The 220,476-nt window shown below is 44.4% G+C and overlaps 5 protein-coding genes and 1 long non-coding RNA gene across 14 annotated transcripts; 2 read left to right on the forward strand and 4 right to left on the reverse strand.

Moving 5' to 3' along the window:
• Positions 1-7,612: 7,612 nt before the first annotated feature.
• On the reverse strand, positions 7,613-29,364 carry BAALC (BAALC binder of MAP3K1 and KLF4). Its single transcript, XM_068397155.1, has 3 exons — positions 29,199-29,364; positions 10,830-10,999; positions 7,613-7,717 (listed from the first exon to the last, which is right to left on the reverse strand). Exons 1-3 carry the CDS (start codon positions 29,362-29,364, stop codon positions 7,613-7,615), a joined length of 441 nt encoding a protein of 146 aa, XP_068253256.1.
• Positions 29,365-51,823: 22,459 nt separating this feature from the next.
• On the reverse strand, positions 51,824-108,563 carry ATP6V1C1 (ATPase H+ transporting V1 subunit C1). 5 transcript variants are annotated; one of them, XM_068395905.1, is made up of 16 exons: positions 108,436-108,563; positions 105,535-105,633; positions 104,485-104,559; positions 103,830-103,919; positions 71,144-71,326; positions 68,548-68,615; positions 67,324-67,409; positions 66,227-66,321; positions 61,131-61,222; positions 59,934-60,032; positions 57,941-58,009; positions 55,719-55,811; positions 55,539-55,632; positions 54,920-55,017; positions 53,622-53,748; positions 51,824-52,428 (listed from the first exon to the last, which is right to left on the reverse strand). In XM_068395905.1, the coding sequence occupies exons 5-16, from the start codon at positions 71,273-71,275 to the stop codon at positions 52,333-52,335; spliced, it is 1,149 nt and encodes a 382-aa protein (XP_068252006.1). In that variant the 5' UTR covers positions 71,276-71,326; positions 103,830-103,919; positions 104,485-104,559; positions 105,535-105,633; positions 108,436-108,563; the 3' UTR covers positions 51,824-52,332. The 5 variants fall into 5 exon arrangements, with proteins under 5 accessions (XP_068252006.1, XP_068252007.1, XP_068252008.1 ...); XM_068395906.1 differs by lacking the exon at positions 104,485-104,559 and adding an exon at positions 105,738-105,820; XM_068395907.1 differs by lacking the exon at positions 104,485-104,559 and adding an exon at positions 106,602-106,713.
• Positions 108,564-108,695: 132 nt separating this feature from the next.
• AZIN1 (antizyme inhibitor 1) lies at positions 108,696-138,385 on the forward strand. Of its 3 annotated transcripts, XM_068396847.1 has the most exons (13): positions 108,696-108,972; positions 114,786-114,923; positions 118,936-118,990; positions 123,630-123,827; positions 125,900-126,073; positions 126,359-126,531; positions 130,192-130,326; positions 132,146-132,227; positions 133,307-133,381; positions 134,495-134,660; positions 135,213-135,331; positions 135,504-135,718; positions 136,348-138,385. In XM_068396847.1, the coding sequence occupies exons 4-13, from the start codon at positions 123,726-123,728 to the stop codon at positions 136,457-136,459; spliced, it is 1,353 nt and encodes a 450-aa protein (XP_068252948.1). In that variant the 5' UTR covers positions 108,696-108,972; positions 114,786-114,923; positions 118,936-118,990; positions 123,630-123,725; the 3' UTR covers positions 136,460-138,385. The 3 variants fall into 3 exon arrangements, with proteins under 3 accessions (XP_068252948.1, XP_068252947.1, XP_068252949.1); XM_068396846.1 differs by lacking the exon at positions 118,936-118,990; XM_068396848.1 differs by lacking the exons at positions 108,696-108,972; positions 114,786-114,923; positions 118,936-118,990 and adding an exon at positions 124,746-124,916 and having other exon boundaries at positions 123,748-123,827.
• On the reverse strand, positions 131,873-160,503 carry LOC137661338 (uncharacterized). Of its 2 annotated transcripts, XR_011047849.1 has the most exons (6): positions 160,428-160,468; positions 153,507-153,655; positions 149,245-149,438; positions 141,324-141,533; positions 138,848-138,978; positions 131,873-136,572 (listed from the first exon to the last, which is right to left on the reverse strand). It is a non-coding gene; the product is annotated as an uncharacterized lncRNA (long non-coding RNA). The 2 variants fall into 2 exon arrangements; XR_011047848.1 differs by lacking the exon at positions 153,507-153,655 and having other exon boundaries at positions 160,428-160,503.
• On the forward strand, positions 160,423-166,215 carry KLF10 (KLF transcription factor 10). Of its 2 annotated transcripts, XM_068396850.1 has the most exons (5): positions 160,423-160,666; positions 161,278-161,303; positions 162,781-163,014; positions 163,118-164,006; positions 164,702-166,215. In XM_068396850.1, exons 1-5 carry the CDS (start codon positions 160,609-160,611, stop codon positions 164,959-164,961), a joined length of 1,467 nt encoding a protein of 488 aa, XP_068252951.1. In that variant the 5' UTR covers positions 160,423-160,608; the 3' UTR covers positions 164,962-166,215. The 2 variants fall into 2 exon arrangements, with proteins under 2 accessions (XP_068252951.1, XP_068252950.1); XM_068396849.1 differs by lacking the exon at positions 161,278-161,303 and having other exon boundaries at positions 160,485-160,705; positions 162,778-163,014.
• A 28,398-nt stretch (positions 166,216-194,613) lies between these two features.
• ODF1 (outer dense fiber of sperm tails 1) lies at positions 194,614-199,645 on the reverse strand. The gene is made up of 3 exons (XM_068397212.1): positions 199,392-199,645; positions 197,235-197,480; positions 194,614-194,986 (listed from the first exon to the last, which is right to left on the reverse strand). Exons 1-3 carry the CDS (start codon positions 199,643-199,645, stop codon positions 194,614-194,616), a joined length of 873 nt encoding a protein of 290 aa, XP_068253313.1.
• Between the last annotated feature and the right edge of the window lie 20,831 nt (positions 199,646-220,476).

Consider the following 220,476-nt stretch of genomic DNA (forward strand, 5'->3'; position numbering starts at 1 on the left):
CTTTCACATCCTTCACTGAAAAGATCTGTAAAGGAGGCACCTGGGAAGGCACTAGTGCTACGGGGGATGCTTGGCCTGAGGGCACTGAAAGTTTAATTTTGAAACATGGCAGTGTATTGAGTTCTTCAAAATATGAGGCCAAATTTGCCTCACTGTGGAGTGAAAAGGTACTGTGGATGCACTGTGTACACAGTGTTGTAGATCACGTAACATCTCCTAAGCTTTCATTTTTGAAATGCCACCTCAGCACGTATTCCCCAGAGGCATGAGAGGAACAAAGTCCATTAAACCCCAGCTTCTTTGGGGGCTTCACTTGCAACAAGCTCTCCCCCTCCATCTCTCCCTGCAGCAACAAGAGCTCTCCTTGCAAGGCACAGTCTGACCCCTGAATTCGAAGCATCCTAGTCGCAGGGTCCCCATGGGCTCTTACATGCCTGACTGCTGGACTACAGCTTTCTTGTGTTCCCAAATCCTTTTGCTTTTTGGCACATCTGAAAGCCGTTCCTTTGTACTGTTCTTCCTTTTCCACAGGAAACAAACCAGTTGCTGTGTCAGGATCTTGGCCAGGAATCAAAGAGAACAAGCTACTTGTCAGACAACACCCGAGGCATAGGCAGTTAGGATGGGGATGATATTTCAGCAAGAGTAACCCTTTCTGTCACTAAGGAAAAATATCTTAAAAATTTAGTGTAACTTTGGGAAAAAAAAAGTGTTATCTGTCAAAGTTATGAGTTTATTTCTGTGGCACAGGTTAAACAACACAGCATCTGCTTTCTCCACCCTGTGCTTTCCGCAGGAGCAAGGGTTTTTTATTATCTATATATTCTAGTTGCCTCATGCATTTACAACACTTGCATTGAATAAACAGGGAGAATAAACCATGTCCCCTTCACTCTCCCTCCCTTGCTGATTCTCCTGCTGAACAGGAACCAGGTTGCCAGCTGTAATCCTTTGCTGCTGGAGTCTTGGAGACCACAGATCTTTTCGACAGGCAGTTAACAGCTTTGCTGCTAGCACAGGCCATGCAACTGGTCTAGCATGAGCTTTGTCCTATTTTTTTCATCATTGTATTTGCTGTTCTTTCCACACTACTGGATATTTTTTTTTAAACTTTGCACAGGTACTGACTAGAATTTGTCATTATTTCATGGATTTTTTTTTTTTAGTGACACAGGAAACTCTAAACACCATAGATACATTGCCTTTAATGCGGACCCAAATGCAGAGCCCTCACTAAGGTCATGCCTATATTGGTATGTCACTGGAGCGTGTATAAAAAAGAGCTTTTTGTACCTGCTTTGTGTAGCAGTGAGGCCCCCAAGCAGGATTCACTTTTTGCTGTCTCTTGTGGTACATTTTAATACTCTCATATTTGTCTACCTTTGTAGCAGTCACTCATTGCACACTCATTTTACCCCATTCCATGAGGGTCTCAAACACACCAGAAATTATTAGTATCTTGTGCAAGAAGAAGAGGATATGGCTATACCAAACATATCTGAAATGCTTAGTATCTTCTGCTTGAAGAGAGGATATAGCTATATCCTGAAGCCTAACTGGGACTGACTCTGTACGTTGTCCCACTTGGTTTTTGACAGTAGCATTTTTGATAATGCCTTTCTGATGAATGTAGCATGTCCTGTAGCCATTCCTATCTGAGCACTGAAGTGTTTCCCATGATTCAGAAGTAAATGTTGTCTTCTTTGCATGTTTGAATATATACCTTCTTTATCTATTGCCATGCCATATGGATTTTCTCTAAGATTTCAAAACATTTCTCACCAGCAGAACACTCCTACACAGCTAACATACACAATCATCCTTCTCCTTAGCCAGCTCTTTTTTTTTTGCAGTTGATCATACTCACTTCCCATGTCTTGTCTCAGAGGACGACACTCTGTGTTTCTTAGGACAAGGACTGTCTCATCCTGTGTTCTTACACAGTAATCACAGTAATGAATCTTCTGGGTGCAACTGGTAAAAATGACAAGAGAGGAAGAAGGACAAATAGGTATCATTACTGTCCAAGGAGAAGTGGGGCTTTCATTACATGGGCATGTCATGCCCAATATGAGCATGTCATCCCTTTTCCCCACGGTCATTATATTTGGATGAGTCCTGAGTAGTACAAGACTAATACTGCATGTCAAATGCCTTTCTTATTCACAGTTTACCTTGGAGAGCAAGAGGTTCCAGAAAATTGAGTAGAACTGAGGTTTCTGTGGGTTGTGACAGAACAACACATGAAATGAAGAATCAATTGTCCCTACACCACATGACAGGTATCTGTCTACTGTGATCTTAATAAACTTCCCTAGACAATCTGTCAAATACTTATGGATCTTCAAAGTTTTTCATTTTCTAGCATTAATCTTTCCAGCTTCCCCTTAAGTCCATTTCTTCTTGTCTTCTTCCCAGTCAATGTAAAGGAAACCACAAGCATGCTTCCTGTCAGTGCTCTCCTGCACTGAGCAGGCGGGCTTCCTTGGGCTCTCCTGGCAGAGTCTGAGGCTGCTGGTTGCTTTTGCTGGTCTCTTCCCAACTTTCTTAAAGTGAGGTGCAAGCAATGACCGAGTGCTTCAGCAGGGACCTTCCCAAGGCTGCGTAATGGGGAAGAATTACCTCAGCGGGTACCGAATTTGCTATTTATAGAGCCAGCTCTGAGTTACAACTCTGAGTTCTTGGTCTCCTCTCCCCCCAGTAACATGACATCTTACTGGAGAAAATGTCTCAGATCCCCAGTCTCTTGTGTTTTTGCCATGACAGCAACCACAAACTCTCCCATTCATAATTATAGAGCTACATTTCCTCTCATTTTTGACCTCATAAGCCTGCTTTGGCAAATAACAGCAATTTCTTACTGGGAATATATGTATTTTAGCTTCTTTCATGTGAAAACACAGTCCAAGAGCCACAGCCTGAGGACATCAGATATAGAAATATTCTGATTCCATGAAGAGAGGAGGTGGGAACCATTCATTATACCTTTGCAGTCTTTGGTCTTGGCTCTTAAAGACAAATCAACAACGAACACAGGAATGTAAAATGCATGGAGTAATAAACAGGCACTTTAAAAATTTTCTTTATTTTCCTTTCCAAGTTCAATCTTCAATAATTTGCAGATAAAATGAGAGTACAAAAATGCTCCCTTTAGCCTAGTTTGAATTTAGATAGATTGTTCATTATTTACAAATAAAACTAAGCCTGCTTTTTCAAACACCATTTCTGTGCACAAATTATATAGCTCATTCTTTTTATAAGGCGTGTAAAACAGATTTCAGTTCAAACATTAAAACATTTTATACTTGGGTGTCAGAATTAAAAACACAACTAAAAGGTTCACAAAAAACCATGCCCCCATGCCTGAACTGCAGAACAGAAGTACACCCTAAAGACATTACAATGTACACACACAAAGACATGCGCATATGAATATATATGTATATGAACATACTAGGAAGATCAAAAATATATGTTTTCTGTTTTGTATGCGATCTTAGTCATTTAGCTAACAAGAATGCATGTTTAACCCAGTAGTCATATATTGCTTACACAACAGTTATACTTTCCTATTTTTTCAGTAAAAGATCCATTCTGTCACACAGTAAAATTGTGTGTCTCCCACTCAATGTCATAGAGTAATGGTGAAACGATGAAATACATTAAGGAAGCAGAAGGGACAAAATGAAGGAATACTGAAAGATAAAACTGCACTGAGTCATTGAGAACATGAATTTGCCTAATGATGTCTATTGGTAACTGTAAATTCTCTCACTTCTTTATCCAATGTCCACTTTATTTTGAGTGATTCAATTTCTCACATATTGGAAGAAAATATATTTTATATGTGTATACACACCAGAGGAAAGTCCTATCTATGTGCTGTGTTGGAATTGTGAAAACATGACAAAGTAAGTTTGTTTCTGTTTAAAACCTGAACTCAGGTAAATCATAAAAACTCACCCGATGTTGGCAAATAATTTCAGCAGGAAGTGTGTTGTTTCAGTGTAGCTTTGGAAATCCTCCTGAGCGGCCAAGGGAGATGGAACAAATTAAATGGCATAATACTTTTTTGGGGAAAATCCCATTTCAAAAATCCCATCATATAAGAAGACAAAGATGTTCACAGGTCCTTTATTTAAAAGTTTATGTCTTCTAACATGGTTATTTTATTTCCTGTATTTGAGCCGTTTATATTTGAAAGATGCTACTCGAAGAACTGACCCTGTAAATAAGACTCTCCACTGCTAAGAAGACCATCTGGAATCAAGATGTCCAGATGATTCTTTGAGTTTGCTTCTTCCACTAAAACCAGCACAGGAATCTATTTCTAGGACTTTAAATTGTCTTAAGCATTATAGACTAGATTCTGTCACCCTTAATTATACAGAGTGGTATATTATTTCATAAACAAATTTGTTGTTTCTGCTGGTGGTTGTCTCTAGTAGAAGGAAAGTAAAGAAAACATAAATATAACCCTGTCTATGTACATAGGCAGGATCCACATCTCCACAACACCCTCTTAGTTTTATTAAGGTCATTGGAAGCTTACGCATCAAGAACTAAGAAGCCACCTAAGACATAATGTAATTTCTTTTCAGTTACCACATAATGAAGAAGAACAGTAATGTTACGTGAGAAGAGTCCCTCTGTACTCGGCACTGGTGAGGCCACATCTTGAGTACTGTGTTCAGTTCTGGGCCCCGCACTTCAAGAAAGATGTTGAGGTGTTGGAGCGAGTCCAGAGGAGGGCGACCAAGCTGGTGAAGGGTCTGGAGGGTCTGACCTACGAGGAATGGCTGAGGGAGCTGGGGTTGTTTAGCCTGGAGAAGAGGAGGCTCCGAGGTGACCTTATTGCAGTCTACAACTACCTGAAGGGAGGTTGTAGTGAAGTGGGAGTTGGCCTCTTCTCCCAGGCAACTAGCGATAGGACAAGAGGGCACAGCCTCAAGTTTCGCCAGGGGAGGTTCAGGTTGGACATCAGGAAGAATTTCTTCTCAGAAAGGGTTATTAGACATTGGAATGGGCTGCCCAGGGAGGTGGTGGAGTCACCATCTCTGGATGTGTTTAAGAAAAGACTGGACATGGCACTTAGTGCCATGGTCTAGTTGACAGGGTGGTGTAGGGGCAACGGTTGGACTCGATGATCCATGAGGTCTCTTCCAACCTGGCTGATTCTGTGATTCTGTGAAGAGCTTATAAAGTTTCTTGTAACTAGACATGGTTTGTACCCCAGAAGTTGGATCCAGTCTTTGAATGCCCTAAAGTTAAGTTTCAGGATATAAACAGGTTTATGGGAACTTGAAGTAGCTCAGGAAAGTTATCATGAGCAGACAGAGTAGTCACCCAGGTCAGTCATCCTTCAGGGCTCCCCAGCTGCCACCCTGATGGGGGATGTGGTCAACATAAGGAAGTTCTGTAGTATTGCCCAGACCATTACGTACCAAGGCCATCTCCTGCTAACCATCCTGTCACATCTCACGCTCTGAATACAAGACTCAAAATCTGCCTCCCTGCTGACTGCTTACCTGCAGCTAGGGCTGTTTCTCATACCAGTGCGCTACACAGCACTGCAGGCTTTCTTCTGTTGCGTGACCCAAACCATCAGAGGCATCTGGTCAGCACATCATTACGAAATAATTTCTTAGCTAGTAAATAATCTCACTGCCAGGACTCCTTTGTCCTTGCATCTACTCACCCTAACGTGGTATCCACCTAAGTATCTGTGGAACAGCTTCTTACACAATGAACCTTCCCCTTTGTCTTCCTTCAAAATCTCCTCTACCCTTTCACACACCAGCATCATTAATCACTTTCTGTAGCTTTCCTGTATCACATGAGTTTATGCTGCACTCTCTCTGCCAGTAAATCCTTTGAAACGGAAGCGGGTTACAAGGCTGACACAGATCTGAGAGGGTTCATCTTCTGCTCTACACAAATAATGCAGAATCCTGAACGCGTGCTTTCTATTAGGTCAGTACACAGCCACCAACAACGGATATCCGTTTCTAAATTAATATTGCTGAGCTGCTACAGCCACTGTTTATTGTTAGAGTGAGTCAAGTCCTTTCCCGTCCTATGATGTTGCCAGCAAGTTGGCAGAGAGCCACAAGTTGGAAGGACATGTGCAGACTGCCGCTGTCTTACCTGTGCAACACTATTTTCAATATTTTTTATTCCTCTATGTAGATGTGCAGCACAAGATCACTTACCACATAACACACTGACCTGCAGAAAGCTTAGCACAAGTTCTTTGCCCCTTTTTAGAACATCTGAAAATAAATATTTCTTATACGTATGGTATTGTATGCAAAAATCTCGCACCGACTCTGGATTTCAGTTTGCCTTTGTGTCAGAATAATTAACAAACAATTCCCTATTGCACAGACTTGTTGTAGTCCAAGGAAAGTATTAAGTACTCACACACCTAGCAGCAAGTTATTAAAATGATCCTAATATGGAATAAATTAGGATTCAGTCCCACAATTCTATTTATACTTATTTGCCTACATGTAAAAAGCACTCCTTGCAGTTCATACATGGATTTTCTTCCCAACACTATCTGTTTGTTATGAACTTTTGAATAGTTATTTTAAATGGCCCTCTAAGGATACTCATATATGTCTGATGGGGGAGGCAAATAAATTTACTTCTTTTATCTTCATAAACGTACAAACTCACAGAGAATATATATTATTACTTCTATATTAAGAAGTAATATGTTGAGTTAATTCCTGGTTCTTTACTACACTGAACATTTGTATTCCTTTTAGCTGTATATTTATGATAAACATGGAGTAACATGATACAGGATGCTTACAATGCAATTAAATAAGTTCTGCAGAGCAAATAAACTATATCTGATCAAGTAAAGTTAATTTTTGGAGCTATCATTGGAATATGGTTTAGAGAATTATGGTTATTTTCATGTAACATTAATGGTCACTTTTTTCCAAGTGAGTCTGGGCCTCAACATAATTAAAGGGGTATGTATAATGTTTTTAAGACCTAAATTCTCTCGATACAGAAAATAAAATAAAACAAAGTAATTAAAAGATTAATATATAAAAGGGCTACTATATGACTTAACTATATATAACTGATACATCTGGTTTAAAAGAGATTTAGTGGAAGCCACCTATGTCTCTCTTTTTGAGTTCTCTGCGTTTGAGTTTTATGAAAGCAGACCCTTTAAATGAACTCTGTGAGTTTGAACGTACACACTTGAAATCCCTTATGACTAAAAATGCAGATTCATTTGTTCATTTCCTGTTTTAAATTAGAGTGAACTGTACCTCTTATCATTCAGCCCCATCCTAACAGCAATGCAGAACAGGACATACACAAGGAGATAATATAGGACTTAGTAAAAATCAAATTACATTAATTTTGGCGTATGTCTGCGCAGTGCCACGGCTTTAGACAAATGAATCTGAACATCCTACAGTGTCTGCAGCTGGTTTCTACAAGACCTGCTTCTGAAGGCACTCAGCAGCGGCTGCCTGCTGGATTCAACATGGAACATCTGGAGATCTTCATATCTTCAGCGACTGATGACATTTAAAGTGCAGCAAAGCATTGTTAGGTCCATCCTCACTTGCGCTTTGCTTCGTTAATTGACACAATTCTTTGTTTTCCTTCTGTCGCTTTGTCTGATGCTTTTTGTAACATTAATAGTGACTTCTTTTGTGGATGTTTTCTGTGTGTCCCATTTACTCTGCGAAAGTTTTAAACAGTACAGTGAGTGCCACGCTGACAGCACAAAGAGTCATTGGCAAGTACCTCCTAATTTATCAAAACATTTCTAGTTAATAAACAGAATGCCTCCAGCATTCTTCCCACAGTACTGTGATGTGGAGCAACTTTCTCATTCGGCATGGATGCAAGCTTTTATAACAGCTATAAAGGCTGTGGACGTCAGTAGACTTTGGATCAACCCTCTTGGCCATCATCACCTCTGCATGTGTGTATTCTAGAAGCGGAGCAAATAAATCCGGTTTCAGTCCAGCAGTGGAAATTAGAGGTTCCTTTTGATGTCACTGGGAGTTGAGTGAGACTAGCCTGAGACAGAATTTTCTCTACTTTAATTTGTGTTTCTTAAGCGAAAATTTAGTTTCAAAATAACACTTCTGCCTACATATAAGACCCAAGTACAATATATACCTGTCAGAGCTTCACTAGATTATTTTCAAATATTCAAAAAAGTCAGTCTGTCTGAGGCATACAAATTTAGATTTATCCTTCTCCATCTCCTAGTCTGCCTGCTTGTTGCCATAAGCAACGCACTATACTGCGTGGTAACCTGGATAGGTCTAGCAAAGGACACTCAGAACCAGGCTGGTAGAGACACAGAGCTGACTTAGGTGGGTTTGATTATTGCATTTCCAGTGTTTCATGGGACAATTTGTAAATGTAAAGAATGCCAGGTAAATTAGGTATCATTTACATGGTAATCATGCCAGGTGAAATAAAGTCTGGTAAACGTCCACTGACATGAGTGGAAGGGACATATTTATCTGAGGGCAAAAACTGGGAATCTCATTTGCTGGGGTGTATTACTTCTCATTTCTGCAGCCTGAGTACACCTGCTCCTTTTCTATCTACCCACCCCGATGCTCCTGTTCACACAAGGACTCTCCAAAGACCACATATATCATGAAAATCTAACCAGGTTATTGTCAGTCAGTGACATAATCTGGATACTACCTTTGCTTTTGGGGTGCTTGACCATTATATTGCCTTCCCTGGTATTAGGACTCCTTTCATCGTCAGCATATTTTACCCTCATGAGAGGATACTAAGATTTCCCAAATGCAACCCGTGTCAAACCTTTTCCCTTTTGACACCACAAATTGTACCCTGTCACGTAACTGATAGTAGAGGCAAGGCAGTAGGATGCTTTAGAGCTTGATGCCTGAGAAAATGAGAAACAGGTAAAGCAATTTACCCCCTGCTACCTCACAGGCTGATGGCAGAACCCAAATTTCCCCAGAGCACCGGGTGTTGCATTGCATTGTATTCTACAGCATGTAGAAGTAAAAGAAAAACTGTAGTCAATGTGACTATTCAGATGAATAAAATAGGCACATTTTGAGTTGGGGCAGGGGGAAATCACATTCTCTGCTCTAGGCATCTAAACTTTAGGTGTCCAAATTGGAAACCTGCTCATCTTACGCTTCCCTAAACAATCAGTGCAGAAACAAGAGATTCAGAATGGCAAACCAGACCTGGACCCTAACTTAGATACTACACTTTCACTGTAGGAAAATACATTTCTTTTTTGACTATAAGAAGTTTAGACAAATTACATTCCTTTCTCAGACACCTGCATTAGATGCGTAGAATAATGTAAATGTCCTACTTATCAGAAACATTCTTTGCACTGGGTTGCAACAGTACAGATATATATTTCTGAATGTGTCTTAGCTAAAAAAAGGTGGGAGGGTATATTCAAAGCCATAGGGCCCCAGGTCAGGAATCCACACTTCACTGAGTAGTCCCTTTACTGTCAACACTCGCGTTATTAATATGTTGTGGGAATTTGCCCATACTTCCTACTAAGTCTAAATACAGAAGTAATTTTTCAATCACTTACAAAATTAGACAAACAATTTTCTCCAACAGTGTGTTTGGTATACACTATAATTCTTGAGAGTGGCCAAGTCTCTTTCAAATTGGATTAATAATTATGTTAGTTCTGTTCAACCATATCCAACCTGACAAATTCTTTTTTCTCTGTGGGCTGATGCTATGACAGGCATTTATGTTTTTCATTTACAGCAAACCCATGGCTCTAGATATCTTGCTGATGTAGAATGTGCCCCTATATGTTTGGAGCTGCAATATCACATGGGAAGATACAGCAGGATCCATGCCACCGGGGAACATTTCTGTACTACAGAAGTGCAGAAGGTAATACAGTGAGGGTATAAAATAAACACACACGTACCAATGTGGTGTTTGCTAGCAAATGCAAGGTGAAGTTCAATCCAAATTCCCTTTTTCATTTGCTGTGGGGTTTTCATAAACACCCTGGGTTTAAATTTGCCTCCCAAGGATGTGATTCCCAACAGGGGACAGCTTTTCATGGGGTGGGTGCAGCGATTCCACCACACACCATGCTGAGAGGTCTTCCCATCTGAGAAACCAGTAAACCAACTGTAGTTTTTGGATTACTTTAATCTGCAGCAGCTCAGCAGCTGCTACACAGACATAGCAGCAGGTGAAAACCTGTGAGAGACAGACAGGTAGGCAGCCAGGAGAGGAGAAGTTTGGGCTTTGGTCTAGCCATAAAGCCTTGGGTTTTCATACATATTGTTACACTGAATGATCTTTCTACAACATAGGTGAGGAGGAGGAGCGGGTAGAGTCTGATCCAAAGTCTAGTGAAGTTAGTGAAAAGACTCCCATTGACTTTTTCAAGGTTCACATCCAGCCTTGAATGAACTAGGGTTCGCTCAGTGCACATCATTTAAGCAAAGCAGCAATTAAGGAAAAAACACATTCCCTTTCAGATAATTAATCTAAACAGTTTGCACAATACATGCCACAGCTGGACTCAACTGGAAAAAACAAGCAGGGGTTTTTTTGCTGTAACAAGTGTGTGCGTTACTCCAATTGCCGAATAAAACATCAATTTTGTGGCCATTCAGGCATGAGATGTCGTCAGAGGTGCTAGGCTCAATCATGCCGTGGCTGTGGTGCCGCCATTTTCTCTTATCCCAAAGCATTAAATACAGTTTGACTGCAGCGAGGAAGATTGTCACAAAAATAAGTTTAACCTGGTTGAAGCTAGTGCTGAGCATCAGGAAATATAATTATACTCTTACCTCTGCTGCTTTGAAGCCGTTCTGTCTCTGCGTTGTAGCTCCCGTCCCATGGACCATGGGGTTCGCGCACTGAGGACCACCGCTGTTCCTCTTCTCAGTGTTCAGAGTTCCAGCCGTGGCTGATGCTGCAGTTACACCTGCCTGAGCTGATTTTCCATCCTCCAGAACACCTAGTAGGGACACATGAAATTGGGCAATTAATACTGAGGAGCAGTTTGTAACTGCAACTCTGGCTTCCCTTTATTTCTCCACTTTTTTGTGATAGCACAAGTGATGGAAGGTGTTGTACGGTACCACAGTGAGAGCAGTCTACCTCCTTTTGTCACCTTTGTCCTCACACTTCCCGTTATTTGGCCTTTCTCCTGTAGTCCACTGCTCTTTGAAACACTGGCTCAGAAAACGTGGAAAACTGGTTGATGTGTGCAGCATATCAGCAGCCTTTTGGTCACCTGCAGTTCTCCATTGGCTTCTCCACACACACAGCTGCTTGCACAACTGAGGGTTTAACTAAGGACCCAGAGAGGCTTCCTTAAATCAGTTTCAGTTCTGGTAAATTAAGGGGTTAGATGCAAGCATGACAGATGAGACTGATATGGATGGAGACATTGCTCTATTTATGGCCTTGAACATTTTTTTTAATCAGAAGTTCAGAAAAGAAATTCAGGAAAAATATATTTCATACTGTTTCAACTATCAGTAATCAAATAAATGATTAATTTGCTTTCTGCTGTAGCTGTGTGGATAAGACGTGTTGTACAATATGATATGTCCCATCACGTGTTGTACAATATGAGGGAATAGAGTGCGCTGTCAGCAAGTTCGCTGATGACACAAAACTGGGAGGAGTGGCTGACGCACTGGAAGGCTGCGCAGCCATTCAGAGAGACCTAGACAGGCTGGAGAGTTGGGCGGGGAGAAACTTAATGAAATATAACAAGGGCAAGTGTAGAGTCCTGCATCTGGGCAAGAACAACCCCATGTACCAGTACAAGTTGGGGGCAGACCTGTTGGAGAGCAGCGTAGGGGAAAGGGACCTGGGGGTCCTAGTGGACAGCAGGATGACCATGAGCCAGCAGTGTGCCCTTGTGGCCAAGGCGGCCAATGGCATCCTGGGGTGTATGAGAAGGGGTGTGGTTAGCAGGTCAAGAGAGGTTCTCCTCCCCCTCTACTCTGCCCTGGTGAGGCCGCATCTGGAATATTGTGTCCAGTTCTGGGCCCCTCACTTCAAGAAGGACAGGGAACTGGTAGAGAGAGTCCAGCGCAGAGCAACGAAGATGATTAAGGGAGTGGAACATCTCCCTTATGAGGAGAGGCTGAGGGAGCTGGGTCTCTTTAGCTTGGAGAAGAGGAGACTGAGGGGTGACCTCATTAATGTTTACAAATATGTAAAGGGCAAGTGTCATGAGGATGGAGCCAGGCTCTTCTCAGTGACATCCATTGACAGGACAAGGGGCAATGGGTGCAAGCTGGAACACAGGAGGTTCCACATAAATATGAGGAAAAACTTCTTTACGGTGAGGGTGACTGAACACTGGAACAGGCTGCCCAGAGAGGCTGTGGAGTCTCCTTCTCTGGAGACATTCAAAACCCACCTGGACGCGTTCCTGTGTGATATGGTCTAGGTAATCCTGCTCCGGCAGGGGGATTGGACTAGATGATCTTTCGAGGTCCCTTCCAATCCCTAACATTCTGTGATTCTGTGATATCAGCCAGCCTAAAAGAATTTTCTTATCTTATTACATTAACAAAAATCAGTTGTCATTTATGGTGATTGCAGAGCACTAAACATCTGTCTGCAACACTGGGTCTCAAATCCAAATACAAAGAGCAAGGGGGATGCATGGCTGTATCTCTCAATTTTATTTTTGGCAAAGCTCATTTATGACAAGCTTTATGTTAAAATAGAAAAAAAACCCCAGATTTACTGACTGGCAATGCAGGTATCAGAACAGGAGGAAGAAGCAAGGAATCACAGATACTAAGGCAAAAATAAATATGAGGAAAATCAATGACAATTCATTGCTACTTGAAGTGTGCATTGTGTCATCAAAACCTTCTGCCATGAATGAGGTGGGAATTCAGGCACAGTATTAAGGGTATTAAAAAGGAAGCAAAGTCCTGAATTCTTTCCCAGAAGTCTGGAAGAAAAGCTGCTTTATGAGTAGAAAGCAACCTTAGTAGTAGCTGGCAAAGGCAATGACTGAAATCAATAAAGCTTCAACCAATATTCAAAGCCTTGATATTGAAAATATCTAAAGCTGTGCAAAACTCAAGAAGTCTAAATACGAACTAGTCACTGCATTTCCCTGAGCAGTCAGAAGATGGTGATAGAGTTTTCCTAAAACAGTTCAACTTGTAGTGGTGGTCACTACGAGTAGTGCTAAATCATCTACTTTGTGATACAAAAACACTTGATTTGGAACTTGAAAATACTACATTATGGTTTATTTTTAAAAACTAAAAAAGAATTCAGTCTTTGGAACCTGCCTTTTCTGCTAGATACAAAAACTAATGTCATTCTCCCATCTAAATCTACAGCAACTTCCCATAAGACAAGAGTAAACCTCACCTCTCCTGCATTTCCCGAAAGTCCATACCTACTTGTGTTATAGGTCTTATCTCTTCCTGCTACTCCACAGTGCAAGATGAGATGCAGAGAAATGACTCGGTGCAGAACAGTAAGTGGCACAGACTGATATCATAGACAAAATCAATTGTCGGGAAGGGAGATGGAGAGGCAATTAGCCATGTGTGAGTCAGGTCACGCCGTAGTCCACTGCTTCACCTTGCAGTGGAGCTGTGAGAACATGCTTGAGCACAGCTTCAAACAGGCAAAATGCTCTAGGCATTACATACTAATTCCATTAATTGCATCTTGGATATTTCAAACATATACAAATTATGAGTTTTTCCTTCTCTGGAGTCATCCTACTAAATTACTTTCCACCATGTGTCCCTTTGGCCATCTGGCCTCTGAGTAAGTTGTCTGGAGAAGTAGCTGTCAGCTGAAAAGCCACTTTGTTCAAGCACAGTTGTTCATGTATCAGATTGTGTTGCATCGTTTGGTCTCTCACAGAACAATTTTTCTTACATCAACCCATTTCTGGAGGATGATGGAAAATCTCAGTCCTGAAAATGGTATATTTGGTTCATTTTTTTGTCTTCTGTTAGTTTGCAGCCTGAGCATCCTTGTTGCATCCTGCATTGCAGGGGTGAGACATTTTTTGCAATGCTTGTCAGAAATGAAGCAGATATAGGCATCTGAGCCTTCCACTGTCACTTACACTATATTTTTATACGGGTGATCTGGTGGTCACCAATACTAGGGTAACCTAGCAGTGCAAAAAGCTTTTTTATTTTATTCTGAAATGTTTGCTATACTGAAGTTAAGAAACTTTTAGATTTCTTTTTCATTGGCAAACAGATGATTTAGAGAATGGGCAACAGTTTAAAGGCTTCAATGACTTGTTCTTTATGCATGAGCACTGAGCAGAAATTACAGTGAGAATGCCTGAGCAGTGGAAGTAAGAGCACAAGATTTGTTGGCAATTTGTAAAGTAACACCTATTTTATAGACTAGACATATGACACAAAATGCTGTTTGTGAAACAGAGATGATGTTAAAGAAAAGATTAGGAACACATTTGCTTTTTAAATAGCAAACATTTTTGCATTGCTGTTTGAGGTTTGCCACAGTAAACAAAAATGGAAAAGTTAACTTTCTTCTTCTGTACAATCTAGAATTTGCAAGCTAGGAGAGTGGTAACGCTCAGGGTCTTGCCTCAGTGTCGTTTAAACCAAACTAACTTTCGAGACATTTATATCATCCTCACAGCATGGGTTTGGTAAATTACCTCCTCGGACTTTCACTGTAGAGCTTCAGTAGAAATTTAAACAAAACGGTTCAATAATGTTGTTTTCATTCTCATGTTCTCTGCCAGGACAAACCCTGCCAAAAGTCTGTGGGCCTCCCGAGGCCAGGGAAAACAGCAGATCCCATCACAATGCTCTGTCAAATCCATGCATTTTATTTTTAAATGAACTGGCAAGCCTAGAATACTCTTATGGCTCCATTCCCAAAAACCTGAGTTCCTGGGTGATCATCAAACCCCACCAATGTGATGGTGACCTTTCCCTCAGGAAGGGTAGTCAGGGCTTGGGGGACTGCCAGGCTGTTCCCATCATGGGGAGGAATGGATGACAAGAGGCAGGTATTTCATTGCCTGTAATCAGGTCTATCTATAAAGAACACACATGAGTTCTCTCTTAATGGATGCACGGAGAATACCCAAGCAGCAGCCCCATTGCTCACAAATCAAAGTCTATCGTTCCAGCAAGAAACGTGCTTAAAAGAATTTGTTCTCCCATGGCAATGCTTACTGTCGTCTTCCTTTTCACTGGCTTGCTAGGCTGCACAGGCAAGCCAACTCTTGCATTTCTTACCAGTCCAACAGAAATCCTTTAGGCTGCAGTTTGACAAATGCTTTTCTCAGTAGCACCAGGAAAAAAAAAGGGGGGGGCGGTGTGTATTCTAAACGGAAATCAATCCCTAGACTTTATTCATCACCCAGTGACGCAAGCAGTGGGACTGGCACAACTTGGGAGGTATCACAGGAATCAAAACAAGCAGCATGAAGCAGCTGAGGTTGGTGCGCTCTCCAGTAAACCAAAACCAAACCAAACCCCACTCATCCAGCTACACTTGTTCTTCTCACTGAGTTGCCTTGCTGAGCTATCTAAATCCTCCAGAGGTATATTCACATTGCTGCCAACTACCCCTGCGTCGGGGGACATGCATTTGTTTCACCCATTTACCTGGGATTCACTAAGGATTCCTGCTGTGTTACAGGAAAAACAGTGTCCCAGGGACTTCTAAAGAAGTTGCTGACCCAGAGTACAATGTGATGTGACTGATTGATTACAAATAACCAATACAAAGAAACTTCATTTCTGAAATCTCTTTCACTAAGGGATCTGATGAATTTGACCAAGTGATGGCAGTCCAAATAATCTTTTGTTTTGTGTGTTTTCAAATTCAAAATTTGAATAGATTTTGAGAAAGCAAATTGGCCCCAATTTTTTCCCCCTAAAATACTGGCATTAAATTACTGCACTTTTTTCAAAATTCCCAAAATACAGAAGTTTTGGAATATTTGTATATGGACAAAAATCAACTGTAGTTATTGAATTTTACAAATCAAAAGTAAAAATCAGTCCCTAGGATATCTGGGTATGTTTTAGCTGTTCCCCAATTTAAAAGAAGGGCATTTAAGAACAGTTTTACAATTATATCAATATGTAATGAACAGAAAGCTAAGATCAGAGGCATCTCAATATAAGTGTGAAGACCAGCAAGACAGGACAAATCTGTCTGAAATACATATCCTATGTGGAGAACAACAGGCATATTAAAGGTAATACCAACTCCTAGAAGAGGACAAGGAGAATAAAACATGACAATTGTCACTACTAACACAAATGTAAAGGCACTGGTATTTTTAAGTAGCTTACATAAACAGTATTGATAAAATTAACTCTCCAAGAACTGCTGCTACTCATAATTAATAGTTTATCCTAACATTGAATATTCAGACTGCCAGTATTTGGACTGGATTGGACTTGGACACCAAGTTTTTCCAGTCTTTCTGGGATAACCTCCTACTCTCTCTGCTGCAAATGTAATGAAACATTCAGTGTGTCCAAGCAAACATCAAAATTAGTTTTCAGAAGGAAGACTGAACACATCAATACTTCTGTTACTTTAATTCTATCCCTGCTTTAAAAGTGTCTTTATTAATCAACCATAATTACTATCATCATGATTCTTTGTGTTTCAGACTATTAAGTTATGTATTAATCACAGGTAGGACACAACTATTTTGCAAAGAACAGAAGTTTTCTTCATAACAGAATTACAAAGGCATATTTCAGTTCCTAAATGCTGCTTGGAAATCTGATGCCAATGCACCCATGCATTCAGAGAAACCCATCCGTGATGCTTGTTCTTCTCTGCTGGCTGTAACATACTCTTGCCCTAAGTTCTCTCTCTCAGCATCTCCCTCTCTGCCTCTCTTATCTTCCTGGCAGGCTGTACATCGCTTCTCTAAGAGCAAGAGTCACCAAGTCCCATCTCCCACCATGTTCTATGAGACTTCTTAATATGTGCTAGCATGTGTTCTTTTGTCTACAATCCTAATAATTTAAAAATTTTGAATAAGTTTTCAGAAATTCCCAGACAGAAGCATCCCTCAGGTATTTTGTGATTTAGGAGATATATACTTAAAATTGTGTTCTGAAAAGTTGCTCACAGATTTGCAAGCTTATGTCCGTTCAAAATAAAGCATGTTTAAATCATATTTTATGACTCCTTAAAAAACATTTAAATGGGGAGGGAGCCATCTAAGAAAGATTTTAAAAGAATCATTTTAGTATAGAATGTTAATCACAGAGAAGTCAAAGAAAATGTAAAACACAGAATGGAAATTTTAGACATGTATTTCTGATTTCTTCTATTACATAATGACAACACTAGTGATAACAAAACCAAGGATAAACAATTTATAGATGCTGCCATACTTCTTCATACAGCCTGGTTGCACCTAAGAATTCAAATGATCCTTTACAAGAGTGTCTCATAAAGATGAGAGGAAATTTTCACTCTTAAGATTTAACTCCTCCTAATCAGATTTTAGTATGGAAATAAAGACGATGTGAAGAGGGAGAAAATGACATAATTAACTCAGATTGTGAAATTAAAACTGGAGTAAAAAGCAAAATAGTGTCACGGATCGACAGCTGGCAGAGAGAGAGGCAGGGGGAAGAGAATTAGGGGTGTCAGTTTTGTGCATGACAAAAGATAAAGATACTACTTCCTCACAGCTGTTTTGCTAGACCTTATCTATTATTAGAAAGCTAATATATATTTGCTGATGATCAAGAATGGGAGAAGACACCAGGTGGTGACATTCAGGAGTAGCCCTTAATTATCAGGACTACAGGAAACTTCTCAAACCACAGGTGGCATGAAGGTAGGTCTGCCTGGATCTCTTTGTACAGACCTCATCGAAAGAGCAATATCTTCATAAGATCCAAAACTGAACTGAAAATTTCTGTGACTAACAAAAATCCGCAATGCTGCAATAGCTAACGCTGGCAAGAAATTCGGGAGGGGTATGAAGCCTCGTAGTACAGGGGCTAAGTTAATCTTAGCCAAAAGGATCAGACCTTTGTGGAGAAAATTATTCCATGTGTGCTTGCCACAATATTCTCCTACTTCATTTTAAAGCAGCAGATAGATAGTGGCCAAAAGAGGAGATGCATTCTGACCCAAATATGCTATAGATCTGACCCAGTGCTGTGGACCCTGTGCCGTCACATGCTCTGCTGTTGAATAACAAGCCTGTATTTGTTTAAAGTGGGTGGTTGTTGATGAGTATGCTAAATTTATATCTTTGGAATTGACTATGAACAAACCAGTAAGGTTCAATTTTCTGGTTCAGCAACACCCTTTTTTATTTATCTTGGCTTTTATCTCATGAATAATGCATAAGATGCTGCTTTAGAAAATGCCTGCGTAATAAGATACCGGATTGTAAAAATGGACTCTGAGAAAACTCACAGTAAAGACAAATGAACAGTGTTACCACAACATGGAATTGCTTCCAGAGGAAATATGTATTTGTTACCATCACTTTCTTGCTTTTAATGTCACAGAGTGATAATAAGTATAGAGAGCACTGAAATACCTGTTTTCTGTACCTGTTTTACTGTTTTGAAACCATTCACCTTTGGGAAAATGATGTATCTGCAGGCCTGAGTGCTGGTATGTGCTTCTGCTGCAGAAATAAAAGACAGCATGGATCCTATCAAAGATGAATGGAGTGGAGGTTGTGACAAAAGTCAAGTTTAAGTCATTTCCTCCAGCGCAGAAGCCTCAGGGATGAGGCCAGATGCTCAGAAAAATGGCAATAGCTTTTTTTCCTAACAAGGAAGAGTTTAGAAACTTTCAGACATAGCAGAGAGTGGGTTTGTAAGGCAGGATGAAAGATCCAGAAGATCTGCAGAGGGAGGATCTGCTGCAGCAGGAAAATGTCATCAGAAAAAATGTTTTGTACTTATTGAATCAAGCAAATGCACCAATGCAATAAATTTACTGCCCAGACATTCAGAGAATCCAGAATTATTTATCTGAACTCTAATTCAATATGAATTTTAGGTAGGGAAGCAAAGTAAAACAAAACAAATGTACTTGCATCTTCTATATGTTCTGTATCAGCCACTGAAATTCTGCAGCCTCTCTTTTTAGAGCTGCCACAGACGTTCTTCCCCCACGGGCTGGGGACAAGGCAGGGGAAGGAGACCTGTTCTCCTTACGTGAAGCCCTCCACGCATGGCAGGTCCCTCCAAAGCTGACTTGAACCAGGCAGGGCTAAGCCATGCCCCGGCGTGCAGCTCGCATACGACAGGCGCAGGGAAGCCGTGGGGAGCTGCGTGCCTTCCTCACAACTTCCAGGGGATGCTCATGTGAACTCAGCTCGCCCTAGAGCACCAACAGCCTCTTCATTCTCCGTTTAGATGGTACCATCTGCTTTACTTTCAGTGCTAAGGGAAGCAGGTGATAAATAAGAAGAAATTCTATGTTTACGCAAGACAACAGGGCTCAGATAATAGCTAACGGCAGAAGGCAAATCAGGCTTAGATCCTGATCCAGCCATGGTTTTGTCACATTCAGGAGTCTTATGGAATTATGTTCTTTTGGAAGATTATGGCATTAAATGTCAAATTCAGTACAAAAAGAACTGGCTCGTGATGAATATATTTAATGCTTTTAAATGACTTTATGCACATTGGAGTCCTGGCAAAACTGGGAGACCAAGCACTACATCTTGTGACAGTTTTGGTGGGCAGGTTTGCGTATTTTCCAATTTCCTGCCACTTCACTTCTGAGCATAAAACAAACAAGCGTCCTACAAATTTCTGTTTTTCAAAACTTCTTTTACCATTGCTGTTTTGAAATGAGGCAAGAGGCTCCTCTTTGTTAGATAAAATGAGTTTCAAAAAGATTTTAAAACTAGAATTCAACACGCACATGCATAAATAAGCATACGATAAATAGCTCTGAAAGTCTGATCAGACATTACTATAATATGAAGATTTCTACTAGGGACTATTCAAGGATTCTGGCAGACAAGTAGAATACAAAAAGGGCAGCATTAAAGCTGCAAACTTTGATATTCCTTACATGCCTAATTTCCCAGGTACAGGCAAATGCTAAATCTTTGCATGTTGGTATATTTTCATTTCAAATTATGATGGCCCACCTGGGAAATACTAGCAGGTTACAAGAGTGACAATTGCAATGTGAGAGGAAACAAGGAGAGGACAATATCCAGATGAAACGTACAGAAACAGAACCATGACCATATGCATTGCTAGGAAACCGAGGAAAAAAATAAAAATCAGTCAATCAGTAGAGGGTTGGCTGATTATTGCGCTCCTCAGTAGCTAGCATCCACCTGAACAGGCTAGCCTGAATCCATGATCTTCCAGGAGGAATGAGAGGCTCAACATTACTTCTTTTTCATCAGCTGCTTAAAATTTAAGGCTCAGTCAAGCAAACAGCAATGCAGAAACAGTCTGGAGGGTCTTGGTGAATTCAGGAAAACCTTAAAATAGAAAACCCTGCCTCGCAGCCTAGAGCTGCCCATGCTAATTGGTAAAACGTCGCTTCCCCATTTGCCTGTTTTACTTTTAATCTGTATTTTTCCTAAGCAGAAGAGAAAAGGCAGTGTGACACTCTAGGGAAGTAATTATGCATGTACTCATCAGATAATAAAATTGGGATAGGAACGCATTATTTATTTGCATACAGTAAAGGACCAAGCTACTTTTTTCATGCAAGGCCACTGACGAAAAATGCACACCATCACACAGCTTTGGAAATATTATCCGCATAATCTAGAAAATCGCTTTATGCGAGTCAAACAAAAAAGCTTCAAATAAACTCATGGCTTCGATCTTTCTGTTTCTGAGTCTTAACTATTACAGTATTTCAGTTCAAGATAAAACTCAACTTTGAATCTCAGATTTTTTTAACTGAAATCAATTTATTTCATTTTTAAACTGCAGGAATACCTGAGAAAAAAAGTGGGATTAGCAATATCAGTTCTGTTTCTATTAAGAAATATATTTCTATACCTGACTACAGGTACAGAAAAAAACAGATTTCTGTCACTTAAATGCTGGATTACTGCAATATGTGCTCAATGTGGAAATTTTGGAAATTTTAATCAACAGGCAATGAGGTAAACTGCACTCTGAACTGTACTTCCCGTGTGAAATACATTACGTCTCTACTTTGGGATTGAGAGGAGTCTCCATTTAAAGCTAATTCCATTTTTAAGTGTTCATTTTGAACTCTGCATTCCTAAACTGGAAAATACAGGATTAGAACTGGCCAGGAAGTGCAAATTCATTCTTGAGGAAAAGAAAAAAAGAATTTTTAAATGTCCTGAATCAGGATATAAAGGGAAAAAAAAAAAAGGATAGCTTTTTCCACAAGAAGAAGGATTTTGCAGAGCACTTTCCTTCTGAGCATCCTGCAGGACCTGTCATTAAACCACCACTCAGGTGTCCTGCTCAAACCCTTTCAGACACTCTCCCTCTCTCACCATCCCTCCTCCTCACCCGCTGCAGAGGCAGAGAGCAACAGCTCTTCCCATGGTTAATGACAGCCCTTTGCCTCTCAGAAGTAAAAAAATTTTTCTCATGAAAGATTTCAATGCTGCAAGAAGGACTTTTTATCCGCTGGAAAATTACCCACAGAGAAGGTTCCAAACCGTCTCTCCTGCAAATCATCTCTACTGATGCTCAACACCCTTTCTCCTTTCTGGTACTGTGACAGCTAGGAAAGCCTTTCATGTAATTCAAGGGTTCACGCACATCGCATTTCTAGCGAATTTACTTTATCTGCGGGTAAATGGCTGTTCTCGGGGAAGCTGTGGGCGATCAAACCTAGGAGGTCTGCTTTAGACTGCAGGAGGGATCTAGCAAGCCTGTTGGCCGTTAGCTAAATGGGAATTAATCAGAGACTAAGACCCTCGTGGAAAAGTTACCATAGCATATTTAATTTTTTCTTCCCCCCTGTGCTTTGAGAGAATCCTAAAAGCAATTAAGAGGCTGCAGAGGAAGGAGCAGGCAGCTGGAGAGCCCTGCCCAGCCCCTGCCCTCCCCTCCTGCCACAGGAGCACAGGGCTGCTGCTCCCACCTGAGACACCAGGACCTTTCAGGAGGCTTCGTGCCGTACCTGAACGACACTAACCACCTGCCATTAAACGAGATCGAAGTTTTTGCAGCAATTGTCTAATACATCTCACAAATTAGCAAGCTGAAGGCTCATAATAGAAGACATTTTCTTATCTATCAATTGCCTCTGATACTTTTAATAAAATTTTGCTTGGTCGGACTCCTCCTTTTTATATGGCAGTTGATATTTATTAATAAAGTACTCATTTAAAAATATTTTTAGAGGTGGTGGAGGGAGGTTGCTTAGTATGTTCTGATGAGCCAAAAAGTATCAGTAACATTTTTTATTGAAACAACAGAACAAAATACATGTAACACCCACAAAACATATAATTGCACAGAATGGCTATAATGGCTATAATGCAAAACAGAAGCAACAGTCCCATCCGAATTACTTACATTCCCTATACGTTATCTCAAACAACATCTGCCTTCGTAACAATCCTACTCTCATAATTTAGCAAAAATTTAAGCACAGGTGATCTCAGTACCAATAGGACATTTTCCATGCTTAAAAATAAGGAGATGTTTAGTTTTGGGGGGTGGGGAGGGGTGGCATGACTCAGGGACATAAAATGAAAATGCCGAAGTTCTCTGGCAGTATGTTGAAATATTTTGTTGTTTCCAATCTGTATTTCAGCTTTTGTTCTTAAATGACATCTGTACCTATGTGAAATTAAGACAGTATTAAACTATCAAATGACAGCAAATATGTATGGATTGGAAGAAATAACAGCAATGGTTGGGCTGAAAAATATGGTTATTACAAAAAGCTGTGTTTATCAGCTGAGTCTAACTTTTCCAAAATCCAAAAAATTTAAATGCTGTCTTGTGGTGGAGTAAATACTGGTCTAAGCCAATATTGGAATCTTTGACTGAATGAAGAATGGCAATGTTGAGTAGTTTCAGGTCAGTGGGTTGGCAACCATTATTTATTACAGAGATTATCCATTTAATTCTATTATTTTCCTCTATTGCTATCTAAGGTTCTTTATCATTCTCTGATCCATAGACTGATGGAAAAACATCATTTTTTACTGGCAAAAATGGTTATTTTTCCATTTCTGAGGGAGGCATACAGCTGGGCAGTGCATTTGTGTTATTCCCCTTCTATCCTGCAGCACTCCCCAGCCCTCTCCTGCCAATGTGCTGTGAAAAGTTTGACTAGAAGTCCCTAAAGCACATGGGAATGGTTAACTCCTCTGAAGCTGCAGGGTGCCTCGGCTTTCCCATTGCTTTGGCTTACCTCCATGTTTGGTACTGAGTACATACTTGCCATACTGACAGCAAGGTTTGCTATTTATTTGGTCTTCCACAGTTACAGAGGGATGACACAAAACTAGGTGCCGTTCAGAAAGAAACACTTTGAAGAATCACCCTACCAAATCATGCTTGTAAGAAATGATTTTCAGAGAGCTTTGAACCCAGTCTTCTTCTTGTGCAGATGGAAGCACCTGCACAAACCCACTCTACAGAGGCACTTTACATATACAAGAAGTCTGTTACCCATCCATATAAATGTTAACACACAAAAAGTTGGTGCACAAAGTTGAGCAGACACATAAGAAGGCTGCTCTCTGAAAGCTAGAAGGTAAAAATTAGATCCAAAAGCTTTCTCTCCCTACTCAGTGAAACATCCCACATGCTATTTTAAATTTTCTTCCCCTTTTTGTGTCATTTAGAAAGGTTTCCTCAGTACCACCTTCCATATTGAGGCTAGTGACAACTGAAACAGCAGAGATCATATAATTAAAATCCAGAAGCAATATTAAAATGGAATCCTTTAGCAAATACCATATCATTATATCCAACATCTGGACTAAGGTGGAATAGGGAGTTACTGTAATACGTCTACAGTCCAGGAAAAGGCTGTGTTTATTCACTTCTACTGTAAAACTGTAATAAGGTTATCTCCTGAAAAGTTCACTTCAGAATCACTGCTATAATTGTTTCTTAAATATACCAGATCTTGAACCAACCTGTTAATAAAAGAACAGTAGTAAACGGGCATAAGAGCACAAAGAGTTACTGATATACCCATATTACGCACTAGCAAAAGTGATCCCTCTTTGGCTCTTAACCTAAAATAGATTTTTTTATTAAATACTGCTCTGCAGTCTGATTTACAAGAAACCATCTGCTGCACAAAATAAGTTCTTTGTTTACAACCTGACGCTTGCTTATTCACTTCTGTTAAGCTTTTAACTTGATGTATACCTGGTAAATGAAAGGGCAGATGACTGCAGCTGTGGTCCAAGCCAGCACCAGTCCCTGCTGTTATGGCAACTGGTGTTCACGCAGCCCTGCTCTTCAGCTGCGGCTGCCTCAAGCCTCTCCTACTGTAAAGGATGGAAAAGCAATTTTCAAAAACTTCTCTATGAAAGGTTACCTCTGAAACCCCGGATTCTGCATGCTGAGTCTCAACCAGAGGCTAACTGCAAAGATGAACTGGGTCTATAAAGCTTCCAACAGTTGTCAGTGATCACAAAACAGCAGAGCAGCAGCATAAGCTGGTCATTTAAGACAAGAATTATTCATGAAGGTACAACTACATTAAAGGCAACTACATAAGGTAAACTGTTAGCTGGCCAGATTGCCAGATACTGATAAAACTTCTCCTGCATTCTTCTGATTTTATTTATTTATTTTACGACTCGATTCTATTCCCATTTCACAGCTATTTTGTGAATGTCTTCCCTAGGGGATGAACTGATCCTAAATTGCAGATTTCATTCCTGGCAGATCACTGACTGCAGGTACGTTTGCTGTTACCATGAGCAATTTTTTCTCCCAGGTGCATCAGGTGAGCCTGTGTGAAATGTGGATAATGTTTTTCTTTAATATGCTTCAGGAGAAAAGACTTTGCTATAGAAATAGTGCCAAATACAAAGAATGAAAAACAATTGTCTTTTTGTTTTTAAAGCCTTAGCTGATACTGTGGGTCGAGTAATGACAAAAAATAAACAAATGTTTTATTAGTTGAGGCACTGAACAAATGAGTCCTTAGGCAACCAACATGCAGCTTTTCAGTTCTGATGCAAGATAATTATTTTTTTACTTGGTTGCTACATCCTTTAAAAAATAATTATTTTTATTTGCATTTCAGTAACAATCTCCAGCCAAGACTGGGGTCTTACTGTGCTGGTCACTGTTGGAAAACAGTAGAACAGATCCTGTCCTAAGGAGTTTGCAGCCCATGAGCTAAATTATGATTGTAAGGTCTCTCTAACCACAAGGCAACATGCTGCTTTACCCACTGAGGCACTTTCAAGTATAATAAAGAAAAAATAATTGAATACAGCACTAACTTAGCCAGTGAAAAATGGAAAGAAATAGAAATAAGATGACTTAAAGACTGCTTTAAAACAAATAAACAAAACAGTTTTTGTTACAGCTGATGTTGAACGGGTTTATAAAGCACTTTTACAGTACTGGTTTCTGGTAGGAAATTGTGCATCTTAAGTTACTAGCCTACACATAGATATACACCAGCAAGTTATCCCAATGTAACACAACAGGCTATGCAAATGTGTTCCAAAAGACTTGACAGTTTTTGTGCAGTTTTTGTTAATTCAACCTTTTCCCTGCTGTTTGCTTGTAACCCACGGTGACTGCCCTGAGGACTCACCTGCTCCTGCAGGTTCTTACTTCCCCAGAAAGTCATTACTTGTGCTAACACTTCCAGTTAGGTGAATCAGACCCTCTGAAGAGAAGGCAATTTGTGCAGAGGGATTGCAAGGATCAAGGAACGGTTACTAAGGAGAAATGCAGTCTATTATTTTCCCTAGCTATAGCCTACACAGTAGCTGAACCCTGTGAAAAGTTCTTCACTTGCATAGCAATGGACGTTCTCAAGAGAAACTGGTCTATCGTACGGGCTCACTGTGAGTCTTTCCTTATTTCCTCCCTCCTGGAAGCCACTCGCCCTATGAACAGTATGTACCCTTATCTTCTAGAAGAGGTCTCTCAATTTCACCACGTGCAGTTCTTCACAAAGTTAGTTATTACTTTTCCACCCCTCTTCAGCTGTATCAATTTACCCTGTTCATCATTGTCAAAGCCTCAGCAGCGTACTGCAACAAGCTGCTACCACCTACATTCATGCCTGTTAGTGACTTGTTGTGAACCTAAGAAAAGTTGGCTGCCTTATTTTAGCTACATTATAACAACTGATATTGTCCTATATGTCTTCCTGTAAAAAATAGGGAGATTGCAAAACACTTTATTAACATGGAGTAAATAATCAAGTAGGGAAGTGAACAAATATTTAAGAAAGGATCAGTTGAAATAGGAAGAAAGGAAAAGCAAAGGGAAAATTAAAAAACCCTCATGACTTCCTTTTTAATTTAATAATATTTTAGCTTTCAAAACACTTTAGTAAAGATACAAACTACATGTAGTTCCAATGAGAGCAGACACAGAAAACTAAATATGCTGGCTGACTAAAACAGAAGGATATAATGAAATTTTGGGGTGGGATGAGATTACTAAGATTAATGTATGGTAGTTACTAACCCTTTCTTCATTGATACACTTGCTGATCCTGTATACCATACGTTCTTTCATCCCTGAGTGATTTACCCCTCTTTCCATTTTGATGTCCAGTGTCTGGTGGTGTTTTTTCCACTTAATTGAAACATGTTGACAATCACAGCCACCTTTTACTGCTTTTGGCTTTTTTCCTGAAATCTTTCCTTCATCCTGCCTCCACTTCTCTCCCTTCACAGAATTTCACCAATTTATTCCAAGCAAAAAAAAGACAAAGAATAACTTCATCCTCTTCTCCCCAGCCGCCTTTGGCTGGTCTCCGTTTCCCTGGCTGCCTCCTCCCTTTCTATGTCCCAGTTACAGAAGTTTCCTACCTCCACTTATGCCAATGTCACATCCCATCTAGTCATCTCCCCCATCCCGCTCTTATCCCTTCCCTTACTCTCCCCTTTTGTCTCTCACTCTTAGGTAGTTTTCAGTTCTCACAATAAAGGCATGTTTTCCTCTTCATGTCTTAAACCTATACTTGATCTCACTTGCCCCTCCAATTGCTGCTTCCTCTCCCTTTCATCTGTAAATTCACTGGATATGCTGTTTCTAGTCCCTCGAGTACCTCTCCTTATTCTTTTCCTTTCCTACCTCAAGCCTTACCCTGCAACAGCTCCCAGCAAAGTACTTAATGACTTTCAAGGCACCAATTGGGACCAGTGTGCGTTCCTCAGGTTCCTTAAGCTGCTGCCACCATGGCTGTGTTGAAGGGTGAATCTCACCCTTCTTGAAGTCCTACTAGTCCTTTCTTTGTTCTTCCTAGTCTGTCCTCTCCTCATTCCCTTCCTCTCTAATCTCTTCTGCAAGGTTTTCTTGTAAAGGGTTTCTCTTACCCTAATCAGTCTCTATTGGACCCGAGTGCTGTCCTCTTCCCCTTATCTCCAGTATTCTCATCTGTGAACACAAATTCAATTATCACATGTTTCTGGGAAGAATACTGACTGATCTACCTCTTTATCCTCCTATTCAATACCAAATCTTGGACTATCTGGCTTCTCTTTATGACATTTAGGCACCACCTCAAAGTAAATATGGCTAATATGGCTAAGGTAATGCTAAGCCATAAGAGGTAACACTTGCTGTGTTTAGCCTTCATTGCTGGAGACAAGACTGTCACCTGTCATTCAAGTTTCCTGGCCAGTATCATCTTGAACCTCTTTAAATTCCTTATATAATCCTGTTTAATACAGCATTTCATATTCCCACTCACCTTCAAATTCTCGTAATTTCACATGTGATTACTCTGAAGTCTTTCTTTAGCCTTCAGGAGTACAACATAGACCCTTTATGACTTCTCCCTCCCTGTCATATTTCAGTCAGCACAGAGTCATCATCTCCCTATTCCAGTTGGCCTGTGGTGCCCACCTTCGTGAATTTTCACTCCTGCACTTCCATGATTCCTTCCTGCTTGCTATAAAAGTCTGTGAAGCTACTTCTTTTCCTCTGAAGCTGCCCATAGGCATTTACTGCTTTATATGCAAATTACAATCTATCTGGAGCAGCGACCATAGAATCAAAGAATCATAGAATGGTTTGGGTTGGAAAGGACCTTAAAGATCATCTAGTTCCAACTCCCCTGCCACGGGCAGGGACATCTTCCACTAGACCAGGTTGCTCAAAGCCCCATCCAACCTGGCCTTGAACACTTCCAGCGAGGGGGCATCCACAGCTTCTCTGGGCAACCTGCTCCAGTGTCTCACCACCCTCACAGGAAAGAATTTCCATGTGTTTGTACAACATCTAGCACAATGAATTTCTGGACCTAAACTGAGATTTCTAGACACTGCTGCAATACATAATAATTCAGAAAACATTTTAAATCCCACATCAGATCAGAGCTCCTCATTCCCTTTCCCATCCCTGTCCCTACTGTAATACCACAAGTGCACAACTAAGAATGTGCCACATGCTGACAAGAACTGGGAAATACAAACTTGTAGGTCAGCTCCTGTGCAGCCCACCATCTCATCAGTTTTCTGTGTATCATCCTAATTTGAGGTAGCGTGGAAGGCTGCTGGCCTATCACTACCTCTTCCTTATTTCAAACCTATTCCCTAACCGACTTGTTTTGCAAAAAAAAAAAAAAAAAAGAAAAAAAAAAGCCACGTATTCCACAGCAAGAGCCTCGAAGACCCAGTTCTCTTCCTTTCGGTGAGGAGGTCTCTGGGTACCGACCCAGCTGGTTTCAAGGCGAGCCCAGCGGGAGGGTGGCCGGTCTCGGGGCGCTGGCCGGGAGCTGCGGGGCCGGAGGGACCGGCAGAAGCTCCGAGGGCGCCGTGCTGCCCTGGCCAACCCGCCGTGGTTTTAAGCGCGGATTTCGGCGTCTGCGTTTCCTGGTTGGGGTAGAAAAAGACGATCTCCGAAAAGCAGGTAAAGCGGACAGACAGGTGGACATACACACCTACATACACTGTGTGTGTATATATATGTATGCATATTAGAGCCGCGCCCCTTCCCCGCCGGCCCGCTGCCGGGCGGCCCCGGTGCCCACCCGCGGCGGGGCCCACCCGCGGCGGGGCCCCCACTCACCGGGGCGCGGGGGGCCCGGCTCCCCGCCGCCGGCCCCGGCGCTGCCGCCCTCCTGCGGCGGGCTCTCGGAGTCGGTGTTGGTCAGCCAGGTGGACTCGGTCTCCCGCGTCCAGCTCTCGTAGTAGCGGGGCTCGATGGCATCGGCCCTGCTGCCCCCGCAGCCCATGGCGGCTCCCCGCTCACTGCCACTGCCGCTGCCGCCTCCCGGGCAGCATCGCAGCGCCGGGCACGGCTCCCCCCCCGGCCCCGCTCACGCCCTCCGCCCCATCCTCGCACTCCCGGCTCGCCCCAGCTTCGCTCGCCCGCCTCCACGGCTTTATAATCTCCACCAGCTTCCCCCTCCCGCCTCTCCTGGCTGTCCCCTCCCCTTCTCCTCCCGTTACCCCCTTCCCTCCCCTCCCGCTTTCCTCCTCTCTCCCATCCCACCGCCTCCCAGCCTGTCCCCGATCTCTCTCCCCATTCCTGGCTCCCGGGAGCCGTTGGCGGAGCCCCCGGGGAGAGTGGCATCCGTGCCCCCGCCGCGGCGCCGGCTCTGCCGTGCGGAGCCCCGCGGGCTGCCCGCAGCGGGAGGGCAGGGAGCAGACACACGCCTGGGGCTGGCAGGCTTTCCCTCTTCCCTGGGTTAGGGATCTATACATAGAAGATTTCTACATATAGGCTGGCAATATTCGCCAGCCTGCAATAGCTAACGTTGTGTAGCAGTCCTGGCCTGGTTTTGCACCCCATTTATGTACCCCGGTTGGGTCTGGCACCCCATTTCATAAAGCCGTCTTCCTTGGTTTAGCCTTCCTTCCACCTTCGGTGCTAGCTGATTTGCTGCTGCGTAACTGGGAACTGAAGATGCAATACTGAGTGCTGAACTGCAGAGAAACTTCCACTCTTTCGTCTTGGATACACATTTTGGGAAGCAACCGAGAACATGAGATTCCTGCCAAACAGACTATAATTTATGCTATTGTGGGTAATGTAAATGACAGACACAGAGATTTTACACCATTTTGAGTCATATGAATGGTGGTTGTAGTTTGTATTGCTATAGCTGCTTCTCAAGGCGCCCGTCAGGGATGGAGCAAGCCCCATGAACACTATGTGGTACGAGATCATATCACGAGAGGGAGACTTCATTGCAAATAAATGTTTCTCTCCTGTAATCATTTTGTGGTATAGTAGCAGGTATGACTCTTTCCCCTAAGACAACTTACAGAGTGATACAGAAATCACATGTCCTGCACTCATGCTGTTACAGAACAGGGCTGTTGGCTAAAAAGGATACATCCAGTGCTATCTGGAGGAACCCAGGCTGTCCTGTGTTATTAGAGCTGCAAGCAGAAGCACAAACTCCTTGGAGCTAAAAGCTCTTGTTCTTAACAGCTGGTAGAAGAATCTTTAAGAGGATTCAACAGGCCTTAGTTTTGCATCTCAGCCAGTAGGTCCCACATTCTGGTTCTGAAGTGGTTCAGGTCGGAGAGTGCTGCCTGGGTTACTGAATCACCCATTACACTTCCCAAAGCAGATGACTATTGAGATGTTTCTAAGCAGCTTCACAGCAGCCAAATACTGACTCACAATGATCTTACTTTCCTCCTGAGATCTGCTGAGATGCCTCACAACATGGCAGTGCTGCTGACATTTATAGCCCACGTAATTGTGCTACCAAGGTCTTCACAGCAGTGGGGCAGTGATCTGAGAAAAAGCAGCTACTTTTTCATCACTGTGGTAATGTTTTTGTGGACTAATAAGACTTTTTACAAAAAGAGGGTTCCAACAGAGATTTTATTTCAATCAGAATGCCCCACCAGCAGAGTCCCCAGAGCGATAGAATATAGAGGTGTCTGAAAGCCATCAAAGAGGTCTAACACACAGCCCACTTCCTGTGAGTTGTGTGTGCCGTAGGTGGGCAGAGGGCACGGCCCAGGAAAAACTGCCAGACATGACTGAGCCTCCAAATGAAAACCTGAGCAACCCAGTCAATGTCTCACACTGTAATTGTGTGAAGCAACTTTCTAGACCGAGAGCATTAAACAATGTACATGCTGGAACAGAACCTCGAGGGAGTCTTTATTTTGTTTCATTTTAACTTAAAAGTTGGAAGTGCTCTGACAGGATGCTGTCTCCTTGCACGTGGACTTTCACATTGCTTAGATTTCAGTTCTAGTCGTACTTGCAGGAACTTCATCTTCCGACACAATTTTTTTCCTAGCGCAGTTTTCAAACCCTTGAAAAGCCACTGGCAAGGGAACTGTGAAAGGCTTCTCTTTCTTTTCTGTTATTACTACCACCACTAGAGAGGAATTAGACCGTAAATGTAAAGTAGGGTCTTAAAGCATTGTATCAAACCACGTTCATTTTCCTCAAGGCCTACAGAGGCGAGTGCTTTGCAGTTGTACCTTGCATCAGCTTTCAAATTTCCGCTTTTGGTGGAACATGGAGCAAATTACTGCAGAAAAGTAATAACTATTACTGCTTTCATATTTAAGTAGTTGATGTCATTTTTGATCAGTTTATTAAATCAGTTGGACAACAGTAAGAGCTGATAATTTTCATTCTCAAATATTAAGCTTTGACGAGGTTCAAATGAGTTTTAAAAATCCTTCAAAATAAAAATGTTTGCATGACTAATACAAACAAAATACACTTGTTAGCTCTAGTAAGTAAATAGTTTAATTTTATTTTCATTAATTCCTAGTGGAACTGAGAACTGATTTTTGAAACTGGAATTTTTTTCCACAGCTAAAAGAACTTTTATTCTTTGGTGTCCTTTAAATTAATTTAAGAGACTAGGAGCAAAACAGGTTTGCATTGTTTTGTTAAAAGAGTCAAATGCAATCAATCGCAGGTACCTTTGTACCAGAATCCATTCTGATTAATTAAGAAACTGACTTCTCACTGGCAAGTGTTCATGTATCTGCACCCTTTTGATCCACTCCTAAGCTAACAAGCAAACTCTGAGGTACGTAGCAGTTGTGGGAGCGGGCCTGTGCTGTAACTATAAAGTACCACTATCTATGGCAATGAAATGTGTGTTGGCTGACATGAGACAGATGGTGGCAGCTTTAATGCAGCAAGGTAACAATACAAGAATATTAATTCAATAATATTAATTTTGCACTGAGAGTCATATCAGGGAAGAAAGTGGACAGAAAAGGAAATCTGCCTTCAGAAACAGAAAATACCCAGAATCAGACGAATCCTTGGCCTGAGTCCATCTGCTCTGGTGGTGTAATCAGATGGGAACTAACCTGCTGGTGAAGCCAGGTGGAGAGCAATTGGTGTAGAGCAGAAGCAGTTGATGGCAAAGTGTGAATGAAGAATTGAAATCTGCAGAAATCTTGGGGGGAGAAACTTTACAACTTGTTTTTCTTCCTTTACTTCAGCACCAGAGGTGATGTAGCCTAGCAGGAATGAGATTACAAATGTAATTTTTTGAGTCTTGTTTAGTCTGTCATACTGTTACCCTCATGCCAGGAGATGATTAAGGCAGTAAAATGTGACCTCTTTCCCTTAATCATTAGCAAAAGGATGGTCTCCCAGAGATCCCATTAGTGGAGCTTGGACTGTATTTTAGATGTTCTGGTTTTGTGCTGCCTGATGCGCACCAGGCAGTGATGCTTTTCCTCCTCACACTGACAGTAATGTCTGCTCTGTATATGCTGGTTTCAAGATATGCTGCTTCAAAAATGAGAGTAGGAAGTAAAGGGACGGGATGGGCAGGGGATGAGCAAGGGAAGGGACTCTCCAGGATTTTACATTTATAATTTTTCTAAAATGGGTTAAAAATAATTAAAATAAACTCTTCCTCATAAAATCCATATGGAATTGTGGTAGGACCCATTATCAGTTTTCCCCTCAAAATGACAGGGTCAAATGAATTCTTTTGTATCCCAATAACCATTAATTAATAGCTGTATGTTAGATTTTATATTTGCTTTCAGTGTTAGGTGCAGAAGCAGCATCAGGAGGTTTATGCAAAAGATATCCTGCCTATCTTCAGATTTTTGGGTGGTATCTCTACTTGTTCTATTAGATAGTGTTTAGCAAGTACACCAGTTAAATCTGGTTTTAGGCCTCAGCTTTTCTCATAAACCTCTCCGCTTCGTGCAGAAAGCAAATAGGAGGTCAGGTTACTCACTTACCTGGGGACCCCTGTGGTTCAAGGGCATCATTGGGGGGAGAGAGGAGTTTGTATTTAAAACTTGTTCTTTCTGGTCAGGTATTTTGTGTATCTGAGGAGAAATGAAAAAAAAATAGCTGTGTTACAGGCATTTGATATCATCACTCCAAGCTTGCAGTATGCCCGTGTCTATGTTTAGCCTGCACCCAGGGCTAAACAATAAATGTTTTTTCTATCATCCAGTGTCCCTGCTTATCTATAGAGCACCAGCAAGTTGCTCCAGGAATCACAACAGATGGAAATTAGAACAGAGGAGAAGAGTCAAGAAGAGCATGAAGAAACCCCCCTCTCTCAAGCAAGCTTTCCCTTTTATAGTGAACTTGATGTTAATGATACAGAATACACCTGTGGGCCAGCCTGGGTCAGCTGCCCTGGATTTAACTGCTAAGGGCCTTGATCACCATGGCTGGCCACAAACTGAAACCAAATCCCAATGAAACCAGGACAGCCTGGAAGCAAGATTACCCCCGAAGCTTTCACACTGTATATTTGAGTCAGCTTTCCTCCTGACAGCAGATATTTACTTCAAGTAAATGATAAAGCATTCATCTTTACCTTTGTGAGTACTTGGAAGATACAATTTTCTTGGCTTGATTGCTCAAATATTTCTCTCAAACAATTTTCAAATGTATATCATATAATTTCCACATTGCTCTGCATTAATTATGCATTTCTTTCAACACGGAGACAATATCATTCATTTATCCTATATGGCCATTCAGACCAAGACATTTTTCAGTTTAGTATTTACAGCTTCCTGAAAATCTATAGGTGATATTCAATATTAGCTACAGCTGAAGGGTTGGTAAGATGTCTCCAAACAGCTCATAAATAGGAAGAAGTTAATTAACTCACTCTTCCACTGCACCTTTTTCATGCTTGAAGATGACTCTGACACAGAACCTCAAATCCCAACATCCACATAGTCAGAGAGGAAGGCTTTGAATTCCCCCATCTGAGCCTGCCAATTTAGTTTTAAATTGGATTAACCCCCCGCGCTCCCAAAAAAGAATAATTTCCCAGACTCCTAGTTGTGAATAATTGTGCCCAGGCAGTGATGGTGTACTATCATGAAAATTTCACGGTCATTTAATCTTCCCAGATTTCTCAGCCTTGCCTTTGAACTCCAGCTGGACTTTAACGATGACCTGACCTTCTCAACAGTCCCATCTCCTTCCCTGAGTCTCAAGCAAATGTTTCCTAGGGAATCCACTGCAAGTTTTGCATAAACAAGAGGTTTAGGATCAGAAGAAGCATATTCGCTTTCCCAGCAAGTAGTAGAAAACTATTACATAGCAGGCATCAAAGTATCCTCACTGCATGGCATCTTACTGATGTTTTGTGACTGAAACTTGAGCCAGATGTACGTTTGCAGTGTGTCCATCATGCTTTTTCAGTGCTCTCTGTGCAAAGAAATCCTCAATATCTGTACGTGGAAAGATAAGATCTTAGGTTTGCCTCCACCTAACTTCTAAAACATTGGGAGTTCAAACATCTTAAAGTTACACCAAACTATTTGCTTCATTTGGGAAGTGAAGGTCAGTACCTTTTGCTGCAGTCAGAATACAGTGTCACCCTGTTTGCAGTCAAGGATGGGAAGTGGATTGCGACCACTCAACAGAGGCAGAGTTGTGGGGTTGGATGATGATGGAAACTGGGTTTTCAGGAAAGTGGGATGCTAGATACAGGGATAGCATGCTTGCTAATGGCTGGATGTATTTGCCCTCAGGGAAAATATCTTCACAAATACTTTCCTGTGAATTCAAATAGTTTGAAGGGATCGAGAGAGGAGGAGAAGGTATAAAAATGGGCGCAATAAAGAAGGTTTGGCCATCTTATTTTGTAACACTGAGAGCTGCTGGTTGTTCTAAATAGCCATTCCCTTCACCAGAGTGTTTAAAGGGCACAAAAACCACCCATGGAAACACATCCTACAAAGTATTGCTAGGCTGTGATAGCCAAGCTGAGATCTCCTCCTCCTTAAAGAAGGTAGAAGGTCTTCCTTCAGTTCCTTTGAGTGTCCCAGACCTGTCCAAATAAACTGGCAGCTAGTGAAATAAAATTATTTTACAGGAAAAAAATTGTCAGCTGTGCGCCAGGCTTTATTTGAGTGCTTAAATATCTATTGGTTAAGGAGGCTGAGTAGAGCAGATCAAGTGTAATATGCAGCAAGGATATTAAGTGTAAGTGCAGGAAGGATAATACAGAGAGAGGCTCAAAATTGTTCACACAGGGAATTTGTGGGTGGCACTCCCCAGAGGAAAGAACTATTGAGTTTATCACTAAAAGGGTGCAAATCAACCGCTGCCGCCTTGCAGACGCTGGCATTGGCACCAACCATAATGTCGCTGGAAACCTCAGACCGCAAAAAGAGTAGTAGCACTGTGTGGTGATGGATTTATTCTCATTTACCCGAATCTCTACAGAGCTCCTCCATATAAAATCTGTTTACCTTATACTCTGTTCCATGACTACACTTTGTCCCTAATTAAGAAGGTAAATCATAAAACCTAGTTATGAAATGAGTATTTCATGTAACTAAGTATGATACTGAGTAAGCATTTATCACTTAAGATGTTCCTGGCAGAGTGAGTCTGAAATTTTATGGTCCTAATATCTAAATCTTAATTAAAATAGCTTTGACTTTTTCGTTCAGTTGCATTCTCTTCTCTGTGAGTATTACAAGATTAAGCAGGTACTACTATGTTTTAGTTGTTTATAGGTAATTCATTTGTTTTGTTACAGACTAGGTGCTCACAGAATCACAGAACGTTACGGATTGGAAGGGACCTCGAAAGATCATCTAGTCCAATACCCCTGCCGGAGCAGGATTACCTAGACCCTATCACACAGGAACGCGTCCAGGCGGGTTTTGAATGTCTCCAGAGAAGGAGACTCCACAACCTCTCTGGGCAGCCTGTTCCAGTGTTCAGTCACCCTCACCGTAAAGAAGTTTTTCCTCATATTTATGTGGAACCTCCTGTGTTCCAGCTTGCACCCATTGCCCCTTGTCCTGTCAATGGATGTCACTGAAAAGAGCCTGGCTCCATCCTTGTGACACTTGCCCTTTACATATTTATAAACATTAATGAGGTCCCCCCTCAGTCTCCTCTTCTCCAAGCTAAAGAGACCCAGCTCCCTCAGCCTCTCCTCATAAGGGAGATGTTCCACTCCCTTAATCATCTTCGTGGCTCTGCGCTGGACTCTCTCTACCAGTTCCCTGTCCTTCTTGAAGTGAGGGGCCCAGAACTGGACACAATATTCCAGATGCGGCCTCACCAGGGCAGAGTAGAGGGGGGAGGAGAACCTCTCTTGACCTACTACCCACACCTCTTCTCATACACCCCGGGATGCCATCGGCCTTCTTGGCCACAAGGGCACACTGCTGGCTCATGGTCATCCTGCTGTCCACTAGACCCCCAGGTCCCTTTCCCCTACGCTGCTCTCCAACAGGTCTGTCCCCAACTTGTACTGGTACATGGGGTTGTTCTTGCCCAGATGCAGGACTCTACACTTGCCCTTGTTATATTTCATTAAATTTCTCCCTGCCCAACTCTCCAGCCTGTCTAGGTCTCTCTGAATGGCAGCACAGCCTTCTGGTGTGTCAGCCACTCCTCCCAGTTTTGTGTCATCAGCGAACTTGCTGACAGTGCACTCTATTCCCTCATCCAAGTCATTAATGACTATACTGAATAGTACTGGTCCCAGTACCGACCCTTGAGGGACTCCACTAGATACAGGCCTCCAACTGGACTCTGTCCCATTGACCACCACTCTCTGGCTTCTTTCCTTCAGCCAGTTCACAATCCACCTCACTACCCGATCATCCAGACTACACTTCCTCAGTTTAGCTGCGAGGATGCTGTGGGAGGCCATGTCAAACGCTATACTGAAATCAAGATAGACCACATCCACAGCTTTACCATCATCTATCCACCGGTTTATGTCCTCATAAAAGGCTATCAGGTTGGTTAAGCATGACTTCCCCTTGGTGAAGCCGTGTTGACTGCCCCTGATGATCCTCTTATCCTTGATGTACCTAGAGATAGCACCAAGGACAAGTTGTTCCATCACCTTTCCGGGGATGGAGGTGAGGCTGACCGGTCTATAGTTACCTGGGTCCTCCTTCTTGCCCTTTTTGAAGACTGGAGTGACATTTGCTTTCCTCCAGTCCTCAAGCACCTCTCCCGTTGCCCCCGACTTAGCAAAGATGATGGAGAGTGGCCTAGCAATGACTTCCGCCAGCTCCCTCAGCACCCGCGGGTGCATCCCATCAGGGCCCATGGATTTATGGATGTCCAGATTGCTTAATTGGTCCCTGACCCAGCCCTCATCAACCAAGACAGACTCCTCCTCTATCCTGACTTCCTCTGTGGCCTTAGGGGTCCGGGGCTCCTCAGGACAGCCTCCAGCAGTATAGACAGAGGCAAAGGCGGCATTCAGTAACTCTGCCTAACAGCTTAAAGCAACAGCGCAGGCAAATCTAAACGTAATTAAAAAGGAAGTAGGCAGACACTCCGTTAGTTGGGTACTGGATTAGGAAATTATTACTGCATTCCTCTGTAAATTGAGGAACTACTAGTTCTATACATACAGGGTCCATTCAGTCAACTATAAACCTGACAAAAGACAATATTTTGCTCTCTCCTCTTCTTAGGTTTTGTTTCCATTCCCTACAGTGTGAAAGGAGTGGAAAATAAGGAGAGGAAAACTGGCAGGGTTTGATTACATTTGTGTTATCTGTGTGTAGGTAAGACTTCGGTTAGGAGCAATCACGCTGAATTTTTAAATCATGTTTTGTCATTTAATAATCAAAATGTTTTAAAACGACAAATAAAGATCATCCCCATTCAATAGGGACTTTTGAATATTTCTAAGCTTCAGCACAACCATTTCCTGATGTATAAGTCTTCCTTTTAGCTCCAGTGCTTCTGCTGAGATTTGTTTTTAAATGAAATTGAAAACTTACCTCAGTACAATTATTCTGAACTCAACCTCATTCTTTACAAATGTTAATTCTGAAAGAGCCTGTCCTCCTGTTCATGTCCTCTTTTATTCTACCTAAACACTGTGGAATCTAGAGCAGCTTCTTCCTAACACTCCTCTGAAGTTTTGACTCCTTGGTATGATGTGGTCAATCCCAGGGGAAACCGAAATAGCGGTACACCACCAGTGCCCTCTCCCAATGCTTTTTTACACAGAGACGTGAAATGAAACTGTAAATATTTTGAGGTTTTAGCCCTTTTCGGTTGGTACACAGCATCTGACTCACCGGCTGCTGCACAGTGCCTGTGTTTGCTGTTATGTGTCAGTGCAAGAGGAGAAAGCAAATGATACCGTTATTATGCAAAATCACTTCCACCCACCCCAGTGACTCACCAGCACGTCACCGAACAGGATTTACATCAGTTTCAAAATATATCTCCATTATCCATTCCCGTCTCAGCAGGTTATTTATTCCTTCCTTCCACTCCTTCTCTGAATGACGACAACATGACTACACATCTTCCTCTCGGAAGCAGAGCAGGGCTGGCAGCTGCGCCTGGCCGCTTCAGCTCCATTTGCCAGAAGCAACAGCCTTTTGCTTACGGACAGAGCAGAAATGCTGTCTTGCAAGGGCTGCATCTTCCCTCTCCACTGAATGACCGAGCCCTTTTCCTATGATGGGGGTTTTCTTATGGGCTAAGATTTTTTTTGCCTCTGTTAAGAGCAGGTCCATTAATTTTTATCTTAAAGAGATGACGCATCTGTGAATTAACGTAAGGTAGCGTTGATCTCCACTTGCCGTTGATATCAGATGCTTTAGTAAAAGTAGGCCTCAAAGTAGGCCCGAAAAGGCCTACTCTGTGTAACCTTTAGACAGAATCACCTTTCCTTTTAGTAATTTTCCTTTTAGCTAAAATAACTGCACTTTCTGAAACTAACTGCATGTTTTGCAGACAGTGTCTGCTTCTGGGACTGATAACGCTTAATTATAGTCGTCACTGATTCTTGCTTGTGCTTCGTCTTAGAGAATCCAAGGTCTTTGTTAAATTCCTCACTAATTACAAAGAAGGGCCAAAGATAAACAAGACTGTGAACAACATCTTTGTAGTGTCTTAACTGACTTGATTCACAGCTCTGATGCCAGGAGAAGAGATAAATCCTGTAAGAACCAGAACAGTATCTTCTCCTCAGAGCCACCTGTACGTGTCAACACAAAGGCACCACCACGCTTGCACGGAAGCGGGGTCATACAGCAGACAGTATAACTATGGGGGGATTACGACCCCCAGAGACCACCAAAGACCCCTTCCCCAATTTAGTACGCATGCGCAAAGACATTACATAATGTATTAACATATACATAAGGTTTATTGGAATGGGTGGGCTTTTCTTGGGAATTATACGAATATTCATTTTTCTATAATGTATATAATGAGTGTGCTTTTGTGCCTCGGTGGACATGTTAGGTGGAGCAATCCCTCATGTCCCTTGGCCGAATAAAGTAATGCCTGCTCATTAATGCAAAAACCGGTGTTAAGGATTTTTACCCGATTTCGGTGACACCGTGATGTGCCAGTCTGTAAGCGAGGACAACTCAAGGGCTGCTTAACTTAAGACAGACTCATTCACCTCAGTTTAAATTTGCTACTGCTTTTAACATCTTGGTCAAACAAACTGCAGTGGGAAGTCAGTCTATTCAGGAGAGGAAAATGAAGATAATATCTTTTAGAATAGCTAGTTATTCTCCAGTGGTAATGCACTATCTCAGTATTGTGGAAGTACTATAACTGATTTTGACCTGTTAATGTTATTAAATAATTAACTGCATTCTTATTTATTTGAGGAATTCTATTAAATTATTAATTTCATGGTTATCTGCTCTGCCATACTTTGTGTCTAAATGTGAGCAGATGACGTTTCAGTGTATATGAGTATTTGGGCTTAAATTAAATTGAGATTGGACGGATTTACAAATCTGAACATGTCTGGAAATTTGGAGATTTAGCTCTGTGCTTCACTTCTCAAACCTGCAAAAAGGGAATATTCCAGCCTTTGGGTTGCTGCCAAAGTAAATATACACACATTGTACAGGATTCCATGCTGGTACACAAACCAGGACATAGTGTATAACAGCAAAAAGGTCTGTCAGGAGGAAGATCGGCCCTGCAAAGGAGCCCGGCTGCTCCCGAGGAGGCATGGGCACATGGAGCCAAGGGAGTGTTGCCCTCCACAGCGTCTGCTGAGCCGGAGCCATCTGTCCCGCTCCAGGGAGCCCAGGGCTCCCTGGCTGTGTTTAAATTTGCCTTCATCGGTTTTCCCTATCACTGATGGAGCTCTCAGGTCTGGCTCAGTCTGAAGGCCCCAACCTAAAGAAAAACCCCCTGGAAGAAGCTTCCCTCACCTGCCCTATAATCTGGGCCATGTGTACTGAAATGTGATAGCTGATAAATACCTGTCTCTTCCAAGATTTTCCACAATTCTTTATTAGACCATCTCCATACATCACTTTCCCTTGCACGTACCTAAGTTCATACCAGTTTTTAACTGCCATAAAGTTTTTCTTTATCTTCTTCAGTAACTTTTCAGGCCTTCAGTTCCACATAAAACAATACCTCTTTTTAAAAATCTCAAGGATTTACCTTTCCCTAGGAATTGTTTGCAGGTGAAAGATAGGTGTTCCTACTCTCACTCCATGCCTTACTTTATTTCCTCTTTAAACAGCTGTTTGCAATTACAACTAACAAAAAAAATAAGACTATGCAAGAGCTTCTCATCAGCTGGAAGGTTGTATCCCAGCCCCAGCTGAATATCTTTGAGCAGACCATTTTCTTCTTGCCTAGTAATCATAGACATTTTGAAAAAAGATCTGGATGCAAATAATAATAACAATAATAATTCAGTTTTATTGTCCTTATTTCAAGAGCTTCATCATTAGGTATTGGTTTGGTTATGAAAACCCATTTCAATATAACTAACTTTATTAATTAGAGTGATGAATTGTCCTGAGTTTGAAAACAAGGATTTACAACTTTCTTGCTGTGGTGTGGTTGAATGATAAGCTGAAGTTTCTGCTTTTTTACATACAGCACCAAAATTTCAACTTAAACAGTTATCAGATTTCACTGTAAGATATTTTTAATAAGAAGTGCTGCTTAGACTGCTGTGATACTGCTGTTCTCCTTCAAAAGAACAAAGCAGAGGAGCTATACACTGAATAAAAATCTGGGGTTTTTTTAAACTGTATGCTTTTCCTTTTAGGTTTTCTTCCTCTCTGCCTACTTTTTGGCATTTTAACCTGGAAAATCCCATCTGATATCAACATAGGAAGAAGTCAGTTCATCAGGATACAGCTGATCTCAAATGGCTGAAAACTCGTGCTAACAAGGAAGAGTCAAAAGTGAGACAAACTTTTATTTTCATTTTTAAACAGAGAGGATGGCACTGCAATCATTTAAGTATAACTATGGTTTACTGAGGTGTTAATCTATTTAGCTGTTTAAGACTACATGTTTTACCAGCAAATAAGCACTAGCTCAGCAAGCCATTTTGAGCCAGCTACGGAAGTTACTTGTTGAAATTCTGTGAGTTTTGCTACACATAACTGTCCTGTTGGGCTTAAACTCTCCAGTATTCACCAGAAGAAATTTATAGTCATGATTGACTACAACATAAATGTTACATAAAAGCTTGACAGCTTTGAAAATCACCTTCTCCTAAGAATTATCCCTATCTTCTGTTGCTACTCGGTTTTAAAAGGGAAGCAGTTTGTATTATCTATGTACAAAACCATCAGAGAGCTGCCTGGGAAGAAATTGTCCCACCACGTCTCAAGCGTTTCATTAGCTGTCTTCCACTTTGGGTCTCCTGCTAGTCATCTCTCTGGGTTCCTGAGATGAGCTCACCACACTAGAGCTCTTCCCTCAAGAGGTCATCAAGGACTGTAGACCAAGATAAAATAATGATGATCTTCTTTCTGATCTTCTTTGATGCTAGCCTAGTGTGTGAGGAGAAACGAAAGACATTTGTAGAGTCTGATCAGACCCAGATCTCAAGGCGAGGGAGAAGGGAAATTAAGCTCTGGTGATTTTGGGCAGTGAAAATCCTCATGCAAAAACATGAGAAGTCCTGCTCAAAATAAATCAATACAGCTGTAAGGGAAGGTTAGTAAAGTCAATTCTGTCCCTGCTAAAGGAACATTTTTCTTTTCCCATCTTTCAGGAAGAGAAGAGTCAGAGGTTTGTGCAAGTTTGCACGCTGATATCACTGTGTGCCAATAGCATTCGCCTGTAAGAAATGATCCAGGAAAGGGAGGGAGAATTCATGCATGGCCACAGTGTTAGTCACAACTGTTAAGGCTTTGAGGCCTATTTTTAAACACGATGGTATGAGCACTTCGTGTTGGTCAGCCATACAGCCTTCTGTAACTGCAGCCTGGCTACAACCCTGTTATCACTACTGCCATTGCAGATCAGAGAATGGGAGAAGCCTAATTTCAGATAAAATCAGTATGGTTCTTCATCTGCCTCGAGGAAGGAGAAAGATGGGGATAAAGAAGAGAGGCCAGAGAACAAGAGCTGTCATCCCAGTACACTTACAGAAAATGTATCTATCTATCTCAGCCATAATCGTGAGGTTACTCTGAATACAGCGAGGAAACAGAGATTAAACAGTTCTTTTCAGTGAAAAATCAGCCTTCTACAGATGTCACCTGACGCAGGCAAAGTCCACTCATTCATGCCAAGAACATTGCCTGAATTTTGGATTTACCCAGCTGCTGTTTTCAGAAGGAGTGGTGCTACAGACCGAACCACTGCTGGAGGACATTGCCTCGCTTGGCCATTAAGTCTATCCATCACAGCACTTCAGCGCACAGATTATTTATCCGCAGTTTCACTCTGCACCTGGGAGCCCTTATGTGTACCGTAGGTTTATTGCTCTGCAAGCAGAGCAGCCTGAGTCAGCTGGCCTCGGAGGATGGTAGACCGATAGCTAAGGGGGCATCGGTTGTTTGCTCTTTGCATTCAATGGTTGAGACAAAGTCATGAGCCCAAATCTGCTGTCACTGACCACAGCTGTATCACTGACATGATATCAGTGTGTTCAACGTTCAGCTGGGTTCACACACAACAGGACGGTAGCACCTTTGTTTCATGCTCTGTGTGTGATTCATCATAAGGATAGGGAGAAAAACTACTAATTTAAATAGCTTCAAGAACAGTTAAAAAGCAACAAGAAAAGGAAGCTTGAAGCAGCCTGGCATAACACCGCAAAACAGTGATTTGCAGAGAGCTCTGTGTAAGAACTGAAGCTTGAGATGGGAGGTTGGGGACATTGTAGTATGGAAAAGAAGCCCTTGGGATTCAGTTAGAGACAAATACATCTAACCCTATCTATGGCCTATTACAGTCTGTGGGAATCTAAGGAACAGCTTGGAGAACAGTTCAGCTGCCCAGCCAGAGGAGGATCAAGTCAGGTAGATAAGCAAAGCACTTAGTGATCCAGGTAGGATCCAGAAGGATGAGCCTCCTGTTGGCCCCATGTCTTACCTGCCAGTCCTACGGTTGGACTCGACAATCTCAAAGGTCTTTTCCAACACAAACAATTCTATGATTCTACCAGGATATCTCAGTTGCCTTATGGTTTGTGAAATGTCACTGGACACCTCTGTTTACACAGCTGTAACAAACTACACCTCAGGTTGTCTATGGTGAGAGCTTAGACATCCAGCTTACATGCAGACAACATGATGTTGCTGTCTAGAGCTGCATCTCACACCTCGTCTTGCTTGGTTAAGCTGCCTTCTGTGTACTAACTCTGCTCCTTCCATTCTTTCACAAGAGACGCTTGCGCATCCTGATTCCTTTGCTGTATTATGCAAAAAGGTTGGATACTTCAAAATTTGTTGCTTTGAGATATTATCATTTGCAAAGATTTACTTAAGATATGGCAAGGTGTTAGTAATTACATGAAAAAAATGAATATAATTAGTACTGTAAAGTAGCTGATGCGCTTCTAAAGGTTGCTGTGAAATTCAAAATTATCTTCTTCTAAAACTCAAATTTCACAGTTGTGGGGGTTTTCTTGTTGTGTGGTTTGTGTTTTGGGGTTTTTTTTGATTAGGAAATAGTTCAAGAAGAACAACATTCCCATATAGTTATTTTAAACATAAATGGATTTTGGATTATTGTTCAGGTTTGACTATTAAATTCCTTGGGGTTGGTTGCGTGAGAGCCAACGAGAGATACAAAGGCCTGAATGAGGAACCTGAATTGTCTTCCAGCAAAGCAGAGCAACAGGAAAATTATAGGTTTGATTCAGCATTTTGAGTGTAATCCTAGCCTGATGGAAACAAGTGGCAAGACCATCATTACCTGAAATGGGGACAGTATTTTACCCACTCATTTTAGCTTTTCCAGTTTTGAAGATGTAAGGCTTGAAGTGCTTGTATATTTATATGAGAAAAGTACTTTCATTATTACAACAGCTTTTTTCACCTAAACACAAGAGAATGCTTACCTACCTGTCTTAAGTAATCTTTTCATAAGGTCAGCTGAAGTATTTAATGAATCTAAAGATGTTTTTTTAAGAATTTAAAGCTTTTTTTAAGAATTTAAAGTTATTTTTATCTAAATAATTATCTTAATATATTTTTCCATTAGAAAAAATTATAAAATTATTTGAAACTGCTACTTTACAGTACTAACCACATTAATTATTAGAGAAATGCCAAGATGCATGTACCCCAATCCATTCCAGTATCAGCTGGGCTAGATCTTCCTAAATAGTTTAATTATCAATTTTCCACAGACTTCGGTCCCACTAGAAAACACTCGGAGTAATGAGTTTGAAATTGTTGTTTGTATTAATAGTGATGACTACAGAAGTCATACTGTTGAACACAATGGCAGTAACTGTCTACTCGGCATCTACAAAAACATGCCCAAGCAGGCTATCTGTGTAGGTGTTTCAGGATGGCTTTAGTGCCGTTGTCTCAGAGACACGACTCTGAAAGGTTTGCTGCTTCTTTCATTCATCTGAAAAAATAAGGCATCATTTATATTGCCTTTGGACCACCTCATATCTTCAGAGGAGGAATTGTTGATGTATCCACTTTGCAAAAAAGGTCAGTCGGAGCTTTCTCTACCAAAACTGAGGAAAGAAGTTTTTCTGAGCTGCAGCATTTCCACAAGCTGAGAAGCCCAGGTCAAGACCAGAGTGAAAATTAGATGAAAAGAACCTTCACCTGGTAACGAAGAAGCTCATAGGTACGCACTTACAAGCACTTTTCTAAATTCTCATGAAAAGTTTGCCTTTGGTTGCATTTGCTGTATATTTCCTATTGCATCAGCTAAGCTCATGCTGCTTGTTTTAATTTTCTTTTCTGGCACCTATTTACTGAACCCTAACCTTGAACTGAGCTGTGAAAACACTGATACAGGTAATTCTGATCCCCAGTTTTGCAAGGGGCAACTGGGATTTTGGGGACAGTTTGGTTTCAGTAGCTGGTGAAAACTTTTGTCTTTTGATTTTGCCTCTTCAAACCTTTGCTGTACTATTGGTAACTGAAAAATCCATATATAATTTAATTTTTCAGATCCTTAATCAATGGAGCATAATGAGTAGATTGATCAAACCATTGGTCAGCGTACCCTGTCTTGCGATGCTTTGGAGTGTTGATGATTGCTGAAGCATGACAGGCCTCAAGTCACGTGCTCTGGTGCCTGGTCCAGGTTGGAGAAGCCCTTACCAGCAGATTACAAATCTCTTGTAAAAACACAGTCAACAAGTACATTGTGAAATATAATGAATTCCAGAACAGTACTGTCCTAGAAATAGTTTTACTAATGTCTACAAGCTTTCACATGCATGAATTTGACAAGTTAGGTCGTTGTTTAGCTATGGGGGATAAAGACACGGATGCAACTGAATTTAGGGCAACCAAGTGGGGATTGCAGATACTGAATACTTCTAAGAAAACCAGGCTGCTGAGAAGAGAGGAAGAATATCGCTCAGCAACGTGAAAACATTCAAGACTGCAGCCTCTAGTAGAGTGACAGTTTATAAAACCAAGAGGAAAAATGGCAGGGAGCAGTGGAAGAGTGTAAAAGAGTGAGAGGAAGGGGAAGACAGGAAAGGCAGAGTAGCAGGACAAAAAACTAAGAGATTCAATAAGGAGTATGCAATGACCTACGACAGAGTGATGCAACCAAGGTGGTATGACAGAGCAGAACAAGACTGGGGAGCAAGCAGGGCTAAGCCATTGCCCTTGGCTACTTCGGTGTGCAAAGTGGGTCCTTACCGAGTGAGATTGTTCCACGTATCCCAGATCGACGTTTGTTCTTACTGTTGCTTTCTCCATCGTGTTTACAGGTGACATTAAGTTAAAACAGTCTTTCTGTTTTCTGTTAGCCGAAGCAGGTAATTGGTACATGGGAAACCAGGTGGGTTTCAACTAGACCAGTTGGTAGATCTGCCTTGAACTGACACTGACATGAGGCAGAGAACGGCGAAACAGACATATGCAAGAATAAAGTAACCCTGTAATGACGTCCACAGTGCCTCTGTCCCCAGAGACCATGAATTTACCCTGAAGAGTCTGAAAAGAAAAGGCAAGCCTCCGCCAGGCTCTATTAGAAGTTACCAAAACCATACGTTTGTAGTATTTAACTTAAAATCCAAGTTTGTTGTGGAAGGAAAACTTCATAGCTGAGGAACTACAGGAATATTTTCACACATCAAAAAATTCAGAAATATATTTAAAAAAAAGATTAAAAGGCCTGTAGCAATGTTTTACAGCCTTCAGCTGCAGGATCACTCTATCTTTTCCCTGTGTTGCTGTGGGTGTGAAGCACAGTTGTATATTGCAAAAGGAGATGGTACAGAAGATTGAAAGTTGAAGACTTCTGCTTTGATGGAAAAAGCACGTGGTCCCTAATAATCCCTTCATTTAACATTTAGTAAAATCATAGAAACAGTAAGCAGTGTACGCAAAAAATCCACTTTTAAAATATTGAAATCCCATAATGTACCTGAAATTCGACACATACCATTTTAAGTAGTAATTCTGAGTCCACCAGAATTCTGTTCCACTGTCAGGACACATCAATCTTTGCTCTTCAGGCTCTTCAGTCAGAGGCTGAATATGTGTGCAGCACCATATGAATCTCTAGGTGGTATGGGGAAGTAAAGCATAATAATTACGGAAAATATTTAAAATTTCCTTGGTATTATGAGACCATGAGATGAAATCCTTAAAAAAATCATATGCTTTAGTTCAAATCCAAATCATTCAGGAAAGGCTTCGTGAGAGTTTCACCCTGGCAGCTTTTTGAAAGTAGCTCGAGACCACTCTCTAGAGGTGAAAAATGAAGATTTCATTTCTGAAGACAATTCAATCAAGACAATTCGTTGGAGAGCACACACAGACAGACATATTGTAAGACAGAAGAGGTTCTTAATGAGCCTACATAGGACAAAAGCTAAAACCACCACATTTTTTAGAAGAGTGATACTGGGGCCAATAAATAGCGAACAGCCCTATGACATTGTGCACGCTCACGCTTCTTTTTGTAACTCTACCATAAAAGTGCAGTTGTCTATTCAAAGCTGGCTCTCCAGCATCTACTTGTGCTTAACCCAGCTTCCCCTGCAGCTTTCCCATTGGCTCTGTCCAATGCAGGGCTCGCCAGAAGTGTCCACACAGCCGCAGCTTCTCGGGTCCCACCAGCACCACCACCTAGCCCCAAAGTCTCAGGTAAATACAGCGTTGCAATAATCTGCTTATGGACTCAAATGAACCTCAAGAAAAATCACATTCAATTCAATGAAGTTGCAGGAATTCAAATATTAGACTTGTATTTCCCCTGACCCTACAAAATGTGAGCTTCTTGGTGATACACAAAACCCAGACCTTTGCAAGACGAAGTATTCATGGTTTGTTCTATCCATGATTCTTGCAGTTAATGGCATAGTACAGAAAGTGTTGGAGAACATTTGTTTATACTGAAGCAACATTAAAAGATCCCAGGCACAGATCCCATCCCCACGAAGTGAAGAGTGATGCCATTTGCTTATGACTCATCTCACGTATTGTGCTCTTAAAAATATTTAAGTCAGTATAAGATAAACTATACACTGTCTGCCTGGAGACAAATACTAAGCTGCTGGCAAATGTTAGAGACTTTCACTCTAAGAATCCAGGCCCAGTTGGGTGGAAAATAAACACTGTATTTGTTGACATAAGCAATGGAGCAGAATTTAAACATCCCCTCTACAGTGGGAATTCTGCCAAAACCCCCAAATTCACGTACAAATGTATCTGGGAAGAAGTTACCTTCTAAACACTTCTGCTCAGACATCTAATAGTTCAGCAGAAGATAGATGCATTTATCTTCCAGAAAGCTTTCAAAATCATTAATATCTTTATGAAAATAAAACTAATACAGAGGTTTAAAAGCTGAGCATTTCAAAATGCTATTGTATTTTAAAAAAGAAGAAACAAACCAAAGGTCTCACATTCGCTGGTCACTGTGGATTGCCATGTTTAACAGCTGTAGTCCTTAAAACAAAAGCAGCCCCAGAAGTGTGTGCTTGAGTATGGCAGGTATTGCTTTCTCACACAATCTCACTACTAAGTTTTGTCAGTTTTCAAATGGTATCCATCAGCATTTCAAGATCTATGTTAAATTTACTAAAATATTACTACATGGCTATTTTAGACACTTCTGCTGTGCAGCAGCTGTCTCCCCTTCTCAGATTTTGACTACACACATGTCAATTGTGACAATTCAGTTATGCCTGCTTTTCCTATTAGGACGTAAATCACCTGTTGTTACTTATTATAATAAAAATAAAATTCCCATACTCCTCACATTCCAGAGTAGACTACATTCTTCATTTCTTCCACAAATTATTTTCTGTCTTAATCACCTGGCATGCTTCTCAGAAACAGAATGAAAATTTTCCATTTCTACACAGTTCAAACCCTGTTCCTTTGCCAGAATCTTTTAAGAACCATAGAAATATAACAAACTGTAAGAAGAAAAGGTTTGGTTCTAGCCTTTCCCTATAAATCAAATCTAACACAGACTAACTCCCACCCTCTATGCTGCTGGGCGGAAGGAAGGAGGTTGGGAATAAAGGAGTGAACTTGAGCCTCAGTGGAAAAAGATATTTTTTGTCCTCTTCCCACCATCCAAATCTATTTTGTCAGGAAACTAAATCTCCCCCAAATCAAGTCTGTTTTACCTGTGACAGTAACTGGTAAGCAATCTCCCTGTCTTATCTCAACCCATGAGCTTTTTCACTTTGTTTCTTCCCTTGTCCCATTGAATGGGAGTAGTGAGAGAGCAGCTGGGTGGGTATCTGGCAGCCAGTCAAGGTCAACCCACCACTTCTAATGAGAATTTCCCATATTCAAACTTGCGTTCTCTGCCTCTCATCTTACTACACTGTATCTCTGAAAAGTGCTGAGGCACATCAGATGGCTCCTCATTCTCTGTATCCTCTGCTCGGGCTGTTGTAAATATCAGTAACATGTCTTTTGCTTTCTCTCCGTCTCTTCCCCAGTATGAAGAGACACAATTCTCCCAGTATGTCATGTTGTCACATGCTCCAACCCCCCTGACAAGCTTGGGTAGCCTCCACTGGACTTCCTCCCTTGTGGTACTCCATTTCTTGTACTACAGAGCCCAGACGTGACCTCGGAAGTGCCAAACATTGGGGAAGGATGGCTATCCTCTTACTAACAACACCCCAGGAGATGGTTGGCCTTTGCCACAAGGGCAACATGTTTTCCACAAGCAGTCCCAGGTCCTTTTCTGCAGAGCTGCTTCCTGGCTAGTAAGCCCCCAGTCTGTACTGCTGCATACGGGTTATTCCTCCTCAAGTGCTGGACTTCACAATTCTCTTTGCTGAAGTTCATGCAGTGCCTGTCAGCCTGTTTCTCCAGCATATCCACATCCCTCTGAGCAGCAAACCTGTCTTTCAACATACTGACTGCTTCCCTCACCTTGGGTGGTGTCATTCTATTGTCCAGCCTCCTCTTGCTTCCATTCGAGAAGAATCTAGTGCTGATTTAGCAGGCACTAGGTACCTTCAATAGGGAAAAGTATACAGCAAAGCAGTTTGTACAGTACTTACTGGACTCCTAAGCCTTTATACTGCACTTGTTTGTAGGAAGGCTTTGAAAACAAAACCAAGAGAGAACTAAGATGAACAGAGACAACAGTTTAGCCTGATTCCTTCTGTGATCAGGGAAGCAGGATTAAATGCTTCCAGTGGACCAAAAAAACAAACAACCCTCTTTACCCCTAAGTAGTTTATCTCAGTTACAGTGGGCTCAGAACCAAGACGACTATCTTTGTACGTAGTAATAACAAAAGCCAGTGGAAGCGGCAGAGCTGGGGGAAAACCCCTTCCACTTACTCACACACTTTACAACCTGGTCAACACAGTAAGCAGCTGTTATCTTCTGTAAGGAAGCCAGAGAGAGCATAGGAGTGTGAGCACAAGTGAACACTTGATTTCACTCTTTCCCCTTTTACCTATGAAAATAGTAAGAAAAGCAAGTATAATTTTACGCAGTAAATATTTTTTTTATAGACTTCAAACCCCACTTCATTATCAGGAGCTAGATGCAACTCTTGCCCTCAAAAGCTAGCCTCTCTTTTAATAATTAAAGATCTCAATGTTGGCTTATCAAAGATAACAAATTCCTCAAAAGTGCTTCTGGTTCACTACTACAGATTCTATAGCTGAAAGCCCTATACTGCTTAGATTCACAGTACTGGTATTTTCAGTTAGGGACCAAATTAGAAAAAAATCCAGTGGTTACAGTACTACAAATACTAATTTTGACAAATCAGTGCTCCGCCAGTCTCAGTCTTAACTGAAGTCAGTTTTAAAAGGTACTGCAGTTTTTACCCCCTATTTAGCAACTGAAATATGTGGAATACTTGTAACAGTTATGATAACTGCTACTGAAATAAACAACCCCTCTCTATACACATTAAAAGGAAGCTGTCATATTCCCTGTATGGCAGAAAGGATGCTGCCAAAAAAAAAAAAAAAAAGCAAGCATCTAATAGTACAGTATCCAAAGCCATAAAGTAGTCCCAAGCTTCAACTGATTGAAAAGAACAAGGAATTATCAAAAAATCCTAGACCAGGCTAGCTTGTTAGCATCCCAGGTTACTCCCACCTTCCCAATAATGGTCTCATGTCTCTTCTTTATAGAGTCACAAAGATATAAACACGAAAAACATTTATACATAGGTTTGGTGACCAAACAACACACTTGACCATTACTGCACAAAGCAAAAGAAATACCTGCATCTCTTAAAAGTATCTGTGCTGAAGTCATTGCATTTCTGTACCACTGCATGCAGGATGCAGCATTGGTTTTAATACACTGCTTCAGTTTAGACACAGGTATCTACGGTTATATGCGGTACAAGGAAGTGACACATTTGCACAGGTATGTTTATTTTTTCCTGTGTTTACAGTGCTTCAATTGTAATTTTAAACCATTCAGAAAGCACAGTTTCATACCAATTTTACATACTTTACATCACAGTTCAACATTAACACAATTGTATCTACTAAATCAAATGAACAAAATGGCCATGAACATTTACACTATTGTTCTGTAAACAAGTTTTTTTTTATAAACAATGGTAAATGGAATTAACACAGACCACCATATGAAAGAGAAGTGGGCTTTTCCTTAAATAAATCACTCTGTTTATAAATACTTCAATTCTCTCAATATACATTTACAGACATAATTGATTAAAAGCAGACTACCTACACTGTTCTTTAAAAAGAAAATGTCTAGAGATGGACCACTGTGTGTTAAATTCACCTAACATAGGAAGCAAGCATATGATTAGTAGAGTGTTAAAAGTATTACTGTACTTCAACCTCACTTCTGTTTGTTTACACCAACACTGAGAAGATTGTCATGTTAGGGAACTTTTACTTGAATTCCAGCAAATTACAATCAATCTTGTAGTACACATACGGGTAGTACTCCTGCTGACTGAGGTTTAAGCCTGGAATATCCATAGTTGCCTGCAAATAAAGTTTTGAAACCAGTTATACTCTTACAATTCAGACTCCTGTTCAGAAGTAGACAAAATATTCATATGTTTTAGGAGCAAATAGGCCAGGAAAGACTTCAAGCTTAAATTTTCACATTCAAGTGACTGTTTAAGCAACTAAGTTAGAACTTTGACAAATGAGTAACAGTATTTTTCAAAATGAAATACAAGTGTTCTTTCAAAATTTAAGTAGTTTTGTATCAATAATTCACATCTGTTGCTACAGTAAACACACCACCACTAAATGGAAGGAAAAGTACTGCAATTATGTTTTACTACTTCTAAACACAGTTAGTTTTTGAAAAGAATGTTACAGCGTGCTGAATGATCCAGGAAGTCACGTGAAGTTCAGCATCTTTAATTTTCACCTTAATTGTTTCACATCCCCTTTCCCCAAAAAGGCCTGGAAATACTTTGAAAAAACATTACTTTAAATATTCTATGAGAGATTATTTTTCATCTTTTTAAATTCAGCTAAACTTATTGTGTGGTGTATCTTTAGTTACTCTTTAACTACAGAAAGCACTGCTTTTCAATACAAAACAAATTAGTAGAATAAGCTTCCCAGCAATCCAGTTTTAAACATGAAAATGAGACCTCTACAGATGAAAAGGATGACTCCATCTTGACATTAATTCAGCCTCCTTCAGCAGAGAAGGACAACTATGGTAACTTAAAAACAAAGACAGCAATGTAACAAAAAAAAAAGTTGTTTCAGTATTAAGGCCACTGTTGCCATTGACTGTGGACAATTAATGTATTACTTCTGGGCTCAAAAAAGATATGAAATGTGTTCAAGTTCCTTACGCCTTATTTCAGATCAAAGTTGACTTTGTTTGAATTCTTTGAGGATATGCATATGTATGCAGCCTGTAAGATATCTTTCCATCAGTAGTAGGAAAGAATGCAGTAAGAAGAAATTACATGAGACTGTTATACCAGACAGCTCATCAAATGCATTGATTGTAACTTTTACATTTTTGCAAAGCAGATGATATTTAAACAGAAGTAGCACTTTTACAAGGAGACATAATTTTTTGTACTGTGAGAGAATGATGGAGAATATAGATAGGTGTAGCTTTTTAGTAAAGCCAATAGACTTTTTTTTGTTTAAAGAGACTAAACCTAATATTGAAGGGGAATAGCAGTTACAAAAATACTTACATCAATGATAGCGGCTGCACTGCTGTCAAGGTGTTTGTATAAATCATACAAAACCTCCCTCAGTTTCTTCATTGTTTTCTTATTAGGCTGAAGCAGCATTGCCTGGAAGTTAACTGGCAAACCATACCTGAGGAAATCAAGCAGAAAACTATGAAAATGCTGAAATAAGCCTCCTTTCATCCTTTCAAAGCAGAATTTTATTTTGAGAAAGAATCCTATTGCTGAAGAGGAAATTATTTTCATTTCTGCAAGACCATTATGTTTCTACAATTCAAAAGGCATCAATAAAGTAGAACTTCTTTATTCAAGTTTAAAATAACAAAAGAGGAAGTCTAAATGCTTTTAAAATAATTTTAAATCCTTGAGTACCTGGCACAATTCTCAAAGTTACCTGAAGCCTCAGACCAAGTTTTGAACATTCCAACTAATTTACTTGCAAGACTTTGTTTACGCCACTAGGTGGAGAATCTAGTCTCTACTCAGTCCTCGTTTCTAGGTGTGTGGAAACATTTGCCAATACCCAAATCAAGTTCAGCTTTCTTCCTTACTCAAGTTTGTCTTCAAAATAAGCCCGTAGCAGCTATGAAAGACTAGAATGCAAGTTAATATGATGTTTTCTCCTCTGGTTGTCACCTTTATGATAACTTACCAAAAAGGCTAAAAAAACCTTTCTGGTTTCTGACTGACAAAGGCAGAAGTCCTTTCAACTCTAAAAAAAAAATCTAGGTCTTTCCTTCTGCAGAAGAACTACAGCTGTTCTTAAGCCAACTTTGTAACTCTACTTCTAGATAGGCATGAAAAAAAATGCCGAGAAATTTTATAGTTAGAATACTGAATGGTTTAAATCTGAAAAATTTAGATTACAAAATTCTTAGAAAGGCATGTTTTAAAGAAAAAGCATACATTTCAAGATGTGAAGCTATATTACTAAATCCTGAATACTTTTTATTCTGAACTATTCACATTTCCCACTTAAATAGAAGATATAATAAGCTCTTTCTACAAGCAGCTCATAAAGCAAGCTAAGAATCAGAAACAATACCTTGCTGCAACTTACCTGTAATTCCTAAAGCACTAGTGGAAAGACTATCCAAGGGGCAAGATACCCAATTATCTACCTCAAATACTCCACAACTGGCAACAAGAGCTGTTGCCATCGGCTATTCTTACTGCCCTACTTCTTGTTTCCTCCTTCCCAGGAGACTGGCATTCACACACCTCAGTTTGGCAAACCCAAGCTACATGTAAATTCTTAGAAAGCCTACGAAGAAAAGCACTATTCAGGTCTGCCTCATTACCTTAAAACAGATTCAACAAAAACCCGTAGTGCTTTTACATGAATCCATGCAATGAAAGCTTCACTGAAATTAACTTTGAGCCACCGAACCAGAGGCCCCTGTGAAAGGAAAGAAAAAAAAAAAATTCTTATTCAAACTTCAGAAAAAGATCCAGCCCATTAAGCATGTTTAAGCAGATACTCAATATCTGTACCATGATAATAAAGACAACTTAAAAGGCAGAGTTCACTGTGGACATAACGGCTCAAGGGTATTTCGATACTAAGTAAAGAGAAATTTAATGAGACTTCCATTGTCTCTTCAGTACACCATCTCAGCTGCCGTGGGCTAACTATGTTAAAGACCTTTTTACTAATATCTGATTATTTCATTCAAATATGCGTCCAGTTTCAAACTTAATATATTATCAGGTGCAACATCAGCACTTGGTTCAACACAGTGAGAGGCATTTGTGCTACAGGAAACTCAATTACCCCTGAGCAGATTAGCTGGGTGGCAGGCTACCTCATGTCATCCTTGCAATGCTTTCTCAGAATCACAAGTTCATGAAATTGTTATGTAGCAATAACAAGTCTTAGATGTCTCATGCTTCTATAATGACTAGTTTATACAGACTTACAAACTGTTTCTTCTTGTCAGTTGACAGTCTATTCATTTCTTCTTTATCCGCTTTCATCTCTTCTTCATTATACTGGAAGTCACGGACCATAAATCTGCATTTGGAAGTGAATGAAATCAAAAGTGGCTATCTAGAGATCCTTCAAAGCATGAAAGACAGAACACACAAAATAAGCCTTACTTATATTCTCTGGCTTTATGCTTGAAGTCATCCACTGCCTTCCTGAACAAGGTAACGTTACAAAGGTAACTGTCTTGATCCTCAAAGAGTACACTACACAGGAAAAAAAGTGTCAGAATTAAAAAGGTTCAAGTCACCACAGATCTGACATACAGTAGCTTAAGCTGTACTTTATAACTACTGGGCAAGAACATAAATGTCGATAATCACACAGGATTAGTTCCTAAATTAAACATCTTATACAGAAAGTAACTGAAACTGTAGCAACTGCTCTTAATTACTCCCTTCATAAAGGATAGCAGTTTCCATTTCACATTCAGAGATATCACCACTCAGGAACACTTCATACATGTCTGGATATCTGTTCAAGTTAAAATTATTTTACAGAAAAAGGAACTAAAGCTGGTTTAATACTGAAAAATCTGGACTACAGAACTCTTTAGAAATGTGTGCTTTAAAGAAAAAGGAAATGGATTTAAAATAGAAAAGGACATAAATTAAAAAGACACAGGTTGTAAGAAAAAGTGTTTCTTAGGCTGTAAAGATGACGCCCAGATTTACTATTTTATAGTTGAAGACTATACTGCTTATCCTGAGACTTCACATCTCATGTGAGTCGGGGCAATCCCAAGCACAAATACAGGCTGGGCGGAGAATGGATCAAGAGCAGCCCTGAGGAGAAGGATTTGGGGGTGATGGCTGACGAGAAGCTCAACATGAGCTGGCAGTGAGTGCTTGCAGCCCAGAAGGCCAACCGTATCCTGGGCTGCATCAAAAGCAGCATGGCCAGCAGGTTGAAGGAGGTGATTCCGCCCCTTTACTCCGCTCTCATGAGACCCCACCTGGAGTACTGCATTCAGCTCTGGGGCCCCCAACATAAGAAGGACATGGAGCTGTTGGAGCAAGTCCAGAGGAGGGCCACGAAGACGATCAGAGGGCTGGAGCACCTCTGCTGTGAAGAAAGGCTGAGAGAGCTGGGGCTCTTCAGCCTAGAGAAGAGAAGACTCCAGGGAGACCTCATAGCAGCCTTCCAGTACCTGCAGGGGGGCCTACAGGAAAGCTGGAGAGGGACTTTTTTCAAGGGCAAGTAGTGATAGGATGAGGGGGAACAGTTTTAAACTGAAAGAGAGTAGATTTAGATGAGATAACAGGAAGAAATTCTTTACTGTGAGGGTAGTGAGACACTGGAACAGGTTGCCCAGAGAACCTGTGGCTGTCCCCTCCCTGGCAGTGTTTAAGGCCACGTTGAATGAGGCTTTGAGCAACCTGGTCTAGAGGAAAGGTGTCCCTGCCTGTGGCAGGGGGGTTGGAACTAGATGATCTTTAAGGTCCCTTCCAACCAAAACCATTCTATGATTCACCTTAGGAAAAAAGCTTGAAGAGATCTAGACGATTCCTCAGTGTCATACTGTCTTCAATACAAGCATTATCCAACATACCAAAGTCACCTCTTCTTAAGCTATCCCTGCATCATGGTTTCCCAGCAATTAAATAAGAATCATTAGCAGATCTCCCACTAGGTTTAAGTCGATCCAACTCACATGTTAGTTAGCCAGAGCAAGTTCAGATTTTATAACTGGCGTAGAACTGGTAATGTCAGATCTGCCTGGTCAAAACCTCACTCTAGCAGTTAAAATTAACAACACAGCAATGCTTTGTGCTACATGTTGACTTTATTTTCAATGTGGTTACAAGATTGCTGAAGTGGCTTAACAGTATTATCAAATCCTGGCTTCAGCCTTGCCCACCACAAACACCAAGCACCAGCCTGGTATGGAGGACCTTTGTTAGCCCGAAAGAGAGAAGTTACTTTTCTCTGCACACAAGAAAACCATCTACACTTCCAGTTCATTCTTCAGCAGCTTTCAAAGAGTATATGTAACTTGTTTCAAGTCCTCTGAATACATGCATAAAGCTTACAGGTTAGCAGCTACTATTTGTTGCTAAACCCCACCATGCACTTGAAGCTGAATGTGCCTGATCTGAACTAGATTAACTTCTCAATTCTTTTACTCTTCCCACATAAGTTAGTTTGATAACTCTGTTAACCCTAGAGTTAGTTCCTTTGAATTTTTCCTCAACTACAACATAATCAAGATAAAGCTATAAAGATAGACGTTTTGACAAGTTTTTGACCAATCTTTAAAATTCAAAGTCACTATAGATAAAGAACACGTAAAATATGCACATGCAAGTATGAGATTTAGCATTTAACAACTTACTTGCTGGAACGTGGTACAACCATCTCTGCTAGCGTTTCATATTGCTTAACCCAGTCATTATAATTTAACCTAGAAAATACACAGGTTATAGACGACTTTTAGTACTGTAGTAAGAAATCTTAGATTAACAGATCAAGTTTTTCCAAAAAAAGTTAAAAACATTTAATCCATCACATCTTCCAGCCCAGGTGTAGGTTGTCAGAAATATACAAGACATCAGGGACAGTCCTCCTCATGCTTTTTTTAAGATTATTGTTAAATAAACTATAATGATAAAATATGTTACTTTTGCTATCTTCAGTCTTCATATAAGTTTACAAGTGTAAAATTTTTTTAAATCAAAGAACTATGAAATTAAATTAGTCATCATTAAGTACAGACCTCAGGGGACCAACTGGACTTAACTGTCAAGATTTATTAGAAATTCCTTATGTAACTCTGCTCTTCTGAGTTACTAATAGCAATACTTTTTCCACAATTACAAATGGGTTCCCCAGAGTCCCTGCACTTGCCTGAAGGAGTGAGCATTTTGGAAGCCCTGCCTTTCTGTAGTTGTGGTGAACAGGTTCCACCCTTTCAACACCAAAACAAGTCAAAGGTAAAAGAAAAATAACAGCCAAGTGTCACGGTTTAAAGCTGGGCTGGCTATTAAACCTGTGGCAGATGCTCTCTGTTAACCCTTCCCCCCCCCACACCCGAAGGGAAAGGGAAAAGGGAGAGAGACTTACGGGTTGGAAAGTTAAAACAGTTTTAATAAACTATAATAATGAAAAAGAGTATAATAAGAATAATAGAAATAATCAAATATATACAAAACCAAGATCAAGAGCTTGGAAATCCTCCTCAGGCAGAGTTGCTCCCCTCAGCACGGGCAGAGGGGAAAATGCAGTAGCTCCCCTGCCATCACACCTGCAGGCTTTTAACTGGAGAATTGGCAAAGCTGATACCAATCAGTGGGAGAAAGGAGGGCCCCTCCCTCCTGGGCCCCACCTCCAGGAGGCAGTGGGTTAGTGATAAATAGGAAAGTGAGAATGACGTGTATAGGATGGAATACCTCGTTGGTCAATCTTGGGTCACCTGCCCTGTCTGCTCCTCCCTGCAGGTGCAACCCCCCTTCGGCTCTTCACTCATAAGCAGTGAGGAATTTAGCAGTGACCTTGGTTTCTCTAAGACTAATTGGCCTGGTTTGGGCCAAACCAGGACACCAAGATATGCTAACCATCTGTTTTCTGCTACAGGCACTGCAAAACTGTTTTGCTTTCACCAGAGTTTTACATGTGAGAGACTACTGCTTCATGTGACAATCAGCCTACTGGCTATCTTTAAAGTTAGAAGCTCTCTTTGTTCCCAGCTCCAGAAAGACAGTCTAGTGCCATTTCCTCATTTTACAAGAGTCTTAAGGACATCTGTGGGGTGAGTTTTTTGTTGTTTAAACATTTCAGATAAGGAACAACCTGTTCCCAGCAAACCTCTGTCATGACATAAGCAGTGTGCCATTGGTAGAGACTTAGATCAGTAAAAAAGCAGCATTCTGGCAATCTGAAAAAGCACAGAGCAAAGAAGTAGAGAGTTCACGTTGCTCACAAAGTAGTGAAAGCCAGCATAGTCCTAACCAGGATAATTCAATCATTTAAGCCTTCTAATGTAAAACAAGTCATGTTTTTACTCAGTACTTATTATTTTCATAAGGATACCTTCTGCAACATGACTAGCCATGGCTAATATTAGGTAAGAGACATAAGTCTAATCTCCAGTTTCTTAAATAAATTCATGACCACTCAGCATTCGTTATGATGAGTTCTCGTGAACAATGGAATATAGGTATACAGGCTCATTTGCCTCTACTAAGCATCCAAAAGTTTGCGTTAACTCATCCAAGAAAACCCCAAATAAATTCAGATGTCCCTTCTTACAGTATTATAGGGGTGTGGGATCTATTATTTGATTTATATTTCTTGTTTTATTGTGCTCTTAGTACAAATAATAAACTTACTTCGGTACAATTACTAATAACGTGACCAAATATTCTGAATCGAGTACGAAGTCCTCTTTCTTTACAATATCAGCAAGACTTCTGGTTAACAAGCTTCCCCTGCAGAGAAACAAAGACAGCCAGACTAAATACATGTTTAAGAATGGAATTCGTCTGGACAACAGGTTCTAGTGCTTGATAGGATAACATTTTCAAAAATATATTTTACTTAAGCATTCGCTATTAGCAGAGCAAACAAAAGGTCCTTATACGCATTTTATATCTTACTGCCTAAAGTCACGGAAAGTTTTTATCAGTAGCTCTACTGCTGTGCGTCATTTCCATATTCCAAACACCTCACACACTTAAGAAGCCAAGTTCTCTTTTTAAAAGTGATTTAAAAACACAAGAACCATTAAAACCATTAATTGTGAAGTCTAGTATATGGACCCTCAGAGTTACAACTAACCTAGTACAGACCTACATACAGAACCTCCATAACAATTTAAAGCAGCATATTGCCTCATATTCACAAAAGACTAAGAACATACCCAGATTTAATGGGGCTTAGCTGACAAATTACCATGGCTTAAGGCGGAACTTAAGGCTCACTCATAAAATGGCTATCATTAGTATGACCCATGGTTCTGAATCAGTCAGCAGGCTTGTACCATTAACTGTAATGGTTAGGTTGGGTCAAATTAATCAACTGTATTTGCACAGAACTACTGTACCTCAACTGTATTTCAGATTAATCATCACATGTACATGACAAGACAGCATGCAGTCCTTGTTTAATTTGTTATCTGCATGTATCAAACAGCTGTCTCTCTGCTGGTTAATTTTGAGGGAAGAAAACCAGTAACATTGATATGCTTAAAGCATAAATTGGACTGAAGGGAAAAACTTCCTTGTTTAGACAGACACCTAAGTAGCAGTGTTACACACCACTTTAACAGCAAGCTTCTCTCAAAAGCTCCAGCAATTAATACTATTTGTGCATGCTTCTGTGTATTTCATAATTGCTTATCAATCACAAGTGAGCTATTACCAGCAAGTCAGTAGTAATAAATGTTCTTTTATGACAGCTGCTATTCAAGATTGATAAACACCTCAAAAATACATTAAGCTTAGAGCCAGTACCTCTTCAGATGTTACTAAGTTTCATGGTTACATAACTTTCCTGTGCTACATTGGCAAAAAAACAATGTGACTTACGCATTCTTTCTTTCCAAATTCTGAAGGTTCCCTTTCAGATTATTGTACGCTGAGGCTCTTGCTTTCAGATCATTGTCAATCTGGTTTACTCCCTTAAAGATAAAAAGAAAAGGAACAGTGTCTAAAGAACTAGAATAGTTTTTAAATTATTTCTCAATTTCGAAGCTTAGATCTGCCAACAAGAACTTAATGAAAAATACACAAGCTAAAATGCTTATTTCTCTAGCATTTGACAAACTTCATTCAAACCTCAGAAAACTCTAAGATAGAATTCCTTTAAACGAAAATCAGCCAATAATAAAAGTTACACATTCTCTTCTGGTATCACCTGGACATGCTACTGCACCCAGCTGATCACTACTCCATTACCTTGAGGCTACCACCCTCCATCTCAGCTCACAGGAGAGGTCATTTGAAGTTTACCTTCCTACTGTGATACAAGTACACTTGTGAACTCTGGGTATCATTTCCTCCAGCTGTTACCTCACTTCTCATTTTACTTTTCCCTCATCAGATTTTCAGTGACAAAAATGATGGTACGGTTTTATGAGTAGCAAATCAAGAATTAAGCAACCCAAAGTATTAATGATTTGCACCATCTACAACTTAACAGGAGACTCTGCTGCACTGCATTTGCCTACTGCAATTTGCACCTTTCCTTGAGATGAACAGCCTTGGTCATTCAGAGACAGAATATCAACTAAATGCACCATCTGCTTGATTCCAAATGGCTGTTACTATTTACAGTTCTAAATATTATGACAATTATTTTATGTCTTTTTTTTTTTTCCCCCAGAGCTATTTCCCATTCTGTATGTTTGCAGAGGAAAATACAATAAATGATATCACCATCTCCCTTCACAAAGTCATGTTTTATGCTGATGTTTTACACTGGCAGTGGCTTACAACTATAAAGAAAAATCTGTTTTATAGAGACTTTCTTCATAAGTTAGTAAAAACTTATGTATTTTGGAATGTCTGAAGTTGCACAGGGCCAGTTCCAGGGTAGACAGATAAACAGTATTTCAGACTTGAATACAATTTATTTCAGACAATAAATATATCTGTCAAATCAACAAGTAGAGGCAGCATTCTACGTTTACACTGGCAGCTTTCAATCATCTTTCAAACTTTCATATCCAAGTTCCAACTATTTTACTGTTTAGACTCAGACTCTCACATTCGGCTTGCCATTGCTGCTCAAGTAAGCCATCTTTCTCAAGTTCGCCCTCCAGGATTAATCAGAATGACTACCAAAAATGATAAATTCCCAGCTAGGTAAGTTGGCAGCAAGTGGAAGAACAGAAAACAAATGAAGCAATTAGCAGGTCTTAAACATCCAATGATACTCCTATCAGTGTGTACCCTATACAAGGAAGTATTTTTAAATCAGCATACATAGTACCAGTTGGATAACTAAAAGAACATAGTACAGTACTGGTCTAGCACCATAACGCTCCCTACTCCCTCCTTCACTGCTTCCTCACTATGGTATGTGGGTACAAGCATATAAAAATTCCCAGGGACAAGTATCTGAACACAGCCAAGGGACTCTCCCTTTATTTGGACTTAGGTGTTGACAAAACATTTTGTTTGCATGCAACACTTCAGCTTGAGGATTCAGATATGATTTTATTTCCACAAAATAAAGCTCTCTTAAAAGCAACATCACTTAGTTATACAGTGACCTTGTTTATAGTAACACATAAGTTCACTTGTCTGTAGCAGGAAGAAGTCATTAAAAGCCTCAACATTTTGATAGTTTCATTTGGCAACATGTGAATGGCTTGCACCTTTACAGATACAGCAATGCTTTAGACAAACAGGTGAGTATTTAAGGTTATTTAAATTCTTTGGCTGATGTAACCTTTAGCAAAGCATGTGAAACGTTTCAGCAGGCATCACAAAGCACACATCTTCACGAAAACTTTTTTATACTACAAGAAATGGCACTAACGTCATTTTTTTTTTGTACAGCTAGAATACAGCATTAGGGGAAAAATTAATCAGAAGCTATGAAGCTAATACCTTTGTGCATTTGGACTTTTTCCCAGACCAACAACCTTCCCCCTCCACCTTTTCCAAGGATCAAAACTTTCAACAACAGTCTAACTATGCACTGTTTAATGACAAAAAGCAAAACCCATTGATATCAAACACCGCCTTTATGAACCAATTCCATTCATTGTTTCCTAATTGTAATACTTTAATTGCTCTCATTTGTAAAGTCAGTAGCCTTTTAAAAGATGACTGTTTAGACAAAAGCCTGTTACTGCTGCACTGACTGGAGTTTACTGTAAACAAGAATCAGCTTTGCTTCCTACTAAAACAGAATGCAGAACCACAGACCTCAATGTCACAGCAGAGCTCTTGAAAATGTATTTGTGTAAAACTGCCAAATGAAGCAACAATACAAACTTCCTTCTGGAAGTAGAATTGGTGGGTAACTCACAAATGCCATTGCAAAATGACGCAGACCCATGATATTGCTGAAGAAAGCATCAATCCAACACAGTGGGCCTATTTCTACACATAGCAAAACCCAGATATTTAAACCACTTACACAGTCATTGGCAATACACGAGTGTCTTCTCTATAACTGAGCTGCTATACTCCATTAGATACCTGGGCTGCTGAAAACATTAGACTAGGGCACTAAAGCTACCGAAGTTGTCTCCTTGAATAACAGTCTTAGGACTGTAATTTCAAATACAAAGAATGACTAGATTAAGTGACAGCTCTCACATGGCACAGATACCATCTTCGAAGTCTTCACTACTGACACTGGGGTTCACAATACTTCTGAAAGTTAAAGGCTGAAAAAACTTGATGGATAGTTTCAGCAGATTTCCTTTTATTTTAAATGTTTCCAATGCTGCTATAATTTTGCCTCAACTGACAAACTCTCCACTGCAGTTGCCTTTACTCTCTCATTTTGGCAGACATCAGAATCTGCTGCCATAGTCAGTGAGGAGGATATAAAACCATACAGGAAAAGCAGTATCTGGTGATTTGACAAGCTTTTCAAGTTATTTTAACACCAACATGTCAAGAGGCTTCACAGATTTTAATTAATGTAGCTCTATAACTTTTCCTATATCTTCATGTTAATCACATGCCAAAGTGAAGATTTTAACTATGTTTTGGACAAAACTGCTTCAAGTCCTGTGACATTATCTCCCAGGTGTCGCTTCTACAAGAACATAAGGCAATTTCAGTCATCTTCCTTCTCTTTTCCACTTTATGGACACACATCTGTAGCTCACAATTGAAAACATTTTTAAATTATTTGAAATTAGATTTAACACATAGGTGTCCTTGAAGCTGTCCTTACAGAAGATAGGTACAGCTAAACATGCAGAGTAATGGAACCCCTCAACAGGATGATTCACGCTGAACTCGAGCAGACCTGTTTCTCTGTGTTTAGTATCCAGTCTAATAACTCAATGAGGTCTCTAAGCTAGTTATTTAATTTGAAGTTCAGGTTCTGGAGTACAACTTTGCTGCAAGCAGATAATTTTTCTAGCAAACTCCAGGACACAGGATAACATGCACTGAATCCTTGGTAATATTTCCATAAAGGGCATATCCCTTCATGTTCTTTGTTGCTTTTTCAACAAACTTAATAGCTACAAAACCAAGTTCTATACTATGGCAACAGGTAAGTTCCAAAAATGAGACAAAACACGTTGAAGACTTTTTTTTTCCTTTTTTAATTCAGTAACTTCCATGCCTGTCCTAAGGCCAAACCAAAGGAAAGGAACTTTTTCAAGAACCACTTCCTTGATAAGACTTGTAGAAACCACTTCACCCTGCCTTCTTATGTTCTCTCTATCCCTCTTTCCCCACCAAGTTCCTCTACTCTCAACTTAAACTTCATGTCTATACCTGCCAAGTAGCTGCTGTAAACAGCTGAATGCTTCATTCTGATACGTTCTAAAGAAGCAAAAACTTATGTACTTAAGTAGTGTCAGATATTAAGATTATTATTTTATATCTGTGGGATATTTTTAATGTGCAAATCTTAAGAGTCGTGAGACAATCAGTCTTCCTCCAACAAAACTCCACACTGCAGTGTCTTCCAGGAATAGTTACTGAGTGTAATTTATGGAGTAAATACAAGATGCAGTGATAGCCCCAAAGAAAATACCAAATGAAAGTGTTAGTTACATTCTCAGTCAGCTATGTACCATATGTTAAGATTTTGTAATATCTGAAAAAAATTTAAAATAATAGTGTCATGAAAGCAACTAACTCTAGAGAAGATGCAGTTATAGCAAAGCATGAGTCTGCCTGCACTTACCCCCATCCTCACCCCAATTATAGTTCCCACACACCCATCACCAAAGACTATCTCTACAGGTATCCACAGCAGCTGCTTCTTTTTTCCGGGTTATGTATTTTATTGACACAGATAATTCCAAGAGTCAGTTTGCAGATTACAGAAAACATAAAAGAAAAAAAAATGGAAAAGCTGGGAAGATATTAAAGCAAGGGTAGTTTACAGAGAACTCTTTCACTGAATACAGTAAGTCACTGCTGAGGACCCTACATATGCTCACAGCAAGTACAAACCAAATGAAATCCCTAAAGTGTGAAAAACTTTAACAAGGTAAAGACGGGGCAAAAACCCATGACAACACTCAAATGAGCTTTCCTCACATGTAATGTTGAAGGCTTATTTTTCCCCTCACAACTGAGTGACATAGCTTTCAGAAGGTAAATAAGTTCTCTGGTTCACTGCTAATAACCCACAAAGTTTGAGAACATCAGACAAATGGCATGATGTCAGTACAGCAAAATTTAAACGTAAGTGGCATCATTTGCTAGCTATTTATTTGTTAATTCAGTGATCTTAGGAAACAAAAATCAGCAAAGACAGCATGATGGCCTTCAGGGAGCACTCTGCAAATCCTATTCCCATCCTAATATACTTCTTTGATTATTAAAACACAGACACTGCTACCAGGTTCACTACTATTGTTATCAAAGTTAGATGAAGCTAACAAAAACAGACAAATACCTTTGAGTACCAAGTTTTGTGCATAGATATCTCAAGTTCAAGTAGGAAAGTTTTATAGAACAAATTACCTTACCTTTGCAATAATTTCTGAAATATTCTTCAAGGACTGCTTGATTGGATATTTGGCCATATCCCACTGGAACCTTGTTATATAGGTGACCAAGTCAACTAAAATTTTAAAGAATGACTTTGTTAAGATAGACAATAAAAAGACTGATGTATTATATTCCATGTAGGATTGCTGTAACAGAAGAGTACTGTAACAGAATGTGGACCTTCACATGTGTGGACCCTGTTGCTTAAGAAATTTGAAAATAAACAATCAAGTTGTAAGTTACCTGTGACCTATGCCTTCAGATATTGGTTTCTCCGCCTGTGTAGACCCTAAATGATATTTACTACTGAGTCAACGATGGCTAGAGAAGCACAGACAAAACCCACAAGTTTTTGCTTTATGTGGAGAATGCGTGGGAGAAGGGAGGGTTACGATGGGAAAAAAGGCAGCAAAGATTATGTGGCTCACCTGAAGCAACAGTTCTGTAAAGCTATCTATGAGAGAGACTACTTCAAGCCCCTATATAAGAGTAACTGTGTTAACACTAAGACAAGTGCAGAGGTCCTAATTAAGTCACTCATATTAGCCTCTCCTGCATCAATACAAGCTATGCTAAATTTTATGACATGGCTAATGAAAACAAAATATTGATTTAGAGATCAGTGCAACTCTTTACTATGATAAAATAGGCAAATATTTCCATGAGGCAACTAGTTTTATAAAGACAGTTGTTTTATCACAGTTCGGGAACAAATGAGTATTCCAGCATAGCTTACATAAAATCATACCTATTCAGATGACAGACTAATACAAAGAATGTTTACAGTGATCAGTAACAGTGATTTTTATGTTCCACCAGAGACCAGTGATGTCAAAATACAGCCCTAAAGGATCAAAAGTCTTCTGTAAGTGAGTACTTAACACATAAGTCTAATCTCTTGCCATTCTGGACCCTATAACTTGTTTCAGGGCAAGTGACTCATGGAAAAAAGTACTTCCATGTCCAGACTAGGCTTTCAGAATGTCATACAGAGAAGCCGCATTCAACATGTTTCAGGATCATTGCCTTCCCTCCTATCACTTTTAGGATGCACGTATCATGGTTAACACTTTACCTCCATTAGCCAGAAGATTCTCCTGAACTTTATCTTTACTGTCTTCTAGAACATCAGCCATATACTGGGCCACTTTCTTTACAACACTGAAAAATGAAAGATAAAGATATTAAAAAAAGAATGAAAAACTGCCATTTTGAGAAATATCATTCATGAAACTGATCTGAAATTGCCTGGGAAAAGAATTAAGAGATTGGATCAAAAAGGAAGAGTTGATTGCTTTACATATAAGCTTTCCAAGAACAGAAACTGGGCTCAGTATCTGAAGGAGATCAACTTCTTCGACACATGCTAGAACTTTATTTAAATCCTTCTCTAGTGTTGCTACTCATCAGTTCTCAACAAGGTGAGGCTACTTCCCTCACCTCCAGGTAACAAGGGTTGACTTCAGGTGTAATCTCACTATACTCCAATCTTTTTTTGAAGTCTGTGGTACTTTCAAAATCCTAACTCCTTTCTAAAAATAGATCCTGAGGTAGAAATCATCAATAATGATGTCACAAGGCAATCGTGACAATGAAACACCAAAGATAACTGAAGAGCTATGGAGAGCCCTAAACCCTCATGAGATCTGACACATAGCACATGACTTCCTCACTAGAAAAGCTATGTTTAATATTACTCACATGTGCCAGGCCAAATAGTTTCCTTTTCTGTTTAAAAACAACTACATAACACTTCTCTCCTTGAAACAGAAGATAGCTCCACAAGTTCTGGTTATGTGACATTTTGTTACATTTGTTCAAAATCACTTTCAAAGGACAATTGGTTCTTCAAAATGAACAGCTTTTGCATTTTAATTTAATGCTGTTTCATCATCTCTGTGGATTAGCAAAGAATGTGGTTACCTTCTCAAAGTCTGTAAGTAGTACTCTAACTTGCTAAAGGAACAATTTTTACTCCATTTCATCATCACTTCCTGCAGCTGTCAGGCTCAATTCTTAACAGTTCTCCAGCACCCGGCAGCACACAGCACTACTATAGGGAGAAATATCCTTCATCAACGCATAATGTTCCACTATTCCACAAGAAGTTCAGATCATCTTTTTTTTTCCAAGTACAGATACTAGGAAATACAGCAGCTTAGCTTACTGAAATCCGACTGCCTACAGAGGATCACTATGAAACAAAAAAAGTTGAAAATAATCCATGTATTGTTAGGACTCGGCAAACCATCACATTATTATTCTAATATTTTGCACGCTAGTAAAAATAAACTGTTACCCCTCCACAAATGCATCCAGTTTAGCCAGCTCATCTGACAGACCAACCAAAACATCCAGTGTGCCAACCTAGAAGGAAAGATCAAAATGCATTAGCAATTGTGTATAAACATAGAACAAGAAAAACAAATTACAATAAAAGTTACATCTCCTGAACAGGTAGCTTTACAGAACTACAAAAATACTGTACTCCAACATTTCAGACTTGTTGCTTTAACAAAGTCACACTGTGTTTCATTTGCTCAAGATACCCCTAAAGCACCACTGTATCAGATCTAGCACACTCTAGTTTGGTGCACAGTTTCAGTCCTGCATTCCAGCCATCCAAAACATGTTAAAACAACTTTTACATTATGAATTGGCTGCACTTCCCACAAGTCACTTGCTTCAGCATTTGATTTACTGCTTTAGATCAAATCTGAAATTTCTGTAATCAGATATCTCAGTCCTGGAAGCAACCAGAACACTGAAAACTTTGAACATACAAGAATACTGCAAGAGTCAGACCAACAGGAGTCTGGACTTTTTGCATGTGGAGTAATGAAATATCTAGCTTGTTTACAAGCTTTCACTCTTTCTTCCCCTCTCCTCCACAAAACACTTTCTTCCCTAATTTAATGTAATAATCTAGAGCAATACATATACCTTTCTGGGGCCAGGGATGACACTTACCTTTTTAGAATCTATATAATTCAAACATGAAAATCACAGCACAGTAAAATATTCTGTTTAGCTCTTTCATAAAGAAGTTTCAAATGGGTCTAAGACATCAAAAAGTGTAAAAACAGTATAGCTATGCTCAAGTTCAACAGCCAAAGGGTGATTATTTTTAAACAGGTCATATAACATCAGTGTTTCTTTGGTTTTCTCTCTCTCTCCTGAAAGTAGGAGATACCTCCAAAAAGATGACTCTTCTTTTCTTTAATACTTTAGCTACTAGTTTATATTTCTTGCTGAAATATTATTACGCGTAACTGTATCTGCTGTCTAGTCAAGATACTACTAACATTAATTTTAGTCTAGCATCTTTGTTCTCTATGTTTTGCATTTACATATTCCTGTTACTTTACATGATTCCTGTTCTCTTTAGCTTTGAAGCAGAAACAAGCGCAATTACTTAAGTAACACGACAACCAAATTGCTTTCCATGCCCCACCTTCTTCTGAACTACATGCAGAATAAGGAAGCTAATGTTTTGACTAGTCACTTATAAGCCACAGGACAAGTAAGTCTTTAAGCAATAATGCTGCTGTTCAATGGAGATTAAATCACTGTTTCAATAAGTTTTAACTAAAGGATCTCACTCCTTAAACAGTTTTACCACGTCCACAGAAGCCAGACTGTTTCCCATTGTATATAGTATAGTCAGCTTCTGCCCCTGAAGCAGGGAGCAGAAACAGCACAATAACCCAAATAGGCCACATCAGTTTTCAGTGATAACTTTCTAATTGCTGTAGGCACCCTACAATTCGAAAGGCATCCCAACTCGCGTCCAAAGATCTCCTGGGAGGAGACAGACCTTTGTTGTAGCCCCTTTTCTTACCTCCACTAGTATATCTCTTGAAGTAACTCAGGACAGTCTAAATGTGAATCTAAGTTATGGCAGTTGTAAGATCCTCTTAAAAGACACACTGAAGCACTTTGTGCCCTGGGCCCATTCCTTAGCAGAGACAGGAACAAGGCATCACGCCACCTGAACTTGATCCATTCTGTAGACAGAGACTGATGGCATTTTTTCCTCTTCATTTTGATACACTTTGATGAGCTTTCACTCAATTAACTGAGCTCACAATTCTTCTTGTTCAAGAAACACTCACGTGTCAGGACAGACCTTTTCCCAACAAATACACTGGCTCATAACTTTTCCATACCCTGATAATTGTATTTAACCAAGAGAAACTGATTGTTTCTCTTCACTTCTCACAGTAATAGTTCAAACAGTTTCCTTCCCGTTTTATATGACACACATCAGCAGGTCACACTGGAATGCTCAGCCGGAGACAACCCCTCCTCTAACAGAATAATGTTACTTCTGGACAGACAAAAGGCAGCAGCTGTTTGATCAACCCCTGTATTTTAAATCGAGCCTTTTCACTGCACCCCAGCCAGAAAAGAAGCAGACAACTCAGAAGTAAAAAACAAAACAAAACAAAAAAACCCAAAATAACAACAACAACAACAACAAAAACCCAAACCAACAAAAAACCAAACCACTCCAAACAGAAAACCAAAGGAAACTGTATCATCTGAATACTCAGATCACAGGTCTCCATTTTTCTTCTAATTTTCTTCTCCAGCTAACTGCTAGCAGTATGAATTCAAGACTACTTTCCCTGGAAAAACAGCTGTATTAGCTGAAAGAACACAGACTGCTGAACCTTTAAAACTTACAGAGCGAAGAATTTTTAACTTAGAATTTCAGGAAAAAGATAATTGTCATCTAAAGTATTTTTTAGATACACACACAAACATCAAAAGGAGTCAGCAGTTCTCTCTGAGAAGTCTGCAAGTATTCCCCACCTACAGTTTTAGTCTAAAGAAACAAAGATGACGCAAACCAAACAGACTTCTGAGGATATGACATGGGGCTTACATACCTTCAAGTCTGGAATATTGAACTTTGAATTAGTAGAAAGACTGTTATTTTTTGTTGTTGCTGCATGTAGTTTCTCCCATGTCTGTTGACAGGTTTTTTCCCCAGGAGCAGAAATCAGCCAAAACTCGGTCATTTTTGTGTCTTTATCTTGATGCTTTCTGCTTCTGAAGGTAGAGGCAAGACGCTAGTAGAACGGAAGCGAGGCAGGGGGGGAAAGAAAGAACATCTGCCATTAGTTCAGAATCCAAAGCTTTGCCTGAAGAAAAAAAATCTCGTTTCATGTTACTAAAGTGCAGTTCCAGCCACTGTAAGAGATTTTACCAAGAGTACCACGTGGTTCCAAACTCATTTTTTCCTATCTTCCAAATCACATTTGCACAGTTGGAAAGTCTTTTTAAACTAGCCACCCTGCAAGTTAAAGTGGGCTCAGTGTGCAATATTAGCATCTTTCAACTGCAATTCCACAAAAGATTATAAGCAAACAATCCAACTGAAAAGAAATCCAATAGAACAGGACCCAAATCATATTTTCCCAGCTGTATACGTTTTCCAGCATCTGTACAACAGACAACTTTTTCTGAACAAATAAAAGAAAAAAAAAAAAACACAAACAAATTTCAACTCTGACGTTACAGTTTTTCCAATCACTTTTCAGTGTTTTAAAGTGAGCAAATGCCTAAAAAATACTTAAATCCGATAAACTTTCAAGCAAAGAAGGTTCTCCTGGCAGCTAAAAATGTCAACAAAAAGAAGGACACTTTCTAGTCTTGGTATCTCTGTTGTCATTGCAGACCTTCAATAACGTTACACATACCGGCATTAGTCAAGAGAGTATTGGTACTAAATACAATTTATGTTGAGCTACTTTGCAAACAACCTCAAGAAGTCAAGAGTATATACGTTCTTCTGTCACTAAGAAACAGAACAAGCTGGTTGAGAGTTACTGGATTTTTTTAATAAGGGAGCGAAGAATAAAATCAAAGTGTACCTTGACAGAATCTAAATGTCAACTTTTGATATTTTCAATGTCTTTGTAGCAGCTTTGAAAGAGTAGAGGCTAACCTACATTTCACAATAAGCACAGACTACAGCACTCAATTTTTTTGAGAGAAAGAATCAAATACTGTATTTGTAAGAATTAATACACAGTAGCAAACTTTGCCCAAAACACCACATATAGGTCCTTCATCTATGTAATCATTCTAGGGTCAACAAGTTACCAAGAGTGCTGAAGTTAGAGATGAGCTAAAAAGAGGCCTGTTAGCTGATTCTTTTGTTCAGCTACTCAGGAAGCCTAAAGCTGAGGAAAGTTTACCAACTGTTAAATTAGTATCATGAAGCGCATCTTGTCACTGGTGTAACAGCCATCCTCCTTCAATCAAGGGGCTTTGTTGATAACAAGAGATGATGACACCCAGTTATCAAGGCTCTCAGCACCACACACTCCATGATGTCTGACACTCCATTACCAGGTAGTAGCACAGCAGTGCTATAATCCTAAATACAGACGATGCCAAGGCAGGTACAGGTATTTGTGAAATAAGAATATTTACAAGACCAGACACATGTCCTACTCCACACAAGCTTATCTGGCCTGACTCAGCCCAGTTCTGGGCACTCTCCTGTGCTGCGGCCATGCACCTGCACAGCTGGTTCTATTCAACAGCTGGAAGTCCAGGACCTGGAAGTTAGATCTATGCTCTCCTCACTGGCACTACTCTCTCTTCTCCCCTAAAAAGTTGCCAAAAAGCACGTTGGAAGGAGAAGGGGTAAGGAGTTCTTTGCTCTTGGAAACAGTATGGGTGAGAAAAGGGCTCCTATCTCTGAGAAGGACAGGTGAAAAGACTGGGTCTACTTCCCCCACCATGCTGTGGCCTTGACTGTTGGGGGAATGTCCTCAAGAGCAGAATCAGAGAGGGGGTGAAACCCATGGCAACGGCCCCTCGGGAACCACTGGCCCCCACATGCTCCAAAGCGCGTGCTGTAACAATCCTTGGTCATACCGTACTGATTATTTTGGTATCGGGAGGTATCAAGAAAAATCAAAGCAACATCAGCCATCACCAATATAACATAGCATGTTACAGGGCTTCTTTGTGTAGGAAAGCACTAACCAGATTCTCTCACATAATGGATCTCCATGGGAGGTCTACTAATTATCAACAATTTGGAACGAGACAAAATTTCCTCTTATTCAGACTACTTTGATGCATTATCTTCCTTAACACATGCCAAACTTGGTGAATCCATTGCACATGATGTTTTCCTACACTTCCTGAACCCTGTCCCTGTAAAAGAGATGGCCAAATTTACAGTAAACTTCACCCACGCAGGAAGACACCACTACAGTTGACACACACACACACAAAGTGTTTAAGCTTTAAATTGTTTTTTGTTTGGATTTGACTAGACTAGGACTAGAGGAGTCTTTGGAATAAATGCTAGATAAATAAACCAGTTTAGGTGGTGGCAGCAGCAGCATGCAAATATCCAAGTAAAAGACAGAAGAGCCATAACGTAGAAATCCAGACTTCTATACAGTAAGACAGATGGAACAGTGCATCCTCATGTTTTCCACTAAAACATAAATAGCCCTTAAAGAGTAAGTATAACATTTCCAGAGACTGTATCATCTAAGGAAACAGTAACATGTTTACAATGACACAGTCTCATTCCCTGCATTACAGATGAGGAAAATCAGCTAACCATTAATAAACTAGACATCTTTTCCCAGGGGAAAAAAAAAAAAACAAAACACAGTTTTAACAGACCCATTGCAAAGAATAATTCCTTTCAATAAGTAAAGTTTTCAAATCTTTTAAAGTTAGTTTTCAAAGACTAACTGTTCAGACCTCATATGATGACTGCAAGTCCACCACAAACAAAACTGAAGTTACAAATACCTGACAGACTTGCAGCAAATCTTTTTTCATGCTTAAAAACCAAACTACTAGAACACTTCAGGATTCCTTAATATCAGAGGCAAAAAAGGATTGTTCAACTGAATAACCAAAATCTTTTTCTACTGTTAAAAGTGAAGAGGCAAAGGTGGAACAGTAATCCCAGGAATCATTAAGCTTGTGGATTTCTTTTCCCTTCCTCCCTCAACATTTTTGTCTGTGTGGCTGGTTTTCCTGAAGCTCTGTTCCATTTCTAATAGCCATGGGAAGTAAGATGATTTCCCGTTTCAGCTACCTACTCAATAGAGGTATTTTCAAATACATCGAAGTAAAAAAAACGCTTGTTCTATGGTGGGGTTTTTTATGTAAGGGAATGAATTTGAAATCAGAACTATGCAGAACAATGAACAAGAAGTGGAGAAAGGAGAAGTGCTACAGAATGGTAAGAAAAACAGAAACAGATGCTAGTCAGCCAAAAAATACATACTGACCCACTGTAAAATGAAAGCCATGAAATTTAAAGAGAAGGACCACAGAATAAAGCAGAAAATACCAAGTGTTCAAATCTTCTAAGCACATTGACAGGTATTTTTTACTAAACTATTACTTTATTTCTTTGATCTGCAGATAATGGTATACAGTCTGCTTTGAGATCCACTGCTGTGGTGAGTTTATTTTTACTTTAGGTCAACAGGTATTTGTGAATTGACAAGCCTTGGCATCTCAGCAGCCTGCAAAACCTATCACCAGTTTCCTTTTGGCCTTAACATTAGAATATATTATATGACTACTATCATTTATCAGCTGCACCTTGCCCTGAAAAATCTTACCTGTAGTTTTGACAGTATTTTAAAACCACACTATTGCAAGTATGTGATCAGCCAAAAATTCTAGTCCAATGCAGACAGTAATCTCATCGTACTAAGCCCTGTCTGCATAAGGATACAGCCTGAACTTAAAACATCTGCAGTCTGAAGCATTGTATGTTGAAACTTAAGTTACAGAGGGAAAAACAAACACAACAAAACCAAAGACATTACAAGCAGCATGCTGGCAGAAGCAAGTCTTGTTTAGATTTTAGTCTTGTCATATTCCAAGAAAACCCAAAAAGACACAGTTCAAATTTTTAAGTACTTGGCTAACAACCCAATGATTAAACTTCTTTCCTTTCTCGACTTTGCTTATGACTGCAACTGAAAGCATTAATTAAAGCTGAGAATCTAAAGCAGAAGCAGGGAGGAGAACCCCAACAAAAAGCTGCCTATCAGCTACCATCTCACCTTCCTCACTCCCAAAGACCATTAGCTGCATGGTTCCAGTCAAATTTTCTCAGACTTTCATGCTTTTAGGTTTTTGGACAACAAACCAAGGGAATAACAAAAAAAAGGCTGAAAGTATAAAACCTAGAATGAGCAATAAGAATGGACAAGTGAACTCCATGTTTACACTCATGTACCTCCATGACCAGAACTTTTTTGTCCTGTACTCTTGAGTACAATTTGTCATAGCCTAGTTTCACCTAATCACTGTTAGCTATTCTTGTTATTTCAATTGTTTCTGATGTACACTCATTGAAAGAAATATTAATAAATAGATATCTGCATACATAAATGCAATTGTCTACAACACATAAATCTATCAATTTAAAAACATTCAATACTATAGCACAAGTATAGTTAATCAAGCTAACACTTTCAAGGTGGTGTTTTTTTCCCTAACCGTTGTCCATTCAGTACCCTACCATACAATGATATTAAGAGAGCAGAAACGATGGTCCCAGTTCTGCTGAATATGGGTAAAGCCACCCATTAAGGAGTGAAAGTGCTTCTGAGATGCCACTGTAAGTATTTTCTGGCCAACTTCAGCAAAAAGTGTTTACTATACAACTGAAGGGAAAAAAGGAAAATAAGAATCAAAGTTCATACAATAATCTCTCTATAGACCATGCCGAAGAAAAGTTCAGGACTTCAAGGAACAGGTTCTGGAATTCCAAGATTACATATGGCACTAAGCTAGCTACCTTGATACTTACGATTCCACAGGTCATGGAATTACTATTTTAATACTGATTGACTGAACTGTCAGTACTCACAAAGAATGAAAGTTCTCACTTTTAAGTGCTTAATACTAGAAATTAATTAGACTATGCTTTTCTCTGAGCAATATTATTGAGTTTCTCTTGACACTTTCTCATAAGCCTAGTCACAACATAACTTTGAAGCATAATAGTCTTCCATGCGCTGCTACAAAGAGATTTAAGTAACAAACAGATAGCCAAGATGTTCTGATGGTCAAATGAGCACAACTCATCTATAAAATGCTTGAAATATTTCATCCCTTGAAGCTTTCCTTGAAGCTTACCTGGTTTTGAACCCTACCTACTCTTAATGCCCAAAGTTTGATGTATTATTTAAAATGTATTTTGCATTACAACCTTTAATTTATAGTGCGTAATTTCTATGTTAATAGGAAAGGGGTCAGTAAGAGAAAAATGGATTTCCAAAGAAAAATCTTCCATGCAGTATACTATAATCTAAGCAACACCCACTAAACAGCTGTTTCAATGCTGTACCTGGAAACACATATAGGGATGTCAAAACAAAATCCCAACTAACACACTTTGCACTGCAAGTTTCAAAGAAAACAAGGCTGGGGGAGGAGATGATTGTTTTTTTTTTTTTCCTATCAGGCTTACTCAACTTCCTAACGTGATTTAGAAGTCTCACAATATGCAGCACTAAATCCTTGAGAAGTTATTTCTTCAAGCTCACTCTCAGAAATCACTTCTGAGGCTTTGCGTTTGGCCTTCACCGCCTCCACATTTCATAAATACAAGTGGCCACAACGAGGAAGCCAGAGCCCGGGAAGATTTCACAACGGGGACTTCATACGCCTCGTGCAGAGGCAGCCAGGGGCTGGCACACGGGGCGGGGGCCGCTGGCTTTGCTCTCCCCAGAGCCGCTGATCTGGATCACAGGGATTAGATGACAGTTCCCAGAACCCGGGCAGGCAGCAGCTGCCCCGGCAGCCACCGGCGCAGGCTCCCAGGGCCGCGCCTTCACTTCGCCCGCCTCATGATAAAAACCCCACAGCGGCTACCTCACCCCCGGCGTGGGAGCCCGGCAGAGCGGCGGCAGGGCAGCCCCGACGCCCGGCAGCCCCCGGCGCGGCGCCGAGGCCTGTCAGAGCCCCTGACAGACGCGGCGGCGGCGGGCGGGCCCCCACAGTACCGCCGGGCCCGGCCGGCGCTGCCCTTCACGCCAGGCCCAGCGCGGCCCGCCGCCGGGGGAGGCCGGAGCGCTGCGCCAGCCGCTCGGGGCGCGTCGCGTCGCGTCGCGGCCCGGCCCAGGCCCTCACGCCCGGGCCTCGGCGGCGGCTCCCAGGGCGCTTACCCGTCACTGCTCCATCCCCCGCCGGCAGCCGCCGCCGCGCGCCGCCCGCACACCCGCCAGCGGGTCACGTGAGGCGCCAGGTCAGCTGACGCCGCCGCAGCGTCGGTCACGAGATGGCGGGGCGGGGCGGGGCGGGGGATGAGGAGGAGGAGGAGGAGTGACGCAGCGGCGCAGTGACTGACAGGTCAGCTGGGGCTCACGGGCCGCCGGTTCGAGACCCGGCCCGGACGGGCCCGGCGTGGTCATCGCTTCACTCCTCCCCACCCTACAGCCTGGGCTCGCCCGGGGCCCCGCCGCCTTCACGGACACCGCCAGCCTCCTCCGATCACCGAGCCGAGCTTGCTGCGGCCGCCTCGGGCGCCTCAGGGCCTGTCAGGCTCCAGTGGGCACCAGCTGCCTGAGGGCCTGGTCAGCAATGCCTGCCTCAGGGCCTGGTGGGCTTCAGCCACCGCTGGTAAATCTGGGCTTCATTAGGGAATTTGTGGGAGAAACATATGGATCAGAGCGGCCTCGTCCACCGCAAGGAAGCAGATGGTGTTCAGAAGGCTTCATATGATTTTGCCCATAAGGCAGAGAAGGATACTCAGGTTTGAAAACGTGTGTGTCCTTGCTGCGGTTGGCTAACGTTCCTCAGATCGGCACTTGGAAAACACACAGCCTTGTTGTGTAGTTCAGTGATCAAAACTATCAGTATATGTGTACTTAAACGCTCTTGGATCTGTTGTGAAGGACTTGGGAAAGAGGACAATATGTATGCAGCCAAAGAGTGGGAAAAGATGGACTTGGAAAGAAACTGTTGCAGTTTTATTTTGGCACCAAAACCCATTTTTCTTACCTTGTGCAGTAGTTCCTAAATAAAAAAATACCAGTTTGTAAATTGCTGTATTACTGGAGAAGCCAGTTCCTTTTATTGTGTAAAACTGCTTATCATTTTAATTGGCAATATTATCTGGAGAAAGCGGGAACCGTATACAAAAAGCAAACTACTTTGTTTTGCTGGTTTTGGTGAACCAAATGATTCATTTGTATTTCTTCTTTTTTTTCCAGGTAGGCAAGAGTTGTGGCCATCCTATAGCTGTAGTGAGCAACTGCAGCACAGAGGAGGCACAAATGCCATCACAGATACCAAATAGGTGACTTCACATAGTCCCAGCCCAGCAAAGGATGTGGCTGCATGTCTCTGGGAGCAACTCCTCAAGTCCAGGGGTCTTCTTCCCCTGAAGTATTTATAGATCCAGCAGCTCCAAACTCTGCTTAGTCAAGTTCAAAGTGTGAATGTTGCTGAGAAACTCTTAATGTAGCAAGTCAGTCTTCTTTCAGCCATTTATGTTGTTCTTCAACCACCAGAAGTTTCTAAAAGTGTTCCCGTTACTGAACTGCCCACAGCCATTTATAATGCTCTCGACATGTTCCAACTGGTATAATTTAGTTAGAGAGACATTTCTTGTATGACTATAAGAAAGCATACTCTAAAATAACTCAGTAAACCAGAAACTTACCCACATTAAAAGTGGGCAAGCTTATTTTTAAATACCCGCATTACAAATTCCACTAAGAATCATTTCTTAATGGCTGAATTATTAACATTCAGTTTTCAGTGGATATTCTTCTAAAACTTCACAATAGACACATTTTCTCATTATTATTGCAAGCCGTTTCCTCAAAATGTGGCACTATATGCCATATGCCAGCACTAACTAGCAAATGCAAATCATTATCTATGTTATTTTTGGAACAAGATAAGATTTTTTTGAGTGATCCATAGCTCCAAGCTATCAGACGGAAACTTGGCATTAACCTCTATAAATAAACAGAGTGGTTAGTAAATGATACTATAAAAATCAGTAGTTAAGAATAGCAAGCATTTCTAACCTGCACAATGACAATGTGCTTGTAAAACTACAGGAGGGGATTCTGAGAACAAGGACCTATGATCTGCCACTTAAAGTCCACTGCCTAATGTGTTTTTTTTTATTACAATATTAGCCATTTGGTTAATTAAGATCAATAAGGTACAAAGCAGGCCTGTAGGCAATCTATAACTCTTCCCTAGAAAACAAAATAGGAAACAAGAGTTAAAACAAATTAAATAATCAGGACTTTAGCACCCTCAGAATAAACACGCAATAACAGTGAGTGCAACGTGGTCTTTAAGCAAGCTGTCAGTGAGAAACCCAAGCCAGGTGTGCAGTAATTATAAATGGTATCATGGAGAATACTGTAGAGAGTAACATTTAAAACCAGAGCTGCTCCAATATGAGTGGGTATATGGTAGATTAAACAGATATATGTTCACTAATATTTTTGCAAACGTACTTGCCTTTAACATTGCTCCATCTGGCCTGACAGGGATATTTTTATGGAGACTCAAAAGCCTGAAAGAAATAGTACACTTTTTGGGTTTTTTTATGGCTTGAGAAATGTATTTGTTGAAATTTCATGGGGGAAGGGCGGGGGTGGGGAGAACCATAATGTGTCTTTTTGACCTCAGTTGTTTTCTGTTGTATTTTTTGAAAATTCTCTCATTAAATCATTGCACAAAAATCTCATTCTACAACCCAAATTTATGTCAAAAAAAGACCTTGGATCAGCTCTCCACATAGGTCTGTATTCAGCTTTGAGTATGTGAATGACTCATTTTTTTTCAGGAAAACTCTTACGCACAGGCTAAACACAGACTGACTTGAGTGTGCACTGGGGTGTGTGGAGATATTTGCAGATAAAACTACTTACGACTGAGAAAGCTTACCTAGGAGTTAGACAAGAGGCGGCAGGGGGGCAGGGTTGTCCTTAGGCCTGGTCTTTTACCTGATCTTTTAGCTGTGGAAAGTGGTTGCTCTTTTAGATTTGGGGAGTAAAAATAAGAACACATGAGATGGGTTATGAAAGTAGCTGCCGCTCTTGAAAAATCCTAGTGATGAAAGTAACACTACCCAGGGCCAGAAGAGTCCCACGGGGCTTACATGACCCAGAGCATGTGTGCCGCACCAGGCAACGACGGGGAGTCCCCAGCTGAGGAGTCCACGCCTGCTGCGCGGGAGCCTCAGCCAAAAAGCCCATGCAGGCTTCTGTCAGAAGCCATCCAAGGACTCCGTCCCATGAAACCCTCTCATTTGTGAGTCGAGGTTTCCATTCCACATTCCCTCATGGGTGTTTCCAAAATGAACGCAGTGAAAGGATTTTAGCTTTTCATTCTAGTGCAGTGACTCTCGACGTCTCCAAGTATTTCTGAGGGAAATACAGATTTTATTTGAATTCTGATTATCTACTCATTTTCTTTCTATTTATGTGTTTTGATGCATAGCCAACTTTTCTCCAATGATCTCTGCAGAGCTACGTGTTCCTCTTTGGTATGTAGATGACATACACAACAGAGATTGGCAGAGATGGTGTAGATTTCCCCTGCTTTCTGGCATTCTCTGAGGCCATGTTCCTCAGATATTATACAAACAAAAGCTGGCATACTGACTTCCTGAAGACAATGGAAATATTATCATTAGTTTTAACATGATCAGAATTTTACTCACAGTTTTATTAATGTGTCAGTGGGATTTTTTTATTCTGTTGATAAAGGTGCTAAAATAAAGATTCTGTGCAATTTGCAGGGGTAAAGCCCTAAAAATGGAAAGCTATATTTTCTAAAGTTTGAGAATATCTGTAGATCAAAAGATAGAAAAGAATAGTATTGCTATACATATATTCCAGTATCAAGTTGCACGGGATTCAAATATCTGAAAAATAAGAAATAGAGTGGGGTAAGATCATGATGTTCTGTGTAACACAGTGAAAGTGCTGTATAAGACCCCATCCTCCAGCCTCCATCAATTCAGCTGATGATAGGAGAAAGAGAGAAAAATTATTGTTTTCCCAGAGTTATTCAAAGAAAGTGGAGAGAAAATAGACTTGTATTACTTTGTTATTTACTTCTATTTTTCCTGGAAATGGCTTTTCGAAAGCATTTTAATGAAAGATACCTATCAAAGCACATTGCGTTTTAATCTTTCTTGTTGTTGCCTGGGAGACACGAGCCTTAAGATTGAAATTTAAGTCTTTGAAAAAACATGTTTGCAAACCGGAGCAGAAATGGTATATTTTCTTCACCCAAGCTTTGCGGAGGAGACAGAATGTCTCTTCCCTAGCTGCATCTCTGTTTTAAAACTGCCTCCCTGGACTTCAGCTTCTGATCAAGGACTTGAAGAAGATAATAAATATGAATTCTCCAAAAATTTAGAATTCTTGAATTACCCGAATTGAAGTCCCCATTTATATGCATTTATAAATATGAGCATTTAATTATTCTGTACAATGTGGGCAGCATCAGGACAGGTGCAGAAAGACTTAAACCAGGATGCCTAAAAAGCTTTGGGGCAGGACGTGCTCTGACAGACTAGAAATCCACATCCAAAGCCTTGTTCCAAATCAAGCAGCAGGAAGTTATGAACAGCATTTGTGATCCCGAGTACATGCTCCACCCAGACAGCAGCGACTGCTGCCTCGCCTGTTCAGTGCAGGGCAGAGAGTCCTTGAGTACCCTACTGATGCAGGACTCGGAGCCGAGATATTTGGGAGAGCACCTGATGTATGGAAGGGGGCACTGGGAAGCTCAGTGCTGTCATGAATCTGTGTTTCAGAGTCTCTGATTTAGAGCTCTGTTGTAGAGATAAGCTGACAGGGGCTTCTTCTTGGGCTCTAGCTCCAGGCTTGGATTGATCAGAAGGGACTAGGAAGGCTGTAGCCCTGAATGGTCAGCAATGCCTGGGGACATGTTCAGCCCCGTAGCTGCGCAGCACTTCCATCCACACGCTGCTGCATCAGGCTTCGTGTTAGTCCCACTTTCAAATAACGCAAAGTCAGGCAACGTCCTCTTTGGCCAGCACACCTGTGTCTACAGCAGAGCTTGGCTGGCCTGGCTACACCAGCAGAACTTGCAGGGTGCACAGTATTTCAGACAGTTACAAATTTGTCCAGTGGAAGAAATCTTGGAGCCCAAGGGGATCTGTCAGCAGAATGGTTGGATGCTTTGGGAGCTGTGGGAGCAGCCAGGAATAAGCTCTGTGGACACCAGTGACGCCAGATGTCACTTCACTGGAGTTAAACGCCTCAGCCCCACTGTGAATCTTCACTGAATTAAAAGTCAGTTTAGATAATTTCAGTATCATAGAATAGTATTTAAATGAATTATAGGTCTGTATATTCTGAAAAATGAAAGCAATATATAATCACAGCAGTAATAGCAATAATGGATGAGCGACTTACATTTTATGAAAGATAGTGAACATACGAGTGACAATACGAGTACTAACTGTTATAACTTGGCACCCGGCTGTGCAAGCACTCATTTAACTAAGCAGGACATCCCTTGTGCCTTTGTAGATGGTACCTTTGAACACAGAAGTTTCTGGCTAGAGTAGAGATAATACAGGTTACTACCGCAGTGGTTTTGATAGGAAGAACAAAAGCCCTGTCTCACTCCTATATAACTGACCTAGAGAATTTCCACAAAAAAAAACTTTAAAAACCCCACAATTTGAATAACTTACTGTATTATCTTAAATTCTCAGTTTCCTCTCATTCAAATCCTTTGGTTATTATCCTGGCCAAATATTTCCCCATCACAGCATTATATTAGAAAATGTTTTAGGGCATAGTTTGGTAAGAAACTATTTGACATCAGAGCCAGCTTACAAGGTCATTGTCTCCTTTCTGTGTCCTTGCCTGCTGGTCCCTACCCCTTGTTACCTCCCCTTCTGCCCAGTGCTGCACCAGCACAAGCAGTCTGTGGCCACACAGTGGACTCACGTAGCTGAAAAACAACCTTTTTTCCACCCCTCTGGCATCCATTATTTTTCAGTTGAATCAGTTCTTTAGCCTGATATATTCAGTGGCTGTGTAAATGTGCCAGTGCTTGGAAGGAGCAAGCTGGTGTGAGAGCAAGAGGCTCAGAAGGTACAGGAGCACTGAGCTGTACAGATGGTTTGTGCAGCAGTTTCACAGAATGGCTAATCATGTCCTCACATAAATAAAATTATGTATGTGGTTATGGTTTCTATGGTCTTACACATTTCTTATGCTAACTACAACAAAAATATCTGCCAAATACAAAACTCATAAATCATGTAAATTTTATCTTTGCTTAAAATTTCTGATAGAGGGCAATGTTAGTACAGCTCATCTTGTGATTCCTAGTTCTGCCCTCGTTTCTCACAGTCTATAAATGATGGTATGTTTGGCTCTTCATGGACGTGCAGCAAAGCTAATATTTCACTCGAGGTTCCCAGGAGCTGGAGTCTCGTTTTGCCCAGCATACCTCCCAGGTGACCACAGGGACTATTTGACACTTACATATCACTGCCTGTTTATTTTTAATTTGCCAATAGGGCAGTGATTTACCTGATGGTAAATTTAGATCTTTGAGTATATTCCCCAAGTGACAGCGGAAAGTCTTCCCTCTCTTCCCACTGTTTTTTTTTACCAGTGGGCAGATGGACTAAAGAAGTACTGAAATCCAGGCAGTATATTGGAAATGCTCAGTATGGACAACACAGGGAGAATGAGCAAAATCAGTTAAAACCAGCCAAGCCTCTGTCCAAAGCACAACTACATCTTCAATAGACTTGATAACCTGTGGCTTCTTTTGCTCATCTTTGTATTATTCAGGATTTCTTGGTCCTGCTCAGTAAAAGAAGCAACCTGCAGGAAAAGACTCGGGAAAGGCTGCTTTCAAGGCAATATGAGGACACAGTAGGATCTTTGGTGAAAAATTAACAAAAACTGCTCTTGTCTAGTGTTTGAAACAGATGTTTCCAGCCCTGGGAAAAGCAGGAAGCATCAAAATTTGAAGAGTTTTGTTGCAGTGTTATGATCACCAAAGATGTAGCTAAGTTCTCCATCTCACATTTGCTTTCTCATGGGATGTTTTTTCTGGCTTTGCTGTCACTGGGAAGGAGAATTCAGGGGGTTTATTCACAAAAATTGAAACACAGGGCTCTGTTTTTCCAGCCTTACAGCAGCTGAAGGTGAACGCAGCAGTTGTTACATTGCCCGTTAATGAAAGTGGAGAAAAAGCCTCGGTTTTAAGATGATGTTCAAATGAAAATGCTGCTTGATCTAATGGCTTTTCTTAAGTATTTGTGTGGTCTTCATTAATATAACATTCAAATTGTGGGAGTTTTCGCATGGCTGTTGAGGTTCCTCTATCTTAGGGATAAGGTTAAGGTGACGAGTATACTCTGAAATGGGCAGTAGTTAAGTGATAGATGTGGAAACAAAACCTGGTTTTGAAAATGGTGGATGAGTGTAGGAGAAGGCTGTTGGCTTTGCTGTGTTTGAAGAAACAAAGTGAAATCCTGCCAGACTAATTCATCTGCAAAGCTTCTGTTGAATGTATGGAACAGGACTACACCCTTGGGATACAATTTAATCACATTAAAATTGCAATCTGTGTATGTGCAAGAGGTGAATTTTAACAGCAAGGCCCAGATAAACAAACACTCATACCATCCAACCTGCTAATGGTCGCAAGCCATGGCATCTCAGACCTGATTTTTTACTGCTGTGTAGCACTATATTGATTTTTCCTATGAAAAGAAGACCTGAAACACAGCCAGGCTAGTGGTTTAGCGTTGTGTATTAACCAAAGTGAGGTAAAAAAGACTGTTTTGAAGGTGAGTTCCTATGTGTTCAGAGCAGAGTTTGGGAGTCCGGACAGGACGTTTGCTCCCAGTAAAACATTGCTCATTAGAAAGATACTCGTTCTTTTACCAGAATGACACAACCTCACAGGAGGCACTGGAACTTATTGTAGCACTTACTCCTTATGTAAGAGTGATCACCCAGCAGTGGCATTTGGGATATTTTATCTTTGAGTCTATTCTAAAAGTATATTCCAAGATTCAGGCAAGGAGTACATTTTATTCTCTCTCACACCTGGAATGCAGAAACACAAGAAACATCTTTCGGTTAATTCCATCACCATCCTTTGCATCATTGTGCCCTTTGTTTATTCTGCAGCTGAAAATATTCAAGGTCTCTCTTTTTACTGGACTCTTCTGGACTTGGGTTAAATAATGTACTAGCATATTCCACGTCAAATTCCTTTGAATCACATTTATTCTGCTTGGGTAGATTAATAAATGGATCAACTGTGTTTCAATTAAACAATGAAGATGATAGACATGAACTTGCACTGAATTCCCTGGATTTGGAAAATACAATATGAAACAAGACTTTCTTAAGATAAGGCAAGCATTGAGAACAAGATAGCTAGAAGAACTGTTGACAGTGAATTCAAGGCAGCTGTAAGATAAGGAGGCACCTTTTCTTGCCTAAAGCACAACTTGGATGGCAAACCATCAAATTTGGTAGATGCAGTTACGAGTGTCATGTGAGGTAATACCTCAGGTGAGAAATGAGATGTAAATGTGTGAATAATAATAGATAACAGCAACAATGTCTCTCTAATACCACTTTCATTTGTAAATCTCAAAGTGATGTGTATCACTCGTGTATCTCTGTTTTATGGATGAGGAGGATAAAGCATTGGGAAGGAACCTGACTTGCTCCCGTTAAAGCAGTGTTAGAACAAAGATTGAACCCAGGCCTTCACCTCAGCCCAGGGCGAGAATGGCCCCACTGCAGGAATGGCTGGCTGCCTTCTCCAGGCTGTCTTTTCTCATCAACAGAACTTTAGATTTGCATTTGAAATGCAACTCTACTAGTAGGACTGCTGGTTCCTACTACGCAAAGGCTGGCTGAAAGGATGTGCTTCCCAGTGAAGAAGAGGAAGAGAGCGAACACAGGAGAGCTTCGAGAAGGATGGAAATGGTACAGTTCAACATAGAATTGTTATATTTGAAAACAACTGTCTAAATGCTGTCTTACTAGCTGTGTTTCAGGTAAAAATGTGCCCAGGAAGGGCATAGTTGCCAGTAGGAAAGAAATGGCCTCTCTTTGGCCATGATGGAGAAGAATGTCATTTAGGGGGACAGTAACTCTATGGAAATCTTTGATTCTTCCCATTTAAAAAAAAAGGTGACTTTTTGGCAGACAGTGCTTCTGACAATGCAGAGCACGTATTGCTCGCAAAAGGGCTTGATGGATCACTTCCCTTCCTCTGCAACAGAACAAGGTCCCTATGCTAACTGCAGCAACTGTTTATAAAACAAACTATTATTAGGAAAGTAACTATTTTTTCCTTTCTTTAACGGTGTTTAGTGTGTTTTATTTCTTCTTTGAGCAAGTTAGTTGCTCTTGACTTCTTTGCTCCCATCTACTTTTCTTCTTCTCAGTATGTTTTATTCTATTTGCAGATTCAAGGCTTTTCCTCACACATTGCACATCGATCTGCTCCTCTCCCCCATGAGCCCTCCAGGGCCAATGCTCTCCTACGAGTGAGGGACCATTCTGGTTGCTGTACTGTGGTAGCCCTGATTTGGGGATGGCCCTTTAATTTCTTTCACCTCTCCTCTTAAATAACACAGCTCCTGGGAGCGTTTGGCCCAGAGGCTCACAGGTTTCCAGGGTACCAGGAGCAAGAGTTCATCTTATCCTGATCTGGTCCTCTAGTTGCATCACTGGGTTTCGAGGAGTTACACGTATCTGGAATTACATTTATACTGCAGCTTGATCGGAGCTACTGTATGCTATGGCCAGGAGGACAGAGTGTGTTGGAAAAGCCTGGATGTGCCTATAGCACACGCCTGTGTGAGATGCAGCAGTTGTGTGGTGGACGAGCAGCAGCACAGCGCTGCGGGGGCCAGCCAGACCTATGTTGAAACCCCCGGCAGAAATAGGGCAGCCTTGCCGTGAGACATCCTTAAGCTCACAAAGCAAAGTGCTCAGCATGGACCTACCTCCACTCCTTGTGTCTATAGTGTTTAGAGAAACGGAAGCTGAAGCCCACTCAGATATTCAGAGAGAAACGTTGAATAATTTAGGTTGGAAGGGACCTCTGCGGGTCCCCAGTGTGATTCCCAGCTCAAAGCCAGCGCGGGGTGAGATGAATCAGAAGTGAGAGGCCTCGGGATCGGGGCTGTAGGTCTGCAACCCAAGGGAGGGAATTGAAGCCCTGTGGCCTTTCAGCTCTGCAGACACCGTGGATCAGTTGGAAAGTGCCATCATAACAAACGCAGCAAGAACGCTTGGAGCTCAGTCCCTTTCATCCAGGGGCTTCACACACTAAGCCTGTTTAATGGAAACAATCCTTTTTATAGACATGGTAGACATAGGGAACGTCAGGCCTTGTCTGAACTGCTTAAGTTGCAAAATTCTCACTATTAAAATTTCACATTTTAGAATTGATCTAGTTAAAGTAGGGCAGTTTTTCCATTATAGGCGTGCCCTAGGGCATGGAGGGATTAGCATCGTGCTTCCTGATGTTTGGAGCATCCACAGCTCCCATTAATTTCATTTGGGAATATGAATGCTTAACAGTCCTGGAAATCTGGCCCTCAGCAATGGGCCTGAGGAGACGTGTATTTTTTTGCAGTGAGCCAGTGATAGGAATGAGAGCAGAAATTTGGGGTTCACAGCAGGGAAGGGGCCAAGGAAAACCATCAAGTGGCTCTGTAGGATGGCTCTGCTCTCCTACCTTCCCTTTCCTCCATATCCAGCCACCGCTGGTCATATACATAGATATACCCGTACCTCCCTGGGGCGATCCAGCTCTGCAGTGCCCTGCTCAGAGCTGCATCACCATCAGGAGGTGTCCAGGGAGCCAGGACCGGTGTCCAGGGTACACACAGCGTATCAGCTTGCTTTGCCATGTTAGCTTGTTTCTGATAAAAGTAAATTATTTACATCTCCGTGGTGAAGTGGATCTTGTGTCTGTGTGAAGAACACATGTCTGAGCAAGGGCTGGCCGGACAGAAAGAGTAGGGCACGTTTCTGTGCGTCACCGCTCAGAACCATAATACTGATAGTAATGCGCAAACCGCAGCGTTGTCAACTCCAAAAACCTCAAAATAAGTAATTAAAAAAAGACCTTATGATTGCATTTTAGAGCTATTTGCTCCTTTCTGATACCACTAACAATCCCCACCTTCGAGCTTTTCTATGCATCCCATGATTTTTTTTCCGTTAATGAACATGCAGATCCCTTCACTGCAGCAATTAGGCAGAAAACCCAGGTAGTATCACAGGCTCTCGCAGCCCCTTAGCAAGCATTGCGATGCTGCGGCTGGCTCGCTACGTTTGCAGAGAGAGAGAGCTTTTGCCTTGGTATCTCACACATCCCGTTGGTCTTAATGTCACGCTGCCGGCCCAATGGATTAATCCAGACTTTGTGATCTGATATGAGCTGGTGCTTGCAGGGAAACTGAGGTATTGGAGTGAGATCTAATCCCTGATATGTCCTTTGCCGAGTTGGCGATGTGCACAGACTGCTGGATGTTTCTGCTTGTGTGATTATTTTTTAAATTTGACTTCTTAATACTCGGAGTAGGCCATTTTTACAGAGACTTTGTACATATCTAAATAGATTTCTTAGAAGTGTCCCTTTGTGGAAAGGAAGTGTGCAGGGCTAATTATGATTGAGAATTAGCATATATCTAAGGCCATAATGTACCTAATACAATCTAAGACATTTATCTGTTTTTAAAGGGCAGTGAACAAACACTCCTGGGAGCCTCCACCTCCCATCCAGTCACTGGGTAGTTAACATTCACTAGATTTGACATTTTTTGGATTTTCACTTTCAAGTTATTAATGAGTTTATATGAGAAGTAAAATACACAAGGGGGTGAGAAACTGCTTAAAAGGAATGCCACTGTCACCAAGGCTGTAACTATTACAAAGTCACACCATTTTTAGTGTGACATCCATGTGTATGTCACTGCAGCTGTTTTGCTGGATTAGCCACATGGCTCACATACCCTGTATCCTTTCCCTGACAGTGGTCAGCAGAGGAAGGGGCAAGAAATGTCCTAATCTTGAATAGCTGAGGCTTGGGGTAAACCCTGACTGCTTTCAAAATTTCAAACTGGTGCAACTCTGAACACTTGTGTTAGGATTCATGCCCTTACTGACTCCTACAGAGCTTTTGCCATCAGTAACATCTAGTAGCTGGGAGTCCCACAGTTGAACTATCCATCATGAGAAACGACCTAACTTTACATCACTTCTGAACGCATCACATCTTAATTTCTTCAGCTGTCCATTTTTCCTTGCATTGTGAGAGAGAATGGAAATCCGTACTATACCTTTTATATACTGTCATTATCTGATGCATTTCTGTTACTCATGTTTCTGTGCTTAAGCAGACTTTTCCATCTTCAGGCTTACCCACCCTGGAAATAAGCTGTTGACAAGTAAGTGAGAGTGTGAATTCGAAGTGCGATACTATTTTGCACAAGCTTCTTGTGTGGCCACCCCTGCTCCAAACTTGGGGGGCTTTTTATAATGTGTTCCAGCTTACTTCTACTGCACACAGAGAGCACGTTGCAAAAGTCCCAGCTTACTCCTCATAGCTCAGATCTTTTCCCACCATACCTCAACAAGTGGGGCAGACGTGCCAAGATGCAACCGCACAGCAATACCGTCTGGGCAGGACAACCACGTCCCCTGGCAACCTCCACCACTTTCCCCGTGCAGGCAGCCTCTCTGGGACGTTGTTGATGACCTCCTCCAAAGCCTCCTTTAAGCCCCTCTGACTCTACAGTTCCTGAAATAGGGTTAAGTGCTGTCATCGGGAGTGTAGGGATGGCTGGGCATAGTGCAAAAGGAGGGGCAGAGAGGGTTGTAGAGAGATTACTTGGCTGCAATTTTACAAGTTATGGTTAATATAGAAGACTAGGTTTTAAGCAATCAAAAAAGGAGAAGGTAGGATAAAAGCGTCCCTCCGTTTGTTATCTCTGCATTTGCTGTGCAGTTTCTACCTCTCTGGTGTCTTGGTCCAAGGAGAATTTGATCATATGCGTGAGTTTGGAACGAAGATGGGTGTAATTCCTTAGCTTTTAGAGCAATAGTATGTCCCAGGTGGGACTCTGCAGAGCTGTCACTTTTATTTGTTGATTGTGGGGGTTTTTTTTCATTTACAGGTTGTCCAAACAGTTGAGCTATGAGAGCGATCTGGAAATCATATATTCTGTAAAGGACTTTCCCCTTAAAGGCAAGCTCACAGCACAAAAGGTCTCCCAGGCTCTGCAGAGGGCTGGCAGCAGTTTCTGAGTGACGGCCAAAAATATGTTCTTGCAGCAGTGTTTCCACATTGATGGCACTACAACAGAGGCAGCTCCGCTAGAGACAGAGCAGGCAAACCCACGCTTTGGCAGGATGGAGAGCTCTGCCTGCCTAGACGTAAGGGTAGCTGTCATCTTTGCTGTTTTATTTGTCTTTGCCTAAGGCAGTGGTAGGAATTATGTTCATACGGCAAATAAAAATAGTCCTAGTAAAAATATCCTAGGTCTTTATCCTCTCACTTTTATCTTACTCAAAAGTTATCTGTATCTCTTTGGAAAGCTGGTACTCTGAACACACCACAAGCCCTGTATAGTGATGACTGCTGGAAAGGCGACTAATTACTGGGTAGTTACAGTGCTGCAGAGAGGGAAGGAGAAGAGAAACCCTCTGACGCTCCCACTGTTTCAGCCTTGCTTTAGCTGCCGTGGATTTAGCACCCTTTTCAGCTGGGGCCAAGAAGGGGTTTCAAATGACGTGTGCAAATGGACTAAAGTTTCAGGGTAGCACATGCCTGGGAGGACATTCTCTTCTACCTAGCTAATTCCCAAAATATAATCGTCAGGCACTGGCTGAGCCGAGGGAGCCTCTTGCATATACAGTGCTTTACCCTGCGGTTGACCTAGTTGTTGATGCAGTGGGTCACACACAATGCCAAGCCTGTTAAGGGACTGCAGATTTCTTCATGCAAACAAGCAAACAAGAAATTAAAGAAAAGCTTCATCTGGGCTGATAAGCTTGTAGGGGCACATAGGGCTTGTTTGTTTGGTTTGGGGTTTGGTTTGGCCTTTCTTTGAACCCAGTTAAGATGGAAAGCTGTAGTAAGCTTCAGTGCAGCACACAAGGCTGGAGGAGGCTGACCTGCAGCTCAGTGGCCATTTGGGGCTTGCAAGAGTCTACACAGCACCAGTCCTGCTCTATAAATCATGTCCTCCGATGCCCTGGAAGTGTTTGCTCTGTCATGCTGGTGTCTTAGTTGGAGAGATAAAAGGAAAGACTGAAACCGTCTGTGTTCTAACACACCCTAGTCAAAGGCATCACAAGGTTTCTGCAAGACGAGCAGCATCAGTGACATTTCCGTGCCTGCCTACCCATGATTTCCATATCACTGAACATGAAAGACACTTTGAGGAACATTAAAGGGACCTGAATTTCAGAGGAAAAGTGCGTAGCAGTCTGTGGTCAGTTGCTCTGTAAGGACTACATCATCCTTAAAGGATCAGCTATGAAGTTACAAGTGCTGATCTAAATCCTTTTCTCTTCCAAAAGCACACAAATACAAAAATTGTCCTGCGCTTCCAAATACAGCTTGTACTAGTCATATGCTTGACTAACCTCCTCTTCTTCTATGATAAGCTGACCCACTTCGTGGATGAGAGAAAGGCTGTGGTTGTCCACCTAGACTTTAGTAAGTCCTTTGACACCGTTTCACACAGCATTCTTCTGGAGAAACTGGCTGCTCATGGCTTGGATGGGCATATGCTTCACTGGGTAAAAAACTGGCTGGATGGCCGGGCCCAAAGAGTTGTGGCGAATGGAGTTAAATCCAGTTGGCAGCCGGTCACAAGTGGTGTTCCCCAGTGCTCAGTGTTGGGGCCAGTTCTGTTCAATATCTTTATCAATGATCTGGACAAGGGGATCGAGTGCACCCTCAGTAAGTTCGCAGCTGACACCAAGTTGGGCAGCAGTGTTGATCTGCTTGAGAGTAGGAAGGCTCTGCAGAGGTATTTGGACAGGCTGGATCGATGGGCCAAGGCCAATTGTATGAGGTTCAACAAGGCCAAGTGTCAGGTCCTGCACTTGGGGTGCAACAGCCCCATGCACTGCTACAGACTTGGGGAAGAGTGGCTGGAAAGCTGCCTGATGGAAAAGGACCTGGGGGTGTTGATCAATGGCCAGCTGAATATGAGCCATCAGTGTGCCCAGGTGGCCAAGAAGGCCAACAGCATCCTGGCTAGTATCAGAAATAGCGTGGCCAGCAGGACTAGGGAAGTGATCATCCCCCTGTACTCGGCACTGGTGAGGCCACACCTTGAATACTGTGTTCGGTTTTGGGCCCCTCACTGCAAGAAAGACTTTGAGGTGCTGGAGAGATTCCAAAGAAGGGCAATGAAGCTGGTCTAGAGCACAAGTCTTATGAGGAGCAGTTGAGGGAACTGGGGGTGTTTAGTCTGGAGAAAAGGAGGCTCATGGGAGATCTTATCGCTGTTCACAACTACCTGAAATGAGGTTGTAGCGAGGCAGGTGTTGGTCTCTTCTCCCAGGTAACAAGTGATAGGACAAGAGGAAATGGCCTCAAGTTGTGTCAGGGGAGGTTTAGATTGGATATCAGGAAAAATTTCTTCCCTGAAAGGGTTGTCAAACATTGGAACAGGCTGCCCAGGGAAGTGGTTGAGTCCCCATCCCCGGAGGTACTTAGAAGATGTGTAGATGTGGTGCTTAGGGACGTGGTTTAGTTGTGGACTTTGCAGTGTTAGGTTAATGGTTGGACTTGATGATCTTAAAGGTCCTTTCCAACCAAAACGATTCTATGATTCTATGTATTTGCCACGTAAGTATTTTGGGATGGCATTTAAAAATAATTTCAGTAATCTTCAGAAAATTATTTTTGGTAATAAAACTTTGTTTTCAGCATCAGGCATGGTCCACAAAGCATAGGAGCTTATAGTAATTTGTGCAACTCACTGGGGGAAAAATATCAACCCAGAAAGTTTGGAGATGGAGTTAGTGGGAATACTTGTGCTTCTGAGGAGAGAGAAACATTTTCCAAAAAATTCATACTCAAGCATAAGCAAGCATAGGTGATCCTAGCTGCCCAAATTCAGCAGAGTAATTTTACAGAAGCTTCAGATACATTAATTTTACCATCACCATTATTGAAATAGGATTTGGCCCAAAAGGCCACAGAGCAGTTAACCTTGTCACAGAAACTCCAGATATAACAGAAGCACAAGTTCAAAGCATACTTCAGATGTATGGTGCTAATTGCAAATATAACTCTCTTATTTTTCAGCTTCATCTCTTGCAAGCCATCAGGTTACAAATAGCTCATGGAGAAATAATTCATTTTGATAAGTGCAATCATATATTATCTGTTTCCTGAAGTGGTTAATTTAATAAAAGCTATTTCAGTGGTATCCACAATCAGTACCAATGTGATAATGAGTATCATCTCAATCCTCTACATTGTATGAAAGCATTGCTTTGGCTAACAACGGGGCAATCACAATTTCGTACATATACAAGACCAATACTGAGGACTTCCTGCTTACAAATGACGCACAAAGAATTAATTCCAAGAACCCCACGACAGAAATCCTTCTTTGAATCATTTCCAGATTACTACCTCGAATGTTAATTGTGCTTAAAACGTAATTTGCAGCAAAGAGCATTTTACCACAACTGGGCTTTTCTTATGCATTGCAAGAAGAGAGATAAAGGAACTTCTGTGGTGCTTTTAGGCCCAGATTCTTGCAGCCTGTGTTCTTTGGGGATATTTAGACTGTGTAAATATGGGCATGTAAATATTCTACTGTGTAAATAAGTGGTGGTCTTATTTGTAGTGCAGCTACCAAGCTGTTAGGAAGAAACCTAAACCTTGCAGTTGCCTCCTCCCATAAAACAAATGGTGCCGCCTTCATCACTGCAGGTTCAGAGTAAGTACCCTCTAGTTAGATCTTGTACTGAAGAGGATCACAGTGTAAAAAGCCCTGCTCTAGGCATAAATTCTGTAAATGTAAAAATACAACCAGCCACAAATGGGTTTATATGTTTTAATACACGTCTCCAGGGAAAAAAAAAGATAGGTATTTCCATATTGACAATATATTACAATAAATGCCCTTCTAAAAACATTGCATCGGATATTGTAATAGCTCTGGTTTGATTCACTATTCATGCCTTATGATTTTCTTTACAGATGAAGGGACACTTCTTTCCACTGCCAGCCCTCGGCCAGCTGCTGCTGCTGGCACTTTGGGGCTCATCCTGCAGACAGTTCGCACGCAGGATCTAGGAGGCCATTGATCAGTTACTAATACTTACAATTGAGCAGAGACTTCCAAGGCAGAATAAAGGGACAAGAGAGAGGAGGAAGACTGTAAAAATCCCACCAGCCATTTTAACACACACTGGAGGACAGCTTGTGTTTGCATATTAGCTTCTTTGTTTGTCCTTCTCTAACAGATGATACTCCTATTGCACAGCAAATGAGCAACATCATTTGGTATTTTGTGTATGATTAAAAGCTAAAAAAAAAAAAGCCTAAGTCCTCTTCTATTCTTATTTCCTGTACCCAGTGATCTTAAAGTTTTCACCAAACTGTTGCACTAATATTCTTGTAGTCACGTATTGGGAAGGGGGAAAAGTAGAAAACACTCGAATAATAGAATCACACAATATCCTGAATTGGGAGGAACCCATCAGGATCATTGAGTCCAACTCCTAACTCCACATAGGGCAACCTAAAAGTTAAACCATGTATCTATGAGCATTGTCCAAACACTTCTTGACCACCAACAGGCTTGGGGCCATGACCACTTCCCTGGGGACCTTGTTGCAGTACAGATCTCTGAGAATATGACCCTAATCAAGTCCAGAGGAGGGCAACAAAGCTGGTGAAGGGTCTGGAGGGTATGTCCTATGAGGAGCGGCTGAGGGAATTGGGATTGTTTAGCCTGGAGAAAAGGAGGCTGAGGGGAGACCTTATCACTCTCTACAACTACCTGAAAGGAGGCTGTAGTGAGGTGGGGGCTGGCCTCTTCTCCCAGGCAACTAGCAACAGGACTAGAGGACATAGCTTCAAGCTGCACCAGGGGAGGTTCAGGTTAAACATTAGGAAAAATTTCTTCACAGAAAGGATCATTAGGCATTGGAATGGGCTATCCAGGGAGGTGGTGGAGTCACCATCCCTGGAGGTGTTTAAGAGAAGACTAGATGTGGCACTTAGTGCCATGGTCTAGTTGACACAGTGGTGTAAGGTCAAAGGTTGGACTTGATGATCCCAGAGGTCTCTTCCAACCTAGTTGATTCTGTGATTCTGTGAAAGCCATGCAAAGAGACCTTTTGTGGACAGCACTGTCACGGACAGCACAAACCTTTGCTGTGGTTGTGCAGTTGTGTTGCAAGGGCGTGAGAGGATAATAATTAGTTGTGCAGGAAAAGTATGTCTGTGGGACTGAGTTGAGGCCCCAGGCTCTGAACATGAGCCAGCAAGATGGAGCTCCTCAAGCAGCAGACTTTGCTTCCAAACTGGTGGAGGCACTACCATGGTAACACCTGCAGTTGTTGGATCTGGTCCAGAAGGTTTGGCTCCAGCACCCATGGCTCATTAACGTTTACGCAGTGTAATATATTACACTTAAAAAGCAGTTCTGTGTGGGACTTTTGTCCTGCTGGTGACAAGAAATTCTTTCCACAGTTCCATCCACACTGGCATCTTTCATAGGAAGAATGGTTTCTAGAGCATTAATTTCTCACAAAAAATGTTGTGGAAAGAGCCCATGATCTTCTTTAGGATCCTGAAAAAAGTAGCTGTAACAAGAGCAAGATCTGCCTTTCTTCATCTGCCTTTTCATTAAGAGAATATTTTGTATGCAAATCAGCTTTATTTGCCTCTGGCTTATCGCAGTTGTACATCTAAAGCATCACTGCCCTGAATGTTATCCATGCATTGTAGTCTTCCACCCAGTCCCACAGGGTATACACAGCATTCACCTCATAGATATAGCCAAACTGAGAAGCAAAATTCATGGGCCTTCTTTTTAATAAAATAAAATGATGGGGCCACTTCCCTCTGCCTGAAGATATATTTTAAAGCTGATGAAAATATTCTGAAAAAGGTCAGGAAAACAAATGACCCAGTAAAGTGCCTGGCTCTTTGGGCAGTAATACAGCTGAGCGAAGAACTGTCTTCTCACTCTGTGCATCATAAATCCTGTCCTCAGTTCTTACGGTGTTCACAAATAATCTTTCAAAATAGAACACAAAACCAGTTTCTGCATGTCTGTGTTTTATGCTACAAACAAGGGCTTCCTCCAGGACCAAGCCTCAGTTCTCCAGCATCTCAGTGTTAAATCCTAAGCACATTCTTGGCAAGGAGTCTCTGTAGCTCATAGCTCCTCCTCTCACAGCTTAGTTGCTTCAGTCAATGGTGTGACTGCCATTACAGTGACACTTTCAGAGCATCACTCAAGCACATTAATGCAGCTTTAATTACTGATACGGTTAGCCTGCCAATATACAAGCTCCACTGTACCATCCAGAGAATTCTTCATGGGCATTTTTTTTAATGTATTTACCCACAGCACAAAATCACTTGACCTTTAGTAAACTTTGTTGCTTTGTCTCTCTGTACCGTGCTCCATACAATCCTCTCAAAATTTATTCCTCGCAGGTTTAAAAGCCATCATTTCCACTGTCATTACGAAAATTTGAACTTCTGGTCTGGGGTTTGGGTTGACTTTTTCCTTTTCATTTTCCCCTGCAGCTTTGTTGGAATATCATGATTCTGATCTGCCTGCAAACCTCAAGCAGTTAAATACATCTTCGGGCAGTTTTTCTTAAGGGCATGATTTCGGGTTGCTCATTATGACAGCCTTGCAGTACCCGTTGTTATCTGGCATGGGTAGGTATATGACTTCATATTTTCATTGGAATCTCGCTCATTTATTCTCTGTTCTGTGAGTGCTGGAAGCTTAACATGTCATTAGTATTCTTTGTGGTCTTTTGAAAAATATCAGCTGAATCATTATAACACAAGGAAAATGGGTACCTCACAAATTTGTCTCAAGTTTCCTTCCTATTAGGGCATGAAACTATGTGAAAACTTCACTTTTGGCTCGAGCCAAAAGCAGTTGCACGTAGAGCTGAACATTAGTGAAAACTAATTACACCGTCCCCAACTTCCCGGCAGTGGAAGAAAAGAGGAGTTATCAGAGGAGGATGAGCCAAGAGAATGACCTGGGTTTCCAACATTGTGCACAGAGAGAGACATAAGACGTGGCTGATGAGGAATGCTAATGGTATCGTGCAGCTGGCATCTCACGCCAAAGCAAGCAGCCGCAGTGACAGCATGCTACCGCAATCGGAAGAAATCAGCACCCATCTTGCAGGAAGCAGAGCTGCGTGCTTTCTCATCAATGCCCCAAGGGGTTTCACAGCAGCACTTTATTATTACCTTTATTTTATACTTCACTCATTGGGTCATTAAGGATGCCATGTGAACGTGTGATTTAAATCTCCCATATGGGACTCTGGAGAACAGAAACGTTATGTGGGCCCCATAGCTTTGTGGTGTCACTGTCCTATAGAAGTTCATCGAGGTTGTGGTAGGAAGAGACAATTTGCTGCATGGACATCAGCAGTAACCATGTCTGCTTCCCATGATTTGCGCCTTATTTTTCGTACTGCGGAAATCCTAGCTCACGCTATCACATCCCTGTCTCCCTCCTTCTCCACAGCCACAGGTTCTCCCCATATCCCCTAACACCCCTTGCCCATGATAGCCTGCCAAGGGCTAGCCAGGGAGGAGGCAGTGCTGCGGCTGGTGCAAGCCCTTGCTGTCTGGTTAAACAGAGCAGATGATCGCTGATCTCCTGCTGATGCCTCATCTCGGTGCAATCAGCCACTCTGCTGCAGAAAAAAAATGACGAGCAGAATGTGAGTTTTATCCAGTGCCCTCCCACCAAAAGAAGAGGACTCTATCTGCTAAAGAAATCCTTTTTACTTGGAAGAAAAAGATGAAGACCAGACCTGCTGCAGGTGGGACTTTGAACATGACTCCCTAGAAGAAGACAGGTGCTGCCCTGGAGAAATGCAGAGACTTTAGAGTGCTAAAATCAGAGAGCTGTATCTGACCGGAGCCGAGGGGAAGGCATAGTGAGTATGATGGACTGCCTTTGCTGCAATGATAGACTGCTACTATTGGTATCTGTAGCCTTCCCTCAAACTGGAAAAGAAGCAGCTGTCCGCCACTTTCTGGTATTTCGGTTGGAAAGCTTAGAAGTCATGTATCATACATCAAAAATCTTTATGAATCTTGCTGTGATGAACGCAAGGGTGATGAACACGTACTATGGAGTTTTGCGGCAGAGAAGCGGAGTTGCTGTTTGAGGAAGCCCTAGCCAAGTCATGCGGAGTGTGTTCAGGGCTCTTTTATCTAGACAGAGAACCCCAAGGAAATGTTGTCTCAGCCAAAATGCTGGCAGGACACAGGATGTCATCTGGATGACGGGAATATTCTTCTGACCAGAATTTAGAAACCAGACAGCTTACAGAGACAATAACGAGACAGAGCTTTAGAGTAAAGGGTACCAAATACAGCAGTGTCTTAGCTGTGGTCCTGCAAGTGGCATTACCCATGTCACATCTTCCTGTTGCAGCTGCCGTTTTTATTCAAGATGAACAGATTTATGAGCACATTATATGGACAGCAGAATCATAGAATGGTTTGGGTTGGAACACAATAAGAAGGATGATTGGAATGTCTAGTCCATTTCTTTGTCTCCTTAGGAAAAATCCATTTCTACGCAGTCCTTGGCAAAAAGGACAATCCATTGTTGCTAATTTTTAAGATTTTACTGAGAACAATAAGGTATTTGAGGTGTTTCAAGTGTTCATCATGAAACACTGGTACATTTTCTGAGTTTGTCTTTACCCCTTGTGATCACCTCTTTCTATCATCTTCAGAGGGATTAAACTGTTGAGAAGGAGTCCCCCGCAAAACAAGGAGCAAGAAAACATGGATCTCAGAAAATGGGGAAAGGTACTAGGATGAGAAAAGATCCCTGAGGAATTAGATAAATAGAAGGAAGAAGAAACATTAGGGGAATTCCAGAAGAGTGTAAGACGAGAGATATGCGTGCTGGGGCTGCAGCCAGGCATGGGTGGAAGAGGGAGGGGAGAAAGGACTGCGAGAGGAAGGGGGAGTTTGAGAGGGGGGAGGTGAGGGGGGTGGAATTGCAGTAGAGCACACCCCATTGTAGGTGGCCCAGGGCCTGGCTTGTTATTAGTAAGGTAACCACAAAAAGGGAAACTTAATGCCCCCTTCCGTAACCCCTCCTGTTATGAAAGGAAAGAATTTTCTCTAAATAACAACCAGAATTTGCTGTGCCTGCATTATTTTGAAACTTGGAATAAAACAAATCAAGGTGGGACAGACTTGTCCTTTGATGATAGGAGGAAACTTGAATATGGGTTAAAAATATGAAGTAATTATTTTTTTTATAAATCTTACAGTTGAATTTTAAAGTCCCTGCGGTAATTTTGTGTTGCTCCTTTTTTTAAAAGACTTGAGGCTTTCAGTGGAGTGTGGCACATTAAAAAACTCAATACTCTCTCCACTGTAGCAGTTAACTCTACAGGAAGACTTTCCACAGTCTTGGAGCTCTGGTATTTTATGTGTGCCCTGCTTTTGACACCATGGAATTTCAACACGCACCAAAATATCAAAGCCTGACATTCACAAGGTAGCTTTAATACCTTGCAGAAATGGTAAAATTTGGGCAAGTCATTTTTCCTTAAGTCCAGGCACTTATGTTTTCAGTCAAAATATGATTTCTGGGATCAGGTGCTCTGCTGCTACCTGTTCTCAGATTTTTATTTTGTAAGGCATTTACATTTCTCAGCTGGATTAGATCCACATGAAGAAGGCATATACTGAAGGAAAGGGGTGATAATGGAAATGCAGAGTGCAGCGCAGTTGAGTAAGCTCCATGGCAAACAATGTTGTGGTGTAAGGGCTAACAATTCATAAGATCAAATATTTGTATTCTCAGGGACTACACTCTCTTCATTAATTTGCAATTACCATTATAAGCTCATGATAAATTTCAGGGGAAAAAAAAGTAATAATTATCTTAAAAGTAATAAATGGCATTATGTTGAAAATGCCATAAGAACATTTAAATACAGACATTTTCCTTAAGATTCATTATATATATATTCATTAAGTGACTGTAAATGACTAAGAGGCAGGATAATTAAGATTTTTTATTTATGTAATGATGAGAAATACATACAAAGTTCTTACAGTTTAAGATTTCTTTGTGAAAATGATGACTTGGGCATTGACAAGGATTTATTAGATGAAACTCATTCACGGGATGACTTTTTTTTCTAGACTTTAATATCTCAATTTGAAACTTATCAGTTTGCCATGGTTTACGATATATTAGACTTGTTAAATGCAAGAGTATAACCATTAACTTTGGATAATAAATGGGCTGTTGTAAGAAATAATTTAGCATATCATCAAAGCAAATAGTAGAACTAATTGCATTCCATTTATCATTGGCCGTGTCAAATCTGGTGTGGTATTTAAAAGCAAACTTTGTCTGAGAATTAAGTGGAACTCATTGACATTGATTAGGCTTATGATTGTGTTTACATGTGGTAAAATCTCAGAAACACACTCCCTAGATGTTATTATAATCATTCATTTAAACTCTGGTTTAAATGGTAAACATTTCTTTGGCTTCTCAGAGTAAACCTAAGCACAAAGCCCTACTCCATAACTAGAAAAACATTGGGATGTCCTGAGTAAAGGACCATCTGGGAGGCAGTAACCTGAAGTACGTGCTGCTTTAGGCATTTGTTTCCTGCGATGCATGACACTTGGGCAGCCACCTCTCCCTCCAGCTCCAGCAGCACCTGAGCTGATGTGGGTGTCCAGCTCAGCCACAGGACTGCAGCAGCCTCCCAGGTGACGTGCTGGGTCTTTGTCCCACCCTTCCAGGCAGTGGAGAAGAGGGGAAGCAAATTCTAAATTATGCAAGAAAATTATAAATAACAAGAAAGATTTTTTTTTTTTTTTAAATTTCAAGAATGAACAGCAGTTATCTGCCCCTTTGGAAAACTGTCTTTAGCAAAAAAACCCCAAATCGCAGTCTTGGAGCGCCAGGCAAAGTTAATGGCCAAAGACTAGTTTCAGTCATGTTGTTCATGAGCAATGCAGGGTAAGTAGACAGAGACCAGCCACCGCAGCATGCTTACTGGTACCAGTAGTAGCTTCTCGAATGAGACCAACTCTCTCCTCCTTGCAATGGTTGAGCTTGAAGGGGCTGGGCACTTTGCTGTCCCCTGGCCTGGGATCTCTCTGCAGAGAGGTAAGCAGCAGAGGCACAGCCCCGGCAGGACACCATGGCTGGGAGAGGGCCGGGGACCCCTGAGGGGTGCCCAGGGCTGAAGGCTGGGCTCAGCTCAGCAGCTCTCACCATCTCAGTCCTCCACAGCGACCTGGCAGGGCCCCAGCTGCAGCCCCTGCTGCTCCCAGGTGCTAACTGGTTGTGCATGACCCCACTGCCCTGCACGATGTCTTCTTTGGGTCTTGCCTGGGGGTTTTGGAGATGTTAAAAATAATTCAGATCTTCTGGCTATGTCTTCTGGTTTGAGTGTGCACACTGGGTCGAACATTCTTGCTGCTGAAAATGGGGCATGACAAAGAGGATGGGGCACTAACCAGAAGACACTGCCCCAGCCCTGCCTGATGCTCCCTTCATGTTCAGCTTTCACTTGCATTTTGAGGTGGGCAGATTTGGAGAGTACTGACTATTTTTGCCATCTGTGAGGAAACGGAGTGTAATAAAAATAACCCAGGCCTGGTTGCTTTGCTTTGCTAACTTTCCTATTGGTTCTGTGTATTTCACTGGCAATAGCAAAGCCAGGGGACAGAACTGACACAGTATCCTGAGCAGATGATATCTGTAGCTATTGTTTCACTTCCACAATGTTATGTCTGACCCAGGACATTGCTTCACATTCTTGAGCCAACGGTGGTTAAAGTCCCAAACAAGGACTTAATGGCAACAAAATTAAAAAGGGATTTCCTTCCCCATTTTTGAAGACTACAGAAAAGCTGAGCCTGGAAAAAGAAAATGCAAGCTACAAATCTTAGAGTTAAGGGCCAGCCTCAAGAGAGAAAAGAGCAGCAGGTACATGAACACAGTTTCCTAGAGAAGAAGATCAAACTTCGTTGCATACCATTAGGGGCTCAAAAGCATGTTGACAGGCCACCTGTTTGAAGGCCCTGAGTACCAACAGCATCACTACTGCAGTGGTCTGACAAGCAACCAGATGCACAACTCCAGAGCCTGTTTATTCCTGTATGTATGTGACATGGATCACGCAGATCCTTCTGTATGCTCCTAACTGTGTTATAGGGGTACTTATTCCATGCTGGTCCGTACTTCCAGCCTACGATCTATGGGTTTTCTGGTTTTTATGGGGCGGTGGGGGGGGAAGTTATTTTTTAAAAGGTCTGTCAGCTTCTAAGTGAAAAATGCATGTGTTGTTACAGAAAATTCAAATGCTGAGGGAAGCGAGTAGTGCCACATTCTGCTCATCGTCCTCCTGCTAACATTAGCAACTCTATTCATGCAAGCAAACAGGATTTATCTTAAATGGGTCAAATATTTTTTTTCAAATGTGTTGTCACTTGCTTTGAAAGCAGTGAAAGAGTTTGCTAGGGTTTTGTCCGTCTAAGAGTCCTGCCCCTTTCACCCTGGTGGGAAAGGCCTCTGCCTTGACTTGTGGTTCTCTCATCCCCAAAATGTGTGAGACGACATTGGCAATGAAACAGAAAATGCAAGCGCACATTTGGAGGCATCTCAGATGGTGCTGGAGTACAACCTCAAGAGACCACTTTCCTTCTCGCTGCTTGTGGATGACAAGGAGGGGATCACCACCACCTCTCAGAGGTGATGAAAGACATTGACAAGTGGAAAGTGCTTCTCCTGGGGTTAGCTGGAAGTCTTCCTCTTGAAGACTGTGAGTTTTCACTCTTGACAAAATACCCTACCAGCCAGGAGAAGCCCAGCAAAACTGGGGGCTGCCGGGGTACACTGTGTCTAGAAATCACGAGAAGAATGTGTGTGTGCAGAAAGCTTGAAGGTGACTGACAGGAACAACTAGCAAGCCAAGAAGCCTGAAAACACTCTTAATCTCTATCTAATGCATAGAGCTAGGACACATTTGGGGTAGACTACTTACACAGGAACTACAAGGCTGAGAATAAACACCTGGGAACAAAAACTCCTTGCAAATGCAACAAACAACAACAAAGACAGTACTCATTCCGAAAGAGCTAATAAAAAAAGAATCTCCCCCTTCAGTAATCACCAGTAACAGCACGATATGCATATTTAACCTCCTTGCATGGTACACAGTCTACTTCATCCCAGTTTAGTGTTTGGACTGTTGCATTTTTAAGTTGATATAGCCTTACCGCTGTCGACTAGTTCACTCTTCTGGAAGCCACTGCCTCCTGTTTATCTGCAGAGGGAAACCCCACGCCTCTTCTCCAATCCAGAGAGATCTGTAATGAGAAATGATAAGTTCCATGGGAGCCTAACCCTTGGCCTCCAGCTGATCCTTCAGGTTTTAGTGATGATCCATCCCTGGTATCCAGTGGATACCAGGAACCTGAGTGATTAATACACAACTCAGTATCTGCCACGTAACGAGCCCAAGTAATTTCTAACCTGGGCTGGACTCAGGCACATTTCCTAACAGCAAGAAGTCCATACCCTGTTGCAGATACTTAAAGCTTTTAAGTCTTCTTTGCTAGTTAATGTGGCATAGGCATGCAGGTCGCTAGACTCTCAAGTAATGCTCATATTTGAATATTCTCTTCAATAGTACTTATTTAATAGCTCAGATATTTAGTTCACGGTCATTTTCTTTTAGTCTCTGTCCATCCAGTCTACATTTTTTGGAGGTGAAAACATTCTAGCATTGGACTGAGAGGAGACTGTAGCTGTAAAAAGCAAAATTTGGCTTGTGATATATTGCTGGATACCCCTAAAACAGGATTGAATTTTCTCTTGCTCTTTCCTTCTTCCTTTGATTTTGTAAAACAACACTAACTTAATTTTACTTACTTGTGATATCTTTATATACTGCTTTGAGCTGCTGCTTCCATTAATTTTCCATGTGTGACATCACCCCATGGGTGCCTATAGAAGTTAAGTCAGTCAAAATAATGCTGGTATATACACCTTTTTTAACCTTTCATTTGTGTAAACAACTTAGCATAAGATCTATTCTGTAACTATGCTACTATTCTGTTTATAAATTATACTTAAACTTACTCTTCTTCTGAAGTCAAACTAATCCATACTAGGAAGCTGGGACCTTATTTCTGCCCCAGTTGTTTTGATCCAGCAAACAATTCCATAAATATAGGCGAGAGGTGACTGCTCCGTGTGAGTTAAGGCAGAGATGTCTTTCCTCCCACCACCTCTGGGCTTTTAATAATTATGAATCATTCCTCCAGATGGTTATCAGTATTTCTGTCAACTGGACAGTGACAGCTCCAAAGTATGCAGCCATGGAAAAGGTCTGAAGATCATAATATCAATCGATATTACGTCCACAAGGTCCTATTTAAACAGGTCATTTTATTAAAGAGAGACTATTTGAACACTAGTATTTTTACAGCTTTGTGGGCACGAGGGATCCAGAGCTGTCACAGCCTTCATTTTCCTTTTCTCGTGCCTCTGCCCTGTGCACAGGCATTCCTGCCCCGAGCAGCTCAGACAAAAATGCAATTTGGTCTGATTCTTTCCTCCCACTGCAATGGCTGGGTGCTCTGTCTGGAAGGCTAGAGATTGTTCACTATACCTGGCACCGAGTGGCCCTGCGTGTAAGAGGAGCCAGGACAGGGACCATATTGTCAAGTTCAAGCATTCAGAAATCGAAGCAACCTTTTCCCTACATCCAAAGCTTGATCATTATTTGTATGTGTCTCCTGTTGCACCGAGTTTTCAGTAGCTAAGGACATTTTATTCGTCATGGAAGATGTAATTCCTGTGTAATCACATAATTCCTGCACCTGAGGCTTTAAGAAAAAACACTGACTGCTGCAGGAGTTGGCAGCAGTGAGGGAAGAGGAAGAGGAGATGGAGGAGGAAATAATCTCATTCTCTCACCTGCAGGAGTGGAATCCAACCCCACTGCTGACGCCTGGTGATAGAGGGTGCATCAGAGAGGGAGAGGAAATGGGAGAAGCGGAGGAGAGAAGATGTAGCCTGTAGGAAGGCATAAAGAGAAGGAAATCCTTGGGATTAGAGGGGAACGTCATCAGGCTATGCAGCTTTCAGACATCTGTCCAAACTAATTTGAAGCTCCTGACCGCTGGGTTGCCTCACAGCAGTGAGTATTTTTTGCACTCCACAAGACGAGGTGGGGAAGGGTGTCCTTCCTGCTCCGGTTTATCTGCGTCAAAGGGATAACACCTGAGTTTGTCTACGTGCAACTGTGAACCATGCTGAAAAGAAAATGTGTGGAGGCAAAAAAAAAGGAGAATGTGGTAGAAGTCCCTCACAGTTGGAAGCAAGGGGAACTCAGGGCTGGACATGTATTTTGTGCTCTGCTGCCTTTTTATCTTTGGAGAACAAAACGTGAATTGTTACTCCAGTAAGCTATGAAATACATTGTGCATATGGAGCCATACAAGGTTAGGAATCCATGTATTAAAACTGAGTGTAGAGAAATGTTAATGAGGCAGAAGTAAATTTTATGTTAGCTTTTTTACATTTTGCCTCTCCAGACAAAACAGGGCTGCTGTTTTGTGTAGTACTATACTAAAAATATATATACATTGAGCTGTGGCATCAGTTTTCCAGTGCTGCATTAATATCACCAGTGGTAGTGGAAACACTATATAAAGTATTCATCCATCAATTTTTTCTCATTTTGTATATAGTGACTACACAGTTCAGCCTTGTAGTCTCTCAAACAGCGTGCCACTCTTTTTTTCTTTTTCAGTAGATTTGAGAAGATGAAGTTTATGTTTCTGTTTTCAAGTGTTGCTTCCTCCATCTGAGCAGGAAACCCTCCCTCCTTCCATCCGTTTTTAAAATAGCTGACAGTGCCCCCAATTAATTGTATATCAAACTAAGTTCTTTTTCCTGTCCTACGTGACTGTCCTCCCCTCTTTAAGAGTCCCTCTGTTTTCTTACTCCTGGTAAGAATATCAAAAACACCCCCTACCTACCAAACCAAAAAGTCCTCTGGGAAGAATGTAGACAAGGTGGCAGTAACTGAGGTGGCAGTTACGTCGCTCATATATCGCTGAGATATCTTCGGATATTACCATCAAGAGATGTCTAAGAACATAGATAAAATACATAGTTCTACATAGAACTAGTATTGACTTATTCTTTGCCTTTTCCCTACTGGATCACTCTTTGGCTGCACCTAAATGCCTCCAAACTAGCCTAGTTTAAACCCCTTCCAAAAATATGTGTTAAAAATTCTACCTTCCCAAAGAATACAGCTTTCTGGATTGCTCTTCTGCGTATATCATTGTAACCTTTGTCCTCCCCTCTAACCCTTCTTTCTTTCTTTGCCTGTTAATTATTCACATTTATTGTGCCGTGTCCAAGCTCTGCCCAAATCTCTCTTCCTATCTCTCTACGCTTTTTTTTGGTTTGGTTTGGTTTGGCTTGGTTTGGTTTGGGTTGCTGGTTTTTTTATATATATACTGATTCTTCCTCCTGCACTTGCATTCTGGAATAGGAACCCAAACGAACATGTAAATCCCCGATGAAGGGTGCGATACAGAAGATACCTGAGAAAACAGCAGTGTAAACCACTCCGGTTTCAGTCCTCAATGCAGGGTTTGTTGCAAATGTATGTGAGCTGTCTTCTGACTTTCTAATCAATGTGCCTGCTTTTACTGACTTCATCCATAACCTCCTAGCGCTGTTACCAGGAAAGATGAGACCCTGTAATGAGACTGCATGTATTTGTCAGTTCACTTCCTCCTCGTTTAAAATTATTCTCAAAAGAGAAGGTGACAACAGATGAAAGGAGTAAACAAACTCCATCTCTGCATGCTGTGGAACCTCAGAATCGTTTTATTTCTGAAGAGATGACAGGTGTGTGTCTATTCACCTTTCTAAATTCTCTCTGCTATAAAACTAAACAAACCCACCTTTACTTTGGAAAAAAAAATACCCAAACTGTACTAACATACCTCTTTAAAAATAAAATGAATGTGCCCTGAGATGAACTCTGGATTTACTTTCCAGAACAAGTATATCTTTTGGTGGGTCTTGGTGAACTGGGTAACTACATATTTTAGTGTCTGGAAAGAATTGTGACTACTGAAATGAGTTTTTAAAATAATAGGCCTGTGTGGTTTGGTGAAGTTGACATGGCAGACTGGGGCTGGCAGATCAGGGTTCATCCTCAGCTCCACCATGGAGTGGTTTTGTGGCCTTTAACTGAGGCACCAGGCATTACGGAAGTAGTAAAGGCTTTGGGATATGCTGAAGATGTCCCAGGGCTTCAGTGAAACTCTGTGAAGTATATGGGTCAGCTAAATGCTTCAGTTCATGTATTCACTTATGGGAGTCTTGAAGGCCTGGAATTCATGGAAGACTGAAACTGCCAGTGATCACTCTCCTCCGGAGTGCCTTACAAACAGCTTATCAGTGCTCAGTGAAATCAGTGTGAGTTACCAGGCTGTTGTTAACTCGGTGAATGAGGCTTCTGACCGGCCATTTCTTTTCCCACCTGCTCAAAGCTCTAGTGACACAGGACGGGTCTTATTTTTGTGGAAGCCAATACCGAAACACAGATTAAAGTTGCCACATGAACTCAAGAATGGGTAACCCCCCGCCCTGGATGCTGAAGGACGCCTTTAGTTGAGCCCGACGTGGCCCCTGCCCTGCCTTCTGTCAGGAACTGCTCCGGCCCCTCCTGCCGCACCCGCGCTGCCAGCCAGGGAGGGCGGCCCGCCGGGGACACCGGCCTCGCCAGGCGGCTCGCGACCCCCGGGCCCGGCCCAGCCCCGCCCCGCCCCGCCCCGCCCGTGCCCGCACCTGCGCTCGGCCCGGCCTCAGCAGCAGCGCGGGGCCCGCCGTGTCGCCTCCATTTTAGGCGGCGGGGCCCAGGGCGGCGGTAGCGGTGCCCTCCTGCCCGCCGGCGGCGCTCAGCGCATGCCCGCCCGCCGCGGGGAGGTGGCGGGGGCTTGCGGCGGCGGCTCCTCCCGCCCCACAGTGCGGTGACGCGACGCCGGGTCCCTCCCTCCCCGCCCACCCTATAAGAGCGTTGCCGGCAGCGGCCTCGTCTTCTCGCATCGCCGCTCGACTCGCAGCCCAGTGGCAGCGCTACCGCCTCCGCCCCCAGTTGCCGCAGCCCCGCGCCCCCGGCCCGCTCCGGCTCTGTCTCTCTCTGCCTGTGCCCTCTCGTCCCAGCGCTGCGCTGCGCTTCCCTCGCCGGTCGCCCCCGCAGCCTATGGCCCTGGAAGGCGCCGCTGCCGCCGCCTGTATTTCTGCTGTAGGTTCCCACATCCCTCTTTAAAAATTCCGCCTAAAAAGAGAAGACGATTTACCAAATCCTTTGGGCCGTTATCTCACGTGAGTACCGGTGCTGGGGGTCCCGGCTCCTCCGGCCTCCCCGCCGGGCCGGGGCTCCCGCCGCGGGGGCGACGGCGGGAGGGAGGGAGGTGGCGACGCCCACCCTGAGCCACGGAGCGGGCCGGGGCGTCTCTTAGACACCGGCGGCGGGAGGGAGTGGAAGGGGGTCTCCCCTCCCCGGGACCTGGGGGGGACAGGCCCTTGTTCCCCCCAGTGCAAGAATGGGAAGGGCAGCGGTGGCCGCGGCACCCGGGAAGGGCGGAGGAGAGCCTGGCAGGCAGCACCGCCGCCAGCCGCCGTGGCGGTGCCGGGCGGGGAGGGGGATGGGGCCGGGGCCGTTCCTTTCGCTGCCCTTTCTCCGTTCGTCCGGCGGCGTGGGGCGAGACCGGCTGCCACCGGCGGCAGCAGATGGAGAGCGGCAGGATGAGTCAGAGCTGAGGCTCCCCCTCTCCCCGGCGCACAGAGAGGCGCCGGGAGATGCGGGGCCGCCGCCCGGGGGGCGGGCGGGCGGCAGCTGGGGCTCCCCGCGCCCCGGAGGACGGCGGTGGCGGCGGGTGGAGGGGGTCAACGGCCGCCGCACTAACATGGCGGACAGCCCTGCGTGTGAGAGGCGGCGAGGCGGGAGGGAGAGGCCGGGGACCGCGGCAAGGGCTGCGCCGGAGCCGCCGTTCCCCTTCTCCCCTATCCCCGCAGGCCGCGGGAGGGCGGTGGGGCCGCCGGCTCCGCGGGGAGCGGGGTCTCGGCGGCCGCCCTAACATGGCGGATTCCTGCGGAGGGGGGCTGTGTGGTGTCTTCCCCCTCAGCAGCAGCTGGGGCAGTGCCCCGCGGCGGGAGACCTGTTCCCGCCGCGCGTTGCTACCTCTCGCAGTGTGATTTCTTGGGGAGGGGGCGAGGGGCGTGCTGGCCTGGCCCCCTCAGGGAGAGGGGCTCCCCGGGGCCCCGGCGTGCCGTCCTCTCGCCCTGTGGCAGCTGCCTGGGCTCGGGATCACAGGCTGCCGTGCAGGTCTTTGGGGATCCTTTCCCCTCGGGGGCAGCCGCCCGCAGGAACCGCCTCAGGCCCGGGGGAGCGGCTGTGGGACCCGCTTTGAGGCCGGCCGGCCTGCCTGGCGGGGGGCAGAGAGGCCGGAGAAGAGCTGGTGGCACGGCCGCAGCGTCTCTGCTCGCCTGCTGCTCAGAGGCCATGTTGTGTGTCTGTAGCCGTGGCTATCCATCAGGGCTCCCACTGTCACGCTCCTCATCCCCCTTGCCTGAGGGTGCCTGCACGAGGCTTCACCCCGTGGCGCAGCGGACAGGGGCATGCCAAGGAGCAGGGCGGCAGCGTGAGCTGTGAGGCACTGCACAGGCTGTGACAGCATTGCACAAGTGATGCTTACCGGGACAAGTGCTGGGATGACGGGGCAAATTGCCTTCACACAGAGGGGCCCGGGGGGGTCCTGCAGGGTATAGGAAGTAGAGCCCTTCCCTCCTGTTAGCAGTCTTCTCCCTTTGCTGGTGGTATTTGCTGGTCGTCTCAAGTACGCATGTTTTCTCCCTACCTTTGGTCAGTCTGTTAGCGTAGCAGTAGCAGGTTTGGTGCCGCCAGTCCTTCTGGAAGTCTCTTGGTTGAGCCTCAACCTCCTTGGCTTGGCTGCCTCCACCAGTACTTGTGGTCCAGCCAGCTGCTGCTGTACTGGTGGCTTTCAGAAAGTGTGGAGAAGAGGGTCCAGTCACTGCTCAGCTGCCGGCTGAGTGTGTATGTGCAAAGCTTGTGCATCTGGATGTCAGGGTGTCCCGAGTGTGTGTGTTCTCACTGCGCTGCCGTTCCCTATTTGGTGAGAGGTCAGCAGAGGTGCCCATCACTGGTTATAGTAATGGTGCCTGTTACTGGTTGTAGGGGAGCTGGAAGTACAGTGTGGGAGCAGGGGGTTTGCGTGTGCGTAAGGGGGATGGTGCAACGCAGGAATGTGGGGCAGCTGGCGTGGCAGAGGAGAATGCTGTTATGGCTCCTCACTAGACAGCACTGCAGGTCTTTTCCAGTTGGCAGTCTGGGCTCATTCAGAGCCCAAGAAGATGTGTATCTGTGCTGGGAGGGACCCTGGTTGTGATGGAGAGGGAAGTAAGTGAGCTTAAATCTTCTTTTGAGCCTTTCTGAAGTGCATCTCCTGCAGTGCAAAATTCTGCACAGCCAACATGTCCTAGTAGGCAGGAGAAGTGCTGCATTTCAGACCTCTGCATCAGTCTCTGGTTGCGGTGCAGGATTTGATTGTGTAGTCCCAGTTCAATATACCCACCCTGAATGAAAACACCATGTGACATCAAATAAAGTGAGTTAGACCTGCCTACCCTCCCAGCCAGACGCATGGCTGGGTCTCCTGTGTGGCAGTGGGTTGGGGGAGGGAATGGTGCCCCACTTCTGCCTCCACCCTGGCTGCTGGATTTTTGGCTCTTGAGGATACTGCACTTGCCCGCTATTCTTCCCTGGATAAATGTGGGAAGCAGCGGTGCTGGGGGTGAGGTGGGGGTTGTGAATAATGGTGATAGGAGGAGGGGTTTGTTCCAGTCTGGACTGGTCCGGTCTAGTTCTTTCCTTCCTGTCACTGTGTGAACAATGCTGCTGCTGCCGTGGCTGATGCTTGTGACATGGCAGCCCCCTCCCCATGTGCTTCAGGCTGTGGTGAGCTCCCTTCCCTGCCTGTTCTGCCTGCCACAGGCCGAGCCCCCCTGTCCCTCCCGCTGGGCCTTGAGCTCTGGGGGAAGGTTGTTAAACCCCCGAAAAAGAGGGGTCTTTACAAGACTTTGGGGGGGATGGTGGTGATTGGTGGTGAACAGCAATGGGAATGTTTCTCCTGTGGGGACAGTTTTACTGGAAGCAAGAGGCAGGCTTGCTGCCTTTCAGTGCTGCAGCCGGCCCCCAGGCAAGCAGCTTGTGCCTCACGCTGCTCCCGGTGCCGGAAGGCTGGTGCAGGTGCGTGTTCGTGGCAATGCTGGGCTGTACGGTCTGGAAATGATTCCATCCCTCCTAATTAAAGGAGGGACAGAGTGCTGTGGAAGAGAATTAAGACTGTCCCTTCCTGAAAGGAAGACTTAATTCTGTAAGGGACTAATTTGGGTATAATGGCAAATTTCAGTTCAAAATGCTGTTGATGTAGTACAGGAGCAAGAGTGTGGCTGACAGAATTACCCAGGGACCTGTGCTCCCTTCAGGACCTGCTCTCTCCCAGGGACCACCTCGCCACAACACCCTGGCCCTGATCTGGAAAAGGGCCTATTGTAACAGAAGAATAGCTGGTTTTTTTTGTGCACCAGAGTAACTTTGGTGGCTCCAAGCCTGTCAGTTGGTGTAAATATGCAAGGTCATCATATTGCTGGATTTCTAGGGTTTGGTTCATGGATATTTTAGCTCAGGTCACGAAAGGGTCTCTTTTTCAGAAACTGAGAGATGCAGTGGATCTTTTTTTTTTCAAAGAAAATTAATCAGTGCCTGGTTTTGTAGGCCTGTCTGTATCAGACATGGGGAGGTGAGGGGGCCGGTGAGCTGGAAAGGGCCTGGCCCTGCCCGGCCTGCTGGTGCTCATAAGGCTTGCTGAGGGAATGCAGTTCTAGCAAAACTATGTGGTGTGGCCAACTGGGGGGTTATTTTGTTTCTCAGATGAGTGTTACTGTTCAAGTACGAAGTACAGCATTGCTTGTTGAGCTGCAGTCAAACTTGAGGCACCTGCTAGTAGAGTATACTAACAGATGATATATAAATATGTGCATATAGGTGTCACTTGAGTATTAAAAGGCAAAGCTGCCTTGTCAATTATTCCTGCAACTCAAAGCTTGCTGTTTAGCAAAGAATGCTTTTATTACCTACTTTAAGACTATTAGACAATGAATGCTTCATTGTGGCTGATCACATGTGCAGTTTTTCTGAAACTGGATTTATCCATACAGGTTATGGACATATAATACGCTTCTGCTGCTTAAAATAGTCGTCCTGCTCTGCCACAGTTCAGCAAGATAACTGTGCTGGTTAAAGCAGGGTAAAATTACAATGATTTGTACTGTTTTCCTCTCTGATTATTTAATATTGGCAAACCTGCACAAAAGAGGGCAGTCAGACTGTTTTCTCTGTGTAGATCTTTCGGATAAATCATTCTAATTTAAAAGAAATTTAGAAGGGCAATTAGAACTTGGTGCAACTCAGAGTTGACTGTTGCTACAGAAGATGACTGGTTTTCATTCCAGCTCCACAGGAACTCTCACTGCACACTTCCTTCTTGGGTTGTGGGAGAATATTGGAATAGTGCTGCAGGTGATACTTTTCTGAAACATGGCTTTTTAAGTTTTGCAGTAAAGGTCATGTGCTCTCCCTAGAAGCACCTGTTTGTAATGACTTGTTTTGCTGGGAAGGCAAGCTTAATTCATAATCACTGGAAAACTTGCATGAGTTCTTGAGTGTAATCAGAACAGCACTAGAAAATAGTGGAGCTACTAGTTAATTTTACAGAAGGAAACTGTTGCCAGCTTTTAACACTGTTGTATGCATACTCTGAGAACTAAATGTTACTGACTTCTTGCTTTAGTGGAAGAAAGGGATAAGATTAAATAAGCTGCATATACATTAATTCTAGCTGGCAAAATTCCTTAATATCAATTAATTTTGAAGCACTGAGGTTTATTTTTAATATGATATGCTACTGAGTGCTAATTTATATGGTGAAGCTGAGAAGATTGCTCTGTGGAGTTGCTGTGAAACAGTTACCTTCAAGTTCCATTCACTCTGTTTGTAATTCAGTACTTTATAGAGTATACTAGTTCAGTTTTCTAATAGCAAGAATAAGTGGAAAAATACACTTCAGCAGTTTGCTTAACTGTAATGTGGTTGAAAAGATGATAATTTAGGTTAGGTGATGCCCAGAAGCCAGGTTTTTGTAGTCAGCACATGTAGTCTCATTTAAATAATGAGAGCAGCAAAGATTTATTGTTACAATAGGTTGGTACATTCCATGTTTCATGTCAAAGACCACAGTGAATTTGTAGAAACTGTTGTATGTTGGGTTTACACATGGCCAGTTCTGTATTTCATTCCATGAAAATTACAGTTCCTTTTAGAAGAAAGAACTTGTCAGCAGGGCTGGTTAATGTTTCCTTGACTGCTTTTTATGTTCGTAGTACTTTTTTGTGTGGTTGTTCTACCTTAATTTGAGTAAGCTAGCCTTGTACTTTAAAATGCTGCTTTGGTGTTGTGTGTAATAGCATGTAAGAGACAGCTTAAATGTTTCTTAGTTCCTGAAGGCAAGCATAAGTTTGTTTTTTTACTGTCTTGCTCGTCTCTTCATTTGTCTGTATGGTGTTCAGTTTCACTATATAAAGCACTATTTTTCACCCACGTGTCATGTTCATTCACAGCAGAAGAAAGAACATGGCAAAGGAATTCTAAAATAGAAAGGAAGTGGGGAGGGGAAGAATCACAGTTGTTACAGCGTTAAAAACACTTCTGGGAGGGTAGTCCGTTATTAAGGTGTACTGCCCTAAAGCAGGATCATGTAGAGCTTTGCCTTTAGTTTTGAAAATCTTCCAGTTCAGACTATGAAAGATAAGTACAAACAAACAGTTTCATGTGCCTAATTCATGTGTTTTAGCAGTTCTTCATACACCTGACTTGATCTGCCTCAGAGTTTACATTCACTCTTGAAAACTGGGCATTTTATGTGATTATAAACTTCCATGGTGGGGTGTTGCAAGCCTCCTTAAAAGCACTACTGAAAAGGCATTTGTTAAATGTTTTAAGATAAAGCTTTTATTTTGTTCTGACTATGAAATTTTTTTGTATACATTTTCTTCCACAGGGCAAAATCTCTGATCAAGTTTACAACTATCCAGAGGGCTTAGGAGAAGTGCTTTATAGAGAACAGTTCGACTTCAACGCTGAGCCACCTTGGGAACCTAGCTGATGATAGTAGGGTTCCATCTCCTAACTTGTCCATGTAAGTCTCTTTTCCTTCTCTCTTCATCTGTATGCAGGAGGATAAGCCCTTCCAAAAATACAAACAACATGTACTGGCTTTTTGATAAGCAAGATAACTGTCTTGATGTGGATTATCAAAATCTGAAAATAGTGGCATGCATATTACATGGAGCTTTTATTCAAGGGAGGACTATAATTTTTGCTCACCTAATACTTTTCTGAATTTCTGAGAAACTTAGACATGTGTGAGTAAACTTTGGAAGAGAGTTACTTTTCTGAATTAGAGCTGTTAGCTGCAGAAATCCTAAAATAAAATGCTGTAACTTTAGTCTCTCATTGGTAATGCTGAAGTAATGAATTGGCACTGCATGATAGTTAACATCAAATCATGATTTGCTGACTACTATGTGATTTCTTACAGCATTTTATACTGAAATAGTTAAAATTAGCTATTGTAAAGAGCAACTAATGCTGATCATGAAGGGTGTGCCTTCCCAAATGCCTGTCTCCATTATTTGCTAATTACCATCCACTTCCACAAATAGTTGTAGTTGAGCTACAGTAGAATGTAGAATTCTGTGTTGGATGAAAATCATGTACCAATTAGAAATGCCTTTACACTTTTAAGAGGCAAATAGTTATTAAAGAAAAACAAAACCCATGATAACTGAAAACAAATGAATGTGCATAGCTGATCTTAAGGAGCACAGACCACTCTGGAATGTGTGTGGTTATCCTGTTCTGTTAACATATAACAATAGCTTTATGTGGTTTTAACAATAGCCTTAAATGCATTTGTAATATCTGAGTTAAGCTGATTTTATACAGTATTACTTTTTTCCTGTCTAGCTGAAGGCATTTTCGTTTGGCCTAGTACCTATAAATTGTATAATGCTTTTTAATGTAAAACTTGAGTGAGAATGGTTAAGTGTGTCTAACTGAGCCAGGCACTTTTTATTTAAAGACTACAAAGAGTCCAGCTGCTGGTTGTGTTAGTATGTCTTCTAATAAGGTACTTACTGTAGATGACCCTGTTCTTTGAAAATACTGCAGTAAGGGAGGCACAGGGTGAGCTTGATTTATGATGATTTCTGGCTTTATCTCCAGAGGTTGTGTTTTTTGTTTTGTTTGAAACTTACTGAATTAACCACCTCAATCTGGTTCTGTGTAGATGACTGCTCTATTGAAGTGAATATAGTTAACGCTGAACATTCTCTGAATATCACTGTTATTTTGTAGGTGTCACATGATTTTTATAAGCAAAAGGTCTGAGAACATTTTCTCTTGTTCGTTTGAGTTTTGGCTCACTCTTGTATGTGGGTAGAACTCTTGCGTGACATTTTATACTTCAACGGGAATAAAGTAAAGTAGTAAAAAGATAGGAAAGGCAGAAGAATTGTTGGAAAGGAGTGAATAAAGCATAAAATGTTAAGGTACTACAAATGCATTTCAGTTTCTAAAACTGTTCTGAAGGAATTTTGGCTTTGAGTGAAGTTTTTCCCTTTGAGGAGAAGGCTGTTCTGGTACCTTCATTGAGATTATTCTTTCTCTAACTGGTAGACTGTTGTGCTGTGGCAAATAGTGCAAGGTATAGCTTGTCCTAGAATGGAAATGCCACTGGATTTGCTGTATTTGTAGCTGAATGTTCAGATGATCTGTGTGTTTATTTTGATCTTGGATCTATTATGTGTTCAGTAATAATATACTGTACACAAACATAAGTAGTTCAGTATTGAATATAGTGGTGATGTAGGAAGCAGTAGTCTGCAAATGTTTGCCAGTAAATCCATACCTGTTTTGGTGTGCTGAAGCACAGGTAATTGCCTTAAACACACCTAAGACGTAAGTTAGCCAGCTAATTGGTAGTTTGAGTCCTCTTCAACTTGCAAAGTGATTTAATGGGAAAAAGGTCAACTGAACTTTTAAATAGAATTATTAATATTATGTTCCGATGGAACTCAAATAAAAATCTTCTATCTGAAGGTCTACTTACATTCCTGTTAGGCTTGCTTTCTTTTTATAATTCTTTCCCTCCCACTTTTGTCCTTGTATTACACTGGCCAAGGAAGAACTTGGGATTTAGTTCTGTCTTGTTCTTCAAGCTCTGACTTCCTGAGCAGTCTGGCAACTGTGGTCTGAAGTGTTGCTCCTTTGAAAATCTGTTCTATTTATTGCCACATCTGTTTGATCGGAAACAGAGGGAACTAGTGATGGAAATCTAATCTATTTATGAGCGCTGTCTATGCCAAGTGGAAGCAGTAGTTATCTGGACTGGGTAGCCTTTAAAGCTCTCTTGACTTTGCCACTCAGTCCTATTTAGACAATCAGGGAACAGGAGGCCCGGGAGTCTGGAGCGCTGGGGGGGGCAGTGGGGAGGCCAAATACTAATATTGACTAAGCAAGTGAGAGGATAGGACAGGGAAGTAACTTCTTGCACTGTCGTGAAAGAGAAGTGCTAGTATGGTACCACAGAAGCATACATGTATGTACAAGAGTACCTGCTTTTGTAAGCTTTGCTAGCTTATTGGCTTTGAATAACGTATTCAAATGTCAAGAAAACAGAAGGAGGCTCTTGAAAGCATGGCACCTGTAGATGTCAGATGGGGCATTATTTTTTAGTATCTACCCCCTTTGCTTGCTTACTTCAGCAGAGATGCTCTTGTTACATTGCCTGTTTAAATGTGTGGAATACTCCTGCGAGAATGGTAGGGTGCAGCTAACCTAAGCTGTACAGGTCCTCTGTTGTGACCCTCGGTGGATTTGTACTGAGAGGCAACTTGAGTAATGCAAAATGTCCACTGCCATTGTAAATAAGAACACCTGTTTCAATATTTCCATCAGTTAATTAGTGGCTGCATTCAGCTAACTGTATGATAAGGATGTGAGTTGGTGAAATGGCATCTTGGAATATTTTTTAAAACATACTCCTATTATACATAGGCATTTCCTGCACTGAAAACAGAGGACTCGTGTTTCTGCTTTTCTAGTGTACCTGTTCTGTACTTCATTGCCAATCTTAGCAACAAAATGCTTCTGCTTTTTTGATCTGTTTCCCCTGAAGAACCAGTATTGTAAGGAATGCAAGATGAATGTATTTTACCTCTTTGATTTTTGCATCAGCATAATTGTTAATCTCATAAATATTTATTTTGCTTAATAAGGCGTGTAGTTGAAAGGCAGTATTGGGAGCCCCTTTGGTTTGGAGAGACTTTGTTCTTTGCAGAGGAAGTTTTTAATGAAAGAACCAGACCTCAAGGTCTTTTTTTTTTAGGCCAAACAATATGTAAATTCTGACAATGTAAAGAAAAAAATTGAAAATTATGTATTTGTTATGGATGCTTGCATATGACAAGTATGTGTTTATTTAGTCAGTTTTCAGAGCATTTTAATTTTCTTAGATTCCAGATGTCTGCATTAATTGCAGTGTTTAAACATGTAAACTTTTATCTTAAAGTTCACCATCTGGGAAGTCATTGTGTTAAACCGTAAAGAGCCTGAGGATGTAATGCTTACTTCAAAGAAAGCAATTGCATGCCTATGTAGAAGTCTCATACCACTTGACAGCTTTTGTTTGCCCTAAAATATATGTCCTGGAGCATTGAGCAGACTGACATTTCAGGTGGTAAAATGGGTGGTGCTACCACACGAAGTCTGTCAAATCATGACTTGCAGTAAATCAGCACTTCCAGCAAGGACTGAACTCTGTACTGTAATGATTTCTGACTCATCTTACAGGCATAGAAGAAGTCTTAAACCATCCTCTCAATTTCCTTCTGTGTGTATTTATTTGATCTTTCACAAATTTTATCATTGATTCTCCTCACCCCTCAGGAGAGGGGGCAGTCAGAGTAAGGTTATAGCACAATCCCAAATCCTGCTGCAGGGATTAACCCCTTAAAGAAACATTTCTCAAGTATGCACTGTTGTGGTGGTGCTGTAGCAGTGCTCGTGTAGGAATTTCAGTTTTCTCTCTGTAGAATATTCTTCCTATCTTCTTCTCAACAAGACTGAAAAGATGTAATTTCTTCCAGAGCAGGAGAAGTGGGAGAGGAGAGGAATGGGCTGTGACTCTGAGGACAGAAGTTGGTAGGCTAATGTTAAGCTTTTTTCATTTTGCAAAATTAATCTAGTAAAAAAGCTTAGATGTCATGGACATGCTTAGAAAAAGCAATTGCTGTTTAGCAGTCTGGGAGAGGTTATACTCGGTTGTTTATGGTTTGTTGCAAGCTATTTTATTAAGTCTGTACTAGCATGGATTCTTTTTCGTCCTTGCCTCTTGACTATAAGATGCTTTTGGATGAATGAACTACAAGCAACAACCTCTGTTTTAGGAAATGACCTTCACTGAAGCTAACAAAAAGCTCTTGCTGCCTGATTAATCCTTGCTGTTTGAAGTTGATGTGGTCAATTAGTTGACTAAAACGCAAGTGTCTTTACCATTTTTTTTAATGGAGCAGCCTTCTCTGAAACTAATATACTTACTTCTCTCAAACATGTATTTTTCTTAAAATCTTTAAGTTAAGACTTTGACTTACTCTGCTAACTTACCAGATCAGTGTTCTTTTTGTTGTTTCTGGGGAGTTTTAGTGGTAAAGAGGCTGCCTCCTCTCATGCTTTACTTAAACCAGTTCTCACCCTCCTCCCCACAGGATCTCCCCAAAAGTAAAAGGGCAGCTTTTGGAGGAGACTGTTCTTCTACACCATCTCTGTCTGAAAGCTATAGACACCACAATCACAAACTATGAAAAAAACCTTTCTTTTAAGAATACTACAAAATTAGCCTAAATCCAGTCCCATGTAACTCAGATGAATACCACACCAAGACTTGAAGAAAAAAGCTAGCTGTTACTTAGACCAAGCTTCTTCATTTCCACTACGAGGCACCAGCAATTAGCCTGCAGGGGGTGTGTGTGTGTCTCGTGAGTCTAAAATCCATTCAGTGCTGTGACAGGTTCTGCTGGGTGTGCTGAGACTTCCCAGCAGGGCAGATCAGAGGTTTGCACTCATACAGTGGAAGGCACTCTTGACCATTTGCATGATTTAGAGTGTAGGAAGTGGCTTGTAGTATGAAAAACAAAAAACAACCAAAACCCACCAAAACTTTTAAAAGCTAGCTAAGTACCCTTGTATATACAGTAAATCCGTCAAATGCTGTAGTTTTTCCTTCAGGCTTTTTAACAGGTTTGTACAGTATGTTAGAGAATTGTGAGCTTATGATCAGAAACAAAGAGTTTGTCCAACTTGACTAAAAAATAAAAAGCTTAGGTATGAGACTTCAGCCAGCCCAGTCACTTCTCACGTACATTCATTTGCAGGTACTTACAGTATTTACTGGTTGGATGTGAGTGGGGAGGGGGAAAGAGAAACTGGAATCATGGAAGCTCATCCTCTACAGAGTTACTGTGTCAACATGTTGCCACTGAGTTTTGTTGAACTTTTTCTGAAGTCATAGGACAGATTAGACATGTCCTAAAAGATGTTACAGATTTAGATGCAGCACAAAACATATTTGAAATAGGAAAATTTTCTTTCAACACCCCTCTGCCACAAAAGGATTAAAAAACTTGTGGCTTTTGAATAGTTAACAGATCTGCTATATTTGAATACTCTTAAAAATGGAAATCACTTTGCTCTTGCATGTGTTCACTGTGGTGGTTTACTTATTCCTCTCTTTGGGTATTATTTTTCTTGCAAGAAGACAACAAAAGAGCTATTATTGCAGAAGAAAAGTTCAATGTGTTTATTACACAACCAGCAAGTTCCTGAGGATGCATAAAGTACTTTAAAACTTAGTTAAACATTAGGATGTTTAAGTCATAGTATAAAGAAATTATGCTAAAAGAATTAAATTCTGCTGTTAGCTTATTTTCTTCTTTTGATCACCACATTTTGAATACTCCAGAACCATATAAAATTTTCATTAAAATGCTGATGCCAGCTTTTCTTTGTGGGGAAAAAAAAAACCAAACACAAAGCAAACCCTTTTTGGTACTCTGCTCCTGGAAATCATGGATATTTTATGGAGGAGAACATGTTGAGGACTTTGTGCTAATCAGCTAGCAAATCAAGGATACTGATGAAGTAGCAGTGTGCCCAGGTGGCCAAGAAGGCCAACAGCATCCTGGCTAGTATCAGAAATAGTGTGTGTGGCCAGCAGGACTAGGGAAATGATCGTCCCCCTGTACTCAGCATTGGTGAGGCCACACCTCGAATACTGTGTTCAGTTTTGGGCCCCTCACTGCAAGAAAGACATTGAGGTGCTGGAACGAGTCCAAAGAAGGGCAATGAAGCTGGTGAAGGGTCTAGAGCACAAGTCTTATGAGGAGCAGTTGAGGGAACTGGGGTTGTTTAGTCTGGAGAAAAGGAGGCTGAGGCGAGACCTTATTGCTGTCTACAACTACCTGAAAGGAGGCTGTAGCGAGGTGGGTGTTGGTATCTTCTCCCAAGTAACAAGTGAGAGGAAACTGCCTCAAGTTGCACCAGGGGAGGTTTAGATTGGATATCAGGAAAAATTTCTTCCCCGAAAGGGTTATTGAGCATTGGCACAGGCTGCCCACGGAAGTGGTGGAGTCACCATCCCTGGAGGTACTTAGAAGACGTGTAGATGTGGTGCTTAAGGACATGGTTTATTGGTGGACTTGGTAGTGTCAGGTTAATGGTTGGACTTGATGATCTTAAAAGTCCTTTCCAACAAAACGATTCCATGATTCTACCTGTTCAGAGGATGACAGTAGCCATGTAAACATGACTGTGGTGTTCCTGTTTCACTGATTTGAAGTCAAACTTAGTTCACAAGCTTGTCTTTTTTTTTGTTGTTTGGTGGTGTTTTTTTTTTAAGGAGTTTTAGCAGTTACTCACAAACTTAAACTGAGGTGTGACTGACTAAAGACATTTTTCCTGGTTATTATAGTGTCTACCACCTAGTCATTGTTTTTATAATTGTAATTTACTTAATTATCACATTAATGTAAGGATTTATCTTGCTCTTTCATGATTGTTTTGGATCTTCAGGATTCGCTTAAATAAGCATATGACTCACTCTATGAGACAAGTATGCTCTTACCCAGCATGCTTGTCTTTATCATTCGGGTTCTGAATATAGCTGAAAATTCTCACTACCACTGAGTTAAATTCACCTGGAGGTAAATATTTCTCTTAAGAAACATAAGTGGCATACTTGAGTTATGCAGAAAGCATACAAAACTCTGCTGGCTCTCTTCCCCATTATTGGGTGTAATGACAAGCAGGAGCAACTGCTGCTTAGTTGTCTTAGTAGTAGCTTGAGCAAAAGTAGCTTTGATCATATTAACAATGTTAACCAAACTTATGTTACAAATTGTGGATTTTTTTTGACTGTAGGGAGGTGGTAGAATAAACATGAGACAGAGTTAATACCATGGCCTTGTGACCATTTGAAGCCAAAATTATCTTCTTAGCTTTTAGAGTCTTAGTGAACCATTTTCTATCAACACTTCTAATTGGAGAAATAATTTTGTTATTTAAAGCCAAGTACAGGTGGCTATAGAAAACAGCAATTTTTTTTTTTTTATAAATACCATGCAACTTCTGTTGACAGATTAAAAAAAGTCTTGGGTGTTCATGTAAAGAAGGAATCTAGTTAGCTGGCTGTTTTTGATCAGACTTATGTTAGTTATAAAGATGACAGCTGAAACAAAAAAAAGTCTGGTCAGTCAGTTGCTATAAACTAATAAATTGCTTTTAAACAAGACCTACAACTCTAATGGAATGTAAACTGCAGATTGCTGTATTCATCAAGTAAGGCTAATGAAGGTACATAATCTGCTGTTGGTAGGTTTTGCTGACTACTGATTTTTACTTGAGACTATTTAATCCGCATGCTAAGACTGTATATTTAACAGTGTTTACTGTCTTTGGACTTTGTTGATTCAGATTGTCTTTTGGAAAACACTGCTTATAAACAACATTAATTTGCAGAGAAGGTTTGAAGATAAACAAGATGCATATAAAGCTAGGCTATAACTGTTACTTTCTTTTAATACCAGTTCCACTTACTGAGATAATTGTTATTTTTAAAACTTTTCTGTTAACCTCTATTGAAGTGAAGATTTCTAAGTGTTGTAAGTAGTCTTATGAACAGAACAACAAAATAAATGTCTAGTAAATACAATATGTGAAGGCAATGGTTATAAATTAGCATCTAAACAAAAAACAAACTTAACACAAATATGTGACTAACAAATACCAATGCTAACATTTAATCAATAAACTACAAGTTTCCTTTAACAAATTCAGACATGTTGTATTACAGACAGTCTTCTGGTTGCATACTTGATTGCTAATGTCACTTAAGATGCTATACTTAAGAATATCTGAGCTGAGGTGTTTGTACAAGTATGCTACACTTGCAGTATTTTCATAGTTTGCATAAGCTCAACACAGATCAGTGTGCATACAGTCTGGGATGCTTTTCAAGACCATCCTTATGTTAGTGGTTTCTTTAAGTTAGTATCAGATTTAAAGAATGCAGCTTCTATTTTATTCTTGGCTTCAGTAGAATTGCACTAGCCTTATCCCTGGCAAACGGAGGGTGGACAGCATAAAAAAAAAATAAATCTGATTTTTGTAGAGTGTGTGTATTACTGTTTGTGGTACATCAAATGTAGAAAGCACTTTCTAACTTCTAAATAGTGGCCTAGTATGCTTTGTGCCTCTTTTCCCATTGATTTATGTTTTCTTTGTACAGTTTGTTGCATAATTTAAGGACCCGGATATAAGGCTTGGAAGCCCATCCCTTGTGTTTCTTGGTTTATGACTGTCGGCTTTGTGGAATACGGCTGAGATGAAAGGATTTCTTGAGGATGCAAATTACTCCATTGGCCTGTTGGATGAAGGAGCAACTCTTGCAGATGTTATTGACAACTGTATTTATGAACATACTCACGTAAGTCTTATAAGTTTTCCAAATCTTCTGGTTAGTTCTCTAAGTCTTCAAAGTAGGTCAAGGTATTTAGCACTGATGAGCTGACAGCAACAGAGGAACAGTTGGCTAAAACTCACCTTATAGAGTAGTTTCCTCTTCTAATTCTACTTCTTTGCTGTTTGTTTGCCTTGGGCTGAATTCTGTTGGGGAAATTTGGGCAACAACTGCTGCCTCCCTCAGCGTGGCTAGCAGGAAAGTAGTCTTGCTGATTTAATTAAATAAAGGTTCCCGTCTCTGTTTCAAGAGATTTTATTATCAAAGGGGCTTAGACCAGGAACCTGAAATTGGGCAAGTAGATATTGCTGAGTTAGAAACTTTTTTTTGCTCTTTCCCTAAAAATTTGCCAAAATTTAGACAAATATGTATGGTGAGCCAGTTTAAGGCCATGTTTAAAATTTCTGTGGTCCATCATGGTTGTATGGGTATACATCTTTCCATTACCCTTCTTTCCATTGGAAACATGGGTATGAGCATATTGTGAGCTGCTATCCTTTTTCATTCAAGAAAAAAAACTGGTCCAAAAGCTATTAAGGTTTAGCAATCTGCTGAAAAGAAACTTAAATAATTCTGTGTATACAATAATAGTTTTATTGAATAAGGCTTCGCTCACTTCTTAGGAGGCAGGAAGATGTTGCAGCCTTTGTTTTATAGACAAGATTGTAGAAAGAGCTTTTTTAAAAAAAAGTAGTTTTATTAAGCTAATACTGTATCCTTAATATGCCATACCTATGAGTTGTTCACTTTTCCCTTGGCTTAGCAGAACTAATGTTCAAATGCAAGTGCTCAACTATAGTACAGCAAATAGCTAAATCCCATGGCCTTCTGAACTCAGGTGTAGGATTCCCCAATCCTGATTCCTAATATTCTTTTTCTGTCTAGCAAATAAATAGGTAAACTACTGGCAACATGTCATGTCTGCAACCACTGGCTGGCTCACAGAGGATAGCTGCCTCCTGCTGCTTTCATTTACTACTTTAGCTCAAGGGGTAGAGGTCTCTGCCATGGATCTAAAGCTCCAGATCCCATTCCTGCTGGTGACCCGTACAGGGGGTCAGTATGCTTCCACCCGATGGAATTTCTATTTGTGTTTTTTAAACAGAAATACAGACATTGTATACAATAAGCCACAACATAGTTTCATATCTGCAAAATTCAAGTGCTAGAATTAACATTTGATGTACAGTCTTAATTCAGATTGCTTTTTTTATTTTGTGATGATCTTTAATTGATATACAGTAGGCCATTCATTTATCAGAATTTTACTGAGTGCACAGTATAAACAAATATAGAATGATCTGTTTGGGTTTCGATCCACACCATGACTTGATATTGAGAAAGACTGTGGTAACAGATGCACAAGGGGGACTGCTAACAGTTTCCAGAAAAGTGTCTGTGCATTTTCTTGAAGATTGTGTTCTTGACTCTGCAACCTTAACACGCTGAGTTTAGTTCTTAAAATTCTGTTTGAACTTTGTGCTCCACAAGCTGTGGAGAACAGTCTCAAACTTGAGTTCCTAAATGAAAATACTATCAAACAAATTTTCAGTAAAATAAGCTATTAGCTAGATGTTAAAATAATGGTAGTGCATTAGATTTTATTCCTTGTATAATAAGCTATAAATTATGTTGAGACTGTGGAAGCTTTCATCCCAGTGAATTTTCTTCTTAAAAAAAGTTGCAGACTTCTGAAAATACAAAGTTGGAAGATATTTATAACCTATTCTGTATTTTTAGATAAAATCAGCATTTGGCATTTAAGTAGTATCTCTTTTCAGAAATCTCAGAATACTGTCTAAATAGCATTCATAATATCTCTGAAGTGGTAGGTATTCCCTTTTTTTTTTCTAAAAACTAGTTGAAAATTGCTAAGTGAAAGTAAAATCAAGAGGATTGTTCAAGGTCAAACCTAAAAGTTAATAGCAGGATGAAAAAATGTACATAATTCTTTAAGTCTTTGTTTCATGGGTTATTTATGTTTTGACAGCAAACCTACAATTTCAGACATTTTATTTTCCTATTTTTCCTTTTTTTAGACTGGAAAAAGAGCATTTTATGTTGGTGATCTTGGAAAGCTTGTAAAGAAGAACATACAATGGCAGAATGTGATGGCACCAATAAAACCATTTTATCCTGTAAGATGCAATTCTGCTCCAGGTGTACTCGAAATTTTGGGCACCCTTGGCATTGGATTTGCATGTTCCAGTAAAGTAAGTTTTTGTTTTCTGTGTATCTGTGTGCCTTATTTTCTTCCCTCTGCTGTTTTAAAGTCAGCTTTTTGGTATTAAATGCCATGGTTATATATAATATAATTTAAACTGTGAACTCCTGTGTAACTGGCTGTTGCAAATCTATACTTCCAAGCTAGCAGCAGTGGATAGTTTTCTCTTCAGGGTATTTGACTATTTAGTCCAGTACTAGAGCACATCTAATAAAAATTCAGTAAAGATAGTGCACTGGGCTGTGTCTAATTCTGGTATGCTCCTGTTTTTCAGTCTGAAATGGCATTGGTACAAGACCTGGGCATTTCTCCTGAAAACATTATATATACAAATCCTTGCAAGCAAGCTTCTCAGATAAAGTATGCAGCGAAAGCTGGGATAAACATCATGATTTGTGACAATGAGATTGAGCTGAAGAAAATTGCACGTAATCATCCAAATGCTAAGTAAGTGTCAAAATTCTGGTTTGGCTTTTTATGTGGTGGAGATTTAATTTTGCCTGTATTCTGGGTTGTTTGAGTTGCAAGCAAGGTACATGGCTTCTTTAATACACTATTTATATCTATTTTTCTCTTCTCTGACGTCTATTTTGAAGGTAGCTTTTTTGCAACAATTTCCCTGCTGGGTCTCAGCTTCCTAATATGATAGTAAGGCCCTTGTTTTGGGAGAAATCTTGCATTTTGATTTCATAGGGCAATCTTCATAGAAAGGTTTCAGTGATTAAACTTGAGAAGTCTGTCAGCTTCTCATCTGCAAGTACATCTTCCTCCTGCTCTGTTGTGGCTTCAGTATTTTCTTTCAGGGTATTCTGTTTGGCTTATTAGGGGCTTCAGCTGAAGTCAGGGCTGAGACTACCAGCAAATGAGCATGTGCATAGGGTCCCATCTAGGGTTTGGGCGTGCTCTGCAGGTCTATTGAGTATGCCTGCAGGTATTTCCTCACTATTAAAAGTGAGAAATTTGACTCCAGTTCTATTTTTAGTCACTTCGGCATTGTCTCAGATGCTTTCTGTAGAGAAGTGATCAAAGCTGATGTTCTGGTTGTTAAATACAGAATTTTTATTGCTGCCAATGTATTGTGGTCTCTTTTGGACTGATAGGTGCTCATGTCATTAAGTGTCACGTCCCTCACATGTGAATACTTTGGCTGTGGGCCATACCTTTAAGAAATGCAGAGTCAGAGCATAAGTGAATGTTACAGTGCTTTCCAGTGATTAATTAGGTATAGCTTCCCACAAACGTCACCAGAGCGCACTAATATACGGAATTCCTGACATCCTTTACAAAGCCCTTGGTTCTAGACAGTCCTTATTCAAGTGTCATGTCTTCTCCCAAAACTGTGGCCATAGTTGTAGAATTGGGAAGATTTGGAGTTCAGTATCTGGATACTCTGCTCATCCCACCTGGTTATTCTTTTTTTTTTTTTGACTACTTTGAGAGTTAGTATTGCTGTTGCTAGTGATTATACTTCATCCTCATGGAAGCCTGTCGGTGCTTTGCATACTGAAGAGTACTTCCTGTGCAAAGAACGTTATCTATGATAAATAACTTTGTGCGTAAAAAGTTGTCCTTGACATACTCCGTGCATTTGAAAGCCTTAGCAATGCTAAAGCTGTCTCTTACATCATTAGTGTTTTACCAGTTATCACTGGTGCTTTTAGTGTTTTGTCAGTTTTTGCATTGATTTATTTCCTTGAGTCTAACAGCCTCTTTTAGAAGATGTTGCCTATTGTAACATCCACAGCAAGAGAAGTTAGGATGCAGAGTTTTCATGAGCCAGAGAAATTGTAAAGTGGGGAGACAGAATGAAGGAGTTTCATGAGCTAGAGAAAACCAGTATAAACTCTATACTTTTCAAGGATCCCATAGTCTAGTATTTGAAAAAGTTCCTGTTTACCAAGGACAAGAAACTCAATTTCTACAAAAGAACTGCAATTTGCTATTTAAATTTTCTAGAAACCTGATCTCTAGGTCTCCTACTGGGTAGCGATTTATTTGCTTGGTTTTTATTAGAATTCTCTTATTCAGGTCATTCAAACTTTGATGCCGAAATGACAGCTATGAGTTTTCTTCTTTCTCTTCCTTGGCATAGTTTCAAAAAGTTAAAGCCTTTTTATAGCCTTGTTCTTCCTATGTGGGGTTGTTATAGCTAGGTTGTCTTTTTGTAGATGATGCTAATTACAGCTGAGGAAGTCCTACCTAGAAAGCTGTAATTCTCGTTTTCTGAAAATTCTTGTAACTTTCTGCACTGAACTCAGTAATGGTTGGGTCTCTTTATAATTGGTGTTTCTGCCTTTGGAAGTCTTAGTAACTTGAATGATTGCAAGGTTTTTTTAAGAAAGAAGTGTCAGAAAGGAGTACTTAGTCTTTCATTTCTTTATAATAAACTTTGCCTGGAAAAATCCAAAGGTAACTGCTAAGGTTGCTGGTGGCCTAAGAGCTCCAGTAGAGACATGGTTGTTATAAATATCAATCCTTCCTTAAAAATAAACAACCTAAACACACACATCATCCTCTAGCCCTGCTCTAACTGGCTGAAACCCAGGAAAAAGGATGCTACTAGAATTCTAGAAATCAGAATTACTTTTTCACAGTGGTTTGCAGTAGAAAAATATCTTGACTAACTTACAGTGCTGCCATAACAATTCGTCAATAACATTTAGCATTGGTTGTCTTCTCTAAGAGACAGCTTTGTCTAATCTTAGTGTGAGGCTACAAACCATAGTATTATGGATTTGAAATTTTTTTATATTTTAAAGCATTTAACTTTTAACATTTTCTTTGTTATATCTAGTACTCTAGTATAACTATATATACTCTAGTACTCTAGTACTCTAGTATCTAATATTTATGCTTTACAAAATACTGTTTGGTTACAAATTTATTGAACAGAAGTGTCTGTGCTAGTGGAGCAACAGGAAGTGAGAGGCTAGTTGCAGTTTCTCAAGATGAGTGAAGTGGTATAAGTTACAGTTAACAAGGATTGCTGGGCAACCTGTGTGAGAATTTAGGAATTTTTTTTCCTCTTTATAAAATACATTTTAAACACATTGTGAGACATTGGGAAAGGACTTTTAGAAGTCAGGATAGCTGTTAGGCCAGCACATTTTATAGTGGCTAGGTTAAATTTGCTTGTTTCATGTCTTGAAAAGAGCTATTTAACTTTGAGTGCAGAGCTTTTATCACTTGTTTATGCTTTCCATCTTGGTTAACTGTAACGTGCTCTGTGCTTGTGTCTGTGTGTATGTCATGACACAACTTCTCCTTAGTTTACTACATGGCTAATTAATTGATCTTTATTGTGGCAGAGGGAGGAGGAAGCCAGTGACTTTCTTAGTGGACAGCAGTTTGAATTTGTGAGTTTTCGGGTATGCCTGTAGAGGTTTTGATGTGAACATGCCTTTGCCGGCTCAAGTGTTACTTTAATGTAGCAAACTGTCAACCCCAGCACTGCAGTTTGACAAACCTACCCAGAATGAGGCTTTGACGGGAGGGAGGAAGCTGTCTCACTGCACAAGACTGTAAGAGATGGTCCTCATGGCCTCCCTGCTCCACATGTGCCCTGGAAGGAGGGGCAGGGAATGGCATGACACCCCCACCCCATCCCCAGTCCAGGTGCTCAGCCAGGAGGGGAGGTAGAGGGATGTGGCCAGGGTGTGCTTTCAGTGTGTCGGCCTGGTGTTCTCCAGATGCTGAGTTTGACCAAAGCTGATACATGACTGACTGAAGGGGAATCTCCATGTCCTCCTCTTGGCTAGAAAGGAGGATAGAAATGGGAGCATATTACAGTCTTAATGGTTTTATGATGAAATATACTTTATTAGAAGGTAACCTTCTCTTTTATTACAGCATTCAACAGACTCTTGCTGCTACAAAAGAGTCTTAGTTGCTGCATTTCAAAATCCCTTGTCCTTGTTGGCTCTATGTTTTAGCCCCTAATTGCTAGTTTTTTCTCTGTACAGGATTGTTTTTATTAGGTTCACTTGACTCATCCATCGATGGAGCTGGAGTACTGACAACATAATCAACACACTTCTGACAGTCTTCAGGCTTCACATGTGCTGATGATGTAAACCAACTGCCCCAATCATCTTCCCCTTCTCTTAGGCTCTTACTGCACATTGCCACAGAAGACATTACTGCTGATGAGGAGATGAATATGAAGTTTGGCACCACCCTGAAGAACTGTAGGCACCTCATGGAATGTGCTAAGGAGTTGGGAGTCCAAATAGTTGGTGTGAAGTGAGTAACTTTATTGTTCTCTGCTGGCTGAGCAGATGTTTGTATGTGGTACTCAAAGCTTAGAATACAAAAGAATTTCCCGCCCCCCCTTTGGCACTATTTTATAGAGGTTTTAAAAAAAAAAAACAAAAAACAAAAAACAAAACCAAAAAACCCACAACTTTTAAATCATGAGTTTTTGCTTGCAAGCAAGTGCTAATATCCAAGCAAAAACTAGTAAGAAACAAAGTAACTATTGCGGACATCAAAGCAATTTGAAATAGAGTATCAGAAATCCTTCTGTCAGCATAAAAGGAAAGTTTAGAAGCCTCTCCTATTTTCTAGCTGTGCTCTTGAACTTTCACGGTAACTTGATTTGTATTTTTCCAGCAATAAACAGCATAACAGATAAGTGCTAGTATAGCATGGGATAGCTTGGACAGACTTTGAACAAGATGAACATGGGGTTGGATTTTCTAAGAGTTAGGTCCCTTGTCACTCTTTGATCATGTCAAGACAAAATAACTCAGATGAGTTTTTGACTTGCAGATGGCAGGAATGAAGAGAGCTTCCAAATGATCTGTGGTATTTTAATTTGAAGTTTGACAGGAAGATTTTACTATATGGAAGAAAAGTGCATGCACAGGTCTTCGTTCTGTCTACCTTCAGTCACTAATGTCTCACGTGTTCATGAATGTTTTAAGAAAGCAACCAAACAAGTAAAAGGATGTGGTCATCAAGACAATAAAAATAGTATTTAAAATGGAAGCCAGATGTTGAGGATTTAAACCACAATTGTTTTGATATAAATGTGTTTGATGTTAAATTAAAGCATAAACATACTATAATCATTACAAATGACAGATGTATTTAAAAATCAGATGATACTACTGAGAAAATGTACCTCTTTATATAATGTCTAAACTAACAAAAATAACATGGCTTTTTTTGCTTTTTCTTTATTTAAAAAATAAATTAAAAAATCTACATGTGGATTCATGCAAGTAAGTTTAAAAGTGACCTTTACCTCAAAATGGCATTCCTTGAAGAACTGAGTAGACTTGCAGTAGTGAGCATCATGGCTCAGATCGGCATGTGTATGGTCTGTCCAGAACCAGCAGACCATACTAGTCTTTAGGAAGCCCGTGGGAATGTTAGTGATTGTTTTAGCACCTCAATTACTACCAGTATTACGGCACTACTTAAACCTTTTGGACAAGGAACCAGAGGGGATTCAGGAGCTTGTGGGAGGCATTCTCTGCTTCTAATGACCTGCTCACCAGCCTGTTCACTCTTGCTATGAAACTAGGACCTGGCCTGGAGTGAAGAGCCTTCAGAACAGGGTGGCAGTGGGACACACCTCTCCTCACCCTCTCCCAAATGTTGGACAGATCAGGGAGGGTGCACAGTATAGCCTTAGCTTTGAGAAGACAACTGGATGGCCTAGGAGAAAGGGTATACAGGCAAGGCAATACAAAGTAGGGTAAGAGAGGGGAGACTGTATGCAGGTACTGTGTTAGCATTGGCACCCACCAAAGAACAAATTTTAACCACCTTGATAGTGAAGTTCAGTAAATCTGTTCTTATTTCTTAAAGATGAGAATATTGTAGGACATTCTTAGCATTAAGAGCAAGACAAATCCTCAAGTACAAATCCAATGGAATAGAAGGCAATCATCTTCTGAGCTTATTCTTTGCACAGTTACTGTATTATCATGCAGGCTCGTCTTGAGCTGCTTGGGAACTAATTGCTTCCATTGCTGTTCTAGATGGTAAAAGAGTTTGCTTGGTCTGAAAGCTTCATGGTTCAGTGTATTAACTGCATTTTTATTTCTTTCAGATTTCATGTTTCAGGCTCTTGCAAGGAACTGCAAACGTACATTCATGCTATATCTGATGCTCGGTGTGTGTTTGACATGGCTGTAAGTAGATACATACACACATGCAGTTGCTACAGCAGAGAGGATCCATTCTATTCTAATCATACTAACAAGCCAACTACATTATTTCCAAAATATATCAATGTAGGAAATGGAACTCTTAGTAAGGGACTGAATACTCCATTGTGAGACGTGTGGTAGAGGCAAAACTAATTTTATAATCCTAATTGTGGACCTGTCCCACTGACAGGTGGTAGCCTTGTATGCTACTTCCTAATAAAAAATTAATTTCCCACTTTTGGTAAAGGCTTTTTGAAGTTCAAGTCTCAGTCCTGGAAATACACAGTTGACATTTTTAAGTTATATTAAGATATTAAGCATTTGTGTGCTGGTATTTATCATGATATAACCCCTAACTTGGTGCATGTGACTTCTGAGCTTAATAACTAAGCATCATAAGAAATGTGTCATATTGGGGCAGGCGATATCCAAATTTGGATGAAGAGGAGTAGATTTGTTGGATGGTTCAGATGACTCTTGTGAGTCTTACATGTTCTGTTATTTCTCATTTCTCATATTGCAAAGTTCAAAAATCCCTTCTCTGAACATCTGTTTTCCTATAAATGAGAACCTCCTAAACTAAACAGAGAAGACCGCAAGTCTTTTTACTCTTACTACTCCAGCTAGTATGTTAGTTGCGACTGGTAACACAGAGGGCAACAGAATTGAAGTTCTTACTGATCATTATTCAAATTCATTGTAGCAGTCTTGTCATGTAAGTGCTATCCAGGAGACTTGCATCATACATATTTGTAAATTCCTAAAACTTTCTTTTGTCGGAATGCACTGCCCTGTTCAGCAAATATTGTCTGAGTATAACAAATGCCACACGATGCAAGTTGACATTGCTGTGGGACCTCTACTTGACAATTGTGTAGCCAGCCTCTGTTGACATCCCAATGCTATTACTATTAGGTTTAATGGAGCTATACTAATTTTTACTGTGCCATGACTCCCTCACTAGACCTACTTTTAAGTATATAGAAAACAACCACAGTAAGGAGCAACAAAAAATATTTCTACAGTTATCCATGTACTTATGTTCTGCCTATGCCTTTTAGGAAGAACTGGGCTTTCAGATGAACATGTTGGATATCGGTGGGGGCTTCACAGGTTCAGAACTTCAGCTGGAAGAGGTATGCAATATATTGGAAGTTGAAACTTGTATTTTGATTCAGGAAGCTGAAGTGTTTAACCTTCAAATTGCAACTAACACTGACAGCTGAAACCTAGTCTAAATTCCATATTAGACTGTAATTCATAAGATGTGAATAATTGGATTTATATTCTTTATCATGGGTAGTGTAATCAGTCCTTGGAGGTGATCATTATTTCCTTTTAATCCTATTCATATTGAGTGAATGCTGAATTAAGGATGTCACAGATGAAATTACTATCCTAAGCCACCTTAACAGTAGTAATTTGAATTTTTTTTTTTAGCAGCTGACTGTTGTTGTTCAACTGGTTACTCCATTGCGTGGTTTGGGCCAGGATTGCTTAGCGTGCTTTAGATCATAAACCATATTGCTACTGTATGAAAGTTTTTGGTACTTTGCTTTAGAACTGAGGACTAAAGGTCGTGCTTTTATCTTTGCTTTGACTAGCCTTTGATTTGGCCAAATGGGATCTTGAGTATACAGTGGCACACAAAACAGGATAACCTGTTCACACTGTTGTGTTGTCTTAAAGCAAACTTCTTGAATGTAGGACAGTGAAAGTGATTCAATGAAAAGTTACTAACAGTGATCAGGGCTTTTCTTAGTTCTAACTGTTCTGTTCCTTGTCCAAAATACTTGTTAATCTTCAAATATCTGGCTTAAGATTTGAGCATCAGTATCAAATAATTCATTCCGTTTCTAATAAGACAGTGTTCAGAACTATCACAAAAAGGCTCTTTCCTTGTTCTTCTGGATTCATATGTAATTTTGTGTTATCTGTTGTGCTGGACAAACTTTGAAATGACTTGTGTAGTCTTCAGTGTACCACAACTTAAACTTGGGTTGGGAGGAGGGACTGTGTAGTACTGAAACTCATGGTACTCAGTCTTCAGTGTTTAGCAGAATGACCTATTTTCTTAAACACTTCTGTAACTTTTGGACCTCTGGTAGGGACACTTGTCAGAGAACAGAGGAACTGAGTAAGCTTTTGGTGTGCTTACTAGAACTGTTGCTGACTAAAAGTGTGTGTGTGTATCTGATGCACATGTAAGCCGAGTTTCATTGGTCTTACCTCTGACTTCAATTTCCTAGGTTAATCATGTCATCAGGCCATTGCTGGATGTCTACTTTCCTAAGGAATCTGGTGTTAATGTGATTGCAGAGCCTGGATGTTACTATGTTTCATCTGCATTTACACTAGCAGTTAACATCATTGCAAAGAAGGCTGTTGAGTATGATAAACTTCTTCCTTCTGGAGGTAAGGGTAGTGTTTTATCTTTTACATGTTATGAACCAGTACAGATAACTGCCCACTCTTAGTCAGGATGGACTAGTTAGTCTCGGTATATATTTAATGCATTCCCTTATGCTTGCATTGTAATCTGCCTTTTGGGTTCTGACCATATGTTATCTGTGTATCTCGCTGTCTTTGTTATGTGGCACTTCTTGCTTCCTTACTAGGTTTGACTTCTCAATGGTTAAGTCTATATTGGGGGCCTTTACAGAAGGTGTATTAGAACAATATAGAAAAATGTATCATAGAGTGAAGTGCTTCTCTGCTGAAGTAGAAAATGGATTTATATTCTTAACAGTGATGATTACTGAAAGTATTAATTTTATTAAGCCTCACACTTAATGTTACAACTGCATTTATAATCTGGTCTCATACAGATTACTCTGTTCGTAATTCACCCATTCCAGTATATATGGAACCCCCTTGTCAGGAGAAAGCAGTTGACTTAAGTTAGATTTCAAAAGGACTTCTTGTGACAAAAAAATGCATGCAAGACAACTTCTTTTTTACTTCCAGTGGAGCAAACCAGGAATGATGATGAACCAGTATTTACTTATTACATAAATGATGGTGTTTATGGTTCTTTTGCAAGTAAATTGTCTGAGAAACTGAATACTATCCCAGAGGTTCACAAGGTGAGTCCTTCTATATTCTTCAGAGATAGTCCTTATTATCTTTGGTTTTATATATATTTAACACTTCGTATGTATGTAATTATATATTATTTATATGATTATCCTTATGTATATTGAAAATTTTCTTATTTACTAAACTGAAGCCTGAATTACCTGGATCATTTCCATATAGAAATACAAGGAAGATGAGCCTCTGTTCGCAAGCAGCCTTTGGGGTCCATCCTGTGATGAGCTTGATCAAATTGTGGAAAACTGTCTTCTTCCGGAGTTGAGCATTGGAGATTGGCTGATCTTTGATAATATGGGTTCTGGTACCTTAGGTGAACAGTCTACCTTTAACGACTATCAGAGGCCACTGATTTACTACATGATGTCTTTCAGTGACTGGTAAGAAAATTATCTTGATAGTGGTAGGATTGTTTTCACTTCCTTCAAGTGTGCACTTACAGCCAAATATAAATTATATTTGATGGCAAATACAGGAAGATGCAACTGAGCACAAGAGTGTGCCTTTTTCGTGGGGTTTTTTTTTTTACTATGCTGTCTGACTTTGCTAAGACTAAACTGAGAGCTGTGACAAACTGCCTGCTGTGCTTTAGGGTTGACAAAGGAAAGCAAAATACCCAGTGTGGACAGAGTTTAGTGGTAGTTGTTGCTGAGTTAATAGCCTTTTACTGCTTGACATCAGCTATTGAGGCTTCCTAATACTAGTAATTGCAATTTGCATACAATTTAGCACCATCGTAGGCAGGAAGGGCAGTAATGCTCTCGTGGTGACGATGAAAGCTGGGTAACCTGTTCCAATACTGCGGCCAGCGCCCCATGCTTCTGCCAGGGGAGAGTCACGGTCTTTCTGTGTCCACCAAGCACTTGCTTAGCTGATTCTCCCTTCTGCTGAGACTGGGACCAGCCTGTCCAGGGGTAGCAAACCTCAAATGCTATATTCAAGGCTGGTTTCTTTTGTGAAACTGTACATGAAAACACCTTATTACAACTCTTGTCCTTTTCTGCTGCAGGGACGAGATGCAAGATGCTGGAATTGCTTCAGACACATTGATGAAGAACTTCTTCTTTGTGCCTTCTTGCATTCAGCTGAGCCCAGAAGACCGCTTTTCCACTGCAGCTTAAACAGGCATTAACGCTTCATTTAGACCTGCAGTTACAAGTCTGTAGTTTGTCTGGTCAACATTCCAGTGTGGAAGAAATGGAACAATCTTGAATTCAATTCATTCTCTTCAAAACTTGAAAAAAAAAAAAAAAAATAGCTAATGGGGACCAGGCAAAACAAGCTACAGCTACAATTCACTGGGGGGTGGGAGGGTTAGATGATGGTGTCCAAATTTAAAATCAAGTTCATTCAACCCCTGAGCGTTTAAATATGCAACAAAATGGATGACTTAGTGGAGATGGAAACCCATCACTTGGGTTCTTCAACAGTTTACATACAAGTACACAGTTTTTATACTAAGGATTCCTGTTAGAAAAGTCTTGTAAAGTTATTGTCTTTCGCCCAGATATATCAAATGTCAATGGGAGACCAGTGTGACTTCATTAGGTGTTTAGTGTATTTAGAATGTGTAAATTTGTGCTTTGAACTGTAGTTTAATAAATGTAAAATTGCATCATAGTATTTGTTGTATTTGACCCTTGATGTATCCCTTGTATGATTGCAATAAAACTTTGTGTAGGTTTTACTGTTTTTCAGGCTAACTTTGGGAGGGGCTAGGCAGAAGAGGTAGCTGTAAAACAGATGTATACATGATTGTTTTGAGAAGCCTTCTTTTCTCTAGCCTATTATTGCAGCTTTGTATTAAACCATAAATAATTTAAGCTTGATAAACCTGTATGAAGTGAAAGTCTCATAAGTTCCTGGAAGGCTAAAAGTCAATTTTTTGTGGGTTTGTTTTTTTTGAGAGTATGACCTTAGACTCAGTTCTTAACACCAAACCTGCAATAGATACAGATGTACACAGAGAGAGGTAGTCTTTTAGCTAGTGTGCATGTAGTGCCCCTGAGGCAGCATGGGTTAGTCCAGCTTGGCAAGTTGTCACAGAACCTTTAGCTCTTTGGGTTTTTTTAATAGTGTTTATTGAAGAGTCCAGCTTTTGACTTCAGCTAGTTCTGTATAGTGCTAACTCCTGAGAGAAGGGCTACACCAGTCTTCAGAAACCTCAGTGCTCACTTGCGCTGGACTTCATTTAAACATACCCACAAAGTAAAGGTAAAGCACACTACTAGAAGTACATGCGCCACCTGCATCAAGTAACTGGAACTGCTGAAACTGTTCAGAGGATTTCTTCCTTACGTTACTGGAGCCTGTTCTTTCCTTCAAGGTCCTTTTCTTACTTTTTCACTTTAACTTCCCCTACTTGAAAACTGGGGGGAGGAGGAGAAGGGCTGTCAGGGCTTTGAAATGGTGCATTAAGTTCTGGATCCTGCAGCCAAAGGGGACTTTAACCCTTTAGCTGGAGATAAAATTTCTACCTTTTGGTTGAAAGTGTATTTTACATGAGTGCCAGCTGGTAGGAAATCTTAACTTCTGGCTCTCTAAAACAAAGATTTCATAAAAACTTGATGAACTTTTACTTGAAAGTAAAGAAAATTCTCAATTTGTACTCAACTCATCAGAGCAGTTTTACACACCAGCTAAAAGAGGTACAAAATGGCTTATGTCTAAGAACTATTTATTGGAATTAAGTGTGGAGTTAGGAAAGGGAGTAAATGATAGTGGGAAAGCTGTTTTGTTTTGGTTTTTTTTTAGCCTAAAGTTACTAGCCATCTGCATGTTTCAAGAATTGATATGCACTTCAGTCCTACCAGTCAAGGTCTTTAGACAAAACAGACTGCTGCATGGTTTTTGACTAAATACAAATTACAAATGCCTAAGATAATTTAACAGGATTCTGTTACGCAGTCTTAAGGAGAGTTGTTTTACATTAACTTACAGATCAGTTGAAAAGAATTCCTCTATAAATGATACAGTGGTCAGAGCAGAAATATTCATTGTACTTGAAGACAGTTTGCCATTAAAAACAACCTGGTGTTTGAACAGTATGTATTTCAATTTGATTTGTTAAGTGTTAGCATTTATATTGTAATTGCCAATTTAGAATTCAACTGAAAATATAAAAGGTGGCTGTTTTCTCTGTAGTAGCTCTGTCATGCTCGGTCCATGTCTGCAACTCCTCTGGTTGACTGAGACCACTGCTCTTGTAGCCCTGTTGGTAGGGCTAGCTGCAGCAGCTGGATATTCTTGGATACTGATCTATGCAAACAGTGTTTCAGTGTATAATATAATGGCTCACTGTGCATGCCAAACAGCTCCCACCTGCTTTGGCCTGAAGTACTTCCCCAATGTTAGCCCTTCAGCCTGCGTACTGTTTCCCAAGGAAGCTCCAGGGCTGCAACCCAAAACAGGGCTGTGTTACTGGTGGTGCCAGTTACTCCTCAGGAATGGGAGAAAACAACTCTACCTTGTCCTTGTGTGTCTAAGCAGCAGCTGTGCAACTGGCTTACCTTGGCTCAAAATAAAAGTGGGTGCCCTGGGTCCACCATTGGCTCTGTTGCCACTTCATATATACTCTTCATTGCCGCTTTTTTGCGGGGGGGCACTGGAGGAGTCTTACGGTGTTTCTTTAAAGCAGATGCTTTAAAAGATAAGAGAAAAAAGTGAAAGTGAAAAAAAAGTGTGCAGTGAAAAATCACGTTTGTAGCTCTACTTACCTCTTGGATAAAAAACCTGCTTTTAGTCCCTGATCGTGGGGTAACTGCCATGCTCTAGTCTAGCTTGAGCTTGCTGGTCAGCTTTGCTCTGCTCCCTGACTCCCACAAAGACCATGGGGGACCATACCTTCAGTTTACTCTTGTGTGGGAAGCAGAGTGGTGGTGCTCTCAGGGCTTTGCCAACACCTTAGACAACAGCTGAAAAGCAAATACAGCCCTGAAGAGAAGCCTCTACCGCAGCAAGGCCCTGGGTGCTGCTGCTGGAAGGAGGGGCTCGGTAGTGCTCTGCTCACCCCCTGAGGGGCCAGCCTGGGTGCCTGCCGAACACCGTGAGGAGCTGGGAGAAGAGCAGGGTATGTACCAAAGGTGGCTTGTCTTAACTGGTCTGACCATAATTGAAGGAGAAAGGCATTTCTGTGACTACCCCAGTCCTGCAGTTCCTGCACTGCAGGAAGGCGTTAGAAGACACACAGTTAATTTTCCCTTGCGCTGGAAGCGCTATGCTGACTGCAGGCTTCTTGCTCATTCTCTGAACTCTTATTTCATCCCTTTATTGAAATTCAAAATTTCAAGCAGGTAGTGGCATATAATTCACTACCACAATTTACTACTATTTATTGCTTTAATATGTGATGAGAATTGTGCACTTCAAGTACCTGTCAGGGAAAAGCAGGGTCTGTTGCCTGTGGCCTGTGCCCGACAGGCACTGCTTCCCCCCACAGAGGGGGAGCGGGTTGGTTTGCTGTGCTGCGAAGGGAAGGCAAGTGAAGATCTTTTAAATCCAGGACTGCGGGGCTATTCCCTGAGAACCTGGATGACACAGGAGCCTGCCTGCTCTGCAGAGCAGGGAGATGGGGGGGAGCAGCAACAGTGCTGTGGACCCCCCTTTAAATTAAAGTCCCTATCCTTGGAATAACGAGCTTAATCTCACTTTATATTTTAATCTCTTTGCAACTGCATAGTCTTTAATCTGAATTAGGTGCATTAACAGGACTACCCTGTCAGCTACACAGGGCAAAGCTAATTGCGCTTGTCAGCCTGAGTCAGAAAAGAGAAGCTTTCGGGGAGGTGGCAGCAGGAGCTGGTTCCCTCTGCCGTCAGTCTGACCAGCCACTTCTCATCTCTGCACTGAGTGGGCAGCCTCCAGTTACCCTAGGTAGGTCTTTGTCTCGATGACTGTATGTCGCTGTTCCTGTAAGTTCTGTTGAATATAATGCCTTATTTTAACGTCCTCTGACTGAAATGCTGCAATAGGCAGTAGTGCAGACCACCACCACTGTGAAACATGCATCACATAAGGACATGTGGCCTACTGCACTACTTCAACATAAGACAGAGATACTTGCTATTGGAGAAAAAGGGTCAGGAACATTTCAGGCCCAAGAATTTACAATGCAAGTACCACACAGTTTTAAATCCTGATTGTAGATTTGGGCAATCCCAAGCACAAATAAAGGCTGGGTGGAGAATGGATTGAGAGCAGCCCTGAGCAGGACTTGGGGGTGATGGCTGACGAGAAGCTCAACATGAGCCGGCAATGTGCACTTGCAGCCCAGGAGGCCAACCGTATCCTGGGCTGCATCAAAAGAAGCATGGCCAGCAGGTTGAGGGAGGTGATTCTGCCCCTCTGCTCTGCTCTCATGAGACCCCACCTGGAGTACTGCGTTCAGCTCTGGGGCTCCCAACATAAGAAGGACATGGAGCTGTTGGAGCGAGTCCAGAGGAGGGCTATGAGATGATCAGAGGGCTGGAACACCTCTGCTCTGAAGAGAGGCTGAGAGAGTTGGGGCTCTTCAGCCTGGAGAAGAGAAGGCTCTGGGGTGACCTTAGAGCAGCCTTCCAGTACCTGAAGGGGGCCTACAGGAAAGCTGGAGAGGGGCTTTTTATACAAGGGCATGGAGTGACAGAACGAGGGGTAATGGTTTTAAACTGAAAGGGGGGAGATTTAAATTAGATATTAGGAAGAAATTCTTTACTGTGAGGGTGGTGAGACACTGGACCAGGTTGCCCAGAGAAGTTGTGGCTGCCCCCTCCCTGGCAGTGTTTAAGGCCAGGCTGGATGGGGCTTTGAGCAACCTGGTCTAGTGGAAAGGTGTCCCTGCCTGTGGCAGGGGGGTTGGAACTAGATGATCTTTAAGGTCCCTTCCAACCCAAACCATTCTGTGATTTTGCTCAACTGCACAGTCTCTGCGCGTGACCCTTCTTCATATCGACAAAATCACTCGGATATATGTGTCACAAGTTTATTATACTTCCCCCATGGACATACCTGCTCTTAACATGATGACAGCAGAGGGGAGCTGATGCTTCAGGTCTCGGCAGCAGCAATACATCCTGAGGTCACTCGTGCATCGGTTGCTGTGGCCAGTTGGGTGAATGCAGACATGGCAAGTGGATGCACTGGGCAGCAGCGGTTTGTGTTCAGCAGAAGCGATGGACTCGCACGCTGTGGTCTGACATCCTCCTCCCAGTAAGTCCCCTTTAAAAAAAAAACAGAAATGCCAAGTGAGCCCCATTGTAGGTATTGCTGCTTGGAGCGGTGTCTGAAACAGTGGCACTGGGGCACCAGGGCCATGCTGCCTCAGCCTGTACCCGAGTTTTCACCCTGATGATGGAGCTTTGGCAGCTGCTGGCCAGCTCCTGGGGCGTCCTGGGGAGCTGCGGCTGCAGGGAGCTCCAGCTGCCTGGGGAGCCGCCGGAGCCAGGCGAGGGTGGTCGCAGCGGGGGGGCAAAGGGAAGGTCTCCCCACTTCAGCTCCTCTGCGGGCAGCCCTCCCAGCCAGCTCCCCACGCCTCCTCTGCACGATCCTGCTCCAGCCCTCAGCCTGGCGCCTGGCCGCCCTCCTCGGCGCTGACACAGCATGGATGTCCTGGCACCCGGCAGCACAGGGGCACTGCGGTGCCAGTCAGGGCGGCAGCCAGCGAGGCCAGAGAAGGCTGGGTGGCAGGCTGTGTGCTCCAGGGACACGCTGGAGGGACTCGGAGCCTCCTGGTTACACAGACTGCAACCTCCACGTAACATTTTAACCCGCTCCTTAAATGCCCCTGGAAATTCAGATGGGGGAAGCAGTCTGGATGTGTTAGGCATCCCAACAGGGTGCCCACTGAGGCTGCCGGTCCCCATCCCCAAAGGCTTTTCCAGCCCCAACGGGATGAAGCCCTGGGCAGCCGGCTCTGACCTGATGGCTGACCCTGATGCCCGAAGCCGGTGGCTGGACCGGAGACCTCCCGGGGCCTCTTCCCCACAGAATTGTCCTGTGATCTGTGACACCAGATCACGAACCCTCCTCTCAGCTTGAGCTGTGCCACCGCCCTGCCCGAGCGGTGCCGGCTCACCCGGCTGCAGCTGCGCTAGCAGGCGGCATGGATGGGGCTGGCCAGAAAAGCCATTTCTCTTCTGAGGTGTCTGAGGGGTCAAAATCTTCCTGCTCTGCACGGGGATAAGGACTGACTTACCTAGGCTGGTAAAAAAAGGGCATGAGGAGGGCAGGTGGAGGTGGGAGACACAGACTCAGTTTATGGAAATGGGGACTCAGGGGGACACACACACAGACGTGCCCATTAAAAGTTTCAATTTCAACAAATAACTATTATTTTCCAACAACTAATGCCTCAGCAGCAATTTCCCAGCCAGTGAGTGGCCCTGGGACACTGGCATTGAGGGGAGGGCGAGGAGCAAAGGCACCTCCTTCTCCAGCTCCCCTTGACCCCGAGGCGCTCGCTGCCGCCCGCCCTGCCGCTGCAGCCGCCCGGCCCCAGCCCAGCTGCCCTGGCGCCATTTCAAGGCCGGCGCCCAAGGCCTGTGCTGTCAGCAGGGCCGGGCTGGCAGCACCGGCCCCCAACACGCTTCACGCTGTTCCTGCAGGACGGGGACTGGGACCCGCCAGCCACCGCACCCGACGTCCCTGCCGCTACACCCCTCCGCGGCCTGGGGACAAGAAGGAAAGACATCCCTCAGCACCCAGATAGTCGGGGATGTTTTTTTCCCGGCTGGGAGGTGTAAGGGAGGCAGCGGCTGCCATGCTGTTGAAGGCTGCGTCGTCCCCCGCGCTCCCCAGGGTTCAGGTTTCCTTTCTCTCCCCTCTGGAGCCACTGGCCAGTGCCACAGCAGCCGCTGCCAGAGCCGGCCCTGCCCGTGTGGCAGGCACAGGCGCCCGCACGGAGCCATCCTCCGGGCTGTGAGCGGCAGCCAGGCCTCACCTCCCTTCACCCCGCCAACCCAAATCACTGCAGCTGAAATTTTCCACTTGAGATGCCTGCGAGACCAGAATAGATTTCCAGGGTGTTTTTTTTCCTCCGCTAGCTGGAGGAAGGTGAGGCAATGCTTTGCAATGTTTTAAAACATCCTCCAGAGAGTTTTTGGGAGTCTCCACTGCATGGTCAGCCCCCCAGCAGAGAGCCCCTTGGGCTCGAGCATGCCAGGCTCGGGGTGCCGGCCCCAGCCGCTGCTCCCCCGGCAGCCCCAGCCCTTCGTCCCTCGAGGCCAGCGAGCCAAGTCCTGCGGAGCCACAACAGTTTTTCCACAGCAGCGGCTGCCAGGGCCAGGTCAGATCCTGCGAGGGCGCGGGCAGGCGAGGGCTGGGCTGCCGCAGGCATGGGGAAAGGCAGGAGCAGAAGAGGGATTCCCAGCTTCAGCTCAGATCCCAAAGCAGTGTTTTATTTGGTGGCTTGTGAAAAAAATCCGCAGAGCAGAGCTGGTTTAGCTCAGCGCATTTTGGCGTGCTCTTCCTCCGCTCCTGCCAAATCCATCTTGCCATCTCTCTGGAGCGGGGCTCTCCTGTCGCCTGTGCTGCCGAAGGGCCAGACCCTTGCTGCAGCACTGGCGGGCAGCCGGCAGCCCCAGCCTCGCTGCACCCCAGCCCTGCCGCACCCCAACCCCGCTGCACCCCGGCCCCGCTGCACCCCGGCCCCGTTGCACCCCGGCCCCGCCGCACCCCGGCCCTGCCGCACCCCAACCCCGCTGCACCCCGGCCCCGCTGCACGCTGGCCCCGCTGCACCTCAGCCCCACTGCACCCCAGCCCCGCTGCACCCCAGCCCTGCTGCACCCCGGCCCCGCTGCACCCCAGCCCTGCTGCACCCTGGCCCCGCTGCACCCATGGCACACATCCATCTGCACCCGCCTCCATAACCAGCTGCTGCTCCGCCTGCATGGCCAGGGTGCAGCTGCTGTCCCCCAGCCCAAGGTCTTGAAGGATGCCACCCACTCAGGCATTTCTGTGGGGTTCAACCATCTCAAACCTCAAGCAAGGCTGTTAGCAGGCTCAGAGGAGTCATCCATAGCCCAGCTACAACAGGCCAGGCACATTAAGCCCAACAGTGCCCCTGCTGCCCACTGCCTGTGCACAGGTCTGGCTCTGGACCTCAGCGCTCAGGACTCAATCTGCCGGTGCTGCTCACCTGGCTGCAAGCACACAGAGCTGTGGCTCCAGGCACCAGCCCCACACAGCCACACAAAGCCACTCCCAGCCCAACCAGTCACTGGCAACCATGAGGCAACCCCCTGCCCTTGCTCAGAGGGGGGAGTTTCTTTGACATCAAACCTCTATTAAACCTGCAGACCAGGTATATCGGGTGCCGCTTGAGCAGGAACAAACTCCTGCCTCAGTGCAAAACCACGGAGGACACCAGAGTTAGGGAAGTTTCACAGGAGGGAACTCTGTCTCACCTGCCAAGTGTCCTAACATGCACTCACGCAAGACTAAAGCACTCACTATGAGATGGTGGAATGCAGGAATGCAGATGAGCTGCACACCAAGCCCTGCACCTCAGCTGTTGTCAGGCGGAGCACCCGGCTGCTGAGGCACGGCCATCCTCTGCACTCGCCAGCCAGAGCTGCGTGCTGGCCGGGACAGGGCTCAGCCCTGCAGGAACAACTCCAGACATCCAGGAGAGAGGGGACGCAGGGCTGCCAGTGCTCCCTGCCACACTGCAGCCTCCCCCAGTCCATTACGGCACCTTCCCAACCTGAAGCACCAGGTTATTGCAGGAGCTGGTGCAGGCTCCCTGTGCCGTGGGCGGAGCCCTTCTGACCCGTGTGCTGCCCTTGGCATGGGCAGGGCGTGGAGATGGAGAGAGGGTGGCTGGGCTCGCTGCCGCAGCCTGTTCCACATGATCACATTTTCTTTCTATGCGTGAACTTCTTTTGCCTTTCCAGTGGCTACTTAAGATCCTCTGAACTCAGATGTCCCTTCGAGCTTCTGGGGTTTGTCTCATACCCTAACAACTTCACCTAAATATATGTTCTCTTGCAAGCTCTCTATGTAGACCTATGTTTTACACACACACACAATGCTGGGCTTTGGGACACTTTTGTGGCATGTCCCCATAACAGACACCTGATAAACGGGTCATTTCTTTTCCCAGTACCGTTCCCAGCTTCTCACTAATTACGCACTCAAATGAGATCTAAGGTTATTTGTCTCATTTTTCATTTTGAACGAACAACCGCAAATCCCAGGAGCAGGGTTTCAGATAAGGCCTACAATGGAAGAGTGAAGGTGAGGACGTGTGCCATGACATATAAGGCAGCCTGGGCTGGAATATGCTAAGCTCAAACTAGCTGAAGGCCCTGACAGCAAGTCAGAAAGCATTGTTTCAGCATTAAGTAGATTGTTAATTTTTTCAAAGAAATTGAAATGCTCAGCTTTGGCAATAGCTCTCTTGCCCAGTTGAGCAAACCGATAAAAGCAAGTAGCAGAACTGTAATGCTCCAGATTAAAGCCTAGTGTTTGGCTTGGTACTTCATTCATAATTCATGTAAAGTTTCTATGCTGTCTATAAATCGCTGGACAGGATGAGCAGAGACACAACTATTAAATGATTCTAGCTTTTGTGTTTTTTTAAAAATCAGTGACCATGGGGTTTTGCAATAGATTTCCAGAAGGTCCTTCTGCCATGGTTCACAGGCTGTCCTGTGCCCGCAGAGGAACAGCAAAGGAGGAGGGCGACGTGGTGGTTTTCTGGTCTCCCTGAGGCCTCTGCGGAGATGGCACGAGTTGTGGATGAGCAACCGTGTCTGCAGGGGCTCCTGAAGGATGACGGACGCAGCCACTGACCTGTCACTCCCTGCGTCTGCTGTCGGTGCTTTCAGCCCATGACAGAGACTTCTCCCACCTGGAGCGGAGAGGAGCTGCCGGACACTCCCCGTGCCCCCAGCAAAACACGGGGCGGCTCTTGCAGCAGGCACTGAGGAAGCAGGGCCCTGGGGAAGAGGCTGACACCTCCAGCCTGCTCTGTGGCCACTCCTGTTCAACTGGAGTCGAACCAGAGTGTGTTTGGGGGCACACAGAGCAAACATGTCCTCAGCCTGGCAGTGCAGGTCCCGCAGAGGGGCCAGGCTACAACTGAAAAAAAAAAAGGCTATAGGATACGAGCGTAGGAGAAGGTGCTTGTGCTCCAGGCAAGTGGCTGGCACTCCACCTGAGTACTCAGCGCTTCCCATCACAGGAGCAGCTGCGGGGCATGCAGTCCTTCCAGGGCTTGCAGACTGACTTGTTGGCTCTTGAAGTCAGAGAGGAAAGGAGGGGAAGAAAAACCCTTTGATAAACTGCTAGAGACAAATAGTCTGAATGTTTTCTTTAACAAAACACCTGCACCATTTCCAGCACTTCCAGGCAAAACAAAACCTAAGGTCCACGGCATTTCAACACTCGCAGGGAAGGCAAAGTAATGTTTAAAAATCTGTCTAAACCCTTTCCTTTCTATCTTGCTTCATGTGTGCCTAAAGCACTGCCAGTCCTCTGCTCACTCTGAGTAAAAGCAAATTCCAGAGAGTTCTGTTTATTTCGGTGTGTTACTCACAAGGAAATCCCCTCCTCAATGGGTATAAAACAGGAAAATGTCACCCTAAACCAGAAGTCAAACCCAGTATTACAAGAGCGGCAACAAGATCCAAGTCAGGTCTGAGGATGGGTTTGTTTTCCCCACACTTGGGCTTGCTCTGGCATACCGTAGTCCGTCAGCTCACCTCTTCCCTCACCCAGGCAGCTCAGAAAGGCAACGCTGATCCTGTGCAGCCCGAGACCACACTGTGTAGCTCTGTTAATGGGGCAAGGAAGCTGGCGTCCCCCTGACCACAGCTGCTTCCACAAAGGAGACAACTGGGGAGAAGACATGAAGGGAAGTCCCTTGCTCGCCTCAAGGTGGGAGCTGATGGTTTACTTGCAGCAGAGCAGCTGGGAGGGCACAGGGACGGTATGTCCTGCAGCTGCAGCTCCTCTGAGCTTCACACAGCACCTCGCCAGACACGGGCATTAGCGTAACACATCGCCTTGGGAAGCAACACCGAGACAGGCTGTGCTTTCCTCTTCCTGCCCGAACAAAACGGCCCGTGCAACATCAGCGCTTCCCGCTCGGGATCCATGTAAACAGAGCACACGCGGCCCCTGCAGCCTTTCACCTACTGAACTCTGTTTACGTATTTCACTCCTCGCTTTTCTCTCCCTGTTGCAAACCAATACCTTTGTCTGTGTGTGTGTATACGTGCGTGTGTGTGTGTGTATAAATGTGTGTGTGCCGGTATTGCATTTGACAGGGCCATGTGGTGTTTTCCTGACATATATTTGAGGCCAGATAAGTAATTGTACTGCTGAGAGATTTAAGATGAGAAAACCTTTCCAGGACATTTAAGCTGTATAAATAATCATAATAAAAGGCCTTTATAAATCTGTATGTTTAGTTCTGACAAGCTCCTTGCTATTCTACTCAGTACAAAATACAAACAGACTGTGACTTAAGAACATCCTCAGTAAACAAAACAGCAAATGAGTAAGATAAATGGGAGTGTCTAGAGAAACAAATGCTTCTTAAAATTCCACTTAAACACATTTTAATTCTTATTTTATTGCAGCAAGAAAAGAGTACTTAGAAATTATTTTAACAGGGAAAAGGTCTCGCCCTGATGTACTAAAATAAGCAAAGAATTATGGCTGAGATTTTCAAATCTGCCTAAGGGATTCAAGTCTCCCAAGTAAACCAAAGTGAGCATCCAAATCCTTTAAGCAGCCTCGAAAATCCTCCTATCCATGTGCCACGCACAAAAAAGTATATAGAGTTGCATGAGTAAAAGACAATATTTCTTTCACGAAAGCAACTATTTGAAGAGATTATGAGTATATAAATACATAAAAATACATATAAATACATAAAAATGAACTCCAGTGAGCTGCGGTAGTTGAAAGAGTGCTCAGTTGGTCTGTCATATGATCTAATCAATACTTATTGTTTATTTAACAAGAGTAAATTTGACCCAAAAGTTTCTAAAGCCTCAAGCTCTCCAACACCCAGTGCCAGCAGGACTATTTAAGGGTATTCACCCAGAGTTGCCAAATAGCCTTGCAGTAACCAAACAGACCCACACACCATTTGAGTTTGCGCTGGCCAGACCCTGTGCTATTAATAGTCATCCCAAAGAGGGGAGAGGGGGCTGTGCACATAGGGCCACACATAAGTCTGCTCCTAAAAACTGTGGCTTTGCTGTGTCATCTGTGTGCTCCTAATTCGGATCCATGAAGTTTCCTTCAGCATGGGCTGCTACGCTGTGTTTCTTTAGTTTAACAGATGCTTTCCAGACACGGTCTTACTTTACATATACATATGTTAGTGTCTCAGTTTTGCCTTCCAGGATGGTATATCACTGATTTCACTATGACTGCAAGCATTCACACCACCTCTAGTTCCCCATTATATGAAATCTGAGCCTTTAATTCACGGCACGTAAGGAAACAGATCCAAACTGTGACAACACAGCTCACACAGGGCAGAAAATACTGGGGTAGAGGAGAAGGGAGTGTCACACCAGCTTTAGAAGTCCCCTAGGACTTCTCCAGAAGCGAGAAGTCCTGGGAACCTGAAGTCCTTTGCCTGACCGAGGAGCAGGCAAAGCTTTCTAGAAAATTGTTACGGATGTCACCTGCTCCAGAGAACTATACATTACAGCTTATAACGTACACGGTCTCATGAGGTTGACCTGGATTTGAGGTTAACATCAAAGCTTCCTGAGGACAAAGGAAGCCAAAGGGCTTCCACCGTCCTCCTTTTGTCTGTACTCATGTCCCAGCACTGGTCCCAGCCAGCGCTCACTGACCATGAACAGGACCCATGAGGATGGCATCCACCACCTGTGCACACAGGTTTGTGCAGCGGCAGGCTGAATACACAAGCAGAATAGAATTGTGGAAAATATGACTCACCTTATCTGATGAAGCTGTTTTTGGGTACAAGAACACCCCGACCCTCACTTGCTGCTTTCTCTTCCACCCACACTCACATCGATGCTGGAAATGTCCTTTTTTGGAAGGTCTCTGAAGACGGTTCCTGGTAAGCGCGTGATCCTGACTGCCCAGAGCAGGATGGAGCTGTTTTCTGATAGTTAGGACTGTTCCAGCTGCAAAACAAACACATGTACACACACAGACATTACAACATCAATGTTTCTTTTACAACTGGTGCCATCCAATAAATGAAGATGGTCTTTAGCAGTGCTTCTTGAAACCAACGGCTGGATGCAAGCTTTCTTCTGGTAGAGATCTCTCTTTCACACTCTGCCTTTCAGTCCTTGCTCAAAACAGTTCACTGCACTGGAATCAACAACTGCAGAATCACACTCTCTCTCTTTCTGCCCAATATGTGCATTTTCAGTTCCTAAACAAAGGGAGATGAAATAGTATTTTGCAAGAATCATTTTGTCCTGCCACTACTGCAAACCAGACAGTTACTTTTCAATAGCACCCGGGAAAAGGCTTCATGGAAGTTCATCTGAAAACGAATGCGTCAGTCAAGCTTCAGCCGTTGCTCTTGGTGTAGAAATAGAGCTTACCTGCAAAATCCACCTCAAGTTAACTCAGCAACAGGAAAATACTAGTAAAATGTTGAAAGTGAAAGAAAAAACATTTCACAAAACCAAACATTTCTGGGAGTAGTGAGAAATGAATGTCAGTTCTCTCTTTGGAGAACTGAGCTAGTTATGTGCAAGCCTTCTCCTGACTTTTAAAAATTATTTTTAAATACAAGCTACGTTTCTGAATCAACTCTGAAAACCACACGGATCACAAAGCCTTTGACTCCAGTCTTACGGCTACACCCAAAGACACAGTCCCAGGGGCCTAAGAAGAGATTCATGGTGGACAAGTTCATCTCTGAAAACCCAGAACAGAGTCACTGCCCCTCAGCAGAGCAAACCTCTGAGAAAGGGTGACAGTCAGCTGCCATGCTGCGTACCACATCGAGGGAGAATGGGGGAAAATAGAAGCTGCTGACACTGGATAGAGGCATTCAAGCTGTTCACTGGGGCAGCTGCTCTGGGAGAGCCTGGCTCCCTAGAGGGTCTGAAACTGTCCTCTACGTGCTCCATCCCAAAAGCTACAGTATCCCTCCTTCTCCACTTCCTTTGTGCCCCTGCAAGATTCTCAGGCTTCCTCAACTTCTCCTAAATCCATCACAGTACTGTTACAAATATTCGAAATTAAATGGAATTCAGTTTAATCACAAAATGATAGGTTTAGTAGGATAGGTATAATGGGGAAGGGATGCTGTATTCTGCCTTTTTCTTTCTTTACTTGCTATTTGATTTGCCTGTGAGCTGTCCTGGGGGTTGAGAAATTCTTTAAATTCTTTATCTTATCAGCCTGATGCGTAAATTAACTCCCTAAGCATATCTCAATAGAACAGGTTGCAGAACATTAAGCTTGTGCAAAACTCAGCGAGAACTGAGCCAAGGGACTACTACGCCTGCGCAAGGAGGAGAGGTGAAAAGTGCACAGCGAGGAAGACATACAGCCTTCATCCCTGAGACCCCGGCCCATGACCACCAGAAGAAACTGCGCATGCGCAACCAGGAGGAGTTAAACGCGGAGACTATGGAAATGACTTCTTGGAACTCATTATAATAAAGACTGCCTTTTCAGGGGAAGAGTTATGAATATGTATAGGCATCCTTGGAATCCTGATGAATATGTAACATTTTACTACATAAATAAAAGGTGAATTAACAAGGGGGGCGCGCACGGTTTTGGAGGGTCTAACCCCCGTGTCGCCCAGCGCTGCAATAAAAGTGCCTGCTTCTTAATGCTACATTGGTGTTAAGAGGTTTTATTCCTGATTTCGGTGACAGTACCTCCTCTCTCCCCCCAGTTTTTACCCAAGTCTCTTGGCAGCAAAGGTCAGTCTGTGCTGTGCCTGAGTTGCAGCCACGCACGCGAACACCTGCACGCCAAGCAAACAGGCAGGCCCAAGCTTGCTCAGTCCATCCCTCCATGAAACTCGCCTCTGCCCAGATGATGGTTCCCACTGGCCTTGTAGGCACTCATGGTGGGATCTACCTCACCTCACTCCACCTGCTTTGTAGATTCACTCACCTGTAGTAGCTGCGCAGGCTCCCATTACCGGCATGGGAAATGGAGTCAACAGAGCTCAGAGTGCAATTCATCCCACATCAGGGAAAAATGAAACATGCCTGAACCCTGCAGTTTGTATTTACTAGCACTCCACTGACTACAAAAAGAGCTACAAAAACAGGCGCTTGTGTTATAAGCACCTAATCTTAAATGAACTCCACCCATAGTGACTCTGGGTACATTTATACTCACTTTGCTATTTGCACCCAAGAACAACCTTGGGCCCAGGGTCAAACAGTGCAAACTGGCTCGCTTCCCAGCTGCTCACAAGGGTCCTCCGGAGCAGACAATTTGCACATACAGCAAAGATGAGCGGGAGCATGCCAGCGCACTTCCAACCTCCCCAGGCCTCCTCGGCCTCCCATGCCAGCACGCTCACTAGCACCGGCCACACTCCACAGCCCTCCGTGGCTGTTTTGCAACAGCCATGTGCCTACACATCTACACCCTTCCAGGCACTGACCTCATCCACCATCCCTTCTTCCCCTCATGGAGAGGAGACTTTGGACCAGGGAGACAGCAGCCACAGGTGGGTTCAGATTGATGAGGTCTTCACAAGGCTGCCTGCCAACCCTTGAACTCCAGCACATCAGTCACTGTGTCCCCATCTCACCGGATCGGAGAATTGCCACCACCCTTTGGAGGCTGGCAATCACTGCAGAGTTGTAGGTACCATAACCAGCTAGATGGGCTCAGTCTGCACCGCAGATCCTACTGGTAAAGCATGCCCTGTCTACTATGGACAAGCCAGTGCCCTTTCTAGAAGAGCTTCCACGAGGTCAGGGTGCCACTCTGCATGTCATCTCAAACAGGGACCACACTGTTCCTCTCCTTGTTACTGTGGCTCCTGCAGAGTGAATGCCTGTGGGACCAAGGTGTGGCAAGCCTCCAAGGATGAGCTGTGGGACAGAGGCTACTCTCTCCAACAGTGAGCTGCAAGACCAAAGTGCATATCTCCCATGGGAAGCTGCAGGAATGAGGTGCATGTCCCCAAAATTGAGCTGCAAGAGCAAAGTGAGCCACACAGAGGAGAATTCAGGGAGCTGTGAGACGCCAGCACCCTGCTGCCCTGCAGGTGGCTGGGATGGGTTGCATGTTGCATAACCTGCACAATCTCCAGATAAACTGCTCCACAGGGATCTGCAAAGTCCAGGGGTTTGGCAGACCTGATGAAAATCTTTGGGCAAGTTTTTCTGGTCATGAGGGCAACCCCACTGATGGGGGTTCCCTTCCTGTGGTCTCTGACAAAGCCAACACCATCTCTGCACATTGTGCATTTGGAGAGTAAACAGGGATCTCCTCTGCAGCCTCTTGCGTAGATCTGAGATCACAGCAGAGATACTTGCACTGAGCAGCACCAAAGCTGGCTTTCACACAGGCTCCTGTTGTAAGAATTTAAAGTAGTATTGCTCAATCCTTATATTGCTGCCAAGAGACTATCTAAGCAGCAGAGCGGCGACTCTTATGATGTCTCTTTAAATGAAACAAAAGGCCTTGATCTCCACAGGTCCCTTATGTGCGTCCTTTGCCCTTAGCTCCTGTGACATCTTAAGGAAAAAAAAAAATGAAATCAATTACTAATAGCGAGTAGATTGCTTAACAGCATGCCAGTGGTGTGTTTTGTACCATGATGCCAAGGGTGTGGTATGTGAGTCAGGCATCTGGCAAGAGACAGCAGCGGGATATGGGAGAGCTCAAAGCCTGCCGACACATACGGGAGGAGTGTACTGGATGCAGGGAGCCCAACTGGATGCAGCTTAGTCTGCACTGTACATAGGACACGCTACCTGCATTTTTGCACCTGCATTTTCCTATCCAGAGACTATTTGCTTGCTTGAATATAAACTAACAGGTATGCAGTGGGGGTGGGATCAAGTATTAGATTCAACAAATTAACATTGCAGGAGCTATTAGCATCTCTCTCTCATCTATCATATGGGGCTGAAACTAGCCAATAGTTCAAAAATTATTAAAGGTAGATAGTTTAAAGAAAAGAAGGACCTTCGTTCACAAGACTTCCATCAAAATATCTATAATGGGAGGTGTAGAAATGCTGTTACCTGTGTTAGGAGGAAAGGTGAAGCAGTCCCTGCTGACTGTATTGATATGTCCCATGAGATGCCCTGGCCACACCACCATCTCATCTCCTTCATACCTCCAGGATTTAGCCCATCAGAGGAACTCTTGAAATGCAGCAGCCATTAAGTCACTGTGTAACAAGTAAATGCTGTTTTGGCATGAAAAAGCACACAAACATGTTTCTAACGCTTCCATCAGCAAAAACATTTACCAGATCGTAGCACACACAGGTGGCTTTGCTAGCTACACAAACTCATTCTACAATGTTTAGAGGCTGTCTCCTTCTCATCTTGCTGACTAACAGTTCAGCTTCTAAGTATCTGATTTTGTTAGCAGCAGAAATTCAAGTTGATCCGTTAGGTTTTATACTAAATAGTTAAATAAAACATGACACTGGGAAAACTCTGAATACAATAAATAAATACACCATTCAAAGTGGTGGAACACACAGATCCTTGCAAGCAGAAAAGGCTCTCAGTTGTGTTTTCTGATACTTTCCAAGCTCTGACTGCAAATGAACAACACATCTTTGCCATACTCTTGCACAGCTTTCCAAAGGTATCCATGTTCTTGTGAAATGGCATATCTCCACATCACACATAGGACCCAACAATGTTGCCCTTTTTTTGAGGTATCAACAAAACCACCAGCATTGCACAAGTGAAGAAAGACCACACAAGATACTAAACAAAACTAAACATGTGGTCACACTATGTGAAGTGAAATGTGAAGCATGACTTACACGGAAAGAATCAACAAATCATTCCAATATTGACTTCTGACTTCCGCTATAGAGTATTCCCAGAATTTCTTAGACCAAGACATGCAGCGAGTATGCGACTTGGCTGGTTTGAGATGACCAGACACCCATTCTGGCTGCCCTTCCAAAAAGATAGACGGGAAGCAGAGCTGTAGCTGGTACCATCGTCATATCCAGTGTCCTGAGAAGAAACTCAGTTCTTGTGACAGCCACAGGACCTGAGGAAAGTTGTGGCTGGCGTACAACCTGATTCTGCACTGAAGGAACTAAATATAAAACCTCTCACAATCTTTAGTGGATACTGAAGGAATAATTTACTCACCTAGGTTCTTTCTGCTCTGACTAAAATAACCATCTAGCCCACAGGTTTCTGTGAAACAGGTACACATCTAACATCAGAGGTTAAAAATACCCCTTGATGTCCCATCACAAGAAGTGGAAAATGGCTCTTGCATATTAGTATGTAGAAGCCAAGAGTTTAGGATAAAGGAGCAACTTAAAACACCTTATTTCCGCATGCCAAAGCTGAGATAAGCCACAGGTAACAGAGCGGTATTTCTTAAGAGCACGGTGAAATTCAAGAGACTGAAGTTTTGCCTGACAGCCTCAGTCCCTAGACTACTGGACAGGACTGCAGTTACCCAGCTGGCCAGCGATTTACCAGCTGTGTTGCCAATTCTCTTCCCTAATTTATCTCCCCAGTCCCATGACAATTTACAGAATCACACAGAATCACAGAATCAATCAGGTTGGAAGAGACCTCAGGGATTGAGTCCAACCGTTGCCCTGACACCACCCTGTCGACTAGACCATGGCACTAAGTGCCATGTCCAGTCTTTTCTTAAACACATCCAGAGATGGTGACTCCACCACCTCCACACATCAGAAGAATATGACCTGCAGGCTGGATAAGTGGTTTTCTGGGAATTTTAAACTTAAGATATAGTGTAATAGGCATACATAAATAACCCACAAGTGCTTAAAAGTCAAAATCCCAAACGAAAAACCCAGACACATCTGTTTTCTCCTGGGCGGCATAAAAACCACATCCCCAGCTTCTGTGGGAAACTGAATGGAAAATACAAATACATGGGAATTGACAGTGATCCTTCAGCTGCTTCCAGTGACTGCCAGTGAAAATCAGTTTGACTGAAAACTCCTCATTTGCCAAAAAGAAGTTTCTCTTACCTGTCCTAGGCTTCATTAGGGGTGTTTGAGTTTTTTTTCCCCCCTCGCCATGCTGTCTGCTATGGCAGCAGTGCAAACATCAGTGCTGCTGACAGCCTCTGAAGCCTTCCATTGAACGGCGCTGAGCAGGCATGGCAGGACTGGAACTGTGGTGACTCAGGCACAGCCACAAATGCTCCGGAGAAAAAGGGCCACGAGCAATACTGTGTAAAATGCACGTACACAGAAACGGGGTTAGTATCATGTAGGGCTGGGGAGGAACACAGCACTGCCAGCCAAACAGGACTTGCTTTGTCTGGCAATCAGACTGGTAAAGCAAAATAAAACGGATAAACTCAAGTCTTAATTACAAATAAGTTCTAGTTTTCATCTGGTATTCTAATAAGCAATTGCAGAACCAGGACAAAGCAGTTTTTTTCGCAAGGCTGGGATGTGTGAGGAAAATGGAGAATGAAGAGGAAGGGAAAAGAACTTAGAGGAGACAAAAAAGGAGACAAGCGGCCTTGTTGCCAATTATATGCTCCACCTCCCCAGTTATCTGATATATAAAGCTCTGCAACTGCTGTCTGTAGCAGCAGAGACACTTTCCCAATTATTAATAAACAAACGCAAGCAGCAGTAGGAGTGCCAGGGAAAAGAGAACAGCCCCACACCGCACAACCCTCTTCTGCCCTGAACTCTACGTCTGCTGCCTCCAGCCCTCCTTCCGCCCCCTTCCCATCCTCCGTTTGCTCCCTTTCTTCCATCCTTCCTTCCTTCCATCCGTCCTTCCTCTCCTGTTCCCCGGCCGCCACTTTCCTGCCATTTCAGAGCTGCCTTTCCCAGCCACCCCCTCAGCCCCAGCTGCTTTCAGACACCCACCACATCGCTCTGCATATGAAAATGAGCTGTCACATTTTCCAGCCTCTGAAGCAGAGATTATTTTTGGGAGAGGTGGTTTTGTCAGTTCTGCCCTGCAGTTCACAGGCAGAGCACAGGGCGGGCTGCATCTGTGCAGCGGGAGAAGAGGAGGGAGAGTACAGCAGTTCAAGACACACGCAGTGCTCCTGGCTGTGCACTTAGAAGGGACTGAAGGTCTGTGGGGGGACACAAAGGTCCCATGGGGTGTGGGAGTCAAGGAGCAGCTACGTCTCCCCACTTCTGAGGGGTGGTCTTTCCAAGCCCAAGGCCAGCTGCTAGCAACGCTGCTACAGGACACGCCACTGAGATGACAGTCGAGCCTACCTGTGGAGGACAGGCACAGCGAAGCCCCTCTCCACTCTCTCACACAAAGCCCCTCACCCCTGGCTGCATCCCTATCACCCCCAGGCCATCAGACAGTCTCTTACAGAGCCCATACTCCCTGCCAAGTACCACAACCAGCATCCAGACCTTATCTGAAGATCTGGCTTAAAGACCCTGAAGAGGGAAAGTATGACAGGATTTGGACCTACCAGTCCAGCCCCAGCCATCCTGTGCACTTTGACTGCAGCTGGTCGGCGTATAACATGAAACTTCTGGGGCCAGAAGATCCTGTGGCACCTGGATGGTGGCAGTAGAAGACAAGCACTAACACGGTAGGAACAAACCCCAGGAGTGACAGGAGATGCTAACACAGGAGGAGGGAGAATGAGTGGGAGGTTTCCCAAGGGACCAGAACAGACTGATGAGAAGAGCAGCTGCAGAGGGTTGCTCTGGAAATCGAAGTTGAACTGAGCTGGTTAAAAGAAGCAAAGAAAGATGGCAGTTGGCGAGGAAGAGCTGGGAGCACCCTGGAATGGAGCAGCTGGAGGTGTTGGTGAGAGACAAACAGACAGGGAGGATCCAGAAATGGCCGAGGAGGTGGCAGGGTAAGATTGGCTGTAGGTGGTGTGGAGCAGGCTCCAGCAGGCGCACTGGGAACAGCCATGGGTAGAGGCTTTCATGGAGCCAAAGCAGACCGGGTGCCATGGGAAGGAAGGTACATTAAGAAGTATTAAGAAGCAGGGTGTGCGCTAAGAGCATGAGACCGGCAACCGGGAAAGGCGAGCTGTGAGGGCTGGTGGAGAATTACTGCTGGAAGGGGTGCTGCAAGCAGCAAGAGCGGTCCTGCAGGACCCACAGCAACAGAGGCAAAGAGCAAAGTGGTCTTACTGGGCAGCCAAAGCGAGTATAGATGAGGAGGTAAAGCAAGGACAGGAGGAGAGAGAAGTAAAAGCAGGAAAAGAACAAAACTGAAGAGGCCACCTGAAGCAAGAGCTGATATTGCAAGTCAGCCCGTCGTTATTTTCTCGCATTTATACCACAGCGGAGTCCAGATGCACCCATCAGTGTCAGGTCGCATCCTACTTCGTGTTGCATAAACCGAGAGAGACGTGGTCAAAACTCCAAAGCATTTACAACAGCCTCACTCAGTGTCCCCTGAAAGCTACCCTTATGACAAATCTAAAAAGCACATGATCCAGCTCAAACATAGCTATGCTAATTTCTTCATCTTTCCATTTTATATGAAAATAATTGTTTTCTCCAAAGAGCAGTTTACTTCTAGAAAATTACTGCAGAATCACCTTAACTTCCACAAGTAGTCCAGCACATACCTCCAACGTCTTGCCAGAGCAAGCAAACTAAAAACGGTAACAGTATTTCATGTTACAGACCTTTAGTTCATGTTGGCAACTGGATTTTTAACACTAAAGTTCTCACTGTATCAGTAAAACTTCTGTATATATGCATTACGTACATTTAAGGGTGAAAGAAGTGACAAAGATCTGCCTCATTTTCTGCTGAGGTGCAGGTAGAAGCTCTTAGTTTTGTGAGTGAAGTTATCACGCAGGGTTAAATTGTAATGCTGGTGCAACTTTTACAGATGTGGTTTTAGAAGCAATAATATTCTTCGAAAGGTATTTTGAAATGCTTTAAATAAACATAATTACAATCACAAAAAAACATAACAGAACCTGCCATAACAGAAAACACAGAATTTCACCAAGAACTACTATGTATTAGTCTCACGATCTTTATTGCAGCCGGAGCAGATGCAGACAGACGCACTTACAAGCCAAGAAGTCTCTCCCCAGCCGTGCCTCCCGTGACAGTAGCATCTTTTGGCAAGGAAGAGTGTATTCCGGGAGTTAAGCAACCACTCCATCAACATTTTTTCCTGTTGATTTCAGTGGAAATACACAGTAAATACACTTTCTCCTGTTAAGACACACAGAGATGTGGGATCCAGGGGAGTAATTTGTAAACAACTGTTTACTACTACTAGTGAAAAGGATTTGGATCATCCGGAAGCTAATTCTCTTTTGGGAATGCCCTCTAGATAAGGCAGTCAAGCCCATCAGTTTCCCTGCAGGCACATCAAGGATCTTATAAAATCTGGCCAAAAGGCAGTCAGGCACTCAGGTTACACAACAGAAACAGGAAAGGAGGGACACAGATTTCCCTCTGTCCAGCAGCATGTTTTCTCAGACGTGAGAATCGTGGAAGCTGTAGGAGGACAGAGGGATCCCATCGGCAGGCTGGTGCAGGAGGGCACAGCAAGGGAGAGCATCCCACCAGACATGCACCTGATACCACTGCGAAGCCAAGTAACAAAAACTCCAGTCCTACAATGTATCAGTGGAAACGCTGGAATTAAAGCAATAAGTTTTTAAACTAATTAAGAATTGTTTTAAATTATATTTTACTCTGTGTGCATGTTTTGCAATTGTTACATCCTCATTCTTCCTTCAAGCTGAAGAAACTGCTCATTTGCTACTCTTGCAGCATTTTTTTTTCACTTTCAGACATAATTAAACATTCTGTGAGGTTTCCAGGTAAGTTACAGGAGGACATACAACCTGCTGTCAGACCCCTTCTGTCAACTGGGATCTGCTGACAAGGGGAAGAATTATTAAGCAGAATGACAGAATACCGGACCCTGACACCACTGAAAAGGGGGAAGAGAGGAAGATGTATCTTAGAAGAAGGAGGTGGGAAAAAAAAAGCTCTGAGTGAACGAGGCTGGACTGCCTAGGAGGAGATCTCTGAAGTGAAGCTGAATAAACAGGAGAAATGGAATTGAACCATAATGAAGCATCAGCAGTATTTCTAGAGCAGAATGGCTCTCTGGTAGAAGCAGCACTCAACAGCGGTAGCCTGGCTCGGGACCCCGCCTCTAAGGCGCTGACACACACAGACACCTTTTCTGCTTTTATTACAACTTTTTGACAGGAAAAAGAATCCGCCTTAAGCTCTGCACCGAGCAGAATATCGCAAACAGCTCTCGCCCTTCTGGAGTGCCGCAGACTGCAGCGTAACGTAATTAGCTGTCACCCACCTAACCGGCAGCGGTTACCCAAGCTGGCTGGGTGGCAGCTGCCGGGAAGCAGGGCGAGGGAGCCCAGCCGGCTGCGGGCAGCGCGGCCTGCTCAGGCCAGCTGGTTTGCAGCCGCACACCGCCGAGCCGCCACGCTCCCCGGCCTGCGGAGCCGACCTGCCTGCAGGCCGCGCGGGGCTGGGGTTTCCCTCGGAGCTCCCGGCCGCTACAGGGCTCCAGCTTAAGGCGGGCAGCGCTCGGGAGCAGGCGCGGGCCCTACCGGGCCTTGGCGGGACACCCCGGGCGGCTGCGGCCTGCAAACCTTGGGCCACCCCGACGCGTGGCAGCAACACCCCCCCCCTCCCCCAGACGCGGCTGCGTGGGCCTCCACCCTGCGTGGGCCTGGGGGTGCCGCCAGGACACATCCGCGCGTGCCCAGCCGCCGCCTCATCTTTCCTCCAGGGGGGCCCCAAAAGGCCTGAGGAGGCCAGAGCGGCCGGGCCGGGCCGGGCCTCCCCGCCCGCGGCCCCCCTTCACCTCAGGCCGGCGGGGAGCGGGCGGATGGGCGGGCCCCCCTCCGGCGGCCGCGTGACCTCATGCGCGAGAAAGCGCCGAGCCGCCCCCGCCGCTCCCACCCACAGGCGGGGGGGGAAGGGGGAGGGGGCGGCACTGACTCAGCCGGCGGCGGGGACTTACCGCGGGCCGTGCACACGCCGCGCTGACACACCGGCCACGCCGCGGGGCAGCCGCCGATCACGCGCAGGCGCCGGGCGCCCATTGGCCACCGCCTCACACACCTTTGCAGGCGATTGGTGGGAGGAAGCCGGGAGCCCCGCCCACCCCCCCCGCGCGCGGGGCTGGGGGAGCCTCCACCTGAATGGGGAGCGGCGAACAAAAAGAGGAAAATAAAGGAGCGGGCGGAGAGCGGCGGCGGCACGCGCTCCGGTCAGCCCGGCTCCCGCCACCGGCCGGCGGTGAGTGACAGGCCCCGAGCGCGGGCCCCGCGGGGGGAGGGAGAGGCGGCCGGGGCACCCCGAGGTGTGTGGGGGGCACGGGGTATCCCGAGGTGGGGAGGGAGCCCCCAGGGATGGCGCGACAGGGGGATCGCGAGGGGACGAGTGGGGGCGGCCGGCGGCCTCTCCGGGCGAGGAGGGACCGAGAGCAGCGGCGCGGGCGAGAGACGGGGCTGAGGCGGCGGCTGAGCCGCGGCGGGGGAGCCCCGGACTGCTGGGCGGCCTGAGGGGTGAAGGAGCGGGGGGAGCCCCGGACTGCTGGGCGGCCTGAGGAGTGAAGGAGCGGGGGGAGCCCCGGACTGCTGGGCGGCCTGAGGGGTGAAGGAGCGGGGGGAGCCCCCGCAGGGAGAGCCTGCGGGGCAGGCAGGCGAAAGGGAGGGAGAGGAGCTGCCGGGAACCTGTCGGCAGCGCCGGGCCGGCGACGTGCAGCCTCTGTGCCTGCCTGCCCGGGCGCGCCCCGCGCGTGGGAGCGGCGTAAGCTGCAGCATCCGCGGCTGCATGTGGCAGGCGGCGGCGGGGGAAGGAGGGAGCCGGAGGCATCCCGGCGCGACGGGGTCAGGCGGGGGGCTGGAGGAGGTGGGCGGCGCGGGGGCCGGGAAGAGCCAGCCGCAGCCCCCCTCGCCGCCGCCGGAGCCGTGCCGCGGGCCCGCTTCCCGCGGGGACGCCGCTTCGCTTCGCTGCCCTTCCCCCGCGGCGGGAGGCGCTGGGTGTGGCGGCACTGACCCTCGCCCGGCCCCCGCCCGCTGCCAGGCGAGGCGGGGCGGCTGCCCCGGCCGGGCTTTCCCCCGCGGCCGCGGGGAGGCGGGGCGCGGCGCTGCCCGCGGCTGTGGCGGGCGGTTTCCCTTCCTGCCGGCTGGCTGAGGGCGGGGGCGGCCGCGCGGGGAACTGGGGGAAAGGTCAGCGCGCGGCAGTGCCCACACCCGCCGAGCAGGCGCTGATCACGCTTTGTTCACATGCCCCCGCCCCGGGGCCGCGCCTCGATCAGCTCCCGGCCAATGGGCGCCGGCGCGGCGCGGCGAGCCAATAGGGGGAGGGCGGGGGAGGGCGGGGGAGGGCGGGGGCGGGCGGCGGGGAGCGCCAGCGGGGTACGCTGAGGTGACGGTGGCGCGCGCCCAACGGCCGGGGGCGGGGCCGGCGCCTGCGCTCCCCGTCCCGCTCCCTCAGGGCGCCGCCGCGGGAGCCGCTGGTGACAGCGGGCGGGCCTCCCGCCCCCGCCGCCCGGGGGGGCCGGGCCTCCTTAAAAAGAGGCGTCTCAGCCGTGACTGCAGCTGCCTAGGGGCGCGGCTTCCAAGAAAGGAGCCTGTTCCACCCACGCCGTCTCATCGGGGCTGGGGGGGTCGGGTCGGAACTGGCCAGCAGCGGCGGGCGCCGTCCCGCGGAACGGAAAGCTGCGTTACGGGTAACCGTGGCACCTCAGCCCGGGAGGCTTTCTACATGGGTCGGTTCTGAGAGGCGACCGGTTAGATGGTGAAAATGCATATATATATTTTAGTTCTCCACATTGGTGATCTTCTTGCATATATGTGTGAGAGAGAGACCCTTCGAGTATTTTCTGGAACGTTTTTGGTAGCAAATACCTTGTGAAGAAAATGTGCATCAGTCCCAATACGGTCCTTTCTCATATGTCAAAATGAGCACAATACTGAGGGCTGTGTTTAAAGTAAGAATGGAAGAAAGGTGGCATGGGGGAGGAAGTTTTCTTTTTTTTTTGGTTGAAGATTTTTGTTAAGCTTTCAGACACAAAACTTGCAATAGGGAATAACTTAAACTGGTGCTTAAGATTTGGGGGGAGTTCTTTTGTCCCAAGAAAACATATAATTTTCACCAGATGGCCAGATTTCCCCACTAGCAACTTCATAAAAATATTATATAAATAAGACAGGAAAATACAGGCATACCCCCCACATGACCAAACGTATTTATCTTGCACAGGTTGCTGTGTTTGTTTTTCATGATGCCTTCTTGTAACTAACTGCAAAATATTCAAACAGCATCAGGTTTAAAGTTTCCTTTTTTTCCTCTAACTGGGACAGGAGGAAGAAATGGAGATGACGACTGAGAAACAGAGAGATACTAGGTATTTCTGGAATACTTCTGAAAAAAGCGATTATGAGGCTGTAGAAGCCCTTATTTCTATGAGTTGCAATTGGAAATCAGACTTAAAAAAACATGCAGAAATGAGACCTATAACCCCAGCATCTGATATGTCAGAAGAGAGTGACGAGACTTTGCTTCCTGGAGCAGCAGACTTTAATGCCATACCAGCATTTGTAAGTTTTTGAATTTGTACGTGTGCATGCTTGTTTTTAACAATTAGTGTGGCAATGTGTTGGTAACATGTCCCCCCCTTACTGTGTCTGTCTCCCCGTGCAGTGCCTGACCCCCCCCTACAGCCCTTCTGACTTGGAGATGTCACAGGTGGTCCCTCCAGGGGTATCCGCACCTGCTGCAGCGCTCAGCAAGTCACTGGCCGAGGCTGACAAGCCTCTTCTGGCCGCACCTTGGAGAGAGGCGGAGAGGCCTCCAGCTGCTGGGCCTCTGAAAGCTCAAGCGACAAGTGTTATCCGCCACACGGCTGATGCCCAGCTTTGTAATCGCAAAACCTGCCCGGTGAGAACAGCCAGTGTGCTGAAATACCAGGAAACAAATGGTAAACAAAACGCCAAAGCAGCAGAGGAGTCAGTGTGTTCCACCGTGGTGCTGAGCGGGGCCAGTGATGAGAGTGGTGAACTGCTGGTGGCAGACGGAAAACCAGCAGAACCAGCTGTCAGTCCGGAGCCCTCGACAGAGCCCTCAGTCAGCAGACATCAGCCTGTCCCTGGGTCGGCGCAGCAGCCGGCGGGGGCGGCACCGCTGTGCCCGGCCCAAGGCAGTGGAGCCCCCTCTGTGCCAGTGATTTGCCAGGTGGTCCCGCTGCCCTCAAACAACAACGTTGTGACGGCCGTTGTGCCCAACGTGACGCCGAGCCAGCAGCCGGCTCTCTGTCAGCCCATGGTTTTCATGGGCACCCAAGTTCCCAAAGGTGCTCTTATGTTTGTTGTGCCCCAGCCAGTCGTGCAGAGCACAAAGGCTCCCATTATTAGTCCGAATGGCACGAGACTCTCTCCCATTGCCCCTGCTCCTGGCTTCGTACCTTCTGCAGCAAAAAACACTCCTCACGTTGATTCTTCAAGAATAAGAAGTCACATTTGCAGCTACCCAGGATGTGGGAAAACGTACTTCAAGAGTTCCCATCTGAAGGCTCACGTCAGAACACACACAGGTTGGTCACTGTTGCTGAATGTTAAAAATTAATGTAGAAGATTGCGGCTCTATACACAACTTGTTAAGGTTCTAATGGTTACTGGATTTGTTCATGGAACAAACTGTGGGGCAGCAATGAAATACTTTTTTTGCCAGCGTGCATTATAATGCTGCCTAATCTCTGACAGGAAATCTCCCAGAGGGGAAGTTGACTCAGCAGTTTGTTTGTGCTGGACTTGCTTCATGACAGAAGGCGTTCAGCAAGGCCTTGCCCAATGTAGATTGTGCTTTTCCACGTAGGCTCACAGTACGCTGCCAGAGCTCCGTTACATAAAACGTTATTACAGGTTACGTTTCAGGGGTAGCTTTGGGCATGCTAAGTGGTTGTAATCTGCTGTTTGTGTGGAGCTGAGACTTAAAATCAGCTGTCTTGAGATGGAAGACCCATCTCAAACTATTTGGTTCCAGAGAATTGTTAACCCTTTGTACTATTTAGCCTTCATGATAGTGAGTCTGCATGTTTAAATATTGATATATAAACATTTTTTCACATTTCATATATATAAAAATAATTCTTACGTAGGTTTTTGGCTCAACTGTCATAATAGAAACTTCTCTTAAAAATAGTCAAATCCTGCCAGTCAAGGCAGTAGTGTTTGTTGCTCAGTTGGTGCTCAAGTTTTTGTTTTTTCTTTGTCATTTTTTTTCTTTTAGGAGAAAAGCCGTTTAGTTGTAGTTGGAAAGGCTGTGAGAGGAGGTTTGCACGGTCTGATGAACTGTCTCGCCATCGCAGAACGCATACCGGGGAGAAGAAGTTTGCCTGCCCGATGTGTGAGCGGCGGTTCATGAGGAGCGACCACTTAACAAAGCACGCGCGTCGCCACTTGTCAGCTAAGAAGTTACCCAACTGGCAAATGGAAGTGAGCAAGTTAAATGATATTGCCGTGCCGCCAACATCTGCAGCCGCGCAGTGAAAGGACTTACTCTGAAGGTGGTGGAATTAACTGTTGTCGCTGGGATATGCCAGCTGAAAAAAGGCTTTTGCTCCCGGCGCGTGGTTCTCCCGCGCCAGCTGCTGATGGCGGTGCAGCAGAGAGGCAAAGGCAGTCTGTGCTCGGTCACAAAAAGTGTTGCTGGGAGAACCGGTGGCTGACTGGAATAGCGGGTGTCTTTTGCACTGGTAAGGAGAGAGAGAAAGGGAAGGTTCTAGAGCAGAGCAACGCACATTGTGCCCGTTTTGAATTTTGCAAATTATCCATATGTACTCTAGATCAGTCATGTGTGTTACTGAAGGTTTGCTGCTGATGCTTGAGACCAACTCTGATTTTCACTTTCAGTTGTCAGTCCTCAGTACAGCACAGATGAGGAAGACAGCAATGTACGGGTGCAGGCTTGAAAGCCCAGAATGCACCCGCATCAGATAATCTGCATCGTTTTTCCTACTTCTGCCACCGTTTCTTGGCAGGAATCTTTTCCTCTTATCCATTCTCCGGCCCAGTCATAAGCAATGATTTGGTGCCAGACTCCTCGAGATTTTAGGCCTACCCTCCTGCACGGGGTGTTTATTTAGCACACGCGGCTTTATAGCACTGTCCAGGGGGGCTCAAAATGGGCGCTCAGAGGCAGCCCTTGGGCAGCCAGAGGGCAAGAACATCTCTGAATCCTCATGAGCTTTGTAATATTTTCCCAGCTTCTTTGGCAAGCGCTGTGATTATGATGATTGGTTGTACCTGGGCATCGTACGATGCTTCTGCTTTTGTGTTGCTTACGATTTCCTTTGTACCCTCTCACAGTTGTGTACCGCTGCAGTTTTCATAAACAGATACAGTGCACTTTTAAGAAAAATGTTGTAACTGTAAACTCCTCGGGCTGATTAAGGAAGAAAACCAAGAATCTTAGGCTTCTTGTTTGTGTTATTCTTTGAAAGACGGTTTATACTACAAATGAAGTGGATATATTGTGTATTGTATTAAATTAGAAAGTTGTGATTCGAAAAGTAAAACGAGGCAATAAAGACACCGGCCTAGAATTTAAACTGTAGCTTTTGTGACAAATATTGCATCAACTTTCACTATTTCTATTTTATCATATTATGTTGAGGACATGTATCAGAAAGTGAACAGCTTGAAAATAGTGTATTAGATACGCCTTTTGTGACTACTTTAAAGATTTGCACATTTCTTATGTTGTACTTTATACTTTGTTTACAATAAAACCAATTTTCTTTATACAGACCTCTCTTTTCTTTCTCCGTAGCAGAACTTATCCCTTTGCATGGAAAATAACCTCAAAACAAAGTATAGTGTCCATCAATATGTGTCCTGACCAATGAAATGCTGTGTCTTAAACTTTGATATTTTTTAAGCTGTATAAAGCCAACAGGAGGGGAATTTCAAGTCTGCACTTACTACTCTGAGTCTCTGGTTTGGTTTTTATTTTTTTTCCTCCCCACTCTTCATCCCTCCTCCTTTTCTCCAAGCACCCAAAAATAAATGTGCTTTTGTGGCCCATTGTACCACTGGTGAAAAATATTTCCTTTTTCTTGGTGATGGAATCATGCCGTCTTCCCCAGAGTGGAACCAGCCCCTGTTCCCGATGGTCAGGCCGCCAGGCGGAGGTCGCGGCCACTCAGTACTGTTCAGGGGGGCTCTTCTAGGTCCTGCTCTGCCCTGCCTGCGGGGATCCCCACAGTTCACAGCGGCGTGGCTGCTGACTCACTGCCCTGCCCTGCAGGGTGTTTGGGACAGGGGCACTCCTTACCTCATCCTGTTTGACGCAGCGCCCTGTGTAAGGAAAACCTGAGTCATTGCCCTTTCTTCTTGTTCCAGGGGGAATACGGCATCATAGCCCAATGCAAAAGAGACGCTTCCCCGGGAGCCTGAGTCCCACTCCACCATCTTGCTTCAAGGTATTTTATGTTTCATGGGTGCAAGATAAAATATTTTAACAGCTCTGGGTCCAAAACCCTTCCACATCTGCAACTAGCCATTGGGCTAGGAAGCTTTGTCCCCTCTCCAGCTCTGGCACACTGAACCGTGAATCCAGTTTTGTGCTGCAGCCCCACATAAGGAGGGCATAAAGAAAGTGCCACCCCCATTGTTACCCTGCCCGGATGTGGCTCTCCTCGGGAGCGCCTGCAGTGGGCTTTGAACTCCCCCTAGCTCAGCAGGGAACTTCAACCTGACTTCCCAGGCGAGTGCTCTCATGCTGCCGTGCAATAAAAGGGGAAGAACGGGTGTTTCCAGGCCGCGGCCATCTCCGCTGCCAGTGTTTTCCGAAGAAAGCCAGCTGCCAGTGCTTTTTCTGTGGCATCCAGCTCTGGAGGTGTGTGTGGGGCGTGCCCTGAGAGCACCTGCTGGTGGCACGGCTGGGGAGGCTGCAGAGGAAAGCTTCTTACTGGCATTGCTGTGAGCTAAATAAAATACAGTTTCTCACTCTATACAGAATTTAACAGTAAGAAGTTTATTTCTGACTGGTTCCAGCCAAAGGCAGAGCCGTAATTGTGTATTTACCTCACATGCCATTTTTTAAAGCTTGACCGTGGAAGCCAACTGGAAGTTAAACCGGCCATTCAGGGGTTTAATCCAAGTTTAACCTGAAAAATGTAGTTGAAATGATGTTTTTAGACCCCTTTTCAATGCTGACTTTATTGTGCAATCAGATTTGATTGCATAGTATGAAACTTAATTTTTATGAATTTTCTACAGATTTCTGTGAATAATTAGGATGGATAGGTGATAGGGGTCTGCAGTGCCAGGGCACCCTGCACGTGTACTGAGTGTGCTTTTACCAGTGCTTGGGGGACTTCAATCTCTTCAGAGAGGATGGAGAGAAGGCTGGAAAAAGCAAGCATTTTCCCTTGTGGTTTGGAGAAGAGTAATTTCCATTACAGCAGGAGTATTTGTGGAAGGCTTAGATGCTCTATGAGTGAACTAATATGTATTTTAAAAGAAGAGGGGTCCTGAGCTGGGGCAGCTTGTCTGGAGCCACAGACACAGCTAAGATGAGAACGGGGGCAGCCTGCCTACCCGGCCCGCCTGGAGAGCTTGACTTTCTGAGGTTTTTCCTCCCAAGCTTTACCATCCAGCAGTGTTATTTCAAGACAACCTTAACCGACCGGTCCTGTGGTCCTTGCAGAGGGCCTGCACAGCCTCGGTGCCAGGATGGGTGTTACAATGCAGACGTGGCACATGCCTGAGAGCCGAGAGGAAGGGCTTTATCATCGGCTGGTCTGAGACTTGCACACCGCGTGCAGAGGCATCAGGTATTCCCCTGGCAGCTCCCTATTTTTACTGCAAATAGATGATTCATTTCTCTGCTTTGGCAACAAACTTAGATCACCAAGGAAACACTCACAAGCTGTCAGAAAAGTTAGAGCACAAAATCAGGTCAAGAGAAATGATGAATGAATGAATATGTGTACTGTGGGCTCAAGCGCCCTGACGTTCCGGACCACAGATTTTCTGCAGGAGAAATCTTTGCTTCTTCTGTGGCATGTGGTCAGGGCGGGTAATATTCAGCTAGAACAAATGTTTTTGGAATATGTCTTACGATGTGATCGAGTATGTCACACGGAGCATCCATGTCTTTTCTGGGGATATTGTGATCTGGAACGCTTTCTGTTGTCACCAAAAGAAAATGTGATACTTAAGCAATAAGAAAATGAGCGCAAAACACGTCTTTCGCCATCTCATTATATTCACAAGAAGACGGGATAAACTTGCTAAGGCACTTGCTGTGTTGTGATATAAATCAGGTAATAATCATATAAACTGTGTTAAGTAATTCAGAAGCTTTGTTAGGATACCACAGTTGGATGAAACTTTATACTTGCTTGTGTAGTCTACTCTGAAAGTCAAAGTAATTGCCTGGTGAAAAAAATTCTGCTGTTTCCGCTACTTCAAGGTACTCGCATGGCAACAACTTCCCAAATAAACCGATGCAGCAGCCGTGGGGAATGCCCCCACGCTAACAGCTGCGTTGAGGCACGAGCACACCCTGCCTCGGCTACGTATTCCCCAGGGCCTCTGCAAAACTTAAATGGCCTTGAATCATTGAGGCATACAGTGTCTCCTCTCTGCCCAGCTCATCTCCTGTCTGCTTCCAACACATGCAGGAGGAGCTGACATTTGTCAAGTCTATTTTTTTTTTAAACCTTCACAAACTTCTCATTTTCTTAATGCCAGCTGGGCTGGATTCCATCCCCTTGTCATCGTTTAATCGTGAGGGCTGGGATCTTCGCAGCAATAGCTAAGGGACTGGCACGGGATACTCACTGTGAACAGCAACCCCAGGCAGTTTAAACACTTCTGCTTGGGAAATAGAGCTTTTAATATGTAATTGTCTAGTAGGCAGCTGGAAAGTGCAATCCCCACCTCCCCAAAATGAAAAGAGAGAGTATCACATGCAACCTGAGTGGAATTAAAGAAAATGTAGAGTACAGATAGATAGTGCATTAATGGCCTAAAATGTAGGGTGGTCAAAACGTTAATGAAACCCTCGCCAAGCAAACAATAAAGCAACTCTCCTGACCACCCGTCGGCTGTGACGTGACATCACCAGTTGTTGCAGTCACTAAATAAAAAGACAGCTAGAAGCTGCAGCATTGCAAGAGAACGGAGCAGCCATCTTCAAACAAGCTATGTGATCAGCTTAATGAAGACGTAATTCTTGATCAGCTGCAGTCAGTGTTCATGGGGTAATCCCAGCTAAGGGGGAGGGAGCGCGAAGGCAGAAGTGAGGGCCAGGTTAGCCGGAGGGATTCCCTGGTCTGCAGCTGCAGCACAGAGCGCTGGCCAGAGGACAGCGGCAGGATTGGCCCTGAGAGTTCCTCGAGCCCCAGGGGCTGTACAACCCACACGGCACTTGTGCATCCCACTGCTGCTGGGGTTTGATTGCAATGCAGGGTTAGGGAGCAGTTGCCTTTAAGCTCTTGGTTGAGCATAAGCGGTTTTATTTCCTTTTCTTCTCCCCACCAACATTACCTGCCTTCATGCTGCCACACAGGCGCTCTGGGGCTCCTTTGGGCTCCCCAGAGCTGTCAGGCTCCCTGTTCTCCTGGAGGCAAGAGCGCCTGTTCCTGCCTGCAAGTGGCTGCCCGCTGCCCGCCGGGAGAGGGGTCGGGGACCCTGGGCTGTGGGGTGGGTTACGAAAAGCTCCCACTACCGGGAATTAGGCCATGTGCTTCCCACCAGCACCACAGCCCTTCCACCTGGCAGGTGACGGTCACCCTGTCCTCCTGTCCCCCCATCGCCCCAGCACCCCAGTGCTTCTGGCTCTGCACCATCTTGTTCAGCCCAGAGCAGAGCCTGGGAAGTGGGAAACCAGAAGTAGCCCCACTGCATGGGAGCCTTCGCTGGCAGCACTGGAGCAGCTTGAACCCCACGTTGGAGCCGTGCCGCTGCCCAGACACGTCCCTCGCTGACCCTGACCCATGGACTCACCCTGCCCACCAGCACTGGCACCCACCAAGCACCCAGCCCTGCTTGGCAGCAGTCAGAAATTTGGGTCTCTTCTTCTCATGAAGCCTGGGAGAGCCTAGTGTCTCTGGGACCTCACCTCCTCGCTCGGCCATGAACTTCCCACGCTGCCAGGAAAGCTGGCGGCTGCTCAGGAGGGCGGTGTGATCGTCTCCATTTCCTTTCGCTAGGAAACCACGCTGGCAAAAGAGTCTTGCCATTTTCTGACATAAAGGGGAACCTGTGGCATCTCTGTGAAATTCTCAATGCACTACACCAATCAAAAATACTCACCATTGAACTAAGAAGGAGAAAGAAATTGTTACCATCTGGAAGTGCCCAGAGGGAAGGAGAGCAGGTGGAAAGGACGAGCACTTACAGGTCAGCTGGCCTAGAGACCATTGCTTGTGTTGTGCTCCCGTTCATCTTAACAGTAACCCTCCCAGCCATGGGACAGCAGGAATGATTTCAGCTCTTTCCGTAGGAAAACATCCTCAGTGGTTAGTTGCTAATCTGCAGCTGGGGGGATCTTTTTATTATTTTTTTTTTCCATTTATGCAAGAGACTTTCAATTCCCTATTTAAGTGAAGCAACAAGTACGGTGAGTCGATGATGAGTCACTAGGGCAGGAAAAAAGCTGCAGGAAGGATGGACTATTTATAAAATGTAAAAGAAAGAAAGGAAATATATTCTAGATGCAGGTAGATCTGGAAGGTGACTCCTAACTTCTTTTGTGGGATTGTGTATTCCCAGGCGCCCGACAGCAAACTTTCTTTGTAGTTAATTTTGCATCTTTCTCCAGTTCTTACAAAGACATGAAATAAGATTTACCTCCACTACACTGATATTCTGTCCTTGGAGATTTTCAGAATCCTGGACAAAGCCATGGTTGACTTGATAGAAGTTGGTCCTGCTTTCAGAGTATTACAGGTCCTTTCCAACTTGTATTATTCTATCATTGTAAAATATTGATGCAGTGGAGATTTTATACATGAACATGCACATGCCCTTAGTTCTGCATGAAGGATTAAGAGCAGCACACGCTGCAGAGCCTGCCGGCCACCCACCCCTGACATGGGCGAGCTCTGCAGCATTCCTCAGAGGGGCACAGCCGTGCAGCCACAGTCCCCCGCATTTATCGCCTTTGCGCTGGCTCTGCGTGCCAAGCGGGGAGGTGAGGCAGCCCCAGCTCTCTGCTGCCGCGGCACAAGCGTTGGCTGCGTGTGCCAGGGCAGCTCATGGCGAGTAAGGCCAGGTACCACCGTGAGGGTCACTGCCGCCAGCGGCGCGGATGTGGGGCTCTGCCCGGAGAGCAGAGGTGGCTGGAGGGGCTTCCCGCACTGCGGCCGCTCGCTCTCTGCCGGCTCCTCTGCTGGGAGGTACTGGGCCATGAGCAGAAAACCTCTCCGTGGTTCAGCCCCTCCAGCTCTCGGCTAATCCAGCTCACAGCACTGTACCACAAGGTGGGATGCGGAGGTGCCACCGCAAACACACACACAACAAAGCCATTTGGCAGTGATTGTGAAGCCTTGGCATGGCTGGCAAGTGTGTTATTGAGTGCACAAACTGGCCTAGGGGATCTCAGGCTGGAGATACTGCTGCCTGATGCTGGGCTTGGGCAGCAGAAGGCAACGGAAGCTTCACCTCTGCCAAACGCTGCCACAGCTGTCTCCAAGAGCATCTGCAAGCAACATGGTGCAGCCTCTTCATGCAGCAGATGATCATGCATCTTCTCCCTGGGTTTTGACAGTTAAATCCTGGATAATTGTAGCTGCTCTGGGATGCGGTTGAGGGGGGGCAGAGGGAAGGACCCATTGCCAAGAAAACAAAACGGCACCTGAGGTCTTCAAAGTCCCACCTGCAAAGCATGATAGGTGTCTGTCGGATGAGGTTAGGCTGCACCGGTACCTGATGCTTTCAGAGCAGAGGGGTCTGCAGCCCAGGTCATTTAGGTGGTCGACACAGCTTTGCCCTCATGTCCCTGTCCTGTGCTCACATCATCCCTGCTTCCAATGCTAGGTCAAAATCCAAAAGCCTGTCACAAAACCATGTCATGGCATGCTTAAACAGGTGCTTAAACAGGACACATGGCCTGGAAGGTGATGATCTCTCTTTATAGCTTTAGACATGGATTATGTGCCAGTGGCTTGATTCAGCACTCACTGTTTTCATCCAAGACATGATTTGGCACTGGTGAGGCCGCACCTTGAATATTGTATTCAGTTTTGGGCCCCTCACTACAAGAAAGACATTGAGGTGCTGGAGCGAGTCCAAAGAAGGGCAACGAAGCTGGTGAAGGGTCTAGAGCACAAGTCTCACGAGGAGCAGCTGAGGGAACTGGGGTTGTTTAGTCTAGAGGAAAGGAGGCTGAGGGGAGACCTTATCACTCTGTACAACTACCTGAAAGGAGGTTGTAGCGAGGTGGGTGTTGGTCTCTTCTCCCAGGTAACAAATGATAGGACCAGAGGAAATGGCCTCAAGTTGTGCCAGGGGAGGTTTAGATTGGATACCAGGAAAAATTTCTTCACCAAAGGGTTGTCAAGCATTGGAACAGGCTGCCCAGGGAAGTGGTGGAGTCACCATCCCTGGAGGTATTTAAAGGCGTGTCGATGTGGTGCTTAGGGTCATGGTTTAGTGGTGGACTTGGCAGTGGTAGGTTAACAGTTGGACTTGATGATCTTAAAAGTCCTTTCCAACCAAAACGATTCTATGATTTTATGATGTTCAGCGCATGTCCCAGTTTGTGCGATATCTACATAACTAATGAGATTTAATGTGTTTAGGAGTTTATTTAGGCTCTAGTTTCATAAAGCACTGGATCTGGGGAAGAAGGAGGATGGATCTTTAGTGTTTAAGTGATAATTTCTCTTGACTAACCATACACAGGGTGAAAATATGGTCAGTACTATTTGCACACCATTTCAGGCTTTGAACGGACAGCAGTTCAATGAGTAAACAGTGTGAGCTGGGTGACAGCTCCTCAACTAGCTCATCTTTAAAGAAATCACCCAGATCAGTGTGTTTCTGGGGGGAAATCAGTGTGATGCCTCACTTGAGGAAAGCTGGTTTTGTTTGCTAAAGTTAAGAGAGTTGTCTGCCTTTGTTACTCACAGGCTTTAGGGAAAAAAAAGGGGGCACCCAATTGCTATGTGCTTAAAGTATTGTTGGTGTTAGCAGATAACAAGAAAAGCAAAAGAAAAGCATTCCTGTGAGGGTATTTCGATGGCTTTTACCACCACTATCAATGGAAACTTTGCAATGAAGTATTAACAGATTGAGTTTTGCAACACTGCTGCTGGGGAGGAGGAGAATTCCTCAGCAGCATAACGCAGTGCGGTCTTTGCTTCATCACGCCATATCTAAGAAATACAGGCCCTGCCTCCTGAAAGCATTTAAGCCTATGTTGAAAGCCATTCCAACACTAAACAAACTTTTAGTTGTTTTGAAAGGTGGTGTTTTCCTGAATCGCTTAAATAAAAATCATCCCTCCAATAAGAAATCATTCTGCTTTATTTCTGTGTGTTGCTAATGTTGGTTGTTGGCTTATATAGGCTATAAAATAATTTGGTTTTTTTTGTTTGAGTAGTGCTGTTGTGGTACGCAATGTGTGATGGCTGGGAGCTCTTGGAAAGGCACAGCCTTATTCCACAGGCACTTAGCAGGGCTTGCTGTGTCTGGCATCCTCAACCTAGGTTTCAGAAGTTATGATATTCTCTGCTTCACTTCGGTGCCAGGCAGGACAGCCCGCAGTGGTTCAGTCTGCAACTTGGAGACAACCCTCAGTGTCGGTATCTGGCTGGCAGTGATTTAGGGTTTCTTTCTCCTGGACTTTCACCTCACCTGCTCACCTTGAGCTCTGAGCCTTTGGTATATAGTTACTCTAGAAAAGCTTTGGTTCTTATCTTATTGACAGCTATGCTGGACTAGCTTGGCAGAGCTGATTACCTGTGCTGTTTTGGAGGAGAGTCAGTAGGACCGAGCATCGCTTGGGTTCAAGGGCGCGGGGCAGTTTTCACTTGCCTCCCTTCTTCCTTTTCCGGCTGTTGATCCCCTGGGAAGGAGGGAGCAGCGCTTCGCCCTCCCCACGCTGAGCCTCTGCACTAACAGGCATCAGAAGTGGGGCTTGGGGGCGAGGAGAAAACCAGGCAGGAAGAGCGGAGGGACGGGGCCATCCCCTCACCCAGCTGTGCAGGAACCATGGCCAAGGCATGGCCTTGCCACTGATTAGTGTAATTAATACTGATGTAACAGGAACTCTTTACAACCCTGAGCACTGATTGCAGTGTAATATCAGTGCTGGGTTTGGTGCTGCAGGACTCTCTCTTAATGTCACCAAAGTAAAATAAAATGTGGCTATTAATTAACTCCTTTGGCTTTTGGCCTGTTTTTCCCTGATGCTTTTTGTTTACACGCTGATACTCTCAGTTTTCCTCACTGATGCCTATTTGTTTCTCTCTTTAACGTTTATTGAGAAAAATTTAATTCCCCATCCTCTGTGCAGTTGCTTTGCTACCGTATTAATTTGTCCCCAGCTTTGTGGGTGCTCTGCACAAGAGGAAGCGGGATGGTTCGATATGCTGGGTTGGATTGTAAAGTTTTGACAAACACCGATATTTCCCATGGCAACAACCCCCATACGATACAACACCCAGCACAAACCTGGCTCTTGCAGAAACCAGTGTAGCTCTGCAGTGTCTGCTGGTTTCTAAGCAGATGTTTAATTGCAGATGAGATATGAAATGGGGGTCCTGGGCCCTGGGCAGGGTGGTGGAGCCCTGGGGGTGTGCTGGATACAACAAAATTAACCACCAAGATTTACTGGATATGACCTTAAACTCTGCAAAAAGAAGATTTTGCAGCTTTTGCTAAGACAGTCATTGGTGCAAAAACCTCCTCCAGAAAGTCCCCCTTGCTCTGCCATCCTTCTGGGTCCCACCAGGCAGCAGGCACCCCCGCCTCCCAAAACGCATGCCAGTGGGTTTCTGATGTGGGCACTTGCTGCCTGAGACATCGATGCATTAAATTCAACGGCCGTCCGAAGGAGAGATTCGCAAGGCAGCACAGGAGGTGCCCCCATGGGAGCCAGCTGGGCACCGCATGTGAAGGCAGGGTCACCTGGCTGGCTGCAGTTGGAAATTCAACCATGCCACGCCATTTTCATTATGGTCCAATTTCTAAGGAGATCTTGGAAACCCCTCCCGGTCCTAAGGCAGAAAATTAAGTCCTTTTTGTTCTTCATGCACACACACACACACAGAGCTTCCTTCAGACAGAAGATGGTGTTTGCTTAAGCTGTGCCTTCTTGTACTTCCAGCACACCAGAACCAGGGCTGACCGAGCCAGCTTGTATTTCTGTGTTTCAGAGAAAAAGGATATAGTAGTCCCCCTCCCTCCCCCTTTTTTTTTTAAAGAATGTACACAGGTCCTCACTGAGAGGTGCCTGAAAGGGACAGCTTTTCTACATGACAGTGTAGGACACTTCAAGTCTCTTTTAAGGCCTCAGAAAATCTGCCTTTGCAGGTGTAGCCTCAGGAAATTTGCTGGTTTTAATGAAGGTTTAGAAGAGACCATGCTTGTGTTAACCCCAGCGATGTATGTGGGGATCGGAGCCTGAACTCTTTGCCCTGGGAGACACCGATGAGTTCACAGCTGCAGCTGTGGCTCCTTGCCGGCAGCAGTAACGTGGGGCGGCAGATCCATGCCCTTGGTTCCCTGTGGGCTTTGTACCCAGCGTAGCCCCCAGGCTTTGGGTCATGCAGCATGCCATGGGGACTGCTGAGAGTCGTGCCATGGGGACTGCCGAGAGTCGTGCCATGGGGACTGCCGAGGGTCATGCAACAGAGGAGGCCACCAGGAAGGAGGCAGCAGCCAGGGAAAGGGTGTTGCAGAAGGACCACTTCAACACCGTGTTCCATCAGGCAACACCTCTGGCGTGTGTGGTGGGTGCCAGGTGGCGGTGGCTGGGTGCAGCAGGTCCCAGCCTGGGCTCAGCAGCTGCTCTGGCCACCACAGTGCAGCAAAAGGGGTTACAGAAAGAGGAGGTCCACAGGGAGCTGATTGGGCTGGGGAGGCTGCATGGGTGCCGGGGGTCTAATCGTGGTGCAGGAGGCTTGTGGCCCCAGAGAGAGGGGCTGGAGGAAGGCAGGAGTGTGAGGTGGGGAGGCAGGGATTGCGAAGGGGAGAGCTGGTCCCCGAGGAGTGAAGGGTACATGGTAGGAGGGGATGTCTCCAGGCATGCTGATATTTTGGAGTGGTGGGTCACAGGGTTTGAAACTGTGGTTTCCTAGGACTATGCAAGGCATAGAAACTGTAGAAATGATGAATTTAGTGGTAACTCTGCTTCTTTCTCTATTTATGACATTTTTAATGAGCTTCATGCAAAAAATAAGCCCAAATAATATTTTCCTTTTGTTGTTTTCTTCCTCTGATCTACTTCAGCATGTTGGCATTCCCCACGCATTCCTCTGGTTGACTCAGACCCCTGGGAGAGAGAGCCCGAGAGGGACGGGACGGGGTGAACGCTGCGCCGTCTCCAGCTTGGCAGCACCGAGGGCTCAGCTGCCGAGCTGCCCACGTTCCACAGAGGCGAAGGCCGGTGCCGTGATGCAGGACCGCAGTTCAGTGCCATCCCCGTTCCTGTCCATCACGTACTCTGGAGAGGAGTGTAGGGAAGAATTGTTGTTCAGAGACTGTTTTTGTGTAGCTGCTCTTTCTTTTTCCCCTTTCAGAGTTATGAAATCAAGGGCATGAACTCTTCCAGTGGGGATCTAAGACCTTTTGACAGGAACATCTGCATGTCCTCAGCATAGGGAGTGATGGGGAAGAAGGGCTGAAGATGCCTGTCAAGAAGGAAGCAGAGAACAGCACAGGCAGGAGAAGCAGCTCTACTGCTGCTGCTGTTGAGCTGGGAAAGCTGCGGCCTGTGGCTTCTCTAACATCACCTGCAACCTCCTGCCTCCCAGCTTTGAGGCAGGTTCTGCTGAACCCGCAGCTGGGAGTTGCATCTTGGCAATGTCTTTGATTTCCGTCTTCCCCCCCGCCACATAATCCAAATTTGTTGTTTTTCCCCCCCTCAGGTAATCCTAAAATCAAGCAAAAAGGGGCTGAGAGGGGCTTTTGTAGCACACAGCATCTGTGCGAAGCAGGTAAGAACAGGCTGTGCTGCCAAGGCTTCGTTCCCCATCCTTGCTGCAACTGCCTCTGCCTGTGTGTTGGTCCCCACGAGCCGCTGTGGTGAGACAAAACAGCGTTTGTCATGTCTTGCTGGGAAAGGGCCTCCCCGCAGCACTCAGCCCTCCTCCTGCAGCTCTGAGCGTGATGCGAGGCAGCCTCCCTCCTTCCCTTCAGTTTGCCGTGCGACGGCCCATTTTGCAACTCGGAGGAAACTCAGAGAAAAACGGCTTGTATTAATTTTTATTTTGTCATTAGAAAGGCAAATTGCAATTCTCAGCAGGTTGGACTGATCTGATAAGGTCAGTACTTAAGGTAACTCAGTGGCAAGCCAAAAAAATACTGCTTTGCTGAGAAATCTGGGAGGTTTATTTTTGAGTCTTATCTTCCTTTTTTTAAAAAAAACCCAGCCTTTTCTGAATATGAATATACTGGTTTGAAAACGAAGCCATAAACTATGAACTTACCCATTCTTAGACCTTAGTGTCTGGGACATGGCCATGGAAAGAAGGTCACTCTGTTTCATGAAGTGGGTTTTTCATTAGTCAAAGCTGACAAAAAACCTCCGGCCTGATTCTTATTCTCCTGGAGTTTCCAAGGGCATTTAGGGGATCATAAATACAACAAGAGCCTGTAGGAGTGTTTGTTACAGATGATGTTTTTAAGCTATGGTTGACCCCCAAGGGCATGAAGAGCACTTATAATTACATGGGTATCTGAATCTATGGAGTTAATTCTCTAATAAAGTCTGTGCTAGTAAAAGATGAAACACACCCCAACACCACTGATTTCCAGGAGGACCCCAGTAGCAGGAGGGTTGTTCAGCGAGCAGTGCAGCCTCTGTGGAGGTGAGTACTTCCAGGGCAATCCAGAACCCAACACAAGGGCCGTACCTCTCTCAGTGTACAACCCAGTTTACCCCACCTGCTGTTTGCAGCTCCTGATGCTGAGCCTGGGGATGGTGAGACGCTGGAGCAGGTTGCCCAGAGAAGTTGTGGATGCCCCCTCCCTGGAAGTGTTCAAGGCCAGGTGGGACGGAGATTTGAGCAACCTGGTCTAGTGGAAGGTATCCCTGCTTCTGGTTGGAACTAGATGATCTTTAAGGTCCCTTCAAACCCAAAGCATTATATGATACTATGATTCTGTGGTGTCTTCAGCAGGAGCTGGTATGGGGACATGTTGGCGCCAGTGCTGGGTGCTTGGGATTTGAGATGGCTGGGCTGGGCCAGCATCGAGCAGCACGGGGGGACAGCTGCAGCCTGCCCAGGGACAGAGCCTGGGATGTTTCTCCATGCACATGTGGACCCCAGCCCATGGATTGCATTGCCCAGGTAAATGCTGGAGCCGCTGAAGAGGCAGTGAGGGAGACATGCTCACTCTCTCCTGCTCACGTTGGTCACCGCACACCTGGAAAGGCCAGCTCTGGAAGGTGGGAGTGAGCCTGATTCGGCACCCAGGACAGCCTCCTGATGACAGCTCTGCACCTGGTGTAGATGCTCCTAAATGGCAAGCGCAGGAGGGATCCTCGCCCCAAGGCTGCAGTCAGGAGCACTTTGCCCGTTCCCTGCCATGGGGCTTTACTTGCCCAGCTCCGCCCTTCCTGCCATGGAGAGGAATTGCTCTAGGTTTGCCCACTGCCAACTATTGCCTGGTGGGCTTCCCTGAGAAACAGGAGCTGCAAGGCTGGTCCCTTTGGAGCAGAACAAGGCCTAGGACCAAATCTGCATCTTGCTCTCTGTGTGTTAATTAGGGCGTTGCTGCAGAAAAAGCCCTGCCAGCACCCACAGCAGAGCTTTGGAGAGAAAATTTCTTTAGCTGGCTGTGCTCAGCTTCCAGCAAAGTCTGGCTGAAGCAGCCTCTCTGGGAATTTCAGCCCTGTCCCAGCCATCTTCAGATCCTGGGAGAGCTGAGCTAGGAGCAGAGCACCATGAACCATGGTGCTTCTTAGGAAACACCGGAGTTCATGATGAAGCTCCTGGTGACCTTGGTGCTCCCTGACATGTGGATGCCCACAGTGAGCTGACTGACACCTCCCTGCATCGTGGACAGCCCATGTCCAGCCTGCTGCGAAATCTGGCTCTCTTCAATGCAGAAACTGGAGCCAGGTGGAGCAGTGGTCCAGGCAAAGGACAATTACTTTTTCCTTTTAGGCCCACAGACTAAGCAGAAAATCATCTTGTGCTGCAGATGTTTCTGTATGCTCCTTCTCTGCAATACTTGTACCCAAAATCTGAGCTGCGGCTTCTCTGTGCCAAGAGTCGTCCACAAACAGCACCTGCTGTCCCTCTGTACCAGGAGTGAACGCCCTAAAACAGACAAGCAAAAAATACAGGAAGAGGAAAAGAAGCAGCTTGGTCAGAGGGAATGTCAGCTGATAAAGTAACAAATCCATTTGCTAACGTAACTTGTACAACTCCTGAGAACCTCAGCCAAAAATTAAGCAATTCCCTCGCTTCGCTCTGGTGCCAAGTGACTTTCAGTCTGCACCATCTATATTAGCTCATATGAAACTCTCTTACTACTGCTTTGCTGACAGAAGAATTTTAGAGCCCAGCCATGTTGGTGTTTTAAATTTCAGTTACTGTGGCATTCCCTGGTGTGGCTGGCACAAAGCACGAGCCTGTGCAGCTCGCTTTTGTTCTTTATTTTTCTTTATTTGGATATTTTGAGATTATTTCTTTGCCCAACGAATGACACTGGTGATGGTCACCTTTATTTCAGATGAAATGTGCATGTCTTAAAACCTCTTGGAGAGCCTGCTGACAGGCCGAGTTGCTTTGCCTCTGGGGTCCTCTGTGTGCTACCTGCCACAACCTGGTGTCACTACCCCAGCCTGAGGTGATGTGAGTCAAGGCTTCTCTGGGCAGGAGTAACCAGCCTTACGTGGTCAGCATGGATGGATTTGTAATCATCTGCCCTTTGGTCCTCAGCACTTAATGGGGCTAAAACATCTCGCTGCAGCTGATGTGACAGTCGGTGTGGCCCGCTATGTCCCGCTGGAGACTCTTCTAGCCAGCTTTGGCTCTTCTGCATGGTGCTGGCACATCTTCGCAAGCATTTATGTGCCTTTCATAAGCACCATGTAGGAACAAAAAAGCAGGTAGGGTATGTGAAAAAGGATATACCAGCACTCCCTATAAAAATGCTAATGCTGTTTCAGGCCTCTGGAGGGTGTTCAGTGATGTGCAATAAATTACTTTTATATGGCTTTGTGCGCAGTTGTGAATTTAACGCTGTTTTCAAGGAGCAAGAAATGTCTCTATAATCACAGTCAAGGAGATGGAATAAAAACCATTCCAGCCAGCAAGGATAAAAATATCTGACCTTTACCTTTTGAGTCTTCCTGATAATGTTTGAAATGCAGTTAAACCTCTATACCCAGGAGAAAACTAGCACAAATAATGTCAGAGAGATTGATGCTAATGCTAGGCAAGGGAGAGAGCCTCTGTCTCTTCAAACACATTTGGTTACCCTTTCTTCTGTAATAATCAAAGGAATATTCTAAAATGTTAGATTATTAGAGGTAAGCTCATCTCCCTACTTGTTATTTGTGATACTCTGCTCCAGTGTAATGAACGTAAGTGATGAGCTGCTGTTTCTGCCAGATCTCATGGGTTTACCCACACGAAGCGTTGGAAGGAAACGGCTTTTCATTTGTAAATTGGGCGTGGAAGAGCTGGATGGGTAGAAAGCTGTTAATAGGTCAGAAAGAATAAGCTGAGGTCTAGAAAGCTACATTAATTTAACTCAAAAGCCTGGGTCCCCCTGAGGTGGAACAAAGCAGATGGGAAGGAAAGGTGGTGTTCCTCTTCCAAGCTGGCCCTCACAACAGGATAAATAAAGTCAGGTCTCCAGGGTGTCATCAGGAGACATGCCGGGGCAGATCCTGAGCCTCAGATTTACAATATCACAGAATCACAGAATCATCTTGGTTGGAAAGGACCTTTAAGATCATCAAGTCCAACCATTAACCTGACACTACCAAGTCAGCCACTAAACAATATCCCTAAACAATATCCCTAAGCACCACACCTACATGTCTTTTAAATACCTCCAGGGATGGTGACTATACCACTTCCCTTCATAGCATGTTCTAATGCTTGATAACCCTTTCTGTGAAGAAATTTTTCCTAATATCCAATCTAAACCTCCCCTGGCAAGGGGGAGGTTTATCCCTCCAAAACTTGGGTGCCCAGGACTGACTCAATATAGCTGGAAGAAAAAAGCTCAGGGGCCAGAATTCAAGTCCTGGAGAAACCAGAGGCTTTTGCAGGGGGCTACAAGATGTGTTGAGGTGATTTAGGAATTAAGAACCGATTAAACTTTCTTGTGTGAAGATATCTGTTGTGCAAGAAGGTAAGCGTTGAACTAGTAATTTTGTTTATTTCCCACTTGAAAGACAAAAATTCCCTTACAGAAACTGAACTGTGCTGGGATTCGAGTTACTGGAGTCATTGGCAGGGGCTGGATGGGTGCTCCTTCCTACATCCTGCGGTGGGGTTGCCCCAGGATAGGTGTCTGCTCAGGAGAAGCTAATGAGCCTTTCAGACTAGCAGGCACCATTGGGTCATCTTGCTCCGTACACTGTATTTCAGACCATCACATCTCAGCAGGTTGTCATTGAACTGAGCTAAATCTTGTCCTTGACTCTGGTATTTGGTTAGAGGTGTTCATTACTGCCAAGGCACATCATCAGCAGGGGAAAACCCCGCTAAAGCTGTTGATAGCATGTTCCAGTCATTGCCTGCCTTTGCATTGCTCTTTGGTCTGGCTTCGGGCCACTGCCTTTTCTGCCAGGGACAGAAGGGGCCCCTGGGACCTGTTTTTACCCTTGGATATGGACGGCTGGCCAAAAATGTGGGATCTTGCCGTGCTCCAGTGAGGAGAGATTGCCGAAGGAGTGAAGTATTTTTGGTGCAGCCCAGGTTTGTTTATAGATACGTCCCAAAGGCTGTGCCTCTCCCCATTTTGGGGGCAGGCTGTTTGTGCAATCCTTGCTGGGATCTCCCTGCACACTCTGCATTGCTCCAAAGTCAGCTCTCCTCCTAACATTCTTGCTTTAAATTTGTCCCTCACTCTGATTCCTTCTCAAGTTGTTTGGAAACCTCTACTCTTTACTCCTTTAATATTTCACTCATGGTTTTTCTTTCTCAGATGAAATACAGATTGGAGCACTCTCTGTACCACGCCACGCTGCGTTTCAGACATATAAGCCTTCTGCTCAAACAATTAAGTACTGAACGTAGTCCTTGGGCAGTCTGAGGATGCAGCATCTCCCAACAGGAGGACTTCTATGTCCTCAAGCCTGTGCCCGGCTTTTCTGTGGGAATTCTGATCTGAAACTGTTTTTTTTTTCCGACACAGTTGGTCAACCTTAACTGTGTTCTGTCATTAACACATCTCCAAAGAGAGAGTCAGAAAAACAGAAAGGTCCCAGTGGTGTCCTGTGTTTGCGCATAGCCCGGGTGTCACCGCTCCTCGTCCTGGGTGACTCCTGCCTCCAGCTGCTGGGGACTTGGCACAGTGCAGACCTGGGGTGCTACCTGGTGTGGAGCGGGGGCCACAATAATCTGGGTGCAAACGAGGTGCAGCTTTTGTTCCAGGGTCACCAGCACTCTGGGGACAGGCCTTCACCAAAAAACTCCTTTCATGTAGGCTGTCAGAGGGGAAGTTTTCGTTGTGCTGCCTTAAGAGCTGTCTGCTGCTAACCAACACACTGAGGCAATGCATCCCTCCGCTCCCCGGGTCCGCAGTCCTCCATGAATTCATTTCTAAATCTCTTTTAAACTAGATTTTACCTCTCACGTAAATCTTACCAGAGTGAGCCTCTGGCTGAAGCCAAGCACTGCTGCACTGGCTCTCCTGCTCCCTGACAGCGCATGGCACCGAGGGCATGGGGCCGGGGCTGAGCCACGGGAGTGCAGTCCCGGCGAGCCATGGGTGCATCTTTTCTCCCAGACCTCCCATACAGCTCAAGGGTTTAGGCAAAATGAACTAAGCGCGACAAACCATCTGGCTGCATCCCATACCCGGTGCTCCCTGCGCTGTCATTACCAGAAGCACGTGCTTGCATCGAGGACTGCGCTGGCTGCTGGCTCGGTCCTCTCCGTTTGCTGTCAGGGTGATGGAGCACCTCGTTAGGATTTGTCCGTGGTTTGAAAAATCCCCCCCAAACATGGGGGGCACATTTGCCTTTGCTAACTCCTCTGTGCAAGGGCTCTCGGCGTGCGCAGTGGGACTGAGGTAGTTTATCCCACTTCCACAGCAGGCTGCAGGCACCCTGGGAGGGGAGGCTGAGCGGACTCCCAATGTGGCACCTGACCTCACAGCCACACAAAGCAGGTATCTGCGGAGCAGGAAGGTTGCTCTTCTCATCACCAATGTCCCTGGGTGGGCCAGCGCTGAAGGAGCTTGGCAGCGCTGAGGGTACAAAGCCTGGAAAGTGCTGGGTGGGCATCCCTGCACTCTCCCTGCCGGGGAGCCAGAAGGTTGAGTCCCACTTTGCAGGAGCTCCTGTGGAGGCAGGGCTCAGGCTGCAGGCAGCAGGACCCCCGTCTCCGGGCACCCCGGGCAGCTTGTACAAAGCTCCTTTAGGAGCTGGTGGGACGCCTAGTCCCAGGGCCCCGGTCTGGCCGGCGTTTACCGCTGTATTTACTGCTTCTCCCTTTGTGTGTGCAGTCATTCTCTGCCACGTGGTGGCTTGCTTTACGTCTGTTTTCCAGGGAAAGTAAGAAACACAAATAAATGGTTGAATAATACTGCAGTCACAGAATCACAGAATCAAGCAGGTCAGAAGAGACCTCTGGGATCATGGAGTCCAACCATTGCCCTGACACCACCATGTCAACTAGACCATGGCACTAAGTGCCATGTCCAGTCTTTTCTTAAACACATCCAGAGATGGTGACTCCACCACCTCCCTGGGCAGCCCGTTCCAATGTCTAATGACCCTTTCTGTGAAAAAATTCTTCCTAATGTCCAACCTGAACCTCCCCTGGTGAAGCTTGAGGCTATGTCCTCTTGTCCTATCACTAGTTGCCTGGGAGAAGAGGCCGACTCCCACTCCACTACAACCTCACTTCAGGTAGTTGTAGACTGCAATAAGGTCACCTCTGAGCCTCCTCTTCTCCAGGCTAAACAACCCCAGCTCCCTCAGCCGTTCCTCATAGGTCAGACCCTCCAGACCCTTCACCAGCTTGGTCACCCTCCTCTGGACTCTCTCCAACACCTCAACATCTTTCTTGAAGTGCGGGGCCCAGAACTGGACACTGTACTCAAGGTGTGGCCTCACCAGTGCCGAGTACAGAGGGACGATCACTTCCCTAGACCGGCTGGCTACACTATTCCTAATAGAGGCCAGGATGCCATTGGCCTTCTTGGCCACCTGGGCACACTGCTGGCTCATGTTTAGCCGGCTGTCGATCAGCACCCCCAGGTCTCTTTCTGCCTGGTCGCTCTCTAACCACTCTTCCCCCAGCCTGTAGCGCTGCATGGAGTTGTTGTGGCCGAAGTGTAAGACCCGGCACTTGTTCTTGTTGAACCTCATGCCATTGGTCTCGGCCCATCTATCTAACCTGTCCAGATCCCTCTGTAGGGCCTTCCTACCCTCCAGCAGATCGACACTCCCACCCAGCTTGGTGTCATCTGCAAATTTACTGAGGGTGCACTCAATCCCTACGTCTAGATCATCTATAAAGATATTGAACAGCACCAGCCCCAGAACTGAGCCCTGGGGAACACCGCTAGTGACCAGCCACCAGTTGGACTTTGACCCATTCACCACCACTCTCTGGGCTTGGTCATCCAGCCAGTTTTTGACCCATTTAAGAGTCCACCCATTCAAGCCCCGGGCAGCCAGTTTGTCTAGGAGGATGCTGTGGGAGACAGTGTCGAATGCCTTACTGAAGTCTAGATAGACTACATCCACAGCCCTGTCCTCATCTACTAAGCGGGTCACTTGGTCATAGAAGGAGACCAGGTTGGTCAAACAGGACCTGCCTTTCATGAATCCATGTTGGCTGACCCAGATGCCCTGATTGTCCTGCATGTGCCGTGTAATGGCACTCAGGATGATCTGCTCCATCACCTTGCCTGGCAGCGAGGTCAGGCTGACAGGCCTATAGTTCTCTGGATCATCCTTCCGGCCCTTCTTGTAGATGGGCATTACATTTGCTAATTTCCAGTCAGCTGGAACTTCTCCAGTTAACCAGGACTGCCGGTAGATAAGAGAAAGTGGTTTGGCAAGTTCATTTGCCAGTTCCTTCATTACACTGGGGTGAATCCCATCTGGGCCCATAGCCTTGTGGGTGTCCAATTGGCACAGCAGGTCACTAACCGTCTCCTCCTGGATTACGGGAGGTTCACACAGCCCCCTGTCCCTAACTTCAGGCTCTGGGGGCTGAGTCTCCTGAGGACAACCGGTCTTGACATTAAAGACTGAGGCAAAGAAGGCATTGAGCACCTCTGCCTTTTCCTCATCCCCTGACAGTACACTACCCTCCTCATTCAGCAAGTGGTGGAGGCTCTCCTTGACCCTCCTTTTGCTCTTAATGTATTTGTAGAAACTTTTTTTGTTATCTTTGACCGTAGCAGCCAAATGAAGCTCTAATTGAGCTTTGGTCCTTCTAATCTTCTCCCTACATGATCTGGCAACGTCCCTATAGACCTTCCAAGTTACCCGACCCTTCTTCCAGAGCAAATAGGCTCTCTTTTTTTCCTTAAGTTCTAGCCTAAGTTCCCTGTTTAACCAGGCCGGTCTTTTTCCCCGATGGCTTGTCTTCCTACACACCAGGACAGCCTGCTCCTGAATATTTAGCAATTCCTTTTTAAAGCACGTCCAGCCTTCCTGGACTCCTTTGACCTTCAGGACCGACTCCCAAGGGACTCTGTCCACCAACCTCTTAAACAGGCTAAAGTCTGCCCGGCAGAAATCTAAGGCAGAAGTTCTACTCTTGCCCCTCCTTACTTCCCCCACTATCGAAAACTCTAACATTTCATGGTTGCTACTCCCAAGACGGCCACCGACCCTCACATCTCCCACTAGTCCTTCTCTGTTCACAAACGACAGGTCAAGCAGGGCCCCTCCTCTAGTGGGCTCATTTACCACTTGCATGAGGAAGTTGTCCTCCACCCATTCGAGGAACCTCCTAGATTGCTTCCTCTCTGCCATGTTGTATTTCCAGCAGACATCCGGCAAGTTGAAGTCGCCCACGAGTACAAGGGCCGGCGACCGGGCGGCTTCTGACAGCCGCTTGTAAAACGCCTCGTCCACCTGCTCATCCTGGTTGGGTGGTCTATAACAGACTCCCACCGTAATGTCCGCCCTGCCGACCTTCCCCCTGATCTTTACCCATAGATATTCAACCTTGTCATCCTCATCGTCTTCCCCAATTTCAACACAGTCCAAGCACTCCCTAACATACAACACTACCCCACCGCCTCTCCTGCTTTGCCCGTCCCTCTTAGTCCAGGCATTGCTACTGCTCCTTTAGTAGCTGCTCTGGGGAGTAAACAGTGAGTGCTTTCTCCAGTTTCCTTTGCTGCTTTAATCTAACATGAAGCATTGTTCTTTGTACACCCTTTGCATACCCTTCCTAGAAGAAACCCACCATATTACCATGAAATCAAGTGCACCATGTTTAAAATGTCATCGTGCTAACCAGGCACCCAACCTAGACTGGAGTTTATGTGGGCCAGTCCCTTGGGCTATTTTTAAATATTGGGGTCAGGGTCACATTACACTGGTGCATAAACATCCATAAATCTCTGTGGGTGACAGCCCTGGATATGAGGTAAGTGCCTGGCTCTCTAGGCACACCGAGCAGCCAAGGAGGGATGGGGACCTGGACAGGGAAGGTGGGTTTTTGACACTTTCCCCAAGATGGTAGAGTTTTCCACATGCTTTGCTATTCACTGCACCACCTGAGAGCACAGTGAAGGAGTTTCCATCATGAGCTGTGACGGATCACAAGTGGTGTGGTTCTGAACGTGCCATGGCCAGAACACCCAGCCCAGCCCTGCAGACACTGATGCTCATAGCCCTGCCGGCACAGGCCTCGTGTACAGAGTGTGCGCTTGGCTCTGAGCAGGGACGCTCACTCCTGGGTGTATAAATATCTCTGCGTTTCCCCAAGGGGATTCACTTTGCAGGTATTCACAGCAACGGTGCAGTTCTGCTATGTGCAGTTATTGTCCAGGGAATTTAGTGGGAATAGAAAGTGCTCGGATGTGCCATGAGTGGACCCCAAGTGCTGGCATTTTTATTTATTCCTCTCTTTGTAAAGTCCTGCAGCCTTACTGTGTTTTGCAGTCAGTAAAACCTCAGCGAGGCTGCACGACTTGTAACTGTTACATTCTGCTTTTGTTGCCTGCTCCATAGCATGCTGTTTTCAATCATTCTCTCCCACTGCCTCTCCGCCAAAGGATAGTCTTTGATTTTAATGATTTATCTGCACGTGCTCCTTACTCCCTTCTTGTTCTCAAACCTCACATCTGTTACACCAGTCACCGCTACTGCATCCTGCAGGTTCTGCTTATATTTAAACATTTCTAGCAGATAGCCAAAAGAGGGTGAGAAGCCAGGACACACACAGCAGTGGGAGATGCTGCTCAGCACGGACGTAGCTGCTGGCCTGAGCAGGAGGCAGCGGGCGCTGCAGCACCTTGGAGATGCTCTGACAGGGGCTGTGCCTGGGCTCGAGTGTCTTCAGTGCACCCGCTTGGCCCCAGTCCCTCCTCTTCTCCGTCCTGTTACCTCACAGGAGCGCGGAGCCTTCCCTCCTTGCTCCAAGTGCTGGGCTCTGTTGGGACTTGTCCCTTCTCCTCAGGCCACAGCCAGATGCTCTGGGTGGTGTTCCTGGTTCTGTGCCTGCAGGCACACAACCCTACACCCCACAAACATGGGGCACGTGGCAGCTGGTGACCCCCCAGATGACAATCCCAGGGCAGCGGGGACGCAAGGGAACGGGGCAAGCGCCGTCACCACCCGGTCACATGCTCTGGCTGCTGCAGGACCCTTTCAGCTCAGTCCGGATCCGGGACCCACCTGGGCTTTGGGGCCCAGACCTCAGCAGGAAGGGGATTTTGTCCTTTGCTTTCTCTTTTGATGTGTTTTAAAGTGCCACATCCACTCGTGCGACCGTGAGGCAAACAGAGCCCTGACAGCTCTCCCTTTTGCAGGCTTTTCAGGCACAGATGCACAAAGATGTGTCAAAAAAAAACCAAACAAAAAAAGAGGCTGCGTTTTATTTTTCTGGCAAGTTAAAATCTGTTTTAGTGAGGTGCAGGGGATGATGATTTTCCCTGTAATTTGATTAATAGTTTACACTTTTTTTAATTATAACTTTATTTTCACTTGCAAGCCTTTAAAGACTACATGCAACGCCCCAAGTCAGGGACCAGCATGAGGGACCAAAGAGCTGAGAGACCATCTATTATTTGTAATTAATGTTGAAATCGAGAAGGACAATTACATGGGTATGATTTCACGCCACTACATACAATAGAGCAACCGAGAGGATAACCTCAGGGACAGCCAAGCTTTTTTCACCTAGACTGGGATTTCAGCCCTAGCAAAGGGCTCCACCTTTCAAGAGAAGAAGAAAACCCCATATATCACTTGCCCAAAAGGCCCGACCTACAGCAATTGACATGAAGGTGGACAAATCGTGTGGCAGGGGGAATTAGAAGACAGACAGAGATGGAAAAATAACTTTTTATTCAAGGGACCGGGGAAGGGACCCGCAGGGTGAAAGAGGAGGAGCAAAGGCCAGTACCCCACGCTCGGGGAGGTGGCAGCTTCTCAATGGTCACACCGAGCATGCTGGAAGGATCAGGTTACTCCTAATCTAAATCCAGTGCAGAATTATTAATGAGGTGACAAGTGCAGGGTCCAGAATGACACCAAATCCACCAAGTCTTTGGTACAGAGGCACGCTTGAAGCTGTGGGTCCTGCTCTGTCTTCTAAACTTTCCGTGCTTTCTCCAGGGGCAAGGACAGAAAACAGGCTTGGATGGTTTATCTAAGAGACTGAGGTGCCAAACGGCTTAGCAGGGATAATGGCAAAATTTAACTTTGAGCACAGATGAAGCGGATGGATGAAGTTTCTCACCTTGCATGGAGGCGCAGTGGAAGGCAGCCGCACCAGTCCCACACGGCCGGCGTGATCCCAACCGCCTGGCCGTGCCGCTGACCAGAGGACGAGGAAGGGAGGCGTGAAGAGCGGGGCTGGCCCCTGCGACCCACAGCCACTTGCTCCTTTGCAGGAGCAGCTCTCCCATGCTGGCACTGCCTGCAGAGGGAGCGGGAGCTGGGGCAGTGCCAGTGCTCTCGGGAGCTGGGGCACCGGCACACCGGGACAGGAAAGCTGGGATCGCTTTGCGCCTTCCCACTGAGGTACTGGTCTCCCTGGGTTTGCAATAGCTCAGAGAGAAATAACATTTCTACTTGAGCTGAGCCCGCGGAGCAGTGCCTGGCTGTAGGAAAACCCCTAGAAGCCCATGACCGAAGAGATGCCTGGAGTTAGCATCCTCAGATGACCTCCCATTACAAATTCCTAGGGCTCTGGCTATTTATAAATGCCCCGATAAGGCTAGAGTTCAAGAATGTACTAACATTTATAACTACAGAGCCAAGACGCCCTCTCAGCCATCTTCCTCATGCCAGGGAATTCAGAGAGGGTATATGCTATATGAGGATGGGCAAAATTGGCCCCCAAAATAATTTGGTGCAACAATATCCTGAAGAATACATTAACTCCTGAAAGTCCTTATTAGTCCTCCTGGAAGGCTAATAGCTGCGGCTGAGCTGGGTTGCTGAAGCAAATGAAACTCTCCTTATCTAGGAGCTGTATGCAGGGTGGAAGAGCTGCAGGATCGAAGGTCAATATAATCCATCACAGTGATGGTGGTCTGTCGCGATGGTTCCTGCATGCCCAGGATCACAAACCGCACCTCTAACTCTTGCCCTCCTCTTCACTTGCTATTAACGCTGCAAGGACAATGCCAGCTGCAGCACAAGCCAGCCTTATTGCTTTGCACCACCACCTTCATCCGGTTTGCTTTTAAAAAAAGTTACACGGTGGCAAATAAATTAAAAAAAAATATCTGCCACCTAGTGGCAAAGGAATTTCTTTTAGGGAGGTGCTGATGGGAGCACATCTTGCTGTGTTCATGGTAGTTTTCCGAAGGGTGAAACTGTCATCTAAGTGGTATTTGGAGGGTACAGATTTTGAGAACGCTTTGGGGTATGTCCCAAGGTATTTACAGCATGTAGATATTCACAAAACTATTTGAGTGATTTGCTTCTATTATGGAAAAGGTTATAAAGATGCTCCTGCCAGCCCAGACTAGCATTTCACGGGATATAAAAAGAATTAGGAATTTTCTTCAGAATGCCCCCTAAGATGTGCCCCACAGCCTGCAAGTCCTCTTTGAATGTAAACCCTCAGAGTCCTAGCTCAGTACAAAAAAATGGCTACTTGTGGCTCATTTCTGTAAGGAAAAACACAAACCAAGCAGTTTTTCCTAAACCTTCCTTTAACAATTGAAGCGTATTTCCCCCGAATGTTTCTTCACATCCCCTGGGCTGCCACGCCAACCTTCTTCACATCTGCAGCGTGAGGAGGAGCAGCACAGGCCACGCTCACAGGCTGCAGCTTGCAAAGGGGGGACCCCTCCAGTGAGCTGTGGGGCTGAGAGTGACATGGCCACCCGGCAGGAGAACCTTGTGCAATGCAGCGTCAGAAAGATACAGGGGCCTTCCCATCTCGGGAAGGTGATAAAACAGCCAACATTGTGTTTCTGCCTCCATATGCTGTATTGGTGGGGTGGAGAGCGAATTACTGCAGCTGGTGCTGGTGGCTACCTTTGCTGAGGGCACAAAAATCTTGAAAAAGGGGGCAAGAATAAGCTAAAAATATTAAAGAGTTGGAAACCAGGTCTTGCAATGAGAAACTCCAGAATTTCAAGGTTGAAAAGTGACTTGACTACAATGTAGGAGAAGTTCATAGCTGAGTTACTACAAAGCCAGCTTCTGAGGGCTTTTGTCATCTGGCAGAGAAAAAAATACTGAACTGATGGTGCCAGACAATCTCATGTTAGTAACAAGGCATGACATTTAATTACAAGGAAATTACCAATTGGAGCAAAACATGAAGAGGGGTGCTGAAGTTTGTCTCCTGAAGTCTTCAAATAAAGACTAGGTGCTTTCCTGGAGCAAAGTTAGACTTTGGGCAGTTTATTTGTGGTATAGGATAATATAATAAGAGATCAGGTCAGATTATCTGGCAGTGCCTTCTAGTCTTGAAACCCGGGAATGAAGTCATATCTGTCAATAAAGTCTTGCTGCTCAGGAGCATAATTTGGTGTTAGGAGCCTAACTTAGGAACAAAGTGTGAAAAGCATGTGTTAAAGGATGAGCAATAAGGATAAGCACAGTCATAGCCAGCCCTGTGATCACTGTGGGACTCGATATATTCTGCAAGTCTGAAGTCACGGGCAGACAGGAGGTGTTGAAATATGTTTTTCTTCTGCACACTTAGACAGCTTCTGTAGAAATAGCTACAAAGTGAGAAGACTGTATCCCAAGGGGGTTTCAGTTTTGTTACTCAGTGGGTTGCTTTGTAAGAAGATGGTCTTCTCCGGGGGTCTGCAGCTTCCCCAGTCCCCGTCCCTGCCGCCTGCTCTCACAGCAGGCTCCCTTGCAGCTTCCTAGTTGAGGTATGGCTTATTTCTAAATGTCCTCAACCAATATCAGCAGAATCAGGCCACCTGCACATAGGTGGCCTTTCAATATATAAAGGAGGCTTGTAAGAAAGATGGAGAGAGACTTTTTACCAAGGCCTGTAGTGACAGGACAAGGAGGTTTAAAGTGCAAGAGGGTAGATTTAGATTGGACATAGGAAAGAAACTTTTTACGATGAGGGTGGTGAGACACTGGACCAGGTTGCCCAGAGAAGTCGTGGATGCCCCCTCCCTGGCAGTGTTCAAGGCCAGGTTGGATGGGGCTTTGAGCAACCTGGTCTAGTGGAAGGTGTCTGTGCCCATGGCAGGGGGGTTGGAACTAGATGATCTTTAAAGGTCCCTCCCAACTCAACACGCCATGGCTCTATGGTTCTATACTGACCCAGGCACACACCAAGCCCATAAATCTTAAAATTTGCTATCAGCTCGTTCTTAAGTGCTAGCTGGATGCTGCAAACATGCCAGAAGCAGAACATTTCTTGCACCAAAGTTAAATTACCAAGCTCGTTATTGCCAAGCCAAACTGATCCTCAGCTGCTTGCTATTTGACTGAAGGAGCTGTTTCACGGTGCTGGTGATTTTGGGGAGATGCCTGCAGTGACCTGCCTTAAGGGGCTGTGTTCACTCCACAGGAGGCCGAGGTGCTGCTGACTTCACCAGCCCCATTCAAATGGCATCAAACCGATGCAGAGGGCTGCTTCAAGCCTTTTGAACACATGGACAGGGACAGTTTTGCTCCTTGCCTGAGAGTGTCTCCAGCTGGAGGAGAGGAGCAGGGGGCGATGGGGCGGGGGTCTCCCCCAGCCGTGGTGCTCCCAGCTTCCGACTCACTGCTTTGTAACCCGTCCCCTCTGATTTCACCATCTTCATACAATGAATGTAGATTGTGAAAGTGCGGCTGCGTGTTCGCAGGCTGAACGTAAAGGACTGGCTTTGTTTTCTTTAGATGTGAGTGTTTCCACATTTGTTGCAGCAGTGGGTGGGAGCCCTTGGCATCAGGGACCCCTCGGCTGCTGGAGGCACCTCGCCCCAGCAGCGCAGGGATCCCGTGAGGGCCAGGGTCCCCCTGTGTGACAGCAAACAACTGCATTTCTCAGCCAGGCTAATGGTAGGGGACGACACCCCCCTTCTGAGGGGTTTTGAGCAGGGAGCACACCTGCATGGTGCTGGCCCGCAGGCTGCCCACCCTTTCCCCTGACGTCAGAGGTTAACGTCAGAGGTTCATTTTTGCATCAGCACAACCTCAAGCATTAGGTTGTCCTTAGGAAAACCTGCCATGGGGGAGTACACCACAACAGGAGGTGGTAACCTTCCTCCCCCCAGCACCAGGGGCTCATGAAGCCTGAACAAGGTTGTGCTCGCTGGAGAGACAGCTTGCCCAGGCGTCTCGCGAATGCAGGCATCAGGTAAGTTTTCTTGTTACACGCCTTTCTGCAGTGAAAGCTAATGCTGCTTCCCGCAGGAGTGTGTGCGCAAGCTCTGAGGCCAGGGCAGCAGATGCAATGCCCCTGCAAGGCTGTCCCTTGGTGCCACCCCCATCCCGCTGATCCTGATGGTCCCTGTGCTCAGGGAGAGCGAGGGCTGTGGCTCTGGGAGGTCCCACTTTGGACCTTAAATTTTTCATTAATATTACCTTGAAGAAATTATATTGACAATTCTCCCCTTCTTCCAATATGAGAAATGTTTTATTATTACTTCGGAGCTATTGATTCCTACGGCAGGAAACACTTTCGTCTTGCCCTCCTCAGCTGGTAAGCACTCTGCCCTAGTCCCAGTTTCTTCTAAGGAAAAGCTCTCCGTCTTTCAACTGTGGCTCTTCTCAGCTGGGCAGCCCTTGCAAGAACCAAACCAAGGGGACAAATGGCACAGCTCATTTTTTTGGGAGGAGGCTCCTCTCCTTGAGGTGTTTATTATCAAGGTTTTCTTCCTAGAAATATCCTACAGCTCAAATGGAAGTGGTGGGATTGAGAGAAGTGTCCTTATAGAAATGTGACTCATCACTTTCAGCCTTTAAAATCCATTGTATGTAACAGCAATACCCGCCCCGAACCATGCTACCTCCAGCCGTGCCTTCAGTACCCAGCAAGTGACCGCAGCCAGGCTTGCCCAAAATCATCCTTGCATTTTCCTGCTGGCATCCCCCTTTTTCCCCACCAAACCCCTTCAAAATGAGGCTCACACACACCTGCCCGGAGTGCTGCCTTTTATTTTGGAAGAGGCCCAAAGAGCTGCGGGTGCACAGTTAGCGGGAAGGACCTAAAGCCCACGGGAAGAGGAATGCGGCAGAGGAAGGACTGTGTCCGGGGGCTGCTCCCTGCTGTGGCTCAGGAGACAAGGGTCACACTTGCATGCCGCTTCGATCTTCATGATGCTATTTGGTCCCAGCGAGCAGGTCACCTCATCCTCACTCACACCCCGTGGCAGGCTGATTTCCTTCGTGATGTTTCTGTAGTTATACTCCTTCCCTCTTGCGGTGGTGTGCTCCTCCTCGTGCTCTGCTGACACCTTCACCTTACCATCTTTCACCGTCACAGTGACTTCCTTGGGGTCAAAACCCTTCACGTCCACCAAAGCCAAAAGTTTCTGATCATGGGAAGAGTTCAACATCCTGTTAAGTCTCCTTTGTGTGCTGGAATGAAAACAAGAGGACAGCCTTTCAGTCCAACTCACAGAAGAATGGGTGAACCACCTTAAGGACAAGAGAAGTAAATAGGAAACTATTGGATCCATCTTCATGCTGATGCACAGCACTTGGGGTGGTGTCTGCACCATCAGAAGGAGCTCCCACCTCCACGCCACAGCAGTCAGGAGCATTGCAGTGTCCCTTCTTGGGATGGGGCAATTGTGGAGCTGAAAAAGTTTTTTCACCTAAATACAGAGAAGCCAGCGTTCCTTTCCTCTTTCACATGTACATATGCCCATGAAGACATATGTGTCCATCTTATGCCTTGTGCTACATTTTGAACGGATAGTTGCAATAGATCACATTTCCCAGTTAGGAGTGTTGTTTAAAGCAATCAGTGGATAGGAGACACATCTGGCAAAAATAACCCCAAAATGCTCCTGCAGAGCTGGGCTGGAGGCTCACTGAGCCATTAAAATGATTTCTAATACTGTCAAACAGTGACTCCGCTCAACCAGAAGGCTGGCTCTTATTCAGTCCATTTGTAAAGTAGGCAACGGAAGGGTCACCTCAGTTATAATGGCTAAATTGGACACAAGGCACCAAATTAAAAAGATAATGAGAGTGATGGAAGAGGAAATAGGGCAAGCAATGAGGGAACGGGCATGACCACTAAGGTGAGAAACCCCTAACGAGTGGTTTGTTAGCAAGGTACATCCATTTCAGCAATCCTACCTAAAGCCTCCAATGATTCCACCTGCTGTGGTGATTTGGGGATGTGTTTTCTGTGCTCTGTGAGACCTGGCTCCTCCACCTGCCCCTTTGTTCTTTTTATGTTGCTGGTTAGAGGAGAATAAATGTGCTGAGAAGAGTTGGTCCTTCACAGCATTTTTTTGTGGGAAGAGGACGGCTGAATTCCCCAGCGCGATGGGCTGAAATTCTGTGGTGTGGTTTCAGGTTGGCAGTGGTATGGACTTATGTTCAAACCAGCAAGTTGTCCTGAGTGTGGCAGGGCCAGGGAGCCTGGCACTCAAGGACAGCATGTCCTGGCATCCCACAGCCCATCCTGAGACCCCTCAGCTTCCATTCCAACTGAATTTCTATTCCTTCACTGGGATTCTAGTGTGCAATTATTCCGCAAGGGGATGCTGCGCCTGCCCAGCTCTGGTACCCAATGCACTGATGAAATCTGGACACAGACCCCAGTCCCGTAACACTCGGGATCTGAAATCTGCTACTCTACTTACTGGGTAAGTTTAAAGAAACCTCACAGCAACTTTCAGTTTCGCTGAAGTCATCGTAAAATTAACCCAGGTGTCAGGCTTTTTCCTTTTTCCTCTAACTTTATCACACCCAGTAGATAACACACATGGAAGACTGTGAGATGATACTTGCTGCTCTACGGGTAACAAAAATGTCACATTTTTAATTGCCAAGATAAAAGTCTCATCACCTCCAGGCACAACACAAGAGAACTCAAACAGAAGCTTGAGTTTGGGGAGAAAATACCAATGCCACAAATGCAGCAAGAGACTGTCACCACTGCTGATGACCAAGGGACTTCTTAGCTCTTCTGGTCTCTTAATATTTGGTTGTGCCTTAACCCAGACAGTAAGGCTTTATCATTCAACAGCTCCCTTCCTGTAGGGCTGCCTTTGGGTTTTGTCTCTACTAGAGTCAATCTTGAACTCCATTAACAAAATAAAATCAGTTAATCAAATTGATTAACAATCAATTGATTAACAATCAATTAACCAGTGGTCAAAATGGGGATGTAGAAATCCTGACACTTATCTCCCTACTGTAGGACATGGGAAAATATGGACACATCTGTGGTGTGTCAGTGTTGCACCCCACTGCCATACAGGACGTTTGGCTACTGATTAATATAATTATGTGTTTAACAGACTTAAACTGAATTTACATCGAAGATGGATTTCATTCCACAGACGAACAGCTTTGGATCTAATTGTGTGCTTTACTTCAGATGCAGATTGCGAGACAGTTAATGTCACAATGGTGTGGTCCAAACCCTTCCCAGCACAGGCACTGACTGCGTGGCTCCTCTCGGGCTGCCTGGCTGAACAAGCCCTGCCTTCCCATTCCCCTTTCAACTAATTTCTCTGAAAACGGCTATTTCTCTCCCATCCTGCTTATCCGTTTCCACCTTTGCTCCTGATACCGATGCCAAATCTCCCTTCATCCTGCCTTAAAGGGTGCCGATGCCTGTAGAAAGCAGGTAAATATCTGTTACCTGCCCAGTTCTTGCTCCACATCCAGCCCTGTGGTGAGGGCCCTTCTCTCCCAGGGGTGAGGGTCGGGCTGGTCCAGGCAGCAGGGCCACGGGGCTGGGCTGCACGGGCAGGACGCAGGCAGCTCATGGCAGAGCTGCTGCAGGTGCTGGTCCAGCAGCCTCATCTGCCTCTGCATCTCTCTCTCCGCCTGCCTCAGTCGCCACTTGGCATCTTCCAAAAGGCGATTGTGCCACGACATTGTCACGCTGCAAAACACATCAGGGCACAAGTGTGGTCATGGCAGCCTGCACTCGTGTGGGGGAATAATTGCTTCGAGAGTTTCATGCAGAGGTGAGCATGTAAGTGGAGCCACAGGTGCTCTCGCAGCCTTCCAGCAGGTACCTGTGACATCATGGGCCTGGGGACACGTCACAGCTCCACAGTCACCCTGGGAAGCGCAGCCCAGGTCCATGCACAACCACAACTGCCCGCTGCAGCTCCCACCTGCGGACTAGGGGAGCCCGTGGCAGGGGGACGTGCCGGGGGGCTCAAGGCACGGCAGGGATATGTGTGCGATGCCTGGGCAGCAGAGCCGCGGGCTGTGAGGAGCTGACTTGGGTGCAGTTTCATGCACAGCGTTGCTTTAGCACGGCTGCCCATGCGATCCCCCTCTCTCCTGCCCTGGCACACCAGCGCGGAGGGAACGCAAGCTGCCCCCCCTCCACTCCCAGGCAGAAATCCCCATGGACAAAGCCCACGTCTCCGCTCAAGTTTTTAAGCGTGTCCTCTTCTTGAAAATCGTGGGGTTTCCCATTTCCAGGTCCTGACTGCCACTGCCTTGGGAGAAGAGAAATGCGCACCCAGCAGCAGGCTACTGCCAACCTGCTGCAAAACCGCAGCCCCCTGCAGCCTTCCTCTCCTGCTGCCTGGCTGCTGTTGACCACAGCCTTAAAGAAAATGTGAAAATCAAGGAGAGCTGCAATTGCTCTCTATGTTTTTCCTCTTTTGCAAGTGTTTTGCACAAGGCGTTGGATGTGTGATGCCTAAATACATTTTTTGCTGACACCCAGCATGGGCTGCCACAGCGTTAGGTGAAGGCTACCAGAAGCCTTGGCCTGAATACACGTCAGGCTGGTCTGCGGGGTGCTGGCACCCCCCGGGAGCACCACCAGCCCCCCAGTACCACCGGCAAAGGTGAGGTGCTCATGGCAACTCCTGCACAGCTTCTCCCCGGCGGAGCACCCTACCTCCCCATCCTACCAGCTCTTTTCTCCAGTAGCTAAAAGTTTCAGATGTGATTTCAAACCCTCTGCTCCCACCAGGAACTTCTCCTTCTGCCTTTTAGCTCTCTGCCTTTTTTTTTTTTTTTTTTAACAGGAAAGACACGGTAAATGGTTAAAAATGTGGAGAAATGGGAGGTTCTCTTTACATCCCTTACTGACAGCTGCAGTTGAGGTACTTCTGGGAACACTTTGAGAACGTGCACCTTCAAAAATATTTATGTCATGGTCTCACACCATGTTAAGCAAACAAGGCACTAAGAAAAGCAGACCCCCTTACAGATGTTACTCCACAGCTTTCACCTGCCCATGCATCAGAACAAGGTGCTGCCTTGGCAAGAGTGGGTGACATGAGGATTTCTGTTGATGGAAGACAGCAAAAAGGGTGCTGCATCCCGCAATTATTTTACAGAGAAGGAGACGGCGCACTCAGGGCGCTGCTGCAGGCACTTATCTGAGCTGAGTTTTACCTTCGCAGATCCTGTGTGTGCTGGGATCTGTTGCCTGTTTGGGCAGGGGTGCTGCAGTCATCAGCTCCTGCCTTGAGGACTTCTAAAGCCATCATGTCCTGTCAGGCTGTTGCATCAGTTTTTCTTGAGAATGACCTGCATGGGTTTCAGTGCTAGCGATGCTCATGGCATGGATAGATTTGTCTGGCTCCCAGAAAGGTGCCTGTGGTGTACTTTAATCACAAGCAGCATTGACACCAAAAACTCCTGGGTCTAATACTGTTAGAAAAACTAAGAGAAGACTACAGGAGTGGGGAGTGCTTCTTATTTTGTGGAAATCTGGGTTTGCAGTGGATCAAGTATCAGTGGGAATGCATAGTCCCTGTGTGTTTAAGAGAGCAGGAGAAGACTCCTTGGGAGCCCGGGAGCTGCTCTACGCTGCTGGTACCTTCCTATGGAGGAAGCAGATTCTACCATTATTAGCTGTATCCAAAAGCCCAAGTGGCCCCCGCAGCCTCCAAGGAGGCAAAGCCGAGCTGGCCCCGGGGGCTTCTCCCGCAGGGCTGCTTGCTGACCGCCGGGAGGGAGCCGGACCTGCCGGCAGCCGAGCGGGGAGTGCAGAAGCGGGACCCCAAGAACCACAATGGGGAGCAGGTCGCACCTCTGGTTGGACAAAAATATATGAGGGTTCCTGTTGGACATCGCTCAAATTCAGACTTCGGTGTATCATATGCAAGAATAAATTAAAACATTCAAATGTAACTTTGTATACCTAATTATTTACATATACCAGCAATGAAAAACCTTTGTTAAAAGCCAAATGCTTAATACATACTTACAAAGCAAAACTTCTTAACAATCCCCAGATCCCAGCAATGATACTCACCATCGGCTTCTGTCCCATCATCTCTGATAAGAGCTGTAGCCCAAGACATGAACCACATTCCCTCAGACTGGCCTGTGACGCAAAAGCTAACCCCAGCCTCAGCAGCACAAAAACCCTCATCTCTCACGCATCTGCAAACTGGTGAGCTGGATGATGTGTCATTTTCCCAAGGAGAAATACAAGTTTGGCTTTTCAATAAATCAAAACAGCCAGCTTATTTTATATTGAATGGTAGTTTCATCCAGAAAAAAAAAATTGCTTTGTGCTTTATTACTCATAAAAGGCATCACTTTTTCAGTCTGGAGACAAATCTTTTATTTAAAAGCTGAATTCAAAGGCTGCCAACGTGTGAGGGTCCCTCCTGTATGAAGTCTGTACACCTTTCTGACGGCAGTATTTTGTCTTTAAAACTCTGACGCTCTCTAGTCTCTTTGGCTTCACATGAAAGAGCCTTTCAGGAGGTCTCTCTTGCATGGTAAGAGTCTGAATCCTTTATTTCACAGAGGAAGTTTTGTTTGCCAAGTCCCATCTGAAGAGACAAGACCTGGAGCAGACCACTCAAACCGAGCATCAAGCTAAAATCTTCCTGACAGAGTCCTGGGGGTACAGACCGCAGGAGCTGTTATGAAGCAAAGACGCCAAACACAAGGATGTGTGTCAAAATAAAATTTCTGCAGGAAAAGCAACAGCTTGAAAATGATTTGAAGTTAAACCTCCCTGGCATGTGAAATCAGGGGGTTTGAGGATTCACCACGCGCCCCGCAGGAGAGTGGGGAGGCTCTGCAGGCAGGGATGCCTGTGGGGTGCTGCCTCCTTTGGGGTGCATTTCTGTGCCAGGGGATGGGAGCTTTTCCCTGCAGGTGTGCTCACCCAGGGAGTTTGTTCCCAGACCTGGAGAGCATTAGCACAGCCTGCAACCTTGGGCACCAAGCAGAGGGATCTGCACACAAAATAAAGTCAGAGGGCATCACCACACATCCTACATAGGATAAGTAGGTGTCTGAGGGCACAAATCAGCCAAGCAAAGATTGGCCGAGCTGCTGCTCTCCTCCTCTGCCCCCTTTCCCATCCCACCATCACAGGCTGGAGCGCACCATGCAGCACTGCTCCTGGCCCTGCTTCGGAAGCAGTGCCTGCTTTTCCTTGTCTTACCACATCCCAAAACCTCCCGGGAGATCCTGCAGTAGGATGAAACTCTGTGTCAGCGAGTGCCCTCTGTGAAATCAATTAACCCAGGGGTAGCAACGCTGGTTTACAAAGATTTCCCAAAACACTTGTGCACGGAGCTGCTCATCCCTGAGGGCACTGTCACACCAACTGCGTATCTTCACTTGTATTTTCAATCAGTGTTTAAAAATCATAAAAACCTATCTGCAGGCAGGACATTTTTTAATGCTCTGAAAAGTGGGCTGTAGTTTTTAAACCCAAAGGAAACATACAGCTCTGAAGGTAATTTGTAGCCTTGTTTCCCTTTACTGCAGCAGCTAAGCAAGAATTGTGTGCTGGCAGCGTGCTTTTTTCCTGCCTCTGTTGCCATTTTCGGTTAAAAACCTCCACACTCTAAACCTTTGGTCTTCCCCATGCAAATAAGTAACTTTGCATTTAGAAGGGCCAGATGGGCGGCTAGACGAGACAACTTAATAGTTATTTTTCATCTTATGTTTTATCATCTTTCGATAAAGATCTACACCGTGATAATCCTTAAGGTGACCTCCTAGGGGCTGAGCAGAAGTGTGCACATGCTTTGGCTGTGACAAGTGACTCTCTTGATCATATGTACTCGAAAATACTTTTGGAAGGTGGCTGATGCCTCTTTCTAGCACTTAGCACTGTTTGCAGATTACAGCAGCTGAGTATTGTAAATTTAGTTTCAGCATTCTCAGTCATATGTGATCACTTCCAGTAGTGTCCCCATAGAGTTTACTGTCTGTGGATGTCATTTTTAGGAAAGGGACCTCAAAAGCATTCGGAGGAGAAAGACCGATCTGGCTCTCTTGGCAAATGATGGCAGCAAAGGGGTTGCCTGATATCCCTTTCCAGGCTTTCACTCCCTTTGGGTGCGGCATTATAGAGAAACCCATGGTCTTAATGGTTCAAAGGAGTCAGATCCCACCTCAACCTGGTACATAAAAACCAGCAAATGTTAACAATCAAAATCCCTGAATTACTGATGTCACCTGCTCCTAGTACAGTGAGAAAAACGGAGTCAGGTTGGGAAGCGAGCAACCTGCCCAGGTGGGTAAACCATAAAGATAAGGTTTGTCACCAACCACCCTTTTAGGGGGAAATGTGTGACTCGATATTGATACCACAACAGTGGCAGATCAGATGGAGCAAGTGTTTTCCTTACAGATGCCAAGCCAGAGTCTGGGACTCTGTGATGAATGGAGACGCTAGCGAGTCCTTCCGAGCCCGGGCCTGACATACCTTGATAGGCTGGAAAGAGCACATAGATGACCCATAAACTGACTTCAGTTTTTGTCTAAACACTCCAAACCATCCAGAATGTGGGTGTGCCTCCCTTTACCTTCTCTCTGCTTTTTCTCCCAGCCTTCTCTCATGGTCTTGCTTCTCTCTGAAAAGATCGCATTGTAGCTGGCATCTTCTGCATCACTGTGAGTAGGTGACTGGTGAGGCAGATAAGGATATCTTAAACAACTCAGTGCTCAGTCAAACTCCTCCAGCCCTGAAAAGCCTGCTGAGCCCACACACCGGGGTTGTCATTGAGTGGGCATCAGCTCACAGGTCCGCAGGGTCTTCCATGAGCCTCCAGGGTGACACTGGGCTATGGGCTACTCCACTCACCATGGTGTTTGTCATGCTGAACTACCCAAACAAAAAGAGCCCACATGGTGCCTTGTGAGAGAGATGGTGGCCATGGACTCCATCAGGGCGGGGTTCACCTCTTTCCACAAAGCAGGGCTAGAGGCAGGTGAAGGATGAAGGTCCCACTCCACAGCTTTTTCCAGCGTACCCATGGGCTGGGGTGAGGGCAGTCCCTCAGCTGTGTGCTACCATCACACAAGGACAACACGCAAGTGCTCTCTCTGCCACGGTGTGAGGTTGACCCCCTGAAGGCAGGTACTGTGTCTTAAGGCATCACCATAAATGGGTAAAGAGACTTTCTGAGGCTGCTGTGTCTCCACCAGAGACGTGCAGCTGCTCCTGCAGAGCAGTGAGGGAGACTCAAGGCATCTCCAGGTTAAGAGAATGAAGAGTATTGCAGGTGGAGCTGCTAAGAAGGCATCCCTTCAGCAAAGCTGGCATGAGAGAACACCAGCCTTTGCCTTTCATTCCCTTATCAGGGGATGATCAGGGTGGGAGGGCACCTCTCCCAGGGCAGCACCACGCTGGTCCACCTCCAGCTGCTCCACGTATGGAGCTGGTGAGCTGTGGAGGCGGCACAGGAACCAGCCAAGTAAACGGGAAGTGGGGCCACACCACTGTGAAACAGCTTCTCCAAAATGCCTGCTACTTTTTCAGCAATTTCTGAAAATATGCAACTGTGTAATAAAGGGTTGGGCTCCTGACTCACAAGGAGCCATTCAATTTACAGAAGCAGCTCACTCCTGAGACAAGCTAATCTGCCATGCATTAAACAAGCATTTCTTGATGGGCTGCTTCCCACAGCCAGAGCCATGTCCGCTCCTCCCCTTCCTCCCCAACTCCCCAGCACTGGTGTGCTGTCCTGGGCTTGACCAGCCCCAGATGGGAGCGGGCTGGATGGCCAAGCCGAGGCGTAAGAATCACGCTGGGAAATGTCACCCAGCATGAGTAATGCTGGCAGTGCCTCTGGGATGTATCAGGAAGAGCTTCATGCTGCAGGAAGGTGAGCTGCTCTGTAGTTATTTCCTGTGAGCTGCAGGAGAGCTTGCCTGCCCTTCCAGGCACAGATGGGTAATTATGGGCAGATGCTGGAGGAGTAACCAACCACGTGCAGGTGACTTGGCCAATGTCACCACTGAGGAGTTAGTGACTTCTCAGGCATGGGGAAGTGGCATTCATGTTTATGTAGGTCTGCCTGGCTGGCCCCGCTTGAAAGGGGCACGAAACACAGCTGAGAAGGTATGTGGATGGATGGGAATTGCTTTGAGCACAGGTCAACTCCATCTTGAAGGTGTGCTGTCTGTAATTTCCAGAACAAGCTCAGCTCTGTTTCCCTAGGGGGGACTTCTGCCACACGGTGTGTTACTCTAATTGTGGTGGGGTAGCCTCAGTAGTCCCTCTAGCAAAGGATCTTTTAGCCATTCTCCTTCACTGCAAGTCACCCTGTGCTGTAAATGCAATGTGCGAGTTGCTGCCAACACACTGATATGTGGATGCTGCATGTTACTGGGACATGAAGAATTACCAGGGTAAAACTGGGGTGGTATGATGCAGGTTTCAGCTTAATCAGGTCCCTGCCCAGTGAAGTCAAGGTGAATTTTGAGTTCTGCTAAGATCCGGCAATGAAACCTATTTGAGGTTGTTAAGGAAGTGAGTCCACTATCAAGCCTAACTTGCAAATGTGGTTTTGAAATTGTCTTCTCTTATCAGTGGAATTTGACATCCTCCTGCTTCTAGTCTGCTGCACTCCTAGGAAGTCTGCACAGCCAGATCTAACCTGGCATGAGGAGGAGGAGGCGGATGAAGGAGTGCATATACCACAGCATCCATCTCTGATCTGGCCCTTTTCAGTCTCACAGATTGCCTTGAAAGGTCACTCTCACGGTGACCTTAAAGGCAACACCATCCCAACACAGCTAAGTCAAACCAGTATTGGTTCTTTGGCTCTTTGTTTTTCAGCCCTTTAGAGTCCCTGGCTGTCAAGATCTTCCTGACACCCATGAAGCTGAGAACCTTTCTCTTAAAATGTAAAAGGAGAGTGGAGGGATGGAAACTGGAAGATGTCCTTCAGAACACTGCTTACTGCCAGGTGTGACTGCCTCTCCCTGTCCTCAGCACAGAGCCAGGGATCCCCCTGGACACTCAGAGTGAACCTTGTCAGGGAATCCATGGAGATGGACTTTAAGATACTCCAAATGACATGAAACTTGGAAAAAAAACCCTCAAAAAACCCCAACCTCAAACCCCTCAAAACCCAAAATCTAACCCTAAGAAGCTGGAAGCACTGCTGCCTTCATTGCCCTTCCAAAGATAACACCTGAATTAGCCTGTTCTTCCAGAACATCTCTTGGTCTCTTTTGAGCAAGAACAGATCAAGTACAGCAAGTACCGATCAATTCAAACAGAGTTGGTCAATGTATTTCCAGACCTAGCAGGTTTTGACAGTGTCTGACATGCTGATTTAGAGATATCAGCCAGAATCTCTTAACACCCCAGCCACATTATTAAGTGTGGCGTTCAGGATATCACTTTAAGCTGAGTCTGGACTAACCCTCATACGGAAAGCCAGACGTTGCCTAACGGAGAGTGTGACAGAATACAGAGTACTGCAGCCACACACTGACACCAGGTAACCATGTGCTCAAATGGATAATAATGATCATTTCCCCCTCTCCTAATTTCCTTATGGAATGGAAGTAATTAGCCATGTAACTGTGCACCTATGTGTCCAGCCAAGTATTGCTGAAAGGCTTGGAGCAGACCCAGGTCGTCAGGCTCCAGCTCAGCCTCCTGCTCTTTGGAGTGGCATTGACTTCCCATACAGACCTGTAGAGTTAACTCCTGGGGATGGTATTTCTGTATTCCCAACAGATTATTTATGTAAATTAGACAATCCTTTGATATCCTCTTGGTTTTACCGACGTATTTAACACTCTCTAACCTTCATGGGAAAAGATATTCGTGTTATATCAATAACTGGTTTTTACATCTTTCCTCAAGGAATTCTTTCTCCACTTGAAACTCAATGGAGTGATTGAGTTCCTTCAATACAAATTTAAATGATTTGTTGAATATTTTACACTGTCTCACTTCTCACTCTGCTGCTCAGACACACTGATGCTCAGTTAACTTTAAATGGGTTTTCTCTTCCTTGTTTTCCCAGTGCTGTTCTAAGGTGTCTTCCTTTCAAATAATGCTTCCTGCATCATCCCGGGCTCTCTTCCACTTCTGCTCTGCCACTGGCACATAGCGGAGAGGACCTGAGAGCACGGACACGCTTTCTTACACCTAAATGAATAAACGTTCTTCTTCCTAACAAGGTCTGTTCTACAGAGGCCAGGTGGAAGAAAATGAATGCTACCCTTCCCTTTTATAGCAAACCAGTTAATTAATTGCTGATCTGCTCATGGTATTATTCACTGTAGCTCTGCATGTTTGAATACAATTAAAGCAGTGACAGGTCTTTCCCCAGTACATTTCAGGGCACCACGGTATCCAGCATTGTTGATAAAGATGCTTTATGCCATGTGTACACAGCATCTTGACTGAAACACCCTGCAGCACCATGCCTTGGAGAGCAAAAGCCCATGGCATGTTAGTTGTGCTCATTCACTAAGCTTGCCTTTTCTAACCCCAAAATGTCCCAACAGCTCCCCGCCAACTCTGGCTTTCTGCCTGCTCACTGCTCCTCTCGTGTGATGGCCTCTGCAATAGCCTGGCTGTGCTGCCCCTGCCATTGCTCCTGCGCTGACGGGGTGGTGCAGACCGCTTGGAAGATGCACTTGCAGCAGCTGCTTGCCATCATGCAGGTTCGGAGGGGGTGATGCTATGGAAGAGCTCCTCTCTCCCTCCATCAAGCCAGTCCACTCTTCCCAAAGGTAGTGTCTGAAAGCTGCTGCAATGCTTAAAGTAAACAGCCTGCTGATAAATTGAAATTTCTTCTCTCTGTCATAACCAGAGTCATTTCCAGGTGCCCACATCACCTTCTGTAGCACAGAGGACTGCAGTAGTCTTCAGGCCCTAACGCTGCTCTGAAAATCCCCTTGCTTCAGCTTTTGTTTTCAGCCAACATTACTGTATTCCTACTGCTCCCATTTAGTTCAGATAGCTCAGCAAACGGCGAGTCTGGTGCCCAGAAGAGATGTAAATTGTGGAGCAGCTGAAGACAGTCACTATCTGTGCTTTGCAGCTCCCGGGCGAATGACTGAGAGAGGTGGGTATTACCCAGCAGTGCACAACCCACACGGAGGCTACGAACTCCCCTTTGAGAACAAGTGCCAAGAGCCACTGGTGCCTGGGCAGTTTAGTACATAGTGTATTTGCTGGGTCTTGTTTTTCCATTTTAGAGATCTTGTCTACCTAAAGGCAAACAAATAATAAAATGTTATCATCTATAAAAAAATGCATTTTATATATATACTAATTAATAGTCTGACATCCACTTCTATTCAGGACAATCCTCCAGAAATGAAACTCAGCCTTGCTGAAGGAGTAGAATTCATTGTGGTTTAGTGCAATGTAAGAGAGAACTCTTTTAATGAGAACTCTCATTTCTACAACATCCATGTTCACTTCAACAGAAAATAGTTTGTAGGTGCCAAGGCCACCTTTTGTTTTCTCCTCTGCAGGATGAAGGTAAGGCCTACTCACTTGTCACAGATGTGCCAAGGTTACTCAAGTGCCAGTAAAGTCTTCTACGTTTCCATCACTGTGCTTAAGAAAGTACTTCCCCAAAAGTTGGTGTTGGCAATCAGTGCTGCTGCCTTGGAAGACAACCCTGAGCATCTGATAGGATGCGAATGAGAATTCCCTTTGTGGCAGGCGTGCTGAACTGGCTGCAGCATCACCGAGCGCAGGAGGAGACTTGCCTGTCAGCAGGGATCACTGGGCTTCTTGAGGCTTACACAAGGATGCTTAGAGCTGTGTGAGTCTCAGAAGTCACATTTTCTTAGAAAAGTTGATTATGTAAAATCTCTTTTTCATTCCAAATTGGAACATAATAGAAACATCAAAACCAAGCTTATTGAAGTCCTTTGTTTAGATGCTGGTGTTTTGATATTTTCTGGGATTTGTATCAAGTTGAAAAATAATCTAAAATGCTTGATAATTCTATCATATCTCAGTGAAATCAGTGATTATGTGAAGCATTTTCACTCTCATCTGTTCTGCTAGGAAGAAAAAAATCCGTCACTTGTAATGAGAACTGAGTTACCAAATAAATCTATACCACTCTTCAACATCAGCTGGACACTCCAGACTACTAAAGATGTCTTAGTCTGGTGGTCAGTTCTCACCACCAGCCTCCCATCATTTCTGTGACAGCTTCTCTCTTGTACAGATAGAAAAAGGCATCGGCTCTGGCAATGACAAAAAAACCCAAAACAACCCTAATTTTGCTTTTCTTCTCTCAAGATTTTTTTTCCCTGTTTAAAGAAGTATGAGCAGTTCTTGTTTGCAGCGAGGATCTCCCCAGCAAGGTGCAGCAACGGCAGCGGCCCAGGACAAGCTGTGCAGCAGTACAGGTCCTACCTCATGACACTAAGCATGGGCCACCTTTTGTCAGCCTTACTTTCTCCAGTGAGTCTATCCCAGGGCCTCAGAGATTTTATCTACAGTATCCTTAAAGCAGATGTAAATTGCTCGGTGGTTAAAACTGAAGACCTTCTGGTAGCTTGTTTCTGCAGCACTAGCAACAGCTGTGAGCATAAGGAAAGGCTGATTTAGGGATCTGAGCCTCTACCTGGAAATACCTCTAGGCGTCAGGTACATCCTGACGTGCCACTCTATGAGAGATGCTTTCACCACGTAAGTATTTTTAAATACTGAGTTGGGCTTTGAGCAACCTGGTCTAGTGGAAGGTGTCCCAGCCCATGGCAGGGGGGTTGGAACTAGATGATCTTTAAGGTCCCTTCCAACCCAAACCATTCTATGATTCTATGGTTCTATGAAATACAAAGTTCCTCAATTTATGGATTTTTCTTTCATTCTATTTTTTCTCTTTTCCATGGCTGGCTTCCAATTTGGGGAACACCTGGACACAAAAAGTGAATCAACCCCAAAAGAAGCCAGTCCTGAAGCTACAAGTAAATTTCTCCAGGCTACATGAAGCTGCAGTGGCTCTTACCAAAGGGGGCTGGAGCTTCAGAGCAGTGATAGCAGCACAGGTAAACGTGTCACTGAACTGCAGCTGCACGCAGAGGAGGAAGAGCGCAAGACGTCTCTGTGAAGTGTTGTTTGTATGTATGAAGATACGTTTGTATCCTCTGTGGGTAATTATCAAATTAAAAGGTTTAAAAATTAAAATTGGAAAAATCCTTCTTCAAGAGAAAAGAGTTAGCCTTGGAGGTTGGTGTCCTCTCCCAAGAAACCTGTGAAGTATCTCTTACAATGTGGGAACAGTAATTTGGTTTTATTATAAAACAGACTGAAAAAATGCACAAATCGGACTGACAAGCACTTCCAGAGAGCGGTGATTACAAAAACCCCAGCTCACAGCCTGAGCCCTCTCCAACCACATCCAGGGGGTTGTACGTGTGAAAGGGATCAAAGGCCAGACAAAACCATTGTTCTCATCATCTTCATTTTAGATGAATTCTGAATCCCTTCACATATCGCTGCGTAAAATATCAATTCTTCCCCTCCTCCTTTGGCAGCACTGTTAGGGTGTGAGATGGGGTCAGATACTAACTTCTTGTATTACCAAGAAGTTTAAAATTAAGCCTGTGCTTTGATGAACCGTAATGATCACACCCTATTTTAGAAGCATTGATCTCTGAAATGGCCCACATGGGTCAAGCAAGGTGGGAGATGCTTTGTAACTCCCAGGCTCTGGTCTGTGAGGGCTGATGATGTTGTGATGATGAGCATGGGTTAGATTTGCTCTGGCGCCCTGCCTCTAACAATCCTGCCTGTGCTGGATGCTCTGGAGAAGACCCTCTCTCATTTCCAGCTGGACATATGGTGCTGCTGCAGCATGTCCTGATGTGAGGGCTCCAGGGGACACCGGTGGGTTGCGTGGGGCTGTGCTGCCACATGCAGCAGCTGCTGTTGCTTCTGGCTTGGTGTTACTACCGTCAGCTTTTCCTTTGTGTCACACCTGCCTTTGAACTTGCCTTTGCTGTTTCTCCTCACTACTCAGCAGCCCTGCATCTGAGCGGGACCTGCCCGGGTACTGCTCTGCTCCGGCGCTAGGCGCATGGCCGCAGTGAAAGCAGGGATGCCACAGACATGTAGTGACACATTAATATCTGCGGCTGAGGAGATGATTCACAGGAGGAGCACATCCTTGCTCGAGGGCAACTGTGTCTACCAAAGGGGCAGGGTGAGCGGCTGCGAGGGGCGACATCTTCCGCCGCCCGACACCGAGCGGAACCTGCGAGTTGCCCAGCGTGCTGTCCAGGGCAGGACTGCCTTCAGAGCGGGGACAGGCAGATGGCTCCCCGGCTGCAGTCAGCAGACTCCTTGATGGGGTTCACTCCCTTCCCTTCAAACATCTACAGCACACACATCTACTCCCCTCTAAATCATAGAATAGTTTTAGTTGGAAAGGACCTTTAAGATCATCGAGTCCATGACTCAGAGTTGGATTCGATGATCTCAAAGGTCCTTTCCAACCAAAACAATTCTATGATTCTATAAAATGTCCTCTGCAGCCAGTGGAGGAGAGAGGTGCTCCCAGGGCACGGTTAATCCCACCGGCAGCTGTACAGCTGAGTCCGTCAGGTCCCCATTTCTCCCCCCTAGCCATAAAGAAGGTGCAGGGAACTAGCTCAGGTGTGGACATCCATGCTGTAAAAGCAGGTGAAATGGGCGCTGCTTTCCAAGCCCCAAAGTGTGGGAACCAAGAGACTTTGGATGTAACCTTACTCCAGCTAACACCACTGGAAATGCTTTCTGTGCATGTGTGTGCTCCTTTTGAAATGCAGAAAACCTGCTCTGAACCAGGAAAGCTCCAGATGTTGCTATATCTCTCGCAAAGTTTTCCAGTTCCAGAAACTGTATTGGAAGAAAACACTTTTCCTTAAATTAATAACTGAGTTTCTACCATTACAGAATGTCTTGGAGCCCTTCCTCCCCCAGCATCACACAGGGACACAGCTAATGAACACTGCTAGCGAGGAGTTAGTCTAAACCTGTCAGGAATATACAGGGCTGATTCCATATGTTAATTATATGTTGTGTAAAAAAGGATTTCCTAAGAGCTTTTTTTAAGTTAAACTGAAGAACTGGATCTCTCCTTTTTTATGTGTCAAGGGATGAGATAAACCAGAATGGAAAATCCTGTAACAGCCACACTTCATGTATCAGCATCACATATCAGCATCACATCTTCTCCGGAGTGCCTCCCTGGCCGTGTAATGCAACCCTGTTTTAAAAACAATCTCTCTTCAAAGGAGCATTCTCAGGCTTAACGTGTATTCCTGGTTTCTCTTAATTTGTTGTATATCTTGGAAGGAGTGGAGATCCCAGGGTCCATCTTCTGAGTGCTAATGGCTTTTAGCCATGATGGGTCATCTTGACAGGTGGGCAGGCAGGAGTGGGGAATGCGCTGGGCAGGCTTTTAGACATAGAGAGGAAGGGTGGTGGCAGGCAGGAATTTTCTGGTGCTGCAACACCAGGGGATCCCTACACAGAGGGAATTTGATGGAGGCTCTTAAACCATGGCCAGCTTGCTCTGCTTATCATGCTCACGACAGCCATCACCCCATCACTGTGCCTCACATGGCCCATTTTTGGAAAAAGCTACTGAGGATGTGTACAGACAAGCAAGCCCAGCTATACTTGATGTCTTTACCCATCTTATCCCAGTCACAAGCTGGACTGACAGCTGACTTCATGACAAATGAAAAAATGTGTCCTTGATGACTCCCCAATCTTTTAGCCACCAGTTTCCTTCTAGAATCAGCTGTGTTCAGCTATGAAGTAGCCATAGGAAAGAAATCAAGCATTAAGAGGATTAAGATATCACAATTAGGCTAGTTGGTTCAGAAATGGGGGCTTTAACATGTGCATGTTGACACTGTGGACCTGCAGCTTTAACATTTTCAGCTGTTTCACCTCAACTTTCTGGCGCATCTCCATGCAGAAAAACCCTCTGAGGTGGCAGCATGCCTGTGTGAAATCTCTGCTGCAAAACCCACCCAGAGACTAAGTGCAAAAGAGATGGGACTGCATGGCCCAGAGGGTTAGTCTGGCTTAAAGTTACCTTGTTGAAATCTCAGCATGGGCAAGGTTAGAGCCCAGGGAAGCAAGGATCTTTCCTAAGAACCTAATTAAGATGACTGCAGGCATGTGCTAGGAAAGCAGCCTGGACAGACCTTGCCTGAACACAGAAGTCAGGGCTTCCTCAGTAGTGTGGACAGGACCCTAGTCTTCAGGGATGGTTCTGGGAACGGCTTGCAGTCCCCTGAAGCTGCCTGATTTAAAATGGGCTGTGAGGCATTTCTGGATGCTTCATTTCTGAAAATGAATGTGCACTACAATTTTGCATGGCAGTTTTTGGGAAATGCCCAGGCTGGCAGGTGGTGATGACTCCCTTACAGGTGCCTGCGCTGCAAAACTTCCCCATCACACTGTGAGGTTTCCTAGCAACTTCCACCATCTTTGTGCTCAGATTTGTTTTGAGATGTGGGCCATCATAAAACAGTATTTCTGCCTATTTAAACTAGTTTAGTTCTTTTAAGCTGGCAGGGCAAGTGCAGTACAGCAGCATTGTCTGATTTATATCCTTTTCAGCTATTCCCTCCAAAACTAACAAACCCCTGAACTAATGTAGGTGGGTTTCTTGCTTTTTTTTTCACTAACCATATCACCAGTCCATTGCTCAAATAGCTGAGCAATAGGAAAACTCCAAATGAGTATTTAAAAAAAAAATACACAGAACCAACATTTTCTCTGATCTCTGCATCTATTACATTCCTGCTGAGCTCCTCTGGCATATCTGAAACCAGCAGATGTTGATCATGTGCTTTGGACAACTCTTTCCAAATCCGTGAGAGACATCACATTTTTGAGTCAAAAATGTTCTTAAAAACAAGCAAAACCAAAGTAGCTAAACTGTGCTAACCTTCGTATGCATGCATGCGTCTCCAGTTTAAAATTGGCCATAGGTTTTATTTAAGTCTGTAAATTCACTGATAGCATCCAAGTTTGAATATGTTGAAGCATTTATTCAGTATTTTGTACTGGCTCAGATGGTCAGCTTGAAATGACACCCATAACTAGAAAGGAAGTGAGGGAGCAATTTGGTTAGTGGAGCAAACTTGAAAGAGTTTGGGTGTAAGGGGATGCAGGAGAAACCCAGCTTATCCCCATCTCCTAGAGCAGCACTGAGACATTATTTGTTACTGAAGTCATTCACTACACAAATACATATTTCTTCAAAGATAGCAGAAGGGAAAAATTACTCCCGTCCCACCATTTAGCCACTGGAAAGCGAATGCCAAGTGCCTCGGTGTTTTCCTTGGCACCGGCGCTGCTCTATGAGCTCTCTCAGAGCCATGAGCAAGTGCAAGAGAAAACGTGGACTCAAGTCCCCCCGTGCTGCAGCCAGGCTCCTTCCTGCCCTCAGCAGGATCCATCCCTGCCTGATGCTGAACAAACCCCATATTCATGGGGAGAGCTCACAGAGCATCCCACCTGGGCACGGCTGAGCAGCCTTTCCAAAAGAACCTATGTGAACTCTCTCCCTTTCCCCCCAGGCTTGGCTGCCACTATGACTATTTTAACCCAGCATCAGGCACCTCCACCAGGGATAAGCTGCACTTACTCCCTCATGCGTGTTGGGGATTTGCCAGCTCCTGCCATTTGCCATACTTTGCTGCTATAAACCACTGCATTTCTTGCTCAGCACTAGTGTGTGCACCAGTGTGGCTGTGTCAGCTGTTGGCATTGTTTGCAGAAATCAGGGCAAGCTTCCAGAGCAGATCAGGCCTTGGATTTCTATCAAAACCCATCTGTTCCTGGCTAAGAGTTATTCCGACCACCTTTATAGCTGGGTGGGATAATGAGCTAGTGAACCCACAAATTAGCAACATGTAGCTCTTTTAATAGCCTTTCTCTCCAGAAAGTCAAGGCTGCTACCGCATCTTCTGTACAGCAGCCAGCCCAGTGAGCCAAGAGAACTTCTAGCTGACAGTGTCAATTGTTTTTTAAAGTGTTACTGCACTGCTGGCATTTGAAAAGCAATTTAATATTTCTCCCATGACAGTCACTTCAAATATTCTTGAAACAACTTGTATGAAACAGCGGCCGACAGCCACGATGCTTGTCCTTTCCGAGATGCCTGGGCTGGATTTGAGCTTGTGCCGGGTGGGACTGTGAGGTGAACACTGCAGCAAATACATCTCCTCCATCAACCTAAACCCGCTCGTTAATCAGGTGTGTGCAGGAAGGTTAGCCTCATACCTCAGGCCCTGACACAGGAGCATTGTAATTAGAGAGCACATGGGCTGAAATGAATTTGCAGAGTGCTGTTGTGGCAGCGCTCCCTCTGCAGCAAGCCGCAGCACCAAGGGTTAACACTCTGCTGCCTGCCTCCACAAATCTGCATAATGCCTTGCGTTTGGCAGCTCATCTGCATAATTTTAAATGACTCTTTTGTCTCAAAAATCAAATCTAAAACATAGCTTAAAAAATAAGTGGTAGATATTAAAGTTTCATATACTAAGAAGCCTCGGTTAAGTCTATTTGTCTGAACTTGTCAATTGAAGCTGTAAAAATAATTTTAACAGAGCGATGTTTTTTCTTTATTGCAGAGCCTTGGCTGTTCTTTCCCAGTGCCACTTTGGCTACCCTAAATAAGGTCCAATGTGCTCACCCACCCCACACAGAGGGGTTGAGGTTGGCCTACATGCTCAGACCATCCGGAGGGCTCAGCAGTTCCAGCCTTTGAGAGGGGGGTCCAGCCCACCCCTCTCATTAAACTGGAGAAACAATGCCAGCAGCTGGAGACTGAAGCCCTGTCACCAGCAGTGGTACCTCCAGGCTGTAGATGTGTACCCAGAAGTGTGAGCTCAGTGTCCCACCTCCCGCTGCCACAAGGCATTCAACTCACCAGAGGATGGACACCTACATTTCGTCAGCTGAATCACACTCCCAGCTCCATTGACTGCTGTAACTAAGTCTCCACTGACTACAGTGGGAAATTAGACACCTGAATTCAGGGATATTGTCTGGATCTGATTCCCACGCCGAGTTCAGTTGACAGCCTATGAGTCGGTCTTTGCGGGCTGAGCGCCATATCTCTCAGATCTTCTCTCCCTCATCTTGGGAGACAGATACAAAGCACAGTGTCTTCTACTTGCTTTGGTGTGTTCAGTGTAGGAGAAGGGGCTATTAGCCTGAACTGGCACTTCAGCATGTTTAAATCATAATTTATCAGAGCAGCAGAATAAATCCTAGGAAACAGGAAGCCAAATGGATAACATGCTTTTAACAGTAAGCTCACCTGTTGTTACAACTGACACCTATCTGAACTCCCGCCCCAGTGCCTTACGTACTATAAACTTCTGTACGTTCCTCAAGCAAAGACCTGTAATTTCTGCATTAAAAATTACAGCATTTCTAAATGGGACATCCCAAAACAATGCACTTGTGCTCAAAAGCTAGGTGAGACCAGCAGACATTTCCCACTTGACGCCAGCTCCCCGGGGCAGTGTGCCTGGCAGGCACCCTGCTCAGTGGAGCAGCCAAGGGGCAGGAGGGCTGGCCACTGCCTCCCCTGCCACCTGGACAGCACTGCGTCAGGGAAAGCTTTAGGCAAATCTAGCTGGGTCTAGGTAGCTTGTACAAGCCGTACAGAGAAAAGGATAAGTGTAGGTACGTAATTCTGAGTGAACAGATCTGTCAAATGCTAACAAGTTTCTACCTGGCACATTCAGTTCAGTTTTTCTTTTGCCCAGTGCTCATAACCCAAACTTGGGTGAACTTTGAAGGTTCCTGCAAGCGATGATATTCTGAATGCCCTCCTTCAGACTCTAGTGGCATTATGGTTTTCAATAAAATGTTTCAAAGATGATTTAGGGACATCTTTTTCTATCTTCGCCTTTTGCAATAGCTGAACCTTTTACTTGACACTTCTGTTAAAAATTAGACAAAGGTAGACACACAGTATTAAACACTTCAGCCCAATAGTTAAAGCCTGATAAATTTACAAACACTTCAGTTCATCTCTGTTCATAGCAGCAGGCAACGTTCATTGCAAGTGAAACTACCTGTATGTTCAGTTAGCAGCAAGTAACTCTGTATTTGCAAATCTGCCTGCAGTTTCATGTTAACTACCTGCCTATCTATATAAACACATACACCAATACATACGCAGGCATACGCAACAGACAAGTGTTGCAATTGCTGTTACTCACAATAAAATGTTCATCCATCTGTTAACTGTGTCCCTTTCCTCTTACACTGCAATGGAAAAAACCCTTCCAGACTATGTATTCATATTTTCTTTCCTCCATTAGTTTCACTGAAGCTAAATCTTACCTACTGAAGCTGTTCCCGACACAGGTCTCTGTGTACTGCATCTCCTATTGCCCTCTGACCCCACTGCACTATTTTTCCTCCCTTTCAGCACTGAAGCTCCATCACCGTAAAAATCCTAAAACTTTATTTCATGGGACTTCCATCTAGTTAGAGCTGCCTCTCTTCATATGAAGTCAACATCTGTTTTTTTTTGACATTTAATCACTTTCACAACTGGTTGTGATGAGCTGCTGCAATTATGTTCTCAGCTTGGGAATATGCTACAGGGACGTGGAGGAACAGTTAAAAACCAGCCGTCTTATTCTATGTAAAAGTCCTTAGTGATTTAAGGGGGGAAAAACAAAGAAGAAAAAAGCTTACAAGGTTTTTAGCAGCATGGTGAGATCTTTCCTGAAAGCAAAGCCCATCATTTAAAGGGCATGGGGTGGTCCAAGAGACAAGAACGTTTTCACTCCTGGAGAGCTGTGTTCGAAACCATGCCTCCATACCCGTGACGAGAGCCTCTGGCTGCTGAAACGTGGAAGAGCTATTTCAGAAGGGCTGCTGAATTTGCAGCCTCTGCATACACTTGTTCAGCACAGGCCAAATTTCTCCCAAAGAGCCACTGTTTATCACTTCTCAAATGACATTGCCTCTGGTTTGCTTAAAATGCCAGCTGTAAACAGAGGCTGCTTTGGAGCTGTTTCACGAGCAGCTCCGTTCTCTCTCTGTGTGCCTGTCTTATTGTTCAAATCAGGAGTTTGGGCTCCAAACTCATCTCAGCACCTGCTCCTTTAGAGTTGACTCCTCTTGATTTTTTTTTTAATTTTTATAATGTTTCAAGTGGAATTAAAACCAAATGCAAGAACTATCTACTATTTCTTTCTATATTATCAATAGCTGTCTATGTCAGGTGGCTATTTAATGGCAGAGGAACAGCAGCTAGAAAGTAGGCTAGTACACAGGAAGGTAAATCCTGGCCCCACTGGAGTCCATGGAATAATTCACTCATTTTTGCCCTAGAAGGTCTCCACTCCTTTCCCTGCCAGAAACAAATTTTTTCTGCAATAATTTTGGAGGGTAGTACATGAATCAAGACCATACAGTACTTTGCTGCGAATGCAATTCACCCTCACAATTTACAAAGGCAATTTTTTTTCAAAAGTGCCACTTCTGCAGGTAAATATGGTTAAGGCAAGAGTAACTAACCCAATCAAATGGAACTAGCAAGGAAATAAAACCCCTTTTGTCCCAGTCAATCACCTGGACTCCCCTGGCAGCCTGCAGACAGATGAGCAGAAGGCGTTTCCACAGGGAACCCAGACAACCTGCTAGGGCCACATGCTCGCCTTTTAGGTTGCTAAAGTTCAAATTCTGTCTTTCCTTACCATGAGCTTACAGGAAGCTGGTCTGATGTAAACTAGTACAACTCTGCTTTTCAGCTGCCTGCACAGGAATGCCTGCCCAGGTGACACAGCCGACACAAAGCCTCAGATACACCCACCTCCTGGGTCGAGGGGAACCTCACGAAGTTCAACAAAGGCAAGTGTAGAGTCCTGCACCTTGGAGGAATAACCCCATGCACTGGTACAGGTTGGGGGCTGATTTACTGGAGAGCAGCTCTGCAGAGAAGGACGTGGGTGTTCTGGCGGACAAGTTCACCGTGAGCCAGCAATGTGCCCTTGTGGCCAGGAAGGCCAATGGTATCCTGGGGTGCATTAGGAAGAATGTGGCCAACAGGTCAAGGGAGGTTATCGTGCCCCTCTACACGGCCCTGGTGAGGCCACATCTGGAGAACTGTGTGCAGTTCTGGGCCCCCCAGTTCAAGAAAGATAAGAAACTACTGGAGAGAGTCCAGCGGAGGGCTACAAAGATGATCAGAGGACTGGAGCATCTCCCTTATGAGGAGAGGCTGCGGGAGCTGGGTCTGTTCAGCTTGGAGAAGAGAAGACTGAGAGGGGATCTTATCAACACTTACAAATACCTTAGGGGTGGGTGTCAAGAGGAGGGGGGCAGACTCTTCTCAGTGGTGCCCAGTGACAGGACAAGGGGCAATGGGCACAAACTGAAACATGGGAAGTTCCATCTCAATATGAGGAGGAACTTCTTTACTTTGAAGGTGACAGAGCACTGGAACAGGCTTCCCAGGGAGGTTGGGGAGTCTCCTTTTCTGGAGATATTCAAAACCCGCCTGGACGCGACCCTGTGCAACATGCTCTAGGTGAACCTGCTTTGGCAGGGGGTTGGACTAGATGATCTCCAGAGGTCCCATCACCCTTAACCATTCTGTGATTCTGTGATGTGCCAAAACATTAGGGTCCCAAAACAAGATTTCAGTATGCTAGATACTGGTGGATCTACAAACTCCACTGAGCACTTGGCAGAGACCTCACCTCGATCCCTCACATACTGTGCAAACTCCCCATACCAGAAGAAAGTAACCCTGACTGTATAGTAAAGAAAGAGGAAATGTATGCAGAATCCTAATTTCTAGTGCAGGAGTCCTTCACTGCAGAGCTAGGGAGAGGAAATGCCGAGCAGCTCAGACAAGAAAGGTGAAGAGAGCTCAGGTATCCGCAATATTGCCTGATTTTAAACAGATACATTTCAGTCTGTGTGCGATAGCAAATGTTACATGAACAGGCTGTGTATCAAAGTGTCTAGCTCACCATATTAACTTCTGAACATCTGAGTCTCTTTCGGCCAAATTTTGATGTGAGGTTCTGGTCTCGGAGGTCTCTGTTAGCTTCATTGGCCCAAGCATCAGAGAGGGGGCAGGAGAACTGATTAGTACTGCAGCTAAGGCAAAGACCGAAGCCGACCTCAGCCTGTTTTAGTCTCTGGAGAATCCACATGGCAGAGAGAAACAAGTTTTCATCATCTCTGAACCTTACTCAGCTACCTGCTCTTTCATGGCCTTAAACAATACTTCTTAAAGACCAGCATCATTTTGTGTACAAGACAAATGATTTTTCTGTTACAGCGACATCTTCACTTGACAGCCAGGTACGTATTAGAAAATAAGAAATTATAAACACTTAATACCTGGCATCAAGATGAAGTTTCAGCTGTCATAAATAAGCAACATATAAAAAAAATCAGGCTATGACAACCTGGGACACGAGCAGGACAACATGTAGCCCAGGACAGCAGGAAGCAAATGGCAGACAGTGCAGTCCTCCTCAGCTGGAATTGTTTGATTTCTAGTGTTCACTTGCAAACTCTGCAGGTACTTGTGTGGCAAAACACATGGATGTGGTGTAAAAGCTCGATGTTCCCAGCTCCAACAAAGTACTCTTATGCTAAATCCCAGACAGAGGGAGAGCAAGAGCCAGCAAGGGCCATGCTTTGCTTCAGTTTGTGGCACAAGGTGCTGGAAACACAATTTCTTTATTTGCAATGCACTTCGTTGCTTGCTATAGGAACTTCTACTCAGCCTTTGGAATAATCTAGAAGCTGCAGTTTTCTGCACAGCATTCTTGTTGACATTTCCAGGAATGCTGGCCTCACTTCTTCCACAGCAAAAGACAATCATCATATGCTGCCAGCCTGATGCCACCTCTGTTGACATCTGGAGTTAACAGCCTGGAAAGCGCGTATTGGGGCTCTCCTTAGCTGCCTGAAGCCTTTACTTCTGCTCCGGGCCTCCTCCCTGACTTCAGCACGCCCCATCAGCTGCAGGCACCACTGCCTGTGGTACACCTGCCAGCATCTGCTTGCACTGTTTACAAAGCAAAGTCCCTTGGAGTCCTCCTACCCTAATCCTCCCATCCCTAGCAGGTCCCCTCCCTTTAGGACTAACAGACTTCTGCGCACACCACCAGGTCCACAGCTGCCAAGTGAGTTTAGCGAGCTGTCAGGAATAAGTCTGTCCCGGTGCACATTATTCACAGAAGCTGTTGCTGATGGGAAAGTTCCTATCTACTGGAATTGGATGTGCGTGGAGCAGGAGGCTGGATGAGATGACCTCCAGAGGTCCCTTCCAACCCACATGCTTCTACCAGTCTGAAAACTTCAGGAAATGCTGACTCCCATCAAAACTCAGTTTCAGACACAACAGCAACGATCCCACAGGAGTTATTTTATACGGTATTTCCAAGCTGGCAAAAATTCTCGCACAGACAAGTACACCAGCAAGGAACTTGCTCTGCTGGTTGGGTGTTGGTGTATTTATAGCTGCACCTTCGTAAGGAAGCTGCTGCTTTATCAGTAGGCCTGAAAATAGCACCATCTATACACCAAGGAGTTGTGCAACACAGGGAACTAAATCTCTTAGGCCAAGACAGAAGTCCTGTCTTAGCGATACATTTTGTAAAGAAAGAAAATCTAGTTCTGTTCTTGATTTTTTTCATGACTT

This window comes from Nyctibius grandis, chromosome 3, assembly GCF_013368605.1.
Source record: "Nyctibius grandis isolate bNycGra1 chromosome 3, bNycGra1.pri, whole genome shotgun sequence".
Taxonomy (NCBI): Eukaryota; Metazoa; Chordata; class Aves; order Nyctibiiformes; family Nyctibiidae; genus Nyctibius; species Nyctibius grandis.

Excerpts from the sequence above, each read along its gene's own strand:
- ODF1 (XM_068397212.1), bottom strand. The coding sequence starts at position 199,645 with ATGTCCAACAGGAACCCTCATATATTTTTGTCCAACCAGAGGTGCGAC. Across the intron at positions 197,481-199,391 it reads TCTGCTTCCTCCATAGGAAG|CGTGACAATGTCGTGGCACA; the intron begins GTACCAGCAGCG and ends TGTGTTTTGCAG. Across the intron at positions 194,987-197,234 it reads GTGGAGCAAGAACTGGGCAG|CACACAAAGGAGACTTAACA; the intron begins GTAACAGATATT and ends TTTTCATTCCAG.
- BAALC (XM_068397155.1), bottom strand. The coding sequence starts at position 29,364 with ATGGGCTGCGGGGGCAGCAGGGCCGATGCCATCGAGCCCCGCTACTAC. Across the intron at positions 11,000-29,198 it reads GCCGGGCCCCCCGCGCCCCG|GTGTTCTGGAGGATGGAAAA; the intron begins GTGAGTGGGGGC and ends TGTCCCTACTAG. Across the intron at positions 7,718-10,829 it reads ACGGCTTCAAAGCAGCAGAG|AGTAAATGGGACACACAGAA; the intron begins GTAAGAGTATAA and ends AAACTTTCGCAG.
- AZIN1 (XM_068396847.1), top strand. The coding sequence starts at position 123,726 with ATGAAAGGATTTCTTGAGGATGCAAATTACTCCATTGGCCTGTTGGAT. Across the intron at positions 123,828-125,899 it reads GTATTTATGAACATACTCAC|ACTGGAAAAAGAGCATTTTA; the intron begins GTAAGTCTTATA and ends TCCTTTTTTTAG. Across the intron at positions 135,719-136,347 it reads ATGATGTCTTTCAGTGACTG|GGACGAGATGCAAGATGCTG; the intron begins GTAAGAAAATTA and ends TTTCTGCTGCAG.
- KLF10 (XM_068396850.1), top strand. The coding sequence starts at position 160,609 with ATGGGGAGCGGCGAACAAAAAGAGGAAAATAAAGGAGCGGGCGGAGAG. Across the intron at positions 160,667-161,277 it reads GGGCGGAGAGCGGCGGCGGC|GAGGCATCCCGGCGCGACGG; the intron begins ACGCGCTCCGGT and ends AGGAGGGAGCCG. Across the intron at positions 161,304-162,780 it reads TCCCGGCGCGACGGGGTCAG|GAAGAAATGGAGATGACGAC; the intron begins GCGGGGGGCTGG and ends CTGGGACAGGAG.
- ATP6V1C1 (XM_068395904.1), bottom strand. The coding sequence starts at position 71,275 with ATGACCGAGTTTTGGCTGATTTCTGCTCCTGGGGAAAAAACCTGTCAA. Across the intron at positions 60,033-61,130 it reads AATTTGGAAAGAAAGAATGC|GGGAAGCTTGTTAACCAGAA; the intron begins GTAAGTCACATT and ends GTTTCTCTGCAG. Across the intron at positions 55,812-57,940 it reads GTTGTACCACGTTCCAGCAA|TGTACTCTTTGAGGATCAAG; the intron begins GTAAGTTGTTAA and ends TTTCCTGTGTAG.